The sequence below is a fragment of the Elephas maximus genome, chromosome 22 (assembly GCF_024166365.1).
Source record: "Elephas maximus indicus isolate mEleMax1 chromosome 22, mEleMax1 primary haplotype, whole genome shotgun sequence".
In the NCBI taxonomy this organism is placed as follows: domain Eukaryota; kingdom Metazoa; phylum Chordata; class Mammalia; order Proboscidea; family Elephantidae; genus Elephas; species Elephas maximus.
This window is the reverse complement of record NC_064840.1, coordinates 79,757,471-80,045,828: the sequence shown is the minus strand read 5'-3', so window position 1 is coordinate 80,045,828 and position 288,358 is coordinate 79,757,471. Positions and strand designations below refer to the sequence as shown.

Below are 288,358 nucleotides of genomic sequence, written 5' to 3'. Positions count from 1 at the left end.
ATCACTAGTAATCACACATTGCCATGGAAACAGGGCCGGAATAGTTGACAAAATAACCTGTGGACACGCAGGATTCCATACGTGTTCTTGAAGGACAATTCAGATGATCACTGATTGACCTTAAAACGTGGCTTCCAGTCTAACCTTTGAAACTGCCACTATAGAAACCGACTGCAAATAGGTAATTCTTTAAAAAGGCAAACGTTCCTTACTAATTAAGCTAGGCTATTGTTTGACTTACAGATGGGCTTCAGGGCAGTTTCGGTAAAGGTTCAAAGATCGTCGCAGGACAATATTTTCTGGTAGGTCATTTCAACCTCAACGAATCAGAAAATCTGGATTTCAAGAGAATTAAAAATTCTGTTCTTCGATTCATTCATGTTTGTCCATCCATTAATGTCTCTCAATAAATATTTGTTTAATGAATGAATGCACAGCTTATATCAGAACCTACTGTGTCCCGTGGCTGGACCTTCTGGATTTGTTGGACCCTGCAGTGGTAGTGGGAGCTGAAGTTTTCCTAATCAGGGCAGAGGCAGAGTGGTTTGGGGAGCTGGGAGTTGTTCCAAGAGCTCAGTCTAGAACTTGCGTCTTCAGTGTTTCCACAACTGTGAAAGCACAGGAAAGGTACAGTCAGCTGTCTATCTGTGAGCCACGTTGACTTCCTGCAGAGTGTGAGAGGAAACAGGCCTTAGGTAGAGCCTCACTAGGAGCTCTACCCACTAGGGCATGCTCCCAGATGCTCTTCACCCTACCCTACAGTAGGAGAACCACTGCTTTCCAAATGAAAGCTAACCAAAGGCATTTTTCTACCAGTGGCTCTCAAACTTCAGAATTCACCAGCCAGCAGTGTACTCAATCTCTTTAAAAATTAAATGATATAAACCAGAGACTACATCAGCCTGAGACCAGAAGAACTAGATGGTGCCCAGCTACAACAGATGACTGCCCTGACAGGGAACACAACAGAGAACCCCTGAGGGAGCAGAAGAGCAGTGGGATGCAGACCTCAAATTCTCTTAAAAAGACCAGACTTAATGGTCTGACTGAGACTGGAAAGACCCCGGGGGTCATGGTCCCCAGACCTTCTGTTAGCTCAAGACAGAAACCATTCCCAAAGCCAACTCTTCAGATAGGGTTTGGACTGGACTATGGGATAGAAAATGATACTGGTGAAGGCTGAGCTTTTTGGATCAAGTAGACACATGAGACTATGTGGGCAGCTCCTGTCAGGAGGGGAGATGAGAGGGCAGAGGGGGTCAGAAGCTGGCTGAATGGACATGAAAACAGAGGGTGGAGAGAAGGACTGTGCTGTCTCATTAGGGGGAGAGCAACTAGGAGTATATAGCAAGGTGTATATAAATTTTTGTATGAGAGACTGACTTGATTTATAAATTTCACTTAAAGCACAATAAAAATTAGAAAAAAAAAAGAAATGGTAAAGGGGAGCATCTTTCATGTCTCAGCTGCCTGTATTAAGATATTAGGAAGACATGAAAATGTACAGTTGTCCCATAAGCCAGTGAGCCTACACCTGTTCGTTTGAATACTTTGTTCAAACCCTGTCAGTGAAAACTCCCCATCTACTTAGCATTCTTTGGCTAAAACAATTATTCACAAATTACACTTTTTTTTTTTTTGAAACTAAAATCCTGCCTCTTGACTGCCTGGTGTGAATTTCACTTCAATCGATGGAATAATGAAGAAACAGAAAGCACAGCCACTTACAAATAATCAATTGTGCTGGAAAATAACATATTTATTTCTTGCAAGCGAAGCACACATTTTAATCTTGTGGTTGACATCTTTATCACTTTCACGCATTGCCATATATTGCCTTATTTTCCATATAAGATTTAATCCCTAAAAGATGCTTATGCTATGTAGACTTTACACAGATCTGGGGTGATGAATAATATTGTTGTTGTTATGTGTTGTCCAGTGGGTTCTAACTCATAGCGACCCTACATACAACAGAGCGAAATGCTGCCCCGTCCTGTGCCATCCTCACAATCGTTGCTGTTTGAGCCCATTGTTGCAGCCACTGTGTAAATCCATCTCATTGAGGGTCTTCCTCTTTACTGTTGACCTTCTACTTTACCAAGCATGGTGCTCTTCTCCAGGGTCTGGTCCTTCCTGATAACATGTCCAAAGTAAGTGAGATGAAGACTCTCCATCCTGGCTTCCAAGGAACCTTCTGGTTGTGCTTCCTCCAGGACAGGCTTCTTCCTTCTTCTGGCAGTCCACGGTATATTCAATATTCTTCACCAACACCATAATTCAAAAGCGTCAGTTCTTCTTCGGTCTTCCTTATTCACTGTCCGGCTTTCACATGCGTATGAGGTAACTGCGGACACCATGGCTTGGGTCCTTAGTCCTTAAAGTGACTATATATAGTAACAGCATTTTATGTCTTTTTGTGTCTTTGGTCAAGTCAGCCAAAGAATCCTTTTCCATTTTTTTTTTAAAGGAAATACCTTGGAGAAGTCTTGACTTTGATAACTTATGATAGCCTCCTGCAAAATGTTATGGACAATTCCCCTCCATCTGTATATTTTACATTTGTAACAGTATATTTTTGTCTGTTTTTTTTTTTTTTTTTTCTTTTCAAAAAATGTTGAACAAGCACAACCACTGGCTGGGAGTGGTGGGGGAGAAGAGGCAGAAACTTGTGAGCAGAAAAGCAGACGGCGTCTGAAAGGCCTCCAGCAGCTGCTGCTTCATCCCTCACAGCGCTCCTTCTCCCTGAAAGACAAAGGATGAGACCACCTGACATGAGTGGATGTTTTGGGGATGAGGTATGGTCAATGGTTGTTTTACGGTTTTGGGGATTCCTACCCCCACTAAGTTCATTAGGCCTGACAGGCATTGGGATTTGACTTTCTCTCATAAATACTTCCGGACACAGCAATCTCCAAACCCCAACAACACCATTCCTTACCTATGAGAGAGCATGCTCTTGGGCAAAAACACAAGATATTTGAGAAAAAGAAAAACATTTCAAAAGAAAAACAACATACCAGACTACAGATAGGGTCCCTGGTGATGCAAATGGCTAAGTGCTGTACTACTGGTTGGAAGGTGGCTGTTCAAATGCGCTTAAAGGTGCCTCGGAAGACAGGCCTGGCAATCTGCTTCCAAGATGTCATAGCCTTGAAAACCATATGCAGCAGTTCTACTCTGCACACCCGCGGTCTCCACGAGTTGGAATCAACTTGTCAGCAACTAACAACAACAACAAAGACTACAGATTCAAACAGAAATATTAGGACAGATGGACTAAACATTTATAATTGACTTAATAAACCTTTTAGAAGTGATAGGGGAAGGTATTAACAAAATGAAGCAAGACTAAGAAAACACAAATAATCAATCCTTAAAGATGTGTCTTTGAAAGTGACATGATCACACCCTGACTCTCTTTAACCCCTATGACTTTAATAAATCTTTAATCTTTAATAAATCTACAAAATAGACCAGGTCACTTATAATAGACCCTTTGTCATTTTACTATTTCTGGACCTGTTGTACCTATACAAAGACCTCAGCCTTGTAACAATTTATTCTAACATACGTAGGTAACCTTTGATTTCTATTTATTAAGAAATTTAGAAGCCCTTTTAAGATAATCTATGAGACATGCCTTTAAAATCCTTACAGCACCTTTTATTTGTATCAAAGTTTCCATGAGGCACCACAGTACATCTTTCTGAGGACTTCACAGGAGATCGTGTAGCCCAACCCTGGATTTTTGCTTCGAAGACATTTCTTAATAAGATAATCCTTTGTTAGCTGAAAAAATACCGTCCTTTATGTTTTTTTTAAGTTTCAGTAAATGCAGAATAGTTTGTTCTTTAACTCACCTCTATTCTCTCATTATTGTCAGCCTGAAGAAGCCAGGGTGTACCTGTGTCACATAACCTGGAAGTCTTCTTGGCTAGATCACTGAGTGCATTAGATACCTTTCCTATTCCTCACCTTACCCCAGGTGACAGTTTTGCTGAAATTTCCATGACTTCATACCATGAGTCTCCCCTCTTCCAGTTTCCAATCCCTGTCCTCTCGGCCGTAACCAAAGGTTTCCTCAAGGCCCTTCTAACTTACACCCACTCTGTAGTCCTAAATGACCAATGCCAGGTTCTGAAGCCTTTGTTATTGTGAAAGCCAGAATCTATGTAAGGCGGAAACCTGTCAGAGAAGGAAAACTCAAATATTTTCCACTAATAGAGAGTGATAGAATGTATATGGTCCCTTCCTACTGTATGAGATTCAATAATATTTCACTATAGTATCCAAATCACTAACCCCCTTGCCACAAGCCACAGTACCCATACTGTATCAACTTCTTCCATTAATATTAGCAGCATAAATAAATACATATTTTCTTAACGCCACTCTTCTGCCTACCGAAACGAACTTGTTATAAATGTAAATGCTTATAGTACATTAAATCAAAATTTCATACCTACAAAGTACTGAAATTACAACCCAGGCAACAGATAGCCACGTTCTGGAAAAGGAATTCTGATTAAAGAGGAGTTTTGTCTGACATCCCTGTTCAGGCATCAATAAATTAAATTGCTGAAAACCTGTGTAAACATATTTAAAGTATTTCTGTTATTCAGTATCCGCTCTGATGAAAAACCGCATAGCAGACAGAAACTCTGGAGCCAACTGATAGACATGCCTACTCGTTAAACTATTATTCATTATAAGGGGAAAGAAAAAGGAAGGAGCATGGATGCTTTCTTTTATCTGGAAGGGTATAGTACAGGAAAATGTAAACCAATAATCATCAAGCACTTTCTCTGTGCCAAACCTGGTGCAAGACACTGGTATTAACAAATATACATACAAACAGCACACAGGTTTTGTTTAGATAAAATTACAGGCAAGTGGAAAAAAAAGGTACTTGAGTAGAAATCAGAACCTAGGTTTTGACCCTGGGTTTGCCACCTGTGATTAGCACTTACTAGATAAGTCCAATAATCATTTTTTAATCTCAGTTTCCTAATCACTATAATGGTGGTCATAATACTCACCTGGTCCACCTCAGACATTTTTATGAGAATATAATGAGATCGATATCATAAAAAAACTTGAAAAACAAGTAAGACTTCTCATTTTCCCTTTCTTTTCTGGTACCATTGCTGTTAGTCGCTACTGAGCTGATTCCAATTCACGGCAACCCCAGGTGGCGCACAGGGTTAAGTGCTGGACTGCTAACTGAAAGATTGGGGGTTCAAACCCATCCAGAGGCGCCTTGAAAGTAAAGCCTGACCATTTGCTTCTGAAAGGTCACAGCCTTGAAAGCCCTAAGGAGTGCAGTTCTACTCTGCACACTTGGGGCCGCCATGAGCACCTGGTACTAGAATGCACTAATACCCACACAGTGCTTATTAAGCTCAAAGTTTTTGTCAGACTGTATTCTAGGTGCCAAGGATACAGGAGTGAATATAATAAACCAAGTATCCATCTTTATGAAAATTCCATTCTCATTAGGGAAAGACAATAAATAAGCATTTTAATGAAAGAGTCTGCAGTTTCAGAATGAGTGGTAATCCTGGAACATCACCATCTATCAAAAACCTCTTTGGACAAAATCCATTTCATAACAGGAATCAATTTAATCCTCATTCTAGAATTTACAGTAAAATGAAACAATACCGCTAAAATTGAAGTGACTTTGTGCTGATTTTATAGTCGAACTTGGTGGCAGAGTTGACTGGGGTAAAAACCCTGGTAACTTTGTCACTGGACTTAGAATTTATACATATGGTATGTACGGGGCAAAATACCCCCAGTTAGTTTAGAACACAAAGGTTACCACGTGAAGCAGTACCTGTCAACCACAACATGTAGGCTCCTTTTCTGAGTCATTTGAGAAGGTAATAGATCTACTGTCATTTCCTGCGAAGAGCTACAGATAGAGGTGGGAGTTCACCTTCAGTGCATCTCATTTGATTCGGAAGTACAAGAGCCAAAATCACAGTATCCTTACTTGCTCTTTTTGTTTGTGTTACCCTCAACCCCAATTAATCAAGACCTGGAGGGTTCTTTAAAAACACAAACATGCTAAGCTGTACTCTTACATATTTTCATTTATATTCAGAATCCACAAATAGTCATTCTGTATAGCTAGATTTCATTAAGAGATACATGGGAGGATGTTTTGAAAAAAAAGATAATCTGTTGTAAATGAAAGGATATAGCCCTTACCAAATCTATTCTCATTTATCATTAGCAGTCAAATGACCAGAGCTTTATCCTAAACTACAAACACTAATGACTGATATTACCATCCAGACAAGTGAAAACATACCACCATGATGCCAACTATGGCCACTTCTGTTAAAGAACTGAGTAATCACCAACATGAATAGGTTTTTATAACCTGATAGGTAAACATGGTATCTTTAGAACTTCCAGGGATTACAGATAAAAGTCTAATGACTCATGAAAAAAAAAATAAAATAAAAAAGCAATATGGAAGAAAGCTTTGCATCTACTCGGAGAAAATTGCCCTCTGAGTTCAGATAGGTTAGAAAATGCCTTGGCAATCACAGCTGGATGACGATGAAATGTGGTAACAAAATGTAAAACCGTTAATTAATCTCAGTTAAATATACCAAGAAGCAATGTTGGCATTTATTTTACTTTACAAGGATAGTTTATTCCTTTTCATTTTCAGCAATCTCTGAGAAACATTACTAGGATCTAGTTCAAGGCACTTACTTACCCTTTGGACTATTTCAGCAACATCCTGGGGCTCTCCTGCCTTCATGGTCCACAACTCAATCCATTCTCCGTACAGCAGCCAGGGTAATCTTTTGAAATTTGTAAACTGTATTGTTTTGTTAGCTCCTTAAAACGTTTCAGTGCCTTTGTCTTCAGACACATCAAAAGCCTCAATCTCCTTACCATAGCTGGTAAGTCTCTGCCCAATCAACATCTACATTTCTAATCTCTTTTCACACAACAGTGGACTCAGACATACCAATGGTCATGAAGATGCCACAGGGCCAGGCAACGTTGTGTTCTGTCATAGGTAAGATCACCATGAGTTGGAGCCAACTCGATGCCAGCTAACAATAACAATGAATTAATGAATATCATTGACACTTAAAATGGCTGTTAACATCACAAAAAGAGACAAAAGGGAACAAAGAGATGGAGAGGGAATGCATAGATTGAGACAGATTTAAAGGAGGCATCAACCAATCAAGGAACCCCGGTGGTGCAGTGACTAAACACTCGGCTGCTAACTGAGAGGCTGTTAGAACTCACCAGCTGCTCTGTGGGAGAAGGATGTGGCAGTCTACCTGCATAAAGATTACCTCCTATGGGGAAGTTCTACCCTGTCCTACAGGGTTGCTATGAGTTGGAATCTACTCAAGGACAATGGGTTATCAACCGATCACAGTAAAAGGTCTTATTTGGACCTTGATTTATGCAAGTGATTTTTTAATATGACATGAGACAATTGGAAATTTTGATGTCAACAGGCTATTTATGAATTAAGGAATTGCTTATGTTTTATATACGTGATAATGATTTTGTGGTTATTTTATTCATAGAGTCCTTATCTTTCAGAGATACAACTGAAATATTTCAGGATAAAACTATGCAATGGAACTTGCTTCTAAACAGTACAGGGGCAGGAAGTTGGTGGGGTATAGATGAAGCAAGACTGTCTTTAAGCTGTTAATCCTGGAAACTGGATGATGTGAACATGGGGTCATTATGCCATTAAGTTAACTTTTATGTATCTTTGAAATTATTATTATAATACTTCATTATTGAATATTGAAAATACTAATTTTTATAATAAAAATTTAAAAGTCTACAATAGCAGGAATTTGGAATTCTCAGGCTTTACTGTTCATAGAATAATTGACTCAGGTTAGGACTCCCCCTATCTTTACTCCGTGCTATGTTGTAGTGAACAAAGTAGATTTCATTTCCAGTTACCAGCCTTAAAAAGTACCCTAATAATAACATTGAAATATGGTGACTTTGCACTTTGAACCACTGTATCTTAAAAGTGGCAAAGAAAATATTGATGACTGTGTAAAGAAATTCTATATACCATATGCTAATGAAGTTGTTTTTATGAGTTTTCTAGGATGGTGAGTCAGCCAAAATTTATTAACGTGAATGAAGACTACGATTCTTTCAAGGTATATGCAAACATCTTATATATCAAGAAGAAAGATAGCAATATAAAGACATTAAAACAATGCAGAAACACTTAAAATTTATTGTATAATAGTTACAAAGAGTTATAATTTAAAATATATTTCCAGATTTGGGAGTCATGCTAAGTCAGCTAATATATTCTACTTGGGCCAATGTTATATATTTCCCTGAAATATTCTGGAAAGTAACAGAGTAAAGGATATATATCATACAAAGCAGTTAAGCTAATGCTATTGTTTAAAAGGTATTATTGGTAAATTTTCACTTGGATTTAATATTTCTATTAATATTGCACACAACTAAAATTTTGCTGAAGATCATTCCAAAGCAGCCACAGCCGAATATTGACAGGGAGCTGCCAGAAATTCAAGCCGGATTCAGAAGAAATGATGGGAAACCAGGGATATCATTGCTGATGTCAGATGGACCCTGGCTGAAAGCAGAGAGTACCAGACAGATGTTTACCTGTGTTTTACTGACTATGCAAAGGCATTTGTGTGGATCACAACAATTATGGTTAACATTGCAAAGAATGGGAATTCCAGAACACTTAATTGTGCTCATGAGGAGCCTGTACATAGATCAAGAGGCAGTTGTTCAGACAGAACAAGGGGATACTGATTGGTTTAAAGTCAGGAAAGGTGTGCGTCAGGGTTGTATCCTTTCACCATACCTATTTAATCTGTATGCTGAACAAATAATCCGAGAAGCTGGACTATATGAAGAAGAATGGAGCTTCAGGATTGGAGGAAGACTCATTAACAACCTGTGATATGCAGATGACACAACCTTGCCTGCTGGAAGTGAAGAGGACTTGAAGCACTTACTGATGAAGGTCAAAGACTGCAGTCTTCAGTGTGGATTACACTTCAACATAAAGAAAACCAAAATTCTCACAACTGGACCAATAAGCAACATCATGATAAATGAGGAAAAGCTTGAAGTTACCAAGGATTTTGTTTTACTTGGATTCACAATCAATACCCACAGAAGCAGCAGTCAAGAAATCAAAAGACACTTTGCATTGGGCAAATCTGCTGCAAAAGACCTCTTTAAAGTATTGAAAAGCACAGATGTCACTTTGAAGACTAAGGTGCACCCTACCCAAGCCATGGTGTTTTCAATTATCTCATACGCATGTGAAAGCTGGACGATGAATAAGGAAGTCCACAGAAGAATTGACGCCTTTGAATTGTGGTGTTGGTGAAGAATATTGAATATACCACAGACTGCCAAAGGAACGAACAAATCTGTCTTGGAAGAAGTACAACCAGAATGCTCCTTAGAAGCGAGGATGGCGAGACTACGTCTCACATACTTTGAACACGTCATCAGAAGGAATTAGCCCCTGGAGAAGGACATCATGCTTGGTAAAGTAGAGGGTCAGCAAAAAAGAGGAAGACCCTCAATGAGATAGATTGACACAGTGGCTGCAACAATGGGCTTAAGCATACCAATGGTTGTGAGGAGGGGCACAGGATCGGGCAGTGTTTCGTTTTGTTGTACATGGGGTCACTACGAGCCGGAACCAACTGGATGGCACCTAACAACAACAGCAACAATCTATCTATCTGGAGCCTTGGTGGTGCAGTGGTTAAGAGCTATGGCTACTAACCAAAATGTCAGCAGTTCAAATCCACCAGCCACTCCTTGGACACCCTATGGGGCAGTTCTACCCTGTCCTGTAGGGTAGCTGTGGGTCGAAATTGACTCAACAGCAATGGGTTTGGTTTGGTTTTATCTATCATTTATTTCTTTATTTTGAATAGGTAATAAACACACTTGATACAAAATTTACAAGGTTTCACTCAGTATAAGGTAAACAGAAAGTCTCCTTTCCCAGAGACATCCTACAGTGCCTATTTTACTGTTGTTTCGCTTTTCCCTAAGAATATTTTTGTATCATATCTGCAAAATGCACTATGTGGCCGGCCCTGGCCACATGTGTATGCTTGGATTTTCTTAGACCTCGTAGGTCACTCTGTGGAGATCTGGACCTGTCACCTTTGCCAAGGCCACTGCTGATTTACAAGGAGATGCTTCTCCTCCCTGCAGGTGCAGCACTGAGCAAGGGCATAAAGCTTGGCAAGAGAAGTTGGAGCAGAATTCCAGGCCCCATCGCTTGGCCCTCTTTCCCTTCTGTCCAACATGTCTATGTCGTGTCAAAGCACAGGAGTCGTGACTGTGACTTTACATATTGCTCCCTGAGGAGGTTCACAGTACAGAGGACACCTAGGAGGTGTACGGTTCCCATCCCACAATAATACTAAATTCTCTATGAGCATATTTTAAAACCATAAGGCTTTTGATTGAAGGAGATATTCGTTACATATCTGAAATCACATAACAAACATGTTTTCTATTTTAAGCCTAATGAAGCATATTAATATTATATAATGAGAATGTGTATTCCAGCTCAGAATTTATTGAGCACCTACCAGGTGCCAGGGCAGCACAGTGGTTAAGAGCTCAGCTGCTAATCAAAAGGTTGGCAGTTCGAATCTACCAGCCAGTCCTTGGAAACTGTGTGGGACAGTTCTACTATGTCCAGTAGGGTCGCTATGAGTTGGAATTGACTCAACTACAATGGATTTGGGTTTTTTTTGACCGTGTGCCAGAGACCATGCTGAGTTCAGGACACATGGCAGTGATCAACCTCGTGTGGGCCTGTGGACCATGTAAGAGGGATAATCACTAGGGCTGCAGAGGCAGGGTGGGGTGGTGGGCTTTTGATGGTGAGACATTAAGCTAAGATTTAAGGAAGGGGTAAGACTTTGCCAAGGTGCCAATGAGGATGGATAAGGACATTCCAGGCAGAGGAAAGGGCAAAGGCAAAGGCTAGGAGCCAAGAGAAATTGTGGAGTGTTCAAGGAGCTGAATAAAGTCCTGCTGGTCAGCACACACAGCAAGGAGAAAGCCGTAGAAGATAAAGCTCAAGATAGAAGCTGGGGCCAGATCCTTTACTAGCTACACTAAGGGATTCTTTTACTTTATCTTCGACGGCAGTGGGTTTACTTTATCTTAGCAAAACTCGTTGCCCTCAAGTGGATTCCGAATTTCTATTCTGAACTATAGGAGGTCAGACCCTACAAGACAGAGTAGCATTGCCCCACAGTGTTTCCAGGGTTGTAGTCTTTACAAAAGCAGACTATCGCATCTTTCTCCCATGTAGCAGTTGGTGGATTCAAACCGTGATCTCGTGGTTAACAGCCTAGCGGCTGAGCTCTTAACCGCTGTGCCACCAGGGCTCCTTACCTTATCTTAGGGGCATAACAAATACATGTATGATTTTACCCTACTGTTTTCTATGGTGAGAAAAAAGAAATAGTTACTAGAAAAGGAATGACTACAGCAAACACCATCACCTGCTGTGGCCCCCTTTATCTGGAAACAGAGCATTTGTTTACACAAATCAACGAAGGTCACTTCCTCTTTGACAAGGTATGACTCCATGAGACTATGACTACAGTCTAAAGGAATACGTCAGTGTCTAACGTGGTCCTGATGATGACGTTTTTATGTTAGTTGATTCCTGATCACTTCAAGAACTCCGTTGTTTTCACACTTGTCTTCATGGCCCTAAATTATGTGGTTGCCTACCCTAATTGAAAAATTACAAACTATTGGAGCAACAGAAGTTCTTTCTGGGTGGTATCTGGAATTCAGGTACATTTACTGATAGAACTAGCTGACTGCTCCTGTCTTGGTGTGTATTTAAATCCATTTCTTTTTAGAGGAGTTCAGAAGCCCCTTGGGAAAAAAAGTTATCTTATGTACGAGATTGGAGTTCAAGCATACAGGCAAATCTCATGACAGGGAGCTAAGAGGGTGGAAACAAAAGGCAAATTGTGAGACTGCCATGCAGGTCTGGATGGCAATGCCTTTGAGGAGTCCCCGGGCTTCAGGAAGGAAGGCAGTCATCCTGGCTATTGTGGGATTCACCCCCTGCTCCACCACCCCGGCAGTACGTGCACAATTTGGAAATGAATGTAGTAGAACTGTAGCCTTTGTGGGGTTGATCCAAGAAATGGGTATAAGGGCCTTAACTTAGAACGGATGTCGTCAACAACAAAAGGTGAACCTCTGCAATCCTGAATGGCATCAGCCCTGCAGCAGCAGCGGCATAAGCCTGACCCAGAACAATACTGCTGCGTCCTCAGCCTGTGAGGCAGCGACAGCAGCAGACCAGAGCAGACGCCACCCCCAGAGGTTTAGGAGGAGTATCCAACAGCACGACCACAGTGTGGTTTGCTTGAGAGGGGCAGATGTGATAAAGCAAGCTAGCGATCTGGGCTGTTGGTCCAGGCATGACTAGCCTTGAGGCAGCATGGGGCACAGAGCAGCAGAACTCTCTGAGAGAATCACAATTGACCGTGTGGCCCGTCACCACATGGTGTCACTGCTCCGAACTGGTCGCTTATGTGTATGTTCCAAAGCCCTGTACTCTAAAAAAGCACCACAGTGGTTGAAGTAAACTATGCCAACCCCAAACCAGTTGCTGTTAATTCCCACTCATGGTGACTTCATGTGTGCCAGAGTGGAAATGTGCTCCATGGGATTTTCAAGGCTGTGACCTTTCAGAAGCCAATTGCCAGGCCTCTCTTCTGAGGTACTTCTAGGTGGGTTCAAACCTCCAACATCTCAGTTAGAAGTTAAGCACTTAAACGTTTGTACCACCTGAGGACTCTTATATAAACCCAGATCTTAAATAGTTCTTATGTAAGATGAAGGATGCTTCTGTCTCAGTGTGGTACCCTCCTCTGATGCTCCACACCACAGTGGGCCTGTGCCATCATTTTTAAAGTTCTTTAAGGTACAGCTCTCTACCTAAGACTTGCCCATGGTGTCCAGATGGAAAGGTTAGGAGGTGTCTTAGTTATCTAGTGCTGCTATAACAGAAATAGCACAAGGGGATGACTTCAACAAAGAGAAATTTATTCTCATTCTCTCACAGTCTAGTAAGCTACAATTCTAAATTCAGGGCAAAAGCTCTAGGGGAAGGCTTTCTCTCTGTCGGCTCTGGAGGAAAGTCCTTGTCATCAATCTTCCCCTGGTTGGGAAGCTTCTCAGCGCAGGGACCCTGGGCCCAAAGGATGCATGCGCCTGCTCTTCTCTCTTGGTGGTATGAGGCCCCCTTGTCTCTCTGTTCACTTCTCTCTTTTATATCTCAAAAGAAATTGGCTAAAGACAGGGTCTAATCTTGTAGATTGAGTCCTGCCTCATAACCGCCACTAATCCCATCTCACTAACATCATAGAGATAGGACTTACAACGCATAGGAAAATCACATCAGATGACAAAATGGTGGACAATCGCACAATACTGGAGATCAAGGCCTAGCCAAATTGATACACGTATATTTGGGGGGCAAAATTCAATTCATAAAGGCAGTGATCCAGTGTCAGCCAGTCCCTCCATCAAAAAACAGCCGTCCCTCATAACCGTCAGACACACCCTAATAACTGGAATCTCAAAGGAAAAATTTAGAGAGAAATCCCAGGGGATTCCTGTTAGCTTTTCCTTCTCAGCAACTTCCATATCTATCTTGCTTATAATCCAAAGATCCGGAAGGCCCTTCTCATCACTCTTTCCCTGGTCTAGGAGCTTCTCAGCACAGGGATCCCATGTCCAAACGACGTGCTCTGCTCCTGGTGCTGCTTTCTTGGTGGCATGAGGTCCCCAAGTCTCTGCTTGCTTCCCTTTCCTTTTACCTCTTGTAAGATAAAAGGTGGTGCAGGCCACACCCCAGAGAAATTCCCTTTACATTGGATCAGGGATGTGACCCGAGCAAGGGTGTTATCTCCCACCCTAATCCTCTTAAGCCACAGGCAGAGATTATGATTTATAACACAGAGGAAAATCACAAAATGGAAGACAACCACACAATACTGGGAATCATGGTCTAACCAAGTTGACACATATTTTGGGCGGACACAATTCAACCCATGACACCAAGTTGGTAAAAATTATTAGACTCATATTTTGCAAGTCTGGAAGCATTCTTTACTGGTGGTGCTTCTGACCAGCTCTTCTGTGGAAGGGCTACAGTGGCCCTTCACACCTCTCCTGACCTCCCCATCCCTCTTCGTTCACTCTCTTCTCTGGGTTTATAAACATGCTCTCGTGTTTCACCTGTCCTCAAAACAAAGCAGCAACAACAACAAATTTTACCTTCTTTTTTTTTTTAAATGTCCCTGCTCTACTATTTTCCTTCCTTCTACTTCTATCTTAATTCAACATCTAGCAGGCTGGGTCATTGGAAATTAGATATGCATGTGAGTATGTGTGTGTCTGTGTGTGTATTTCTCTGCTCTAGTACTTGAAGTAACAAAAATTGCCTTGGTTTCAGTAAGGTGGTAGCTCAACTTTGCGGCATAGAAAATACTCAAGAATGGAGTCTTGTGAGGCTCTGAGGGTGCCTGTCCACAGAGTACCCCTTTTATTCTGGAAAATGTTCAGAATTTAATGGGGAAAGTACCAGATGCCGCCTTCTTCCCCTACGAGCCAGGTCAGAGGGAAGCTGGTCAGACATTGGGTCAGTGAAGTGGTGGACAAAGGGGCCATTTTTGCACTCATTTTTGAAAGTAATGCTTTCAATGAGAACAATTCTTCGGTGACTTGTGAATTTTCAGGCAAATACCTGAACATGTTAAGAACTAGATAGCTGAGCAGTTTGGCTCTCTGCTACTTCTCAGAAAACTAGCAAGAAACAGTACACATAATTATTTTAACCTTATAACCTTTGGACATGTTGTCAGGAGGGATCAGTCCCTGGAGAGGGACATCATGCTTGGTAGAGTACAGGGTCAGCGGAAAAGAGGAAGACCCTCAACGAGGTGGATTGACACAGTGGCTGCAACAATGAGCTCAAGCATAACAACGACTGTAAGGATAGCGCAGGACCGGGCAGTGTTTCGTTCTGTTGTGCACAGGGTGACTATGAGTCAGAACCTACTTGACGGCACCTAACAACAACAACAACCTTGTGCAGAAACACTTTTCACTTGTGACAATGGTTGTAGCAGGAGTGAAAATGGGAGGTGAAGCCTAGCTAACCTAGAAATGACTGACCTTCCGTCCTGTTTCGTCTTATGTGAACCTGATAAGGCACGGGGTAAATGAGGATGTAGCTGCTCACCAGAGTCGTGTCAGCAAGGCTCTGTGCCTGGTGTGGGTGAGGAATGAACACGCTGGGTATAAGTCTGTCAAGGATTGAATTATGTCCCCACAAAAATGTGTGTATCAACTTGGTTAGGCCATGATTCCCAGTATTGTATGGTTGTCCTCCATTTTGTCATTGTAATTTTATGCTGAGGGGATTAGGGTAGGATTGTAACACCACCCTCACTTAGGTCACCTCCCTGATCCAAGGTAAAGGGAGTTTCCCTGGGGTGTGGCCCGCACCACCTTTATCTCTCAAGACATAAAAGGAAAGGGAAGCAAGCAGAGAGTTGGGGACCTCATATTACCAAGAAAGCAGCACCAGGAGCAGGGGGTGTCCTTTGGACACTGGGTCCCTGTGCTTAAGAAGCTCCTTGACCAGCAGAAGATGAAGGACTAGGACCTTCCTCCAGGGCCAACAGAGAAAGAAAACCTTCCCCTGGAGCCAACGCCCTGAATTTGGACTTTTAACCTACTAGGCTGTGAGAGAATACATTTCTTTGTTAAAGCCGTCCCCTTGTGGTATTTCTGTTAGGGCAGCACTGGATAACCAAGACAAAGTCCTAACTCTAGGTTTATGTGTTTTGGGATATAAACTGTGTGCTCTTTACGTGGGCTTCCAGAGAGCAGTCTGTTGAGATAAGGGGATTCTGAAACCTCCTGGCAGAAACAATGCTATGTGCTCACCAAATTTCATCTTATTGCTCTCTTCCGTGGTTCACAGTTAGACTGTGTCCCAGCGTCTCTTGCATGTGACTGAACTCTGGCCAAGGAGGTAGTGGCAGAAGTGATGCCCATTACTTACAGGCCTGCCCAAGAAATCCCTGCCTGACTGCCCATGGTCTCTCCTCTCTGAACACGTGGAGGGCCACATGGCTAATATGGTGACATCAGAAAATAGAAGCAGCCTGGAGTCACCACTTTTGGGAAAACCACCAAGGAGAACCCAAGAAAGGTCTGAACTGGGCCACACTGGTAGCTTATTTTGTGAAGCCATTGAGATTTGGAGGTTTATTTTTTTCCTAAGACATTGTCTAGCCGTCCTGAATGAAACAACCTCCCCCTTAGAGTATTGTCATTGTGGTAGCCCCACAGAACATAAAAAGGAGCCTGATTAGAAAAAATGTGCTTGCCTTTTCTATCGTAAGAGTTCAAGACACAGCAGGGGAAAACTGAGAAACTTCAAAGGGATCCTGGACACGAGATATTCTCAGGACTTGCCAAAATAGATTCAATCCAAGCTGCTCCACTAGTTCTTATTCACCAGTACTGGTGTGACCCAGGGTAATGACAGTAAGGATGCGAGAGGCTTAGATATGCTGGATTAAATGAGTTATAAGTAGTTATATTTCAGTGTCCTTCAATGACACACCTTAGCCATTTTCATTTTTCAAATTGAATGGAGAAGACCTATATGGTTGAAGTAGCAAAGCTCATCTCCAATTCTACAATGTGATTATTAGGCTCGGATTTTCTAAAGAGCTAAATGGGGCACACCAGCCTCGGGGCAAGGACGAGAAGGTGGAAGGGGACAGGGAAGCTGGTAATGGGGAACCCAAGGTCAGGAAGGGGAGAGTGTTGACATGTCGTGGGGCTGGTAACCAACTTCACAAAACAGTATGAGTATTGATTGTACAAAGAGAAACTGGTTTGCTCTGTAAACCATCATCTAAAGTACAATAAAAAAATAATAATAAAATTACAGCTTTGGAAACCCTATGGAGCAGTTGGACCCTGTTCTAGAGGGTCACTATGAGTTGGAATTGACTCGACAGCAACAGGTACAGGTAGTTTCCTAGGCTGCCATAACAAAGTACCACAAAGTGGGTGGCTTTAAACCACGGAAATTCATCCTCTCACAGTCCTGGAGGGTAGTGGTCTGAACTCAGCGTGTCAGCCATGTCCTCTCCCAAAGCTCCGGCAGCCCCGGCATTCCTTGGCTAGCAGTTACAGCACAACTCCATCATCAGATGGCCTTCTTCCCTCTGCCCGTCTCTGTGTGCCTTCCCTTTCTTTATAGAACACCACCTAGGTTAGATTAGGATACCTCATTTTAACTGATAACATCTTCAAAGACCCTATTTCCGAGCAAGTTCACGTACACAGAGGTGAGGACTCCAACATAAATTTTGAGGAAGAGAATTCAATCCATAATATAGGCTGTATTTGTTTCCATGAGCATTCACCTTTGTACCCCCCAGTACCCAGGAAAATGCCTGGCACGTGTTGGATAATCAATAAACACTGAAGGAACAGCAAATATCTCTTTTACGTATACATTTCTCACACAGGCACCCCTGGGCAGACTTGAACGTCCAACCTTTCAGTTAGCAGCTGAGCGTGTGAACCGTTTGTACTATCCAGGGACTCCATTAGTAGCCTGACAGATGTTCTTCAAGACTTCTTTTCTTCAAGACTTTTTTTTTTTTTTTGTATCTTTCACTTTATTCTAGTACTATCTTTTCCAGTTTTTTATTTCCCTGAGCTAAGTTCTGCCAAGACATTAATTATTTCTACAAAAAGTTTGTGCTTATGACAATTATGTAATGACCCAACACTGCACATGTACAAACAGCCCACATTACTAAGAAACACGATCTCTTTAAGAGTTGTTTTCTGTGCCCGGTTTGATCTGTATCTCTCAAGACTGTGGTTTCCCTTAGTTAAATGGAGTGGTTATCCCAGACAGATGGTCTTTACCAATAACAGGAAACAAGTTCTTATAAGCAACATCTAACTGCAAAGGCATCCTTTTTTTTTTTTTTTTTTCCCTCTTCCACTCCATTTTCTTTTATATCTTTCTGTTACCCATTTTTCATAACTCTAGTGGAAAATTTGTGTGGTTCAAGTATCTTATTTCTTGTACCCGAGATTTAAAGTAAGGAAGAAAACATTTTATGATTCACATTTTGAAAAGTGTTCTCAGTGTGTACTGTGTATTGGAAACACAGCTTTAAAATATTTAGTTATAAACTGCAAATTTAATAAACTGTACTCATCCATTTTTTTAATGTACGCAATACAATACTATATTTCTCAAGCTCAAATCTAATTGTGTTTCTACTTAAAATTCTGCTTAAAATCTTTGCATGGATTGCCTTCAGCTTGATAGTCAAACTCCTTTGCATAGCTCCAGTGTCTTCCCAACTTCTGTACATTTATCCCCAGACGCTGGTTGCACGAACACCATTATCAACACTCACAGAAAACTCCTGCACGTTCCGAAACATTTTTCATGCCTCTTTACCTTCCTATGTGTTGTTCCCTCAACCTGGAATGTCACCTTCCCACTAAGACCCCTGTGCCAATTTACAGCCTTATTGTTCTTCTAAACTCATCTTAACAGTAACTTTTTTCCGGAAGCCTTGTGTTTTTTTTTTCATCATCAGTGTAACAGAAATAGGTGCATGTGGTAATTAGTAAACTGGATTATTACTCTCTGTTAGATAAGTCATGAACTGGAAATACATACTTTAAAATGTTTGCTATTTAAATTATTTCCCCTGATATACACAAGGGCTAAATTCATCAGTATCCTATAAAGTCCCTTCTTTATTCTGTTGGGTAGGACTTTAAATTTGCTATTTGTCAGACGTCAAGTGACATCTACACTGAGTCGTGTTTTCAATATGGAGGAAGTCAAAGTAATTTTAGTCTCATCTGCAGCTTAGTTGCCTCTTACTCTTCCTTCCTGAGTAGATCTAGGGACAAGCAGGGCTGCTTCTCCCAAGGCACTTACAACCTAAAGTGAAAGTAACTCATAAGCACAGGTAAAGAAAAATGAGGTTTTATATACACGATCACAGGTGAGAGAAGGAGTGGAGGCAGGAGGGCTAAAGCATTGTTTGCAAGAATGAGTAGTCATTGGCAATCGAGTGAAGAATAGAGCAGTAAGGTGAAGTTGGAAAGGAAAATTAGAAGTGTCCCAATAGGATACTTTGAAAGCCTGGCTAAAGAAAAAAAAAAAAGTTTACCAAAAGCATGGGGGCATCTGTGAGAGCTTGTTAAACTTTAGGATAATAAACCTACTGTAGTACCTGGAGTGTATAGTGGTTAAGAGCTATCTGTGGCTGCTAATCAAAAGTTTGACAGTTCAAATCCACCAGGTGCTCCTTGGAAACCCTGCGGGGCAGTTCTGCTTTGTCCTATACGGTAGCTATGAGTTGGAATTGACTTGATGGCAACGGGTTTGGTTTTGTTTGGTTTTAGACAAGGAAAAGATGGGAAAAGAAATACAACCAAGGTTATAGGTAATCTGTGTGTAGTATAGTGTGTTTGCTGTGGAAATGGGAAAGATAGAGGTGGTGTCCACCACGAAGAAAGTATTGTCAGGCTTTGGGTATTCTCTACTCAGTGCCATGAATATGGCTGGGAGAACATGCTGCTGTCCTGCTATAAACCATCCATCTGATGGCTCCCTTTACACACAGAATAAAATCTAAATCCACTTTCAGGTACACAAGGCCGTAAGTGGTTTGATCCACTGCTTACCACTTAACTCATCGATGACTCTGTTCAGCTACTATTGATATTGTTGTTGTTAGCTGCTGTCGAGTTGGCCTATAACTCATGGCCACCCAACGCACAACTGAATGAAGCACTGCTAGGTCCTGCGCCACTCCACAATTAGTTATACATCAAACTATTGTGATTTATGGGGTTTTCACTGGCTGATTTTCAGAAGTACATATACAGGCTTTCCTCTTTGTCTGTCTTAGTCTGTAAATTCCTCTGAAACATGTTCAGCATCACGTTGTTGTTGTGTGCCATCAAGTCAAATGAGCTCCTTGCAGTTGGGAGGCAAAAAAAAAAAAAAAAAAATTGGTGTCTGCCTCCCACCCAGGGTACAGAGAAGCTGAAAAATATGCCCACTGTGTGCAGCTACATCGATGGTCTCTGCTCCCAGGACTTGTTGGTCTAAGAGATGCCTCTGGGACCAAATATGGGTGGCCCCAAAAAAGTAGAGGAAGAAAGCTTTTTGAGTCCTGCCCAAGAGAATTTCTACAAAAGTGTGAGAAGATCCAACAGTGAAACACTGTTAAGGACAGCTGGTGGACAAGCTGAAGCTGAGACGGTATTGGGAGTGACTGAAGGAAAGGGATGTTGACAACATCACAGGAATTGCTGCTGGAAGAAACCCAATTAGGAATCTTCTAAACATCCTGAAATACATCTGTGAGAGAGCCAGATTCAACCATCTACCAGGCTCAGGGACCATAAAGCCACACAGCCAGGTAAGGAAGCACATTATCCTTTCGACCCTGCCCTATCGTCTCACCTCCCCCACTTTGACCTAGCAGGTATAAAGCCAGGTCAGAAAGAAGCTCTACAAGAAATGGTCAAGAGACAGCCATGGGCTTCATAATTTCAAAATTAAAATTACTGTATCCACACCAGGGCCGATCCTGAACTCAAGAAGTAATTTTAAATACACAATTTTACAGTGGGAGTTTAACATATGCCTCAGGGATCAGAAATGAACCAAAAGAAAAGTAATTTAATTTAGAATTTTTAAAAAGTGATTTTAAGTAAGTTTGTTATTTGCTATGTCTATGGTTAATTATCTATGGAGATGCTAAGATACACTCCTTTGTACTCACAGCTGGTACAACCTGCTGTGCTGCCAACTTAAAATTCCTGCTCGGAGAGGGAAAGGAAGATATTCTGAATTAAATAAAGTAATAAGAGTTTTGTCGGGGTTTGAATGGGTCAATAAACAAGAAATAAAATGAGAAAGGGGTTTTGTATGGTCCAATGATTAAAACGTGTCCTGAACTGAGGAGTGTAATTCACTGAGCCCTCTGCCCCCAGAAGAGGGAAGGGGAGAGGAGAGAAGGGGAAGAGAATAGAGGGGAGGTAATGAGAATAAGGGGAGCAGATGGGAAGAGATGGGGGGGTGGGGAGGTGAAGAAATGAGATAAGATTAGAGCAGAGAGAAGCAAAAGGAAGAGATAAGAGGGAAGGGGGAGGGGAGGAGAAGAGATGAAGGAGGGGACAGGACATGCTTCACCCACCCTAAGTTCTGAACCCATTAGGAGACAGACAAAGGCATCCAAGCAGATGGAGATAGGGTTGTTGAGATCGTGGTTTGGCTGTGAGGCCACAATGACATTCTATTCCTGGCCCCCTAGGTTAGACAGGATTGACCACCTATTCCCAAGCCATGCTGGTCAGCCAGAGGCCTACAACCCCAAGGTGAAAAACAGAAAAGCAGGTGCTCTCTGCAGGAAGAAGCAAACTCACCCATCAGGTAAATTACTCCCCCTAATGTGGGGGGAGTATTGTTTAGGGAAACCCCATCCTCATGGAAACCAAGACTGAGAAATAAGTGAACCCCTCTCTCCCCTCCAGTAGTTCTTTTAGGCTCTTTTGGTGGATAGAAATTCTTGATTTAGAATTCAGCAGTTAGGGAAGCCAAATAACCTAAAAACAAAAAAAAAAAAGGAATATTAAAATCACCTGTAGATACACTGTTTATCCCACCACCACCCCTATTGCCTTTGAGCTGATTTCAACTCCTAGTGACTCTATAGGACAGAGCAGAACTGCCCCCATAAGGTTTTCAAGGCTGTAAATCTTTAAGGAGGCTGACTGCCACGTCTATCTCCCTCAGGGCAGCTGGTGGATTCAAACCACCAACCTTTCCGTTGGCAGCCAAGCACTTTACCACTGTGCCAACAGGGCTCCTTATGTATATTTCAGTGGTTCTCAAAATTTAACAATGCCTTAGAATGTATTAGTACCCAGGTGTTTGGGTTTCACTCCAGACTTACTGAATCAAAATCTGTCAGCTCGCAAGCCAGGCACCTAGCTAGCCAAGCAATTTGTGTAAAGCTTTTCATGCGTGCATGGCCGTGCTCTGGGGATTAAATCAGACACAGTTCCTGCCCACGGCTCTGAAGGAGACAGACAAGCAAGCAGATAAATTATAGCACCAGGGATGTCATGACAAGAGGAGTATGTAAAAGGAACAGAGAAAGACACAGCCACAGTTTAGTAGGTGCTCTGTTTTGACATCCCTTATCTCAGACCCAGAAGGACCTAGAAGGACTGCCTCAATTGGGCTTCTATAAACTCTGGCTTCCAGTTGTATTCAACAGTAGGGAACCCCAGCAGGAGCTCAGAGAAGGAGGTTGGGATGTTTCTTCCAACGGTGAACTGGCTGTGTCTCTCCACCCAAGCCTTTGGCTCCTGTCAGCTGGGCCTCACGCACAGCTCTCTCCAGACCTCGGGAGCTGCTCTCACTCCCTGCCCTTCCAGGCCCAGGAACAGGGAAGGCTCCCGCCATCTGGAATACTGAACTATACACCCTGCCTATACCTGTATAAACAAAAAGTTCTTTTATTAAACTCTCCTCAAATTATACAATTTGTGTGTGCCAACTATTCCTGATTCATACAGGAGTCAGTGGCTTGGAAGAAAATTCTGGAATCAATAACAGAGGCTCTTCAGAAATGCTGCTCACCAATGTTTTTGACAACATAAAAGCTGGCATCATGCAGAAAGTCACGGATGGTAATGAATTTGAGTTGAAAGTGGTTCCATATGAGCCATCTCTGTCAAGAAATTTTAGAAATAATAAATAAATTCATTATTTCTATATTTCACTGACATGCTTCTTTTTCTGAAAGCACAGTAGTGATATGATTTTTAAAAATCTCTGTCTTAAGACATCTGTTTATTTCAGTAGGTATAACATAAAAACCTTGGGTGATGAGAAAGCATTGGTCACAACTTAATTGGAACATATATTCTTGACATATAAGATGATGGTAAATCCCAATCAATGCCATACGGGATTCAATAAAATATGTAATGTTTTTTTGCCTGAATTCTACCTCATCTACCTCATTAAGGAGTATTTGTGTTCATCTCCTAACCTAAAGGTTAGTAGTTTGAACTCACCCAATGACACAGCAGAAGGGAAGAAAGCCAGCAATTTGCTTCCATAAAGATTACAACCAAGGAAATCTTATGGAGCCATTTCTTCTCTGTAACTCATGGGGTTGCCATGAGTCAGAATCAACCGGATGGCAACAGGTTGGCTTCTTTTAGGTTGGCATACCTTCAGGTATCCTTTCCCTTTCAACATTTCTTTACTACTTGATTTTAAATGTGTCTCTTAAACACTTATCACACGGTTTGCTTTATGAGCCAAATTTGTTGAAGTCTCATTTCCACAGATAAATATATTTAATGACTACTACAGATCCTTTCGTCATAGTCTCCTTTGTTATCTCTTGGTAGACTAAATTTTATCCTTCAATGTTTTCCTAAAGAAGAGCCCATGAGAACAACCCTTCCTGCTTTCCCGCGTGCTGAAGAAAGCTTCGCTATCTTCAGTTTTCACTCTCAGGTCAGCATGGCGGACGCATTCTTCGCCTCAGTATCTCTGCATGTTGCTCTGCCGTCTTCTAGCTGAAATCTCCCGGAGGAAACAAGAGGCCAGCCTTCACCCCCCACCCCTTCACAGGAAATGTTTTTGGCCTTGCTGCCCCCAAAACTATTTATCTTCAAAGTACAATAACTTTACTAGGATATATTTTGTTGTTGTTGATCATTATAGCACAATTTTCCTGAGCACACAATAGGTCTCTTTCAATGAACACACTGAAAGGTGCACTGTGTGATATATATATATATATAAAGCCCATTGCCATCAAGGCGATTCCGACTCACAGTGACCCTACAGGACACAGTAGAACTGCCCCGGAGGGATTCCAAGGAGTGGTTGGTGGATTTGAACTGTCAACCTTTTGGTTAGCAGCTGAATGCTTAACCACTCTGCAACCAGGGCAAAGTGTGTCTGTCTGTGTGTGTGTCTGTCTGTGTGTGTGTGTCTGTGTGTGTGTGTGTATGATAAATACCTATGTATATATTTCAGGAATCTTTCCTTGAGTTAAAATTTAAATAATTGTTTTCTCCTATCATTTTGTTTTTTTCTTTAGGATTCTAGTTCTTTATATGTTAGAACTCTTTTGTCTGTTTACTGTATCTGTCTTTTCTCCCTGATCCTTTTTTGTTTTTCTTTGTTAACATTTAATTTAATTCACTTTTCTTATCTGTCATTTATAGCCATTAGTGCACTGTCTTCAGCTTTTCTTCTCCTGTGTGCTACTTTTAATTTCATTTTCTTTCTTTTAAATATATTTTCATGAGTTCTGCTAGCTCTTATTTTATCTACTGTTATTTAACCATCATTGCCTTAACATCTCATACTTCTGAAATGTGGTCCCCCGTAGGGTCGATATGACTTGGAATAGACTTGACAGAGAGAGATTTTTTTTTCATTGGTATACAGGTTAAGATGTTTAAAATCATGAAGACATATTTGGTCATTCTTTCATTCTTTTCATCTGTGCTATAGTAACTTTTTTTTTTTTTTATAGATAAGTTTTGTTCCTGTTTTTCAATTTTTTTCTTATAGTCCCTTGTATCAATGCTGTCTCTTCCTGGCTATTTATTTTGTTTGTTTGTTTATCTGTTTCTTTCTTTATAAATTTTTGAGTGAGTTAGATATTGTGGAAATTTTCTGTGTGTGGGAGGAACCGGGTAAACTTTCAGATTTTTAACATATAAGATTCCTTTCTCCTTTCCTGCCACAGAGACAGACAGCCTCTTGTAAATATGGCCAGTTAGGGCATTTTTTTTTTTTTATAGCTCATTCCTCTACCTCTTTGGAACAACCAGGATCAGGAAGGCTTCTGTCTCCCTGTTTCTCCACCTGTTGTCACAGACAAGGAATCCAGCTGTGTCCTGCGAGCCTACTGCTTCCAGGAAGTGCACTTGTCCTGACTTCCTAAGACCTGCTGCCACTTCGCCCACCGGCCTTCTTCATGCTTTCACTCGCGTTTTGCCCACACACTCCTGCCAGGCCTCAGCTGTTTTTTCATCCCTTGCATGTATTTTGGACAATAGGGATTACATCTATCTCCTACTTTTGCTCAAAACGGGAGTTTTTCTTTTATGAATTGCAGAAGGAGAAGGGGAAAGATGATGATTTGTGCAGCAATGCTCATATCAAATCCACTTAAGGAATGTTTTAATTTGTGTTTATTGAAAATCATGTTTTCTGTGGGAATAGGCTTTGAGTTAAAACACTATATATGTTTTGGGAGATCCTTGCCCCCAGAACTAATTGCAGTGTTCCTCGTATGGTTCAAATATTAGCACAGCGTTCAGTTTAGTTAAATATCAAATCCTAGGGTGTAAAATGACAATGTCGTTACCCAAAAAGCCGATGCAGAAATAGCGTAATCCATAAAAACTTTCCTTTTCATTTGCTACTCAGTGACCTGAATCTACTGTTTCATTAAATAATGTTTTGGGGGCTTCACCTTCCCCCAAACAAACAGTCTGTCCAGTCTTTGGTCCTGCTGAAGGGTCTGGCACCCTCTTCTGAGATTAGCCCTCCAGGTGGCTACCTGCCTCTGGATTAAACACTTCTATGCTTGTGTAAAAGAACTGTCGCTCAGAACAGCAGACAGCCTCCCCTTCTGCACAATTCACACCCTCAACATATACCCACGCATCAAAGAAAATATCCAGAAAGTGATCAACTAAGCACAAGGCAAAAGAAAAAAAAAGTATACCTTAATTGTGGCTTTAGGTTTGCACTTGTGTAGAAAAAGATGAGCATTTTGTTCAATATTAAGTTGAGATTGCATCTAATGTATAAGAAAGAAAACTAAGCCTTCATAAAACCAAAACCAAAAACCAAACCCATTGCCGTTGAGTCACTCATAGCGACCCTATGGGACAGAGTAGAAGTGCCCCACACAGCTTCCAATGAGGACCTCATGGATTCAAACTGCCAACCTTTTGGTTAGCAGCTGCAGCTCTTAGCCACTATGCACCAGAATTTCCAAGCCTTCACACAAGGCAATAATAATTTCTCTTCCAAAACAGACTCTGGATGTATTGTTGTTCAAGTGAGCATGTTGTCTCTCAAAGTAGGTGATGGTATCTAAGCCGTTTGCAGTTTGTTCTGACCTTCCAGTCTGCGATTTAGGTGTTTACTTAGAATTTATTCTGTTGATCCCATAGAAATCTCAGTGAATAGGTGACAGGACAATTTTTTAACATGTATGCTTTCTTTTCAGATTGAATATTTTCAAGATTATAATCACATTAAGTGGACATTAACATTGTGTTCTTGCTGTTAGGTGCCATGGAGTTGGTTTCAACTCACAGTGACTCTATGTACGACAGAATGAAACACTGCCCGGTCCTGTGCCATCCTTATAATCGTTGTTATGCTTGAGGCCGTTGTTACAGCCACTGTGTCTGTTCATCTTGTTGAGGGTCTTCCTCTTTTTCACTGACCGCCTACTTTACCAAGCATGATGTCCTTCTCCAAGGACTGATCTCTTCTGATAACATGTCCAAATCATGTGAGACGAAGTCTCGTCATTGTCACATCTAAGGAACATTCTAGCTATACTTCTTCCAAGACAATTTTTTCGTTGTTTTGGCAGTACATGGTATATTCAATATTCTTTGCCAACACCACAATTCAATGGCATCAATTCTTCTTTGGTCTTCCTTATTCATCATCCAGCTTTCACATCCATAGTAGGTGATTGAAAACACCATGACTTGTGTCAGGTGCAACTTAGTCTTCAAGGTGACATCTTTGCTTTTCAACACTTTAAAGAGGTCTTTTGCAGCAGATTTGTCCAATACAATATGCTGTTTGCCTTCTTGACTGCTGCTTCCATGGACATTGATTGTGGATATGAGTAAAATGAAATCCTTGACAACTTTAATCTTTTCTCCATTTATCATGATGTTGCTTATTGGTCCAGTTGTGAGGATCTTTGTTTTATGTTGAGGTGTAATCCACACTGTAGGCTGTAGTCTTCGATCTTCATCAGGAAGTGCTTCAAGTCCTCTTCACTTTCAGAAAGCAAGGTTGTTTCATCTGCATAACGGAGGTTGTTAATGAGTCTTCCTCCAATCCTCAAGCCCCATTCTTCTTCATACAGTCCAGCTTCTCGGATTATTTACTCAGCATACAGATTGAGTAAGTATGGTGAAAGGATACAACCCTGAAGCACACCTTTCCTGACTTTAAAACCATGAAATATCCCCTTATTCTGTTCAAATGACTGCCTCTTGGTCTATATACAGGTTCGTCACGAGCACAATCAACTGCTCTGGAATTCACTGTTTTTGAAATGTCATTCATAATTTGTTATGATTCACACGGTCGAATGCCTTTGTATGTCAATAAAACATAGGTAAACATCTTTCTGGTGTCTTCTGCTTTCAGCCAAGATCCATCTGATATTAGCAATGATATCTAGTGTTCCACATCCTTTTCTGAATCCAGCTTGAATATCTGGCAGCTCCTTGTTGATGTACTGCTGCAACTGCTTTTGAATGATCTTCAGCAAAATTTTACTTGCGTTCGACGGTATTCTTAATGGTATTGTTCGATAATTTCCACATTTGGTGGGGTCACCTTTCTTTGGAATGGGCACAATGTGGATCTCTTCCAGTCAACTGGCCAGGGAGCTGTCTTCTAAATTGGACATTAACATTAGTTAAAGAAAAATAGATGATTCTATCTTGCATTAAAAAAGAGAGAGAGAAGTAAAAATACAAGCTATTTCTTCATCTCTTCTAAAAATGGGACTTTCCAGTGTTGAAATGAATGTTTATTTAGGCAATACTTGGAAGCTATATTTTAAAATTCCCAGAGGTAGCCACTTGTTCTGTGCCTACACATCAACAGGAAAAACCAAATGCAAGAAAAGGACATCACATTTGGTAAAGTAGAGGGTCAGCAAAAATGAAGGAAACCCTCAATAAGATGGACTGACACAATAGCCCAACAATGGGCTCAAACATACAACGATCATGAAGATGGCATGTGGTTCCATTACACAGAAGGTGGCTACAAGTCGAAGCCGGCTCAATGACGGCAACTAACAACAACAAGATAATCTCTTTTAGAAATAGACCTGGTTCTCTTTTAGAAAACGTTTGAGTTTTCTTATCAATAATAAAATTCCCTACAGTTTTAGCTCTTAAAAAACCTAAACAGCAGTATGCTTTTTAAGCAAAATAGAGTAAAGCTATTGATTACGAGATGCTGGATGGCAATTGTTTCACAGTTTGTGTCTTCTACAATTAATTTCTAGCTTTTGTTATAATCATTGTGTAATTGAAATATGGTTCATTTGAATTCATCAAGTCACAGCTCAGTTTTCTATGAACTAGTCCTTCAACTCTCCTGCCCCTTTCTCCTGCCACTCACAGTTTGCCCTTCTAGTGCTGGGCCTAATGTGTAGGATGGTAGAGGTAGAACAGGTGGGCGATTCAGTCAATAATATGTATTCAAATAGATAGATGTTTGGTATTGTACAGTGTCTCAGTTTGCTAGTGCTGCTATAACAGAAGTACCACAAGTGGGTGACTTTAATGAACAGAAATTTATTTTCTCACAGTTAGGAGACTAGAAGTCTGAATTCAGGGCACCAACTCTAGGGAGGTGCTTTCTCTCTGTTGGCTCTAGAGGAAGGAAGGTCCTGGTCTCTTTTCAGCTTCTGCTTCATAGTTCCTTGGTGGTCTTTATGTGGTGTGGCATCTACCTTCCCCTATCTGTGCTTGCTTTCTTCTGTGCCTAATCTGTTCTTTAATATCTCAGAAGTAATGGGCTTAAAACGCACCCTACATTGACATGGGCCTCATTAACATAACAAAGAAACCCCTGTTCCCAAATGGTATATCTGCAGATATAGGAATTAGGATTTATAGCACATATTTTTGGAGGACACAATTGAATCCATAACAAACGCAAAAATCCTTAAAAAATAAGCTAAGTTTTTCAACTTTTACCCATGTATCTTGGCATAGTATAAACTCAATCTGTGATTTTCAGCATGCTTATGTATGGTCATACTTTAGAGCTCATGAATATTATTCCATCTGAGAAATATTTTGAGAAATGTTATTGGAAAAGATGCAGTAACATGTAGCATTTTGTTTTCAAAGTCATAACTTCTTCAAGAAATGCATCGTATGGGGATGGTGAATAGGTGATTCAATAAATCTTTGGTTTCAAGGAACAGTGGCTCACCCAAGCAACCTCAAGAATACAGAGGCTTATCATAAAGATACACAGTGATGGGGACCAAAAGGCTGTGGGAAATTAGGCAGCTGTCCTCTCCACCTCCCTCTCTTAGGAGCCAGTAGTCTTGCTCATAGTATATCTGTTCTTCTACCTAGAATTGTTCTCTCCTTTCTTTCCCAACTAACTTCCTCACTGTTGTTGCTTACACTAGCCTCTACTCACCACCGGCAAGCCCATTTATCACAGCTAAAGGGCCCATCTCACCATGTTCTCAATTCCAGATTACTGAGAGAGGAAAGAGATTTATCCAGTTTACTTTTATGGAAACCCTGGTGGCGTAGTGGGTAAGTGCTACGGCTGCTAACCAAAAGGCTGGTAGTTCGAATCCACCAGGCGCTCCTTGGAAACTCTGTGGGGCAGTTCTACTCTGTCCTATAGGGTCACTATGAGTCAGAATCAACTCAACAGCAATGAGTTTTTTGGTTTAGTTTTCATCCTGGCTTTCAGTTCCTAGCAAGCCTATGGATTTGCTGCTGTGGTAAAATAAGATGGTAGCAAATCGCTTTCAACTTTCCTTGAAAGATGAAGTCCAACTTCCTTTCCCTTGAGACTGCCCTTGCCTTGGTGATTTGCTTGATGAATAGAATACAAGAAAAGTAACACAGAGACTGCCAAAGTCAGGTCAGAAGAAGTGTTGTAGCTTCTACCTGGGTCTCTGGAAACACTCTCCTGGAGCCCTAGCTACCCTGCTAGAAAGATGATGTAAAGAAGACCCGAGACTACAGAGACAGAGACAGGGACCTGGCTGAGTCCAGGGTCCCCACCAAGGTGCCTGGCACGTGAGTGAAGCCATCTTGGACCCCTCCAGACCAGACCAGCCATCAATGAATACCACCAGCTATCCTGGTCCAAGCCACATGGAACAGAAGAATAGCCCAAATGAGCACGGCCAAATTCCTAACCCACAGATTTGTGAGAGATACTAAAACAATAGGTTTTTAATGCCTTTAAATTTAAGGGTAGCTTGTTACCCAGCAATAGGTAACTGAAACACCTCTGCTCCAATCATCTGTAACTCAAAGGGATACAAACAGTGTACCCTAAGCCTACCCTAATGGCAAGGTCAGTGGAGGGAAGTTTCACTGCAGAAAAGGCTGTACGTCACCATGAATAGAGATTGAAATCCCTGGGTTAATTGTTGTCCTTAATTTCCTTGAAGATATCACAGGAAGGAAGAGGATTAAGTTACAGCTAAACTCCAGAGGGATTTAGAGTAAAATTACAAAGCCACATGTGCATGACAGGTGAGACTACTGACATCAGTAGCCAGGCTGCAACTTAATTGTATTCAAAGGAGATTCGTACTGGGTGACTTAAGGATAACAATGTCTAAAAGCCAAGGACTATCTTTATCGATCTTATATTTTCATGATTACTTGATGCAGAGAAATTAATAAAATTTAATGACACATCAATTTTTGTTAAAACTTGGCCTGTGTATTTTGTTGATAGTTACTTTAAAGTGAAAGTGTAGATGTTTTAGGAGTAAAAAATCTAAAACTTAGAAATCAATCACATAGTCATTATTTCATTATTAATTAAAAAAGATAAATTATTACATTTCTCATAATTCATGACACTGACTTAAAGACAACTATTTTCTCTCAAACGTTTCAGCCTTCCATATACATTAAAAAAAGAGTTGCCACTGAGTTGATTCTAACACATGGCAACCTCACGTGTGCCAGAATAGAACTGCGAGTAGAACTGTGAGTTTCCATGGCTGATTTTTTTAAAGTAGGTCACCAGGTCTTTCTTCCAAGGTGGCTCCGTGTGGACTCAGTAGCAGCTGAGTGCTTATCCACTGGAGCCACCAGGCCCGTCTCAATCTATGTATTTCTCCAGAAGCCAGAAAGCCTCCAGGTAGCGTGTTCATTAACAAGCGTATTCTGATTTGCTTTGAAAAATAGGTTGACTTTCTCATTTTGCTTTCTTGATATCAAGCAAAAACTTTGATGCTCCCAAGAAATTTCTATGAATTTTTAGAAATTAGTAAAACATAAAAAAGAGAACATGAGATGTTTGATTCTTATTAAATGTGTTCTCCATTTTTCCCTTGAGTAATTGGGAATATAATGGATTCCAAATTTCCTGGCGTATATCTTAGGTCTATACTCCCTCCTCTCTTTAATAAAGTTTTTAAGACTACTTAATAAGCAGCATCATGTCATTTATCTAATGTGCACACATGAATTATATTTAATATGAATATATTCATAAAAGGAAACACTGAAAATTCTGAAATGTTAGGAAGAGTGTAAAAAAAAAAAACCCATTGCTGTTGAGTTGATTGTAACTAACAGTGACCGTATAGGACAGAGTAGAACTGTCCCATAGAGTTTCCAAGGAGAACTGGGTGGATTTGAACTGGCAACCTGCTGGTTAGCAACTGTAGCTCTTAACCACACTGCCACCAGGGTTTCCAGGAAGAGTATAGGGGCCCTGCAAAGGTGCTGCTTGTAGCTCCTTCTGTGGGAAGCAAAGCTGATGAAATTTCAGGCACCAGCTGCTGCCCCTCTGGGTTCACCAGTGTATCCTCATGCCATGCTTTCCATCCAATGCATTAGCATGGAGCGGATACTAAGGCAGGCCCATTTCTCCGAGAGGTCGGATCATTCCAGTTCCAAATTTGGCTCTTGGACTCCTCTTAAGCCTGGCTGAAACTTGCTCAGAACTATTTTGCAGTCCAAGGTTCTTTCCACTAATTCTCTTTGCTTCACTCTCTCCTTTCTCCCCCTTTATCCTTCACAGGTATTTCCCTCAAAAAATCTGGCACTTCTAATTCCATCTTGGCTTCTGATTCTCAATGGAACTGAACTAACATAAGTGCTACTGAGTGAGGTTGGAGAAAACTGGTATAAGTGGGTTTTGGGCACCAACTCACCCCTGGTAGGCAGGGACAAAGCCGTCCTGAGTTGTATGTAGGTTACAGCCCAACTGCTAAAGTTATCAATCCTGACTAACCAGGAAAGAAACTGGGAGAGGAACATTCTTGCAAGTAAGTACAATGATTCAGGTATTTGAAAGAGATGGAAAAAAAAAAACTGCCTATAAGGATGGCAGAGTTGGCTGGTTACTTCTAACTTGTATTTTTGCCCTGGAGAGAGATAATGGAAAATTAAGGCTAAGTGTAAGAAATAGAGAGCTTCTATGATAGCTTACAAGTCAAAGCCAAACCTGTTGAAGTTGAGTCTATTCCAACTCATAGCAACACTATAGGACAGGGTAGAACTGCCCCATAGGATTTCCAAGGAGTGCCTGGTGGATCTGAACTGCCAGCCTCTTGGTTAGTAGCTGAGCCCTTAACCACTGTGCCACCAGGGCTCCCTGACATCTTACAAGGAGTCCCTTATGTCCTTCAGTGGAAGGACAGACACAGATGAAAAGTAGACTGAAGACTTGATAGAATTGCAGGGCGACAAGAATGTTTGAACATTCAGCCACAACAGGTCTGTTATACTAAGATCAAGGACCCAGCTGAAAAATTCCTGGAACCCAGAAATATGAGACAGGCACATCCGGAGTGATACCCTTAAGATGTTGGCTCTGCAGCCTCCTGCAAATAAAAAACCGTGGCTTTCACTATGAGCACTCCCTCTAGCTTTGTTTGCCTTCCTTGAGAGGATCCAGCTGCCATTTCAGGAGACAACTCTCTGGAGAGGCCTATATAGCAAGGATCCAGGGCCAGCTAACAGCTAGATAAGTGAGCCTGGAAGGTGATTCTCTCACACCTGTTTAGCCTTCAGATAAGACTGCCTCTCTGGCTGACAGCTGGGCTTCAGGCTTATGAGACACCTTGAGTCAGAGGCACCCTGACCCACAGAATGTGAGAGAGTAAATTTTTAAAAAATATCTAAGTTACACAGCAATAGATATCTAATATATTTGCCAACAATAATTTTTTCTCACAATTCTGGTAAAGCCTATGCTGCACTAAAATAAGATAGTAAGTCAGAAAGAGGAAGACCTAGAGTAAAGAAAAAAAGAAACCCAGCAGAGAATGAAGTAGTAGAGAATTACCAGGCTGGTGATAACAGATGGTCCCAGGATGATAGCGTGTAACACGGTTTTGGGAGAGTGAAAGAGGGGAGGAATAAAAGAGCCAAGTCTTACATTTAAAAATGGAAGTCCACTTGATAATTTCCAAAATCGGACAATAAAAATTTAGAAATGTATGTTATTTTGAACTACTGTTGTGAATAATGGATGAAACAGCTAGTCAAAAATGATTGACTCTAGGAATGGAATTGAGGTGAGGAAAGGTGAACGAAGAATTTTTTTTTTTTTTTACCTATAAGCCTGGTAGGGATATTTTATTTTTGAAAGCTATGTATATGCATTAATGTAATAAATAAAATTAAATACAAAAAGTCTACAGAGAAAAAATGGAAAATTTATCAATTAAAAAAACTTAGGACAGCAAGGAGAATATAAGAAAGAAAATAAATAATAGACCAGTAAAGTAAGAAATAATACCAAAAAAGGAAATAAGTTCAAGGAAATCAATAATCAAAATAAGTGTAAATGGATTAAATTCACCCATCAAAATTCAGAGACATTCAAATTGGATTTTAAAAAATCAGATTATACACAGAGCACAAGTGAAACACCTAAAATAAAATATCTAGGAAACTTTTTTAAAAGGAGAAAGTGGGAAGATGTATTTCAACTGAAAAAGCAATTTAAAAAAGCTATCATAGCAAATTTAAGTCAGAAAAACTGGGATAAAAAAAAAAAAAACTAGGATCTCCAAGAAGAAATAATAATAATTATTATGCTTAATTTTTTAGAGTACTTCCCATATGCCAGGCAGTAATGGGTGGCACAAATGGTTACATGCCCAAATGCTAGCCAAAAGACTGGCTGTTTGAACTCACCCAGAGGCACTTCAGAAGACAAGCCTGGTGATCTGCCTTGAAAATCCTGTGGAGCAGTTCTACCCTGCACACATCGGGTTGCCATGAGTCAGAATCAACTTGACAGGACCTAGCAACAACAACAGCTATATGTCAGGCACTGCTCTAAGAGTTTCACATGTATTACCTCTTTAGGTTCTCACAACAACCCCATGACTTACTCTTTTTGGCTTCATTTTACAGATATGGAAAATGAGATATAAAAAATTAAGTAAACTGTCCAAGTGAAAACAGATGAGATTCAAACTCAGACCATCTAGCTTCAAAGCCCCAAACTCTGATAAAAGTACACAATGATAAAGCAACATAATGATGATCTACTCATCATAAAATTTTATATCCCTAAAATATAGTCTTGAGATATTAAAATAAAAATAGAAAGAAAAGTCCAAGAATAAATTAGCAAACCACATTTCTAGCAGAATTTTAAACCTGTCTCTATCGGAAACTGATCAAATAATAAAAATTAGTAAGATAATTAAGTGAGCCTAAAATATTTCAATCACCTGTCATTTGTTGAGACTTGCCTTCTGGACCAGTAAATGTTGATTTTGGTGAACGTTCCATGCGTACTTGAAAAGAATGGACATCCTGAATTTGTCGGTGCATTATTTCATGTGCATCAGTTACGTGCCCTTGTTTACACATCTTTCCTTATTGATATTGATTGGTCTGTTTGTTCCATCAGTTACTGAGAAAAGTGTGTAAAAGGCTTCCACTGTTTTAATGTTTGTCCAATTACTCCAGTTAATTTTTGTTTTATATAGTTTGAGGCAACGTGTTTAGGTTCATACAAATTTAAGATTGTTGTATCTTCCTGCTTAGTTGACGCTTTAATCACTGGAAATACTTTTTTACCTGAAAGTCTACTTTTACTGATATTATTATTGCTATACCATCTGTCTTTAACCCTCTTTAAGGTATTTATGTGCTACATTTTGTTCGATCTTTTACTTCCAGCATTCCCTCTCTCATACTTACGGCACGTATCTTGTACAAATCATAGTTAAAGAAAACGACAGTTGCTGTTGAGTTGATTCCGATTCATGGTGACCCCATGTGTGCAGAGTAGAACTGTGCTCCATAGGGTTTTCAGTGGCTGATATTTTGGAAGTAAATCACTAAGCCTTTCTTCCAAGGTGCCTCTGGGTGGACTCAAACCTCAAGCCTTTCAGTTAGTCGCTGACTATATTAATCATTTGCACCACCAGGGACTCCAAATTATAGCAAATTCAGAGTTATGAGATTTGGGACTAACTAATGGGTTGCGGCTAGGTATCATGATAAACTTTGCTCTTAATTTCAATATTCAACCTATTTATATTTGATGTAATTACTAGTGTATTTGGGTTTAAATTCAACATCTTATATTTTTTTCTTAATTATCCATTATATTTTTTGTCCTTCCCCGTCATCTTCTAGCCTTCTTTTGAATTAATCAAATAGTTTTATTATTTCATTTCCTTCTTCTGTTTGCTTGTCAACTCTAAATGCTTTAATTATTCTTATAGTGGTCACTCTGGATATTGTAACATATATTCTAGATGTTCTTTTTTTATTTAATCAAAAAATATTTTTGATTGCTTTAGTTTATTTTCAATTACGGTTCAGATTGTGGAGGAGAGCTTGTTGGCCTTCTTCCCTGCTCTATCAGCCAAGGTACCACCTTCAGATTTCTGCTCCAACACCATCTTATCAGTGCAGCTTCCCTGATCACGGTATTGAAAATAGCATCACCCCACACTGGCACCTCTCCCCACCTCCCTCCCTCTCTCCTTTCAGAGAACTTGTCATCATTTGACCTTATGGCTTTTTTTTTTTTTTTAGATGATTGCATAACATAATGTATAATACACCTAAAAATATTAGGTGTTTAGCCCATATTATTTTATTATTTTCTAGGGTAGAGGGAACATTTTTTCCCTCATGTTCAAAATATTTAACTAGTGAGACTTCTGGAATGAATATATATATAATTGTGCTTTGGGGTGAAAGTCTACAGCTCAAGTTAATTTCTCGTACAAAAATTTATACACATATTGTTATGTGACCCTAGTTGCCTAGTTGCTATCCCTATAATGTGACAGCATACTCCCCCTTTCTACCCTAGATTTCCTGTGTCCATTCAGCCAGCTCCTATCCCTTTCTGCCTTCTCATCTCCCCTCCGGAAAAGAGCAGCCCATTTAGTCTCTTGTACCTACTTGAACTAAGAAGCACACTCTTCATGAGTTATGTTTTATAGTTCAGTCTAATCTTCATCTGAAGAGTTGGCTTTGGGAATGATTTTAGTTCTGGGTTAACAGAGAGTCCAGGAGCCATGTCTTCTGGGGTTCCTCCAGTCTCAGTCAGACCATTAAGCCCGGTCTTTTTATGTGAATTTGAGTTCTGCACCACACTTTTCTCCTGCTCCATCAGGGACTCTGTTGTGTTCCCTGTCAGGGTGGTCATTGGTGGTAACTCGGCATCATCTAGTTCTTCTGGTGTCAGGCTGATGAAGTCTCTGGTTTACGTGGCCCTTTTTTCTCTTGGGCTAATATTTTCCTTGTGTCTTTGGTGTTCTTTGTTCTCCTTTGCTCCAGGTGGGTTGGGACTAATTCATGCATCTTAGATGGATGCTCACAAGCTTTTTTTTTTTTTTAATTGTGCTTTAAGTGAAAGTTTACAAATCAAGTCAGTCTCTCATACAAAACTTATGCATAATTGGCATGTACTCCCAGCTGCTCTCCACCTAATGAGACAGCACACTCCTCCTCTTCACCCCGTATTCCCGTGTCTATTCAACCAGTTCCTGTCCCCCTCTGCCTTCTCATCTCGCCTCCAGACAGGAGCTGCCCACGTAGTCTCATGTGTCTACTTGAGCCAAGAAGCTCACTCCTCACCAGTATCATTTTCTGTCTTATAGTCCAGTCCAATCCTGTCTGAAGAGTTGGCTTCAGGAATGGTTCCAGTCTTGGGTTAACAGAGGGTCCCAGGACCATGACCTCTGGGGTCTCTCCAGTCTCTAACAGCTGGTCCTTTTAATGAATGTTTCTTTCCTAGCCTGTTAGACAGTCATGTGGAATATTTCAGAAAGCCAAGATTAGTTTCTTACAAGTAAAGTTGAAGTAGTAGTCCCAAAGGTGGCCTTGGCCTTTTCTGTTCCAGTGTATTCTACACACACAATAATCAAACGAGATGGTGAGTGAGAATTTGTTAGGAGTAGATGTAACTATTTGCCTATCAATACATGCCATACCTTTCCTACTTTTGCAATATCTTAGACTGATATTTGTGCTTCTGCTTAAATGCACAAAGGGAAGGGAAAAGAAATGTAGAAACAATTTCAGATCACCCCTATAATTTCTTTAATCAATAAAAAGGCAGACGCTTACTTAAACAGTGCACTTTATTTTACATTTAGACAGGTTTTCCTAAGCCATATAAAATCAAAACCAAACCCGCTGCCATCAAGTCAATTTCCACTCATAGCAGCCCTGTAGCACAGAGTAGAACTGCCTCATACAGTTTCCAAGGCTATAAATTGTTATAGAATCAGGCTGCCACACCTTTCTCCTTTGAGGCAGCTGGTGGGTTCAAACCACCAACCCTTCAGTTAGCAAACAGCTGAGCACTTTAACCACTGTGCCACCAGGGTTCCTTTCTAAGCTACATAAGACTATTTAAAAATGTTTCTCATAGAAAATTTAAAAATATCAAATATATCCAACTCACCTCATTAAACACGCTGAAGGTAATTGTCTTAGCATATTTTGTGGCAAAATAACAGTAAGAACAGTAAAATACCTGGCTCTAAAATAAAACATAGATCTGATCACCAAATAAAAGTGGATATCCAGCCCCTCCATCCTGTGAAGTCCCTCCCTGCTGCTGCTGTTAGCATTCAGGCCAGTTGTAGCATAACATTGATTCATAGTCAGAGGGCCAATCTGCTTTTATCCCCATGACGGAGGGGGTTCCAATAGAGGTGTGACTACATGTGAAAACTAAGAAGTGTTTGTTAAAATGCTCCTAAAGCAGTGTCTGAAAAACTCTACACACCTTCAAAGAAAGATGCATAATAAAATCGATAAAACCAAGATTTGATTTAAAAAAAAAGGAATGTATCTATTGTTTTTCCCTCAAAACAAGAAAATTTCACACACACCCCATCAGTTTTCAGATGAGTTTTTCTCTGGCTATGATGATGTCAAAATTCCCTAAAATTAACATTGATTTAATAAATTGATAAAGTGTACAAACTAAATGCAAATGTTAAGAAAAGCCAAAGGGATAGAGACAAGATTTCTCCTTGAGTCTTTCAAGAACACAATATTTGTATAATAATTATTATAGCACATTTTTCATTTGAATGGGTTAAAAAAAAGATGTCAAATGTCTAAATGGACCGTAAATCAACATCAAATTAAACATGTTTAATATGTTTATATATCCATGTGGAATAAGAAACCTATTTAATGCATGCATTTTTTAACGTATCTTAAGTTTTTCAAAAATTTTTAAATGACCAACAATTTTCTTAAAACTCAAATGATGGTTGAATGCTGATATGAACACAATCCTACCTAGATGCCATGAAGAACAAAGCAAAGTTGCCTTTATTACTTCAAGAGTAATTAACATAATGATTTATTAGTAGCTAGGGCCAAGCCTAGAGAACACCTTTAAACCAAGAGCCCAACATTCTTTGATAAGAGCAGACTCTTTATGTTCCACTTAATTGAATTATAACTACTTTTCATCTGATGGGATTTTGATATTTTGTTTGAGTCCTAAAAATGGGCTGGTTTATTAAACAATGGTGGTCATCTGATCACAAGCATTAGGGTACTGCTTAAAGTGTGGAGAAACACACAAGGTATGAAGTAGAAAGAGGGGAGGAGAGTTGTGAACTAATCAATTTTTTTAACTACTGGATGTGAGAAGCATATATTCACAGATGTCCACCTGGGAAAATTGAGCCAAGGGAAGATTTTTAGTTAACCAAGACCAAAAAGCACCTATTCTGAAAGTTTCTTGACTATGGGGTTTAAGACACAAGCATTCATGAATTCTGACAGAGGCTGGAGAAACCAGAGAGACTATGGCCTCCGGACACCCTTTTAACTCAGAACTGAAGCCACTCCAGAAGAAGTCCAACCTTCAGCCAAACATTAGACAGGTCTATAAAACAATAACACATGTGTGGATTGTGCTTCTTTGTTCAATCATGTATATGAGATCAAATGGGCGACACGTGCCCGAAAGCAAAGATGGGAAGGAACAGAAAAATGGGACGAATGGAAATGGAAAACCCAGGGTGGGGGAGAGTGTTGACATATCATGGGGATTGCAACCAATGCCACAAAACAATTTGTGTATGAATTGTTGAATGAGAAACTAATTTGCTGTGTAAACTTTTACCTTAAGCACAATTAAAAAAAATAATAACACACAAACAAAAACAGACAAGAATTCTACCTCCTCTCTGTTTTGTATACACATATATGGCTCTCCCACTTCCTCTCTTATCCTATGGCAGTATCTGACTCTGTTCCTTGGGGACAGAACTATTGATAAGTCTATCTTTCATACCATCTCCTCTATGGGAAGATAGACCTGCTTCTCATTCATTCTCATTTGCCATCTTCTTTTCCTGGCAGACCCAGGCATGAAGGTATTACTTCAGTCTCCAGGCCACACTGGGTGTTGTAATCAAGTCTTTTATTGGAAAAACCTGGTAATTTTATCTGGTGCTGGCTCAAATATTAATGAGTTATACTTAAATTCTCACTTTGTTATTTTCTTCAAACATAGTTCTCTTGGTTAAGAAGGCTTGGGGAGCACCGATGGGTGGCACAGCAAGCCTATAGCAAGTCTGAGTTCCTAGAGCCCAACCGTTTCCAGTGGTGCCGCTAATAGCCACATCACGGCCACATCTAGCTCTAAGAGCAAGCAGAACTGGACCAAGAAGGGAACATCCAAGGTTAGTTTTGCCCTTTTAGTGGTTAAGTGTTTGGCTGCTAACAGAAAGGTCGGCAGTTAGAATACACCAGCCTCTCCCCGGAAGAAAGTTGTGGCAGTCTGCTTGCGTAAAGACTTACAGCCTTGGAAACCCTATGGGGGCAGTTCTACATGTTGGCTATGAGCTGGAATCTACTCAACATCAATGGGTTTGGTTTGGGTTTTGGAAGCTAGGCTTGCCTGAGAGCTTTTTTTCAGGGTCCTAACCTGGTCTGTTTTTGTCTTTCAAGGCCAAGGACACTTACCCCCTGCATCCCTCATTACATCAGCCACATGATGTCAAGAGAAAAGAAAAACACCCAACCAGGTCAGCTAACTAAAAGATCCATCCTCTAGCTCTTGGCCTTCAGCTATTGTCCTTCTTAAGAATGACACAGGGAGTAGAACAAGCCCTGAACTCTTCCCAGAGAAGCTACAAGTACATGCTCCCACACACCTACCCACACCCATGGCAGACATCACTAATTGATCACGGCTGTCCTCCCTGCTGAGGTTGGATGTATCCTCAGAATCTTTCTCAACAGAGCACTCAAGGCAGCCACCAACAGAGGAGACTTGACACTCCAGGCAAAACACATTTGTCATTCCCACCCCTACATCTAGGGTATGCACCCCTCACTAGCTAAGAAACTGTAAATAACTCTAAAGCAACCCATCTATACTTCCAAGAAGTGAAAATCGTGTGCACAAAGAGCTGCCTTTGACACCAGACGATTAGATATAAAATATAAAATGGAGTCATATGGCTCAAGTTCAATTTTATTCTGAGATTATAGACGAAATTGAGCAAGCATTTCATAACTTGTTCAAGAAAGCAAAAATATAGGTCTCTGACAACATGGCCATATTACTTTTGTTTGCCAAATTCTAATTTAAACCTTATAATAGTCACATCAGGAGAAGGTTTTTCTATTAGTTGAATACTGTTTTGAAAGCAGATTGTGGGTTTTTAAGCTGTAGGTGCTCCCGCTAATAACCAACTTTGCAGCTGACGTGCGGGACTATGGGTGTTATACAAGAAAGAAATGCTGTTTTCATTTTCTGCAGAATTGAGGACAGAAAAGTGATGCTAATGATTTGGTAGGAAGATGTTTTGCATGTATATTTCTCCGAGAAGTTTCTTCATATTCAATTTTTAGTGGGAATAGGCCAAGTTTTCATATTTGGTTGTCAACTTTGGGTACTTATCACTATAAAAAAAAATATAGGTAAGAGAATTAAGATTTTTTTTTTAAATTGCAATCTAGAAAAGCATAGATGAAATATTCAGTTGTTTAACAACCCTCTAGGCCAACGTTTCCCAACTACTTTTCTCACATGGCTTTCCTTCTCCGGCTTCTGATTCAGGAGATCTGGGATGCAGCCAGGAGACCGTATTTGCCAAACACATCAAGTGATTTTTATCATCAGGGACATGTGGTAAACACTGCTCTAGGCAAATCCTCAGCTGTATGGGTTAAATTTTTTTCGAAGAATTTTAAAGACAGCACACACACCACAAAGCTGAGCAGCTACGGTGACCCCTCAAGGTTAGGTTAAAGCACTTACCGCTGCTATCTTCTGCTGGAGTCCCTGGATGACACACACAGTTAACACTCACTGCCAACAAAACAGTTGGAGGTTCGAGTCCACCCAGACGTGCCTGGGAAAAAAGGTCTGCTGCTCTACTTCTGAAAAATCGGCCACTGAAAACCCTACAGATCACAGTTCTACTTGGACACTCGGGGGGTCGCCATGAGTCACAGTTAACTAGACTGCAACTGATTGTCTTCCCTGCCAGCCCCCAACTCCAGCCAACCATGTTCTTTCATAAGAAATGGCAAAGAAAGGCAGATGGGTAAAGAGATGTTTAGAGACATGGTAAATACCGCACAGAACTGTGACTGGGTCTCCCTTCCGCAGCTGAAGTGTAACTGCTCCACTCCATCAAGCTGCACAGAGTCTCTAAGACCAGATAGACATACCCGTGTGTACACAATTCTTCCACAACTCGTCGACAGCAAAGCACCGCCATCTGTTTGGTGGAATTATAATAACTCTTATTATTGCTCTTATTTCTCCCCACAGCACCTTTACTAACAGCAGGGATACAAGGAAGGCTCTCACAGACTGACTGACAAAAGCTTCCAGCCAGCATGGATGTTTCCGAGGGGACTCCACGCCAGGAGGAGGTAAGCACGTGACAAGCAGCACAGAAAAAAGAATAGAGGAGAGAAAGGAAACAGCAGGAGAGAGAAACTGAGGTGCAGTGAATTTTCTCACAGCCTTTTCCTCCTTGAAGAATCGTAGTCCCTGCCAGTTCCTGGTGGCTGAGCCGAACCCAGGCAGGAGTCCAAAGCAGGCCGACCCCACTCCCTCTGCTCTACTTCTATACAGGTTTTCCTCACTTCTCTGTCACTTTCAGCTCTATCCCGAACCTTCAGAAAGCATTTACAGAAGCAGCTTGCATTTGGGGTTAAACATCAGTGTTAACCTTTTCAGAAAAATCAGCCTAGATAGAAAAAAATTAAAAGACAAAGAGAATTCCTGGCAGCTTTCTTGAGCGGAAAGTTTTGGGGAAAGGAAGGGCTGTTTAGGAAGGACGTTAGGAAGACCTGAGAAACTCCATGCTGCTCAGTATAACCTGCTGCCATCGAGTCGATTTCGACTCCAAGTAACCCTATTGGACAGAGTAGAACTGCCCAAAAGTGTTTCCAAGGAGCAGGTGGTAGATTCGAACTGCCGATCTTTTGGTTAGCAGCCAAGCTGTTAACCACTGTGCCACCAGGGCTCCTCTCAGTATGGATCTACATTATTATTCCTTGAGGCTTCTGAAGTCAGACTGCTACTTCTCTGAATGTGACACCATGTCGAGAACAAGTCACGGGGAATCCAGCTTTATCCAGGTACAGACAGGTCTTAAAACCCTCAGCCTTGTGGATCGATGTCCTCCCTCACCGTGGGGGAAGCATCCTGACCAGCAGGTGGTCCATCCGTGGGGGCCCAGGGTCTGCTGCCACTCCCCACAGTGGAAACAGCAAAGCTCTAAGGCAGGGAGTAAAGGCCCTGAGATTGGAGGGTGCCTGTTTGAGGAAATAGCAGACTGATGTGGTTAGAGGAGAAGCAAGTAAGAGAGAGGTAGGCTATACTATTGAGGAGGTAATGGGGGTTGGGTGTGGAACCTAGGGACTTATTAAGACAGGGAATAGAGGGGCCCCCAAATCTGCAAACAAAGTAACAAGAAATGGGCCAGGGCACAGAAACAAAGCCATTCCCCAGAACAATGGGGCAGCATGTCAGAAAACAGCCCGCAAACTTCTTTAAAGCTGTCTTTCAGAAGCAGCTGGAGAAAACCAGCCCCGGGGACATGTGCAGAACATCCACCTATGACCGATCCGTGACCTTCCACCAGGGGAAGTGAGGGGCTGCAGCAGCAGCCGGGTGACTATGCAGGCACGACATCCCATAATAAGTCCTGCTATGAATCCCAGAGGCCTCCGAAACAGGCGCCATCTTGGAAAGCTGCTGCATGCATACTGTAGTTAACACATCCCCGCCTATGCCTATGAATAAACATGAATCTCTTCCCACTCAAGAACTTTTAAAAACAAGGGCAGGTCTTTTGTTCTGTGAGATGGGGGTATGTGTTGCTCTAGACCCTCCTCGTCTCTGCTTGCGAGCCTCTTCAATAAAGCTTTGCTCGTGGGGAAAACTCTACGTGCCTTTCCTGCTCATTCTTGACCAGTGAGAGGCAAGAACCTTATTCCAGTAACAGCTCCAGTCCCTGCCCTAGAACTGGGGTTTCTGTCAACCAGGTAAAATGCAGGGGGGACCTAGACATAAGGTAGTAATGGCAAGGCAAGCCCTCTGCGTTCATGCGGGGAGAACAAAGCAGAATGTGCACAGCATTCAAGGAAAAGCAAGAAACAGGGAGTTCTTTGATTTTCTACCAATTTAAAAAATAGATGGAAGAGATCAAAAGGGTACCCAATAACCCGTTGCTGTCGAGTCGATGACAATCCATAGTGACCCAATGAGGGGTACAGTGACATATTAATTTAGCACACACACACACATACACACCCAATTCAAATGAAATAAAGAATATACGGGAAGCCAGAAAACCGATGTTGTTGTTGTCAGGTACCATCGAGTTGATTCCAACTCATGTAAACCCTACATACAACAGAAGAAACACTGCCGGGCCCTGTGCCATCCTCACAATCATTGTTATGTTTGAGCCCATTGTGGCAGCCACTGTGTCAGTCCATCTCATTGTATTTTGAATGTTTTGAGTGCCTTTCAACCTGTGAGGGGAGCCCTGGTGGCACAGTGGTTAAGAGCTACGGCTGTAGCCAAAAAAGGTCAGCAGTTCAAATTGTTAGGGGACTCTGGAGGCTGAAGACACCTAATTAATTAGTACTCCACCAGATATCAGGCCACTCCCGGTCACCTCCTCACCACGTCACTCACGTTCTCTAGGCTGTTTTTCAGACCCTAGGAGAGCCCTGGAAGAGTAGCCTGACATGCAGAGAGCAGATCACGATGACCTACAAATGACCCTAGCCTGCCATGCATGCTCAATAATGCAAGAGAACTTATGTCAAAGAACCAAAAGACTTATAACAAGGAACCAAAATCACCAGAAATGTATCATCGACAATAGTCTAGCCCATTTCAAAAGTGTTTGGTCCGTTGGCCACTTCTGTGCCAAGTCTTAGCCCCTCCTTGTAATAAATAATCAGCAGAAACTATGAATAGGTAAAACCTCTGATCCTGCCTACCGTTTCCCGTCAGTCCTAAATGAATATGTATAAGTGTACATTGTACTTTGCTCGTGCAGATCAGGGAACTCAATCTGACGTCGATACTTCTGAGTTCCCACTGGCCTGCGAAACAAACTCTTCTTCTTAAAACCAGCATCTGAGAGTTTGGCTTCTTGCACGCTGGGCATGGACTCATTGGTCCGTTTCAGAATCCACCAGTTGCTCCTTAGAAACCCTAAATGGCAGTTCTACTCTGTTATCTCGGGTTGCTATCAGTCGGGATCAAATCGATGACATCAGATTCCAACCAAAGGGGCTCATCTTCCAGCGCTACATCAAACAGTGTTCCGCTGATACTCATAAAGTTTTCACTGGCTAGCTTGTTTCAGAAATAGATCACCAGGTCCTCCTTCCTAGTCTGTCTTAGTCTGGAAGCTCAGCCGAAACCCGTCCACCATGGGTGACTGTCTTGGTCACCTAGTGCTGCTATAACAGAGATACCATAAGAGTTTAACAAAGAGAAATTTATTTCTTCACAGTAAAGTAAGCTAAGAGTCCAAATTTAGGGCGTCAGCTCCAGGGAAAGGCTTCCCTCTCTGTTGGCCTACTCATCCATCTTTCCCAGGACTAGGAGCGTCTCTGCACAGGGAACCTGTGTTCGAAGCACGCACTCTGTTCCCGGCACTGCTTTCTTGGTGGTATGAGGTCCCTCTGTCTCTCTGCTTGCTTTTCTCTTTATATCTGAAGAAATTTCCTCACGACACAATCCGATCTTGTATATTGAGTCCTGCTTCGCTAACACAACCGCTGCCCATCCTCCCTCATTAACACCATAGAGGCAGGATTTACAACGTAGAGGAAAATCACACAATACCAGGAATCATGGCCCAGCCAAATTGATACACACATCTTTGGGGGGACATAATTCAATCCATGACAGTCACCCTGCTGGTATTTGAATACCAACACACAAACCCTCACAGCACCACAAATTGACAGACGTGTGAGGAGAAAACTGATAAAGATGTATTAACAATTGGAGGTTTGACTACAAAGAAAGCAATTAAGCCACAATGTGTTGATTTTTGCTAAAAGGGTAAATAACCTTCCTCGAATCAGGCTAAAGAGAAGTTCCGTTTTCATCTCTGTCCCCCTTGCAGGAAAATTAGCTTAGGCTGGATTGAGTGGACAGAGCAAGGGGCCCCAAAGTGACTAAACATGAGCACGGTGTCCAGACGAAGGTGTCATCAAGGGACCCAGCCACGTGGCAAAGTGCGACCAGCACCCCCGCAGGAGGCAGGGCTGCAGGTGGGTGGTGATTGGGGCAAATCACTCATAAAAAGTGCTTTGCATTTTCAGCACAAACTAGAGTTAAAGGGAAGATCTTTAAGAAAAGGCTGAACACTGCCGTGTATGTCATTTAGGTTGAAGAGGAATGCAAGGAAATACCATCTAAAAAAACCAAACCAAACAAAACCAAAAAAAAACCAAACCCATTGCCATCAAGTGGATTCCAACTCATAGTGACCCTACAGGACAGAGTAGAGCTGTACCATAGGGTTTCCAAGGAGCAGCTGCTGGATTTGAACTGCCAACCTTTTGGTTAGCACCCTGAGCTCTTAACCACTGTGCCGCCAGGGCTCCAAATTACAAAGTTGCTGTCTAGTTGATCTTAAATCATGTTGATTTAATGTGGAAGAGTAGAGCTGTGCTCCATAGGGTTTTCGATGGCTGATTTTTCAGTGGCGCCTCTGGGTGGACTAGAATCTCCAAACTTTAGCTTAGCTACCAACCACTTAACCGTTTGCACCCCCCAAGGGATGCCAAGGAAAGTTTACGTCATTAAAAAGTGCTGTGAGGACACTGCAGGTAGTGCCGGGTGCCTTAAGTTTGAGTGACCCCCCGCCCCCCCCCCCTGCCCCATTAACAATGTGGCTCTGCATATGCTGATGAACCCAGGTTCTTATTGCCCCTGCCAAGAAGGGTAGGGAGGATGAAGATCAGATCAGGTGGTGCAAGAACGCTGGAAACAGTGAGCAAGTGTGTGATCTTCTGGGCTGACGAAGGTGCTCTTCTCCAGAAAGAGTGTTAGGTTGGCACTGGGAGCAGAAATGGAACCCCCAAGACAGCAGCAGCAGCCTTCCTTCTCTGACCCGAGCACCGTCCCCAGCCCAAGCTCCTCCAGCCACAGGATATTGTTGTTGTTGTTAGCTGCCCTGAAGTTCCCCTCCACCCCCTAGGCACACATTCATGGTGACCCCAAACTGAACAAAACTGCTGCCTGGTCCGGCACCATTCCTGTGATCCAGGTGAAGACTAGATTGTTGTTATCCACAGGGTTTTCCTTGGCTGATTTTTGAAAGTAGATCAACAGGCCCTTTTTATTAGACTAAGACTAGTCTGGAAGCTCCGCATCACAGCAACATGCAAGCCCCCACTCGCAGACGGGTAGTGGCTGCTCATCAGGTGCATTGGCCCGGAACTGAACTCAGGTCTCCCACACGGAAGGTGAGAATTCTACCACTTACCCACCAATGAGCCTACTTTAGAAATCTGCTAATGGGCTCCTCGACCCCCTGGGCCATGAATATGGATCAGAGAGCAGCTGTAGGGGGTGGGGAGGGATAGAGGACAATTAAGTCCCTCCCACTCCAAAGAATGCATCCCCAGTGGAAGGGGAAGGCACGTCCTCGGCCATGCAAAACCCTCTGAGGAGTGAGTAGGGACATGGTTAGAAATGATTTCTACTTCTGCCAAAACTTGGCTTTCAGCAAGGTATGCTCTTGCAAGTTAAAGCAATGTCAATCGATGTAAACCAGGTGAGTCCTAAGTGAGTTTGAAATGTTTTTACTCACATTCTTATCACATCTTCATTGCAGTTGTGTAAGGAGGGCTCTGCTGTCTTCAACTGAGAGATGAGGAGATCAAAACTCAGCACTGAAGAAACTAGCCCAAGGTCATGGAGCTCTTAAATTAGGGAACCAGGGGCCTGCCCTCGTTAGCTTAACAATGGGAGACTTCATAAAGACAAGTAACCTTAGAGCCCAAATACAAGAAAAGCTGACTGATAACGTACACTTTCAGTTGTGAAGGTTTAACCAATTCTCCCAAAACCCACATGTATGAGACAAATTCCATGGAGAACCCTGTCATGTCCACCGAGGACTCAGCATCCAGCCACATCACCTGAACCTTTTGATTAACTCAGAAAAGGAGTCACAGTGTCAGGGCGTGGTGTAGGTGTCGTCACCCAGAAAATTTAGGATTGTGTTAAATGATCAGTGTTGTTATAATTAGAAGCAGACTGGGATTGCGCGTCTCGTTAACCCAGTTTAGTTCATTGTTGTTGTTAGGTGTCGTCGAGTCGGTTCCGACTCATGGTGACCTTGTGTACAACAGAACGAAACGCTGCCTGGTCCTGCACCATCCTCACAATCGTCGTTACGCTTGAGCCCACTGTTGCAGCCACTGTGTCGGTCCATCTCCTTGAGGGTCCTCCTCTTTCTGGCTGACCCTCTGCTTTACCAAGCACGATGTCTTTCCCCAGGGACTGGTCCCTCCTGATTACATGTCCAAAGTATGTGAGACAAAGTCTCGCCACCCTCGGTTTTAAAGAACATTCTGGCTGTACTTCTTCCAAGACAGATTTGTTCACTCTTCTGGCAAATTTAGGAAGACTAATTCTTTTTGAAGAGCCTATTAATGACTTCTTTTTCAGATGTAGGTGACAAAATACATACTGCTATGAAAAACTGCTGAACGTTAGAATTTCACCCAGAAGCAACATTCCTGCGTTGAACTAGGGCACTAAGGTCTCGGTCAGAGGTGCTGGAATCTCAGGGCCCTTAGTTTTGTCATTCAAAACGGCTTTGGTAATGGAACTATATTTAGAGCTGTATATAAGTTACAAAGGTTAGGTTTAAAATTTTTCTCTATATAAAAATTAATAATGATGTTATAACAAAAATTTCAAGAAACAATTGTGATAAAAACCATGATTAAGTAACCATTAAGTTCATTATCAATGATCAGAGTACCACAAGTCCTCTAGAGTCCTCTGAGTACAGCAAATACGGTAATTGCTTCTCTTCTATAAATAATGATACTTCTTACCATGACGTTTTGTATAGTAATGGGACTCAACTACCTAAAATCCTCAACTGTTTGCACCATAGCTAAAAACAAAGAAGAAAAAGTCTCCGAATAACCAAGTTAGACATCACAAAATCTATGCACTAAAACACATTCATTTTAATCCAATCTTATTTATTACTGACTCAGCCGAAAACCCTAATTCTTTTAAGACCATAGAATTAGAAATTGCAGATTTTATTAGAAAGGACACATAAGTTACATGCCGCTCCAAAATCCAAACCTACCAAGGAGAAAGACAAAAGCCATGACACACACAATAATTCAGGTTGGAGTTAAACTGTTCTGTATGTTAAATGCCCCCAAGAGTATTACATAATACCATTTCCCCCTTTTCCAGAATAGAAGCTTAAATTTAAGATTAAATTCATCAAGGAATAATTAAATTTTATTTTACATATTCTATTAAAGAAATATCAAAACGTATACCAAAAACACCCAAACTTGTATCTTTTTTTTTTTTTTTTAATACAACCTAAATGACAGAGAGAATATTCCAGGAAAAGAAATTCAGGTCCTCATTCCACCTTTCTTCTACCTCAAAAGCGGTTAAAAGGAAAGATGAGCGAGCCAGTTCTAGAGAGGAGGAATGCTCCCCCATTTTGGAGATAAGAAGGTTTAGGGGTGAGTAGTTAATCAGGGAAAATTACGCTCACTGTCTCTCAGAGTGGAAGTCCCAGCCCACCAGCATGTGTCTCATCACAGAAGAAAAGACCTGTTAGAATTCACCGTTTGGTTTTTCCCAGCAGTGAGAAGAGAAGAGGAGAGGATGATCATGATTACCACTCTCAGGATTACCCACAGGGTTTAATCAGACAGAAAAAAAAAAAAAAAAGACAAAAAGAAAGAAATTAACAATGCTTACAAGAATGAGTGTCCCAGAAGGAAGAAAAATAGTGACCCCAAGATGAAATCACTCTCTATCAGTTCTACTAATTGCACCAGGGCCAAAGCCCAAATCTTCAGCTGTTTTAAGAACAGCTACTGGAGAGGAACAGGGGAAGCTGGAGGAAATGAACACCCAGAGTAATGGCCTGTCAGAAAGAGAGCATACAATGCTGTAACCTGAGTTTGAAGCTAGCCTCTGAAACCAGAAGGATGGTCTACATAAACAGGCCATGCCCAGAAATAAGTGAAAAGAACCCTGGGTTAGAACTTTAAAATACGTAAAAATGAACAGAAACGAAGCGTACCAATTACAATTGTCTAAAACCTTACTGAGGTTTGCCACCTCCCCAACTCACTAGAAAAGGAAATAATACACAACTCGTCAATGCCACGCCTTCTAATAGAAGCTGACAGAAGACAAACAGGTGGAATGAGGTAGAAAGGAAACTATGGAGAAGCCACCCACAACGTCACAGGAAAAGAGAAGGTCCAGTTAGAGATAACAGCATTAAATATCTAAGGAAGGGGAAAAGAAACTTCATGACGTGCGAGCATCACCAGGGAAACAGTGATGTGTGGGAAGACATTGTTGCTGATGTTGATAGCTGCTGCCAGGTACAAAATGCTACCCGGTCCTGTGCCATCTCCGTGATCAGGGTTGAGCTGTTGTGATCCACAGGGTTTTCATTCGCTGATTTTCCAAAGTAGATCTCCAGGCCTTCTTCCTAGTCCACTCTAGTCTGGAAGCTCCAATGAAACCTGTTCAGCATCATAGCAACAGGAAAGCCTCCACTGACAGATGGGTGGCGGCTATGCATCATGAGCAGCTGGATCTGCCCCGTGGAAGGTGAGAATTCTACCACAGAACCACCATTGTCCCAGGAAGCATTAGACATCAACAAAGGATACAAGCGTCTTTAAAGCTCATCAAGGACACAAGACTTGACCTGCACAGAGTTGTGGCACCAAAAACGGAACCCCCAGCAGCATACCTACAGCCCAGGGTCAAGCTTCCTCGGACTTTGGTTCCCAGAGGGAACGCAGCCACTGACACACCTGGAGTCACCGTGAGTAGGAGCCGACTTCACAGCAGTGGTTTTTCCAAGCATTTGAAGGCAAGTGATATGGAGAATAGACATGACGCCCAACTCATAAGCATAAAGCCAAACACAATGTTCTTCTCAAGTTTGAAATATGTGACAGAAAAAACATCAGTTTAGGCAATTTTATATGAATTTAAAAGTTTCCATTAAAAGGAGTTGAATTTTTCTCCAAGTTTTAATTTTTAATGAAAACAACTCACTGTTTCGTAAGTTAGCCTGCTCAGAAATTTCAAATGCTAAGATTTAATTCTCAAACATGGGCCATTATTTTCCCTGGCAATTAAATTATATAATTATGTTGGAACTAGTGTTGAATAATTTTATTTTTGCGCACATAAAGAAACATGAATAATATATGTAATAACTGTAATTGAAAACAGTAACAGGCATTGTCAAAGTATGTGCACACGACATTCATTTTGCTAGACTACTGCAAATAGCATTTTCTTCTCTTTTTTTTTAGAACCTGGAATCAGGTCTACAAAGGAGCCTGTCTTGGAAAGGCATCTAAGGGTACCTAGGGTTTTACCTAATGTGATGAACTGACTAGTTTTTAATTTGACCTTTTGTAACCAACCAATGTCACTTAGGGGCCCTGGTAGTGCAGTGGTTAAGAGCTCAGTTGCTAACCAAAGGGTCAGCAGTCTGAATCCATCAGCCACTCTTTGGAAATCCTATGGGGTAGTTGTACTCTGTCCTATAGGGTCACTATGAGTTGGAATCCACTCGACAGCAACAAAATGTCACTTAGAAAGCAATACCACAGGCTTTTAGTACAAAACTATGGATTTTCCTTAAATTATATTTTGTTATCCGAGATCCCAATTCATGGTTGTTCTCGACCCTGTATGATTCTTGTCAACATGATGATGAAATAATGACACCCTGCAAATAAAGTTTCCAGCTGCTTCCAGAGTCTCTGAACATTCTACAGATAGCAGGAAAATGACGATACCAGTGACTAGGAAACAAATTATCTATTATCTCTTTTCAGAATAGGACTTAAATGCAAAGTAAGGCAGCCTGTTCTGTTGTCAATTGTTCTTAGAAGTTTTATTCTTAAGTTAAATTAGGAAAGACTGAAACCATTGGTGGCGCCATGGTAGAACTCCCGCCTTCCATGCTGAAGACCTGGGTTTGGTTCCCAGCCAATGCACCTCACGATCAGGCACCGCCCATGGGTCGGTGGAGTCCTGTGTTGCTATGACGCCGAACAGGCTTCAGCAGCACTTCCAGACTAAGATGGTGACCTACTTCTGAAAATCAGCCAATGAAAGCTCTGTGGATAACAATGGAGCGTTTTTTGATTCGCAACCAATCTTGGGGGTGGTGTAGGACCATTGTGCACCAAGTCCTCAGGAGTCTTGGGGCTGACTCCACGGCAGCTAACAAGATACCCCTAAATGTATTAATCTTCAGGTGATGAAAGTTATCTGCAGTAGTTCTCAGATTCAATCTCCTTAACTTTCCTGTAACACCAACCCCCAGGAAGAATAACAATTCAGAGCCTATATTTAAGAAGCTTCTGGTATGAAACACAGGAAATTTCCCTACTTGTGGATAATTTTCGCAATCAGATGTCAAGTTAAACTGATGAGCAATTTAAACACACACACACACCAGTTTGCTTTGTAAATTGAAATACTGAAAAAAGGCACAGAACATAGCCCCTGTAGAAAGGAGTGTGTTTGTTATGCACAGTTCTGGTTAATAACCCTAATGGTTTGGGGCACCTTTAATTGTTCTCTTGTTGTGCTAGATCTGGCCACCTGTGTAACTGACAATGGGTGGATCTCCTGTAGGGAACTAAAGAGAATTTTGAAGTCATCGGCATATCAGCTCTTATCTGAAGGAGCTGTTTCCCTGCCTTGCTTTATTTGTAAAATCAGCTCCTCTCAGAGAAACACTGAGTTAGCTGGTTGGCTCATTAAATTAGCTACAATTTTTAACTTTTAGTTGGTTGAGGGTACCAAACGTAAAAACAGTGATCTGTCATTTGGCCACAAGGGGTTGATGCAGCCAATTAGGGCTAAACTCTGCTCATAAGATCTTGCTCAGGTTTTCTTTTTATAGTGAGACTGCTGGACACCATCAAGCTGGAGAGATGCTCCAACTTATATGAACCTCCTAAAAAGAGTTTTCTTTTACTTAGCAAACATTATAGAACTTACTATGTTCCAGATATTGTTTTAAATACTCTACAGTTATTAACTCCTTTAGTCATTCTAAGGAGCCATGGTAGTGCAGTGGTTGAGCACTCAGCTGCTAACTGAAAGGCTGGCAGTTCAAATCTACCCAGCAGCTCTGTGGGAGAAAGACCTGGCAATCTGCTTCCATAAATATTACAGCCTAGGAAACCCTACGAGACAGCTCTGCTCTGTCATACAAGATCACTATGAAAATCAACTTTACTACAAACAACGGTAACACTTATTGGTGACTTCCATTATTCTGATCATTTCAACATGAAGAAACCTAGATGATAAGTAACGTGTCCAAGGTTACCCAGCTAGTAAATGAACGCAGGCACTATGGCTTCAGAATCCAACTTCTTAATGACTGTGATCTGGATAGAGTAGGCTTCTCAACCTTAATACTTTTGACATTTTGGGCTGGATAATTCCTTATTGTAAGGGCTGCAAAGTCCATTGTAGTATTCTTGGCCTCTACCTGGATGCCTGTCACACCTCTCTTTCCAGCTGTGACAACGAACAATGTTTCCAGACTTTGCCAGATGTCCTCTGGGGGTAAAACATCTTCTGTCGAGAATCACTGAGATAGAGTGACTAAAAAGATGATGATAGATAAACATTAGATTATTAAAAATAATCCTACTATGTTTCCTTACCTTTTGAGATAGGCCTACTAGGACACATCTAATATGTTCACTCATTTTATTTTTACTTTGTCCTCCATTCCCAGCTTTTTTCAAAACTCTTCTTTGGCTCAGAAAAAAAAGCTCTCTACCTTTCACTGTAGGCCACAAGGATTTGAGAAATTATGATATGCTCAGCATTGTTAGATGCCGTGGATGCACATAAATATAACAAAGTACACCTATCTCAGCCTAACTGAAGAGAATCATCAATAGAGAAATTAGAATTGGCAAAGCAAGTGAAGTCATATGTAAGTGGGAACTTACAAGGCACAGACCACTTGTGCTGTAGAAATTAAGTTCACTACTGAAGGAGGTAGTGAACAGAGCAGGCTCTAGTGAGAAGGTCAACGGGCAGAATTTAGAGAGGACAGGTTAAAGTAAAGACAAGTGAGCATGCAGGAAGAATGGAATGTTCAAAATGTAGTGAAGCCCCTGGCCTGAATGGTTGGCACAAACTGGAAGGAATAACAAACACAACTGGAAGGCAACAATGAGCCATTGAAGGATTTTGAATAAGAAAATAAGGTAACACCATGGTGTTTCAAAAATATTACTCAGCAGGGATGAAAATTGGATATGAGGAGGTTCGGTTAGAGTTAAGAAAGTTGTTAATCTACTTAGGAGGTAATAAAGACAGGGATCAAGGTGTTGGCAGTTAAATGCAAAGAAAAGGCTGAATAAAGGGAAGCCATTTCAAATTGAAAACTGGCAAGAATCAATGGCTTATTAGACATTGAAAATGATCACAAATATGGTGGGCAGCTTCCAAAAGGGCCCCCAATGATCTCTGTCTCTTGGTGGTCACACTTTTGTGTAATCTCCTCCCCTTGAGTGCGGACTGGATCTAGTGATGCATTTCTAATGAATATGGCAAAAGTAATAGAATGCCGTCCAAGATTAGATTACAAAATGATTGTGGCTTCCATCTCAGGCAACTCTTCTTGCTCTCTCATTCTCTTTCTCAGATCCCTTGCTCTGGGGTAAGCTGCTACCATGTTGAGCATCCTTATGGAGGGGTCCACAAGTAACTCTAACTCTTAAGCACAATGTCAGGAACTAAAGCTATCAGCACAAATTTTTAGAAATATATTTTTTAGTACAGTTATATTATGCTCCTCAGAATGTCTCATTCAATAGCACCATGGAACCATCCAATATAAGCCCTGCCAACTACTCTTCAGAAACTGTGGTGGGATAGTGGTTAAGTGCTATATCTGCTAACCAAAGGGTTGGCAGTTCAAATCCACCAGGCACTCCTTGGAAACTCTATGGGGCAGTTCTACTCTGTCCTATAGGGTCACTATGAGTTAGCGGCAACAGGTTTACCTACTCTTCACTTATTTCAAAAGGACTTTCATTACCATCCTTCTCAAGCATTTTCTCTTCTAGGCAGTAACTCAATCCTTCAGTAATTCTTTGCGATTCTTATCCAGGAACTTGGGCATTCCTGCCCTGGAAATTCTTATAAGGACATGATTTCACTTATTCATGTGCCTCTAAAGATTTAGAACTCAAACATGATAAAAATTACAACTTTTATATTTTATCTACATGTCTTCCCATCCCTCCAAATAATTCCAAGAAAGCTATCACAGATTAAAATCTACAATGAGAATCAGCTACTTTCTCAATATAACTGAGAATTTTGGTCCAATATGACATCTACCTAGCCATACTGAATATTTTCCTTTAACTTCTAACTAATATACCAATACAAAGTAGGGAGAAAAGATTAAAATTCACAACACAAAGCAGACAAGCTAATGTCAAACTCTGCAAGATGTTAATGATAATCACAAGGAATACCACGCTAGGCTGAGAAAAATCCAAGCCAGAATTCAGCATATCATACCTATATTTGCTTGGTAAAAATCAGACTACTTTGAAAAGCTGGAAGAAGTGTTATTTTTCCTGAAATGGAGGTACCTTTAACACCTGGCTCAAGTTTCTGGGGCAACAGAATAATTAGAAAAAAATAAACCATTTGAGAAGGTTTCTTTAAGAACTCAATACTGAAAATATCAGTATCCAGAACCTCATCCAGAAAAAGAGAAGAGGAAGGGCTGGCCAGCTTGGCATGTCAGTAAAATACCCATTGCCTTCAAGTCGATTCCTACTCATAGCGACCCTATAGGACAGAGTAGAAGTGCCCTGTAGAGTTTCCCAGGAGTGGCTCGTGGATTCGAACTGCCAACCTTTCAGTTAGCAGGGAGGCTCTTAACCGCTGTGCCACCAGGGCTCCTGGCATGTCAACATAGGGCTCAAATCCTGCTCCGCTTTCTTCTACTCTCAAAGACTCTCTCATATATCCAACTTCTCCCCCTGACGGACAGGCTTCCTCCCAGACCAAACCACTATTACCATATAACTTGTACAAATTTCCGCTTGTGGCTTGATTCCATTTTTCTGTAAATGTGCCACTAGGTCAAATATTCACTTTCCTATGGACAAGAGGTAGATTTGCTGGGTCATTTTTGTTCAGTCCATGATTCTTTCTTGAAATGTTTTAACTTTTGTCAAGCTGCAATGAAAAGGCTCTATATTTGACTTTTATCTGCTAATCATCTTTCCTTGTTGTCTATTTCTTGCAGGATAATACAAAATAATTTCCCACATGAGCAACCTGTACATGTATGCATAGATCAGCTGAAGTATAAATCAACTGTATACATGTGTCCCCTTTCTCAGTCTATGCCCTTATTATTGTCTTATCCCACATAAATTCCATTCCCCCCTCTCTCTTCCCTAGGCACACAATTTTAGGGCTTGTATAGACAACAGAATACAGTTTTCTAACCCTACTGTGTTGTTCTGTGAAAACAGATTACGGTTTCTTTCTCTCATTAGCCAGCTCCATCTTTTTTGTACCTGGACAGCAACTACAACTCCTGGGATGGGAAGGCAGAGAAGAGTAGCCAACACGGAGCCTATAGAAACCTAAGTATTTCAGAAAGACGGAAATGGAGGACCACTAGTAGTCTCTAAACAATAACATACCCCTAAAACTTGTCTCTGTCAATATTCAGAAGAATATATCAAAATTACTTGGCATTCTAAAGATAGTTTATCCTCTATTAATACATCAGTTATCTGTTGCTGCATAACACACTGCCACAAACTTAGCCACTTAAAACAGTGCCCATTAATTATCTCACAGTTTCTGTGGGTCATGAATCCAAGCCTGGCTTAGCTTCGTCCTCTGCTCAAAATCTCACAAGACCATGATCAAGGTATTGGCCAGGCTGTGTTCTCATCTGCAGACTCAACTGGGGAAGAACTTGTTTCCGAGATTTGTGAAATCAACTCAAACCGTTGGGAAGAAATCATTTCCCTCTCGCAATAGAACCAAGGGGACTGGATTATTCCTGGCCATCAGCTTGAGGCCAACCTCAGCTCCCAGAGGCTGCCTGTAGTCCCTAGATGGTGTCAGCAATTCCTTGCCAGGTGGGTTTTCCCATCATGGCTACTTTATTTCATCGGGCCAGCAAGAAGGATGCTTAGAGTGAGTCTGCTAGCAAGACAGAATACCACATAACACAGCATCATCATGGAAGTAACGTACTATCACGTTTGCCATATTCTCTTGGTTAGAAGGAAACCTTGGTGGCGTAGTGCTTAACAGCTACAGCTGCTAACCAAAAGGTGGGCTGTTCAAGTCCACCAGGTGCTCCTTAGAAGCCCTATGGGGCAGCTCTACTCTGTCCTACAGGGTCGTTATGAGTCGGAATTGACTCGATGGCAACGGGTTCCGTTCGATTGATTAGAATCAAACAATGGGTCCTACCCACACTCAAGGGACAGGGATGATACAAGGGCGTGAATTCCAGAACCCCAGGATGACGAGGCCCCACCCTAGATTCTGTCAGCTACAATTAAAAAAGAACACAAAAATCATAAGGAGAGAGCCAACGTAAATGAAAACTTAGCAACATGAGATAAAAGAATTAAAACACAAAAATGGAAGCAATGAAGCAAAGTATTGATGCTTCAAAAAAATCAAATCAGTGATGTGAAAAATAAATAATTTTCCAAGAATGCATTAAAAAATACCTGAAAAGACATACTCCTCCTTGCCTCACTTTGTAGCCACAACCTTATCTTCTCATGACAATCAGAGTCAATTAGACCCTTGATGTGTAATCTCTGAGTTCATTGCCTTATGGTCCAGTGACATGCAGAGCTCAAAATGACCCGACTATCACTTTAAGTTTAGTGGAACCTTTATAGTCACTCTTGGGAAAAGTACCCGTCTTCTTGGAACCAAGCCCTTTAGTCCAGCAGAGCCCAAAGTTTCAAAATGAGAAGCACAAATTCCCCAAGTGGGCCTCTGGGACTCACGGCGAGAGGACACACTCCTATGTCCACCCTCCTGGCTCCTATATTCGTGTGTGCCATCTACTGGGCCTACAGCATCATACAATGACTATCAATTCTGAGCACAAGCCACATCTGGAATCCCAGAGTATCGTTCCAAGCTTGTGCTTTAGTTGCACCTTTAACAGAGAATGAATTACTGCCCTACCAAGTTAAAAATGGCCCGAAGCCATCAACTTGACGCTGCATAATCTGTTGGTCTCTTTGGGGGTTGGTACCATAGTGAGGGCTCAGTATCGGTCTCTGTTGCTGACAGATCAGACATTCAACAGTGGCAGTAGCTATGCCAGCCTTGGTGAGATGGAGACTATGCCACTGGGCCCACGAAGAGACTTTATGCCTGTCACTGTAGACACTCCACTCATAAACCCACCAATCAAGCATTAGGGTGGTCAAGAGGAGAGATGGGCCAGCTCCCTCTAGACAAACCATCCAATCTGTTGGCGTGTTCAATGCCTACTTTGCAGGTGATTCTACCTTTTGGACATTAATGCAAGAAACAAAGATCTGCACACTCAGTACCTACTCTCACGGGTCCATCCAAACGTCTTTCCGGGGCTTCATTGCTTCTGTCTTCCAATCTTACTTGTTCCAGGCCCTTGAACAACCAGCTAAGCCATTTGAAATTGCTCCTAAGACCATGTGCATCCTTATCTCAGACCACTTCTCTCTTCACAGGAAGTTGATGACCATCTGTATTTTTGAAAATCTGCCCACCAGATGTATTTCTCTTCTCACCACTGCCTTTCAGTGCCAGCCCAGATGGGGCTCGGGTGCAGTAGCAGTCTGTTGCTGCCAACATACTGTGCTGACACATCCACAAACCAGCCCATGTTTTCACCTCCTCCTGCAACATAAAGTGAGCAAAAGAAGCAACACACAAAATGACGCATACTGTGTAATGCGTTCTCCTCTTCTCTGTCATAATAATGAGTCTCCCAATTTTAATCTGAGCACTTGGCCAACTAGAAGAAGTAAGACAACATTCCCAGGCTTTATGGCCTTTATTGTGACTAAATTGTGGCTCACGTGATATAAGTGAAAGTGACACATTTAGCTTCTGGGAATGGAGAGTCAAGTTTTCATGGATCTTACTGTTTAGTGGAAAAAGCAGAGATTAAGCAAATAGACAAGAAAGACATGGTCAGATTCCTAATGCTGCACTTTGCCACACCATGCTGACTGGCAAACACATCGATTTATAAATTGTCAATAATATCTTCAAAATACCCTAAAAGCTGATGTTGGGAGGTCATGGAGCTTCAACTTGCTCATATATGAACATGGAATAGCTTTAGTTTGCCAAAAACTGCTGCCAAATGTCTTCTCTCAAATCCCTTTAGCCCAGTGAGTAGCAGGTTCCCACGAATTTCAGATACTCTTCATTATAAACAGCCAAGTCGAAGAAACACACCTAAAACAAAATGACTCAATATTCAAAAAACAAAAACAAGAACTGGCGAATAAATTAACAAGCTTATATCAGAAGAGGTTGCCTTAGTGCTCCCATCATAGTATATTTCTGTCATGGTCTGGAAGGTCCCTTCCTCTTAGGCACCCAGCCACCTCACTGGTAATGGGTGCTTAGCTGAAAATTGGCTTGAGTCAATCAATTGATCAAAGGACAATCTTTGATTAATCAGGTGCTGATCAAAGAATAGTAACTATATGTTGGGGTGACTTCCCTCAACCTCCTGCTCCTCCATTCTTGCTTTTTTGTTCACAGATGTTAAGCAGTGCCCTGTTGGCTGCTCATCTGTTTTGTCCCAAGGGATAACATGTTCTACTAACCATTTCCATTACTCCATAGGGCCAGGCTCCCTTGCTGCTCCTTGACAATCTTTATGGTAACTGCAGCCTTATGGCTTCCAGCCCACCATCCGTCAGTCTGGTTCTTGGAATGCGAAGATGGAGGGGCACAGCTACACCTGACCCACACCCATCAGCACTTAACGTGAGTGGGAAATAAACATTTTTTTTTCTTGGTATTTGGACAGACTCAAAACATTTTTCTCTGCTTGCATACACTAAGAGGAAGGATAAAGTGGCAGTGTCTTCATGAGCTCTTGAGGTGGTTGTGCACGCCCATGATTTACATGCATTTCAGAAACCTCTTGTGCTCAGCATTTATCTTCCCCTACAGTTGTTTTTTCTGTGCCACAGATCGATATTTAAATACACTGAAAACCACAAGAGCCCAAGAAGGTTGAGAAACCAGTGAAGGAAATTGTGCAGTAAGGAAATAGCTTCCAAGGAATGACTCCCTCACACCCCCGTCTACAAACTACCATCCCTCTCAGGTCTTCTCTGCCTCCTTTGGTGAGTAAAACACCACACTGCATCACGGTTTATGAACAAACACTTTCAAATTGGTGAAGTAGAGGGTATTTCTTATATAAGCTCATTTTTATTATTCTATTCATGTATCTTTCTCTCCATAAAAATTGTTTGGATATCTTGGTTTGGGATGGAATGTATTAATGTTCCCATGAAAATGACCCTTCACAAAATAAGCAACTCCAGGTCAATTTTGTTCCTCTGCACATTCACCCACCTCCTTAACCTCTTTGTCCTAATTATTTTGAAACAAATCTCAGATATCTTATCATTTTAGGGGTTAATACTTCTTTATATATCTCTTAAAAAAAAAAAAAAGTGTTCTTTTTAACTTACCCAAAACACCATTATCACACCCTAAAAACACTAATGTTGTTGTTGTTGTTAGGTGCCATTGAGTCAGTTCCAACTCATACCAACCCTATGCACAACAGAACGAAACACTGCCCCATCCTGCGCCATCCTTATAATCATTGTTATGCTTGAGCCCATTGTTGCAGCCACTGTGTCAATCCAAATCATTGAGGGTCTCCCTCTTTTCCGCTGACCCTCTACTTTACCAAGCATGATGTCCTTCTCCAGGAACTGATCCCTCCTGATAACATGTCCCAAGTACGTAAAATGTACTCTTGCCATCCTTGCTTCTAAGGAGCATTCTGGATGCACTTCTTCCAAGACAGATGTTTGTTCTTTTGGCAGTCCGTGGTATATTCAATATTCTTCGTCAACACTGCAATTCAAAGGTGTCAATTCTTCTTCGGTCTTCCTTAATAATAACCTCTTAATAGCATCAATACTTAACTGTTTTTATATTTTCCCTTTGTGTGATATATATTTTTAATTATAGTTTGCTTATTTGAACTGGAATCTAAAAATACCCATCTATTAGAAGAGGTTGATCTCATTAATCTCTTTTGATCATTAAGTTCCATCTACATCTTTTTTGTTGTTGTTGTTAGATAAATGGTTTCTTCATCATGTAGATTTTGGTAGAGCCTGGGTTTCGCTGATTGCCTCCTGAAAAGTTGTTTAATGCATTTTCATGTGCCCTGTATTTCCTGATATGTAATTTCTAGTTAGATCTAGGGATTTGATCTGGTTTAGGTTTGAGTTTTTGGGAGAGAACACTATCTCATAGGTGGTGGTGTGTTCACAAAAAATAAAGATAAAATGGGGATAAAAAGCTGTCTGTCTTCATCATGTCAGCACCACACTGCATTATAACTATGTGTTTACACAGCCTTTTTACTGCACTGTGTTTGGAGAGCAAATGCTGTATTCATCACTTTCTCCCTAATATACAGCAGTTTCTGACAAATAACAAAAAAACCAAACCCACTGCCATCGAGTCAATTCTGACTCATAGCGACACTATAGGGCAGAGTAGAACTGCCCCACAGAGTTTCCAAGGAGTGCCTGGTGGATTCGAACTGCCAACCTTTTGGTTAGCAGCCGTAGCACTTAACCACTACACCACCAGGGTTTCCTGACAGGTGTCCAGTATTTGCCAGATTTTTAGTGAATTCAAGAGTTCATGACTCAGTCTCAGTTCTTCCACCAACTCTGGGTAGCTCATTGACAAGACGCCCCATTGTCATCGACTGTGAAATGTGAGGGTTTCATTGAACACAGCCTTTCGGGCCTGTCAGTGACCCTATGAAGTGTCCAACCACAGGTCAGGAGGGCAACTCTTTCCCACCCCAGGGGTGCAGGAAGAAATGAAGGCACCTGTCACACAAACGTATGCTAGCCAAGAAATAAATTTCCTGGAATTTTTTTTTTTTTTTTAACAGAAGCACATTGTTAAATAAATTTGTCATATATATGTAATTCAGGAACCGGAGCAAAAAAAATGTTCAGTTAAATCCAGTGCACATCCATCGTGGACAAGTATATACAAATACATATATGCTGATATATATGATACTTGAATATATATATGAATAATTAAATTCTGCTAAGACATAAAGACAAACCTATTGTCTATAAACAGGTACATATCTTATTTATCAAAGCATCTTCCATTCTTAACCAACTCTTATTTAATTTCCAAAATTTAACAGGAAAAACAAACTGACCACCTTGAAAGTAATGACAAGAAACCACATTCATCTTTACATATATATATACACATATACATATATGTGTGTCTAACTTTTGTTAAAACTAATATATACAAACAGGATTCCATTAAAGTCTATCCTTGGCAATAACAGGTAATGACACGGATAAAAAGAAGTAAAAAAACTGTGAGCATATGACATCATAAGCTACACTTTCAACACTATAAAATTAAGCCATCTGTTAGAAAAACAAAATCCCTAGGATTTTACTCAAATTTATACCTAGACTGCAAGAAAATAGTTACAAGTATAAAACAATGTCAGAACTCAGGTTAAAATCTTGTATTTAACTATTTTGAATTATCAAACATGTACAATGTAGTCTAAACAAACATTTATTCTCTAGCTCAGTGGTCACAGACTTAAGATATTACATCTTTCTAGGCGGAAAGTCTGGCAATCAGTTATTGCCTACTAAGTAAACCAAATAACTAAATTAAGTCTTCCTCCTACATGATAAACATCACTGAGCAGTTATTAGGTTGGGGCTAATGGACAATCTCTAATACCTTTGACTTTGCACCAATACTTAAGAATTCTTAGATAATCAGTTCAACATTCATCATGAGAATAGAAGTTACCATTAATTTTTTCTTTTTACTCCAAATAATTTCCTTTACTTCACTCAAACTAGATAGGTTTGCAGCATGTACTCTAATATAACAGCCCTATCAAAAATTAGAGCACCAGATTACCACAAGAAAAGACTCGATCAGTATCTAACTCTAAAAGCAATGATAATCAACTGGATTACAAAATGGGCATGCTACTCACAAACCTCTCGCACTCAGAACACAGAGTATGTCCACAGCATCATTTCATTATTACTAACAACAAAGTACAACATCTAAATAGATTTTTTTTTAACTCTTCAAAGCAATAGAGGCTATTTATATGCCCTAAAATCATTGAAATTAAAAATGATACAAAAAACAGTGAACTGGCTAAAACACACAATATGTGAGTGCACGCACACACACACACACACATTTTCTCTCATGATGAACTCTTTAACAGCTAAAAACATTCCAAAATAGTTGTTTCTCTCAATTTAAAACAATTCCTTTCAAGAGGTGGAAAATGCTATAAAATACAATTGAGGCCTTTGATGCTAAAATGATTACATGTTCCTTTACAACGGTTGTTCCGTAGGTGGATGTAATGTCCTTTTATCACTTTAAAACAAGATGACTGCACACTTGAATACATTATCCTTGGGGTGGTAGGCCAGCAGAAGCTGAACCCGATCATGACATGTCCCCACATTTTAGGAACTTAGTGGCACAACAGCTTAAATCACGAACCTCTGAATGTTGTAATTACCGGAACAATCTCAAGATACCCATTTGGCAACTTTGTTGCTGTTGTTATTAGGTGCCGTTGAGTCACTGGGTCAGTTCTCATTCATAGTGACCCTGTGAACAACAGAATGAAACACGGCCAGGTCCTGTGCCATCCTGGCAACTTTATATGTATATTAAGACTTTGATAAATATATTTCCTTTTTGGGTTTTCTTATATTTTACAAATTTAATTTACATTAAGTCTTCGGTGTTCTGAAAGGTCTTTGATAAAACTGGGACTCACTTCTCATTCATCAGTGACATAACTATTGAACACAAGTAAAATCACTTTCATTTCTTCTCTAAATTTTCACCAACACGTAATCACAGGAGATTTAAAAACTCATAATCAATATCGCAAAACTGATGCTACCATTGTAGAGAACATAGCAGTTTTTATATTGTATTCTTTTTTAGTAGAAATGCTTTATTTTCAAGCATAAAGGTAGAGAAGAGTAAAAGGGAAGGTGGGATGAGCAATCGTGAACATTATTTTTAAAAAGAAACATCTGCTTTAAAAAGATAATGTTCAAATAATTCCCAAATATAATCATCTAGTAATTTAAGCTGATTTAAAATGCATCTATTATATTCCAAGTATGTTTGCTTACTTACAGTGAAATACTTGGTGACACAGCAGAGGCTGTCCAAAAACATAATTGAAACCGTTATCCATCACATAACAAGCAGGCAGAACACGTTTACTCAATGAGCAACTGCGGACTTAACATCCAAGACCAGTTATCACATCTTCTCCCAGAATACTCAAAGCAAACATAGCTGCGCTGCTTTATCAGAAAAAGTCAGCTTTATGCACGTAAATAACTTACACCTGTGCAGATAGTTAGTGAGTAAGCATGCAGTAGAGAAAATGGAAATTATTCCTTCCCCAGAATCTACAATACATTAATTCTTTAGTTTTAAATGAGAATAATCTCATTTTGTAGGAATCTGAGGCTTACATATAATGTGGTATTGACAATATAATCTCAAATTAATCTGTCGCAATAGATGTAAATAGATGCAATCAGACATTTTAAAAGTCACACTCATTGGGGCGGAGAAGATCATCCTACATGACTTAAATCTTCCATAAGGGAAGTCAATTGAGGCAAACACTACAGTGGTAATATTCAAATGATTTATATAAAGTAAAATGGTCAAATTCCTCTGGATAATTTTTGTTGTTAGGTGTCATTGAGTCGGTTCCGACTCACGATGACTCTATAGGGCAGAGTACAACTGTCCCATAGGGTTTCCAAGGAGCAGCTGGTGGATTTGAACTTACAACTTTTTGGTTAGCAGCTGCGTTCTTAACCACTGCGCCACCAGGGATAATAGTATACGTCTTTAAATTAGGTAAAGCTAGCAATTGCGCATGATTCCAGCAATTGATTATAAAAGGATAATAATAGCTGTTTTACTATCCTTATTCCAAATCAAATGGTCTTGAGTTGACTTGGCCTATCCAGGGTCTCAGATCTCATTGTGCACTTTTGAAAAAAGGCATTATTTTTTCTGATATAATACTAGATATTGTTTTCAGCCTTACAGAGCCTAGGAAGTAAAATCCAAGCTATGGACAAGTACAAATATTCATAAAATTTGTAAATGTGCCCCTTGAAATAATGTTATTGCTTTTAATAGTCAACCCCACTAGTACAAATCTGTCTTGGAATACGGACAGAATGTTTCTGAGAAGTGAGGATGGCAAGACTTCATGTTACATACTTCGGACATGTTATCAGAAGTGACCAGCCCCTGGAGAAGGACATCATGCTTGGTAAAGCAGAGGGTCAGTGAAAAAGGGGAAGACCCTTGTCATGGACTGAATTGTGTCCCCCCAAAATATCAGTCAACTTGGCTAAGTCATGACTCCCAGTATTGTATGACTGTCTACCATCTTGTCATCTGATGTGACTTCCCTATGTGTTGTAAATCCTGTCACTATAATGTTAATGAGATGGATTAGCGGCAGTTACATTGATGAGATCTACAAGATTAGATGGTGTCTTAAGCCAATCTCTTTTGAGATACAAAAGAATCGAGCAGAGAGACAGGAGGACATCATACCACCAAGAAAGCAGTGCTGGAAGCAAAGTGCAACCTTCCAACCAAGGACTCCTGCATGGAGAAGCTCAGGGGAAGATTGATGAGAAGGACCTTCCTCCAGGGCTGACAGAGAAAGCCTTCCCCTGGAACCGATGCCCTGAATTTGGACTTCAAGCCTCCTAGACTGTGAGAAAATACATTTCTCTTTGTTAAAGCCATTCAAGTGTGGTATTTCTCTTACAGCAGCACTAGACGACCAAGAGAACCCTCAATGAGATGGCTTGACACAGTGGCTGCAACAATGGGCTCAATCATAGCAATGACTGTGAGGGTGGGACAGTGTTTCGCTTTCTTATACATAGGGTCACTATGAGTCGGAACTGACTCGACAACACCTAACAACAACAAAACCTTAAGAGAGATTTATTACCGATTAACACAACCAAGTGGACTTTATGACACAGTTTACTTCCTTCAGTAAGGAAGTACATCTCCAGCGATGCCACCCAAGTTGTACCATGCAACAGTCATCTGCTGAAGAGTAATACAGCAATCTTCAGTTAATCTTCCAAATATACTACTAAATTATCTGTACACTGGAAATATCAGGTACAAGTGATGACATATCTGAGGTTTTCAGGAGAAAAAAAAATATACATAGCCAAGCACTTTCTACTCATTAATATCACAGTGAGGAAATCGGTGATATACTTTGAATATTTACAAGTCTTCTACACTGGGATTCTACCAGAAGAAATTTGGGTCTTTTACTCTGCTCTTTAGGAGCAGCTTTCTCCTTGGCAATATTGTGACTTGCTAGTACTCTGATGATGGTGAAAATCACCCCAGACTTTAAAGTTGCTTGTCTCATTTTCAGGTGAGATAATTTTATTTGGCAGACTTTTTAAAGGACACAGTTTTTAGTCAGTATTTTTGCTGATATACAATTCAAACATAAAACATATAAATCAGGAAATAAAATTCAATAAAGAGCATAGGAATATACAGTTAGCAACATACTAAGTTATCCCAAATATCAAGAAGAGTGTAATACATTTCAAAAAGTGTTCAGTTGAACATGGTGAATTTTTTTAGTGCTCAGTTACATGAAATTTTTACTTAAATGAAAAATTCTCATTTTGACAATGACATTAATTTAAAACCATAGCTTAAAACTATTTTTATTTACAGTTAGTTTTGCTATGAACTAGAATTTTTACACACAATTCAATGGGTAAGGTTTTAGAGATAAATTACACACACGCCATACTACACTACATCACAAACCATAACCTGCTGTTTCCTAAATATGTTCGAGGAATCATCAGAGGAGCCTTTTAAAATAACTGATTCCAGAACTGATTTTTCACTTCCGGAACTCTGACTTTTCGATATGGATAGATTATCAAATATATCCAGGCAACTTTTTGCCTTATGCATACAGTCACAAGTCACCAACTTGTTCTAGTGTGATGGCTCTCGTACAGGCCTTCAGAATACAGAGAAGCATGGCTCTAATTTCCTGCCCTGGTGGCGAAGCATAGGAGCCTTGGTGGCTAGGCTAATAGCTAGGCTTTGAACCAACAGGTTGGCAGTTCCAATCCAACAGCCATTCCTTGGAAACCTTATAGGGTAGTTTACTCTCTTCTACAGGGTCACTATGAATCAGAATCAACTTGTTGGCACATAGCAACAACAATTTTCTGCAAAGTAGCTTGATGTAACAAACCTCATATTATTCCAAAACAGCTATTCAGGTTAAACAAGAGCCATAGGTTATGAATCCACCATTTCACCTGCATTTTTTCCTCTGAGACTTTCGGTATGATTAAAAAAAAAAACTGCAACTACCCTACTGAATAGAGTAGAACTGCCCCAAAGGGTTTCCGAGGAGTGACTGGTGGATTCGAACTGCCAACCTGTTGGTTAGCGGCCAAGGTTTTAACCACTGCACCACCTGGGCTCCATCAGTATGTTTACAGTAATTCGACACTGAAAGGAATTATTGCAGAATGTTATTTTGAGATATCTATTAAAAAAAAAACTATCTGGTTTAGATATTTACTTGCTCCACTAGGTTGTGAATATAGGACACAATCAGCACTCTATCTAAGAGTCTACAGCTCTTTGATCCTTTGTCATTTTTAACTGAATTGATTAGACAAATTAATGAATTAATAGAAATAAATTTTGCCAAATAGCTGGTCAATGACAAGAAACCACACAAATAAAAAGCCAAATGTCTAATAAAGTTTAGCAGAATTTTTTATGTAGTTACTGCTTTAAAATATAATAAATTGACTTTTAAAAAAGAGCAGTTTACATGGTTGAACATGCAGCTTGTAAAATCAAGCAGCAAGCATTGTGATCACAGCTACAGCTACCCAAATACTGCCAAGGGCAGGGTCTGTGGTGGTCCTGTGCTGTGGCTGGTGATGAGTCACTCACGGACTTACTCTCTGCCTGTCAGTCTGTAATGAGGCCCGTTCATCCCACTCTTCCTTTTCTGTTCCATTTTCTCCTTTATAAATAAAAACATCACTTGCCTTCCTACTGGAAATATTCAAAAAGTCGGAAAAAAAAAAAAAAAAACCCACAAACTCAGAAAGCAAAAACTAACCACCACCATGATGGCACTCACAACAAAAACTTGTACACTTTATCTCCACCTGGCAACATTCAGCTTTTACTTTAAAGTTACCTACCTACTATCCCTGAAAACACAACTTCTTCAATCCACATATAACTCTCTGTGTGTGTTCTGGGTTTCTTTTGAAAAGTAGAATTAAAGACTTGTTCACAAAATTGACAGAACATTAGCTCAAAAAACTAGAGAGGCAACTTAAGAGTCCAAAGTTTCCTCAACTACTGTGTTTTCCTAGACATCTGTCAGGAGCTAAACAAACACGGAAATTAGTATTTTTTTTTTAAAGACCTTGAGCAGTGTTAATACCTTGCGGGTAATGCTGTGCTTTTTAAACCAAGTCCACCTTCGCTAGGTTATTGTTGGTCACTAATGGAGAAAGGTCAACCCTGGTGGCAGAGTGGTTAAGTGCTACGGCTGCTAACCAACAGGTCAGCAGTTCAAATCCGCCAGGTGCTCCTTGGAAACTATAGGGCAGTTCTACTCTGTCCTATAGGGTCGCTATGAGTCGGAATCAGCTCAACGGCAGTGGGTTTTGGTTTTTTTGTTTTGATGGAGAAGGCTTGCATTTAATCCTGTCTGCTACGTCATTAGAGCTATCCACAAGAAACAACTTGGCTGTACACAGTGAGGCTATAATTTTTCTGTATTCTTTCCTGAAATTTTGGTTCAGCAGTCCATATATAATTGCATTGAGGCAGCTGTTGAAATACACCATATAGTAACTGGCCACAAACAGCCACTCTGGGATTCTGGGTACCATGCTGGCAGGGTCCAAGGACACCACCAGACCAATAAAGTTTAGAGGGGCCCAGCAAATGGCAAAAAGTACAAAAACCACAAACATGGTGACAAAGTTCCTGAAGTCCTGTGGCTTCAGTTTGGTTTTGTTGTCAGGTTTCACCCTCCGTCTGACCTGGAGCACCAGGACCCATATTCTTAGGTAACAGAAGATGACAATGATCATGGGGACTATGAAATGGAAAACCACCACAGCTATCGTGTACGCCGAGCTGACCGTCTGCGTGAAGGTACAGGAATAGATCCTCGAGTCGTACTGGAGTGTCCCGGTACACAAGTTGGGCACGATGGCCACCAGCATCAGCACCCATATCAGGAACACGTAGCAGAGGGAATTTTTGTTGCTGTACAGCTTGTCGTACTGGAGGCTGTGGCAGAGGTAGCAGTAGCGGTTAATGGCAATTCCAGTGATGTTAAAGATCGAGCCAACGACGCTCAAGCCCTTCAGGAAACCGCTGACTTGGCAGTGCAGATATCCCAGGTTCCATCCATTGTTCACGACGGAAGTCAGCACCAGGGGGTATGGATAAACGGCCACCACCAGGTCGGCCACCGCTAGGCTTACCACAAACATATTTCCTAAAAGGGAAAGGTTTATAAAATACAGGTTAATGCTAGTTTCGCATGGGCTGCACTGGTCTTCTTTAACAGTTATTAAAGAAAGAGCTGTTTCCACAACTCAGATGGCCTGGCACGGCAGCTACTGCCACCTCCCACATGAAGGAGGACATGAGCCCACTGTCACCCTTGTCAAATAGCCAAGTCCACTGTACACAAATTTTCGCATGCCCACAACAAAACACAGTCCATGCTCAAAACGGTTGTCTTTCAAACCCTGGTTTGCCTTCTTTCTAAGTACACTTACCAGTACCAGCTGCCTTCAAGTCAAGTCCAACTCCTGGCGGATTCACGTATGTCCTAAGAGAGCTGAACTACGTAAGATTCTCAGAATGGCTAATTTTTCAGAAGCAGATCACCAGGCCTTTCTACTGGGGCATCTCAGGGTGGATGTTGAAATACGCCATATAGTAACTGGCCACAAACAGCCACTCTGGGATTCTGGGTACCAACATTTCAGTTAGTGGCCAGGTTCGTTAAAGGTTTGCACCACCCATGGACTCCTCAGTATACTTATATCATTTTTTCTGGAATCTTCTACATGAACTGAGAAACCTCATATCACATTATTCCTTAAGCCAGCCAAGCCTTCCCTAAGTTCCAGGGCTTCTTTCCCTCTCTAGTTCTTCCACATTTTTGCAAAGGACCCTCTAGCTTCCATTCTTGGAGAGCAGCAGATCCTGTCCACAGCATAAAAATTAAGAGACAATGAGCTCTGTCATTGCTGTCTGAGTGAGAACGCTGGCTTCACCAGCTAACTGGGGTGAGTTACTTTACCTCACCAAGCTTCATTCCCTCTTATAAGATGGGAATAATAATGGTATCTTCATCATTTTTCTTTTTTTCAATCATAAGGTTGTGGAGGATTAAATAAGGAAATCTATGTCAAGCGCTGAGCATAGTATCTGCACTTGAGAAGTGTTCTGTTAATGTTCTCCTTCTACAAAACCATCACCTCAAGCTGAAGGAGAAGGTAGGAATTCTCTTACATTTTATCAAGAATGTAAAAAAGTATAAAAATTTAACCCTAAATATTATGACGAATTGATAATTTTCTATATCAGCATATTAACTCAGCATGTTTTAAAGTACAGAAAAGAACTCTAGCCAAATTCTATGAAATGTTCTGGAAATGTACTCTTTTGATATTTTGGCTTTGTTTCCACCTACTCCTTGAATGTTTCCTGTCTCCACCTTTAAAAATGCTATCCACTTTCCTAGGTCCGTCTTAAATAGAAATGCCCCAAAGCCTTTGCTTACTTGCCCAACTAGATGTAAAAACTTCCTCTCCTGAATGGTCCTCAATCACTTCACATAAATCACTTCTTATTTAGATTACCTACCCAACCCACTGCCATGGAGTCGATTCTGACTCATAGTGACCCTATAGGACAGAATAGAATTGCCCCATAGAGTTTCCAAGGAGTGCCTGGTGGACCTGAACTGCTGACCTTTTGGTTAGCAGCCGTAGCACTTACCCACTATGCTACTAAGTTATAATAAATCCAATTCAATAAAAATGTATTGTGCTGGTGTTATTCAGTGCCATTGAGTCAGTTCTGACTCACAGCAGCCCTACATACGATGGAACGAAACATCACCTGGTCCTGCACCATCCTCACAGTCATAGCTATGCTTGAATCCATCATTGCAGCCACTGTCAATCCTTTCATTGAGGGTCTTTCTCTCTTTCGCTGGCCCTCTACCAAGTCTGATGTCCTTTTCCAGGGACTAGTTCCTCCTGCTAACATGTCCAAAGTACGTCCTTCCCTGCATAGTTATGGGTTATCAAGATCCACATGAGAATTTTCCATAGGCTTTGCAAGGTCAGAGTGAAGCAGCAGCTTTCTCTTTTTAGGCTCAGAAGGTCCGCACAGGGTACCAGGCCATACGGCCTCCCAGTCGCTAGCTAGGTGGAACTACAAGAACTGCAGTCCTGGGCCAGGTCCTCTTCTTCCATCAGTCAGTTTTGCTGCTTGTTGTAAATCCCACACTCAGGTCTCAGGTCGACCTGCATCTGAATGAACACCTCTGCCTCACTTTGCTTTTATGTGAAATGCAGGGAACCCTGTCTCGCCGTCTGCCACCGTGCAATGTCTTGGCCTGGAGTTTATTACCATTACTTCTACAGTGCTAGCTATCCTGCTCCTAATCTGAGAAGACTTCAGTCTGTGCAGTGATGAAACCTGGGGAGACTTAGTCTTCTGCAACACGCTGGCACTCAGCAAACTTGGCCTCCAGGCCACTTCTGTGGTTTCTCTCTGCCTCATTGGTCTTGTAGCGGATGCGATAATGCCTGTCCCAGACCCCTTTGCCAGGCTGATACATTTATCCTCAGAGTTTCTACGAGTGTTGGGTGCTTCCATTTGGATCACAGTGGCATCTTTCTCTAGAGAACTGCTCTCAGCTGAACGGACAGCCAATGATTGAAGCGGAGCGCAAAAGGCCAAGCCCCTAGCTTCAAGCAGAGGAGGCACAATTCTGGGTTTTATTTATGGCCAGGGGTCCCTGTCTTATGGATCAGATTTACCCAAGCTCCCATCCTTCCCTGACTCTTTCTCCTCCCTAGTCTGTTTCCCTCACTTGCTTACAGTTCACTCCCTCTATACAGCATCCGTACCCGAATCTCTGCTCACACTCTGCTTCTCGGTGATCTAAGTCAGGCCGTCAGCTGTGATGAGGTTGCATGGTTTCTGCAAAAGGCCACTGGCTTCTCGGTAGAAAAGAGGCACTACTGTCCTATCTTACAAAAACGGAGAAACCAGCCTTACTAGGCAGAGATTACTGACTCTCAATGCTTCCTGGCCTTGCTCTCTAATCTTTTCATCTGTGTTATACGTAGCTGTGCTTCCAGTATCAGAGCAATATACAACTGCACAATTTGTGTACAAGTCTATCGCTTTCTAAGAGACTGTGAACTGCTTGAGGTCCAGAGCCCTGTACCTAAATCTGCAGATTCTCAGACAGCACGGTGCCTGGCACACGGTAGGGGCTCGAGAATGCCCACACAGAAGTAGAAATTAGCTGTTCTAATGCTCTTATCTACCTGGCTAGGTAGGTCAATATCCATTCCTTCCTTTGTTTCAGCTGGGACTTTAACTATGTGGAAAGCAAGATTAGAGACCCATTGAATTATTATACATAAAGATTAAAAAACAAGCAAAAAAACATGCCCGAATGTTAGCATCGAAGTGGTAAATATCAGTTTTAAAAAAAAATGCACTTCAGTTACTTTTGGAAACACTGTTCATTTGTTTTACATAGCAAATCCATAGACTTGGACTTAAGAAGTCTCGTTTAATGGACAGCCTATAAACTTGGTTAGTGTAAAAAATTCCATGTATGTATTAAATGGAAGGGTATGACAAAAGAAAGCTGAGGTCCCGAAGGTGGTTGACAAATATTCTCTGGCATTGCAAGGGGATGGGAAAGGCTTTATTTTGAATATCAAATCACACAGTGATGTCTTACATTCTTACACTAAAAAGGACTATATTTTAGAAACTTGTCTTTTCAGATTTTTAGAGGCAATGTGGACGATAAGTTTAGAAACAAAACAAACCTGAGTCCAAATCCTGGAAATATCACTTGTCAAACGACCTTGGGTGAGTCATAACTTCCCAGAGCCTCAGTCTCTTACTGTGTGTTACATCAAGATAATAATGGCCAGGGCGAGGATTTGAGTGTGTGACACATGTCAGGCTTCAGATAAATGTTCGTTCCTTTCTCTCTCCCTCTGATGGAAACCACACACTCTGCCCCTGGTTTCTCCTCTGATCAGAAAGCCCTGGGTGAGGAACCATGTCTCCCCATGGCTGGCTCCTTCCCTGATCCTTGCAATATCTCGTCCTTCCAAATAGCAATTGCCCTTGAGTTTATGGTGACTCGTGGTAGCCCCACGTGTGTCAGAGTAGATCTGTGCTCTGTAGGGTTTTCAATGGTTGGTTTTTCAGAAGTAGGTCATCATTCCTTTCTTTCTAGGTGCCTGTCAGTTAGGAGTGGAATGGTTAACACGTTCTGTACCACTCAGAGACCCCTCTTTACCAATAAAACCCGTTGCCGCCAAGTCGATTCTGACTAATAGTGACACTATAGGACAGAGTAGAACTTCCCCATACAGTTTTCAAGGAGCGCCTGGTGGATTCGAACTGCTGACCTTTTGTCTAGCAGCCATAGCACTTAACCATTTACGCCACCAGGGTTTCCTCTTTGCAAATAAGCACCCTTTTATATTTTTCTACCCCTTCTGGCTATCAGTCTCTTTCTCTTCTCTCAAATTTTTCTAATATGGCCAGCCACAGTACAGCCTCTACTTCCTTCCCACCCATTTTTAATTCACCTACCTATAATATCTGGCTTCTACCCACACCATATATATTACTTAGACTTTGCTCCAGTCATCAGTGACATTCTTGCTGGCCCCTTCTTTTCGTCTTCATTCTCCTTAAAATCGCTGAAATATAACGCACTAGTTATATAATGGCTTATTCACATAATACCCTGTTCAATTAACATATTGCCCTTACGCTGCACTGTTCCATTTGAGAATTTCTCTCCTCTCTTGGCTCCTTGACCCTACATGCTCTCTTGGCTTTTCAATCTCTCTTTCTCTGTCACTTGGCTTTTCAGTTCCTTATCCTCCTCTTTAGCTTGGTTGTTAACTCTGTTACTGTAAAGAAGAGTTGGTTGATAGATTCTTTTTATCTGTTGTATTATATATTAATACAACTCATTGCTGTTGAGTTAATTCAGACTCATAGTGACCCTGTAGGACAGAGTAGAACTGCCCCATAGGGTTTCCTAGGCTGTAATCTTTAAGGAAGCAGACTGCCACATCTTTCTCCTGTGGAGCTGCCAGTGGGTTTGAACCATCGACCCTTCAGTTAGCATCTGAGAGCTTAGCCACTGCACCACCAGGGCTCCTTGTAATACAACAAAATGGGGATAACGGAGGTTTGGTGGAAAAATTCTCACCTTCAGTGCAGGAAACCTAGGATCACTTCCAGGCCAACACACCTGTCTGTCAGTGGAGGCCTGCATGCTGCTGTGATGCTGGACAGGTTTCAGCAGAGCTTCCAGACTAAGATGGTTTGGGGAGAAAAGCCTGGTGACCTACTCCTGAAAATCAGCCACAGAAAACCACATGGATCACAAAGGTCCAATCCCCAGCTGATCATGGGGATGGTGCAGGACCAGGCACCTTTTAGTTCAGTTCTGCATGGGGTCACCACGAGTCAGGGGCTGACTCCATGACAGCTAACACCACCAATATACAATAAAACAGGCTAAAAGCATCTAAGTTGTTTAAAATGCAGCAATGCATATAACCCTCTTGGTCTACTCTAGTTTTCAGTCAGGCTTTTAAGGAGTGAAATCCTGCTGAGCATCTGCTCATTTGGCATAGTGGTTAAGTGCTGCCGCTGCTCACCAAAAGGTCGGCAGTTTGAATCCACCAGGCGTTCCTTGGACACTCTATGGGGGTGCGGGGGGAGTTCTGCTCTGCCCTATAGGGTAGCTATGAGTTGGAATCGACTTGATGGCGATGGGTTTGGTTTTTGGTTTGGTTGCTTTCTACCCAGAAGGGCAGCTGAGGGAGATATATGTAATATGCAAAGATCCAGGCTCTGCCCAGATTGACTCAATCTTTCAGCTTTAAGCTAAAAACCATTTACTTATTTCTGTATTATTATTTATCTTGGAGATTTTAGGATGAAGCTTGAAAAACAAAACACGACACTTGAGCCACATGAACAGGCAATCAAAAAAACTATGGTAACTCTATTTGGGATAGCAGTCTTCATTTTCTTAGATATTTTTCCAAACCTTGAAGGACTCAGTGAAAACCTCATCTTAAATAGACAAATTAATGGAACTTAATAATAAAAAAAAAAATTAGACAAATTAATGGCACTTAATAATATCTCTATTTAATTAGAGACAGAGTCTAAACTGCTAAATTTCAAAAGAGAGCTACCATCATTATTAAACATTATTATAATAGTATGGTTATAGTATTGCCCATTTATGTTAAAATTAAATTAGTGAGAGGGAAAAAAAAAAGATTAACACTACAAAAGTGTAGAATAATATTATCATAAAGGTAATAAAAATAATTTAAAATTTGGCCCTATTTTTGTTACACTTAGAGGTAATTTAAGGAGCTAGGAGTATTAAGTATTGTTGTACTCTGCCTTAGAAAATGAAAGTATATTCACCCATCATCTCTCTACGTCAGGAGCACTAAATAACAAAGGCCTTATTAAGCTTCACAACATGTTATAATTAAAACACAATGAGGAGCCCCTGAGACTATAGCCCTAAGATACCCCTTGAACTTAGCACTTAAGCCACCCTGGAGGTCACCTTTCAGCCAAACAAGAGATTGGCTTATAAAAAAACGGTATCACCCGTGAGTACTGTGCCCCTTAAACAAGCAACTATATGGGACCAAATGGTCAACATTTACCCAAAAGCAAAGGTAAGAAGGCAAGAGGAAGCTACATGAACGGAAACAGAATAAACTGAGTGGAAAGAATGAGAATGCTGACACACTGTGAAAACTAACCAATGTCACGGAACAATTTGTATAAAAGCTGTTAAATGAGAAAAAAAATACAATGAGCTTTAAGTATATTAATTCACTTAATCTTTACAATATTATTATTGTTCCAAATTAGAAAATGAGGAAACTAAATAAATTAAGTAACTTGCCCAGCTTCACACCTATCAGACGGCAGAGCTTTTACTCTAGGCCTTCTGTTTCAGAGGCCACGTTCTTCAGAGGGAATATATCACAAATGTGTCTCTAAAATAGAATTAATTTTCCATAGAAAAGAAATGCTTCATATATAAAATGGTATATTTAAAGCAATTTTTAAAAACAACTTCTTTGGTCAAACAATATAATACCTACATACACACAAAATGAGAATAACTAGAAGTAGTCCAAACTCAAGTAGAAGAAACAGCTAATGGTAAACTAAATGAATAGGTAAATAATAAAAAGGTAAAAATTAAAGAAAAACTTTTAAAAAGTTTTGGCAAACAAAATTATTAAAAGCAAAAGTTAAAACTTGAACCAAATCTTAAAAATGAATGAACTGGCATGGGGTCTATCAACTGGCATGGGGTCTTTCTTGCCACAGAACTGTAGCCCAGGCCCTTATCCTACGTCTGACACACAGGAAGCATCCAATGGACATTTAAATGAATGAAAAAGAATTGAATGCATAAAAGGTAGAAAACACACTATCCCTTTCAAGATCACAAGAGAAGTTTTATCCCTAAACATGGCAAGGAAAACATAAAAGAGGAAGTACTCATTATTGACTACAAATTTTTACCATCTGCTCTTTAATAGCTATGTGAAAAAGTTGTTTGTTTTTTTAATCTAAGTAGCAGGCTGGCTCTCAAACCATCCTTCTCCAAAAGATGTTTTTTCAGGCTGTATTTCTTTCTTCAAAAGATATGAGTTAATCTTCTCAAAAAGCTGTGCTTCACTGCCAACATTCACTAATTTCTTTGAAGTTCTCTCATTAACCTTGCCTCAAAAAAAAAAAAAAAAAAAAAACCATTGCTGTCATGTCAATTCCAACTCATAGTGATCCTATAGGACACAGTAGAACTACTCTATGGGGTTTCCAAGGAGTGGCTGGTGGGTTCAAACGGCCCACATTTTAGTTAAACCAAACTGTTAACCACTAAACCACTGCGCCATCAGGGCCCATCCTGCCTCAGTCTGATGGTATTTCCCATGTGGAAGACCGTTCACGTTTCCCTAGTTACTACCTATTGTTCTCTCATCCAGAGATAAAATCTTTTAATCACCCTCCTGACTCCCCTGAGCCCCAGCTACCACCTACTGACCATCTTACAAATTTCTCTTGAAAAGTTTTTCTGCTATACAAGTAAGTTGCCCATCTTATACCTTTGTACTACATGTCTTAATTTCATTTGAAAATAAAAAAACAATAACAAAAATTTGAAAAGTGCTTCAATGGAAAGTAATCTCCTTGAAAGTAGGAGCCGTGTCTCACACGAGCTAAGCTCAGTGCCCTGTACTTGGAGAAGCCAAGAAGAATGTACAGAGCACTTCTATTCTGTCTCATGCTATGGAAACCCTGGAGGCTCAGTGGTTAAGAGCTACAACTGCTAACCAAAAGGTCAGCAGTTTGAATCCACCAGGTGCTCCTTGGAAACCCTATATGGGGCTGTTCTACCCTGTCCTGTAGGGTATGCAATAAATATGCGTTTAAGTGAATATTCGATTCAATAATCACCAAAACTACTCAATATCAAAACCGGTGATCATCCTTTTAAGCCATAAGTTCAACATTGCAAGTTCACTCCCAATGACCTGCACATTCGGATCCAAATAGATTTTTTTTTCCTGCCCATTCTTTTGAGACTAATTCTTTCACTTTGGTTGCCGAAAGTCTACAGCTCCATAGGAGAATAAATCTTACAGCACCTCGGTCAGGAAATTCAGAAGTTTAATTCTCATTTGCAACATTATTAAATTCTGCTAAATCTCTGGAAACATCACGTAGAGCCCTCAGGTTTCAGGTCAGCTAGATTAGCCAACCCACAGAAGAGGTGAGAAAATGCTGAGGCCCTAAGGAACAGTCTTTAGGAAGGGGAAGATATGTCGATGATACTATGCTGTGTTCTGAGCCTCCTCAAAAGCACCTTTAAAAACAATCCACTAGCTGCCTCTGTGGTACCCTAGAAAACCCTAAGAGAACGTGTGTGTTTATTTTTTTTAGAAGACAGGGCACTTCTTGTAGCTAGGCAGGTTAAAAATGCTTAGAAAAAGGTGGAGGGAAATTAAGGCACCTTGTAAAGATACTACAACTCACCTCAAACATTCTATTATTATTTTAACAACCAAACCCTCTGCCATCGAATCGATTCCGACTCATGGCAACCCCAGGTGTTGTAGAGTAGAACTGCTCCACAGGGTTTTCAAAGCTGTGACCTTTTGGAAGCAGATTGCCAGGTCTGTCTTCTGGGGAGCCTCTGGGCGGGTTCAAACTGCCAACCTTTCAGCTAGTAGTTGAGCACTTAGCTATCTGTGCCACCCAGGTACTCTTGTTATTTTAAGAAGTTGCTAATAAAAAATTAGCAGAAAAAGCGCCAGAGGCTCTATGAGACTTAAAATGGCTCCCAAGACTGAGGGCTTTCAAAGCACTTTATTTTTAAAAACTAACTCTCAAATTTCCAATTTCCATAAAAACTAAAAGCAGGAGGTTTAATCCATGGCTATTTTATCCTTGGTTAACTTTCAAAATTGCCAAGAGGATGATGATTCTGAAAACTAGCAAAAATAAGCTCCACCTTATCGATGATTAATTTAATTCTGAAAATTGCTACCAGGAATACTTTCTTATGAAGTGTTGGAGAAGTCAAAGATCAGACCCAAATCAAACCATGTATTTGATAGTCGGAAGCCACTATCCTAAGGTTTCCAGGGGATTCTGAGAATTACTTTAGCAAATTTAGAAAAAATTAGAGCTCCCTAACAATGTTACACAGACCATGAAAAAAAAAAAGCCTTAAACTTTAATCAATTGCTAAGCATGCAAGGCAAAAAAAAAAATCAATAAAAAGTCTTTAAAAATAAAAAAAAATTGCTTTAAAACAATAATTTCAGATATTGTGAAGAGCTACAGGAGGAAAACATCAACACTGCCTAATGAGAAATCCATCAGATTGGAGATCATATTAAGCATGGATTTTCTTAGCTTGAAACTATTCTCCAAATTTGTGCAACACATATTAGGTCATAACTCTTGCCCCAGAAAGTTATTGTAGCTTCCAGAACTGATTCCTTTAAAATTAAGGAACGACTTGGAGATTGAAATAATCTGTCTCTGCATCTCCACCCTCCTTGCTGTGAGGAGGTAATGGTTATTACAAAAGAGCAAACTGACACACCACAGAATTGGTGTGATCTGTATAATGTCACCAAAGAGAATTAGATCCTAAATCTTCAATTTCTGGCTGATTTCACTTTCTACCAGTCCATATTGTCTACTTGTTTTTTTTAAAAATACACTTAAAAAGAAATGAACATTTAAAAAAATAAAAGCAACTAAGAAAAACTAATAATAATAGGGTAATATCATTATTTGTATAGTATTTTATAGTTTCAAAATAATAGATAGATGATAGGTAGGTAGATAGGTAGGTAGGTACAATGATAGACAGAGTATGTCTGTCCCCCCAGCATCCCCATGGCATAAGTAGTATGAGCCCCATTGGACAGGTGAAGGAACTGAGGCTTAAAATAAAAAAAAAAATTTTTTTTTCTTAGATAGGGTTAAATAACTTGAGCCAAAACATACTACAAATAAAAGCATTGCAGATAGAAGACTCAACCCAGATCTGCTGACTTAAATCCTGTGGTCCTTCCGCTGCACCACACTGTGCTGCGTTCTGGGATAAGAAATCCTCGTCATTCGTCTGTCAGCCTGGGTCTCAGTTTTCTTACTTGTCCAAAAGGTTGTTACGAAGACAAAAGAAGATGTGGCAAAGTACTTTGAAAACTACAAACTGCTATCTGCACGTAAGCATAAAGCATGTAAGTATAAAACAGGAAGCCCTGGTGGCGTAGTGGTTAAGTGCTACAGCTGCTAACCAAGAGGTCAGCAGTTCAAATCCACTAGGCGCTCCTTGGATGCTCTCTGGGACAGTTCTACTCTGTCCTATGGGGTTGCTATGAGTCAGAAACGACTCGACAGCAGTGGGTTGTTTAGTTTTTTTTTGGTTTATAAAGCACTAGACTTTCCAAACAAGAAAAGAAATTATTGTTCTACTTTTAAAAAGACAGAATCAGACCAAATCAGCTGTCTGTGAAAAGCATAACACAAAGTGCAATATTCCACAGTTACCTACTTTAATGTTCTCAAGCTTGAAAAAACTTCTTTGAAAAACAAATTCTCAGGAACAATTTTTTTTAAATAAAATTGTAGGATTAAAAAAAGAAACTCAAAATAATTGGGATTGATTTGATGTGGGTATTGTAAAATATTTGTGATTTAAGCGGAAACATTCACCAAAAGATGGCCAGCAACTCTGCACAGCTGCAGACCAGAACACTATGAAGGAGGCTCAAGTTTTACCAAATAGGTTGAGATTTGCAATATGTTGTCAGGCACCAGCTGAGAGTACTGGGGAGCGTTGTGCAATCTGTTCCTGCTACCCACACGCCAGAGCCAGACTTCTCCTACAACTCTGTTCACCTTCTGTCTGATGACCACGGACAGGAAGCGCATCACAGGAAAGCCTTCTCTACGACCAGAACAGAATACAAGATACAAAATGAATCTTTATAAAGAAGAAAAATGATGCCCGGAAAGAGGGAATGACTCAAGAATATTGTCCAAAATGCGTTGTTTCTATTTTCATTTGGGAATTTGGACAATTGGTTCCTGTATGGATTTTTTGTTTGTTTTGTTGTATGTTTTTATCTTTAAGGTCCCGCAGAAAGCTGGTTTGAAATCGCCAGTAAACCCCTCGCCCAGCTTCTTTTATAATCCCAGTACAGACATCCATAGTGGTGCCGCAGGGGCCACAGCCTGATTCTTTCTTTTGGAAATGCTCTAACGTGCTCAAGTGCTCATCCTCGTCCTCCTGTGAACACGCAGGTGAGAGAGCACGCCCAGTCGTGTGAGCTCCACTGTTTCATAGGTGTGTATCATTGCTGACTGAATGGCCAGGCCGGCAGATCTTTAGGCTGTTCCTCCTGAATGGGTACGTCTGGATGGGGTCAGTACAGGTCTAGGAGAACCTTCTCTCACCCTGGCCCAACCAGAGGCACCAGTGTTAGCTCAGCCAGGAGGACTGCTCACTCCCATGCCCGCTTAGTCAGCTCATCATGAGCGTCCCAAACTCACACGAGCCTGCATGCGTCCACAAGTGCTGATTTGTGTTTCTCCACCAAAGGTCCCACCAATGGAGGCGTGAAGTATTCATCAGGGTCTGCTACTTTATTTTCTTGCTAGTAGGGACAGGAGCCCTGGTGACGCAGTGGCTAAGAGTTTCAGTTGCTAACCAGAAGGTTGGCAGTTCAAATCCACCAGCTGCTCCTTGGAAGCCCTATGGGGCAGTTTATTCTGCCTTGTAGGGTCACTATGAGTTGGAATTGACTTGACGGCAATGGTTTTTTTTTTTTTTTAGTAGGGAAAAGTACGTGGGGTTTTTTTTAAAATTGTAAAGGCTCCTTGGGAAATAAAGCAGGGAAACCAGATGTTATTAAGGGATATTTTTCTCTAGCAGAGTGAGATCTATGTAACAAGTGAACCAGAGAGTTTGGGACAAGCAAGGCACACTTTCTGAAGGGCACACTTTCCTAGGTCTATGATGCCTGTTATCATTAGAGATGTACATACCACTGTATTCACAATTCTCGTCATTGCTTTTTAATTTTATAGCATTATAATTTCCAACTTCAGAGTGAGTTTGTTGTTGTCATTATGTGCCATTGAGTCAATTCTGACTCATGGTGACCCTGTGGGACAGAGTAGAGCTGTCCCATAGGGTTTCCAAGGTCATAATCTTTACAGAAGCAGATTGCCACACCTTATTCCTATGCAATGGCTGCTGGGTTCCAGCTGCCAATCTTTGGTTAGCAGCCAAGTGCTTAACCATTTTGCACCAGAGTTTCTACCATAAGTTTAATAATCATAAACTGGAAAGGATCTCATAGTTCCTGCCCAACCCCGTCATTTTACTGATGTGAAAAACAGACCACAGATCCGGTCAGGAAACAAGCCCTGGGGTCCAGGTTCTGAATCTATTCTCTTTCTACCTCCTTCCACACTTCCCTGTAGTATCTGATATGCATGTCCTCAACATTAAAAATCAATCAATCAATAAATAAAAAACCCACCACTGTGGAGTTGATTCCAACTTACAGCAACCCCACGTACTTTTCCCTACTAAAAAAAAAAAACACATTGCCATCAAGAACTGCCCCATAGAGTTTCTGAGGCGATATATCGTATGGAATCAGACTGCCACATCCTTTTGCCTTGGAGCAGCTGGTGGGTTTGAACCGCCAATCTTTCTGTTAGCAGCCTAGTGCTTTAACCACTGTGGTACCAGGGTTCCTTCATCCCGAACACAGGAGTGCTCATTTTGTGAACTGCGTTGCCTGGAGGAGCTACTGGCTGTGTTGCATGTCCTGACATGTGCACGGGGGTTAGGGTCAGCTCCTGCCCACTCCCACACACCCCAATAAATTATCTGACAAAATTAATGAATAAAAATGGTGAAAATGGTAAATGAGAAAAATTAACATTTGTAACTCATATTTGCTTCCATCCCATCCCGTGACCCCAAATTCACCCTCTGCCATCATATCGCCTTCCTCTAAGCAACCCGCCCACCCACCCGACATTTCTGAGGCTGTAAGGAAGGTTCCACCTGACCCCATCTATACCACTCTGCCTGACTCGCGTAATTCCAAGGGGCTCATGTCTCAGAACTCAGAAAAGCCACCTTGCACCCAGGTGACACAGCAAGTCTAAAATTTCAGTCGAATTGTGGGTTTGAATGATTTTGTGAATCAGCGTAATGCCAAAACATAAAAATATTCTCTTAAGAAATTTATAAATAACTTTCTAGAGTATAACATGTTTATAAATTCAAGGCTCTCTTTTTTGCTGGTTCACGACCGACAGTTAGGAAGCAAAGGCTTGAGTGTGACCTAGACTGAGAGAGAATCTAATCATGGTGATAAAAGAGTGTTGAAGGCCAAGGAGTAAGATATAGGTAATAGGGGGAAAAAAGGAGAGAGAGAAGGCAAAGACAGTAAGTAGAAGTAACAGGAAGAGAAGGGGAAGAGAATAAAGAAGCCTGGGGAATGGTGATCAGAATGGCACCAAGGGCTCAATCAAGATATCCTTTTTGAACCCATTCAGTGGGACCCAGGCTGCAGCCCTGATGAATCAATGGTGAGTACAGGGCGAGAGCAAAGGAGAAGGCAGTGGGCCTGAGCCTTCATTGCCTGAGCAATGGATGCAGGCAGAGTCAAGCTCAGCACAGACCCAATTTGTCTATGGAAGGTAATGGAGAAAGTGGCCAGGCTGGTGGTTTGTAGTATGCAGGCTTGGCATAAATTCTAATTCAAATTGTGAGTCATAATACCACCATCTATCGACACCCTTGTTTCAAATCATTTCTGGAAAGTGATGGCTAAATGGGTGTATACACATGTTAAAAAAAATGATAAGATGTACACTCTTCATTTTATTGTGTATAATTTATGCTTCAACTTAAAAATAATATTTTTTTCTTAAAGTAGGTATGTCTAGGACTAATAAGCACTTATAAACAGCACTGGTACACAATTTAAACCCAGAACTCCAGGGAGCAAAGTCCATGTTCTTGCCACACTCGGTACAGCCTCCCTGAGAGTAATGGATACAGATAATATTTGACACAGACCTGAAAGAAATAGTACAAGAGCGGCGTAGCACAGTGTTGACCATCCAGAACTCTCAGAGTCATTTTGGGGAACTATTTTATTTTATTTTTTTACAATGCTAAACAATTTTTTTTTTAAATACTAAGTTATTTTACATGTGTTTCTTTCTAAAATGTTTTGCCGCACCTCCTTAAGCCAAGAGTACTGCACATGGTTGGACCTTTCCCTGATGGCTCAGGGTCATCACTAACAAGCACATTATGGCTCTGTGATGTCCTCAGGAGCAGGAATTGGTGAGCAGGGCTATTTATTTCACAACTTGTCGGCAAAATGTGCTTATTCAGATTTCCAGACCTGCCTTTTATGGGTGAAAAATGGTGTGGTAGGGGCGCCTGACCTCCTCTAACTTCACTAGGGGGAAGGAGAATCAAGATCAACAGGCAAGGCTGATTTCTATGAGGTAAAGGTCAAGGAATACCTCCTCTCTCCAACGTTTTTACCAATTCCTACACTAGTTGTCCTTCTCATGGCACTTTCTACTTCTCTGCTGGGTTTAATAAATCATTGCAATGGCCACACAGAACTCACAAACCATTGCTGTTGTTAGATGCTGCTGAGTCGGCTCCAACGCATAGCAACCCTATGTACAACAGAACAAAACCCTGCCCGGTCCTGTGCCATCCTTAAAATTGTTGTTACACTTGAGCCCATTGCTGCAGCCACTGTGTCAATCCATCTTGTTGAAGGTCTTCCTCTTTTTTGCTGGTCCTCTACTAGCACAATATCTTTTACAGGGACTGATCCCTCCTGATAAAAGTATGTGAGACGTAGTCTTGCTATCAGTGCTTCTAAGGAGTCTTTCGGTTGGACTTCTTCCAAGAGAGATTTGTTCATTCTTTTGGCAGTACATGGTATGTTCAATATTCTTTGCCAACACAATTCAAAGGTGTCAATTCTTCTTTGGTCTTCCTTAGCCATTGTCCAGTTTTCACCTGCATATGAGACCACTGAAAACACCATGGCTTGGATCAGGCACACCTTAGTCTTCAAGGTAACATCTCCCCTTTTCTACACTTTAGAGAGGTCTTCTGCAGCAGATTTGCCCAATGCAATGCATCTTTGACTGCTGCTTCCATGGGTGTTGACTGTGGATCCAAGAAAAGTGAAATCCTTGACAACTTCAGTATTTTCTCCATTTATCATGGTGTTGTTTACGGATCCAGTTGTGAGGATTTTTGTTTTATGTTGAGGTGCAATCCACACTGAAGGCTGTGGTCTTTGATCTTCATCAGTAAGTATTTAAAGTCCTCTTCTTTTACAGCAAGCAAGGCTGTGTCATGGTTAATGAGTCTTCCTCCAATCCTGATGTCACGTTCTTCTTCATATAGTCCAGCATCTCAGGTTATTTGTTCAGCATACAGACTGAACAGGTATGGTGAAAGGATACAATCTTGACACACACATTTCCTGACTTTAAACCACACAGTATCCCCTTGTTCTGTTCAAATGACTACCTCTTGGTCTATGTAAAGGTTCCTCATGAGCACAATTAAGTGTTCCGTAATCCCCCTTCTTTGCAATATGATCCACACAGTCAAATGCATTTGCATAGTCGATAAAACACAGGTAAACATCTTTCTGGTATTCTCTGCTTTCAGCCAGGATCCATCTGACATCAGCAATGACATCCCTAGTTCCATGTCTCCTTCTGAATCCATCTTGAATTTCTGGCAGTTTCTGATATACTGATGCAGCCTCTTTTGAATGATCTTCAGCAAAATTTTACTTGCATGTTGATACTAATGACACTGTTCAATAATTTCTGCATTCAGTTGGATCACCTTTCTCGGGAATAGGCATAAATATGGATTTTTTTCCAGTCAGTTGGCCAGGTAGCTATCTTCCAAATGTCTTGGCATAGGTGAGCGAGCACTTCCAGCGCTGCATCCATTTGTTGAAACATCTCAGTTGGTATTCCGTCAATTCCTGGAGCCTTGTTTTTCCCCAATGCCTTCAGTGCAGCTTGGACTTCTTCCTTCAGTACCCCCGGTTCCTAATCATGTGTTACCTCCTGAAATGGTTGAAAGTCGCCTAATTCTTTTTTGATATATTTTTTGATATAGTGACTGTTTATTCCCTCTATCTGCTTTTAATGCTTCCTGCGACGTTTAATATTTTCCTTATAGAACCCTTCACTATTGCAACTCGAGGCTTGAATTTTTATTTTGGTTCTTTTAGCTTGAGAAATGCCAAGTGTATTCTTCCCTTTTGGTATAGTCCCACCTAATCATTTGGTGGAAGTCACAAAGACTATGCTAAAAAAAAATCCATTGCCGTGGAGTCGATTCTGACTCATAGTGACCCCATAGGACAGAGTAGAACTGTTCCATAAAGTTTCCAAGGAATGGCTGGTGGATTTGAACTGCCAACCTTTTGGTTAGCAGCTGAGCTCTTAACCACTGTGCCACCAAGCTCCTATGCTAGACAAGCCATAGTAAGTAATTCACTGCACTGCCATGGGTCTATCCCAACTTGTGCTGGTTCTCAGCATGTGCATTTTCTTTATGTTTGTGAATCTTCCTCCTAATTTGTAGCTTATAATCTCAACCTAGAAACTAGCATCACAGTTTGTAAAACTCAGAGTTATATTAGAACAAATTAGCTGTGGGTTAGAGCCTATCAATTTTGCTGATTTCCATTTATTGGCTATATTTCCATGCAGAATAGACTGCCAAAAATTGAATTCTGAATAAAGTATTATTGTATTCTTGCTTTATATATTTATATATGTATGTGTATATATATGTGTGTGTGTATTTTTTTTTTTTTTTTTTGGTAAAGTTTCTATGTAACTGTGACACGCAGAGAAGAGTGCACAAATCATGAAGTCTACAGCTTAATGATTTTTCACAAACTCAATACACCCTTGTTAGGGGTACCAAGAAAAAAAGAGTGAGATTCCCAGTTTTATCCTTTTCAAAGCACTTTCACGTGCACCTTTTCACTCGGTCATTGCAACAACTATCTGAGGCTAAAACATTAGGTGGAACCCCCACTTCACAAATGTAGAAGCTGAGGCTCCAGCAAACTGATTTCTCAATCGGAAGGCAGATGGCAAGGGTACAATCCTGTCATTTCAGGGCAGGAATCTCCTATTTTGCTGTGAAGTTTACTCAGAAGATATGAACACGGCACAGTCAATTCTCGTAGCTGACTTTGGACAGGAGCAGGGCAGACATTCTGGCAACACCTCAGACCTTATTGGTCGTTTGGGGCCTATGTCTGTTCTGATTGGCCTGTGTCCTGCCATATCAGTTGTTAAACATTTGAATTTCTTCCCTGGTAAGTCAAATGTCAACACATTCCCTTTGAGAAGTGGAGGTGGAGAGGGGATAAGTAGCCATGAAATTATATGATATTTTCAAAAGAAAGTATCAGTCCAAAGCTTAGATGTCTTAGTGTTCTTATTTCTTCCATTCTTTTTCCATCTTTTCATCCTTAATGCCAACAAAACACACTGTTTCGAATTACCATTTGTTCAGAAAGCCTCAAAAGGTTTGAACTGCAACAGTGGTACAGCTGGACAAAAGGCCCCGATTATAAAAACATGAATGTTCAAAAGCTTCGCCAACTAAAGCTCACTGGGGGTCTCCAAGTCAGCTACCAAACAAACCCATTGCCATGGCATTGATTCCAACTCACAGCTACCCTATAGGACAGAGTAGAACTGTCCAGTAGGGTTTCCAAGGAGTGGCTGGTGGATTCCAACTGCTTACCTTTGGGTTAGCAGCCAAGCTCTCAACCAGGGTTCCTTAGAGTCAGCTACAGGAATGTTGCATTTTAGAGACTGCCCTATCAAAAAGTTGTTGAGCACCCAATTAAAAAATGGGCAAAAGATATGAATAGACACTTCCCTAAAGAAGACATTCAGGTGGCTAACAGATACATGAGGAAATGCTCATGATCATTAGCCATTAGAGAAATGCAAATCAAAACTACGATGAGATTTCATCTCACTCCAACAAGGCTGGCATTAATCCAAAAAACACAAAATAATAAATGTTGGAGAGGCTGTGGAGAGATTGGAACACTTAACACACTGCTGGTAGGAATTTAAAATCATACAACCACTTTGGAAATCGATTTGGTGCTTCCTTAAAAAGCTAGAAACAGAACTATCATACGGTCCAGCAATCCCACTCCTTGGAATATATCCTAGAGAAATAAGAGCCTTTACACAAACAGATATATGCACACCCATGTTCGTTGCAGACTGTTTACAATAGCAAAAAGATGGAAGCAACCAAGGTGTCCATCAACGGATGAATGGGTAAATAAATTGTGGTATATTCACACAATGGAATACTACGCATTGATAAAGAACAGTGACGAATCTGTGAAACATTTCATAACATGGAGGAATCTGGAAGGCATTACACTGAGTGAAATTAGTCAGTTGCAAAAGGACAAATATTGTATAAGACCACTATTATAAGAACTTGAGAAATAGTTTAAACAGAGAAGAAAATAGTCTTTGATAGTTACAAGGGGGGAGGGAGGGAGCATGGGAGAGGGGCATTCACTAATTAGATGGTAGATAAGCACTACTTTAGGTGACAGGAAAGACAACACACAATACAGGTGAGTTCAGCACAACTGGACTCAACCAAAAGCAAAGAAGTTTCCTGAATAAACTGAATGCTTCGAAGGCTAGCGTAGCAGGGGCAGGGGTCTGGAGACCATGGTTTCAGGGGACATCTAAGTCAATTGGAATAATAAAATCTATTAAGAAAAAAAAAAAAACTCAATAGTCCACTTAACTCTCCATTGCAATAAATGAGCCCTCGCTAAGTTCTAGAGAGCGTATCAAATGATTTCTATGTATTACATAATAAATCCATTTTAAGATAAGTTGTTTTAGTTATTATGAAATTAAATTGTAGCTGTCCTTGAACTCACAGTTAACCTATGTGATACCTTCTTCAAGCAAATGAAATGGTTATCCTTAAAAGTTTAATGTTTAACATTAAATTGCTGCCTGGTGTGTAATAAACAAGGAGTTTTTTAAGAAAAAAAAAGTTGTTGAGCAAATGGACAAAATACAAATTAGGGTGAAAAGAGTGCTTTCCATAAGTTACCTTGATAAAATATAAGAAGCGCAATATTTCCAGGCATGTGAATGTTTTTTAAATGAACGGCTCTGCAGGATTTAAATTCCACAGGGGCTACAGTTGTTTAAAAAATAAAGCGAGTGAGGTCTAGAGGTGAGCCCTGTGGAGTGAACACTGCCCACCGCGTACGTAGTCTGCGCCCTCAGCTGTCTCTGTAACACAGGGCTAATAACAGCACTCATTTCAGGGCCAGCCCGAAGAGCCGCTCAGGTAGCACAGGTGAAGTGCTCAGAACCAGGCCTGTCCCACAGAATCTGCTTGTAGTGCTTGGAAGGAAAAAAGAGCCTCTGAAAAGGCAGAACTCCTCTCGCTTCAGCCAGTCGTCTGTGAAGTGAGGCGCTAACTAACTAATTCTTAAGATATGTACAGCAGTGCCCTGGGGTTCCGAATGAGATACAATCCCAACTGTGTCTTTAAGCTGAATTTGTAGGTAAGTCAGGACAGGTGCACAGGTTCTTATTTAGCCGTCCTGTAGTGCAAGGAAAGGCTTCAAGCCTCATCCATGACTTAAAAGCTGCAGGTGCGGCAAGTGAAGGGGACCGTGAGGAAGACTTTGTTGTGAGTAGGGGTTGGTTCAGTCGTTCCAAAGTGAGAGCAAATTCACAGAACATTACAGTGTTGTCCCTGAGTTTGTAACCCAGGGACTGCCTGTACTTTCCAAGCAATATGGAAAGAAAGCAAGAAGGAAAAAAGAAGCCCTCTTCCATGAGAAGCCCTGGTGGCACAGTGGTTATGACCTCCGTAGCTAACCAAAGTGTCAGTGGGCAGTTTGAATCCACCAGCTGCTCCTTGGAAACCCTGTGGGGCAGTTCTACTCTGGCCTGTAGTGTCACTGAGTCGGAATCCACTCCATGGCACCTAGCAACAACTTAACAAAATTAGAGTGCTATCAACTACCTGGCTGGAACAAAAATATTGCTTTTGGCAAACATGGGAATACAAGGTTCCTTTTTCTTCCCCAAAGATTCTGCCTACATGTAACTGGACTGGACTTTTTAGAGAACCGCGCACCCCATCATCGTTTAGGGGTCTGAACACCATTCTGTGGAAAAGTCACCTGCAGGCTCCTAACCAAGATAAACCAGCTTCACTCCACTGATCGGAGTTCAACTCAAGTACAAAATTAGTTTTAGTAGTATGTAAAGTGTAAATACACTTTTTACCACAATTTCTATTTTTAAAATGTAAACTTGTTTAACTTGGAGGACTAATAGCCACCTCAGAGGCACGTTTAGGAGCCTACAGCTCTTTTAAAGTGTATGTTAATTGAAAACTACACCTGGCAACAAAACCACACCTGACAGTATTGCCAGTTTATACATCTTCTCCTGTTTTAATAAAGTTTGGAAAATAGGTTGTATGTGAAACCAAGAGACTGACAAATTCCTTGATCTGATTTGAAAGTGTTTATGGAGGAACTTTGTGCAGGCTGTACACGCTGCCTCTCAATCTAATAAATCTCAGAAACTGAAAACTACACAGTGGGGTCTCCCCGCTAAAGTGAAGCCAACGCCGTCTTCCACCCCTTAGGGACCAAGGATTCCTCGCTGTTTTGTGAAGACACTTTAGGTGGGCAAGCTAAAGGAAACGCATTCTTCGCTCTGCATTGGCCAGAGTCCCCAGTTGTAACAAAGAACAAGAAGTGAACTTTCTTAGTGACGGTCCATGGAGAGGGCAAGGCGCTGTGTTCCCAGAAGGTGCCCAGGAGGGGTGGACGCTGAGCGGGCAAACCTGGGGGCTGCCCGCCCAGCCTGCGCGCCCCGGAGCCCCCACCTGCGTTCCTCAGCTTCTTGTTGCGATACACGGACAGGATGACCAGCAGGTTGCCCAGGACGTCCACCACGATGGTGAAGATGAGGATGCCCGCCAGCGTGGAGACCAGCCAGGTGGGCCGCGGCCGCGCCCCCTCCACGGCCGCCGCCGGCTGGGAGGCGTTGGGCAGCGCGCTGCCGTTGGCCCGCATGGTCCCGGTCCGCTTGGTCCCGGTCCGCTTGGTCCCGGTCCGCTCGGTCCCGGTCCGCTCGGTCCCTGCGCCCACTTGGCACGTGCGCCCACAGCCTGCGGACACCTGGGCGCCTCTGCCTGCGGTTTGCGCCCGGACTCCGCACCACGTGCCCACAGCGCCCCGGTGCGGGGAGCCCGCGGAGCCACGTCTACACTTAAAAAACCACAAAACCCGGTGCTGTCAAGTCCATTCCGACGCGACCCTACAGGACAGAGTAGAGCTGCCCCATAGAGTTTCCAAGGAGCGCCTGGTGGATTTGAACTGGTAACCTTTTGGTTAGCAGCCAAACTCTTAACCACTGCGCCACCAGGGCTCCTGTCCACTAGGCACAAAACAAAAATAACCCACACCCCTTGCCAGGGAGTGGATTCTGACTCACGGGGACCCTATAGGACAGAACAGAACTGCCCCATAGGGTTTCCAGGAGCAGATGGTGGATTCTAGCTGCCAACCCACCTTTTAGTTAGCAGCCAAGTTCTTAACCACTGCACCACCAGGGCTCCAGGGCTCCTGTAGTGAGTTTAATAATCATAAAAATCAACTGAGAAGAAACTCATAGTTCTCATCCAATCCAGTCACTTTAAAAAAAAATGTAAAAAAACAGACCAGAGGATGGTGTCTTACCTGAGACCACAGATCCAGCCAGGAAAGAAGCTCTGGGGTCCAGGTTCTGAATCTATTCTTTTTCTACCTCCTTCCACATGTCTCTATAGTATCTGATATGTGTGTTCCCAACATTAAAAAAAAAATTGTCCATGAGTGGAGTCCAACTCAGAGTAGGACAGAGTAGAACTGCCCCACAGGATTTCCAAGGCCGTAAATCTTTACTGAAATTTAGGCTGCGCACCTTTCTCCCACTGAGCAGCTGGTGGGTTTGAACCGCTGGCTGGTGGGTTGGAACTGTCGACCTTTGGGTTAGCAGCCAAGCACTTTAAGCACTGCGCCACTAGGGCTCCTAGGCCCCTGAATGCGAAGCTGAGAAGCCTTTCTCTGTAGGGGGCTGGTGCTTCAACGTCTTCAGTCTCTAGGACATTTCACCAATCCGGGCTAGGCTGCGTGGGCTTGAATGCTAACTCGGGCTGAGTCAATTTAGGTAGCCACTATGCACCTCGATTTCCCTGTCTGTAAAATGGGAATATAATGGCATCCAATTCATCCGCCTCAAGGTTAGCAAGATGTGGAAAAGTCAAGGAGACTTTGGGAGTCCCTGGGTGATGCAAATGGCTAATGGGTTGACACATCAAAAGGTTAGCAGTTCAGTGCACCCAGAGATGCCTAGGAAGAAAAGCCTGGTGATCTATTTCCAAAATATCAGCCTTTGAAAACCCTGCAGAGCACAGTTCTGCTCTCACACCCACGGGGGCACCATGAGTCAGAATTCACTCAATGGCGACGGTTTTGCTTTTTCAAAGAGGCAGGTATTGCACCCTTCCTGAAACACACAAATAAATAAAGATCTTTTTTCCCTAGTTACCCACCTCCACCCTACACACTGCAAAGGCAGTAACTTTGATCCTCTTTCCCAAAACGTTACTTTTATTTTTAGATTTCTAAACTGCTGTTTTTAAAATACCAAACTCATGCCCTTACCTTCTATGTACCGGTTTGCTTACTTCACCTGTCAGAACAAGAATGGGTGCTTCTGTTGGCTAAAAATGACAGACTCCGCTGGCAGTGCTGATTCAGAGCACCTGCAAACTGTTCGTTTCACTTTCCAACGTCACAGGTGGAATAGCTTCAATAGCTTTTATAGCCAACAACTCAGTGAATTCTTCTCTAACCGGTTTCTTGCAGGTGCAGAAGAGGTCCTGAGCGCTTTCAGCCACCAGACCCCCAAAGTTCTCCCTCCAGACACTCAAATCCATGTTTGGCACATTCTCATCCTACCGTTTTAAAAAATACGTTCACTTAACCTCTTGCGGTAGCCACAGACTCTGCAGCCTCTGTGTAACCGCCATCCACCAGGGAACGGGAGCCATTCAGAGGGCCTGATGAGATAAGACAACAGCAGCCTGGGACTTTTTTCCTTTTTTTTTTTTTTCCCAGCAAAGCTGCCGATGGCTGGCAAGGCCCCACCTATCAGTGCAATGTACCCAAATCCACATATATCCCATGTTACTCGTCAGCACAGTGTCCATTTTCCCTTTTACATATTTTCTACATCCGTGCACACCTTAATGTTAAAGCCCCAGATTGAAATAAATGACCTTTTATTCAGTGATGTACTTATTCAAGAAATATTTTATGTACTTGGCACCATGCTTAAAACATAGCTCTTGCCCTCAAAGTCCCAGTACACACTGTACATGTACATATGGGAAGCAGAGGTGAGGCAGGGAAACTCTACAGAGGACGAGAGCATGAGACTGGAGGCAGGAGTTTGGGGGTTCATAGATACATCAAGAGGAGCGGATAAATAGGCCTTCTAAAACAATAATTCTTCATGAGAAAATAGGGTTAATTCCAGGAACCCGCGGATTGTAAAGTGTTAAAATATACTAATATAAATCATATCGGTAGACCAAAGGAGATAAACTACATTATCATCTCAGCATCAGCTGAAAGAACCTTTTTAGAAACTGACTCTCCATTCCCAATTTTTCTCAGCATCTCTGTGAACTAAGAAGGAAGGAATGCTTTAACGTTATAAAGAACATCTATTGCAAAATAATGTCTAAGCCTTAAAAGGCGAGTGCTAGAGGGAGCCCATTCTACCAGAGCCTAATCAACCTGGGTTTTACCAGAGCGGTTAAGAGTTCAGCTGCTAACCAAAAAGTCGGCAGTTCAAATTCACCAGCCGCTCCTTGGAAACCCTATGGGGCAGTTTTACTCTGTCCTATAGGGTTGCTATGAGTTGGAACCTACTAGATGGCAAGAGGAACCAATTTGGGGAAAGGGAATAACCCAACACCAGCACCCTGTAATCTTCCTCTCTCACCTAAAGGGGAAAAAACAAACTGAGAAGCTGTTAAGAAGGCCACAACCCGGAAACACAGGCCCATTAAAAGACTGAGACCCAATTATAGGATTATAGAATGCTTTCCCTCCCTCACATCTTACAACCACATTGACAAGGATCCTGCATAATAACAGGGGCTACAGCTGAAAAGAACTGCAAGGATCACACTCTACCTAAGATGGAGTTTCAACAGAGGAGAAAAAGTCAGGGCCACCAGAGGAATTCTAATCTCTGACATCTACGGCATATAGTAAACACAGCCTAGCCCCTAGTTAGATACACATAAAATCTCAGGCCAAAGGCCTCTTTATCTCAGGTCCTTTTACTTAGCACATCAGGCTCAGCTTACAAAAAAAACGACACAGCATTCTAAAAGGAAAAAAACAAAGCAAAACACAGTCTGAAGAGGCAAACCAAGCACAGAGCCAGACTCAGATATGACAGATTTTGGAACTATCAGATCAAGACTTTAAAATAACTGTGATTCAGATCCTGTAGAATAAGTTCTCTGACCACAAGAGAATTGAATTGTAGAGATCAATAACAATATGATAACCTGAGAAACAATTTTTTTTTTTTTTTTGGAAATTAAATAACACACATATGAATTATCATTGGGTCAGGGAAGAAATCACAAGGAAAATTAGAAAATAATTTCAACTGAATTATAATGAAAACGCCATATATCAAAATTTGTTGGATGTAGCTAAATCTTTGTATATCTTTAAATGCCTGTATCAGAAAAGGTCACAAATCTTCTACCTTGGTGGGGGGTGGAAAAAAAAACTATTAAAAGGAGAGTTAATTAAACTCAAAGTAAACACACAAGAATGAAATAATAAAAATAAAATAGAAACCAATAAAGTATCAAACAAACGTGGAAAAAATCAATGAACACAAATAATGATTCTCTGAGAAAAAGCAATAAAACTCTAGGAAAATGATCAAGAAAAAAAAAAGAAAAGGTATAAATTACCAACAGAAGTGAAACAGAGGACCTCATGACTGACATTTCAGACACAGGGAAAATTACAAGCAACTTTAGGCCAATAAATTTAACAAATAAAATAAATTCCTTGAAAGACATAGTTACCAAAACTGACCCGAGAAAAAATAAAAAACTTAAACAGTCCTTTATCAATTAAAGGAATTAAATTTGTAATTTAAAACTTCCCACAAAGAAAATGCTGGCTGAGTTGGCATCACTGGTGAATTCTACCAAAATTTAAGGAAAAAATAAAATCAATCCTACACAACTTTTTCAGAAAATAGAGGAGGCTGACCTACTTCCCGACTCATTTAATGAGGCCAGCATTACACTTACTGCAAAGGCTGATGAAGGCATTTACAAGAAAAGAGAACTACCAACCAATATCCCTCATGAACGTAGATGGCAAAAATCCTTAAGAAACATTAATGCATCAAATCCAAAAATATATAAAAAAGGAAAATTCATCATAACCAAGTCGGATTTATCCTGGGGATGCAAGTTTGGTTTTATATTTGAAAATCAATCAATGTAATACATTATATTAATAAAAGAGAAAATCCATGTATTTTCCAATAAATGCATAAGAAGCATTTGACAAAATCCAATACTTCCATGATAAAGCTCTCAGCAAACTAGAAACAGAAAGGAATTTCCTCAACCTGACTAAACGTATGTATGAAAAACCTATAGTAAGTATCACACTCACTAGTGAAAGGCTCAATTATTTTTACCCAGTATGACGAACAAAGCAAGGATGTACACAGTATGTTTTATTTAACATAGTACTTACTTAGCCAGTTAAATAAGTCAAGAAAAAAAGGAAAAATAGTCATACAGATACAAAAGGAAAAAGTATAACTGTCCTGAATTAAAAATGACATGATCACAAAAATATATCCTCAAGGACCTTCCCCGAAAAAAGACTACTAGAACAAATAAATAAAATCAGCAAGCCTGCAGGATACGAGGTCAACATACAAAAATCAATTGTGCTTCTCAAACAGCAACAAAGTTGTAAGATATAAAGTCAATTTATAAAAATCAGTTGTATTTCTCAATTAGAAACAATTAGAATGTAAAATTAAAAGAACATCTCCATTCACAATAGCATAAAAAAAGCAACTTCGCATTGAATTTAATAAAAATGTGCAAGACCTGTACACTGAAAAATACCCAATGTTGTAGCAAACCAGTTAAAAAAAAAAAAAAAGGGAAATCAAATAGCACTTAAATAAATAGAGATGCACGTTATGTTTATTGATTGGCAGACCCAATAGTGTTAAGATTGCCATCCTCCCCACATGGCTCTGTAGAGTTGGTATCATTCCAATAAAAATCCTAACAGCAGTTTTTGGGGAAATTAACAAGTCAATTTTGAAATTTATATAGAGGATCAAAGGACTTATGGTGGCTAAAATAATTTTGAAAAGTAAGAATGAAATTGAAGGACTTAAACTTCCTGATAACAAGAACTTCTATGAAGACAGTATGATATTAGGGAAGAAGCTTTTGGCACTTTGCTCATTCAGTTTATTTAATTAAAAGAGTTCATTCGTGTGTTTAATATGGTTTATGAATAAAATTTTATGTTGTCCATCCTTATTTAAAGCATCAGGAGCCCTGGTGGCACAATGGTTAGATCATTCACCTGCCGGCCTAAAGGGTGGCGATTCTAACCTACCCGGGGCTCTGATAGAGAAAGGCCTGGTGACCTGCTCCTTTAAAGATCACAGCCTAGAAACCTTCACAGAGCAGTTGCACTCTGTCACATGCTGTCACTAGGAGTGGGAATCGATTTGATGGCACTAACAATGTTTAAAACACCTATTTTAAAATGTATTTACACTTGAAAGAAAACACTCATTTAAGGAGAAAATTTAAAAAAACACACACACACAGATCTCTAAACCAGAGTATCATTTTAAAATCTATGTTCTAACCCCAATTTGCAGTTGGGCTAACATTTGAAATTTAGCAAAGACATAGACCTGTGCTTCTAAACCACTGACAGGCAAAAGGGGGCTGACATACACTGGGTAGGTGACCTTCCTTTTCCTATATTCTTCCCTAATCCTAAAACTATTAGGTAGTATCCATGAACGTTAAAATGAATCGAAGTACTCGTGATTAGAGATTCTGAGAACTTCATTTTACCCCTTAAGATAATAATGGCTGGCATTTGAAACCATCTTCTCTACGCAGACCCTATACCATTAGCTCTTGAGGAGATCTGTTTGCTCTGCTGACAGCTTCCTTTCTGTGTGTCAATTATTTTCTTCCTCCTCAATGTCTGGCATCATTTGAAAATCTAGCCTTTTATGTGGCCATACTCTGTAACAGCACAATGACACGCATGTTAATTGCCCAAGTGTTGACATGAGCAGAGATTTTCTTGGAAAAAAAATACTTGTCATTCTTTTCAAGTGGCTTATTCTGCTCAGAGTAAAGGCAGCAAACTGCTAGTGAGGAAATTAAAATCTGACAAACAACTCTCTCTCAGCCACTGCACTAATTGAAATTGAACCTAATGCCTTTGATGAAAGCAATCAGGAAGTACACCAAATGCCAATACACAAAGAGAAAGAGCAGCCCTCGTTGACCTTCAGAAAGTTAGTGCCTGGGTCAAAGTGGAGATTGCTGCTAAAGGGGAGCCATCGACTAAAAGAAGATGCATGAGGATGTGAGAGTTGGCATAGTTTTCCAGGAGGTCTGAAAATTCAAGCTTTGATTAAAATGAATGGTACTGCTAGCATGGATTACAGACCTAAACCCAGGGGTGGCTTAATCAGTAAGCACCATAGGCATAAATTCACAATAAGCAAGGTAAAAAAAAAAAAAAAAGCAAGGTAGATAGGGGTTAATTGTGCTTACTTATTACTAATTTGTACTATACAATTTCATCTTGTTTTCACCTCATCAAAGGTATGCACAGGCTAAATTGTGTTTACTTACTAACCTGTAGTACACAATTTCACACGGGTTTCATGAAACTCATGTGAAATTGTGCACTAACAGCTTAGTAGGTAAACATGATTAAACCCATGTGTATCTTGTTATCAGGTAATCCGTCCCTGCCTAAAGCCTATATTTATATGAGTCATTGAGTTAGTTTTACAAAGACGAGCCAGTTCTTATCTAAACCCAGTGCCGTCGAGTCGATTCCGACTCATAGCGACCCTACAGGACAGAGTAGAACTGTCCCATAGAGTTTCCAAGGAGCACCTGGTGGACTCGAACTGCTGACCATTTGGTTAGCAGCTGTAGCACTTAACCACTACGCCACCAGAGTTTCCTTATCTAGACTTTGTTTTTCATAAAAATAAATCCACAGGATGAGAAAGCAGAGCAGAACCCTCCAGAGTTCTCTACTCAGAGCCTCCTTCCATGGAGATGCTGACCTTAGTCTTCAGGACAGCTGGGGTGAGCCCAGGGCAGCACAACAACAGCTGGGTTCCTGCTTCAGAGCAATGCAATACCTTTAGGCCACTGTGCCATAAAATATTATTGTTGCTAAGGATTGAATTATGTCCCCAAAAGATGTGTTGGAGTTCTAAGTCCTTTACTTGTCACTGTGACTCTGTTTGGGGAAATAGTACCTGCTTTGAAGATGCTATTAGGTGCTGTTGAGTTTGTTCTGACTCATAGCAACCCTGTGTACAACAGAACGAAACACTGCCCGGTCCTGCACCATCCTCACTATCGTTGTTGCTATGTTTGAGTCCATTGTTGCAGTCACCATGTCAATCCATCTCATTGAGGGTCTTCCTCTTTTTCACTGACCCTCTGCTGTACCAAGCATGATGTCCTTCTCCAGGGACTGGTCCCTCCTGATAACACATCTAAAGTATATGAGACAAAGGCTCACCATCCTCACTTCCAAGGAGCACTCTGGCTGTACTTCTTCCAAGTCAGATTTGTTTGTTCTTCTGGCAGTCCATGGTATATTCAATATTCCTCACCAAAACCGTAACTCAAAGGCATAAATTCTTCTTTGGTCTTCTTTATTCATTGTCCAGTTTTCACATGCTTACAAGGTGATTGAAAACACCGTGGCTTGGGTCAGGTGCGTCTTAGTCCTTAAAGTGAAGTGAAAGAGCTGAAGAGAAGATTTCAAAGGGTGGCTTGACAAGACAAAGTAAAGCATTATAATAAGATGTGCAAAGACCTAGGGTTAGAAAACCAAAAGGAAAGAATATGCTCAGCATTTCTCGAGCTGAAAGAACTGAAGACAAAATTCAAGCCTCAAGTTGCACACTGAGCAAATAATCTGAGAAGCTGGACTATATGAAGAAGAACGGGGCATCAGGACTGGGGGAAGGCTCATTAACAACCTGTGATGTGCAGATGACACAGCCTTGCTTGCTGAAAGTGAAGAGGACTTGAAGCACTTACTAATGAAGATCAAAGACCACAGCCTTCAGTATGGATTACATTTCATCTTAAAGAAAACAAAAATCCTCATAACTGGATCAATAAGAAACATCATGATAAATGCAGAAAAGTTTGAAGTTGTCAAGGTCAAACATTTAATCCAAAGCAAAGATGAGAAGATAAGGGGGCAGGGACAACCAGAACACAATGTATGAGAATATTGACACAACGTGAAAAATGTAACTAATGTCATTGATCAATTTGTGTGGCAACTGTCAAAGGGGAACCTAACTTGCTGTGTAAACTTTCATCAAAAACACAGTAAAAAAGGTTTTTTTAATGAGCATACAAAGAGTTAATGCTGGAATTGCTGTGGAAAATTGAAAACATCTTAAATGAGCCAAAATAGGTAAATAACTAAATTATGATAAGTCCATACTATGAAATATTATGGACCTCTTGAAAACAGTATTATCTAAGCAGAATTGCTTAGACTGTAACATGGGAAACAAACAGGGCACAAACAAACAGGGCACACAATTGGATACCAGATAAGAATTTTGTAAACCACCCTTAGGTAACATGTAAAATAAAATCAGATTATACACACAAAATGGTAATGATAATGATCTGGGTGATAGGATTACAGTTGTTTATTTTTTCAAATTATTTTACTTTTTTAATCCAAAAAATAAAAATGTGATAGTTTATAGCAAAAAAAAAAAAAAAAACCAAAACCAAACCCATTGCTGTTGAGTCGATTCTAACTCATAGCAATCCTATAGGACAGGGTTGAACTACCCCATAGGGTTTCCAAGGAGCAGCTTTCGGTTAGCAGCCAAACGCTTAACCACTGTTGGATAGATTGTACTCCAGAAACTTCCAGAAAGTGTGTCTGAAGTCACCCTTTGGTTAATATTCTATATTCCTGTTGGGTATATGTTTGGGAATAGAGTACGGATGTCCTTTTTCTTACATTAAAATACATAAAACATTTTAAAAGACTTTCCTCTTACGCAGGTGAATAACAAAACAAGGACACAAACTGTTCCCATGTGGTGATGACTGGAACAGAAGTAACCCACCTACAACCAGGAGCATCACTGTGTAAGACACAAGGGAGACACTGTCTTGAACCTATCTAGGTTTTTGATGGCCCGCTATCTGAGCTAGTTCTGTCTGCATCATCCTCTGGGAGCAGAAGTTCTAAAAGGCAGCAGCGTGAAGGGAAGCTGGTGATTTTTCCCTTAAGTGTAAGGAGCCCTGGTGGTGCAATGGTTAAGCACTCGGCCGCTAACCGAAGAGTTAGTGGTTCAAACCCACCCAGCAGCTCGTTGGGAGAAAAGACCTGGCGATCTGCTTCTGTAAAGATTACAGCCTAGGAAACCCTATGGGGCAGTTCCACTCTGTCACCTGGGGTCACTATGAGTTGGACTCGTCCCAATGGCACCTAGCAAGGTAGAGTTTACTGATCATTAAGGGCAACGAGGTCTCTTTAAATCTCTGATAATGCTTATGTTTATTTATTTATTTTTTTTAACTTTTATTGAGCTTCAAGTGAACGTTTACAATTCAAGTCAGTCTGTCACATATAAGTTTACATACATCTTACTCCGTACTCCCACTTGCTCTCCCCCTAATGAGTCAGCCCTTCCAGTCTCTCCTTCCGTGACAATTTTGCCAGCTTCCCTCTCTGTCTATCCTCCCATGCCCCGTCCAGACAGGAGATGCCAACACAGTCTCAAGTGTCCACCTGATATTATTAGCTCACTCTTCATCAGCATCTCTCTCCCACCCACTGTCCAGTCCCTTTCATGACTGATGAATTGTCTTCGGGGATGGTTCCTGTCCTGTGCCAACAGAAGGTCTGGGGACCATGACCGCCGGGATTCCTCTAGTCTCAGTCAGACCATTAAGTATGGTCTTTTTATGAGAATTTAGGGTCTGCATTCCACTGCTCTCCTGCCCCCACAGGGGTTCTCTGTTGTGCTCCCTGTCAGGGCAGTCATCGGTTGTAGCCGGGCACCATCTAGTTCTTCTGGTTTCAGGATGATGTAGTCGCTGGTTCATGTGGCCCTTTCTGTCTCTTGGGCTCTTAGTTGTCGTGTGACCTTGGTGATCTTCATTCTCCTTTGCTCCAGGTGGGTTGAGATCAATTGATGCATCTTAGATGGCCACTTGTTAGCATTTAAGACCCCAGATGCCACATTTCAAAGTGGGATGCAGAATGTTTTCATAATAGAATTATTTTGTCAATTGACTTAGAAGTCTCCTTAAACCATGGTCCCCAAACCCCCGCCCTTGCTCCGCTGACCTTTGAAGCATTCAGTTTATCCCGGAAACTTCTTTGCTTTTGGTCCCGTCCAGTCCAGTTGAGCTGACCTTCCATGTATTGAGTGTTGTCCTTCCCTTCACCTAAAGCAGTTCTTATCTACTAATTAATCAGTAAAAAACCCTCTCCCTCCCTCCCTCCCTCCCCCCCTCGTAACCACAAAAGTATGTGTTCTTCTTATTTTATACTATTTCTCAAGATCTTATAATAGTGGTCTTATACAATATTTGTCCTTTTGCCTCTCACTAATTTCGCTCAGCATAATGCCTTCCAGGTTCCTCCATGTTATGAAATCTTTCACAGATTCGTCACTGTTCTTTATCGATGCGTAGTATTCCACTGTGTGAATATACCGCAATTTATTTACCCATTCATCCGTTGATGGACACCTTGGTTGCTTCCATCTTTTTGCTATTGTAAACAGAGCTGCAATAAACATGGGTGTGCATATATCTGTTTGTGTGAAGGCTCTTGTTTCTCTAGGGTATATTCCGAGGAGTGGGATTTCTGGGTTGTATGGTAGTTCTATTTCTAACTGTTTAAGATAACGCCAGATAGATTTCCAAAGTGGTTGTACCATTTTACATTCCCACCAGCAGTGTATAAGAGTTCCAATCTCTCCGCAGCCTCTCCAACATTTATTGTTTTGTGTTTTTTGGATTAATGCCAGCCTTGTTGGAGTGAGATGGAATCTCATTATAGTTTTAATATGCATTTCTCTAATGGCTAATGATCGCGAGCATTTTCTCATGTATCTGTTAGATGCCTGAATATCTTCTTTAGTGAAGTGTGTGTTCATATCCTTTGCCCACTTCTTGATTGGGTTGTTTGTCTTTTTGTGGTTGAGTTTTGACAGAATCATGTAGATTTTAGAGATCAGGCGCTGGTTGGAGATGTCATAGCTGAAAATTCTTTCCCAGTCTGTAGGTGGTCTTTTTATTCTTTTGGTGAAGTCTTTAGATGAGCATAGGTGTTTGATTTTTAGGAGCTCCCAGTTATCGGGTTTCTCTTCATCATTTTTGGTAATGTTTTGTATTCTGTTTATGCCTTGTATTAGGGCTCCTAGGGTTGTCCCAATTTTTTCTTCCATGATCTTTATCGTTTTAGTCTTTATGTTTAGGTCTTTGATCCACTTGGAGTTAGTTTTTGTGCATGGTGTGAGGTATGGGTCCTGTTTCATTTTTTTGCAAATGGATATCCAGTTATGCCAGCACCATTTGTTAAAAAGACTATCTTTTCCCCAATTAACTGACACTGGTCCTTTGTCAAATATCAGCTGCTCATACGTGGATGGATTTATATCTGGGTTCTCAATTCTGTTCCATTGGTCTATGTGCCTGTTGTTGTACCAGTACCAGGCTGTTTTGACTACTGTGGCTGTATAATAGCTTCTGAAATCAGGTAGAGTGAGGCCTCCCACTTTCTTCTTCTTTTTCAGTAATGTTTTGCTTATCCGAGGCTTCTTTCCCTTCCATATGAAATTGGTGATTTGTTTCTCCATCCCCTTAAAATATGACATTGGAATTTGGATCGGAAGTGCGTTATATGTATAGATGGCTTTTGGTAGAATAGACATTTTTACTATGTTAAGTCTTCCTATCCATGAGCAAGGTATGTTTTTCCACTTAAGCATGTCCTTTTTAATTTCTTGTAGTAGAGCTTTGTAGTTTTCTTTGTATAGGTCTTTTACATCCTTGGTAAGATTTATTCCTAAGTATTTTATCTTCTTGGGGGCTACTGTGAATGGTATTGATTTGGTGATTTCCTCTTCGGTGTTCTTTTTGTTGATGTAGAGGAATCCAAGTGATTTTTGTATGTTTATCTTTGTATGTTTTTTTTTTTAATCTTGTATCCTGATACTCTGCTGAACTCTTCTATTAGCTTCAGTAGTTTTCTGGAGGATTCCTTAGGGTTTTCTGTGTATAAGATCATGTCATCTGCAAATAGAGATAATTTTACTTCCTCCTTGCCAATCCGGATGCCTTTTATTTCTTTGTCTAGCCTAATTGCCCTGGCTAGGACTTCTATCACAATGTTGAAAAAGAGCGGTGATAAAGGGCATCCTTGTCTGGTTCCCGTTCTCAAGGGAAATGCTTCAGCTTCTCTCCATTTAGAGTGATATTGGCTGTTGGCTTTGCATAGATGCCCTTTATTATGTTGAGGACTTTTCCTTCAATTCCTATTTTGGTGAGAGTTTTTATCATAAATGGGTGTTGGACTTTGTCAAATGCCTTTTCTGCATCAATTGATAAGATCATGTGGTTTTTGTCTTTTGTTTTATTTATGTGATGGATTACATTGATGGTTTTTCTGATATTAAACCAGCCTTGCATACCTGGTATAAATCCCACTTGATCGTGGTGAATTACTTTTTTGATATGTTGTTGTATTCTATTGGCTAGAATTTTGTTGAGGATTTTTGCATCTATGTTCATGAGGGATATAGGTCTGTAATTTTCTTTTTTTGTAATGTCTTTACCTGGTTTTGGTACCAGGGAGATGGTGACTTCATAGAATGAGTTGGGTAGTATTCCGTCATTTTCTATGCTTTGAAATACCTTCAGTAGTAGTGGGGTTAACTCTTCTCTGAATGTTTGGTAGAACTCTGCAGTGAAGCCGTCCAGGCCAGGGCTTTTTTTTCTTGGGAGTTTTTTGATTACTGTTTCAATCTCTTTTTTTGTTATGGGTCTATTTAGTTGTTCTACATCTGAATGTGTTAGTTTAGGTAGGTAGTGTTTTTCCAGGAATTCATGCATTTCTTCTAGGTTTGCAAATTTGTTAGAGTACAATTTTTCGTAATAATCTGATATGATTCTTTTAATTTCAGTTGGTTCTGTTGTGATGTGGTCCTTTTCGTTTCTTATTCGGGTTATTTGTTTCCTTTCCTGTATTTCTTTAGTCAGTCTAGCCAATGGTTTATCAATTTTGTTAATTTTTTCAAAGAACCAGCTTTTGGCTTTGTTAATTCTTTCAATTGTTTTTCTGTTCTCTAATTCATTTAGTTCAGCTCTAATTTTTATTATTTGTTTTCTTCTGGTGCCTGATGGATTCTTTTGTTGCCCACTTTCTATTTGTTCAAGCTGTAGGGACAGTTCTCTGATTTTGGCTCTTTCTTCTTTTTGTATGTGTGCATTTATCGATATAAATTGGCCTCTGAGCACTGCTTTTGCTGTGTCCCAGAGGTTTTGATAGGAAGTATTTTCATTCTCGTTGCATTCCATGGATTTCCTTATTCCCTCCTTGATGTCTTCTATAACCCAGTCTTTTTTCAGGAGGGTATTGTTCAGTTTCCAAGTATTTGATTTCTTTTCCCTAGTTTTTCTGTTATTGATTTCTAGTTTTATGGCCTTGTGGTCTGAGAAGATGCTTTGTAATATTTCGATGTTTTGGACTCTGCAAAGGTTTGTTTTATGACCTAATATGTGGTCTATTCTAGAGAATGTTCCATGTGCGCTAGAAAAAGAAGTATACTTTGCCGCAGTTGGGTGGAGAGTTCTGTCTAAGTCAATGAGGTCAAGTTGGTTGATTGTTGTAATTAGGTCTTCCGTGTCTCTATTGAGCTTCTTAGTGGATGTCCTGTCCTTCTCCGAAGGTGGTGTGTTGAAGTCTCCTACTATAATTGTGGAGGTGTCTATCTCACTTTTCAATTCTGTTAAAATTTGATTTATGTATCTTGCAGCCCTGTCATTGGGTGCATAAATATTTAATATGGTTATGTCTTCCTGACCAATTGTCCCTTTTATCATTATGTAGTGTCCTTCTTTATCCTTTGTGGTGGATTTAAGTCTAAAGTCTATTTTGTCAGAAATTAATATTGCTTCTCCTCTTCTTTTTTGCTTATTGTTTGCTTGATATATTTTTTTCTATCCTTTGAGTTTTAGTTTGTTTGTGTCTCTAAGTCTAAGGTGTGTCTCTTGTAGGCAGCATATAGACGGATCATGTTTCTTTATCCAGTCTGAGACTCTCTGTCTCTTTATTGGTGCATTTAGTCCATTTACATTCAGCGTAATTATAGATAAATAAGTGTTTAGTGTTGTCATTTTGATGCCTTTTTATGTGTGTTGTTGACAATTTCATTTTTCCACTTACTTTTTTGTGCTGAGACGTTTTTCTTAGTAAATTGTGAGATCCTCATTTTCGTAGTGTTTGACTTTATGTTAGTTGAGTCGTTACGTTTTTCTTGGCTTTTATCTTGAGTTATGGAGTTGTTATATCTCTTTGTGGTTACCTTATTATTTACCCCTATTTTTCTAAGTAAAAACCTAACTTGTATTGTTCTCTATTGCCTTGTATCACTCTCCATATGGCAGTTCTATGCCTCCTGTGTTTAGTCCCTCTTTTTGATTATTGTGATCTTTTACATATTGACTTCCGTGATTCCCTGTTATGAGTATTTTTTTTTTTTTAATTAATCTTAATTTGTTTTTGTGATTTCCCTATTTGAGTTGATGTCAGGATGTTCTGTTTTGTGACCTTGTGTTGTGCTGGTATCTGATATTATTGGTTTTCTGACCAAACAATATCCTTTAGTATTTCTTGTAGCTTTGGTTTGGTTTTTGCAAATTCTCTAAACTTGTGTTTATCTGTAAATATCTTAATTTCGCCTTCATATTTCAGAGAGAGTTTTGCTGGATATATGATCCTTGGCTGGCAGTTTTTCTCCTTCAGTGCTCTGTATATGTCGTCCCATTCCCTTCTTGCCTGCATGGTTTCTGCTGAGTAGTCTGATACATATCCTTTCGTCTTTCATGATGTCAGGGAAGTTTTCTGTCAGGAGTTCTTCAACTATTTTCTCTGTGTTTTCTGTCCTCCCTCCCTGTTCTGGGACTCCAATCATACGCAAGTTATCCTTCTTGATAGAGTCCCACATGATTCTTAGGATTTCTTCATTTTTTTAAATTCTTTTATCTGATTTTTTTTTCAGCTATGTTGGTGTTAATTCCCTGGTCCTCCAGATGTCCCAGTCTGCATTCTAATTGCTCGAGTCTGCTCCTCTGACTTCTTATTGCGTTGTCTAATTCTGTAATTTTATTGTTAATCTTTTGAATTTCTACATGCTGTCTCTCTATGGATTCTTGCAACTTATTAATTTTTCCACTATGTTCTTGAATAATCTTTTTGAGTTCTTCAACAGTTTTATCAGTGTGTTCCTTGGCTTTTTCTGCAGTTTGCCTTATTTCATTTCTGATGTCTTGAAGCATTCTGTAAATTAGTTTTTTATATACTGTATCTGATAATTCCAGGATTGTATCTTCATTTGGGAAAGATTTTGATTCTTTTGTTTGGGGGCTTGTAGAAGCTGTCATGGTCTGCTTCTTTATGTGGTTTGATATGGACTGCTGTCTCCGAGCCATCACTGGGAAACTAGTTTTTCTAGAAAATCCGCTAAAAAAATGCAGTCAGATCCCTATCAGAATTGCCTTTGGGTTATAACCGCCACCTTGTTCCCTGTAAGGATGAAAGTCTGAGATTTGGATTATATATGCTTGGCTGTAGCTGGTTCTGTGTTTTTAGTCCAATTAGGGGTGGCTTTTTGGTCCCTGGGTTTTTTTCTTTTTTTTTTTTTTTTTTGTTCCTTCTCTCAGGCCGAAAGAATGGGTTAGGCAAAGACCAAAAGAAAAAAAAAAGGGTGGGGGGAAGCAAAGCCGCCGTGGAGCCGGAGCCGTTCTCCCTCTGGCTCAGGCAATTTCAATGTTAATGAAGCCGCCTGGGAAGGGTGGGGGAGGGATCAGAGAGATAGGAGAGTAGCACCTCAGAATATAGCCAGAGTTGCTTGTCTTGCTTGGAATGACTATTATATCTGAGATTCCCGCGGGGCGTGTCGCCTATGTGTGCTGGCTGTGTGGAGATTGCCCCCGGGGGTCTGGCCCTCTGAAGCCACCCGCTGCCAGTCTAAATCCTAGCGTGAAGGTTCCCCTGCTGGGACGCTTTACTCCCGGCTCCAAAATTAGTCGCTGCCTCCCGGCGACTTCTCATCCCGCCAGCCGTCGCCGCGCCGCCCCCGCGGACCGGCTGGGCCCCCGCCCGGGGTTAGTTCAGGGGAGTGGAGCAGCTCTCCGTGCTTGTGCCGTGCCAGCGCCCAGTCAAAATCCCGGCGGGACGGTTCCCCAGCTGGGACGCTGCTCTCCCAGCTCCAAGACCAGTCACTGCCTCCTGGGGACTTCTCCAACCGGCTGCGTTGTCACGCTGCCCAGGTGAACCGGCTGGGCCCCCTCCCGGGGTGAGTTCAGGAGGGTAGGGCTGGGCCCCTTGTTTGCGCCATCAGCTCCCCTGGGCTGTGCCCTAAATCGGGCGCCAAAGGTTACCTGACTGGGACGCTGGCTCCAGGCTCCGAAAACAATCGCTGCTTCCCCATATTTGTTCGTTTTCCATCTCTAAATCTGTGTTTGTTGTTCAGGGTTCGTAGATTGTTATGTACTTGATCGATTCACTTGTTTTTCCGAGTCTTTGTTGCAAGAGGGATCCGAGGTAGCGTCTCCCTAGTCTGCCATCTTGGCCCCGCCTCCTATTTCTAACTTTTTAAGGAAGCGCCAAATCGATTTCCAAAGTGGTTGTAGCATTTGACATTCCCAACAGCAGTGTAGAAGTGTTCCAATCTCTCCACAGCCTCTCCAACATTTATTGTTTGTGCTTTTTGGATTAATGCCAGCCTTGTTGGAGTGAGATGAAATCTCATTGTAGTTTTGATCTGCATTTCTCTAATGGCTAATGATCGTGAACATTTCCTCATGTATCTGTTAGCTACCTGAATGTCTTCTTCAGTGAAGTGTCTATTCATATCTTTTGCCCATTTTTTAATTGGGTTATTTGTCTTTTTGCAGTTGAGTTTTTGCAGTATCATGTAGATTTTAGAGATCAGGCGCTGATCAGAAATGTCATAGCTAAAAACTTTTTCCCAGTCTGTAGGTAGTCTTTTGACTCTTTTGGTGAAGTCTTTGGATGAGCATAAGTGTTTGATTTTTAGGAGCTCCCAGTTATCTAGTTTTTCTTCTATGTTCTTTACAATGTTTTCTATACTGTTTATGCCATGTATTAGGGCTCCTAACTTTGTCCCTATTTTTTCTTCCATGATCTTTATCATTTTAGATTTCATATTTAGGTCTTTGATCCATTTTGAGTTAGTTTTTGTGCATGGAGTGAGGTATGGGTCTTGTTTCATCTTTTTGCAGATGGATATCCAGTTATGCCAGCACCATTTGTTTAAAAGACTGTCTTTTCCTCATTTAACTGTTTTGGGGACTTTGTCAAATATCAACTGCTCATATGTGGATGGATTTATGTCTGGATTCTCAATTCTGTTCCATTGGTCTATGTATCTGTTGTTCTAGCAGTACCAGGCTGTTTTGACTACTGTGGCGGTATAAAAAAAAAAAAAAAACACTAAAAAAAAGTAAGGTCTCCCACTTTGTTCTTCTTTTTCAGTAATGCCTTATTTATCTGGGGCCTCTTTCATATGAAATTGGTGATTTGTTTCTCCATCTCATTAAAGAATGTCCTTGGGATTTGGAGTATAGATCGCTTTTTGTAGAATAGACATTTTTATAATTTTAAGTCTTCCTATGAGCAGGGTATGTGCTACCACTTAGGTAAGTCTCTTTGGGTTTCTTGCAGAAGTGTACTGTAGTTTTCTTTGTATAAGTCTTTTACATCTCTGGTAAGATTTATTCCTAAGTATTTTATCTTCTTGGGGGCTACTGTAAATGGCATCGATTTGGTGATTTCCTCTTCGATGTTCTTTTTGTTGGTGTAGAGGAATCCAACTGATTTTTGTATGTTTATCTTTGTATGTTTTTTTTTTTTATCTTGTATCCTGATACTCTGCTGAACTCTTCTATTAGCTTCAGTAGTTTTCTGGAGGATTCCTTAGGGTTTTCTGTGTATAAGATCATGTCACCTGCAAACAGAGATACTTGACTTCTTCCTTGCCAGTCCGGAAGCCCTTTATTTCTTTATCCAGACTAATTGCTCTGGCTAGGACTTCCAGCACAATGTTGAATAAGAGTGGTGATAAAGGGCATCCTTGTCTGGTTGCCAATCTCAATGGGAATGTTTTCAGGCTCTCTCCATTTAGGGTGATGTTGGCTGTTGGCTTTGTATAAAGGCCCTTTATTATGTTGAGGAATTTTCCTTCTATTCCTGTTTTGCTGAGAGTTTTTATCATGAAGGAGTGTTGAACTTTGTCAAATGCCTTTTCTGCATCAATTGATAAAATCATGTGATTCTTGTCTTTTGTTTTATTTATGTAGTGGATTACATTAATTGTTTTTCTAACGTTGAACCATCCCTGCATACCTGATATGAATCCCACTTCGTCATGGTGAATTATTATTATTTTTTTTATTAACTTTTATTGAGCTTCAAGTGAACGCTTACCAATCAAGTCAGACTGTCACATGTAAGTTTATATACACCTTACTCCATACTCCCACTTGCTCTCCCCCTAATGAGTCAGCCCTTCCAGTCTCTCCTTTCGTGACAATTTTGCCAGCTTCCCACTCTCTCTATCCTCCCATCCCCCCTCCAGACAGGAGATGCCAACACAGTCTCAAGTGACCACCTAATATAATTAGCTCACTCTTCATCAGCATCTCTCACCTACCCACTGTCCAGTCCCTTTCATGACTGATGAATTTTCTTCGGGGATGGTTCCTGTCCTGTGCCAACAGAAGGTTTGGGGACCATGACCCCCGGGATTCCTCTTGTCTCAGTCAGACCATTAAGTATGGTCTTTTTATGAGAATTTGGGGTCTGCATCCCACTGATCTCCTGCTCCCTCAGGGGTTCTCTGTTGTGCTCCCTGTCAGGGCAGTTATCGATTGTGGCCGGGCACCAACTAGTTCTTCTGATCTCAGGATGATGTAGGACTCTGGTTCATGTGGCCCTTTCTGTCTCTTGGGCTCTTAGTTGTCGTGTGACCTTGGTGATCTTCATTCTGCTTTGCTCCAGGTGGGTTGAGACCAATTGATGCATCTTAGATGGCCACTTGTTAGCATTTAAGACCCCAGATGCCACATTTCAAAGTGGGATGCAGAATGTTTTCATAATAGAATTATTTTGTCAATTGACTTAGAAGTCTCCTTAAACCATGGTCCCCAAACCCCCGCCCTTGCTCCACTGACCTTTGAAGCATTCAGTTTATCCCGGAAACTTCTTTGCTTTTGGTCCAGTCCATTTGAGCTGACTTTCCATGTATTGAGTATTGTCCCTCCCTTCACCTAAAGCAGTTCTTATCTACTAATTAATCAGTAAAAAACCCTCTCCCTCCCTCCCTCCCTCCCCCCCTCGTAACCACAAAAGTATGTGTTCTTCTCAGTTTATACTATTTCTCAAGATCTTATAATAGTGGTCTTATACAATATTTGTCCTTTTGCCTCTGACTAATTTCACTCAGCATAATGCCTTCCAGGTTCCTCCATGTTATGAAATGTTTCACAGATTCCTCACTGTTCTTTATCGATGCGTAGTATTCCATTGTGTGAATATACCACAATTTATTTACCCATTCATCCGTTGATGGACACCTCGGTTGCTTCCATCTTTTTGCTATTGTAAACAGTGCTGCAATAAACATGGGTGTGCATATATCTGTTTGTGTGAAGGCTCTTATTTCTCTAGGGTATATTCCGAGGAGTGGGATTTCTGGGTTGTATGGTAGTTCTATTTCTAACTGTTTAAGATAACGCCAGATAGATTTCCAAAGTAGTTGTACCATTTTACATTCCCACCGGCAGTGTATAAGAGTTTATTTTTTTGATATGTTGTTGAATTCTATTGGTAGAATTTTGTTGAGGATTTTTGCATGTACATTCACGAGGGATATAGGTCTATAATTTTCTTTTCTTGTGGTGTCTACACCTGGTTTTCGTATCAGGGATATAGGGGCTTCATAGAATGAGTTTGGGAGTACGCCACCCTTTTCTATGCTCTGAAATACCTTTAGTAGTAGTGGTGTTAACTCTTCTCTGAAAGGTTGGTAGAACTCTGCAGTGAAGCTGTCCGGACCAGGGCTTTTTATTTCTTGGGAGTTTTTTGATTATCTTTTCAATCTCTTCTTTTGTTATGGGTCTATTTAGTTGTTCTACCTCTGTTTGTGTTATTTTAGGTAGGTAGTGTGTTTCTCGGAATTCATCCATTTCTTCTAGGTTTTCAAATTTGTTTGAGTTTAGTTTTTCATAGTAATCTGATATGATTCTTTTAATTTCAGTTGGGTCTGTTGTGGTATGTTCCATCTCATTTCTTATTTGGGTTATTTGCTTCCTCTCCTGCTTTTCTTTTGGCAATTTGGCCAATGGTTTATCAATTTTGTTGAGTTTTTTAAAAAAACAGCTTTTGGTCTTGTTAATTCTTTCAATTGTTTTCCTGTTTTCTATTTAATTTAGTTCAGCTCTAATTTTTATTATTTGTTTTCTTCTGGTGCCTGTGGGTTTCTTTTGTTACTCTCTATTTGTTCAAGTTGTAGGGATAATTCTTTGATTTTGGCCCTTTCTTCTTTTTGGATGTGTGCATTTTTTGATAAAAATTGGCCTCTGAGCACCACTTTTGCTGTGTCCCAAAGCTTCTGATAGGAAGTGTTTTCATTCTCATTGGATTCTCTGAATTTCTTTAGTCCATCCTTAATGTCTTCTATAATCCAGTCTTTTTTGAGTGGGGTATTGTTCAGTTTCCAAGTGTTTGATTTCTTTTCCCTGCTTTTTCTGTTGTTGATTTCTACTTTTATGGCCTTATGGTCAGAGAAGATGCTTTGTAATATTTCAATGTTTTGGATTTTGCTAAGGCTTGCTTTATGACCTAATATGTGGTCTATTCTAGAGAATGTTCCATGTGCACTAGAAAAGAAAGTATAGTTGGTTGCTGTTGGGTGGAGTGTTCTGTATATGTCTATGAGGTCAAGTTGGTTGACTGTGGCATTTAGATCTTCCGTGTCTTTATCGAGCTTCTTTCTGGATGTCCTGTCCTTCACTGAGAGTGGTGTGTTGAAGTCTCTTACTATTATTGTGGTGCTGTCTATCTCACTTTTCAATGCTGATAGAGCTTGTTTTATGTAGCTTGCAGCCCTGTCATTGGATGCATAAAGATTTAATACGGTTATATCTTCTTGGTGTATTGTCCCTTTAATCATTATATACTGTCCTTCCTTATTCTTTCTGATGGATTTAACTTTAAAGTCTATTTTGTCAGAAATTAATATTGCCACTCCTGCTCTTTTTTGATTGTTGTTTGCTTGATATATTTTTTTCCATCCTTTGAGTTTTAGTTTGTTTGTGTCTCTAAGTCTAAGGTGTGTCTCTTGTAGGCAGCATATAGACGGATCTTGTTTTTTAGTCCATTCTGCCACTCTCTGTCTCTATATTGGTGCATTTAGTCCATTTACATTCAGGGTAATTATGGATAGGTATGAATTCAGTGCTATCATTTTGATGTCTTTTTTCCTGTGTTGACAGCTTCTTTTTCCCACTTGATTTTATGTGCTGAGTAGATTCTCTTTGTATATTGTCCTTTCCTCATATTTGTTGTTGATGATTTTGTTTTTGCTGTGTCTGTATTTTTCCCCTGTATTTTATTTTGATGAGTAGGATATTTTGTCTCCTTTGTGGTTACCTTATTATTTATTTACCCCTATTTTTCTAAATTTATAACTAACTTTTATTTCTTTGTATCACCGTATCTTCCTCTCCATATGGAAGGTGTATGATTACATTTTTTAGTCCCTCTTTATTATTTTAATGTTGTCTTCTTTTATATAATAACATCGCCATTACCCTGTGTTGGGCTTTTTTTTTTTTTTGGATTTCCCTGTCTGGTTTGACTTCTGGTTGCTCTGCCCAGTGTTCTAGTCTTGGGCTGATACCTGATATTATTGATTTTCTAACCAAAGAACTCCCTTTAGTATTTCTTGTAGTTTTGGTTTGGTTTTTACGAATTCCCTAAACTTGTGTTTATCTGGAAATGTCTTAATTTCACCTTCATATTTAAGAGACAGTTTTGATGGATATATGATTCTTGGCAGGCAATTTTTTTAAATATGTCATCCCATTGCCTTCTTGCCTGCATGGTTTCTGCCTAGTAGTGTGAGCTTATTCTTGTTGGCTCTCTCTTGTAGGTGACTTTCATCCCTCGCTGCTCTTATAATTGTTTCTTTATCTTTGGTTTTGGCAAGTTTGATTATAATAAGTCTTTGTGACTTTCTTTTAAGATCTACCTTACGTGGAGTTTGCTGAGCATCTTGGATAGATATCTTCTCATCTTTCACAATACCAGGGAAGTTTTCTGCCAACAATTCTCAACAATTTTCTCTGTATTTTCTGTTATCCCTCCCTGTTGTGGTACTCCAATCACTTGTAGGTTATTTCTCTTGATTGAGTCCCACATGATTCTTAAGATTTCTTCATTCTTTTATCTGATTTTTCTTCAAATATATTAGTGCCAAGTGATTTATCTTCGAGTTCAGAAATTCTAGCTTCTACTTGCTCAATTCTGCTCCTCTGACTTTCTATTGAGTTATCTAATTCTGTAATTTTATTGTTAATCTTCTGAATTTTTGATTGCTGTCTGTCTATGGATTTTTCCAGCTTATTAAACTTTTCATTATGTTCCTGAATAATCTTTCTGATTTCTTCAGTTGCTTTATCTGTGTGTTCCTTGGCTCGTTCTGCATATTGCCTCATTTCCTTCCTGATGTCTTGAAAGGTTCTGTATATTAAACTTTTATATTCTGTATCTGGTAACTCCAGGAATGCACTTTCATCTAGAAGATCCCTGGATTGTTTTGAGAGCCTTTTGAGGTGATCACGGTCTGTTTCTTTATGTGGCTTGATAGTGACTGTTGTCTCCAAGCCATCTATTAGTTATTGTATTAGGTTATGCTTGCTTACTGTGTTGTAGCTGCTTGCTTTGTTTTGTTTTGGTATACCCCTATGGGTTGCTTGAGTGAGCTAGCTTGATTATTTTCACCTTTGGAGCTCTGGTGTCCTGTTCCCAGCTGGCTAGAGCTGCTATCAGGTATATCAGTCTAGGAGTCCATTCAGTTTTCTTGTATGAATTCAGCTCAGGTTTCCAGATAGCTGATATCAAGTGTGTGGTACAGGCTCTGTCCTACAGTCTTAGAGGGGCAGGGGTGATTGGCATATATACCCATATCTGATTGCAGCAGGGGGTCATACTCTGAACAAGGAAGGAGGCTGAGAACCGACTCCCAAGTGTCTCTAAGGAAAAGACATCTCTGTTCCCTAGAGCGTGCTCTGCAGAGGGACTATGGGCACCCAAAGTTTTTGTTGTAAGGACTGGGAGGTACCAGTTATCCCTGGACCCCTGTCCTGGGTGGCTGGGCAACCCAAGTGGAGCCACCAGTCCTTAGGTCCCTGAGGTGGGTAGGTGAGGACCCTGTTTAATAGGCAAAGCGATGTCAAACGTCAAACACCTACCTCTCCACCGCACTGCTGAAATGGTTGGAGTTTGCCAACAAGGGGCTATTCTCCAGAAATGGGCCCACACAGGTCCATGCAGAAGGGAAAGCTGCTCAAGGTTTGTGGGTGGTTTCTGCCTGGACAGGAGCCGCTTCTGTCCTGGCCTCCCCCGGTTAATGGAGGTCGCAAATTATCTTTTCCCCCGTTGGAAATTTTTTCCTTCCCCAAGGCCGGGAGGACGACTCCAGGTGCTCACCAAGGTCTATCTCAGGCCCGGGGATTCAGCCACTGAAGCCGGCTCCGGGGTGGGGGGGCGCAGTAAAATATACACAAGTCCTTAGCTTTTGCTGAGAGCACCCTTCTTCTCAGGTCCCGGAGGTGTGAGTGGGCTGTGTGGCTGGGTGCTTCTCCCTGAGGAAACTGCCTTCTCCTCAGGTCCCAGAGGTGTGAGTGGGCTGCGTGGCTGCTGCTTCTCCCTGAGGAAACTGCCTTCTCCTCAGGTCCCAGAGGTGTGAGTGGGCTGCGTGGCTGCTGCTTCTCCCTGAGGAAACTGCCTTCTCCTCAGGTCCCAGAGGTGTGAGTGGGCTGCGTGGCTGCTGCTTCTCCCTGAGGAAACTGCCTTCTCCTCAGGTCCCAGAGGTGTGAGTGGGCTGCGTGGCTGCTGCTTCTCCCTGAGGAAACTGCCTTCTCCTCAGGTCCCAGAGGTGTGAGTGGGCTGCGTGGCTGCTGCTTCTCCCTGAGGAAACTGCCTTCTCCTCAGGTCCCAGAGGTGTGAGTGGGCTGCGTGGCTGCTGCTTCTCCCTGAGGAAACTGCCTTCTCCTCAGGTCCCAGAGGTGTGAGTGGGCTGCGTGGCTGCTGCTTCTCCCTGAGGAAACTGCCTTCTCCTCAGGTCCCAGAGGTGTGAGTGGGCTGCGTGGCTGCTGCTTCTCCCTGAGGAAACTGCCTTCTCCTCAGGTCCCAGAGGTGTGAGTGGGCTGCGTGGCTGCTGCTTCTCCCTGAGGAAACTGCCTTCTCCTCAGGTCCCAGAGGTGTGAGTGGGCTGCGTGGCTGCTGCTTCTCCCTGAGGAAACTGCCTTCTCCTCAGGTCCCGGAGGTGTGAGTGGGCTGTGTGGCTGGGTGCTTCTCCCTGAGGAAACTGCCTTCTCCTCAGGTCCCAGAGGTGTGAGTGGGCTGCGTGGCTGCTGCTTCTCCCTGAGGAAACTGCCTTCTCCTCAGGTCCCGGAGGTGTGAGTGGGCCGTGTGGCTGCTGCTTCTCCCCGAGGAAACTGTGGCCGAACGCTAGGACCAGCCCGCCACCACCGCTGCCGCCGCCGCTCCAGGAATGGTGCCTGAGGGCTCCCCGCGATTCAGGTCTGGTAACACCTCTCCACTTCTGCACAGTCTCTTCCTCCCCCTACCCCTCAGTTCGTTGTCTAAGCTTGCCTTTGATGCTCAGGGCTCCCAGCTTGTCACAAATATACTTGTTTCACTTGTTTTTTCGATCTTTGTTGTAAAGAGGGCTCGCCGGGAGCGTCTGTCTATTCCGCCATCTTGGCTCCCTACTAGTCTGTTTTCTAATCACCAACGGGCAACAGTGTTAAAGGAGGCAAAAGCTGACAGCAGGTCATCGTGGCAATTCAAAATACCGATTTCCCACAGCCTAACCCAGTGTTTCCATACAACGCAGTAAGCAGAACCTTTTAAATTCATATCACCAGAACAATGAGTATCCTAGGCGCCCTTCTTCAAGTCCCACCTTTTTAGGATTAATCCCGCATTTCCCAAGCTGAGGCTAAGTTACTCTGGGAAGGTTTATGAAAACTTGGATGGTGTCAGGTATCCTCCTCCCATGCATTAAAAGCAGTTGGAAAACGCTAACGCGGCTCCACAAAAGGTGCTCCTTCTCCTTCAGCACCAGAAAAGCGCACCTCTAGCTTTCGGGCAGAGTACGACAGCTCCACATGTTCCCTGAGAAAAACATATGTCACAGCGCAACCATCCAAAGTAAACTTACTCTTCCCATCTGCAGTGCCATAGATCACTCTTTGGTGGCCTTTCTAGCCTGGTCTTGTAACTCCCACCCAAGTGATTGGGCGGATCCGTGCAGATGCGGTAATTATGGTTCATCAAAGGGATTGGTCAGTTTTTGTCGTCCTGCTGGGCTTGAGGGGAGCCATCCTAGAGGCAGGAGAGAGAAGATACCAGCATCACCAAGGAAGAAGAGCCAGCGCGTCCCTTGGACCGGGGATCCCTGTGATGAGAAGCAACTGGATCTAGCAGAGAAGTAGAGAGTGTCCTGGGAGGGACGATTGGTGTCAGAACTGGTAAAGATGGCAGAGGGGAGGCAAGTCTGAGCCCTGCCTCATAGAAATCAGCCTGGGGGTGTTGATCTTGATTCTCCTTCCTCCTTGTGAAGCTAGAGGAGGTCAGACGCTCCTCCATGTCATTTTTAGACACCATCAGACAAAAACATCCAAACTTTACAGGTAGGCTTAAGAAAAAAATTAATTAAGCCAGGAATACAACGCTAACTGGATATGGCTAAAAAATGTCTCAGGGAAGTCAGCCTTAAAATCAGTTATTACTCTGACATAAAACAAAGCATATTAATTAGCAGCAAACACATTTATTACAGAAGAACCCAAGAAACCACATAGATTAGTGTATATGCATCGATTTTTTTTTTTCCATTGACTTAAAAGTAGAAAGTTTCATCCATATTCTAAGACAGGCAGAAGTGCTTGGGGCCTACTAAAAGTTGAAATGTTTTTTACTGGCAATTTTTTTTTTCCTAATGGACACTTAATTTGCAAATCTTTTTCCTTTTAAAGTGATAAATTCTAAGGCTTGCAGATAAAGACTGTAAGAAATAGCAAATGTTCTTCAAATATACTACTACAACATAAAATATAAAATCCAGGTGAAAATGACATTTACCCCTTGCTGTTGAGTCGATTCCGACTCATAGCGACCCTAGCAGTGTCCAAAAACACCGAAAAAGCGACACAAGTTTTCAGAAGCACCTGAATTTAATAAAAGGATTTTAAGTGGCGGGATCAAGCAAACATTCAATATGAAATCTGGGTGGGGGACCACTGACGTGCCCCAACTTTTCCTGCCTCTCTTGGGATATGTGCAAAATTTTCTTTCAGGTCATTGGGGGGAAAATTTGATGTAAATGCACTAATCCTATGTCGTTCCTTGGGTTCTTCTGCAATACATGTGTTCACCGCTAATCAATATGGCTGGTTTTATGGCAGAGTAATTATTTTAAGACCTAATTTGAGACTTCACATACTTTTTTAAGCCATATCCAGTTAGCTCAAACGATTGTGTGTCTCTAAAAAAATGAAATAAAATGCAAATAGTCTTCAGTTCAATATTCTGTATATTTTAGAACATCAAAGCATTGTGAAACACACAAATAGTGCCAACTGTTTAGGCAGAATTGTAAGATGGCGCCAAGATCCCCACCCTCCAGGGTACATGGTACGGTCCCTTCCCTCTTGAGTGTGGGTGGTTCTAGTGCGTGTGATGGGAACTCCCATGTTCAGGTAACTAACCAGCTGACTTTTAGTTAATCAAAAGGGGGATTGTCCTGGGTGGACCTGACCTAATCACATGAACCCGTAAAAGAAGGACTGGGCCCTTCCTCAGGTCAGACAGATTCAAAGCATGAAGGATGCCCTCCTGTTGGCTTTGAAGATGTACGCTACCATGGTGCTGGGACCTTAGTTCCGTAACCACAGGAATTGACTTCTGCCAACAACCGTTCGTGCTTGGAAGCAGACCCCTGAGCCTCAGCGGAGAGGGCAGCCCAGCTGACCACTTGATTTCAGCCTGGTGAGACTGAGCAGAGAGCCTAGCCATGTAGGCTTCTGACCTACAGAGTTTGAGCTGTGACATGGGTGTTCTTTTAAGCCACGAAGTTTGTGGTAATTTGTTACACAGCAATAGAAAACTGATACACCAATATTGTTCCCAACACGGGAATCACTGGTTAAGACGTATTACAGACTTTGTTTGAAGATGGCATAGTATTAGATTTCTATCCCGTTTCTTGACAATCAAAACAGGAAAAGGGTGAAAAGTTAAAAAGCGGTTCCACCTTCAATGCAAGTAGAAGGTCCGAATGGGTAGCAGCTGGAGGATGATAGATTAAACCTTAGCCGACAAGGAAATCAGACCCCTGAGCTGGGAACAGGAAGGAGCAAAAAAGCCAATTGTTTAGCGTTTTTTCCTCCGAACGATGGAATAGGGTGGAAACAGGGTGTTTGTTTGCTGGTCCCATTCGTACACAAAACTGTTAGTTCCAGGTCCTCCGCTCTATCCTGAGCCAGCTCGGTGACACCAGCAGACAGAAGAGAGCAGAATATTCCCCTGAGAGCAGAGGGGTCAAGTGAATGTAAAACCCCAAGTCCACTTATCTGGCCAATTTCAGAATCAGAGCAACAATACTGACTACACAGGAAGTGGACGGTCCTTCTCTGGAGAAACTGAGACTCTTCAAAGGACAGACCTATAGACAGCGACAAAGCAAGCTGACCACCCCACCGTGTTGCAGGGAAGCCCCCAAGTTCACAAGCAGTATCCACAGCCCTCAATCAGCTCGAGCGCCTCGTTTAATATGAAATCAAGCAAGAGGAATGCGTCCAATGTGAAAACAAGACCAAGACCAACCAGAACGAATATTTAAAAAGAGCTCCGAGAACAACTAGGTGAAATAGAAAGGAGATAACTTTCAAAGTACTACAATTAGAGAAATGAATAGGATTCTATGCAATCTCTTACTAAGTAACAGCACAAATGCCTGTCGATTATATAAAGGGAACCATCAGAACAAGACCAAACTCTTAAAAATTAAAAATATGATTTTAAAAAAAAAAAAAAAAACCAGTTGCCGTAGACTCCGACCCGAGGTGACTCCACGTGTGTCAGAGTAGGACTGTGCTCCGTAGGGTTTTCAATGACATTGCAGTAGAACACCAGGCCTTCCTTCCAAGGTGACTCTCCAGGTGAACTTGAACCTCCAACCTTCCGGTTAGCAGACAAGCACATTAACTGTTTGCACCACCAGGGACTCCAAAAATATAACAGCAGAAATAAAAGTTTTAACAGAAGGATTGAAAGATCAAAGTGGAATAAATCTTCTAGAAAGCGGAACAAGAAGACAGAGATGGAATACAGGAATTCAGTCAGAAAACTAGAGGGTCACCTTGGCAAGCTGAGTGGCCTGTAGGTAAGAGTCTCAGAAACTGAACTGAGAAGAGGAAGAACTTTTCAAAGAGGCAACACAAGCATATTTCCCAAAGTGTGGGTTTCCACAGCGAAGGCTGCCGAGTATCCAGTACAACAAAAAGGACCTACACCAAAAAAAGGGCGAAAAAAGTCACTGGGAAATCTCACAACATTGAAGAGGAAAAGAATGTCCCAAAAGATCTGCAAGAGTAATACTAGGTCACAAATAATAAACTGGAAATAGGAATAACATTGGACTTTTTAATGGTAACGCTGGAAGCTAGAAGATAGTGGTTCAATGACTTCAAAATTCTGAATGAAATTTACTTCCAAACCAGAAATCTCTACCTGAGCAGCTATCAGTCAAGTATGAGGGTAGATTAAAGGCATTTTCTGAAACACAAAGTCACAAAAAATGACCTCCCACGCACACTTTCTCAGAAAATAACTGGAAGATGTGCTCTGTCAGAATACAGTTAACTCAAGGAGTCATGGAAGCCCTGATCACAGAGCAACAGCTGTGTAGAAGTTCTAGAGAGTGCCATTGCAGATTGGACCACTACGGAAAAGGAATCCACCCAACCCAACCCAGTGCTGTCGAGTCGATTCCAACTCATAGCGACCCTATAGGCAAGAGTAGAACTGCCCCACAGAGTTTCCAAGGAGCGCCTGGTGGATTTGAACTGCCGACCCTTTGGTTAGCAGCCGTAGCACTTAACCACTACGCCACCAGGGTTTCCAAAGGGTTCCAAGAGGGAAAAAAAACTAAATGGCAGTGTTATGGATTGAACTGTTTCCCAAAAAGAAATACGGAAGTCCTAAGCCCGGTACCGGAAACCCTGGTACCATAGTGATTAAGAGGTACGGCTACTAACCATAAAGGTCAGCAGTTTGAATCCAGTAGGCACTCCTTGGAAACTATGCAGCAGTCCTACTCTGTCCTATAGGGTCGCTATGAGTCTGAATTGACTTGATGGGAACGGGTTAACCCCGGTACCTATAAATACGACCCCATTTGGAAATAGGGGCTTTCTTTTCTTGTGTTAATAAGATCACACTAAAGTAGGGTGAGTCCTAAAGCTAATCACTTGTGATGGGTGTCATATATAAAGAACAAGACAGACACACACACACAGGAGACACCATATGAAGATGGAGGTAGATGTATCCACAAGTCCAGGAGCTCCAAGGACTGTGAGCAGCTACTAGATTCATCGGATCCACGATCAACACCCACAGAAGCAGCAGTCAAGAAATCAAATGACATGTTGCATTGGGCAAATGGCTGCAAAAGACCTCTTTAAAGTGTTAAAAAGCAAAGATGTCACTTTGAGGACTAAGGTGGGCCTGACCCAAGCCATGGTGTTTTCAGTTGCCTCCTGTGCATGGGAAAGCTGGACAATGAATGAGGAAGACGGAATTATCGATGCCTTTGAATTACAGTGTTGGCAAAGAATATTGAATATACCACAGACTTCCAGAAGAATGAACAAAATGCTCTGTAGAAGTGAGCAAGGCGAGACTTCATCTCACATACTCCGGACATTTTATCAGGGTGGCCAGTTCCTGGAGGACATCATGCTTGGTAGAGGGTCAGTGAAAAAAAGGAAAACCTTCAACGGAACGGGTTGACACAGTAGCTGCAACAATGGCCTCAAACATAGCAATGATTGTGAGGATGGCGTAGGACCTGGCAGTGTTTCCTTCTGTTGTATATAGGGTCGCTATGACATCGGAACCAACTCAATGGCACCTAACAACTAGAAGCTGAAACAGACAAGGACCCTGCCCTAGAGCCAATGCCCCAATTTGTACCTCTTGCTTCCAAAACTTCGAAAACCAATTTCTGTTCTTTAGAGCCCCCCACGTTGTGGTATTTTGTTATGGCAGCACTAGGTAACTAGGGCAGATTTTCCAATGGTTTTGATCATGTGCTAAGAGCCATGTCACAAATCCACGGGGGGCCACGCTCGCCTCTTCTCTCTCCTTTGCTTTGACTTGCCAGTCACACTTACTACTCTCTGGGCTTGGAGTGCTCATTCCCCAGAGAGCCACAGGGCCTTCTTCATCAACCTGTTTTTCACTCAAATACCACGTTGTCACTGTGGATTTCTTGGGCCTTCTCCTAACACCCCTTCCTTTCTCCCCACACACCCCTTCCTTCCCAGATCACCCCTTTCTCCTCAGTATTCATCACTCTAGACACGATTACGTGTTTTATTTGTTGGTTGTCTCCTTCCACCCTTTATCCCCCCAGTGTAAGTGCCAGAAAGGCAGGGGATTTTTGTGTCTGTTCATGTAATACATAGCAGGTGACCAAGAAATATTTTTTGAATGAACAAATGAGACAGTCACAGATTTAAAAAAAGTAAAGCCAAAATAAAGCAATCATTTAGTAAAAGTTGCAAAGTAAATGAAAACAGGCATCATACTACTTAGCTCAGCAGTGAATAATTGCATAATCAAGATAATGAAAACGCCACATAGACTAAACCAAGACTTCTGCTGTAAAAAACGGGAGATAACAAGTGTAATACAAGTTACTGGTCAGTGATACGATCTTCCTCCAACATCAGTCAGCAGGTAACCTATAAAGTTCCTGACAAGAAATGACAATATATCATTTAAAGTATGAAAGGATAAAGGAAAGAAATAGCTTCAAGAATTGTTATTTACAGCTAGCATGCAGTGGGTCACTGATTTTTGTTATACTTACTTAAGCTCTATTTGTGTTTTAAACTGTGTATACGTATCAGTTGGTAACCCTACAGCACAGAGTAGAACGGCCCCATGGGGTTTCTAAGGAGCGGCTGGTGGATCCGAACTGCTGGCCTTTTAGCAGCCAAGCTCTTATGACACTGCACCACCAGGGCTCCATAGGTATCATCGGATAAAAATAAAGGCATTTACTCAAAGGGAAAAAGTGTCTTTCCAAAGGTCTAACAAAGCTAGATTCTCTGTAGTCCATTTCACAGTGACTGGCACACAGTAGGTACTGAATAAATAATTTGTTGGATGGATGGATTTTGACTGTACAGATATATTTTTTTTTTACTGATTTCACATTAAATCACACAGAAATATGTTCTTTGACAAAAGAAACGTAAAATGCTTCATAAAGACATTTCTTATATAAATTATTGACAAATATTGACAAAGGTGAGAACACAGAAGCATCTGAATTATGGCCAGTAAGTACTAATAAAATAAAAAAATGCATAAAGAAAACTTTCTTGAAGTTTTAGTCAGAAAGCATGTACCACGTAAGAGACAGCTAAGCTGTTCACCTTTATACCTAGATTCTCAACAGTATCAGGTAGCCGTATGCTGCCACCTAGTGGTCCATCTGTAAGTGCTGCCAATGGAAAGGCTGTACAATGTCAGCCACTAAGTGCACCTGTGTGTATCCATCTTCCCGTTCATCCTTCCTTCACATAAATTCAGGAACTAAATCCTGTACAGGAGTATAAATACAAAGAAAAAGAGGCAGGAAAGCTAACGTATTTTATTAATAATTTATTGTCAGTAAGAAAGACTGGCTAATGGTAGTTTTCAGTAAAAACCTTTACAAGACCATAGCATCACAAATATACAGACACTATAAAAACTGTGTCGTGGTGTCTGGGGTCTAAGCAGGTATGCAGAAGGTTTACACTTTCCAATAATGAAAAATGTGCATAATTCTGAAATACAGTAACCCATTCCAGACATGTCCATGTACCAGATCTTGCCCGTTCTATGTACAACCAGAAATGAAAGACTACATTGAAATGCATTAATGAAATGTCATACGTCAGAGGAAAACAACATAGAACGAAACCCTGGTTATACTAAAAAAAATCAGGGTGCTACGTAATGTCACTACCACCGCCAAAATTCAGCCAAAAACAAATGCATACAGTATCTTGGAAACTGAGTTTTAACTATGGAAAATCAAATCTGTACATGAAATTTACAAAAAGGAAAAATTAAAATAATCAAATCTACATAAATACATGAGTCAGGCTAACAAGACGGTAGGACTAATTTTCACTTCGTCATTTTAACAGACAAATGTAAATACAAAAAAGATGCTCAGACATGGCACAGCCAAGGTAAATCTCATCCAATTACAGTATGTTAGGACACTGGAAACGGCTAACGTGTCAAGAGGTGCGTGATCCAGCGCGGGCATGCCCTCTGGGGCTCACCGAGGAAAGCGCTTCAGCACTGTGCACACAACGACGCAGAAGGTTATTGGTCTCGTCTCTCGGTTCATCAGGTCCAGGCACTTGGGGGGGAGTGTGAGCGTCAAACTTCCGTATGCTGCTGCGGATCCAGCGGCGGAATCGCCACCTCTTCAAAGCGGCCATCGTCTCCGCTCTCATAGTCACTCATCATGACCTCGGACTCCACTTCGCAGCAGGCGGACACATCAGAGCAGGAAGCTGTGGGGACGTACACGGACATGGCCAGGTTTTCTACAGCGGGGGCGTCGAAGTTCCTTTGATACCCTGGAGCGTAAGGGGCAAAGGGTTCTCTACAAGTACTGCTCTCCCCAGGGCCTGTTTTTTGAGGTTCAGACACATCGACGGGATAGAAACTGGGCAGATACTGATTCAAGCTGAACCTCTGCCAGTTCCTTGCTGAAGAACCTGCCGCAGGCGTGTCTCTAGGGGAGAGTATGGATTCAAACTGATCGCTGAATTCTGGGGGTAAGGGCGGCAGCTCATCAGGCGCAGGGAAGTCGTCTGGTGGTGGCGGGAAATCGCTTTCAATGTCGTACCCTCCGGGGTAATAATCTGTATCGATGGCATTTGGGTCTGCCGAGTACAGGGGTGTTTGTTCATCAGTGACCTCGTAATTGGGAAACTCCTGGATGTCTGGCAGGGGAACACTCGGCATCCAGTCTGACGTGTCCCAGTGATACCCTTGGTGAAAAGAAGACGACAGGTTTCAGTGAGTGTTCTCCCAGGCACCAATGCGAAGAGCTCAGAGCGTCAGAAAACGAAACATGCATCTGCATTCACGCCTCCCAGGTTAATGGCTTTGGAAACCTCCTGTCTGCACTTTGAAGACATCCCCCTGCCCGTAGGTGCCCTGTCTGGAGGACCTCAGTGAACTAGACTCAATGTCTAAAACACAGACTTGCCGTTTTGTGTATGCACCTAACATTCATGGAAATAACAATTTTAACTGAGGCAATGCGTTCCCATCTAATTTACATCCACTCTTCTACAAATAAAGGATTGGTTGAGTCTCAGGACTTTAGTAAAGAAATTTTACTCTTTCAGAAAGAAGTCACTATTTAGTAAAATATCCAATGTTACTCAATTTGCACTTAAAAAAGTCTAATCAATGCAACTTCAAAAAATTTTAAATGATCTTGAATATGCTAAAATTTAGAAAATAAGTATCCTTTATGATAATGTAGTAAGTTTATTATTAAACATTATACTATTTTTCACTAGCCCTAAGTAAATTAATGAATTATCTTAATACAGGTAGGTATCAAAGCATGCCTCCAAATCAAGGAAAACACAATCAATTTTTTAAAGTGTTAAAAAGTAAACATGTCACTTTGAGGACTAAGGTTGGTTGGTCTGACCGAAGCCATGGTATTTTCAATTGCCTCATGTGCTAAAACTGGACAATGAATAAGGAAGACCAAAGCAGAACTGATGCCTTTGAATTACGGTGTTGGCGAAGAATATTGAATATACCATGGACTGCCAGAAGAACGAACAAATCTGTCTTGGAAGAAGTACAACCAGAATGTTCCTCAGAAGCGAGGAAAGTGAGACTTTTTCTCACATACTTTGGACATGTTATCAGGAGGGACCAGTCCCTGGAGAAGGACATCATGCTTGGTAAGGTAGAGGGTCAGCAAAAAAGAGGGAGACCCTCAAAGAAATGGATCGACACAGTGGCTGCAACAGTGGGCTCAAGCGTAACAAGGATTGTGAAGATGGCGCAGGACCAGGCAGTGTTTTGTTCTGTTGTGTGTGGGGTCACCATGAGCGGGAACCAACTTGAAGCCACCTAGCAACAACAGCAAAGCATGCCTCCAAATTAAACAAAACATAAACAAGCACTGAAAAATATGAAAACAGTTTCTGATGGACAAAAACAGTCAGACTCTGTCATTTTTTAAAACACTAAGGATCGTTTTCAACTATATAAAAGTCTATTAAAAAAAACTCCCAGTTTGGGGATAGAATTTTTTTTTTTTTTAACGTGGGACTTTTCAGGTCCTCTGCAGAGGGAAAGGTTAGGCATTACGTGTTTAGAAAGCAGGGCACAGGCTGTCACGGCCTTGGTTACTGCCGCACACACAGAGCCAACGAGTGAAGCGAGTCAGCATGAAGGTCAACCCTTCACCAGGTTTTTAGTGAACATCAGTGGACAACTGGCATGCATGAGTCACCTCGTGATTTGCTGAGGTCAGGAGCAGCCAAAGACTCTTTGGGTGGCAGGGTAGAAAGAAAAGAAAACATTTATAATTAAAACAGACAAACGGCTAAAAAAGGCAAAAAAGATAATTGCATAAAACCATGTAAACTATTTACAAAGGCCCAGTCGGCCACATACCATGCCTTTAAGCCATTATCTACGAAACTTCCAAATGGCTGAGAAATTTATGCAGCACAAATAAAATGGGGCGTGGGGGTGGAAGAAAAAGATGACCGTGATGATGGATTAGAGGCTCTGCCAGGAAACTCAAATACTATTTTACTTTCTTTTCCTTGTTTCTGGCAATCTAAGCCTGAAAATATAGAATTTTGTTAGGAATAATTAAAATAGTAATTAAATAAAAATTTTGTTAGGCTCTAATAAAATGTAAACTGAGAACAAACTTGAATTACACATTCACTTTACTGAGAAACATAAATCCCGCAGCATCACATTACTTAGATGACAATCAAAATACATCTGAAGCCGCGTAATACAGACTTTAAAACACATTATATACCCTTTAAATGCATATTAAATTCAGAGGAACTCATGAATGAACCTTTAGAGACTTACAGATAACCCCGGAAAGCTCAAAGTCTAAACCTTGTCCATTTTGAATATGAGCTCCTATGTTTACATTTTTAACCTTTCTCTGGAGAGAACACTGGCTACAACCACTGATTTTTCCCCCAAATCTGTAATTACTCTTCGTCATCAGGGCCCTCGCTTTATACACAGACCTCTTAGCAGGGACGTCAGAGAAAGCGGACGTAAAGCCCAACTCTGCCAGTCAGGGCCCCGTGTCCCTGGGTGAGCTGCTACCTGAGTAAGCACTGGGTTCTTATCTCTGAAACGGGGAAGAAAATCCCCTTAGACATTTTATGGGAAGTAAGTAAGACAACGCAGACCAAACACTAACACAAGTTAGACCTGTTAGCTACCATTAGTAATTCTTCTTATCATAGAAGTATAGTCACTTTTGTGATTTTTTTAAGGAAGTTAATGCCTTCTATGTACAGTGTAAAAAATGAACTTGGAAACCCATATACATAATTTAGAACGAATAAGATTTGACTGTGGGTTTTCGTGTAGGAATTTAAACCAAAAACTGATAATGACTGTGGTTGCTCTGAAAAACAAATAAGCCAGTGAAGTGTTCAGTCAACATGTAGCTAGATAATTTTTTTAGCCTACCAAAAAAAAACTTTGTCAGTGCTTTAAAAAAAAGAGGGCTAACAACCTTTGTTACTAAACAGGCATTCAATAATCCTTAAAATTTCAGGTAGCTTTCAACTTTAAGTTGAATCTATACTTCTTAGATATGCCAAAAAGTACGTTTCCATAAAGATTATGGTAATGAAGTAACTGTTTAATTTCTGCTTCCTTAAACCCCATCAATATTTAAAGTGTTGGAATGTGATCACGTTAAAACTAAAATTCACTAAACAGGATACAGATTACTTTCTGAATCACCAAGTAAAAACAGGGTGCTACTTCCTTTTTTTGACTCCTTAGGGAAATAAGCATAAGGCTCATTAGTCACTAGGAACACTGAAACCTTTCTCCAAGTGTCACGCCTGGACCAGTAACCTCAGAATCTACCGAGAACTTGTTAGAAATGCAAATTCTCAGGCCCCAAGCCAGGCTGCTCACAGCGCTCCACGGGACCTGATTTACGCTACAGCCTGAAAACTGCTAGCCTGTGCCATTTCACACGTGACCGATCTAGTTTCAGTGTGGTAATAAAGGATTGATTTAATTTAAAACGATTTGAGGGAGGTGGTCACTGCCCTTCTGATTTGGAACAGACAAAACTTACTAAATGATTTTCACTCAACTGAGCATCAACACGTACCTTCTTCTGTATTCAACCATTTCTCTTGATCATACCCAAGGAAAACCCGAAAGTGAAGAGTCGGTTATAGCTAATTATGAAAGCTTTGTGTTATTTAGTCTTACTCCTATCCATATGGAAAGAGTTACTTTATATTAATTTTTGGTAATTACAATTGCTTCTAAACTTCTTAGTACTGCACCATGTAAAGGCAGTTCTCAAGATCCTGAGGATTACTTCTAATATCTGTGCAAATTCCCTATGAAATGCAAAAAGCAACAAGAAATAACGTACAGAAATATTTTTGCAAGGTATCTATTGCGAATAGACACAACTGTACAAAATAAACGGACGCAAACGCCTCAGAACCACAAGGTATTAACATTACAACAGGCACAAACACACTGCTGCAGTGACGTACTCACTATAAACAAGCACAACGCACGAGCACTTGTGACTATACCTTCTTCATTCACCGTGTCAACGACAGCATTGACAAGACGTATTACCGTAACTACGGAAGCTTATAGAAAGGTACAAAAGCAGCAAATTAGGAAAATCTTCATTAGTTAGAACATAGTGCATTAAAAAGGATTTCTTCATATTATACATTTACTACCTTATGGTTTAAAAATGTGAAGCGAATCCTTTAGCACAACTACGTAACACAATTATGCATGATCCCTGCATTCTTACTTATACTGCTCAGATTTTTCTAACCAAGCTATGTATTTGTTATCATTAATCAAAGGAAGAAAGTAACCACATTTTATTGGAATTTAGAAAAAAATTTCTAAATTTTTTCAGAATTACGATTATGGTTTGAGTCACGAGAAAGCAATTCCTATGTCAACATCTCATGGGCAAAAGACTTCGCTCACATTCAAGGGGTAAAATTCTTGGTAAGCCGCTTTTATGAGCTCATTTAATAGACTTGTACATCATCCCCAGAGAAAATAAAATTTAAAGGCTATATAATAAGGCAAAATACACAATATAAACACAAAAATGGTTTTACCCGTTCTACTTGCCCCCCCATGCCAAAGTTCCTGCCTTTTTGTAGACGGACTAACAGCTGGTGAGCTGGTAAACCAGCGGAGAAGTGCAGGCCCTCCGCCGGGCTGTGTCCCGTGTAAGTCCCCTTTCTGCGCGTGTACCAGGTGGTTTTAAAGCACCTACGTGTCAAAACAAACATGTTTGTATGTGGTGTGTGGAAGCATGGCCCTAAAGATGCCCAGGTCCTCATCCCCGGTGAGTGTCATCTTACACGGCAAAGGGGAGACTGCTAATGTGAGCGAGTGTAAGAATCTTAAGATGGGAAATGACCCTAAATTATCCAGGTGGGCCCTTAAAAGGGAAAACAGTCAGAGGGAGATGTGATGGTGGAAGGAGGGTCAGAGAGGAAACACAAGCCAAGGAATGTGGGCAGCCTGTAGAAGCTGGAAAAAGCAAGGAAACAGGTTCCCAACTAGGAGCTCGAGAAAACAATGCCGCCTACTGACACCTTGGTTTAGCCAGTGACCCATTTTGGAATCCTAACCCACAGAACTTTAAGATAACAAATTTATGTTGTTTTAAGACACTAAGTCTGTAGTAACTTGTCACAGCGGCCTTAGAGAACTGAGTATTGATTCATAATACAGGCTTTAATTTTATGATAATGATTAAAATTCTAACTATTAAAATACAAACTACTCCTTGATATACTTTTTTTTTAAATTTTTTCCTCACATTGTCTTATCTGGCAATTACTTTTCATAATGTGATCCATAACTTGTTAGAAGTGTTTGAGGACACTGAGAATGATGTCTCAACGGAGAGAACTAAAAACCAAAGGTAACACGGACAAGACTCTAAAACGTATTTATGAAGACCATCTGAGGCCACGTTCTAAGTCACTACATGAACTGGTAAACGATTATTTTCATGTTGTTTTCTTGATGTTGGCTTCATAAGCAAAGCTATGTTCCTCCACGCGTTACTAAACAATAAACACGCCTAACATGCTGGAAAGGAGAAACACACCAATATACTCATGGCGATTTTCAGCTCAGAAAAGGACTCTGCTATGGACCATATTCCTCTGGGTTAGAAACAATCATATTATTTGAAAGGTTTAAACCAATAAACAATATTTGAAAGGTTTGAACACATTACATTTTAGTGTCCAAAAACAGAAAACTAAGCTTATTAATTCCAAGATTCAAAGTTTTCCACTTAAATCTCACTTTACAGTGTTACTGAACACTGACCAATTTTCTCTACTCGTCTGTGCTGATACGGCAAAGCTGGTTATCAATGCGATTTGTCCTACGGAAATCAGATATCTTTGGCATCAAAGACCCTACCGTCAAACTGTCTGTATTAGAAATATGATCAAACTTACTAGCAATCTCTTAAACTGTGCTCCCAGTCAGTATGCTCGGATCCAAGTGGGAGCTGAGGCCGCAGGGGGCGAGGGAGAAAACAAATAAGACCTTGTAATACCAAAGGTGCTGTTGACAACAAACATCTCAGACCTCCAGCCCGCTCTTGGGGTGCAGGTGCAGGTGTGCGTGTGTGCAGGAGGTGTGCGTGCTCAAGAAAGTGTAAGGGCTTGGAAGACCCACAAAACTTCTGTAACGTTTGCTGTTGTGACAGAAAAGTCAACATGAAATCAGTCAATCGGACAGAAATTACTTTCAATTAACTATGTTTTCTTCCCTACTACTGACAAATTGCTACAGTTCAAAGATCTATTCATGAAGAACGGTTTAAATGTATTCCCCAACTGACGCTCATGCCGGCATGTACAAGGTATCGTTTAAAAGCGGTCCAAGTGACGTGTCAGCACTTTCTGAGCCTGGTCAGAGCGCCTGGCGCACTGTGTCACTGTAACCTAATGACAGCGGCATTCTCAAGGGCAAGCAGGCCAAGCAGGGCATTCCAGGAATTCTCTTCACTCACCATTATCATCGCATGATTCCGACTGGAAGGAGCTCAGAGACTGCACTTCAGACAGGCTTTCCCGGGCACTGTACGGAAGAGAAGGCTTTTCCTCCAGAGGTTTCTTGGACAGACAGGGATCCAGGTCCACCACTTTAGCTAAAAGGGAGGGAGAGCAGACCGGCAGTGAACCCCGGGAGAGTGGGGACCCTGTTTTGTTCACTGCTGAACCCTGACACAGAGCAAGCACTGACGACAACTGTCTGAAACGTGTATAATAAATGATTAAAGGAAAACATCTTTAAGACTAAAAAAAACCCAAAAACCTGAAAATACTCTTGGAATATTCACCGACTGTAAATGACCCTTATGGACACCATCAGATGATATTTTGACATTAAAATTTTGTTTTAAAATGGCATATATAGCTTTTCTAAAGCATTAGATATACTTCAGGCCAGAATATAAATATTACCTCTCCCTCTGGCCATATTAAAAAAAAAAAAAACCCTAGCATGCAAATATCCCCCAAAGTTTTTAATAACTTGTCATAAGAAGCCCAAATTAGTCCAGCTCAGAGCCCGTATCCATGACAAAAACGAAATGATGACTGTAAAATATTAACTGGAACATAACTAAATTCGACTCCTTAATTAAAATAACATCACAGCCAAAATGCTCAGTCTAGGGCTCGAGACACTTACAGAGCTTTTCAAATCTAGCAAACGCCTTCAGATTTTGAGCATATTTCTAACACCCAGAACCCCCTGCGTCAAGCTGACTCTGACTCATGGTGACCCCGTGTGTCAGAGTAGAACCGAGCTCCACAGGGTTTTCAACAGCTGACTTTTCAGAAGTAGGCTGCCAGGCCTTTCTTCCGAGGTGCCACCAGGTGGACCTGAACCGCCAAACTGCTGGTTAGCAGCCAAGCACATCAACTGTTTTCACCAGGGGCTCCATCTCTCACAGAGACTCTCTATTTCGACTTGAACCAACATAGCTCGCAGAGAACTTGTGATTTCACTGTTTATCTCTGAGACATTTAAGTTAGATGAAGAAAGCCGTTCTTACTGTCGTAGTCGAAGTCCCAGTTAGGCTTCTGTATGGAGTCGCTGTCAGAAGGAGAGTTTGAAGGAGGCGGGGGAGGCAGGTTGGGGGCGACACTGCAGACGGCCACGGCTTTTCTGTGTCCGTGCACCGACTCGGGGTTAAAAGTGCTGAACTCCGGGTGCTCTGGAATGGCTGACCCTTCAAAGGAGTTCCGGTCCAGGTTGTTCCTAGAGTCACTGGGGATGCTTGGAGTATAGGAGATAGGCCGGACAGGCACCTGGGGTGGGATGTCTGAGTAAATGTTCTTATTTAGCTTTGAATCAAAATAGGGTCTTTGCGAGAAAGCAGCGGCGGGCCCCAGGTGCTTGTCTTCAGGTCCAGGCTGGTGTTTCTTCTTTCGGCTAATCATTTTGCGGCAGAGAACAAACACCACCACCAGTAAAAATATCACCGTTATGAAGACAATGACTCCTATTCCTTCGGCCAGTCCGATGTTCCAGGGAGTGGACACGTACTGATTGGGCACGGCTTCCTCGCAGTGCCTCCCCCTGTACTCCTGGCTGCAGTTACAGTGGTAGGAGCCGTGTGTGTTCTCACACTGCGCCCCGTTACGGCACGGGCTGCCGGCGCACTCGTCGATGTCGCTCTGACACCTGCCAGGAAGAGAGCCCAGAGTGAGCAGACCACCTGTGCTGTGACTGATGTCTCAGAATGGCCCTTCTCGCCATGGCCTGGTAGCTCCTACCCAGGTGACTGGGCGGGGCTGTCCAAGTAAGATAATGTGGCCCACCAAGGGGGCTGGTCAGATTTGCCTTAAAAGAGAGCCAATTCCAGAGCAGAGAGAACAGCCCTCCACGAGCAAGGAAGGAGAGACTGGCAGGAGAAACCCACAGGAGACGTCACAGTGGGCTTCCCAGCCCATGGAGCAAGAAAGCTGAGTGACTTTGGGCCGAGACTGAGGGCCGGGGAGACGGCTACGCCTGACCCACGAATTTGAGACTTGCCAGCCTCCACAACCGCGTGAGCCATTTTCTTTACACCGTTTGTGAGTTCTGTGAGACACTAATGAATTAGGGAACCCAAAGACAGGAGGCAGAAGGAGTAGCTGATGTTAGAGATGACGGGGCGGAACAGCAGCTTGGAAAGGTTAGACATTTGGCACGTCTTTAAGCTCCTCCTCACAGGAACCAGCCCTGTGCTGACCCTTATAAAAGAGATTACTCATTTACCACTGCAGTGGAAATCAGCGCACACCAGGCCTGTGATCCTTAGAGACTAAAGAATAATCCCTCCTAAAAAGATACAACCAAAACCAAAATGTAACAGCCAAAAAACCTACTGTCAACAACAACCACAACACAAAAACCTTTTGCGGTGTAAACTGATCACAAGTTCTGAACGCGTATTTGGGAGACCAGCGTTCTATCCCGCCAATGTTTACCCGCCATTCTTCTAGGATTCCCGAGACTACTAAATCAAACTGTCGGGCTAAAGCATCATTTTGTTTCTAGTCTGATAACCAAGTCACCACTCCAAAATGTGGAACATGCATACTGATAATAGCATGCTGCAAACTGTCCTAGCAGACAATTAAATTTCTAAATATAAAGTTCAAATTTGGGAATATGAGAGGTTCCATAAAACTCATGTGAAAAGAGAGGGAACTGCAAGGTTTTCCATTTTAACATGTGGCTCCTTGTTTAAGAGCCTTCCACAGCTCCTCATCCTGAGCAGAACCATCCACATGCACGTCCCCTCTGCCTTTCCAAAGAGGGGCATGTTTCCACCTGTGCAGACCTACCTGCCTTTGATGAAATGTGTCTACTTACCAGTCCCCGTGCACACCTGGCATAAAAATTTCGATTACTGGGGAAGCTGGGGCAGGAAATCTCAAGTATTTCCTGTAACCACCTGGTCTTTAGAACCAAACCACATGGAGAGGTAAGGGATGGGTGTGACAGTAAAGGCTTATCTCAAGGTACAGCACCAGGCGTTAGCAAACAGCACGCCCTGGGAATTTTTTTTTTAAACTGAACTGATGAGAAGCCTAAGACAAAATAAGGTCTGGAACTAAACTCTCTCATCTGCCCCTCTCAAGGTTTTCAATGGGCACCTCCATGCCTTATTTTCTTCACCTGGAAAACGATGACCACGAGAGAGTGGAAAGAGGTCTGCAGATGACAAGTAAATGTCAGTGTCATCACCTCGATGACAGACAGGTGCAGCTCCACAGGCACCTGCTTTAACGAGAGGTGACAACCTCACCCATTCCACAAATGTTTACTGCCTGTGAGAACACATACATGCTTTGTTTATTGGTATTTCTGAAGTATAGAAACAGGTGTTTTCAAACATATACTATTATACTCACCGTCTCAATACTTTTCTTCAGTTTTAGAGTGAAAAGATACATTATACAAGGAGCCGGTAAGTGGATTATCAAATTCAGAAGCAATGAAGTCCAAACTAACGAAGAGTCTCTGCTTCTACCAATCAGTATGACACCGTGAAAGGCACAAACATAAACCCTGAAGAACCCATTTACCTTTCTCCTCTAAACCCTGAGTCACACTGACAAACGGCACCGTCCAAACTGTCAAAGCACGTTCCACCGTTTTTACAGGGCTCATCTTTGCAATATGGGCTGAGCTGGCACCTGAAGAATAAGGAAAAAATGTGCATAAACCTAACGCTCCCCCTACAAGTAAATACAGCAAAACGGAAACCATTGACAAATGAACTGAGACTTTTTACATACACAATTAGACATTTGGAAGCTTTTAAAATACAACTACTTATGAAAGTTAAGAAAACCAGACATACCTCTGGCCGGTGTACAACCCTCTGCATTGGCAAACAAAGTCTCCGCTGTCTACCAGGCACGTGCCACCGTAGAGGCAAGGGTTGGAGGAGCAGGGGTTGACGCTCACCTCACAGAACGTCCCTGTGTACACGGCACTGCACTTGCAGTAATAACCTAAATCAGCAAAAAGGAAGTCTTATCATTTGACAACTCAAACAGCAGTCTCACCATATTGGCTTTTACTTTTAAGTTTAAGCAAAGATTTAGTTCTCCGTATAAAAGCCAGTAAAACTGCCATTTCCTCTGGGCAAAAAGTTGTATCAACAAGCCTTCCACTGCTGAAATAATTAAAACACAGAGAACTGAAGAATGAAATCTAAATTGGCTTTAGTTAACCGTAATTTATGTAAGATTACTGGATGATGCGTACAGAGCAGGCCAAAAAAACAGTCCTTTATTGGAGTGACTATATAGACTGACAACAGTTACTACTTACTGAGCCTCAGTGTATCTGCAGCTCATGAGGCGATTTAAGGATTAAATGAGATAATGAGGAAGAAAGCACCCTGAAGACTCTACGTTACTGTTTCCAGTTTGGCCGAACAAGCACAGAGCACGCCAGGACTTCCTCTGTTACGGCCTTGACAGGCAGTGTGGCACTCATTACAGATATTACCCAGGGATTCCCTACGGTCTCCCTTCGGGGAACATGGCAGGACTGCACTTCCCTGCCCCTTCCAGGGTGATCACGACGAGCATTAGACAAAGAAATGTGTCTCCTGGGACCAGAGATTTTAAGCGCCAGCGCATCCTTTGCCATGTTCCATTCCTCCTGTTGCGGTGAGCATCACAGCACATCTCAACCTCGTCCCCAGTGACACAATGAAGACAGTCTCTTTGCTGACCTGCTTCGAGGTCCTATGTAACATGAGCACAATGAGCTCTGGTTGTGTTCTGCCACTGAGGTTTTCAGTCTTACCCGTGGATAACCTAGCCCAGGCTTAGTTAATACAGAATGCACAGGCGCTGTCCAAAGAAAACAGCACCATACCATACCCACTGCCATCGAGTCGGTTCTGACTCATAGCAACCCTATGTACCAAATACTTTTGAAACACCACTTAATAAGGTGCTATGTTCATTTTTGCTATATATCAAGGCAAGTCAACTGTCACTTTCATAACTATTCTATCACTGACAAGTGGCCCAACAGGGGTCTTGGACACAGAAGAAGCCACAGGGTGCACCCCACTGCACGAGGGCTTGGAGACAGGTAGGGGAACACTTCAGGAGGGGCTCAAAGCCTTCTAGAAAATCGTACACCACATATTGCCAGCAGGACTCCAGCAGTCTGTCTGTCCTGAGCCATCAGCTAGCAGCCAAGAACAGAGTGGTACCAATTCTAAATTCCTTTAGGCTAGTGCCTCTGGAACAGTCCTGGTGGCACCATGGTTAAGTGCTCAGCTGCTCCACAGGAAAAGAGACCTGCCCTTGCAAAGACCACAGCCAAGGAAACCCTATGGGGCAGTTCTACTGTGTCATACAGGGTCACACTGAGTCAGAATCAACTCGACGGCACATAAAAACAGTGCCTCTGGGGTTCGAAGGAGTTTGGTTAGCTGTGGTTTGCCTGTGGTTACAGACAGAGGGAGACACGTACAGAAATACACTCCGCTCACATGCCTGAGGGTGACCACAGACATTCAGCAGCCAGAGAAGCTGTTCTGCCCAGCCTAGTTGCCAATTCTAAGCCCTCCTTTGCCCCCGTAATACAGACTACTCGATTCTAACATCGTAAGCAGTATCTAACAATCTCTTTTTAGTAAGAAGAGAAAAAACAAAAAATATTTGGGCAGTTATGAAGCCTACCTCCAGTAGGTGATGGGCTGCAAATGCCTCCATTCTGGCAGGGACTGCTTGAGCACTCTTCTGCAGCTGTTAATAGGCACCCAGGAGACACGTCCACCGATTCTTCAATGTGTGCATAGCTTCTTGGCTTGTTATTTAAAGGGAGCTCTTGCCCATTCAGGTAAATGGAGTCCATACAACCCCTGAAACCATTACCAACTTGAGGGCTTCTTCCATGCCTTGTACCTTGCTGACGGATGTGGCCACCAAAAAACACATGGCTATCCAGGTTGAGGGTCTTCAGAGTCCCCGGGGCCGTGCCTGATGCGGTGTGGACCTGGTCTAGAACCAGCCTAGCGTAGTTTCCATTCACTTCAAGCGACACTGCGTGCCACTGCCCGTCATTGACCTGAATGCTTTGAACGGAGACAATTCCTGGGCCACTTCCACAGTCAAATTTGTACTGCAGTCTTCCATTGTGAATCTACGGAAGAACAGTCAGCTTTCTCATTACAGTCACAGGACTGAATCTTCAACCACGGCCCCTGCTCAGAAATCTACAGGAGGACCCTTCGGCCAAACATTAGACAGGCTCATAAAACAAAGCTAAGCTAAATGGACAAACCAGCCCAGGGGCAAGGACAATAAGGCAGGAGGGGACAGGAAAGCTGGCAATGGGGCGAGTGTTGACATGTCACGGGGTTGGCCACCAATGTCACAAAGCAATCTACAGGAGAGGGATGCCTGGTGAATACAGGGAGACTGGACCAGGCCTTCCATTCAAGTATCACACAACACATGCTCGTCTGTCCATTCTAAAAATAATAAAAGTGGGTCTTTTAAGGATAGCAAGTTCAAGTGCAAACTGCACATCCAAAAAGCACCACAGGAATGACTAATAATTGGCTGTTAACTGCCCCAAAAAAAGAGCTTCAAGTAATCTCGAAAGTCAAAAGTGAATCATGTTTGAAAAAAAAAAAAAAGGTAGGCGAAGTAATTACCACTTACGGCACCCTAGGAGCTGTCTACAGCGTTAGTGAGGCGTAATATCACCAAGAGCTTGAAAGTCAACTACCACGCGAACCTACAAACGTCTGTAAAAACGACAAGGGAATCTGAGCTCCTGCTCGGCAAAAAGAACTTTCCATGTGACAATACCTAAAACTTGTATAAAAAACCAAACCCGTTGCCGTCAAGTCAACTCCAGCTCAGAGCCGCCCCGTAGGCAAGAGTAGAACTGTCCCATAGGATTTCCAAGAAGCGGCTGATGGATTTGAACTGCCGACCTTGTGTTAGCAGCCGGATTCTTAACCACTGTGCCACCAGGGCTCCAAAGCTTGTGTAGATATCAAAACACTACTTAAATATGGAATTGGACTGCTTTGCTTACTTCATTTTTTTTTTAAAAGACAATCTGAACATAAAGTGAAATCTATCTTTTTAAAGTTCTCCACAACCTGAGGCACAAAGGCCATGAATACTCACCTCCAGGATGCTGTAGTCCGTTCCTCGAGCGTACATCACAACCGCATGAGTGGAGTACGTTCTCAGCCGCATCGACAGCTTCATCTCTAGTTTGTTCTCATTTTCCATTAGACGGTATTTCACAAAGCTGTTTCCAGTAAACGTCACAGAGGAACCCCCTGTAAATCACCAGCAGGAAAAAATAAACCAGAATCAAGGCGTATTTTCAAAAGTCTGATTCCCCTCCAGAGACTGATCCAAGTTTTTATGGAAGATTAAAATATTGTAAAATTCAATTCCATAGAAAAAGTGTCTATTTCCTTAAGAGTATAACATAACTGGCTCTCCGTCTGGAAGAAAATAAATCAGACTAATGAATCATGGAGAAATGAATTCTAAGATAATGAAAGGTTCAAATATAAAACTGTCCAATATAAAATCATCTGAAGACAATTCAGAAAAATATTTGCACAGGATAACATTTGGGAAACCTTCTCCCGCAAGATAGAAAACCCATTCCTGAAAAAAATACAATCATCTCCAAAGACAGAAACTGTTACGTAAAATCATGCTGAACTGATGAAATAAAAATTAGATTTCACAATGACAAAAGATTCTGTTAAACAAATCAAAAGATGAGTAGTGTACAGAAGTGGAACGTGTAACGCATCAACGTTAATACCCATAACACACAAACAGCTCCATACAGAGGTAACAAGAAAAAGACAGATTTCTCGGATGAGCAAAGAATATCAACAGGCCGGTCACAGAAGAGAACATGCTAACAGGTAATGGAACAAATGAAAAGATAACTTTTGCAAGGAGCCAGAGAAATGCATATTAAAATAATAATTAGATATTATTTCATGCCATTTGATGGGGGATTTTTTTAAAGAACTTTCAATACTGGCAAGAGAGTGGGGGAAACAAACACCTGTGTAAGTGAATGGAAAAAAAATTTAAAATGTAGTTAATTTTTGACATAGTAAATGCTAATTTTAGAATTTATCATACAGACAAGACCAGAACTTTTTAGAAAGAAAGAAACAACAACTTAAATCTCTACCCAGAAGGAAAACACTGACTCAATGTTGGCACAGCCTACCAGGTAACACAGGGCAGCTATCACAAAGAATTCTGTTTCCTTACCTGGAAGATCCCCTGACTTCCTGTTAAGCGGGAGGGGGGACGGAGGGTGAGGAAGAGCACCAGGTAGAGGCCTAGGGGAGGTACGGTCGCATCTCACATTTTAGTTTAAAAAAGGAGAAGAGGAAAGAGAAAATGGAAAATGAACCTCTAAATACAGGACTACGTGTCTAAATGAGCACCAACAGAAGAACACCACCAAACTAATAACTCAGGGGTATGCTATTACAAACCAAAAAACCCACTGCCATTGAGTCGAATCCTGACTCACGGCAACCCTAGAGGACAGGGTGGAACTTCCCCACAAGGTTTCCACGGCTGTCAGTCTGTACCGAAGCAGACTGCCACATCCTTCTCCCGTGGATGGGCTGGCGGGTTCAAATGGCCAACTTTCTGGTTTGCAGCTGAGCACTTAACCACTGTGCCCCCAGGGCTCCTTATATAGAGAATGGAAAAGCTACTACCATTATTCTTTATTCATCTTTATGCTTGATTTGTTATAATGAACACACATCATAATATTTTAAAACTTCAATAAAGAAGAAAATTGTAAGAAACACTGAAGAACGCAGAGACCTGTACACCAATGTTCACTGCAGCCAAAAGGTGAAAACAGCCCAAATGTCCATCAACAGACAAATGGATAAACAAAATGTGGTCCACACATACAATGGAATATTGGTACTCAGCCATCAAGAGAAATGAAGTCCTGATGTATGCTTCCACGTGGACGAAACTTGAAAATATTATGCTGAGTAAAATATGTCAGTCACAAAAGGACAAAAACTGTACCATCTCAATTTTATGAAATACCTAGAATAGCCAAGTGTGTAGAGATCAAGGAGCCCTGGTGGCGCAGTGGTTAACTGCAAACTGAAAGGTCAGCAGTTCGAATCCATCAGCCGTTCTTTGGAAACCCTATGGGGCAGTTCTACTCAGTCCTACAGGGTCGCTATGAGTTGAAATCAACTCCACGGCAACAGGTTTTCTTTGTTATAGAGATCCTATTTTATTACCAAAAGCGGTTACCAGGAACGGGTGAGGGGAGGGGAAAAGGGGGCTGGCTCACTGCTTAGGGGACACCAAGCTTATGTTAAGGGCAATGGAAAAATTTGGAAACAGATGATGGTTTGTTAAATATGATGAATATAATTAGTGTTACTGAACTGTTCACCTGAAGAACACTGAAATAGCAAATGTTTTGCTACCTACTGTACCTACCACACACACACACACATACACAGAACAAAGAGGGGTGAGGGGAGAAATACTGAAGGTAGTTTCTTAAAATAGAAGTACGCTCACTATTTGAGCTCTCACCCGGGCACTCGGCAAACCTGCCACCAGGACACACACAGGTGTATCGCTCCTCTCTGGGATCAGGGACACACTCAGATCCCTCTGGGCACGGACTGTCTTCACATCCTTGGTGCACAGCTGGGCATTTTCCGTCTTGGTTTAAAGGAAAGAGAGGGAGAGAGAGATAATTAATTGGCATTTCAAGAAAATGATCTTTAATTTGTAGCCTTCCAAGGCTGTATGTGAAATGAACCTACAACACTATTTTCACATGCCGTGTTACCTTTGGAAACCCTGGTGGCGTTGTGGTTAAGAGCTACGGCTGCTAATCAAAAGGTCACTAGTTCAAATCCACCAGGCACTTCCTGGAAACCCTCTAGGGCAGTTCTACCCTGTCCTTTAGGGTCACTATGAGTCGGAATCGACTCGATGGCAACGGGTTTGGATTTGTGTGTGTGTTACCTCTGCACAGACACACAGCTGTTCTCTGGTGGCGGGGGGTCACAAAGCTCAGTCTGGCTGTGCTATGTGTTGACATGACGTTTTCATCAACAGACACCTTCTCATCACAGAATTTCCACGGGCAATCCAGTCCTGCACAGAGTTTCTGGAATACATCCAGTATCCTCACACCGATGATTTCCTCGATATCAGTCACAGAGGAATTAATCTTGTGCAGAAGAACTTTCGTAGAAACCTGGGCGCCACCTGACTTCTCTACAAAAAGTAAGACGTCTAGATGTGGATGGTGCTCAGAGGGCTGCAAGCTAACGATCTGTACGTCGTTCCTCCTCACCCCCAGGACGTTTCGGAGAGCTCGCTGGAAGTTGCGCCAGTAGTCGCCCACAAACTCTTCTGGAGTCAGACTGGCAAAGCGGATCGCGATGGTGTGGTTCAACATCTCCTGCGTTACCTGCCTGATATGCACCATGATGTCGGCCACGGTCGTAAACTTTCCGTCTGTGACGCTGACGTTGAGAAGGTACTGCCCTGGGTCTAGTTTTCCGTGTGCTATCAGCTTGCCACCTGTGCTGGAGACAGAGAACAGGCTGTCCATCTGGGGGTCAAGGCTGTAGGTTAAAGTATCATACACATCTTGGTCTGTGGCGTGGATCTTCCCAATGACACCACCTGAGTACTCCTCTTCAAAGGCAGTGATAAAAATCTCTAAGGGCAAAATAGCAGGTGGATAGACGCTCTCTTCAATGACCCTAATGTCGATATACGTCAACGATGACAGCGGGGGTTTCCCATTATCTGCCACCTGCGAGAAAAGAAAAACAATTACCTACGTCACTGCTCACAACTTCCTAATAAAAGACATACTTATGTCACTTAAGTCGTAAAAAGTCCTCAGTTGTTAGATACCTATTTTTCCACATAAGAAGCATATTAAGAAACAGAAAAACTTTTTTTTTATAGCCCTTTTACCAATTTGTACTAAAGTCTGGCTCCCTCAATGTCTACGATAAAGCAACCAAATAAGTGAGCCCCCACAAAGTGTAATGGAATAAAGACGAAGGGATGGCAAAAAGGAAAAAGACGACCGTTGCATAAATTTTTATTTTCTCACTAAATGCATGCTGCTTAAATGCAAGAACACGACCACTGAGCAAAGGCAGGGGATGGAAGAGAAAATAAAGACCTTAAACACAGCCCTTCTCTACCTAGAACCTCACAATAAATCATAAAGAAAAGTCTCGATACCTTAACATGCAGCAAGTAATGATCTTTCACTTTTCTCTTGATGGCAGCTGCCGTCAGGAGGACTCCTTGCTGGTTAACTTCAAATGCTCGGTGGTCATTCCCGCTCACGACAGTAAAGAAGAAGGGTGGACCGTTCTGAGAAGCATCCCTGTCTGTCACCACCAGCTGTAGGACACTGAAGCCCACAGGCTTGTTTTCCTGCACAGAACAGATGCAACACACCCACGTACACAGCTTTCAGCAAAAATGAATCCAATGCTAAGAAACACCCACTAGTTTTCTATGATATGAAAACTACTGAAATCAAAGCTTATCACGATATTCCATCTGAGAGGAAGGGACAGGAGAGGTGGGAGGGTAGGGAACGAGGTGGTGGTGGGGGGGTGGGAGGAGAAAGGCAGGAAAGGGAACATAAGGGGAGGAAGAGTGGGATGAGGGAAGAGTGGAGGAGGACTAGGGGAGGAAGGTACACAGGTAGGAGGAGATGAAGAGGAGTGAGAGAAGGGGTGGGAACAAGGGCGGGTGGAGGAGGATGAGGGGAGGAAGGCACACAGGAAGGAGATGAGGAGGGGTGGGAATGGGAAGAGTGGAGGAGGACTGGGGAGGAAGGCACACAAGTAGGAGGAGATGAGAAGGGGTAGGAATGAGGAAGACTGGAGGAGGACTAGGAGAGGAAGGCACACAAAAAGGAGGACATGAGGTGAAATGGGAGGAGGGGTGGGAATGAGGGAGGGTAGAGGAGGACTAGGGGAGGAAGGCACACAGGAAGGAGGTAATGAGGAGAAATGGGAGGAGGGGTGGGAACGAGGGAAGGTGGAGGAGGACTAGGGGAGGAAGGCACACAGGAAGGAGGTAATGAGGAGAAATGGGAGGAGGGGTGGGAACGAGGGAAGGCGGAGGAGGAAGGCACACAGGTAGGAGGAGATGAAGAGGAGTGGGAGAAGGAGTGGTAACGAGGGAGACTGGAGGAGGACTAGGGGAGGAAGGCACACAAGTAGGAGGAGATGAGAAGGGGTAGGAATGAGGAAGACTGGAGGAGGACTAGGAGAGGAAGGCACACAAAAAGGAGGACATGAGGTGAAATGGGAGGAGGGGTGGGAATGAGGGAGGGTAGAGGAGGACTAGGGGAGGAAGGCACACAGGAAGGAGGTAATGAAGAGAAATGGGAGGAGGGGTGGGAACGAGGGAAGGTGGAGGAGGACTAGGGGAGGAAGGCACACAGGAAGGAGATGATGAGAAATGGGAGGAGGGGTGGGAACAAGGGAAGGTGGGGGAGGAAGGCACACAGGTAGGAGGAGATGAAGAGGAGTGGGAGGAGTGGTAACGAGGGAGACTGGAGGAGGACTAGGGGAGGAAGACACACAGGTAGGAGGAGATGAAGAGGAGTGGGAGAAGGAGTGGGAATGAGGGAGACTGGAGGAGGACTAGGGGAGGAAGGCACACAGGTAGAAGATGAAGAGGAGTGGGAGAAGGAGTGGGAATGAGGGAGACTGGAGGAGGACTAGGGGAGGAAAGCACACAGGTAGGAGGAGATGAAGAGGAGTGGGAGAAGGGGTGGGAACGAGGGAGACTGGAGGAGGACTAGGGGAGGAAGGCACACAAGGAGGAGGAGATGAGGAGAAATGGGAGGAAGGGTGGGAATGAGGGAAGGCGGAGGAGGACTAGGGGAGGAAGGCACACAGGTAGGAGGAGATGAAGAGGAGTGGGAGAAGGAGTGGGAAATGAGGGAGACTGGAGGAGGACTAGGGGAGGAAGGCACACAAGGAGGAGGAGATGAGGAGAAATAGGAGGAGGGGTGGGAATGAGGGAAGGCGGAGGAGGACTAGGGGAGGAAGGCACACAGGTAGGAGGAGATGAAGAGGAGTGGGAGAAGGGGTGGGAATGAGGGAGACTGGAGGAGAACTAGGGGAGGAAGGCACACAAGGAGGAGGAGATGAAGAGGAGTGGGAGAAGGGGTGGGAACGAGGGAGACTGGAGGAGGACTAGGGGAGGAAGGCACACAAGGAGGAGGAGATCAGGAGAAATGGGAGGAGGGGTGGGAATGAGGGAAGGCGGAGGAGGACTAGGGGAGGAAGGCACACAGGTAGGAGGAGATGAAGAGGAGTGGGAGAAGGAGTGGGAATGAGGGAGACTGGAGGAGGACTAGGGGAAGAAAGCACACAGGAAGGAGGAGGAAATGAGAAGCAGCAACAGGGGCAGAAGACAATTAAGAAGCAAGGACTTCGCAACCCTACAGTAATAACGAGCACTATTTTAAAAACCAAAGCACAGTAAGAAGAGAAAAGAAAGCACCATTGTACCTTGAAAATGCTCATCATTTAGTATCAATGGAAAAAACGAACAAACAGACCTGTTGCCGTAGAGTCGATTCCGGCTCACGGTGACCCTACAGGACAGAGTAGAGCTGCCCCCTTAGGGTTTCTAAGGAGCGACTGCTGGACAGTGGATTTGAACAGCCAACCTCTTGGTTGCCAGATGAACTCTCAACCACTGTGCCACCAGGGCTCCAGTATCAATGGAGACCCCTCTAACTTTCTTTTCTCCCATTTTTTTCCTAAAAAGTAGTCTTTGGAAAAGAAAGATATTTTAAACAAAAAACCGCAGCTAGAAAAAGAGCTCACTTCAAAAGGAATGTGTTCAAGGAAGCCTTCAGCACTCCGAGATTACCTGGATGATTACGCTGTAGTTTCCCTTGGAGAACACTGGAGGATTGTCATTGACATCAAACACATCGATGTTCACGGTGGTGGTGTTGACCCTGGGCGGAATGCCGTTATCTGAAGCCTGAATAGTGAGCGTGTATCCTGAAATCTTTGTGGGCAAAAGACAAAGAGAACACACGGAGCTGAAATCAGACATGTACTCTTGACAATCCGGAAGGGCAGGTCCAACGGACTGTCGTCATTTGCTGTATCCTGTATGCAGGCAATTCTCTAGCCTACAAACAAGTGCACTGCAGGTAGCTTATCTACAAAATTCAATGCATTTTCTCAATAAAAAGAGCGATTAGAATTCTCTAATCCCTCTCAAAAACTTACTCATTTTATTAAAGCGTTCTGTCATTAAAAACATACACTTCCATAAACAGGAATGAAGAGAAAAATGAAACAAATGATTGCCTAAAACATTAACGTATCTCAGGTGCTGCTGCTTTGGTAACAACAGGGAAGGCCCATGTCTTCCTCTCAGCCAGGAGACATTAAGCTGCTTCTAACCCTAAGTGCTTATTTTCAACACCTCAGGACACTCCAGAGATCACTCTACCGCATCAGTTTTACACTTGGATTAAAACTCAGCTGTTAATCTCTCAAGATGATCTCTTCATAGCTTCCTATGAAAGGGACTGAGTCCAGAGGGGGAGCTTCTTTTCCAGGCAGTGCCCTGTGAAGTTCTCTCTTCCATAATGAGTTGGTGGAAGAGGCCAGAAAGCTGGCCACATCCCAGAGCGTGTTCCCAGGACATCAATCCTGTGAGATGCTCCAACAAAAAGAGTTCTGAAGGCCAATTAGCTTGAAACACCACAGGCTCTCTCTCTGCTCTCCTACAATAGACATCAGCACATGAAGGACTCCTGTCCTCGAGTCAAAAATTCTCAACTTTGCTTCACACAGCAACACAGGGATCCTTGGTGTAACGGCCACATGGCCTCTACTCCTGGGAAGTCCTTGCTCAAATATAACCGTTCAGAAAAGGAATTAAAGGGCTGAGTTCAATGCAGTGCCACACCACTACCGCCTCAAATGCCTCTAATCACTAACTCAGCCGTCCTTCCTTCTGAAACCGCGTTCTTTATGACCGGTAACGTCATTCTAATTCCCAAAACCAAGGCTTTCCCTGCAAGTCTCCCTTCCTCCTGGTGTCTCTGGAGTGTCAGCCAGTGGCCTCTCTCTTCCTATGCTTCTCATCTCTGGGAAGTTCCTGTTCGTGCTCTATGTCCCTTCCTGTCCCTACGTGTGAGGGAACTGATGGACGGATGTTCTAAATGTAAAGGAATGGATGGGAGGATGAGCGGATGGAGGTGGGTGCGTGATGGACGGGGGATGAGGATGGGTGGATGGGCAGTGGGTGTGTGATGGATGGGGGATGGGAGGATGGGTGGATGGGCAGTGGGTGAGTGATGGATGGGGGATGGGAGGACAAGCCAATGAGGGTAGGTGTGTGATGGACGGGGGAATGGGAGGATGAGCGGATGAGGGTGGGCGTGTGATGGACGCGGGGATGGGAGGATGGGCAGTGGGTGAGTGATGGATGGGGGATGGGAGGATGAGTGGATGAGGGTGGGCGTGTGATGTATGGGGGGATGGGAGGATGGGCAGTGGGTGAATGATGGATGGGAGATGGGAGGATGAGCGGATGAGAGTGGGCGTGTGATGGACGGGTGGATGGGAGGATGGGCAGTGGGTGAGTGATGGATGGGGGATGGGAGGATGGGTGGATGAGGCTAGTTACGTGATGGATGGGGGCATGGGAGGATGAACGGATGCGGGTGGGAGCATGGGTAGACAGAAGGATGGGAAGAGGGCTGGATGGATGGGTGAATGGATGGGGGTGGGTATATGGGTGGGTGGGTATTGATGGATAGATGGATGAGGGATGGGAGGATGGATGGTGAATGGGTAGGTGGGCAGATGGGAGGATGGGTCATGATGGATGGGAGGATGGATGGGTAGGTGGGTGCATGGGTGGACTGAAGGATGGGAGGATGGATGGGTGAATGGGTGGGTGGGCAGATGGGAGGATGGGTGGATGGGTCATGATGGATGGGAGGATGGATGGGTGGGTACATAGGTGGACTGAAGGATGGGAGGATAGGAAGATAGGCGGAAGGGTGGATGGGTCATGATGGATGGAAGGATGGATGGGTGGGTGCATAGGTGGATGGGAGGATAGGAAGATAGGTGGAAGGGTGGATGGAAGGGTGGGTGGGAAGGTGGATGGACAGACGTTCAGCCTGACCTGCTTCTCCGCATTTTCTCACAACTACCTCAATCCCTTAGATCACGTCTACGTTCATCTCCAGCACCATGTACCGTACCTACATTTCCAGCTCTGAAGTCTCTAAGCTTCAAAATAAAATCTCCAAATACTGGCTGAACAATTGTACCTGAATATGCAATTTTCCCCTAAAAGTCAGCATATCAAAAGCCACATTCTTCAACCTCTCCCAGCCCTCATGACTTCCCCCTCCTTCTCTTTAATGGTACTACTCAGTCATAGCAAGACTGAAAAAAACCGAGTCATCTCTGACTCCACTGGTTTCTACACAGGGCCATATCTAAGTCATATGGATTCTAATTCTTTTCTTAATTCTTGCTGCTGCTTTCCCAGTTCAGGCTCTTGTTGCCTCACACTGATTGTCACTGGCCTTCTTACCTAGTTTCTCTCTAAAGAACATTCAGAGCCCTGGTGGTGCAGTGGTTAAGAGCTACGGCTCTTCTAACCAAACGGTCGCAGTTCAAATCCACCAGGAGCAACTTGGAAACCCTATGGGGCAGTTCTACTCTGTTCCATACGGTCACTATGAGTCAGAATTGAATCAAGAGCAATGAGTTTTTGGTTTTGGTAGTACTAATTTTCCACAAACAACCCTTTTGTAATGTTACATCTCGGCTCACAAATATTCAGTAACTCTCTAGCGACTGCAGCATCAAGCCTGAACCTCTAACCCTGGTTTTTAATGTGGCCTATAATCTGTTCCTAATACCTTTCCATCTTATCTCCCCCTTTATCCTTATACGATAACTCTACTCCAATACAACTGGGTAGTTAAAGTTCCCTAAATATACCCCATCGTTTCCTGCCTCCATGTCTTTGTCCATGCAGTTCCCCAGGAGGAATTCTCTTCTCTCAACCTTTATGGCCTTCCAAATCCCCGCTATTATCTAAACCCAGCTTCTACCTGCATGAAGAGTCTCAGAACACTGGAGCCAACAGTAACTCCTTTCCTCAATGAATATAAAACTTTTATTATCCAACCTTCATGTTAGTATGAACACGCTTCTTAAATTCTTGAGATCTTCACACTATAACTGCTGTTCAAGTATTTCTCTCACTTCAAGCTCCTGGAGAACAAGGCTGGCTCTATCCTTGGGTACTGCCCGTCATGCCCAGCAGATCAGGTATACATGGCACTCCTGTTTACTGATGCCACACGTTGTAACCAACCTAAACCAAACTTTCCCACTTACTCTTTCCCGGTCTAGAAGTTTGGTCACTTTTACTTCCCCCTTGACAGGGTCAATTGTAAATGGACTTCCTTGATTGCCGTCAATAATTGAATAGTGGATGTGGCTGTTTGAAGGTCCATCAGCATCATCGGCCATAACCTAGAAGACATCACACTCCTGTTTAGGAAACAGCTAAGGAAGGGATAACCAGAAGCCTATTAAACAAATTTCTGATATTAACAGCCACCTGTTTATAAAGCAATGGTTTATAAGAATCAGTAACTAACTGGGATAACGAGGTATGTTCGTATCTTCAAATTATTTCCTAGTAAGAGCTCTAGAAAAGCAAGACTGATCGTACTCAAAACTCTTGCAAAGATTCAGAAGAAAAACGCCAGTGGGCAAAGTACACACCGTGACGACAGGCTGTTCAAGCACAGCGTCCTCACTGACCACTGCTGTGTAGGTGTTTTGGCTGAACACGGGGGTGTTGTCGTTGACGTCGGTGACATTAATGTTCACAGTTGCGACATCACTCAATGGCGGTGTGCCTCCATCAGTGGCTTCTACAGTCAGGTAGTACTCGTGAGAGTTTTCATAGTCCAGACTCTCAATGACAAATATGGCCCCTGTAGAGAAAATCAAAATTACGTCCAGCACTTTTCCTACTACGACTAAAACGGACAAGTTTACACAAATTTAATTTCCACTACAAAAGTTTGCCATTTTTATATGTTTTCTAATTCTTTAATTCAATAATTAAAAACTACATATTTGCCCATCCCTACCTAGATCCTTACTTATTCCTCTTACTTTCCTGATATTCTCTGTGATATTTAAATTGCTTTCCCAATCAATTCCACCTCCATCTCCAGCTATAAAAACTATATTTCTTATTTCTTCTAAACCATAGTTTACCACAGTCTACACTCTAATGAACAAAATAAAAGGATAAAAAAATCTACTCTGTGGCTTTTGGTTTCCTTTTCTTCTCATACATTTTTTTTTTTTAATGTAAGGGTAGAAATGTGTGTTCTTTTCTTAATCTCTAAAATAACCCTCTGCTTATACCCCATCATTTTAAGAAAATTCCTTTCTGATTTACCTAGTCTCTTAACATTTTTTGCTTTTCTCTTCACTGTGGTGCAACTTATCTAAAAACAGAACGGGAATAAAAGACCCCTAAAATTAACAACTTCATGGTATGTTATTAAAATGTGTTTCCAAATAGCATCATCACACGCTTTTAAAGACAGGTTGAAGTCACATACAGTTAAATACAGTTTGAATGCCACAATTTTTTATGATGTTCTAAGACATACAGCTATTTCAAGACGACAGGTTAACTAACGAGGCCACACAGTATTCACGCAACAGGAGCCAACGGCTCCTATGACTTTTGACCCTGGCTGTCATTCATTCAGTGTGATTCAAAGTACTTCATCTGTTATGTACAACTAGCTTATAGTTTAACAAATTACCAGATACCTGTTACAGAAACTAAGATTAAAGACACCGAAATTACGGCTTCACTTGGGAAGCAATTTCACATGAGTTTAAGGGGTGGGAGTGGGGAAAGGCTTACAGGATGACTGTCTTCCAATATCTTCCACTCTCTATCCTGCTAACACAGCACATTTCACATCTTTGCTAATACTAGAGTGTGATACTTTAATTTTGTATTTATAGTTAACTTACTTGTAGTTTAAAACACATATGCCAGAAATGTATCTTACTATGCAGAACTATAGTTTGAAGTCTTCTAAACCTATTTTCAATTTCACTTCAAACAACAAAAAGCAAGAAAACTTTACTTTTCTCTCTTTAGAATATCTACTGACAATGTGTACCATATTTTACATGAATAACGCACGTTATACATTTCTTAGGGCCAACCTTGCCCTCCCCTCCTGAGGTATTTTTGTAAGCACACTAAGCTGATTTTTTTTTAATACCAACATGTGAAAGAAATAAGTATAGCCCATTTATGAAAATACTTGTGGGGGGAGGGCATGGTTGGCAAAAAAAAGTATATAACACGTGTTATTTGCATAAAAATATGGTAGTCTGTCACTTAGTATAAAGTAACCAAACCACTGAGTCGATTCTGACTCATAGCGACCCTATATGTAGGACGAAGTAGAACTGCCCCATTGGGTTTCCAAAGAGCGGCAGCTGGTTAGCAGCCAAGCTCTTAACCACTATGCCACCAGGGCTCTGGTATAATAAGGTAAAGCATGAGGCAAATTTATCCTTCTTACCGGGATATGGGTTTCCTCTCATTTACATGGCACGTTACCTGTTTTTGAATCTATGCTGAATTTCCCATGTTCATTTCCACTTATCAGTGAGTAGGTGATTTCTGCATTTGCTTCGATATCCCGACTTGCCGCATACACTTGAAGAATCTCTGTCCCGACGGCCACGTCCTCAGACACCGTGGCACCATATTCTCGGTATTCAAACACAGGTGGGTTGTCATTTATATCCAAAACGGAGACGACAACGGTGCCAGTAGCCGTCAGCCTCCTCGGCAAACCCTGATCTACAGCTTTCAAAGTAAGAGTGTATACGGCCTGCAGTTCCCTGTCCAAAGGCTTCTCCAGCTGAATGATCCCAGATAGCTCATTAATGGAGAACTGTCCCTCAGCAGAGTTAGTCAACGAGTAGGAAATCTTCCGGTTCAAGCCTGCCCAGACAGAGAGTTATGTCAGAATGCTTCAGAATTTTAAAATGTTTTATTTAAAGAGATTGAAACTTAAAAATTTTTTTTAACATGTCACATATTAAAAAAAGGGAAATTGGCAACATGTATCATCAAAAATTCCTATCATGACTATGCACTTTAAAAAGTAAGACTTCCTGGATTAAGAACTCGCAGAGCTAAACCAAATATAACTACCTGGCTTTTCAGACAATGCTGTCTGCCACACCTTTTAAAAATGAAATCTAATTATTTTGCTTCAGTGACAAATAATTATTTAAAAAGTAACATTTTTGACATTCTTCTCATTCTACAGTATGACTGAAGAAATTATTTTTATTCTCTGCTGTCGAAATATTGTGAATATACATTCTACAGTCTTTATTTTGAAACTGTAACAATATAGTATTTGCTTCTGTTATCTTCCTGTGATATTAAAACCTATCCTCACTCACTGGTTTATTCACAAAATAACACTTGACTGATAAATTCAGTGGGATACAAAGATCAGTTAACATAAGTCACTAACCAGAATTTAACTGACACCACAGATAGCCTAAAACACTAAATTCACTGGGTATAATTCTGAGACTTGAAAAACCGATTAGAAATCAGTTAATTGTTCCAGAGATTTCGTTCCACTTCGGTGCTAAGGAATTCACCACAATGGGAGCTGTTCACACGCATGAAGTCAGACACCCCGGGTTTTTGCATGTTTTACAACAGCTCCTGAGGTCGCAGTTCACGATCTGAAGGCAAAGCACCCTCTGGGTGGTACCTGCATCGGCGTCTGTGGCCTGCACCCTGGTCAGCAGCGTCCCAGGCTCTGTGTTCTCAAACACGGTGATGGTGTACGGGTCCGCAGAGAACTCAGGGGCGTTATCGTTCACGTCTTCTAACGTCAGCACGACATGAGCCTGGCAGAACCTTCCGCCTCCATCCGTAGCCTTGACCAGAAGATTATAAACCCCTTGCCCCTCACGATCCAGTGGCGCCAATGTTTTCAGTTCACCTAAAACCGACAACAAACAAAAATACAGGGGCTCGCTCCAAATTTAGGACATGAACTGAAAGAGAGCATCTTAGGTGTTTCCCTTTCTCTGATAAGTAAAAATCTGAGTAAGTCTTCCTCCGGAGAACAATTTTATCAGTGACAGTCAACAGCTGCCTGGGCACAGTGATCCCTGCCAGGTGCAAGCTCTTTATTAAGTCATGAAGACCTGAGGCCAGGGCGTTTGCACTTTGTATCATTTCACAAAAGCAAAGTAACTACCTAATTTACCAAACCAAAAAACAGTTTAAATGAACTCAAGAATTGAATTTATATGCTCACAATTAGTTCTTCAGGGGAAAACAAAATACCTTAATAGGAAACTTATTAGTTGACTCTAATTTTAACAAAATACAAATTAGGGAAACAATTCTAGTAATTTAAAAACTAATAAAACACCATGACTCATTTGAATCACAAACATGCTAAATTATAAATTTATGGTCACAAATTCAAGAAAACAAGCTACATAAATAAAAATGAAGAAAACTGGAAGTCTGAGATATGCTTTAACTTCTGAGTTTTTTTTTTAAGTTGATGTAAACAACTTTTAAATTTTGAATTCTTGGTTCCAGTAGGTGATAGCGGTGCTCTGAATTTTTTTTACCGCATCCCAAATTTTACCAATTAGATCACTGTTTAGATTTCTAAAAAATGTCAATTTTGTAGCAGCGGAGTAAACCTGAGTAGGATAAAACACAGTTTCACATTTTCTGTGATCTAAACTAGGCACGTGTATGAGTTTTGTTAGAACACACAATCAACTTGCCCCAAACGTCTTCATTACCTGTGTCTGGATTTAGTGTGAATTTTTCTGCACCCAGGCCAAACAATGTGTATGTGATCTCAGCATTGGAACGAATATCAGCATCTGTGGCAGAGACCTGCATAACCAGCTTCCCAGGAAGGGCGTCTTCTGGAATGGTGTCTGAATACACAGTCTACAGAGATTTCAAACAGCATCATTAGCATACAACATTAAAAGTCAGCATGACTGCCCAGGGAATGATGGAAAAGAAATCCTTTAACTGTGGCAACAGAAAATCTATGAATGACAGAGGTTAAAATCCCGGGAGCCTTCAAGACTATTTTTCTTACAAAACATGTTTGAAACGAGGAGAAGCCATGTTAACAGTTAACAACTCTGTTATCTCTGAAAGGTCTGAAGGACATTTAACCCACTGAATACTGATGTCATAGAGTTGGTTTCATATTTAGTTTAGTTTAAATTCTCATGAGAAAATGTACGTGGCGTTTTGCATTTATGTAAATACTGGAGAGAATTAACTCCTGTGATTTCGTACCTCATTTCCAGACACAGGAATCTGGTGCCTGCACTCATTCCTAACACAGAGCCCCCAATAACTGCAGTTGGGACAGCAGCGGTCCCAATGTTACAGGAGAAAACTGGGATTCCCCAAAGCCACAAGGGTGGCAGGTGATGCCCAGGCTGGGCTCCTCTCTTCCTCTCTACCCCTCTTCTCCTCACCAGGGATTCAACTCTCAACACAATAGCTGTTTCCAGTTCCAACTACATAGGAATCCATGCCATAAACTAAAACGTGAGAGAAACAGGTATGATTTTGTTGAACTTATTTGCTCAAACTGGGCTGAATTATAGGTGAGCTACATTCTACAGCACGTGAAACCAAATATTTTGCAATACTCATGAATTTAAATATTTAGTGTCTTTATTACTCCCAGAGGTGATAAAGTATAGCTTCCAAATAATATGAAAATGCTAAAAATAAATAACAGCAGTTTCACCATGTAAAAGAGATTGGCAAGCATGGTTTCTTCTAATTATTCCCCTTTTACCCAGATTTTGATGATATGATCTAAAGCGAAGTTATGCCTCTTCCGATTTTAATGCCTAGAAAAGACAATTTCTAAAAACGTAGAAATATAAACCAAACCCACTGCCGTCGAGTGAATTCTGACTCATAGTGACCCTATAGGACAGAGTGGAACTGCCCCACAGGGTTTCCAAGGAGCACCTGGCAGGTTTGAACTGCTGACCTTTGGTTAGCAGCCGTAGCACTTAACCACTACGCCACCAGGGTTTCCCGTAGAAATATAGACTTCTTAAAAACTTAGGATATGTTTGTGCTTGGTGTTATTTACGTTGTATCCCACATACATGTATATATATGAGACATAACGTGTCTCACATAAATACATTACATATACATGTGTGTGTGTGAATTTCAAAACACGGTCACCAAAAAGTACAAACAGGGATTGCAATTAAATCCTCATTCCTCAGAAGTCCCACTTCCCCTCACAACTCATTTATTTTTTTAATCGCAGTGGAAATATACATAACAAAAATACGCCATCTCAACAACTTCTTCACGTACAATTCAGTGACAGGACTGCATTCTTCACGTTCACGAGAGAACTTTAAGTATCTGTGTCCTGGACAACAGCCCTGTTACTTTCCACAGTCCATATTTCATACGTCTCATGCTGACCGAGTCTGGAACCTTCTCCAGCTCCTCAGTCCCTTCTTGAGATTCATTCCCCTGTCTATACAGCCCTCCCTTTGCCACCACGCTCTCCCTGCTCCTTTTACGGTCACTTTCCTCACTGGCCAAGTCCATTTCCTAATACACACTCCTGAATCTCCTGCCGTCAGGCATCCACCCACCCACATTACGATGCTGAGACTACCATCTGCCCGTCAGCCACGGGATCCAAATGGCCTGTGTTCACGCCTCTGCCCTGTTAGTTTATCCCTGTCCACCTTTGCTTGCTACCCTATCTCCTAAAAATTTTTCCTTCAACCTAAATGACACTGTACTGACATTGTTCTCTTCTTGCTGTCTCTGCGTCCTCCATCCTTTTCTCCATGGAAACACCTGTTATCTTTTTTGCCTTTATTATTATCCTCTCAATGAATTCAATGATCAGTTATCCATAGAAACTGCCAAGTGTACAACCTTCTCTGATATCTCACACCTCAATCTTGCCATCTCTAAATGTCTAAAGCACACACTCACCTGAACGCTCGCCCTGTTACCTTAAAATTAACAAATCTGAATGGCAACTCAACACACTCTCTCTAAAACCCATTCTCCTCCAGGCTCACCTTTGTCATTGCCTTGACCATACTCCCAATTATTCCCATAGGAAACCTTGATGGAAAACAACTCAACACTCACAGTGCTGTCCCATGCAGGCAGGGACCATATGCTACCAGCTTTTCCTAGGTAGTCTCTTCTATCCTTTCATTCTGTCTGCCACCCCTGCCTACACTATCACTTCCCTGTCTTCATTCTTCCTTATCTAGAAAATGGACATGGTGCTACCAAGCTGATCTTCTTTAGGCAACTCCTGGATTGTCATCTCTTTCAACCATAAAAGGATTCAAAGTCTCTACTTTCTTTAGGATATAGTACTAATTTCCTGGAATGACCTTTAAAACCCTCTCTAACAGAGTTAACAGAGTTTAGTGTTGGAATTCCAGGTTTCTTTCCCATGATTCAACACAAATTCTCTACTTCTGGCCAACTAAGCCACTTACTATTCCCACACACGCGTTCACCCCACACGCCCACCTGTCTTTCCACATCTACCCTTGATGTCTAATCACTACCTCCCAGAGGCTGGGCCTAAGCCGTGTCTCTTCACAGCATTCCCCACCCTCTAGCTCTTGCTCGAGTCCCCTCATGTGACCTTGAATGGGAACAGCTCTTCTCTGGTATATATTTTGTCCTTTCATTAAATGGTGAGTGCCAAAGGTTCAGAAGCCGTATCACTAACCTCTTGGTTCCATTAGTGTGTTTGAGAGTTAAATGCCCCCCAAATGGTCTGTTAAAGCAAAACAGACTTCTGTACCCTGAACTGCTGGCCAGGTTTTTCCCCAAAATAACTTTACTTCAAATGAATGGAATCCCTTCACGGAAAGTTTACAGAGGATTTCTGCCTTAGACATAGCTGTAATCCTGTCCGTAACTGCAGTCCACAGAATGAGGGTTTTGAGCTACACGGCACTCTGAAAATCATTCTGAAGCTCTGCCAACTCTCACTTCTGCTTAAACAGTGAGAGATTATCACACAGAACACATCTGAATTACCCCAAAACACCGCATGACAGTCTCACGCAAAGCCGCAAAGAAACAAATTTCAGTTCACAATATATCAATTTAAGACAAGAGTAGCCTGCCTTTTCGCAAACTGGAGCGTTGTCATTTCCATCCAGAACTTTCACTTCGACGATGGCTTTTGATGAGAAGGTCCCATCGGTTGCCGTGACAGTCAGAAGATAATTATCTTTTGTTTCCCTGTCCAGCGGTTTTTTCACGTAGACTTTCCATTCATTCTGTATGTTTTCAATAGCAAACTGTCCCAAAGGATCCCCTCCTATGAAGTCATTGGAGAAAGATGTTGAAATAAGGATAGAAGTAACACCAGGAGAAGTAAACTGTACAAAAGACACATAATGCTTTGGCCTAAAAAATTGAGGATTTTAAAGGAAATAATTACATTTAACTTTGGCACATATTAGCATTCCCGTTTACTAAATAAAAGCAGCATTAAAATGTATTTTTAAACACAAAATATAAATGCTACTAAACAATCATTTAGCCCACAAGGAAACTAGTTTTTTTTTTTTTCTTTTTGATTATCATGTATTTGTTGTATGCAAACTATAAAATTCAACAGTAGATGAGTCATAAAAATCAAAAAGAGTCTAAGGAAATAGTACTAACCGTTGCTCAAGTAAAGATCTTAAAATGTATCCTAACAGATGTTATTTCTACTTATTTTAGGTATATTTAACTAAAATCATCCCTTTACTCCCAAGTTCCACCAAATGCATTTCTTAGAACTTATACTTCTAATGCAATTTAATTTTCAATAATTTGGTTTGAGATATTTACCTGTTATGTAATATGTAACTTGTCTGTTAATCTCTTCAGAGTCAGCATCTGTGGTACTTAAGATGGCAATTATACCACCTGGGGGGTCGTCTTCACTTACGGTCCCTTTATAGATCTCTGCCGTGAACCGTGGTGGGCTGTCGTTGACATCAGTGACGGTGACCTCCACGATGGCCATGGAGGACAGCTGGACCTTTTCTCCATGGTCTGATGCAACCACTTTAATCTGGTATTTGTCTCTCTTTTCATGGTCAAGTTCCTTTAGGGTTGTGATCCAGCCTGTTTCCATGTTAATGGTGAAAGATTCAACGACTTCTACACTTTGTGTCTGATCTAGACTGTACATAACTTGGCCATTGGTTCCCGAGTCTGTGTCGGATGCCCTGATCTGGATGACCCTACTTCCCCCTGGTAGGTTTTCAACAATAAATGCCTCGTACGGATTAGACTCCAAGACGGGACTGTTATCATTTGCATCTTTTACCTGAACGCTAACATCTGCAGAAGCCACCACCTCAGCGTTGTCACGAGCGCACCGAGCTAGTACGGAAAACTGGTACCACTTAGCTGTCTCGTGGTCCAGAGCCTTCTCCAGTCTCAGCCTTCCACTCTGTCTGTCAATCACAAAGACCTCATCCCGGTTACTTTCTGGAGTGTTCCCTTTGATGAGGCTATAAAGGACAGTCCCGCTATGCTCTGCTCGGATAAGGTCTATTTCTGTCCCGATAGGCATGTCTTCTGAAACTGTATAGGTATAAAACGGCTCTGAAAATTTTGGAAGCTGCGTTTCTGGTGGGAGTATTTTAACGTAGACGGAAACGACAGATTCTTTTGTCGGAGACCCGTTATCCATGGCTCTAACAAAGAAGGTGAAAAACTCGTTTTCTAAGCCAATTAAGCTTTCCTTTGTGGTAATTAAGCCAGAGAGTTTGTTGATTTCCAAGTTCTCTTTAACGCTTTCAGAATCTGCTTCGATGGCGTAGGTGACATCGGCATTGGACCCCTCATCGGCGTCACTTGCGAGAACTTTTATGACTGATGTCCCCTTGGGAGCGTCAGATCTGATGTTCACTTCATATCTGGTTGCTCGGAATTGGGGTGCGTTATCATTGTCATCTGTGAGGATGACATTAATAGTGCAGAAAGCAACTTTTCCCCCAGCATCCTTAGCCATTAAACGAACTGGGATTACTTTCTCGGCTGGGGTTTCTCGATCAAGTTTTTCCAAAGTAAACAGCTGTCCTCTCTCATTTGTGTAAAATCTGTCTTTAGCAAAGTCATTTACAATATGGTAGGTGATGTGACCATAAATACCAGAATCTTCATCCGTTGCTTTCACCTCTGTCACCAAGGTATGTAAGGGAGCATTCTCCGCCAGTTCCACTTCATACTCATTCTGAAGAAAAACAGGACCGTGCAAATTGCCTCCGATTACAGTTACCTGAACCTGAGCTGAACTTCTGAAAACTCCGTCAGAAACAGAAACGTTAAGCTGGTGAAACGGCTTCAGGGTGTGCCGGCGCAGGTTTGAGAGCGTGATGATCCCCGTTTGACTGTCAATGACAAAGTTCTTATGATCATTGCCAGACAGAATGGAATACTCCAACTTGTCTAGGTCTGAACTGTCTGCATCGTAGGCTTTTACACAAGTCACAAAATGCCCATGAATGGCGTGCTCACTAACTCTGGCTTCATAAACCTGCTGGTCAAACAGGGGCGGATTATCATTGAGGTCAGTGACATCCACGGTGACAATGACATCGCTGCTCAGGGGGGGCATGCCGCCATCAATGGCCCTTACAGAAACCTGGTACTGCCGGAACTGTTCATAATCCAGAGTCCTGATGAGTGAGACGAGGCCAGTGCTGCTATCGATGTGAAAATGATCGTGACTCTTGCTATGGTTCCCGAACATCTGGTAGGAAATTCCTCGATTTGGTTCCGAATCAGAATCTGTTGCCCTGACTTGAACGACAGATGTTCCAATGACAGAGGCCTCAGACAGGGTTGCAGCGTAAGCCTGCTGGACGAACACAGGGGGGTTGTCGTTGATGTCTCCCACTACAATGTCAACAAACACTTCAGCGTGGGCTCCCGTCAAGGAGTCAGTTGCTCGTATGCACAATTTATACGCTGGGTGGGACTCGAAATCCAAAGGAGCTATGACGTTTATAACTCCCGTGTTGAAGTTGACTGTAAACTGGCTAAAAGGATCTCCATCTGAGATACTGTAGAACACTTTCTGCCCTTCCGGGCTGTTAGCTTGCACGTGGACAACTGGGCTGTGCAACTGGATATTCTCAGGAATCTCTGCACTGTAGAAAGGCTTTTCAAACACAGGCATGGCTTTATTCACAACAGTGATGGGAACTATAACTTCAGCAGAAAACGCTGGGCTTCCGCCATCTTTTGCAACCACCGTGACAAGATACTCCTTATTTAGGGTGTCGGGTTCAAACTGCTTTTTCAGTGAGATTTCACCAGAGGGCCCGATTTGAAAATGTTCGTGATGTTCCTTAAGGTAGTAACGCACGTCTCCATTCCTGCCACTGTCTCTGTCCACCGCGGTAACATGGCGAATGACGTGCCCCACCTCAGCGTCCACTTTAACCACAGCATAGTAAGGAAGGTTGACAAACACTGGTGCATTATCATTTTGGTCTTCTATGGTGACCTTCACGACAACATGGGCAACTGCTGAAGGCTTGTGCTCTCCTGTGACTTCCACCACCACATCAAAGGCCTCCTGCTGTTCACGATCAAACGGTATGCCGGTGGTCGAGAGTACCCCGGAAGTGCGGCTGATCTTAAATCTTCGATCTGGGTTGAGGATGTGATAAAACAGAGGCTCATTGATGGGATTCCCGATCGCAGTAATGACAGCTAATGTTTTGACTTCGGTGGAATTCTCTTTCACTGCTGCAGAGTATAAATCTTGGGTGAACTTCAGCTGACTTTCTCTGCTTTCTTTCACATTAATTTTCACAGAGGCAAAGCTTGCAAATCTGCCATCGGATGCTCTAACGGTTAACTCATAGCGGCTTCTGAGCTGAGCTGTATTCTGTACCGTTATAGAGCCAGTCTTGTAGTCTATAGAGAACTTCTCCCCGATGTTGCCCTCGGTGATGGAGTACATTAACTGGGAGAATGCACCGGAATCAGCATCTGTAGCGTTGACGGTGATGACTTTCACTCCCTTGTATGTTGGCAACAGAAGCGACGCTTCATATAACGATTTGGGGAACACAGGGGGGCAGTCATTAATGTCAATTACATGGACAGTCACATTGGCTGCATGTTCGGCAAATAAACGTGGCGTTCCCATGTCATGTACTTGCACGGTAAAGTGAAAAACACTTGTTTCTTCATAATCCAAACTCAGTACCGTGTGAAGAGCACCAGTGCTAGAATCAATGGCAAAATATTTGTGTACAGAGGGTTCAACGATGTGATAAACAAGCAAAGCATTTGATTCTCTGTCAGCATCAGCTGCTCGAATCACTAATGGAACATTGCTGTCTGTCAGGACCACGCTGTTAATTGAGGCTGACTCGCTAACGAGTCCTGTATAGTGTGCCTGCGTAAAAACTGGCAAGTTGTCATTTTCATCCTGCAGGTGCACCACAACAGTCGTATTTGTGGACAAGCCCGCCATGTTGGTTCCTTGTATCACCAACGTATATGTGGGCAAAGTCTCAAAATCCAGGACTTTCTGGGTGGTGATACTTCCAGAATGTGGATTAATATCAAAAGCATCACCGATATTTCCATCTTTTATTTCATATACCACTGATGACTGACTGTGGGCCATAACCACGACCACAAAACTCCCAATGCGGAGAGTTTCACTGATTTCAACAGAGTATTCTCTTGATGTAAACTTAGGAGCGGCGTTGTCAGCAATGGTGACAGCGATGTGCACAGACGTTATTTCACTCATGGGTGGATTTCCTTTATCAGTAGCTTTTACCATTAGGTCATATTCCGAGTGCTGACTTTGATCTAATTCTTTGGCAGTTTTTATAGAGCCCAAGATGGGATCAATTGTAAAAGAATTTCCAATATTTCCTGAGAGAAGGAAAAAAAAAAAAAAATGTGGATCAGAGAAAAATACAAGTAGCTGGTGAAGCAGAAACAAAGATATGAAAAAGTGCCTATTAAAATTATGTTCTGAAATTAAACAGAATTCCAGGGATATCAACATTTGAAAGGAATCTTCAACTTGTATCATTTTTATCTGCCTAAAATAAGGTACACTTATCAGTTTTACCTGTAAACTATGAAGAGCAAGAACCAAAAGAAATAACACTCCGTGCCTAAAACTAAAATGAAACTTTTTCGTTATTAGAGGAATTGGGAACATGTTGCAGAAGGACCTGTTACATTAATAATTTATTTTCTAAGAGTCCATCAAAAACTCTTCTAGAAAATATTTATCATTGTTAGCATTTATCACTTGCACATTTCCAAGATTCTTACTCATTATGAAAAAGAAGACGGTCTTAGTTATTTAATGCTGCTATAACAAAAATCCCACAGGTGCGTGGCTTTAACAAATTTATTTTCTCAACTACAGTTAGGAGACTACAAGTCCGAATTCAGGGTGCTGACGTTAAGTGAAGGCTTTCTCTCTCTGTTGGCTCTGGAGGAAGGTCCTGTCTCTTCTGAGCTTCTGCCCCTGGGTGATCTTCATATGAATTGGCATCTATCTTCCCCAATCTCCGTTTGCTTCACTACACCTAATCTGCTTTTTTTTTTTTAATATCATAAAGGTGATTGGCTTAAAAGACACCCTAAACTGGCATGCCCTCTTAATACAACAAAGGACACCCATTCCCAAATAAGATTATAACCATAGGTATGAAAACCAAAAAACCCAAACCTCACAGAGACGCTATAGGACAGAGCAGAACTGCCCTATAGTGCTTCGAAGGAGCGGGTAGTGGATTCAAACTATCAGTATTTGATTAGCAGCCAAGCTCTTAACAACTATGCCACCACCAGGGCCCCACTACAGGTACCTGGGTTAGGATTTACAATACATTTTTTGGGGACACAGTTCAACCTGTAACAAAGACTTGAATTCCCCAAGAGAATTTACATCAAACTTCAAGACAGGGATAAATCTGTGTAACCAATCCCACTTTACAAGTTTTGAAGACTTGAACAATATTCCTTTCTTAAATCTTTTTCAGGTCAGTTTATCTTCTAGGATAGTGGTTCTCGAGGTGGGGGTGGGGAAGTGCTGTTGCGAAGAGGCTAGAGATGCTGCTACGCTTCCTACAACGTGCAGGACAGCGCCCCAAACTAACAACCATCTGGTAGAAAATGTCAATAGTACTGGGTGGAGGGACTCTGCTCTAGATAATTTTGTCCTTGCTTTCTTTGGACCTTTCCCAGCGATATTATATGTATTTAGCTACAACTGCAACTCCGTGAATACTGCATCTTTGTTACCAACGATGGAAATCTTTTTCTAAAAAAACAGCTTTCTATAGCCTCTTTGGATAGACCGCGGCAGCACGTAGAGGTCCTCAGTTCTGACATACCACTGGGAGCCCTTCACCCCTCTTCTGGATCATAAACAAGAGTCCAGAATCCCTTACCGTAAGCAAAGAGCTGAACCCTTTTCCCCCAATGAAATTATTGTGCAAAGTTAACTTGCCACTTAACTGCCGTCTCAAATTCTGTTTTCCTGTAGGTTTTCCGTCAGTATGGCATTTCAAAGACCACGGTTACTGCGTATAATTTGCAAATTGGGAGATTAACCCAGCACTTTTTTCTCCACACCATTAACAGTAAACACTTCCTCTACAGTCCTCATTTCCTTCCTGTAATACATTTTCCAAAAATCCACGACTGTTTTCTTAGCCCAGACCCAGTCTGGTTTTCATTAAGTCTGCCTGGCTCTGCGTTCAGGCCCCAAGGCTCTGCCTCCACCTGCAAAGGGCAGAGGTCCGGGCTTGCCCAGGCCCCGAGCTCTGAGCTCAGTCTGGCCTAGCGTGGGGTCCTGTTGCCTCTGCCAGGCCTCGCAGACACTAATTTCCGGCCTGTCTGTATTTAGAGTCAGCAGTCCTGGGTTCACTCACGGCATTCTGGTCAGTTGTCAGAACTCCAAGGTCCTTTCCTGTCCTACCTATGGTTCACTCCCACCTCCCAAAATTGTGACTGATTGCCCAGCCTGACATGGAAGACTGAAGTAACCTTTGGAAACCACCTTCATCCCCACACCCTGAACTTTCTTCAATCAGGTTCTCACCTCGGGGTCTCTGCATCCGCTGTTTTCCCTACTGGAAGAGTCCTTCCCCAGCCATTCTCACCATTTCTTCACTCATTCATTCATTCCAGCATTTATTCCAGTTTTACTCAAATGTCCCCTGCTTAAATGAGGCCTTCCCTGAGCTCCCTTCCCTATGAGCGTGGCTGTTCCTAGCCCCTTCCCCTGCTTTTGCTTTGCAGCATGTATCACAACCTGGCATTCCGTCCCATGTGCATTTTTAACTTGCTATTATCTGTGTGGATCATAAGAAATTACAGATAACACTGCGAAGAACTGAATTCCAGAACACTTAATTGTGCTCATGCGGAACATAAACCAAGTGGCAGTCCTTCGAACAGAACAAGGGGATAATGTGTAGTTTAAAGTCAAGAAAGGTGTGTTTTAGGGCTGTAACCTTTCACCATACCTATTCAATCTGTATGCTGAGCAAATAATCTGAGAAGATGGACTACATGAAGAAGAACGGGGCATTAGGATTGGAGGAAGACACATTAACAACCTGCATTATGCAGATGACACAACCTTGCTTGCTGAAAGTGAAGACGACTTGAAGCACTTACTAATGAAGATCAAAGACCACAGCCTTCAGTATGGATTACACCTCAACATAAAACAAAAATCCTCACAACTGGACCAATAAGCAACACGGTGATAAATGGAGAAAATACCAAGCTGCCAATGATTTCATTTTACTTGGATCCACAATCAATAGCCATGGACGCAGCAGTCAAGAAATCAAATGACATTATTGTACTGGAAAATGTGCTGCAAAAAACCTCTTTTAAGGTGTTAAAAAGTAAAGATGTCACTTTGAGGACCAAGGGTCACCTGACCCAAACCTTGGTATTTTCAATAGCCTGATATGCATGCAAAAGCTGGACAATGAATAAAAAAGACGGAAGGATCAAAGCATTTGAACTGTGGTGTTGGTGAAAAATACTGAATATCGAATGGATTGGCAGAACGAACAAATCTATCTTGGAAGAAGTGCAGCCTCATTCCTTAGACATGAGGATGCCAAGACTACTCGTGGACTTTGGAAATGTTGTCAGGAGGGACCAGTCCCTGGAGAAGGACATCACGCTTACTAAAGTAGAGGGTCAGCAAAAAAGAGGAAGACCCTCAAGGAGATGGACTGACACAGTGGCTGCAACAGTGGGCTCAAACATAACAACAACTGTGAGGATGGTGCAGGACCAGGCAGTGTTGTGCTCTCTTGTACACAGGGTCACTGTGAGTCGGAACTGGCTCAACAGCACCTAACAACAACACCTGTTCTCCCACTAGAATAAGCTTCATTTAAGCATGGTCTGCTTTGTTCACTATTATATCCCAGCACCAAAAAAAAAATTTACTGGTACACCGGGGTCAAATGAAATGACTTACACACCGGAATATACTCAGGTATGGAGGAACAAAGAGTTAAAGACCAAACAGTTGATCAACAGCCTGAAAAAATTAATATATTTGTTAGGGTATAATACTTCTATTTCATTTTGTTTTTCTGTTTGTGTACTTCTATCACTTGTAACAACCATTGTTACAAGTAAATAAAATCCTCCGTTTGAAAGTATTAACAAAAGGAATGTACTTTCTAATTGGGAATCTCTAACTGAAAAATTTTATCAACCATGTGAAATTCAGACACATTCTTTATTATCTGGCATATCTTGACTGGAATAAAGACAGCTCCGAGCTTATCACTGATAACAAGAACATTAAACAGGAATCCAACTGGCAGATTGATACATGGATGCCATGATCAGATCCCACCTGTATACATTACAGCAGAAATCATCAAAGGTGCAGATAAGAAAGCAACACCGTGAACCCACGGAAAACCACTGCGGGCTGCTGGGCGGTATGAACATCCCTGCCTGATCTGATGATAAACAGGTGTACTCGCCCAACACTGAAATACACATATGGTATTGGTGAGTGACGTAATAAGGCAGTGGTGGAGATTTCTACCTGGCTGTAGGCTTACTCCTTCACTTGGGTGAAGACATTAGTAACTTCTAAACAGCTGTAAAGTGTTCCCTATATATGACCAAGGCAAGTATCTGGACAGGAGGCCAACTTCTGTTCATGAGCTATGGCCACATCACACACACACTTCGTAAGCAGCTGAGGGAGCTGTGTCGACGGGCCTGTGTCTTCCCGAGGTGGAGACTCTGGCGCTCAGTGAGTGCCTGCTGACTGGCCAACGAGCACGGCTACTGCTGTAAAATTTCAATTGCAATTATACTTAAACTAAGTTTGGGGAAAGCAAACCAATTATAACCAAAAAAATATATTTGCCGAGTGTTTTCTATTTCCAGGCATTGCAACAGATTTGAAATAGCGCTCTCAGAATCTACTTTAAAAAATTAAAAGAAAACACCATACAGCCAGAGTATACCTGTACAGTATACTGGGTGTCTCTAGCACACAAGTCAATTGTTGCTGAAAATATCCTTTAATTAATTCCTTTTTCCCTGAAGACTCCTAATCAGACCAAACCTTTTGCTCATAAATTGCCGCTAATTAAACATGCAGTGTTACGGCCTGAATTTGTAACCAGTCTTTTGAACTTTATTAAATGTAATCTAACAAAGGTTAGAAGCAGGTGATTAGGAGCCAGCCTTTACGTGAAAGGCGGTACAATCGTTTTACAGTCTGCAGTGTTCCCACAGACGCACCCGCACCACACATGCAATTCACTATAAAGTCATTGTTTAGCTTCACTGTTATACTTCCAAATATACAGAAAAAATACCTTCTCAAAATTCCGAATTCTATATGGAAATAGGCTCTTGCTATTAGCTATTCTTTGAGATGAAGACACAATTCCATTCTCGAAATACCAAATTGCTAATCCCATCAGTTATGACAAGAATTTCAAGAATGTACACGCCTTTACTCAGGCTTCAACGATCATATTTAGCCACCCAGTTGTTGAAAATTATGTGAAAGCTAAGGGAAAGTTTAACATTTACTCCTACACAAACTCAGTTTGTCTATGAGTAAATTATTTTATTAAAGTGCTTCAGCATGCACAAATGGAATGCACTATTTTTCTAACTGCTGAATTTCCCAACCATTTGGGGCGGGGCGGGGGGCCCTAATTCAAGGCACCAACAACGCTGCAATTCATTTTAACACTGTGATCCCAGGCAATGTGTAAAATCTCATCTGTCAGTAATGGACTCAGTGTGTTCATTTTCAGGGAAACACATGAAACTTCAAATGTGTTAATAAAAATTGTTTAACTACATAAAAAGATTGGCAAGCACTGTTTTTGTAATTACCCCCTTTTACTCAGACTTTGATTACGTGATCTAAAGTGAAGCTATGCCTCTTCCCATTTTAATGCCTAGGAAAGATGCAATTTCCAAATATGTAGAGGTATGTATGGACTTCTTAAAAAGTTAGGTTAAGTAGGATATCTCAATAGTTTAAAATCATTACAAAATCGGGAGACTGCGAAAGGCTGTATTCCTCATGCTAAAAATGGCACTGAGGATGACACAGAAAAATGGAAAGCTGCCTTCCAGTGTTCACACTCACAGTGCTCGGCATGAGCAGGGAAGCCCAAGGCAGGTGAATTCTGACCGTGTAAATAACACCCTCTAAACCAGACGCCCGTGTCAATCAGGGGCAGAATTCTTCTGCAGGAATCATACCTCTGTGAACCAACGGTAACCCTACCTGTCAAACACAAGCATGAACGCTCTTTTCACTGCAGTGGTGTATAAACGAGCTTAGTCGACAGAATGAATAAATGCATGAACGAGTGACCACGTAAAACAGAACAAAGAACAAAACCACTCTGCTTTGCCACCACAGCTTAGTGGTGACCTTCCTTCTCACTAGCACCCACAAGACTCCGGATCCCTTGCCCCACTGCACCCAGAAGAACCTGTTCGGCCTGCAGTCTAATGGGTCTTTGCTACCCTAGCTGCCTCTTGCCCAACTCCAACAGGCTTCTCAGCCTTTTCAATGTTTCTTCTGTCCTGTTCCCAGCCCTTTGGCGACTGCTGCCACCATCAAATTCCGTGAACGAAACTTAACTGTTAAAGGTGTATGGGAGTCAAAGTGGTGGTAAAGGAACACCTGGAAGAGAACAGTAGGAGCATGGCACCCTCTTTAATAAAAAAAAGGCTTAGATTCGTGATTCAGCACTTTGTCATGGAATTTCCTGCTCTGCCCAAGACAAAACACGCTGCCTCAAAGTAAAATCAAGGACTAGGCCAGTGTCTCCTGTTTTCACAGTTAACAGATACAATGATTATGTGGTCAAAATAATTTTGGAAATATTAAAGTTTACTTTACTGCAGGACTGCTTAGAGCCTCGAATTACGCTAATACCGCGAATCCCCAAGAATTTAGAAAAAAAAACTTAGGACTCTCTCTAATTTCCAATGGGTTAAAACCTGGGGAGAAAAATCTATTTTCTCCTAACATTTAAAATAGAAGATGAAGATCGATTTTAGCGATTTGTGAAATGATACACAGAAATGCCTCAACACCTATGTGCACAATTAAAAACCGACTGAGTGCCCACGATACCTGACTCAATGGAGTATAGCACTTCAGCATTTTCCCCTTTGTCCTTGTCCAGAGCTGTAACCTGCAGCACAACTGAGCCGATGGCTGCTGACTCATACACCCGTCCTTCGTAGGAGGAACTGGTGAACCACGGCGCGTGGTCATTCGTATCACTGACGTTAACCACGATCCTTGCAAAGTTGCGCTTTACGGGAACATCTTGATCCCGTACCTGAAAGAATTAATGCATCATCACCAATTCTGCTGGGGTTTTTCTTGTAACTGCTTAAAAATCAATCTCAAAGGCAGGCGATGAAGCATAATGACCCACCATCACTGTGAGGATATGCTGGTGAACAGCTTCGTGATCGAGCTTTTCAGAAGTATAGAGACAGCCAGTTGCAGGGTCGAGACGAAATTTCTTGAGACTCAAGGGATCGATGCTACCCTGCAGAGTGTAGATGAGTTTGTTTTTCTCATCCTTGTCTATGGCACTGACTTGCAAAATTTCTGTGTCTGGCACTGTGTCTTCAGGAATAACCACCTCGTATTTTGATGGAGAAAACTGAGGGCGGTGATCATTTGTGTCTATTACTTTGATGAATACCTGTAATGATAAAATGTGTCAAGTAATAGTGTTCCTAATTATGGTGTTTTAATATTTAAAGAATCAGGAGAAAAACCACGTTTTCGAAAACTCATTCTTTCTTTTTAACAAAATGAAATACAGCTAAGAAGTAAAAGCAACTAAGATCTAGAATCAAAAATATACTTTAAAATTTCTCATTGCTACATGATCTTAATAGGAGTAAGATAATGAAGATCTACCTACAGGTACGGCAGCACTAGGTAACAAGACTTAAATCAGTGACTCAGCCCCACCCTCACGGTGCTCTCAATACCCTAAGCCGCCTCAAATACTGGCACCTGCTGTTACTGACCTTGATGCAGCAAAACCCGCTCTATTGGTCCCTGGGTTTTACCCACAAACCCAAATCTGCCTGCTGTTCAGTGCCTTATCAACCCAGTTCTGATCTCTGCTCCTCTCTGTATTTGCTCTTCTGTTCTCACCTAGATTCTTATCTCCTTGTTCTCAGCCCGTCTAGAAACCTAAACCTAATTACCGATGGCTCCCTTAGTTCCACACCTCGACAACTGGTCAACCTGAGCTGGGGAACCACTCCTGAGATTCGGGTTACCTTCTTCCTTCAGCAATTCACTTGAGCATTTTCAAGACCCTCTGAAATGACTCAAAGTAAGTTACAGAAGTATAAATGAGGCACTGAAATTTAAGATATCACGTGTCCCTGAGGAAAGGGAAGTAGAATGCATTTCCCGGATTTTGTAGGAATTTCAGGCAATCGGCACCGTATTTCATACTAAGCGTTTAACTGCACTAACTAAAAGCACAATTACCGGGAAAGAAGTGCATTGCTAATTACTCATTTATGTGATGAGTGATAAATGCTGCAGGTATATTTATCACCTTTAGCAATGAGAACGCTTGGCACAGAGGGCCTTTTCTCCTGCTGAGTGAGTTTCTCCTGCCAGCCTTCTGGTCAGACGATCATTCAAGGGGGCCCACGGGCACGTATATGCCCCAAGACCTTTAAACCTTCCTCTCAGAATCACCCTACTAAATTCATTACAGTTCTTGATGGCTCCTTCTCATTTTCATGCTCTAACTTCACGGACTTACTTTTAAAGACAGAGAAAGCAACTGATCCTGCTTGTCTCTAGGACAAGAACAGTTACCAACAAAACTGACATTTTAATGGTGTCCTGGAACTTTCACAGGACGATCTCAGGAGAGCCCCAAGGCACGGCATCTATACCGATGTTACACACGCTAAAAGCCATGCGCTTTTGGACAAAGGGACAGAAGACTGTCACAACCAGCCTCCGTTTGCTTATTAACTGACATCACAAAGACGCTGCAGTTTTTATTTTTTCGAAGCAACTGAACAATTTAGCAGATGACCGGTCTCATTTAAGACTTATAACAGTCTGATCTGAAGTTAGATAACTGGAATTCAGAAGCATTTTATTTTCCAATATTTAATTCCATCATTTTCTTTCGGGGTATGTATCTCCATGCAGATGGCAACACTCAAATGTCAGGATAAAAGACTGAAGGTCTCTGTGTGACCCAAACGTTTGTCATCTTGTTATCAACAGTTACAGAAACCCCCCAAAGCGCTGCCTGGTTACTTCTCAGGGAGCAGTTTAAATAACGGTGTGGCGTGGAAGTACTTGCAGGTGTTCAGGCAAACTCGAGGACCCTAATGGCCAAGTAACAGGGAATATGCTATACTGACTTTTTTTTTTTTTTTTAATTGTGCTTTACGTGAAAGTTTACAGAACAAATTAGTTTCTCATTAAACACTTAATACGCATATAATTTTGTGACACTGGTTGCCAACTCTGGGATGTGTCAACACTCTCCCCTTCTCAACCTTGGGCTCCCCATTTCCATTTGTCCAGCTTTCCTGTCCCCTCCTGCCTTCTCGCCCTTGGCCCTGGGCTTGTGTGCCCAATTACTCCCATATACACGGTTGAACTATGTGTGTTCCTGTTTGTTTTATGGGACTGTCTAATCTTTGGCTGAGCCTCAGGAGTGACTTCAGTGCTGGGTTAAAAGGTATCTGGAGGCCATGTTCTACAGGGTTCTGTATAAGATTTTTTTTTTTACTTTAGTACCTATCTGTATGGGTTGGAAGCAACTCCAACCTTGGTTCCTGCATAATCTTTCGGCTGCCCGGTTCTTTGGCAGCCATCGGGGGAGACCAGCCACGCTGTCTGGCATCTCAGGACCCACATCTCACTGTCCAGACGGCCCAGACACGACTGTACCCAGTTATCTGACTCTGTGGCCCCTCCTAACACACCAATGGGGCTAAACTTGGACTGCCCTGGCCCTCTACCAGCCTGAGATGAGCTTCCAGGCAGGCAGTCTTGCCAACCGCTTCTTATTTCAACTCCACCCAAGCGTGGTGGTGTCCTTATTACTTCTGCCTCTGATTTTTCCTTTCCCGCTTCACACACACTTAGCACTCTCCTCTCTCTCGAGGTAAACAGCAGCAGATTCTGTTGTTCCCAAAGAAAGACCTTTGGAAAGCTACCCACCCACCCCTGAAAGCCCTCCCTGAAAGGGAAATTTCCTTCCAAATTCTCTCTATTCTATATCTCTCTAAAGACAAGCATTAATTCACCAGCAGTAAACCGAATGTGAAAGTGCAAAATTTCAGAATATTTGAATTGTTTTCATGTTATAACACTATTTTATTAGCAAGACCCTTGGTGAAACCGAACATTTCTGTAACTGCAATCTTTGGGACGGAAACCGGAACAGCTTAGAATTCTACTTTTCAACAAATTCTAATACCATAGTATTTGTAACATATCTGATATTGGGGGTAGTGGGATGCAGAAACCTTTCCTCATCCGCTGAGGAAAAGAATTTCTGAAAGTCAACACACTAGTCCACTGCAGTATATCATTTTATAACAGGATGATTTTAATGTAAAATCCTACCAAAATTAGTAAAAGTCTTAAGTGGGAATTAAAGAAAAATGTTGAGTTTTTTGTTGTTTTATTTTATTTACAATTACGGCAGAAAATCACAGAAGGAGAAAAACAAAAAGTAATAAAATACAAATATGCTGTGAAAATTACTGTCAAATATAAAAGTAAATGCAGGTAATTTTAGTTAAACACAGTAGACTATACATAAGTCTTTACCTTCTACATTCTAATGTGAGGACCAAGAGGGCAGGATTTCTACCTGTTTTCTTTCCTGCTACTCAAGTTTCCAGGACAATATCTGGGACGTAACAAACCCTACGGGACAGAGCAGAACTTCCCCATAGGGTTTCCAAGGAGTGCCTGGTAGATTCAAGCTGCTGGCCTTTTGTTTAGCAGCCAAAGCTCTTAACCACTGTGCCACCAGGGTTTCCAAACAAATATATTTGTCAAACGAATGAATGGATGACTCTCTGCCCCCTCCTGAAACCCCACAATGGTTACTCACTCAGGGATGCTCCTTTGGCAGAGCTCAAACAGCCCACACTGTAATCAAAGAGAATTAATAAGAAAGAAGAGAGCTAACAGTCAAATTACAGGGTTTTAACATTCTGATTTGGCTATCTCTAAATCTCAGATAAAAAGGTGTTAAAAGAATTTTCAGAACCACTTTATCAGCTATTTCACACACCCCTAGTTAATGTAGTCAAAGGAAAAAAAAATCCAAAAAAGTACTTTAAAAGATGAATTGCTTTAACCAGCTTTAATTAAAATAACTTGGGTGATCCATCCGTAAAAGAGGTATACTTGACAATTAATACGTTCAAAAATGAGTGTAAAATTAGAAAATTTTGATGGTATAACAACAATGTGGGTGTTTTTGTTGTTGCATCTTCTGTTAGAAATTTTAAAACTGCTTAATTACCATGCAAAACCGAAATCGAGATTTGTGGTAAATTTTCTTTCCCTAAAATGAAAACACTTGGCGCACATGTGTGTGAGCTCACTCCAGAGCCTGATTTTTCACCTTAGACTGTTCGTGGATGGATCCCTCCACAGTACACTGCACCCGGGATACCCACATCAGGACGGGACCTCGTGCAACCGGGATACCCACATCAGGACGGGACCTCATGCAACCGGGATACCCACATCAGGACGGGACCTCGTGCAACCGGGATACCCACATCAGGACGGGACCTCGTTCCTCCTCTGAAGTCTCCTCAGGAGTTCCCTTACCTGAGTGAGTATGGTTGTGGTCCCATCAGTAGCCTCCACCGTAAGGTTGTAGTTTGATCTTTGTTCTGCATCAAGAGGTTTGGCAACAATGATAGTTCCGGTGCCTTTGTCCACATCAAAATGGCTGTCATAGTTGCCACCTGGTTTAAATGGGGACAAGTGAAAGAGCAAAAACAGGTCACGGACATAGAATCTCACCTGTTTCTTCGCTTTCTAATGCTTATTGGAAGTGAAAGGAAACCTTCAGTACATTCATCAAGATGATTCCAACGAAACAGAGTTTCAAAAGACAAGAAGAGTAGCCAATTAGATAATGCTTAATATGCTAGAAGGCAAAGCTGAGCCACAATTATCAAGGAGGCTATTAAATGAGAGCAGGGGGAGAAAGCAACTCTGAACACAGAAAAACACGACTAATATAGTCAATGAATTACTTTCGATATGCTTTCTAAGCGTTCCGAGTATCTTTTTAATTTCTAGCTCAGAAGCTACAGCAAAACATCAGTTTATAACCAATGTTAGCCACTTCAAAGTTCTAATTACTCAAAAAAATATCTGTCACACTTTGAGCATAATGTGTGGACAAAATAACTAATAAAAATAAATGTTAATTCTGAAAAAAAAAAAAAAAAATTGTGGCAGTTAGCTTCAGTTAGTCCGGGCTCTTACACACAATTTAAAAGGAAATTTGTTCCCCATGTTGTCAAAAACCCCAAGATTAAAGAAGCAGAAGTTTCTATCCTACCAGCATTATCCAAACGCATCTCTAATTATATTCTAGACATTTATCATTCGCATCAAAGTATACAGTCTGGGGTGATTTGCATTTCAAATCCACTGACCTTGAGATACTTATAACCATGAAATGAAATGCAATGAAAACAAAAGCTTAATTACACAGTGAAGATCTACTACGAAATCTAACCACAAGCAGGCACCACACAGTCCTAAGTCACATCTAACACTAAAAGTCAACGTGGGAGACCATGAGCACACGACGAGAAGTGGGAAAAAAAACAATGAAAGATCGTCACTGGAAACTGAAAAGTTCTGAAACTCAGTGCTTTTTAGATCGCATAATCTGAAGCCAATTATGTGATCTCAGCAGATACCTTCTGCTGTACAGTTCGGGTCACAAGCCATCTGAAAGATGTAAAAGACTTCTTTAGCAAGTGTATCTCCTGGCACAGCCAAAAAGAAGCAAGCAAGCATGGAAGGCAAACACAGAACAAGGAAGAGCAATCAATCAACCCAGATCCCAGCACAGCAAGGCTGTTAACAGACACCACGGCAGCCCGTTAACCTGGAAATGTGATATAAGTTACCAGAAGGAAACCAACTATTCTGATCATAGCTAACTATCCAAGGAATAGCATTCTTTTCTTTAAACTGGAATGGTTTCATGATGACTGGGTATCTGACAATTTCATACAATGATCAAAACTGAGGAAATAGTCCAACTATCTAGCAAGCAAGAGGTAAAGCCTGAACCACACGGACCCCTGGCTGCTGTAGCTTACGTCCCACCCACCTCAAAATGCCAAAATGGCGGGTGGGGGTAGGATGGATAAACGGTGGAAGAGGGGACGTGAAAGTGCCAGCTAGAGCTGAATCCCAACACATACTTTTGATCTTAAATACCCTTATATCGAATGTAAAAAGTATCTAAAATGTCTCATGTGAATTTTTTACTGTATGGATAAGCTAAATAACAAAAAAACAAAATAAAAACGAGTTGGCTCAGGCATGTTTAAGTTTTATGACAAAGTGATTTAATCTAATGGACCCTGTTTCCTACTGAGACTAAGGTAAATAAAAGCAAAATGTAATAGCTGGTACTGTAATTTTTAAGTTATACAAATCAAAACTGCAAGCTTATTTTCTATAAAGTGCTGACTTGTGACAGTCACACTGGTGTAACTATTTTAAACCCTTCAATCATACTCACTAAAAATAATAACATGCCGTACGTTATATACCAGGAAGTAAAACTTCAGAAGCTGTGCTTTTAGATCAAAATGTTCAGGATTTTCTGTAACTGTTGCATTTTAAAAAGAAAACCTTATTTTTATATTAATGACATGATATGGAATACCTAATTTAAACAAATGTAATATATGTTGTATATTGTGAAATTTTCTGCAATTAAAAACTGTAGTTTAAAGCAAATTCTCCACCTAGAGGTCTTATTCCCAGTTTTAAAGTCTGAGATACATGCAGGCATCAAAAAATCACAAACAGGTTCTCTGTGGCTTACCCCAGGCAAGGATAATGAAAGCTTTGAGGAAGGCTTACCAATGATGTCGAACCAAAGAGGTGTGCCCAGAGGCTCAACAGATATCACTCCAATCATGTGAGCAACTGGGTCGCTTTCCATCACAGTAAAGGTAAAAAAGGCTTCTTCAAACGAAATGGGCTCCAGGGATGGTTTGGGCTTGGAGATCCATTCAATATGGAGTCGAGTGGTCGAGGACTTTTGAGGGCGACCATTATCAACTGCTTTAATCTATAAAATAGGAGTGGAGGGGATAAAAACTGTGTTTTAAAGTTACGACCATAAGCAAATTCCATAACTGAAGCATGGGTTGATTCGGTCTTAAACTGAGACAGTTGCAAACATTTAACATTTGTGTCTGAATATACCATGTGTTTAATGCTTGATAAAAAGAGCAATACCGTCATGGCCACACTCAATATAAACAATAAGCAACTGTTGAAAAGGAAAAAACAAAACGACCCTTCTCAAGCATTATCAAGCACTTAACTGTTTGGTTACAAACAATGAAGATATTTACTGAACAGAGACAGAGTTATAGGTTCATGAAGTCAAAGCATATAAGGAATTCAAAGAACAAGATCTTAGCTCACTGAAAGAATATCATATTCTCCAGCTCCAGAAAACTTCTTGGACGAAACCACTCCAGTTTTTGGTTCAATGAAGAATCTGCCCTGCTCGTTTCCCTCTTCGATGCTGTAGGAGATTTCGGCATTGGGACCTTCGTCTTTGTCCGTAGCTATAACACGATACAGAGGCTCTCGCTTGGCATTTCTTTCTCGTTCTGGTTTTTCCCGCTCTGGGAGTCTGATTTTGTAGAATTTTTGCAGGAACTGAGGTTTGTTGTCATTTTCATCAAGGATTTTCACAATCACTCTTGCAATTGTTGACTTGGGGGGACTACCATTGTCTGTCACGGTCACCTGTTTTAAAAGGTAATAGATAAATACACGTTTTTTAAATATACTATATAAAAAGTGAATACCTTTTTCCTGATGGTAGTCAGCGTTTGTATAAACCTGTATAGTTTACAAAGCACTGTGGCATATACTGGAGCTCTGGTGGTGCAGTGGCTAAGAGCTCAGCTGCTAACCAAAAGGTTGGTGGTTCAAATCCACCAGCTGCTCCTTGGAAACCTTATGGGGCAGTTCTATTCTGTCCTATAGGATTGCTAAAGAGTTGGAATTGACTTGACAGCAATGGGTTTGCGCTTTTGGAGTTTTGTGACACGTCCTATCTCCTCTCATTCTGAAACAGCTCTGTGAGGTAAGGCACCCTCTTCTGTTCTTGCAGAGCCGGGCATTCGCAGAGCTGGGCACTCGCAGAGCTGGGCAGGGGTGAAGACAGGGAAGGCTGCTGTTAGCCCTCACTCCTTCCTCACTAAGCCGTGTCTCCCTCACACTACTGTCACTATAAAGTGAACTTCACCAAAACGTCAAGCTCTCAGTAACTTTTAATATTTTTAAAGCCAAAAGCCATGGAAGAGATACATGAAGGATTTGCTTTAAATATTTAGAGTCCTCTTAAAAGTAACACACACCAACATACTGAAAAATAAAATCTCTGTACTGGCGTGCAAAAACTCATTTTTAAGCATCATCAATGAAATATACTAAGTAATCATTGTGAAGTATATGATACACAGTATGGAAACCCTGGTGGCACACTGATTAAGAGCTATGGCTGCTAACCAAAGGGTCGGCAGTTCGAATCCACCAGACACTTCTTGGAAACTCTATGGGGTAGTTCTACTCTATCCTATAGGGTCACTATGAGTCAGAATCAACTTGACAGCAATGGGTTTTGTTTGGTTTGGTTATATGGTACACCTTTTAATGCTACTAGTCATCATTTTATTTTTGTTTGGCTGTTTTCTTAGGCAGAAGTGTTCAAGGCTTAGTAGGGTGGACAAAAACGTTTATAAATTTAAGACCAGCTCAATAAATGGTATTCTCCCTTCCAAGGCTACCTCATCTCTTGGCCTTTTCCTGGTTTGCAGGCAATGGTACCCAATAGCCTCATCGGGGCTGACATCCACATTACACCCTCCCTTCCACCTCCAGATCGCTCCTACCTTTTCCCCTTCAGAAACGAGGCAACCCATAAATAAGAGGCTGAGCTTTTTTAAGGATTAGAACGCATTTTAAATTAACCCTGAAAATGAGAAGACTTTTTAAAAATGCCCTTTCAGGAACAGCACCTATCAGACTTCAGCCTAATTTTACGGTAGAAAATTTTAAAAAGCACAAACTTTACATAATTCATAGTTTAAAAAATATAAACAATGCTGCAAGTGAGTATTTAGCAGCCCCCACCTCCCCCCAAAAACACACCTAGAAACAAACTAACTAGATTACAGGGGCTGAGCTAGATCTATTAATATCGACACAAATATTTAAAAAACATAATACTAAAGAAAAAGAAAGATGCAGGCTACGTAGAGAAAAATACCACCATGTAAGTGAAATAAACGGGAGAGATGCAGAATACGCAGAGGAAAAAATGTCTTTTTATACTTTACACATGTAAAGTGTATGCATGGATAAAGCCTAAAAATTAGATTGGAACTCATGGCAGTGGTTGTGTATTCTGGGATGGAAAGGGGGGAGGCAATCTGAGCTATATTCATAATGTTTTCTTTATATTAGTAATCAGAAGCCAAGATAAAGAAATATTAACAGCTGTCAATACTGGTTAGTGTGAACAGAACTGTTCTTTCCCGTAATATTTATAATTTCAAAATTAAACAACACTCACTTCTAAAATGTGTTCGTCTTGCTGTTCTCGGTCTAGTTTCCTGGACGTGGTTGTGATGAGACCTGTGAAATTTTAACAATTCATTAATTCTCACAAAATAAGGTCGATTATAGAACACTGTAACTGAAGGCACACTCCTGGAAAAGTCTGAGTAAATCTCTAGCTTCTCAAAAAAAAAAATAACAAAAAAGATTAAAAAAGGATTGTAAGTTCCAGATACGTTTATTTACAAACAACAACCCATTTAATACTTTCTCACTTCCGTGATTCTTAAACATAAATGACAGAAGTACCAAGAAAAAACTCGAATCGGTTACATTTTCTATTTGCTAACGGTGCTAATAAATATTTTACCGGGAAGGTGTTTTAAAAACTGACCTGAGGTTATCCAGGGTTCCACCTTCATCCCTATCTCCTTTAAGTGCCCCAGAAATTACTAATAATTGACAGAGAAAAAGGTTCATATTAAATGGAACCATTAGAAAACAACACTGACTGTGACTTATACCTCTGGATCATCTACCCCTAAAAATGCAGAATTTTTATAAAGAGTAACTTTACAGGCACTGTCGCTCAAACAACAGTCGTCTAATTTTCAGTAAAAGAAAATAAATGATTCTCAATGAAATCCCACATTCTCTTATTTTTCTATCAAAATGGAATATCTATAGTTTCCATTTCCGTCTAGAACTTAAATAACGATGGACTAAATTGTCAATAAATATGAGAACCTAGAAGACCATTCAAGTTGATTACATATTTTCCTATAATTCACAGAAAATCAAACAAAATCATCCCGACCACTACAACAGCCTCTACAACCTGTGCTGATACTGGACAGACGAATGGTAAGTGGGTTTGCAGGTTAAACCTGGGGGTGGAGAGCCCTGTGTGACAAGACAACTCCTGCCCAGCACCCTGTGGTTTTTCCACAGGGAAATGCGTCAAATAATTCATAGACAGGAACAGACTAATTTATTTTCTCCTATAATCCTAACTAATTTCACACAACTACCAAATGAAGGCTATTCAAAGTGTTTCTCTAAATTGGTATATGAAAGGTCTGTGCTTAATTCAAAGTGCTTTTTCTTAAGTAGTTCCCAAGAACCTAAATCAACATCATCATCCCCACAATTAAGAAACAGTGCTCTTTTTTTTTTTTTTTAAACAAGAACAAAAGGCTACAAAACAGCTAGATACTGGGGTTTTCCCCCAACTGTGCTTACTGACTGCAAGGGGCTCCAGAAAAATGCCTAACACTGCTTAAAGGTGTAAAAATGTAACAATGTGGCCTGCACTTGATTCCCCTCAGTTTTTAAGTTAATCCCTTTTTTCCCCTACTAAAAAATTTTCCCCTGTCCTCACTGTAGTCTTAAATAGTCCAAGAATGACAGGAAATCCCTCGCTCAGCCCCACCAAACTGTCCTAATGGACCCAGCAAAAAGTTGACCCCGATGGAACAACAGGTTACCGTGTTTGAGATAAGACAGTATTCTGCTTCTGTACAGCACTCAACCGTTTGCCAAATCACTACACAAACTACCTGTTAGGCAAATAAAGTTCCCCATTTTAGCTCACTTCCAGCATCGCTAGACTGTTACCCAAGGATTTACCTACCAATTCACCATGAAGCCAGAAAGCAACCTGACCACTTCCTGGGCTTGGAAACAGCTGTGTATCCTGTATATTTCAAGTTAAATACCTGTTGTGACCTCAAACGGAACTTTTAATTCCATTCAACTGCAGTAAAAGTGGTAATGCTCCTTGCTCATCCATTTCACTCTGGCTATCACTAATTACTCCTTCCCATCTCAGCTTAAACACCATTTCCTGGGGCCTCCCTGACAGGCTTTGCCTGGAATTCCGCTGTTGGGCTCTCCAGCCTTTTCCATTTTTATAATGACAGCATTCCATGTTACTTCAGTCACTCATTAAAAGTCCTCCTTTCCATACGACAAAACTCATGAGGACAGAGACGGAGGTGCAGTGAATTACTTAATATGGCCCTTTTAACCAGTCTTTGTAACGCCCACCAGATGACTGGGAGGGGGGCTACGCAAATGAGGTGCTCTGGCCCACTAAAGGATTGGACAGCTTGCTAATAACGTAAATAAGGTGCATGGCACCCCTGTGAAGGTGGGACCATGCAAATAAGGTATATGGAACCATAAAGGGGATTGGTCAGTTTTGCCATCCCAGTAGGCTTAAAGGGAGACACGGAGAAGGACAGGGAAAGGGAGGAGCTGCAACAGAAGACAGCAAGATGGCAGAGCAGCACTGCAAGAGCAATGATTGTGGCACGAAACCAGGGTCCAGGAGACCAGCAGGACACTGTGGTGGGGTGTGTCGAACCACAAAGCCAGGAGTTGTTAACACTCGCTTGAGAAGGCCCCCAGCAGGGCCTGGTGGCAGAGGGCAAGAAGCTGTCCTGATGGAAGAACTGAGTTATTCCTATTACTTCCAAGATGGTCCTGATCCCGAGACGTATCCTGCTGTTGTTCTTGCAAGAGAAGCAAAAATCCAGACCTACGCTGACCAATACAGTAGCCATTAATCTCAGAATATTAAAAAAAAATTAATTAACTAATTAAAATTAAGCCGGATGTGGCTAATGGCTGCATGGCTGAACGAGGCAGATTCGCAGAGGAGCCCTACTGAACAGAGCTGAATGACTCATGAAGACAAATCATAAATCAAGGATCTGGACAAAACCTTCCAAGTCTGGTTACTTTTCTATGGAAAACACGAAAAATCTTTCAGACTGACAATAGAATTACAACACTCCTACTAAAAGGAATCCTATCAAAGGCGTCAAAGTGATTCTCCCCAGCGCCATCAGCAGGGACAGGCTTGCATCTGCACCCTATGGAGGTGGCAACACAGTGTACCCCCTCTGAGAGAAGGGGTAAAATTAGTGTTTCCTATGGAATTTTCATACGAGGTGAAAACAAGATTTCCCAATGAAGCAGGAGAAGACTAGGATAGCTATAGATGTTCCTTACAGGTAAACCCTACCTTACATCAATCAACAACACTGAGGGCTTAACACTCTAGAAATGGATCCAAATAGCCTACACTCCTCCAAGTGAGCTGTAGAATTTATTCTGCATTACACCCTCATTCTCACCTCTGTGTACGTTATCATTCCTGCTAATCCTTCCCCCTTCCACCTTGGCAAATAGCTATTTCAAAAATCAGTCCAACCTTCTCTAAACAACAAGTGCACATTATTAGCCCTGCTGTTAGATGCCGTCATGTCGGTTCAGACTCATGGCGACACCACGTACAACAGAAAGAAACACTGACCAGTCCTGCGCCATTCTCACGATTGTTGTCACGCTTGAGCCCACTGTTGCAGCCACTGTGTCAATCCATCTCGTTGAGGGTCTTTCCTTTTTCGCTGACCCACTACCTTACCAAGCGCCCTTGGTAAATATAGGTAGTAAATATTCCAATGAATGTATCCGTTCTTTCACTGTAAATGTTTCACCTGCAATGTTTTTGCTAAATCCCAGGATACATACTTAATAGAAACAATACAGTATTTCAGAAATGCAGAGACACCTTTAAGATTATCAAGCTTACATAGTTGCCTGAACCACAGAGAAGTTAAAATTTTCTAAGGTCACCAGTAAGTTACTATCAAAACCAGGATCAGCAGAACTTAGCTCTCCCGGGGCTCTGATGAGAGTTTCGCCCCAACATACCACTATGCGTGCTTCACTGCACTACGGTATTTGACCTCTATGTAAACTCTAAACTGAGGTTTCCATAAAGCTTCAGAAAAACAGCAATGGTAAATCATTATTCATTTAACAACGTCCAAAAAAAGCAAGTAAGAAAATAAAAGAGTGGGCAAAAGCAGAAAAATGCATACGCAGGTGCCTCCTTTTGTAACCCTGTATTTTATCTTCCTTTTATGCAAACACCATTTAATTTAAAACAGAAAGAAAAAAGACAAAAACTTAAAAATTTTCCTTCCTTAGCCCAAAAGATATTCTATACGCCAACACTACTGTAAAGGTAATTGGGCTGAGATGGCAGAGATAGAAACTTCTCATCAATTAGCACTTAATGAACTTAGCCTATAAACACAGGCACAACTACGGAACCAAATTAGACGAGTATCACTGAATAACCATTCATAACCTTTGAATGTCAGTTTACACGTTTAGAAAACATTCCTTTAAGACAATACAGAATGCTAGATTACTTACAATGTGTCAATGTAACATTTTACTCTGATATTTTTTATAAATCAGTACGAAAAACCATCGCTAAGCTTCTCAAAGCCCAAGAGATCAAACTGATTTCACGAAGCAGGTAGCACATAAAGATAAACATTAAAGGACCAGGTCACAGCCTTGAAAGCCCTATGGAGCAATTCTATCTGTACACGGTGGGGTCACCATGACTCGGAACCAACGCGACAGCAACTAATAACACAACGACAGGTAAGGATAGTAATGTGGGGGGATCCATGTAGGTGCAGCTGTGTGTTCATTCAACTACTCTGTGCTGTCCACTCAGAACGTAAAGATAACTAGAACAGTCATGCTTCCAAAGAAGAAGAACGAAGGGTGGAAGGAAGGCAAAGAGCACATGTGAGAAACATGAGCCACACAGGTGAGGTAGAGTGCAGGTGCAGATAAGACAAGAGGGATGAGATGGCTAGGGTTCTCACTGAGGGCTCCACAATCCAAAGAAGGGTGAGCTTAGTTCTGGTAGTTCGATAACAATAAATGGAAGTAACAAGACCAGGTGTGAATTTAGCAGGATCAGTCTGGCAGCAACAAGCACAGACAACAGGTGAAGCCAACGTCTAGGCTATCCCCTCAACATAAAACAAAAATCCTCACAACTGGACCAATGAGCAACATCGTGATAAACAGAGAAAAGACTGAAGTTGTCAAAGATTTCATTTTACTTGGATCCACAATCAACAGCCATGGAAGCAGCAGTCAAGAAATCAAAAGATGTGTTGCATTGGGCAAATCTGCTGCAAAGGACCTCTTCAAAGTGTTGAAGAGCAAAGATGTCACCCTGAAGACTAAGGTGCGCCTGACCCATGCCATGGTATTTTCAATCACATCATATGCATGTGAAAGCTGGATGAGGAATAAGTAAGACTGAAGAAGAATTGACGCCTTTGACATGTGGTGTTGGTGAAGAATATTGAATATACCACGGGCCGCCAAAAGAACGAACAAATCTGTCTTAGAAGTACAACCAGAATGCTCCTTAGAAGCAAGGATGGTGAGACTGCGTCTTACATACTTTGGACATTTTGTCTGAAGGGGTCAGTCCCTGGAGAAGGACATCACGCTTGCCAGAGTACAGGGTCAGCGGAAAAGAGGAAAACCCTCAACGAGGTGGATTGACACAGTGGCTGCAACAATGAGCTCAAGCATAACAACGATTGTGAGGATGGCTCAGGACCAGGCAGTGTTTCATTCTGTTGTGCATAGGGTCACTATGAGTCGGAACTGACTCGACGGCACCTAACAACAACAACAACATTCCCTCCAGGTAAGGGATAATGAACCAAAAAAAAAAGAAAAAAAAACCCAGTGCCATCGAGTCGATTCCGACTCATAGCGACCCTATAGGACAGAGCAGAGCTGCACCACAGAGTTTCCAAGGAGCGCCTCGCAGACTCGTACTGCCGACCCTTGGGTTAGCAGCCGTAGCACTTAACCACTACGTCACCAGGGTTTCCAGGCGTAATGAAGCCCTGGTATATAGAGGTGAAATGGAAATAGGAAGAAGAGGTAGAAGTAAGAGTAGGTAATAGCATTTGGTAAATGAATTAGGCAAGAGAAAGCAGAAAAGCCATTCAAGGAGTCAGTGTCGGCTTGGGGCAGGGTAAAGACAGAGGAGGGACCTCCAACATATTTGGGGGTGTACGAAGGTGGCAATCATGGGGGAAAAGTGAGTGTCAATAGGTGCAAAAAAGTCAGAGGACAAAGACTGATAAGGGTCACCAGATTTGCCAATTAGAAGGTAACCAAGGCCTTCCAAAGAGCCGTTTCAACACAGCTATGAAGTTTAAAGTTGGGTGATACATGATTGAAGGAGAGAACAAGCTCCATCTCTTTCCCTTCCCTTGAATCTGGGCTGGCCGTGTGTCTTTCTTTAACCAACAGAATGCGTGTGGAACTGATGCTGGGCCAGTCCTGAACGCTGGCCTCAGGAAGCCTTGCAGCTTTCATCCAGCACCCTTAGAACTACCTCACAAACAAGCCCTAGACCTGGTAGGGTGTTGGGTTACTACATACATAGTCTAGTCATCCCCGCCGCCCCAGGAGACAGCCAACATGTGAACGAGGCCATACCGACCAAGCCAGCCCCAAGTGAACCAGCCAAGTGACCACCAATGCAGGAGAGACCTCAGTGTATGTTGCGTTGTTACACACTGAAAGCTAACTAATACATCAAACGACTCATCTCGAATGGTTCCTGGGCCGACTAAATGCCAAGGTACTGTGCTGTGAGCTTTGTATTACTATCTCATTTAATTCCCTTCCCGATCTCTCTCAATCTCACGGTATCTTTCTACACACACAGAGCAGGTAATACCTTCATTTTTACAGGCCCAGAGAGACTTAGGAACTTGCTCAAGATCACTTGGCAAGGTAGCGAAGCTGGTAATTCAATAAGCCCAGACCCATCAGAGTATAAGAGTGAAAGAGAAGCCCGGGAGGGACTAAAGGCTTCAGTTCTGTAAGGATGGTTTCCGAGATCAGCACCGGGGGTGTGAACGGGCGACAGCTGGAGGAGAATACAAGGAGTGAACAGTAATAAGGCCCAACTTCAATGGAGAGCAAGGGCATGTGGTCTGTAGTAGGAGTTGCCTAAGAACCAAAATTGTCAAAGAAAAGGTCTTAGCTCTAGAGAAAAAGCCTTTTGGCCATGTGTTCACCTGGCTCAGCAATAATTTACTTTCAAGCACTCTCCCATCATTCTACTTGGTGAATATGTCAGGAAATGGGGAGAGATCAAGGAAAAGGTCCACTTAGCTAACTGACATTTCCCAGGATTTGGGACTGACTCCAGGGCAATGGGTGGTTGTTGTTGTTTGGCTGGGGGAAGATCACAACTACTTTGGCTCTTTATTCTTTTGCTAATTTAAACAACAGTGCACAAGCCACAGTGTCATATATTCTAGAAAAGCACTCTCCAATAAAACCACCATGATGAAGGGAATTTGCTATAATTTGGGAAAAAAAAAAAAAAACTTTTTTTTTATAAGGTACTCCCAGCTACCTGTGGGTGCCGAGAACGTGAAATGTGCCTGGTGTAACTGAGGAACTAAATTTTTAATGAACTAATTTAAATAGCCACAAACCATCTCTGCTCATGTAGGGTGTTTTGAGAGGGTCATTTCGAATTACACACGGTAAAACGTGTAACTTTAACATCTCCAACAATTGAAGTCTTTTTCTGGGGTTAAAATCTGAAGCAATAATTCAATAGCAAACACCTTTGCTATCAAAATCCAAATTCTGTAAATATCACCCAAATGGTGAAGAAAAGAAAATCTCCAAGGTTCTGGTTGTGCTGGCCCTGCTCTGGAGTGCCCCCTTCCTCACTGACATTGTCCCTGACGTTGTCCCTGACCGTGGCCTTCTCTCACCTGCCTCAGGTGGAAAAGAGAAAAGCTGCCTTCTTGTTAGCTTACAGCTCCATCTGAACACCCCCAAAATCAAGAGTCTCTAGGTTTATAAACAATGACTTTTGAGAAATCATTAGTCTATAAACTTATACTTTTTTCCTTTTGATGAGAACTAAAAATTAATAAATGTATTAAATTAATAAGTGTATTAAATTAATAACTGTATCGCCATAAGCAGTACTGATGTTGTCATAATGTTTATCAAATCAAAGTCACCCACTTATTCAGTTTGCATTAAGTTAACCAACTTAGTTTTCAGAATGTGTTCCCCAAGTATGTCTGCCTAAAAAAAAATCTTATTGCTGTTGAGTTGATTCTGACTCATAGAGACCCTATAGGACAGAGTAGAACTGCCCCCATAGGGTTTCCAAGGAGCGGGTGGTGCACTCAAACTGCCAACCTTTTGGTTAGCAGGCGAGCTCTTAACTATTGTGCCACCAGGGCTCCGTCACTCTAAGAGACCCATATAGAAGTGAACAACAAGGCCTTTGTCCTCAAAAAGCATACAATTTATTTAAGAAAACAAGGACTTACCCCCAAAGGACGAGGTGAGTATTAACTAGTCTCTCATAGTTCGCCCTTGAGCAACACTGACTGTGGGCTTCCCAGAAGCCAGCCCTGGACTGAACGTTTACACACATCTTTCTCACAGGATAATCACCTATAACGTAGTGACTAATATATTATCTCCGATTTAAAGACATCTGAGGCTTAGTGAGGCAAAGTTAGAAGGTTAGTAAAAGGCAAAGCTGGGATTTGACTCCAAATCTGTCTGATTCCAGAGCCCAGGCTCTTAACAACTATATCACACTGACACATAAGTAATTACACATGTAGGGATCACACTTAACTCCTCCGCTGGCAGAATAATTAAAAACCAAAAAAAACAAAAAACAAAACCCAAACCCATTGTGATTGAGTCGATTCCAACTCATAGTGATCCTTTAGGACAAAGCAGAACAGCCCCACAGAGTTTCTAAGGAGTGGCTGGCGGACGCCAGCTGCCAACCTTTGGGGTTAGCAGATGAGATCTTAACCACTACGCTCACACACAAAATTATTCAGTGAGGACTTACAACTTTCTGGCATTACTCTGTGACTGGAACACTCTCTGTCAAGCCTGGCTCCTGTCTCAGGTGTTCTCAGGACGCTTACATTTTCTCAATGTTTGATTATCTCAGCACCACATGGATGAGCCTCTCTGACTGTGGGCATAGATTTTAAACTATACTGTTTTCAACCATTTCCCCTCTGATTTTTCTGAAAGAATTTAGTATATTCTTAGGTAAGCGTAAGAACTTTAAACCAGGCATTTTAAAAATATTTGGTAGTAAGGTATTCAATTCAAGTCTGAGGCATCTTCAGTGTAGGCGGGGTAATTTCTCTGGACTTGTTACTGCCATGGGACACTGTACCTAACCAGCTTTAATAAAGTTCAAATGTTCTTAGAATAAGTCTGTTTACTGCAGTTGTGCAGAGATCACAATTAAGTTCTGGGAACTGTAAAAAAAAAAAAAAAAAAAAGGCAGGGGACAGAGGGAGAGAAACTAAACCGGCGGCAGGATCTTCTTGTTGAAATGTTTAAGACTCCTCTTCCAACGGCAGAAATGGAAAACCATGGGAAGTCTGGTCCATTTTTAAAAACTTCATCAATCGATTGGGAAATCAGTTATTAAGTAGCAAGTCAGTATTATGCTGGGTTCTATGATGGACATGGTCATTGAATGACGGGTCGTCCTGGTCCTCAAGGACCGAGCCAGGAGTGGATCCTTAACAAACAGTGTCATGGATTGAACTGTGTCCCCCCAAAATATGTGTCAACTTGGCTAGGCCATGATTCCCCGTATTGTGTGACTGTCCACCATTTTGTCCTCTGATGTGATTTTCCTGAGAGTGTTGTAAATCCTGCCTCAATGATGTTAATGTTCCGCTGCCATTCATAAGGTTTTCACTGGCTAATTCTATTCAGAAGCAGACTGCCGGGTCCTTCTTCCTAGTCTGTCTTAGTCTGGAAGCTCAGCTGAAACCTGTCCTCCATGGGTGACCCTGCTGGTATCTGAATACCGGTGGGATAGCTTCCAGCATCACAGCAACACACAAACCCCCACAGTATGACAAACTGACACACACAAGGGAAGAAATGATGACATAAAAGAGCTGAACGGAAGATTTCAAAGGGCGGCTAGAGAAGACAAAGTAAAGTATTATAATGAAATGTGCGAAGACCTAGAGTTAGAAAAACAAAAGAGAAGAACACACTCGGCATTTCACAAGCTGAAAGAACTGAAGAAGAAATTCAAGCCTCGAGTTGAAATACTGAAGGATTCTACAGGGAAAATATTAAATGACACAGGAAGCATCAAAAGAAGATGGAAGAAATACACGGAGTCACTGTACTAAAAAGAACTGGCCGATAGTCAACCATTTCAAGAGGTGGCACACGATCAGGAACCAATGGTACCGAAGGAAGAAGTCCAGGCTGCGCTGAAGGCACTACGAAAAACAAGTCTCCAGGAACTGATGAAATATGAATTGAGATGTTTCAACAAACAGATGCAGCGCTGGAGGTGCTCACTCGTCTATGCCAAGAAATTTGGAGAAGAGCTATCTGGGTCAACCGACTGGAAGAGATCCATATTTATGCCTATTCCCAAGAAAGGTGATCCAACTGAATGTGGAAATTATAGAACAATATCATTAATATCACACACAAGCAAAATTCTGCTGAAGATCATTCAAAAACGGCTGCAGCAGTTTATCGACAGGGAACTGCCAGAAATTCAGGCAGGTCTCAGAAGAGGACGTGGAACCAGGGGTATGGTATCATTGCTGATGTCAGATGGATCCTGGCTGAAAGCAGAGAAGACCAGAAGGATGTTTACCTGTGTTTTATTGACTACGCAAAGGCATTCAACTGTGTGGTTCATAACAAACTATGGATAACCCTGCGAAGAATGGGAATTCCAGAACACTTAATTGTGCTCATGAGGAACCTTTACATAGATCAAGAGGCAGTTTTTCGGACAGAACAAGGGGATACTGATTGGTTTAAAGTCAGGAAAGGTGTGCGTCAGGGTTGTATCCTTTCACCATACTTACTCAATCTGTAAGCTGAGCAAGTAATACGAGAAACTGGGCTATATGAAGAAGAACTGGGCATCAGGATTGGAGGAAGACTCATTAACAGCCTGTGTTACCCAGATGATACAACCTTGCCTGCTGAAACTAAAGAGGACTTGAAGTACTTACTGAATGAAAATCAAAGGCTACAGCCTTCAACATGGATTACACCTCAACATAAAAAAAAAAATCCTCACAACTGGACCAATAAGCAACATCATGATAAACAGAGAAAAGATTAAATCTGTCAAGGATTTCATTTACCTGGATCCATAATCAACACCTGTGAAGCAATATCGAGAAATCAAAAGACACACTGCATTGGGCAAACCTGCTGCAAAAGACCTCTTTAAAGTGCTGAAGAGCAAAGCTGTCACCTTGAAGACTAAGGTGTGCCTGACCCAGGCCATGGTGCTTTCAACTGCCTCATACGCGTGTGAAAGCTGGACGATGAATAAGAAAGGCTGAAGAAGAACTGATGCCTTTGAATTGTGGTATTGGTGAAGAATAATGAATATACCAGGGACTGCTAAAAGAATGAAAAAATCTGTCTTGGAAGAAGTACAGCGAGAATGCTCCTCAGAAGCAAGGATGGTGAGATTAAGTCTCACATACTTTGGACATTTTATCAGGAAGGATCAGTCCCTAGAGAAGGACATCATGGTTGGGAAGTACAGGGTCAGCAGAAAAGAGGAAGACTCTCAATGAGGTAGACTGACAGTGGCTGCAACAATGGGCTCAAGCATAACAGTAATTGTGAGGATGGCGCAGGACCATACGCTGTTTCCAAAAGGTCCTCATGAGTGGAAACCAACTCCAAGGCACCTAAGAACATGATGTTAATGAGGCAGGATTTACTCTACAAGATTAGGTTGTGTCTTAAGTCAATCTCTTTTGAGATACAAAAGAGAGAAGTGAGCAGAGAAACCTGGGGACCCCATACCAGGAGGAAACAAGAGCCAGGAGAATATTGTGTCCTTTGGACCCAGGGTCCCTGGGCTGAGAAGCTCCTTGACCAGGGGAGATTGATAACAAGGGTCTTCCCCCAGAGCTGACACAGAGAGAAAGCCTTCCCCTGGAGCTGGTGCCCTGAATCCGGACTTCTAGCCTACTAGACTGTGAGAGAATAAATTCATGTTTGTTAAAGCCACCCATCTGTGGTATTTCTGTTACAGCAGCAGGACATAACTAAGACACCACACAGGCAAGACCTGCACCAACAACGACTGAAAAAGCACAGCAGACTTGTAAAGACAGGCAGGCAGGCACGGTGTCGCTACCCTGGCCCCATTCTTAAAATACAGACTGCCTGACAGGTCACAGGCAAATGTTCCACTTTTCCTATAGTTATCACTCAACCCTCGGAGCTCCAGACCATGAGCTCAGAGACTCGGCAGCACTGCACCGTCTTTATTTAGGTGGTGTCCACGGGCTCCCTAACTACAGCCTGTCTAGAGGGCCGCTGGCAGCTGCAGCTATCTGAACAGCTATTGTTTGCCCCTGCAGTCCTGGTGCCGGCAGGATTAGGCCTGAAGCCAAAAATGGAATTCTATTCATAAGCTGTCAAAGCTAGAAAAGGACCTTGGAACTCACTCAGTTCAAGCTTTCGTAGTTCCACAGGAAACCTGAATAAAACGAATTAAATGACTGAAGTCACGGGGGCGGTGTCTGAGCAGGAACTGAACCCTGAAATCTCCTGAACACTCTTCTCATTTTTACTCAATCTTACTGTTTCTTGATAAAAATCGATGGTGTTAAAAAGAACGTAAGATCAAAAACCAAACACAATTTACAGGGAGAATCACCTTCAGCACTCTCTATAAACTTCAGATACGGCTGGGATAGAAAGAGAAGTCCCCAACCAATTTTATAAGGTTAAATCATGTTGATAAAAAACCAGACAATGTCAACACAAAGAAATAATAGGCTAATCTTGCTTCGGTACACAAGTGCAAAGTCCCAAATTGAATTTTAACAAATGATATTTAGCAACACATAAATTAATAAATACCCTTGTCAGAATTTATCCAAGGATTCAAGGCTAACAGACTGTAGGAGGAAAACTGTATTACCTTCATCACAACACATGCAGAAAAAGACAATGAATAAAAGTCAATGTCCTTTCAGACTTCAGGGAAAACAGGCTTCACTAGAACATAAAGGACCATGAGAAACATAACAAAAGCCTACAGCTTCCTCTTTAGAATATCTGTGTATCTTGGTAAAAAAAACTACAAATAGGTAAACTTTTTTTTTTTTTTTAATGAATTCCTGCCATTGTGAAGTGACTGGCCCTTCATTTCCTTCCTCTGCAGCTATCCAATGTTACCGGAAAATCCTTGGAAGTTGTTTGCAGCTGCAGCTATTTCCTATTGAGCTTCATTCAGTCTCAATCCAGCCACAATAAACTGCGGTTCACTTTGATTCAAAAAAAATGAGTTGTAAAGTGATACTGGACTACAACACAGATGGATACTCAATATACAAATCAGGGATCATAGCATTTTATGCCTTGACAATGCCTTAGGAATTACTGCATATAAATTAAATAAATATGTACATCTAAATCTAATACCACCATATCTCTCTGCAGTCAAGTGACACTTCTTATAAACTGAACATAAATAATCCCATATTAAATACTCCATTCTACATGTAAACAAGCAATCAAAAACCAGGCCATGGTATGAAGTTGACCTCTACAAAGCCTAAGAGTTGTAATTTAGTAATCTGAGCACGACCATCCCAACCCAGAATAAGCCCTTAGAATGAAGGAGAGAACAAACTGAGGAAGTGATAAAGACTTGTTAAGTATACATACAGCCAACTGTGTGAGCTGGAATTTGGACTATGAAATATTTTTAACAGGATCTACACTCTGTTGTATACAGGGTCGCTATGAGTCAGAACTGAGTTGGTGGCACCTAACAACAAGAGCCAGCACCAAAAAAAAAAAAAAAAAAAAAGTGTGAAAGTCTCAAAACTCAGGAATATTTTATCTTCTAACGAGAAAATAGAGCTCTGGTGGTATACTGGTTAAGAGCTCAGCTGCTAACCAAAAGGTCAGCAGTTCAAATCCACCAGCTGCTCCTTGGAAACGGTATGAGGCAGATCTACTTTGTCCTGTAAGGTCACACTATGAGCTGGAATCTACTAGATGGCAGTGGGTTTAATGAGAAAACAGTTCTACTTCTCAAAGTCCAAAAGATCTGACTAGTAGTCTATCACCAACTCGCTAAATATTATCTGTGACTTTAACCTCGATATCTAATTTTCTAGCTCCTACGCTTTAAAGAATAAGAACCCGGAGAAACAAAACACAGGTCACCTTTCCTAAGCTTTCTTGCTTAGAGCACTGGAAATTTTTTTTTTAATTTTTACCTCAAGAATATCAAATAGTCTATTTCCTCAAAAAGAAATTAATGATTTAACTAGTCCTACTAGTCAATATATGAATACATCAGGGTCTGCAAAGTACAGTGTCCTCTTTTGGTTTTTATATGTTTAAATGGTTGGAGAAGAGAATCAATAGAATAATGTTTTATGACACATGAAATTCAAGTCTCAATGTCCATTCATAAACTGTAATTGAAACCCATCCATGCTCATTCATTTCCATATTGTCCATGGCTGTTTTCAGGCTACAACGGCAGAACTGAGTAATTGTGACAGAGACAGTTTGGTGCCCAAAACCTGAAATATTTTCAAAATGGCCCTTTACAGAAAAAGTTTAATGACCCCTGCAGTAAAAGGTTAAAAAACTAAGTTTAAACATCTATTGTTAAGAAGTTTCGTGCTTGTAGGTGTGAAGACACCGCAGAAATTAGATTAACCTAAAAAGTAACTAATATATGATAAATTACTTAATACAAAGAAGAGATAAGATACAGAACACCTGGCTCCAAAACTCACATTTGTACCACACACCCAGAGAGAAGGAGAATGGCATCGCTGTATACCCAGACGAAAAAAAAACGCAACAGACGTAAAATTCGTCCATGTCTGGCTCAGGCCTCCGGGCGGCCTTCACCTCTCTGAAGACACATAAATATTTGTTCAACAGGGAAAATGCAAATGCTTGGAACACAGTCGGCACTTGGTATCTGAGTCTCTACCGATTTCACAGGTTTCTTGTAAATAATTACTCTGTGAAAGTTGCTTATGATACATAAAGTGCAATGTATGCATAAGACATGCTTGGTGCTGTCCCTCTGACTCCTAACAAAAGCTGTGTCTCGCCCTTAACCAGAAGTGAGGTGAAGAGACGGTAGAGGGATGAAGAGTGGTAGAAGAAAGATCAGAGACCGAGAGAGAAATGAAGGAACCAAGAGAGAAAACCAGGGTTTGGTGATTTCTCTCTGGCTGCCTCCTCCAAACTGAACGCTCAGTGTTAGCAGGAATGAGGTAGCCTGATGACATCACCCCAAAAAAGGAACAAGCAGGAGGTACCAGATTCTAACAGCGTAATGTGCTCCCAGATTCAATGAGAAGGGATTCGGAGAAAAGGTAGTTGCCCTCCAAGATACATGAAATTTGAACCCTGCGGAACTAATGAAAGAAAACCTAAGACAACATCATGGTGAAATGGCCTTAAAATAGTTTTAAACCACTTGAAATTTCAACTGGATGGAGACAGATGCAACAGTTGTCAAAGAGCCTAAGCTCTTTCAAGACAGACATTCAGACAGAGAAGTCGCATACAGAGACATACACACACATTGAAAAAGGCGCTCTTTTATTTTCCATACATTTCTGATTTTTTTTTTAGCTGTAAAATGAAATCCTCTCAGGGTATTTGTTCCCAAACAGGAAGATTTACATCAAACGATGAAGAGGTAAAAGATGAGGCATTCATTACACAGGGGAGGACAACAAGGAGAAAACTTCTGGGGGTGAAGGATGTGCTCACTACTTGATCATGGTGATGCTTTTGCAAGTGTACAGACATCTCAAATCTTCCCAAACCTGTACACTTTAGGTATGTGCGATTTACTGTATTCTATCACCTATCTGTCAGGCTGTCGTGCTGTGGTGGCTTGTGTGTTGGCTGCGATGCTGGAAGCTGTGACATCAGTATTTCAAATACCTGGAGGACCATCCACGGGGAAAAGTCTCAGTGGAACTTCCACTAAGGCTAGGAAGGAGACCTGGCAGTCTACTTCTAAAAAGAAAATTGGCCATTGAAAGCCTTACAAATAGCAGAACACTGCCTGATACAGTGCCAGAAAATGAGCCCTTCAGGTTGGAAGGCACGCAGAATACAACCGGGAACAGCTGCCTCCTGAAAGTAGAGCCAGCGTTAATGACATGGATGGAGTCAAGCTTTCAGGCCCTCCGTTTGCTGATGTGGCATGACTTCAGATGAGAAGAAACAGCTATGAACATCCATCAACTAACCGGAACATGCAATGTACGTACTAAGACTCTACGAAAACTGGAAGTCATCAAAAATGAAATGGAACACGTAAAGATTGATCCGAGGCATTAATGAGCTGAAATGGCCATGGTGAGTCGGACAATCATATGGTCTACTATGCCGGGAATGACAAATTGAAGAGGAATGCCATCGCATTCATTGTCAAAAAGAACATTTCAGGATCTTTGCTGGAAGGCAACACTGTCAGTGGTAGGATAATATCCATATGCCTACAAGAAAGACCCGTTAATATGACGATTATTCAAATCTGCACACCAACCACGATGCCAGAGATGAAGAAACTGAAGGTTTTAACCAACTTCTGCAATCTGAAATAGATAAAACATGCCATCAAAATGCACTGATAATTGCTGGTGATTAGAATGTGAAAGTTAGAAACAAAGAAGATGGACCTCGGTGATAGAAATGACACCGGAGATCAAATGACAGAATTTTACAAGACTTCTTCATTGCAAATACCTTCTTTCACCAATATAAACAGCGACTATACACATGGACCTCGCTGGACAGAGTACACAAACCCACTACATCTGTGGAAAGACGAGATGGAGAAGTTCAATATCATCAGTCAGAACAAGACCAGGGGCCGACTGCAGAACAGACCATCAATTACTCATATCCAGGTTCAAGCTAAAGTTGAAGTAAATTTTAAAAAGTCCACTAGAGCTGAAGTATGACCTTGAGTATATCTCACCTGAATTCAGGGACATTCTCAAGGATCGATTTGATGCACTGAACCCTTATGACCAAAGACCAACCATGTTGTAGAATGACATCAAGGACATCATACATGAAGAAAGCAAATGGTCATAAAAAGAAAGAAAAGACCAAAGTAGATGTCAGAAGAGATGTTGAAACTTGCTCTTGAATGTCGAGTAGCTAAAGCAAAAGGAAGAAACGATGACGTAAAAGAACTGAACAGAAGATTTCAAAGGGCAGCTAGAGAAGACAAATTATTAGGATGAAACGTGCAAGACCTGGAGCTAGAAAACCAAAAGGGAAGAACATGCTTAGCATTTCTCAAGCTGAAAGAACTGAAGAAAAAATTCAAGCCTCAAGTTGCAATTCTGAAAGATTCTATGGGCAAAACGTTGAACGATGATTGTGAGGATGGCGAAGGACCAACACAGTGCTTCAGTCTGTTGTCCACAGGGTCTTGCCATCAGTTGGCATCTACTCGACGGCACCTAACAAAAACAATTTTATAGACTGCAATTACACCTCAATAAAAGCTTTTTTTGTTGTTGTTAAAAAAGAGCAATACTTGCTTTGTGTCGTAATGTGGAAAATACCAAACATACACGTAAGAGAATAAGAATCCGGTTTTTTAAAGCATGCACACGCCTAAAAGCAATGTTTAAAATTCTCTGCCGATTACACACTGCGTATTACTCCTCAGAAGTTCAAACTGTAAAGCTCACTACAAGGGCACCTGGCAAGGCAGCATCACTTCCTGGGCTTGCCCGTGGACAGTGACACCTGTGAAGCTCACACTGGCCCATCTGTTCAGGACTCCCCTTCTTCTCTGTCCTTGACACACCACAAACGGAGCCACGGCGCTTCTGATTGCAGACGCCGTGGCTGCCAAGGCTCGGACAATCTAACATTCCCTGTGCCTGTCTCTCCCACGGTGATCAGCTGTACAACTATGTTAAAAGAAGCAAATCTGCCCCAGCTGACACCGATAAACAAAAAGCATTATAAAAATGTATGGTGTCAACAAGAGTGTGTATTTCAGCAAAGTAAAACAGACCAAGTCTCTTCTGTCTGTACACCATGAAGAAAACTGACCATTCCACTTACAAACAGAACTGTTGGAGATGCAGAAACATCATCAACCACGAACTTCCTGACGGGAAGACAGAAACCACTAAAAAAAAATTCACTCATGCTTGCAATTTAGAACCCTAAATTCAGAAGATTACTGAGCCAGTCCTAGGAAGTGGCTTATTTTGGTTTGTTTTGTTTTCTAAGAGATTCTGCTGTACTATGAAAAAACAAGAAAGAGGTATTGTGGGCTTGTTTTCCCCCTTTCCCAAATGGCTTTGTGTCTGTTAAGTGCCCATAAAACGTTCCAAGGGGTTGCATGTAGGCTTCTCCAAAAAAATTTTTTTCAAAGGCCATTATTTATAAAAATAAAACACACGTTACCTTTCGACTCTTCGTGTGGTATTCACGTTTCCCATCAAGGGCACCTGTGCCCCCATACGCCCACTAACCTTGCCCTTGGCCTCTCAGTTACCACGGCTTCAAGCTGTCTCCCAACACCCTGTACAGCATTCCACCATCCACTTTTACTACCTTCAAAACCAACCCCATCACTTCTCCAGGGCCCTCGTCCTAATCACACCCACCACAGCAGTGTGGTGCCCATTTCCTCCGGATGTGCTGACTACAGCCTGTGGCACACTCCCAGGACCTGCCTGTTTCTCCTCGGTACTTCACTTATGTAGCTATGAACTTTCACCTTTTAATGCACTATATAGTGAGGACTTAGTAAATACGTGACACATGAACAAACTGAATGATAATGAATTTTGGCTTTCTCTAGTGCACTGGACATTTTAATAATTTCTAGAGTCCCAAATTCATTTTACCACTAAGCAACAAAGAGCACTTTACTCAATAAATGTATCCAAGGGAGATGCATAAATGTACCAATCTACTAACATCTCCACTGCCTCCTCTGCCGTTAACAGAGCACCTGTAAGGTACCCGAGGGAGACGCGTAAATGTACCAATCTACTAACATCTCCACTGCCTCCTCTGCCGTTAACAGAGCACCTGTAAGGTACCCGAGGGAGACGCGTAAATGTACCAATCTACTAACATATCCACTGCCTCCTATGCCGTTAACAGAGGACCTGTAAGGTACCCGAGGGAGACGCGTAAATGTACCAATCTACTAACATCTCCACTGCCTCCTGTGCCGTTAACAGAGCACCTGTAAGGTGCCCGAGGGAGACGCGTAAATGTACCAATCTACTAACATCTCCACTGCCTCCTGCGCTGTTAACAGAGCACCTGTAAGGTACCCGAGGGAGACACGTAAATGTACCAATCTACTAACATCTCCACTGCCTCCTATGCCGTTAACAGAGCACCTGTAAGGTACCCGAGGGAGACGCGTAAATGTACCAATCTACTAACATATCCACTGCCTCCTGCGCTGTTAACAGAGCACCTGTAAGGTACCCGAGGGAGACACGTAAATGTACCAATCTACTAACATCTCCACTGCCTCCTCTGCCGTTAACAGAGCACCTGTAAGGTACCCGAGGGAGACGTGTAAATGTACCAATCTACTAACATCTCCACTGCCTCCTCTGCCCCTAACAGAGCACCTGTAAGGTACCCGAGGGAGACGCGTAAATGTATCAACCTACTAACATCTCCACTGCCTCCTGTGCCCCTAACAGAGCACCTGTAAGGTACCCGAGGGAGACGCATAAATATACCAATCTACTAACATCTCCACTGCCTCCTGTGCCGTTAACAGAGCACCTGTAAGGTACCCGAGGGAGACGCGTAAACGTACCAATCTACTAACATCTCCACTGCCTCCTGTGCCCCTAACAGAGCACCTGAAACACATGCAGGTGTGAGAGGTACAGACACAGCACGGCCTTAGTTAGGCCTGTGGCACCTGAGCCCTCTGCATCCTGCTCACACATTCCCCAACAGGCACGTAAAAAATCACTAATCATGAAACCCAGGGACCTAAAGGCCAGTTTTCTCCAAGACCCCAGAGGTAAAGCCTCACCATGACCCAGACCCCCAACTTCCAGCCAGTGATCTTCTCACCCAATCATCAATTAAGTACCATGGAGCCCTGGTGGTGCAGTGGTTAAGGGCTCAGCTGCTAACCAAAAGGTCAGCAGTTCAAATCCACCAGCCGTTCCTTGGAAACTCCATGGGGCAGTCCCACTCTGTCCTATAGGGTTGCTGTGTGCTGGAATCAACTCGACAGCAAAGGGTTTGTTTGCTTGTTTGTTTAATATGATTTATGGTCTTCCAGGTGGGGTTCTGGGTCAGTACATCACCAAAGTTTTCTTCCACCAGGCTCACTCTCATCAGCTTTCACAACCTACCTATTAAAAGTAAGTTTGTTTAAAGGTTTTAAGAAGACCACATACTTTGTAACCTGATGACCAGACCCAAATTTTATGCTGAATTAGGGGCATAGAGTCACCCAGAGAAAGATCCGGTGAACCTGTATTTACTACATTCTTTAAGCAATGTCTATGCCAACATCAAGATCTCTTGATCTTTAGAGACTTAGGTGATCTGTGGAATGATCAGATTTCTTTACTAACCATAGTTTGTAACATACATTCTCAACAAATATTCCTGTGTATTAACTACAGCCATCCTCCATTACCATCTGCCTGTAAATCATGAAGAAAAAAATTAACAATTCCTCTGTAAATCCTGATGAACTTCCCTCTGCTGTCCTGCCAGCAGGGTGCCTGGGCTTTCCACCCAGGGGGTTGGGAGCTAGTGTGTGGACTCCCGGGGGCATTTCTTCTCACTGAAGGAAAGGAAGAATTGAGAAGTCTCTGCAGACATCTCTTAAGAGCTGTGAGAAGGCAGACTTGACAGGACTGGCAATGACATATAAATAAGGTTTCCACAGTAAGACGGGAAACCCTGGTGGCGCAGTGGTTAAGTGCTACGGCTGCGAACCAAAGGGTAGGCAGTTCGAATCCACCAGGCGCCCCTTGGAAATGCTATGGGGCGGTTCTACTCCGTCCTATAGGGTCGCTATGAGTCGGAATCGACTCGACGGCACTGGGTTTGGGTTACAGTAAGACATAGTATCAGAGGGGTATCATCCCTTCAGAGGCCCCGGGGATAACCAGGGTTTCAAGGCCCCCCAAAATAGTTCTCATCTACACGTTTTCTTTAAGTCTCTTTCTTCTTTCCCTCTCTTCTCTTCAAGTATGAATTATGCCCAGAGTGAACAGTTTGCTCAGATATTCAAAAGGGCTTTTATTGCTTGCTCACCTGTTTCTTCATAAATGACTTCATCTGATCTAAAAGAGAGGCAGAAGATTAAGAAATATAAAAACATTTTCAAGCCTAATTCATAAAACAAATTTAAAATGGAGGTAGGTTCGTTCTTGAACTACCATCTGAAGGTTTTTACTCCTAGATTTCTGTCTCCCTCAGTGTCTGTGACCTCCTGCAGATTCTAGGCGAATACTTTGCTTTTGGTTAGCAGCTGTAGCTCTTACCTACGACACCACCAGTGTTTCCATAAGGCTCAATTATTCTTAATGATCAATTACTGGTTTTCTAAGAATCCTTCGTTTCTTAATCTCCTTCATTTCTCCACCAGAGAAGCATGCCAGAATCCACCCAATGGGCTATGGTATAATTGTCCCAAAGCAAAAAGTAACTACACATTCAAAATAAATCTTGAGCTTTGGTTTACTTTAACTGTCAAGAAAGACGGCACATAGGAGTACTAAAAAACGTTGACAAAAGCGTTTAAAAGTTAAGACTTCATCTTTTCATGAGACAAAATACAACACGCATCCACCACCTCTCTCAGGTGTCTTTCTACAGGCACAGTTACAACCCTTAAATTCCAACTTCTTTTCACCTTGAGAATTGCTTCCTTTTAAGTCCAACAAAGAAAATCATGAAATAAGAATGGTACTAAAAAAGGCACTAACACAGACAGGTAAAGCAGCCAAGGATGATTCCTCAGTTTTGATTTTCGTATAGTATTTCCTTTCCATATCAAAGAGAACCCCGTAGCTAAACCAGCGACTAGAATGAGGAAAAGCATACTACGTAAACACAGGATAAAACCCAAACCAAACCTGCTGCCATCGAGCCGATTCTGACTCATGGTGACCCTGCAGTTCTACAGAGTAGACCTGCCCCCTAGGGTTTCCAGGGAGCAGCTGGGGGGTTCAAACTGCCGACCTTTGGGTTAGCAGCCGAGCTCTTCACCACTGCATCACGAGGGCTCGAGAAACAGGATGGAGGTGTGTAAATTACCTAATAAATCCACCTCTTCAGAATTCTGTTAGATTCTACCTTTATCAACAAGTACTGAATGACTGCAGAACAGCTCGGTTCAAGGGCAATAATATATTTAATAAGGAGTTTTGTTTTCCACAAATAAGCTGTCTCTCAATGTCATATGGTGGTTCTTATTTTAATTCTGACGAAGAAATCAAAGTCCACGATACTCCACACATGACGTTTTCATTGCGAAAACAACAGGTAAGTTTTCCCTACACAAATGACGTTGTTAGCTGCTGTCGAGTCAGCCCGACCTGGCCCCCAACTCATGCTGACTCCATGCACGATGGAACAAAGCAACACCTGGTCCTGCGCCATCCCCAAGGCCGACTGCAGATGGCACTGTGGTGACCCAGAGGGTTCTCTCTGGCTGGTTCACTGAAGTAGATTGCCAAGCCTTTCCTCCTGGTCTGTCTGGTTCACAGAACTAGATTGCCAGGCCTTTCCTCCTGGTCTGTCTGGTTCACAGAAGTATATTGCCAGGCCTTTCCTCCTGATCTGTCTGGTTCACAGAAGTAGATTGCCAGGCCTTTCCTCCTGGTCTGTCTGGTTCACTGAAGTAGATTGCCAGGCCTTTCCTCCTGATTTGTCTGGTTCACTGAAGTAGACTGCCAGGCCTTTCCTCCTGGTCTGTCTGGTTCACTGAAGTAGACTGCCAGGCCTTTCCTCCTGGTCTGTCTGGTTCACTGAAGTAGATTGCCAGGCCTTTCCTCCTGGTCTGTCTGGTTCACAGAAGTAGATTGCTAGGCCTTTCCTCCTGGTCTGTCTGGGTCACTGAAGTAGATTGCCAGGCCTTTCCTCCTGGTCTGCCTGGTTCACTGAAGTAGACTGCCAGGCCTTTCCTCCTGGTCTGCCTGGTTCACAGAAGTAGACTGCCAGGCCTTTCCTCCTACTCTGTCTTATTTCAGAAGCTCCCCTGAAGCCTGTGCAGCATCATAACGAGCCGCCTCCTCTGACAGACGGGTGGTGGCTGCACATGAAGTACACTGGCCAGGAATCGAACCCAGGTCTCCCACATGAAAGGTGAGCCGTCAACTACTGAACCATCACTGCCCATCACACAAATGATAGATAGCTACGTTTAACGTTCGTTTTGTGAAATGACACAAAGTGAACTAATAACTGAGAAAAAAATAAGAGAAAGCACTATCAAATGTGGATCCAAGTCTGGGAACAAGCACGACCAGAACGCTCCTTAGAAACAAGGACGGCGAGACTTCATCTCACGTAGTTTGGACATGTTATCAGGAAGGACCAGTCCCTGGAGAAGGACATCATGCTTGGTAAAGCACAGGGTCAGCAGAAAAGAGGAAGACCCTCAACAAGCTGGATTAACACAGTGGCTGCAACAACGGGCTCAGACACAGCAAAGATTGTGAGGACGGCTCAGGATCGGGCAGTGGTCCACTCTGTCTGCTGCGAGTCGTAGGCTCAGGGTCGGGCAGTGGTCCACTCTGTCTGCTGCGAGTCGTAGGCTCAGGATCGGGCAGTGGTCCACTCTGTCTGCTACGAGTCGTAGGCTCAGGATCGGGCAGTGGTCCACTCTGTCTGCTGCGAGTCGTAGGCTCAGGGTCGGGCAGTGGTCCACTCTGTCCGCTGCGAGTCGTAGGCTCAGGGTCGGGCAGTGGTCCACTCTGTCGAACATTGGGCTGCTGCGAGTCGAAGGGACTCAAGTGCACCTAACAACAATTATCGAATACGACAGGATGAAGAATGGAATTCTCTCAGGACTCTGGAGGAGGGTTTAGAGTTGCGAAGCTTCCCGTTTGGAAGCAGGGGGTCAACGATGCTGAGAGAAAAGTTAGAAGGAACAGGTTTGAGGTGCCGGCTCAGGAAGGAACTACTCCCGATTTGAAGACCATTTAGTCCCCCTTCTGCCTGCAGAGATCTATCAGTGCTCCACAGGTACATTTAAGAACACAAACTACCATAAATGTGAATTTTTTATTTCATAAAATGTAGCATTAAGAAAATTTAAATGCTTAGCAGCAGCAAAACGTGCAATAAGTTTAAGATTTATCGCTAATTGAGGCGCTATTACTGAAACGATACTTGCTTTTTAACCTGAAAATGGAACTCCATTAATAAGCAAACCCATTAAAAAGCTTTCTAAAAACAAATTCAAAGGGAAAGAAAAATAAAACATTTAGACTAACTTTTCATCCGGTAATAAAGGCTTGTTCTGAATAATTTAAAAGGGGAAAAAAATCTATCAAAAGTCGAGTATGTAACAGATAAACGCTAATTCTTCGTTGTCCCCACATAAGGAGAGTTTCAGCACTTTGTGCAACGGTATTTTCACAAACCTGTTTTGGGGTGTACTGAGAAGAATCCTTGTGGATTCCCACTTGTAATTTTGTATGTCAGCTTGTCGTCAGAGCTAGAATCTGGATCGAAGGCCTCAATCTGGACCACGGACACATCCTTGGGGGAATTTTCCAGTATTTCTGGGTAATACACAGGCTCCGATGTCTGTGGGGCATTGTCGTTGACATCCTCCACCTCTATGTAGATCTCTATGAACGAGGAGAGGGGCACGACACCCTGATCGGCCGCGTAGACTGTCAGCCAGTAGTGAGAGGTCAGCTCACGGTCCAGTCGATCTGAAGTTTCTATGACGCCTGGAGAGAAAGAAGAAGAAAGCCATGAAGTGACACGTCAACATTAAGGACAACAGTCACTGTGAGAAAGTGTCAACTTGGTAACAAAATTCTGATTTAGTGAGGGCTACAAGTCGCTTATAGCTGCATGATACAAGCTATCTAACTTCTCTGTGCTCAGCTGCCCTCCCCGTAAAATGGAGATAATAACATGTTCCTGACAGGTTGATTAAATGAACTAATACAGATATAATGATTAGAATAGCACTTGCCACATAACGTAAGCTATAAAGGTATTTATCTTTAGTATCATGAGTACTAGGCAGGATGTTGGACAAGCCACAAATATCACCCCACGTGTCTTACCACAATCCAACGAGATGGGTACCAAGAGGTCATCCGATGGCCCAACACATCATTGTCCCAAGTCCCCACAGCCTGGTGCGTCTGCTTCCCAGACTGTGTTTGTCTGACTGCTGCCCTAGTTAGGGAAAGGGGCTAGGGGCAGCACTTCTCTGGACACCCTGGTTTGGTATCATCCCCCTTCGTACAGTGGTTAAGAAAACACAGCGTAACCTTTCTAAGTCCAGAATAAGAGGCTACTCAGGGCTCATGGGTGCTGAAACCCTTCAGTCTCTTCAGCCACCTTAAGCACACACAGGACAGCCAGGATGCTAATAACATAAATTCTCCGTCTATGCTACAAGCTCCATGTCGGCCAAAGCCACACCCTATTTGAATACCGGCCTACCTAGCACCTTACACAAAGCCCAATAATGATTCATTAAATAAATGAAGGGAAGGCACAACTAGCCTCAGTGAGGTTGATTCAGAGAAGTCCTCATCTGGGATGTACACTAGGATATATATTTTAAGTAAACTAGTAAGACATGGAGTTACAAGATTGTAAAGAAGAGGTTAGAGTGTAATGTTTTGGTCCCACCACTGAAATGAGTCAAAACCTCACTTAATCCAGTATAAACCTCCTCTCAGGATGAATGACAGTGGGAATATTTCTCTTTAGCAGTCTACCTTTTTATTCAAAGAAGTGATTTTGCCCTTTGGCTCCCAAAAGATACTTCTGCATTTTTTATTATCATGGTTTAATCATTCTGAACTAAAGCTATTTACAGGGTTCAACCCCATGGCCCAGGTTGAGCTCTGGAAACCCTACAACTCCAGAAACACTAAAGTTTCCCAATCGATGCAAAATATCATGGGAAAAACGGCAAACATCGATTTCAGCTACGCTTAGCAATGAAACAGTAATTATTTCAACCAAAAATAAATCCATATTTCTTCTATAAAATCATTATTTAAGTTAAAATATTTACTTATTTGAAGTTGTTAAAATGAGGAAAACTCATTGGTTGAGTGTTAGTTAATTGTATCTAGTTAATCATACCTAACACGGCCAAAAGGGTTTACGATTTGTATACAGCTAACTTCACTAGACAATAAAGTGTAAAATAAATCATAAGATGAATGTTTACTGTTTCTCAGAAGCACTGTACGTATTTACCACTGCTTCATCAATTCTTACTGAACCCTCAGAATGCATCTACAGGGTGACTTCCAGAAATGTGGACTCAAGCCTCAGAATCCCTAAATAAAAGGAGCTGACTAGTCCTCTACAGGGCCCCGGTGGTGAGATGGTTGACAGCTATGGCTCCTAACCAAAAGGTCGGCAGTTCAAATCCACCAGCCGCTCCTTAGAAACCCTATGGAGCAGTTCTACTCCGTCCTATAGGTTCACTACGAGTCAGAATCGACTCGACGGCAACAGGTTTGGTTTGTTTTTTTTAGTATCTCTGCACGGCAGGTAACTGCCAGAAAAACTAAAACATGTTTCCCTTTTTCTCTGGTCCAAACACAGTCAATGCATACTCATCTGTTTGCCAAATAAGTGAAATGCTTTAGTAAAATTAGGTGTCCTCAGTCTAAAAAAACAGTGCCCGTAGTAACCAAGGGAAATAATCATTTCCAGTTTCTCTCTCCCCACCCTCATCAAGTCATACAGAGGAAGTCAGGAATGACGGGCTGTACGATTTCTGTCTATGAGGACTTCATGTTGACATGATGAATGTCCACGTCCCCCTCTTGTGCTCTGCCAACTGATCACAACGTAACCTACTCACTCGACAGGTGAACGATTAACAGAAAACTTCGGGAGTACAAGAAGGCATACTTCTTCTGAGTTCTAATCCTCAAATAATTCATGCAGCTATCCACGTTTTAAAACTATGTCACTCTGAACGCGATTTAGAGGCATTTAATAACAACGATAATTACAGGGACAATCTGCTGTTTGCTATACATGCCAGGAACCGCGATAAGTGTCTTACACGCACTGCCTTATTTAATCTTTATATCCAGCCTGCCTATATGTGGTGCTATTATTCCCACTTCACTGAAGACAAACTCAGGTTATGAGAGATGAGGAACTTTCTCAGTCCTAGTGAACAGCAGAGTTAGTCAGACACTACAAGTCTGTGACTTTCGTGCCAGCGAAGTTCTCCGTCAATCCTGCATTAGACTGACAAAGGAATAAACAGAACTCGATGGGATAACTCTGAAAAGACCAGTCAAACCCCCTATTTCATCATCCTTTTTATGATTTTTCACATCAGTATCAGAACGAGAGGATTAAGCGCTCCTTTGATTATAATAGTTCCGTCTAGTTTCAGAGTAAGGAGCCCTGGTGGCACAGCAGTTAAGAGCTCGGCCGCTAACCAAAAGGTTGGCAGTTGGAATTCGCCAACTACTGCTTAGAAACTCTGTGGGGCAGCCCTACTCTATCCTACAGGGTCGCTAGAGTCCGGATCGACTCAACGGCAACGGGTTTGGTTTGTTTTTTTGTTTAGTCTCAGAGTGAGGGGAGTGGTAGCTCAGTGGTAGAATTCTGGCCTTCCATTAGGGAGAATCAGGTTTAATTCCCGGCCAACGCACCTCAAATTCCATCAGCACCCGTCCACCCGTGGAGGCTTCTGTGTTGCTACGATGCTGCACAGGTTTCAATGGGGCTTCCAGACTAAGACAGACTAGGAAGAAAGGCCTAGCGTCTACTTCGGAAAATCAGTCAATAAAAACCACGTGGACCACAACAGCTTGATCCCATTATGCACGGGGTCACCGTGAGTCCACAGGGGGTGACTTGACAGCAGCTAACAAGAACAGACTCAGAGTGGAAGGGAGAAAATAAATATAAAATGAAAATATATTATGAGGTTTACAATCATAGACCAAAAAAACCTTTTTTTTTTTCCCATCAAGTTACAGAATCTGGTCTGTAGGCATCTAGACTGTAGTGTACAGCTATGAGAAGCATTCTGCCTGGAACTAGCCCCTCTATTCTAACCAACCCAGCCACTGGCCTGGCCACAGGGACCCAAACCCAAACCCACTGCCATCGAGTCAGCAGTCCTACAGGACAGAGTAGAACTGCCCATAGGGTTTCCAAGGAGTTAGAAGGAGACATTTCGGAGCCACAGATGATCCCTGGATGCTCCTAAAACACGGCTCCTACTTAAATATGAGAGAAACCTAAGGACTGTAGGACTCAGCAACTGAAACATTAAGTGTTGATGAGTCAGGTCCCCAGACGTTTGTATGGATTCATAAACCATGTGCTTGTGTAATACTGCACAGTAACTACTGCGATATTTGTGTTTTGGTGTCTTTTAACCATTACATCTTTATAAAAGAAAACACAGATTATCTAATACTGCTTCTAGATAACTACAAAATAAAGTGAAATTTCAATCGCCAAAGGAAAGTGAGAGCACACCAAATAATTTCTCCTACGTACAACGAAAATGCTCAAATTCATGATAATAACACTTAACAAGGGTTTACTCCGTAACACACACACTGCTAGGTTCTTTACGTCCATTAAATCACTAAAGGTGCACAGAAATTCTATGATTTCAACCCAGCTTTACAGACGAGAAAACAGACGGTTAGGGGAATTAAGCAACTTGCCCAAGCCCTGGGGAGATTAAGGAAGCTGGCCACAGTTGCATGATGAGCCCCAGAACCTGGATTTGACTCAGTCTGACCCCAGAACCCGGGATTTTCATCACTGTGCTGTGCTGTCATCAATGTCCATGATGATCCAGGATGCTGGGGAACACGGGGGGCTAGTACCATGACGGAAGCTACGAAGAGTTTTCAATCACTGGAATTAAGGGTCCTCCCCACACTTCAGGGAACATAAAGAAGAAGAGAGGACTTGAAGCCTCTGCTCGATCACTGATGTTGAAGGCATAGCGCCGACGTACTTGTCTAAATGCAGACAACCTGCGTATAAGCATTATTTGTGCAGGGCTGTGTGTTTCCTGTTTTTCCATCCATCTGCTGACTCACAAGACACATGATGGACCCTTCTGAAACAGGCATGGAGTGCTGCATCACAAGGTCAGGCACCCCCAAGCTTCCCATCCTCAATCTAGAAGAGCAGACACCTAAGGTCTGGGGAAGGCCAGAAAACGGTCTGGGTGATCTGCAAAGACAGGCCAGGAGAAGCCTCAGCAACCTCAGAATCAAGAACTGTAGTCTGGGAATTCTTTCGATACCAGCCAGTGCAACTCCCTCATTTTTAAAGAATGATGAAGTGATTCACCTGATGTTAGCAAGTCAGCCAGGAAGACGTTAGAATCCGGAGTAAAGACCTCCTTAACCAGAGGCTCATCGAATCCACAACGTTCTCCACAGGAGCCCTAGCTCCCGATAGGACCAACATACCAACTGGCTAACAGTCTGACCAGAGCCGCAATTATTCCCCGGTTACTCTGCTTCCTACATTCTGCCCTGCTTCTTTGGCCAGTCCTTTCTAAAGCCACAAACAGCCTTGACTGACGGATTTCTTGTGTAACTGTAACAGTTACCTTCACTCAACAAAGAGAGACAAAGTTCTAAAATTCCGTTATGGAAACTTCTAATTACTACCTTTAGCAAAGGGGAGAAAACCTCAAGACTTGAGTCCTAGCCATCGTCGGACGTAAATCACTCTACTATGTCCATTACCAAACTCCAGCCCACCTCCATTTCTATCAATCCATAATCCTCTACCAACCAACTTCCAATAGTTACTTTTCTGAATCCTGGGTTATAAACTCACTTCCCTGAAACTAAACTCAAAGGAACCAACAAAAACTACAGTTTTTCAATGTCTCTGTAACACATACTCAATACTGCATTTTTCCCGGCACAAATCTACATCCATATACAAACTCTTCCTTTATGGTCTCCCTCCTGTCTTCAAATAGCTTCCTCTCTCTCAGCTCCCTTCTCTCTCGGCCGTTTCTGCTCCTCTTTTCGACTTCCTCTTCTACTTCCCGATGTATCAATGACAGTGTGTGACTAGTGGTTACGTGCTATGGCTGCTAACCAAAAGGTCAGCATTTCGAATCCACCAGGTGCTCCCTGGAAACCCTATGCGGCAGTTCTACTCTGTTCTATCGGGTTGCCGAGAGTTGGAATCGACTCAGTGGCAATGGGTTTCGGTTTAGATGGTAACGTGAGCCCTGACTGCAAGGGGAACGGGAGTGGCAGGCCACACCTCCCCTGGCGTTCCCTCCAGCCCGGAGAGCGCAGCATCCGGACGCCTCTCGGGGCATGAGGTTACGGCCTAGAGCAGTAAGACAAGGCGGCAATCCTACCACATGATTCTGTGATGATATTTTGAGACAAGTTTAGACAAGTTTGTTGCACACACCACCCAGCAGTGTTATCAGCAATCACTCCTTGGCTTTGATGATACACTACAGAAGGGATCGTGCCCGGCTTTCAACTTTGAGGACATTTTCAGAAAAAAAAAAGTTGTTAACAAGCTGAGACGTTTGAAAGAAACCGGAAACCTGGAGCTATTAAATAAAAATATTTATCATTCCAAACATACTCTCCAGGATGGCAAAACCACCACCAGATGTCACTGTGGAAACTATTTTAAATGTGTGTACGGCGGAAGGCCTAGACCAAAGGGAAAAAACCATACAATGTGATTTTTAAAAGAGCTGCAGTTGGAAATACAGCTCACAGCAAAATTCCTTTCTAGAAGGATTCATTAATGCCCATATTTAATTAAACAGGAATTGATGCTGCTGTCCCACAGCCTAGGTCAATCAAAGGTACAGTATTAGCTGCTCAACATAATGGTCAACAAGTAAATACTGGTTTCCAAGAATAACTGCTTCCTACTGCCCACCCCCTGACCGCTGACGGTGCGGTTACCTAGAATACCGTCCTCTGAGAAAGAAAGACCAACTCACACAGGGGGAGCAAGATGCATTCAATATGGTAACCTTTAAGGCAAAAATAAAGCTATTTGTACCCATAATATCTGCCAAAAATAAGCTAACTGACTTAAATTTCCATGGCTATAGAATACCTTTCTTCCAGGAATTTTCATACTTTATCTAACAGGTCTTGGCCCCTTTCCAGAAGGAGCCCTGGTGGGGCAGTGGTTAAAGTGCTTGGCTGCTAACCAAAAAGTCGGTGGTTCAAACCCACCAGCCGCTCCACAGGAGAAAAGATGTGGCAGCTGCTTCCATAAAGATTTAGTCGTGGAGACCCTATGGGGCAGTTCTACTCTGTCCTATAGGGTCGCTACGAGTTGGAATCGACTCAAGAGCAATGCGTTTGTGTTTTTGTTTTTGGCCCCCGGTTAAGCTCTGATGCCAAAGCTTTCAACAAAACCTTGTTCTAAGGGGTTCTTTAGCCACTTCAACTCCAAACTACGATCAGCAATGACCTGGCATAAATCTGAAAGCCGTACAGCCCACCCCCCACCTTCTGCTATACCATGTACTATATGTACCTCTTTTTTAAGTTTTCTGGAACCAAGCTTAAGGCAGCAATTGTATGAAAAACTGCTTTTGTCAATCACAAGAAAAAATGAAACATGAAATTTAACACGAAATATAATGTATAGTATCTTCCCTGCAGGCAAGGAGTCTACCTACTCTTTTCTCTCATTCCACATTCCCCTCCTGGTACACAGAGCAACTCTTTTGCAAGTAAGTGTTTTCCCAGGTAGAAAAGCCACGTTCACGTGAGAGAACAGAGACGTCAGTGTCCGTGGCTCTGCAATTAATCGGTGAATGGTGACTCAAGTTTTGCTGCTGATGTTGGAAAAAACTCAGAATTCTCACAACTGTCCTATCATGAGTCTGCTGCCAAGACACTCTTTCTTCTTTCAAATTAAATTTAAAAAGTAAACTACAAGCCTCTCACTAGATGCAAATTCTTTAAGAGCAGGCTTTTGTGAACTATTTTTGTTCAGGGCCTGGTAAAGAGCAAAAAAAAAAAAAATGTAGGCACTTAATAAACAAGATGTTGATCAAAACACCGAGGCAAGTCTGAGAAACCGTTACCCCTAAAAAAAGAGGAGCCTGAAAACCAAAAAACCAAACCCCGTGCCATCAAGTCCATTCCAACTCACAGCGACCCTATAGAAGAGGGTAGAACTGCCCCACAGAGTTTCCAAAGAGAGCCTGGTGGATTCGAACTGCCAACCTTTGGTTAGCAGCCGTAGCACTTAACCACTACACCACCAGGGTTTCCAAGAGACGTGTAAATGTCATGTGGGATCCTGGATGGGTTCCTGGGACAGAAAAATGACATCAGGGGAAAACGAAAGAAACCTGAAGGCACTGTGGACGTTAGCTGATGATAATGTATCAATATTGGTTCATTAACTGTAACAAACGTGTGTCGTACTAACGTTAAGGCACTAAGGACAGAGACAGCCAAGGGTGAGGTGGGGCAGGGACTGTGCGGACACTCCGTGCTATCGGCTCCATTTTTCTGTAAATATATATACATTTTAATTTTTTTAAAGGATGTCCATTAGAGCTCATAAAACGTAATTTGTTTCTATCCTTAAGTGATAAAAACTGTCTTTTTGAACTTATTTTTATCTTATTTCCATTAAAAACTAGATTTAGACCGATAATGCTGTTAGTATGTCAACTTCTTGAGGATGCTGTGAGAGGCTGAAACGGGTACACAAGAAACCTCGCATGTTGGAAGCAGAGATTTAAATGTTCCTTGTGAGTCGGAATTGACTCGACGGCAACGGGTTTCGTTTTTTTTGGTTCTGCCTGCTTCTGCCATTAGTTGGTAAAGCTGTGTTGTTGTTGAACATTTAAAATAGGAGAAAAGTAAGAAAGAAGAGTATAAGTTAAAAGCATTTGAAGTTCTAAAATGGCTGTTCAGTTCACTTAATCAGGGAATAACAGAAAAAAAAATGCTTTCGGTAGTCAAAAAGTATTTTTGTACAAAATACTTTTTGACTACTGAAAGCATTTTGTACAGTACGTCCCTTTTTATCTGAAGTATACAAAATAGTACTGTCACTGGGTTCACTGGTGTTGGTGATAAAACAAGGAAAATGTACAGTCTTATTTTATTTAATGGTTTATTTTGCAGAAAAAGACTAAAAATAAATTTGAGTAAATTAAGAATGTTCTACTCATATGTATACATAAAATTACATTGTTAGTTGCTGAAGACCACACACAAAAAGCTTACATTCCACGCTTTTGAAAATAAAAAGTCAGTCAAAAAAATTAAGTCAACTCAGTATGCCTCACACGCCAGGTGGTGTGCTGCATGCAACAGGTCTCTCTCTGGCCCTCTTACAGCTAAAAACAATAAATCAGGCTGTACGATTTCTCTCTCTCCCATTTATCTAAAGTCACTGTACTGATTACGTGACCCAATCTTTCAACACCAGGGACTTGCCATGAGTGTTCTTTTATGAGCAGCCATTTGCGATGGGGAACAAAGCAAACTCAGTGAAACGATGACGGCGATGGTGACAGTGATGACGTCATTATTAACGTATACAGACAGCGCTCATGATCTGCCTGATATTACCTTAAGCACTTCCCATATATCAACCCACTAATCCTCAGAGCAACCCTAAAAAGTAGGTAATACGATTACCCCTATTTCACAGATCTGTCTTGGGAAAAGTACAGCCAGAAGGTTCCTCAGAAGCAAGGATGGTGGGCGAGACTTCGTCTCATGGACTTCGGACACGTCATGAGGAGGGATCCATCCCTGGGGAAGGACATCACGCTTGGTAAAGCAGAGGGTAAGCGTAAGAGAGGAAGACCCTCAATGAGATAGGCTGACACAGTGGCCGCGACTAAGGGCTCAAGCATAACAATGACTGTGAGGAGGGCACAAGACCAGGCAGTGTTTCATTCTATTGTACACAGGGTCACCATGAGTCAGAACCTAACAACAACAACGTCACAGATGGGGAAACTAAGACAACGTAAACACTGGCCCAAGGTCATACAGCTTATTAGTGGTGAAACTGGGATTCAATCCCAAAGAGTCTGGGCCCAGACAACTACAAGGCCTCCAAGTCTCTAGCTGTCCTGTAACTGGAGAGGAGCACTGGGGTGGGGGGTAGGGGGCCACAACCTGCAATTCTACCAGAGAATAAGTTCTGGCTTCAATGGAATGTAAAACATAGTGATCACATGCACAAAATAGGTTTTCAGCTGTTTTCCCAACACTTGGTGATCTAGGTGAAGTATCTGATGCTGGAAACAAACAAAAACCTGTTTTTCTGTGCCATTAAGACATTAATTAAGCACGTTCTATTATATCAGGAAAGACAGGTTTATCATATTATGGTACGTATTACACAACCTTAAAAAAAAGGAGACGTTATGTGTGTATTAATTACATGGGAAAATGTCAGTGATAGGCAGCTATGGATTGAATCGTGTTCCCCCAAAATGTGTGCCCATTTGGCCAGTATTTCCAGTATTGTGTGATTGTCCACCATTCTGTCACCTGATGTGACTTTCCTGTGCTATAAATCCTGCCTCTATGATGTTAATGAGGCAGGATTAGAGGCAGTTATGTTAATGAGGCAGGACTCAGTCTACAAGGTTAGGTTGTGTTTGAAGTTCATCTCTTCTGAGATATAAGAGACAGAAGCCAGCAGAGAAACATGGGGACCTCATACCAAGAAACAAGAGCCAGGAGAACAGCGCATTCTCTGGACCTGGGGTTCTGCGCCGAGAAGCTCCTAGATCAGGGGATGATTGGTGACAAGGACCTTCCCCCAAAGACAACCAGAGAGAAAGTCTTCCCTTGGAACCGGCACCCTGAATTGGAACTTCTAACCTCCTGGACTGTGAGAGAAGAAATTTCTCTTTGTTAAAGCAACCCACTTGTGATAGTTCTGTTACACCAGCACTAGATGACTCAGACATATACCAACTGAATGAAAAATATAAATCCATATAAAGTATGATCTTAGTTCTGTTTAGTTTTGTTTCAGCAAAATAAACCACACATACACACAATTATACGCTCAGAGAAAAAAGGTCTAGAATAAACAAGGTAATGGTAGGCGTAATACATATTAGCCTAAGAGATTGCAACCTTTTTTAAAGTCTGCAAATTTCTATATAACGGATTTTAAGCCATATTCAAAATGTAAATAACAAATGAAACATAAGTGCTTGTAGTCCTTCAAAGATTCTGTGAGTAGAACCTTCTTGTATTTTTTTTCCCTTTAATCTTTATTAAATATTTTCAAGTATTTATCTGTTTCATTTCAGTACATAAATGGATATTGTGACAGCCTTGGCAATTTTAAACTATTTACACAGAAAACTACTTATATAGTTTTAGGTCTGGGAAATTCTATCATTATATCACCTGGTTAGGTCGTAACAGGTTAATGACTAAAGGGAAAGGTTTTCACGTAGCAACTGTCAAACTGTATTTTCACTATTTGGCTTGTGCAACGTGATGAACTGTTTTCAAATGGCCTTTCTCAGGATGCTCTTTTGACTCCTACAGAATGTTTCAGCAGGACTATGCAAATAAGGTGCCTGTGGTCCACCAAGGGGATTGGACAGCTTGCTAATAATGCAAATAAGGTGCATGGCACCCTTGTGGACGTGGGACCACCCAAATAAGGTGTCTGGAACCCCAAGGAGGGGATTGTTCAGTTTTGCCATCCCTCTAGGCTTAAAAGAGAGCCAATCCCACAGCAGAGGGGAACCTGACTACCACCCGGAAAAAAAGGTGGGAGTGGAGCGCATCCTCGGAACCAGGATCCCTGCACTGAGACCCTCCTAGACCCGGGAGACAGTGAGAGAGAGATGTGACAACGGAGAGCGCAAGATGGTGAGAAACTGCGGCAGAGAAACGGTGGCAGAGGCAGCAGAACCAGAGGACTGGCAGGAGACGGGCGGGTGGGGGCCAGCCAAGGGACCAAGGGCCAGAGACAGGCCTGCCTGTGAGGCACAGCCAGGAAGAGGCTGTCCTAATCAAAGGACTCTATGCTGAGTCCTTCCTGATCCTGAATTGCCATCTGTGACTTCCCTAATAAACCCCATAACTGTGAGTATGGTCTGCGAGTTCTGTGTGGCCAGTGCAACAAATTATCGAACCAAACAGAGACGGAGAGAGGGCCATGGGAGGGACGGCTGGTGTCAAAAATGGTAACAAGGTTGGCGAGTGGAGGCATGTCTGACCTCTGCCTCACAGGAATCACCTTGGGCTGCTGACCTTCATTCTCATTCCCCCTCGTGAAGTCAGTGGAGGTCAGACGGTCAGACACCCCACCACGCCATCTGTACTGTTTGCCTACTTAAGTCATTTTAATTAAAGTATACATCGACTCTTTCAATCCATTAAATTCGTTTCAATAACTTTAAATTTAGCTGAGGAAGCTTTTTGACTTGCAAACTTAAGAAACCTTTTATTAATTAAGTCCATAATCAGATTTTAAGCATCAAGTTTCAAGCCCAGGGATTTCCTTGGCTTTGTAAGTCATTCCCCAGGCAAGCTCTGCTAAGCCATGTTTTCATGCTTTGTGGACAAACAACCCTGAGTTCTGATTTCCAGGTCAGAATCACTGATGCCATAAATGAAGACTTTCAGGGATAAACCCTCTAAACCAGGACCATCTTTAAGTATCAGAAGCATTATCTGAGCACCTATTAATTAGATAAAACTACATACACAAGACGGCCTCGGGAGGAATTAAAATTGAAAATATACATTTACGTACCAATAGTGGTGCTTCCAGCAGTCTGTGTTCTATTTTAAAGCAATATGATTTCAACGCTGATTACTTTTCCCACCTTATATTTACTGCATGCGTTCCCATGACAATGGCTTTGGTTTGGTTTACTCTCAGAAAACACTTCATTTACGCCAAACACGCAAATCCTCAGTTACGTAAGCCTGGTGGTCTTTCCCATCTCCCATACGCGAAAGCAGAAGCTTAGAGCTGAAAGATCACTCATCTAAACTTACTTAATAAGCATCACAACAATAGTAATTAGTCAATCAATTACCCTACCAGGTACTCATCTAAGCATTTCGCATTAACAACTCATTTAAGCCTCAGAAGTTCAGTAGCTGCCCAAAGTCACCCAACTAGTAGCACAGAAGCCAGAATCCAAAATCTGGCAGCCAGCTCCAGAGTCCACACTCACAACCACCAGGCTGCTCTCTGCTTCTCCTGTCCCTGTGGCCAGCAGAGCTGTGATTTACCAGCCACGTTTAACTCTCGAGGCCTCGCTCCCTTCCTGTAAGTCCACGTAGATGGTCTTCATAAATCCACCAGTATCAGCGGGCGAATCGACACATCAAAAGTTACCAGCACTTGCCCAAGCTGAGAGGAATGACAAGACTGAAAGTATAAACCCAACTAAAATGGGCCAACCAGATAGATCTGTGTGCAAAGTTCAAGAATCCCATGTGATTAGGTCCATTCAGAGTAAAAAAGAAAAAAAGGATGTAAAAATATATACATAATAATCTAACACCATTCTGTATTTTTATGCAAAAATGCACAGACTAAATTTATATCAAATAACGCATGCTAGTTTTTTTTTTTAGGTAGATGGTATTATATTATATTATAATAACACTGAATATCACTGTGAAAATATCGTAAATTAGTTGTGAATACAGTTACTGTCACTGACTTTAAAATACTGAGTGGTAGATTCAGAGACCTAAATCTTAAGCCAGTAGTAAAGTCTTGCGTCAGACCAAAACTTATGTTTTGAGGAATAGCCCTCTCCTTGAAAGGAAATCTCAATGACTTTTTTATGGTTCTGAAAAGCAAAGTAACATACTTGTTTTTAAACTACATCCCATGATACCCTCCCCTCTTCCTCAACAAGGATTTAGTTTGTTTGTAGTGGCCTGGATCTTCTTAGGAACAACCTACAGAATCTGACATTTTTTATTTATACCTTCATTAATTCATTCAACAAACACATAGTAAGTTCCTACCACGTGCCAAGCACAACACAAGATGTTAAAGAGGAATATAATGAGGTCTTAGGAGAAAGATACTTAAATAAGAGCATACTGGATTTTTCTGCAAATAACGTGCACCATCTAATTCTGACAACTGCGCCTTCCCCCGCCTTGTTAAGTATTTTCATAAACACCACTACGCCAATTTTTTTACAAGTTGCTGTAAAAAAAAATCAGCACAGCATTCTTACAAAAACACCTCCCTGGGTGGTAAACACAGGTAGAAGGCATGCTGTTATTTGCGTATAATCTATTCCCTGGTGCAGCAAGGAGAGAAAGGAAAGAAAAGGTACCTGGTTTTCTAAACAGGTGAGAAGGACAGCACAGCATTTAACAAGCAGTTACTGTAATTATTCCCACTTATTTTATAAATACCTGTTACATAAAAGCCAAATGGATCCTCCTCTCCTGAGTCATGAATCCCTGACTGGATTTCATGAGGCAACATGCAAATAATTTCATTTTTTAAATACAAATTAAGACCTAACTCTACTTTTGAGAAAAAGTGGGAAGAAAAGGACATACACTAAAAAACAGCAGGACACAGAGATTAAAGTGATTTTTATTTTCTTCTTTGTGTTAATATTTTCTAATTTTTCTAGGAAAAAAGTAAAAATTCTTTCCATTGAAAGTATTTTTAAAATCCACATGTATGGAGGGTTAAACATAAAGTGTATCAACAAGAATCTCAGAAATGTAAAAGTAACCTTTCAAAGCTAAGAGTGACTTGCAGGTTTCCGTAAGCTGAGTAACAACTGCTGAACCATCTCTATCACAAAGTATGTTCCAGCATGAAGACAAGGCACTATTCAATGAGGAAAATGTCAGTTGAAACAACTAAGCCTCATGCCAAACTCCTCAAAGCACTCCCTTGCTAAAGAAGGAATGGAGTAAGACGCCTCCTGTATTACACTCGTCGCTGTATAAATAGAGCTTTTTCCAAAGGAGACAGTTGTCCCCTGAGTCCTAGAATGCATGTGGCTGGGAGACCGCATGTTAGGAGGCTTTCCTTCCTCCAAGATTTGTTCAGGCCCCTATGAAACGGATTCTAAACGCAGAAAAGAACAGCTATCTCTCTCAAAATAAAAACTAAGATGCAGATACAATCGGCTCTGAAAAAAGGTGTATTCTACTTGAACTGAATACCAGGTGAAGCAAATAAAAAGCTCATTTACTTCTTGGCGCCTCAGGGAATGGAACTGTATAAAATTCCCCTCTCTCTTCCTAGCTATTCCAAGGCGGCTGTTTTCCTTTACCTGGGCCTCCAACATCTGATCACATGGAAAACAAAAGTTTATCAAATTCTATTGTAACCACAATCAATTTAAAAATTTTAAAAACTAATTATTTTACAAGTTAAAGACATATAATTTAAAGGCAATACTTAGCTACCTTTAATATGAAATTTGCTATCAAACCTGATACCTATCAGACCATACAAGCTTTAGCTAGTTCAAATTAACTCAGTGATGAACTGATTTCCTTAACATGAGACAGTTATATCCTGTTTTATGCTAACAAACATTTCAATATAAATTAAACAACTAAAACAATAATACAGATGCAAAGCAAGCTTTGATTATTTAAACCTTACCGAAAATTTCCATTAAGGCAAAGATCAATTTGTAAAACCAAAAACCAAACCGGCTGCTGTTGAATCAATTCCAACTCATAGCGACCGTACAGGACAGAGTAGCTGGTGGATTCAAACGCCCGAACGTGTGGTTGGTTAGCAGCTGAGTTCTTAACCACTGCACCACCAGGGCTCAACTACTACCCTAACTTAACAACCACATCCGAGATGCCTCAGTGCTAACTGCGGCACATTGTTTATTAGCTACAGAACCTGTACTATTTTCAGCAAATGTAAAACAAATATCCCAAAATACAATTTACTTTGAAACATTGAGTTAAGGCAGCGTGGGGAAATATTCTTGCAAACTCATCAGCTTAGAGCCTCTAGAGAGAGAATTCTTACCTGAGACAATAAAAGAATGTATAAGATAGATTGGTGGGTCTCAAATAACTGTCACATGTCTACATGAAAAAATTAAAGCCAAGAACTGAAGCTGGGGAAAATTAAAATACGTAATAAATAAGATTACTGCAGTGGCCCTTATACTAACCTTTTGTTAATTCCCCCTATTGAGATCAAAGTCATACTTCAATAAAACCCACTGCCATCGAGTAGACATACAGGGACCCTACAGGACAAAGCAGAATTGCCCCATAGGGTTCCCAAGCAGCAGCTGGTGGATTTGAACTGCCGACCTTTTGGTTAGCACCCGAGTTCTTTAACCAGTACGCCACCAGGGCTCCGTTCTTCAATAAAGTAATGTTTATTAAACATTTCATTAAAAAATGAAATATTTTATGCTGTTACACTCCTAACCGCTAATAAAAAATGAACTGATAACACAAGATATAAACTATGAAAGTAAACATCATACAACCACAGCTATTAGAAAGGTTTATAATCAAATTAACTATACGAATATATTCAAAAGTACACAAGAGTTCATCACAAAACCAAATCTATTGCCATCAAGTCGATTCTGGCTCACAGCAACCCCAACGGACAGAGTAGTACTGCCCTATAGGGTTTCCCAGGCTATTCTCTTGATGGAAGCAGACTGCCATGTCTTCTTCCTACAGAGTGAGCGGCTGGGGGGATCAAACTGCGGACTTTCCGGTTAGCAGCCAAGCGCTAACCAAGGCTCCTTAGTTAATTACAACACATGAGAATATTAAAGTTTCTGAAATGTACATATCAGAGAAAAGATAAAAACAAAATAGTAAAAATGAGAGCTCTTTGATTAAAGGTAAAATTGCTTCAAAGTGCGAAACACTAAAACCATTTTCCTTAATAGTTAAGGAGACAGCAACTCCATTAAATAGAAGTTATTTCACATTCAGTTTTGAAAATGATCTGCAGTTTCCAAAATACTTTTTCAAAAACTCAACACAAATTCAAAATGCAAAACTGAACAGCAAAGTACTTATAAGCATTGCTGGCATTTCTAAAGACGCGCAAATATCTCTATCTCACGACAGGGTACCAGATTTAAAGGGAGTACATGTAAAGAGTTGTATCAAGTCCAATGGCAGTTTTAAAAATTATTTTTTTAAAAATGACTGAATGTCAAACTCTGAGAGGGACCTGCCTCTTCATTCACTCATTTGTGAAAGACAGTGAAGAAATCATGTTTTTTTTCCCCCAGTTATTTTGCTTGGTTTGCTATAACAGGTTATTTGTTAAAATCTGAACTTCAAAAAAAAAACAGGCATCATTTAAATAATGAGTTTATAACCTGGTAAAGCCCCAATCAGCCATAAACCCCGGACCCAGTAAACTAGCTCATTTAACTGCTAGCATTAATAAAAGACATATATCAATATTTTGCAACGATCTAAGTGCATAATTACAAAAGAGAGGGGAAAAAAAAACTAATTACATTTGTAAATTCAGTCTCAATTAATTTAACCAAATATTGAAGAAACTTTAAAGATGTTAACTTTACAAAACATATTTTAAAATAATGCTAGCATATCCAGAGCGTTAATTAGTGTCTTGGAAAAAAAAAAAAAAACACAATTTAACAGGCTAATCTAACCTATTCAAAATAGGAGACGTGCAAAGAGATCAGTATTAGACGGAGGAAGGGCTAAGACACCTTTAACAGGACCAACATCCTCTAAACCCTCTGCCTTCAAATTGCTTCCTACAAGACAGAGTACAACAGCCCCACAGAGTTTACAAGGGTATAGATTTTCTTTCTCCCTTGAAGTGGCTGGTGGTTTGAACAGCCGATCTCACAGTTAGCAGCCAAAGGCTTTAACCACTGTGCCACCTGGGTTCCTTTATAACCATGAAATCTAAACATGACTGCTGTTACCTCTGTGATTCCCAAAGACACCACCATGAAACACGCTACGCACTGTCCATTGCTGCAGCCCTCATCTCCTCGCCCACCACCCTTCCCTCTGGACCCACAGTCCCAGACACCTGCACAAAGGCACTCGCAGGCATCTGCCCGCCTATGGAAACACCGTTTTATAAAGTTCCAAGTTCAGAGAAGTTTGAAAGCATGACATTTAGTTACCTCTCAGATGATCAAGTCAACGAAGCAGGAAAAAACAAGAATTAAAAGAGAGCCATAAAAATCATCTAGTCCAACCCAATTTTACAAAGGAAGAAGCCAAGCTCTAGAGGGTGAATGACTCAGCATTAATTTGGCAGAACTTGGATCAAAGCCGTAACTGGAACCCAAGTCTCCAGAATCCCGACCTATGTTCAAGAGTGATACCTTGTAGAGAAATCGAAGGATGCCTTAACCAAAATTCCAGCAGGAATGAAATACAGCATTTCTGATTTGTGAGGGAAATGAACGATACCAAGAAAGGCAAGGTCAGTGATGTAATCTCAGAGTTGGATACGTGCCACAAAAGTCTGAGACAACATCGCAGAAAAGTACTCCTGCCCTGTCTCGCCCTGGTATTAGCAGCTTTAACCTGGACTCTACCGATGCCTTTAGTCACACCTCCCGATCACTACCCGACTGTACTATTCGATTATTTCAAAATTGGAGAGGGAAACAATTTCATGTAGGTTACAGTCTCTGAGTCTGTTACTTAAAGTACTACAGTCTTCAGGCATTCTTGCAAAGTGCCTTGATTCTGCATTTTAATAACCGTGTGACCTTCAGCAATTTATTACGTCCTGTGCTTCAGATGGAAACGCTGGTGGTGTAGTGGTTAGGAACTATGGCTGCTAACCAAAAGGTCCACAGTTCAAATCCACCAGGCACTCCTTGGAAACCCTGGGCGGGGGGCAGTTCTACCGTGTCTTATAGGGTCGCTATGAGTCGGAATCAACTCGACAGCAAAGACTTTGGTTTTCTGTTTTGTTTTTTTTTACGCTTCAGTTTCCTCATATATAAAATGAAAACAATAGATGGGTTGTTATAAGAATTAAATTATCAGTAGCAACCACTACTAAGCCCATTTTGATGATTCAGAAACTGAAGTCAAAATATAGAAAGATTCTTAAAGAATTATAATACCTTAATCTCTATACCTCTGTCCTCATAAAGACGCTACCGTTACTGCAGCAAGAAACCTGGCTGATGGAAATCACATTCCTATGAAGGCAACATTCAAAACAGAAGACTGAGTTACTTAAAGACCAGGTGACTAGTACCCTGACTGAAACGTGCAGGTAAGAGCGAAGCAAAAGAAATGCAGAATTCTATGGCAACACTTCCAACAGACTTACATACAAAAGTTACTTCAACTGAATTTAACCCCAATTAGAAACACATGAAACGTGCAGAGAGTATATCAATACTGCCAAAGCAGTCACTGAGGCCTATCCTAAATTCTCCCCTCCACTCCCAGTAAAGCCTCATTTCAAAGAGAAAATCATCATCAAAACTAGGAAGAATCAAATGAGGAACTTCCGGGGCCAAGACCGTTCTGCCCCAGACACTGCCCCGTCCACTTACTGTCATCAAACTCAGTCAAAGTCCATGTTTGGACATTTACGTCCGGAGTCATTGTTACAGGTTTACAATTTAAAACTAACCAAGTTTATAGAAGTCATTCACAGAATATACCATGATACTAAAAAAGGCCTGAAAGCATAAATTTTATAATTACATAACTGTTAACACTTTCATTCATTCAATGTAAGACATAATAAGGAACATCAGAGGGCCTCCTCATTTAGGGGCTGAGAAGAAAACCTCTTCCAGGAATTCCTTCCAAGGTTCAGGAGTATGAGTCACACGCCTTCCCAGACTCTTTTCAAAACAGCCTTAACTTACCTTCTGAAATGCTGAAGATTGTAAATGTTTTTTCTAACGTATGCTTTTTTTATGAAGTATATGCATAAAGATTTCTTTCAAATAAAAAAACATGCTTCTGAGAAAACAACTTGTTTTTAATTTTTTAAGAGTAGTTACAGAAGCAATCTTACTTCAAGGGTTTATATCCAAAAGGAAGTCTGTTACAAAAGATGAAAACTGGTTGGCATATCGTCAGAACTGAAAGGACGTTGAAGATGGATAAGGAATGTTGTCCTTTTCTCCTAACAACAAATCCACTGCCCTCAAGTCTATTCCGACTCATAGTGACCCTACAGGACGAGGAGAACTGCCCCACAGGGTTTCCAAGGAGCGGCTGGTGGATTTGAACTGCCGACCTTTTGTTTAGCAGCCAAGCTCTTAACCACTGTGCCACCAGGGCTCCTCTTTTCTCCTAGCCATCAGCAATTACCAGGTATCACAAAGGCCAGCAACCAAGGGTCAAGACGTAAACCCTGGACCAGGATAAAAATTAGCAACGGGACTTCTGGGACAAGAGTACAGTCAGCAATAGGAAAAAGGAGTTTCTGTCAGAAAACCAAGAGGGTAGACAAGACGCTACTTGTCCCCTCTGGTAAGGCAAGGCTATTCCCATATAAAAGGTCACGGGGAAGCTTGCTGAGTGCTCCCTACCCTGACACTGAATGCCCTTTATCATTCACCTCAGCCACAGGCCACAAGCCTCCACATGACCTGAGGGTGCGTACCTGGCCTATCTCACCTCAGTCTTCCAGCCATACAAGCTTGATTGTATTTGGGGGCTGCTACTCCTTGGAAACTCTATCGGGCAGTTCTACTCTGTCCTAAAGGGTAGTTATGAGTCGGAATCGACTCGATGGCAGTGAGTTTTTTTTTTAGTGGGTTTGTACTCCCTCTTATCAAATATCGTCTTCAAGTGGCTGGTTCCCCATTCTGTCATTCAAGTCCCAGCTCCTATTTCCTCCTCAGTCCTTCCCTGAGGACTGAGTCGACAGAAAGCCTTCCCCACCCTGCAAACACACTATCATGTTGCCTGTTTATTTTCTCCACTGCACTTCTAGTCTGGGATTATCTGTGTAGCTTCCCAAGTACTTGTTTACCAGCTGTCTCCTCTCTCCAGGAAGAAAGCTCCCCAAGGACCACAGCATGGTCCAGCTGGTTCACTGCCGATTCCTCAGAACCTCAAACAGTCCTGGCGGGTAGGAGGCAGTCAACAAACGTAAATTACCAATTAAATGCACGCATGCATGAATAAACTCTTTATCCAGGCCTTCTTTTCTGACATTTTTCCTCCGCAAAGTTGTCCCAAAGCTTTACATTTGAAGACCACTGGTGATTTCCCCAAAGTCCTTCACAGACTCACAGCAGATTTGAGACTGCTGACACCTGTGGGCGTTTACACTTCCCACCCTCTCCCCACACTCTGCTCCCGGGGCTCAGGCTAGCCCAGCAGACTGGCTCAGGCTAGCCCAGCAGACTGGTTCTTCTCCGTAAGGCCACAGATCCTCCCAGGCCCAAGGCCCAGGGCTTAGTTTGGTGCTCTCTCCTCTCAACTCACCTTCCAGCATCATTAACCCTTGGGGGACAAGAGATCCCTCTAGGAATCCAAAAGCTGTTAAATTCCCACAGTGATCCCCAAACTCTTCGCAGAAAATTTAAAGATTATAAAATACTGCATATAAAATTTAATAAAAAACTGCATTTTCTGACTGTTTTCAATAGTTGCAGCAGAGTATAATTACTACTTCACTGATTTCACTGAGCCGACACACGCAGGCATGACATAATTCACTTATGCAAACAACTGAATAAACAAAGTAACAGTTTAAAAAGAACTACAGACACAGGCTTTGACAGCACAGTGGTTAAGAGTTTGGCTGCTAACCAAAAGGTCAGCAGTTCAAATCCACCAGCCGCTCCTTGGAAACCCTACCTGGCAGTTCTACTCTGTCCTATAGGGTCACTGTGAGTTGGAATCGACTCAATGGGTTTTTGTTTGTTTTTACCTAAGAAAACAAGCCAGAATTTGTCAAGTTTATTGTACTTAAGGAGAATGTATTAAATATACAACCAATTCTTCATTACATACAAGCCAAACCCACCCAAGCAGGTGATTACGAATTACGTGTGTTTGACAATAATAAACTACGTTAACGTTTTTTTTAATCGCATAATCCAGGCCGACTCTCCCCTCCAGTTATAACTAGGTCCAATTTTGGACTTAGGTTCCATTGTGTAGTACATGTTAGTGTCTCTGTGCCTCTGGCTTGATACTACGCTTCAGAAATCAGAAAGCCCAAGGCAGTAGCTGTTGAGAGGGGGGACGTGTTGGTGTGAATTTCCTGTTGGCTCTCACGCAAGACTCACTAGCTACTGTTGACTGTGCCTCCTTCCACACCTGACATTCCAACACACACAAAGTAGAACCGACACTTGGCCCGTCTGCCAGAGGGTGAAACAGCTATCAAACCTCTTCAGGAAACCTTAAATAATCTCCAGGCATTTTCCAGAGCAATCAACATTCCTCTGAGAAGCGAATGACCACGTGTGAATCATTAACTCTGGGGGTAACAGGGAGAAAGGACACACTTCCCTTCACCCCACACCCGCATTAATGGCGGCACAGTGAAACACTTTCAGACGAACCATTTCAGACCAATGGGGTAACAAAATTAAACAAAAATTTGACAAATTTAAACAAAGAGGGTAAAGTCTGGATAGAGTAACATATCAAACAAAAGAGGTGTGGTTTTCATTGACTATTCGGTGTTCAGTTTCGACTCACTGGAAATGTCAATCTCTCTACTCTTCTGGCAGCTCCTTTTATGTCCAAAATCAAGTCATGAATTCAGAAATTAAGCCGCCAAGTCCCAAGTCCCATCTGTGCGTGAAACACTGTATCTAAAAGGAAGAAAGTCACCCAGTGCCCTCCCTGATCCCTTGGGAAAGAAAGGTAAAGTATATGGCCATAGTCAGAGAAGTAACCAAGGAGCACATTCCTGTCTTATCTGGCATCACTCTGATTCACCTCACCTTTCTTTCATTACAGGAAGGGCACACCAAGGGCACGCCCGCAGATCAAACGAAGCATTGCAAAACGGCAAGGCTCTTCTCACAGGGCGAGAGGGAAGGAGCCCTATGCCTCATGAATGAATAAACTGCAATGAAGCATTTCTGTCTGGGTCTTTAAGTACATTTTCAAATAGCTGATAGTGTATAAAACTGCATTCAGACAAAGTTCAACGTCCACTACAAAGAGCGAGCAAGTTAAAGCCAAATTCCCCTATTTTTCAGTAAGACCATAAAGTACATGAAGGTCTAGAAAGGACCAATTCAAACGGAAAATCTTCATTAAGATTTCTTAAACTCACAGCAGAGTCTACAACCAGCATGCAGCAGTCTGGGACTGCTTCAGCGTCTCCAGTTATCCCCTATGCAAGGATTATGCACTCAACCTTTTTTTTTTTTTATTCCAATTAATCTTCCTCGGAACACAACTCAGAGGCTCTTTAACTTTCAATGCATTTAAACAGTCACGTTATTTTCAACCTATATAAAGCTTTCTACATATGGGATCCTGTAATTAAAACCTAGCTCCAATTTCCATAAAGCCAACATATTTTCAGTTACTATAAAAGGTAGTAAGGCCTTTTTATTAACCTCTATAAGAAACTTTTTTTATTCAACTGTGGTAAGAAATATTCTATTTTTAAAAAATTAAAAAAGGCAGATCCTAACTCTGTTCTCTTTGGAGATTATACCATAACGTGCCAAAGTTTTGCTTATGCATTTCCAGATAAGGGTCAATTTCTAAGCATTCAACAAACTCTAAAGCAGTCAGATTGTAGGAAATGGTTATAAGGCCATCTACTTCCCTTAGTTAAGCAGTCTGATTTTTGCATGTTACTAAAAACAAACAAACAAACAAAGTAAAGCCAGCCTCACTCAGATCCCAACTCTTGACCCTCAGACTCATTTTATGACAATCCCTAAGAGCTAGAACTGAAACATCTAAGGGAAGCAGGCATTTGGAAATAAAGCCCTGAAGAGCCGTAGTCAGCCAACTGTTGCACTAAACAGACAACCACTGTCTGGTTTAGAAAAATAAGGGATTTCTTACTTCCACATGATTAAAGATGCGTCCATTCAGTAGTGCCGCCTTTAGAATCAAACTCCTACCACGCGGAAGCCGACGGTTTATTTATGTAACTTAACTATTGGTGAATTTTCTTCACCAGCCAAATCCTGAGGAGACCACGCAGGGATTTTTTTCCTGCATATACTCCCTCCTATTTTTACCATTTTGTTGGTAGACTCCAAAATGCAGTTTTTATGGAGTTACGGGAATTACATAAGAATGTAATATGAAACTAAGAAGGAAAAAAATACTTGGCAATTTCTGGATGCGTGCTCTTTTCTCCAAGGGTTCGATGAAATTAGCTCAGCGAATTTAAATCAATGTACTCACCTAATAACATCTAGCCTAATTTGTCTGAATGCAGCATTCTGCCTCAAATACGAGTCTAATTTTAGTATTTCATTCTTGACTCTATTGCTAAGTCACCAACTTAAAAGTTTTCTTTCTTCATCGTTTTGTTCTTTGGTTTGTCTTTAAAATGCTCTTTGCCGAATTATGCTGTTAATAGAGGCCTGTGTCTTTTATCTGTTTCAAGTATTTTACATGAATGAAGAGCTGCCGAAGAATTGCTTACTGCCTGATCACAGATCTCTGACAATCTGTTCTCATATTCCTTCCATGAATAAGGTAATGTTTTAATTCAGTCACTAACTGCTAAGGATAATTAGCTACGGACGCGCGAGATAGTGAATTAATTTACAAGGGTCACTCAGGGAAGACAGAGAGATGAGAACTTGTATTCTTGGTTTTCACTGAACTTGAAAAGCCTCGTAGCAACTAAAACTTGAAATTTGTAGTAAACACGACATTATTGAGTAAGCAGTATACAACTCAGTGAACTGGAAGATAACCCCCTGTTAAGAGTTTTCTTGTTTCACAGAACCTGTATGTGGCCACATACCAAAAACCCATTGCCATCGAGTAAATTCCAATTCATAGCGACCCTATAGGGCAGAGTAGAACGGCCCCACAGGATTTCCAAGGAGTGGCTGGTGGATTCGAACTACCTATCTTTTGATTAGCGGCCTGAGCTCTCAAACACTATGCCACCACGGCTCCATGTGGCACATAAAACCCATTGCTGTTGAGTCAATTCCGACTCACAGCGACACTACAGGACAGAGTAGAACTGCCCCATAGAGTTTCCAAGGAGCGCCTGGTGGATTTGAACTGCCCACCTTTTGGTCAGCAGATGTAGCTCTTAACCACTACACCAGCAGGGTTTGCCATGTGGCACATAGGAGCCATTAATTTTTTAAATAAATTAATGTAAACAAATAAGCCTTAAAATTTTATTGAGGACAGAGACAGGAAAAAGGTAGGTTGGTTGGTCAGAGAGTTGTTGTGTGCCATCAAGTAAATTCCAACTCAGTGACCCTACAGGACAGAGCGGAACCACCCCATAGGGTTTCCAAGGCTGTAATCTTTATGGAAGCCGACTGTCACATCTTTCTCCCGTAGAGTAGCTGGTGGGTTCAAACCACCAACCTTTCGGTTAGCAGCCGTGTACTTAACCACTGCACAATCAGGCCTCTTAGTCAGAGAGTACGGCCCCGAAAGGTCGGGTTTAAAAAAATCAGAATTTGCAAACATATAACCAATCATTGTTTCAATCTGAATGGGGTAATCTTTTTTCACCTACAAAATTGGCAACTATTTTGATCTCGTTTTTAAATCCAAATAGTGGCAGCAAGAATGCAGAGAAACAAGCACTCTCGGACTGCTGATGGGAGCTTCATTTCTGGTCAAAACGGAGGCAATTTGTATTAAAAGCTTCTTATATGTTTACATCTTTCCACCCCATAATCTTACTTTCCGGGTGTGTGCTAAAGCAAGACATACACAGACAGGGACACAACTTACACGTTCAGTCATTATCCTACACGGTACAGCATATCTGCGTGACAGGACACCACACTACCGAAAACGTGTTCTCTACGTGCATCTAAGAATCAGAAAAGGTTCTGGATGTAGTAAAAGGCAGTCGACAAAGAATATGTGCAGTACCTGTTCACTTTTTGTTTTGTTTTTTTAATCCAGTGTCCGGTGCTGTAGGGGCACGTGTGTGTGTGTGTGTGTGTGTGTGTGTGTGTGTGTGTGTGGTGTGATGTGGTGTGTGTGTACGCACACACAAGATTAGAAAAAAATTTCAACAGGGCCCTAACCAAAAACCAAACCTGTTGCCGTCCAGTTGACTCCAACTCATAGCGAGCTATAGGACAGAGAACTGCCCTATAGGGTTTCCAAGGAGCGCCTGGTGGATTCAAACTGCCAGCCTTTTGGTTAGCAGCCATAGCTCTTAACCACTATGCCATCAAACAGTGCTCTAGGCAGTGAAATTTTAAAGATGTTTTTTTCTTCTTTACACTAGTTTTTTTTTTTACACTAGTTTACATTTTCCCAAATTTCTACAATGGCTATGGATTGCTTTTTTAATTTGAAAATAAAAGTCATTTTTAAAACAGAATGAGTTCTCTGCTAATTTTGTCCAAATACTATAGAGTCGACTCTTCAAAGAAAAGAATCAACATTATGTAATCACGATGCCCCAGCAGGAAATAAATTTGCAGCTCAACAGATGCGCCTGCTGCGATTTGGCAGGGTGCACCTTTGGTGGCTTTGGCAATAATTTCCTTTCATTATTCCTTTGCTAGCAAGTGCTTTTCAACTCAAAGAGAAGCCTGAAGAAGTTAACAGGCCCTTTTTTTTTTTTAATAGGTACTCTGCTGCCTGAACTGATTCCTGTTCAGAAGGTAACCCTGAGACCCCAAGGAGCCCTTTCACACTGGCCTTAGCAAATCCCCTGCAGCGAGATGGCCCTCAGGCAGCTCTGTGTTCAGCCTTCCAGGCTGCGACCTGATCACTAGGGTTCCAAGCCAGACAATCCCTACATTCAACAGTCCTGAAGAAATGAAGAGGGTGGGAGTGAAAGCTCCATTGAGGAACACTATTTACCTGTCACAGTGATGGTTCACCCAGCAGGGTTTAAAGAAAAAAAAAAAAAAATCGCCAGCTGCTTCAGCAGATTCCCCGCCAGCAGCCAGCACAAAACAAACATGTTTACTTAAGCTTCATTCACAACTTCTGATAGGAAACTACTTAGCAGCCCAAGTGGGAACAGGTAGGTTTGTAAGACATAAGGATAGCAATGACAGATTAAAAAAAAAACAAACCCGCTGCTGTAGATTCGTTTCCGACTCACAGGGACGCTATATGACAAAGCAGAACTGCCCTACAGGTTCCCCAAGGCTGTCAATCTTTACAAGAGCAGACCGCCACATCCTTCTCCCACGGACGGCTCGTGGGTTCAAACCACCAACCTTCCTGTTAGCAGTCGAGTGCTTTAACCACTGCACCACCAGGGCTCCTTTTGCAATGACAGATAAAAGGACATAATAGGTTTGAACAGGTTGTGTTTGTTTAAACTCAATGCCATTCAAAATACGGCAACAGGAATAAATACGACTGAAAAAAATCAGCCTACCGCAAACATGCCGAATTTTACATGATTTTTTCCCTAAACCTGAAAATCTTAACTTTTTATCTCTGAGAAGAATAAGCAGATCACTGAAACCACACAAAGAACATGTTTACAGAACAGCAACCACTTTTCATTTTAATGCCCCTTAATTCCAAAGATGAATGTGAAAAACATGGGTCCTGAGTTAATCACAGGCGTTATCAACTTTGGAAGCCCCTGTGAACTTGTTAATACTAAATGTTTCACTTCCCCTGGAAATGGTGGACCTGATCTAAACAAATTTCTTAGGAAATTACTCTCTTAAAACACCACATAATTCCACACACAAAGATGTATGTTTCACAGATCAGATCAAATTAGAATTATGCTACCAACCCAAAACATGCCAAAAAAAAAAAAGGCAATTTGAACAGGAGTTTAATAAGAGATGGTTATCCTGAAAAACCACACTTGATTTCACTCAGAATTTTACAAACACTATCACTGGACAATCTTCAATTGAAAACTAAGTTCTGATCTGAAATTCAACTGTTCATTGTTTTCCGACATCCATTAACACAAGGTGAGAGGAACCCGCTGCCATCGAGTCAATTCCAACTTATAGCGACCCTATAGGACAGAGCAGAATTGCCCCATAGGATTTCCAAGGAGTTGCTGGTGCATTGGAACTGCCAACCTTCTGGCTAGCAGCCAAGCTTCTAGTCACTGCGCCACCAGGGTTCCAATGTAGGAGGAAGCCCATCCGTTTAACAACACAAGATTTGCTTCATCATCATGTTTTAAAAGCCACGCCAGATCTCAGCCATCACCATCTTTGACAAAGCTATCTTCCCCAACACGAGCAGAATGGCTGTCAGCACGCTCACTGATGTCATCAGGTCAGGGTACCCGACACTCATACAACAATAAACTCAGCCTGTGAAACTACTGAACTCTCTCCACCTCTTCCTACAAACCCTGGTGGCGCAGTGGTTAAGTGCTATGGTTGCTACCCAAAAGGTCAGCAGTTCGAATCCACCAGGTGCTCCTTGGAAACTCTATGGTTCAGTTCTGTCCTATAGGGTCACTATGAGTTGAAATCGACTCAAGGGCAGCAGGTTTGGTTTTTTCGTTTTCTTTCTACAAGGACGCACCAACCAATCACAGAGAATTACTTAGAACACAGGGACCTCACCTTGCCTTGCCCAAACAAATGAAGAGAGTATTTTTCCACAGTCTCAATAATTCTCACCATTTTTTCCAGTTTTAGTAACCACTTCCTGAGTTACTAATCAACTGTATTTTTCCTATAAATAAAGAAATAATTACTAAAATGCTGAAATGCATTATATAAGTGTGGAAGAATTCATCAAAGTCGTATTTCTCTAAAAAAGAAAAAAAAAACTTTCTTAAAAAATAGGGCAAGAAGTTGAGGCTTTGGATAAGTTATACTCCTCAGTCCCAAAGCAGTTCTCAATTTTACTACTGTTTAGAATGGCAGCATCTTTAGGGTAGCTGAGAAAGTAAACACAACCAACCCCCTTCCCAGGCAAAAACAAAGAATCCACTCTTGGCTCTCTGCAGAAGGCTATACCGAGCCCTAAGTGAATGCCTGGGCCAGAGAAGCGCCTCTAGGTCAGATATTTCCTGTACGCCAGTCACACGCAAAAAACTCCGTAACTGGTTATTCCACTTTCAGCTGACAATTACTCTTCGAGGTAGCTGAAGCCTAAACACCTAACCCTGTGTTGTAGCTGATGGGCACTTCAGATGGAGCTAGTCCAAAATCAGACCTGCTGTATCAAATACATATAAAAAATAAAATGAAAAAAAGAAGGTAAATATATCTCAGTAATATTTTGTTATCTTGATCACATGCTGAAATGATACTATTTTTCATATGCTGGGTTAAATATATTAACAAAATGAATTTTGCCTGTTTCTCTGGTTTTTTATTGTGGTTACAAGACTATGTAGAATTACGTATGTAAACAGTACCATTAAGCAGTGTTTCCTAAGGTGCTGACCCAAATCCTTTACAGACTAAAAAAAAAAAAAAAAAGAGAGTAAACAGTGGCAGAATTTACACAATTGCGTTTTAACATAAACTGTGAAGATCTGCTCACCTTTTTTCATATGGACCCTTGTATCTAAATAAAACACTAAGCAGTGGATCACTTCTAACAAATGGCTTCACGGTCTACTCTAGGACAGGAGTTGTTTTGCTGAGTTTTAATTGATACAGGTTGTACTGATGAGGTGCCTGCAACGTACATCATTTCTAATCCCAAAGGAGACTTTAAGGCTGTATTCTCTTCAAGACAACCATCTTCTCTATAATCAAGACTGACTATTAAAACATCAAATTTTAGGTCAGCATCTCTAGGTCAAGTTTCTAAGGAAGTCTGTCAACCAAATTTCGGTTAGAAACAAGACCATCAGTTTTTACGTTTAATGGCACTGAACGCTCCCCCGAGTAACAAACAATGAGCAAACACTGATTTTTTTACAAGAGTCACTTATTTTTTCTCTCTAACGATGGCTGCTTTCACATGGTTGTTTTCCTCATCTCTTTGGGGGGAAGGACGGTAAGGAGGGCTTAACGATTACTCCTCTAAAAAAAGTCTCTGGAAGACAGCCACAGCTCTCCTTTTCCGTGCATACGTGAACACATTAAAAGGCGCTCAGTCTCGAAAAACGTAAAGTCTCTCAATTACACGTGTAGAAATGGTCAAATCAGTGAATGTTTTGTTCTGTGTATTTTCACAACTGGAAAAAAAAAAAAAAAAGACATTCACTGCCAGAATTTCCAGGCAGAAATCAGCGAGTCGGTACCACGTCGCTGTGAGTCAGAATCGACTGGACGACAACGGGCTCGCGGCAGTTATGAGTTTCTGTTTCAAACCCTGAAAGTTGTTTCAACTCATCAGTGAGCATGTCCCTGATTGTTCTGTTGCATATATGTCCCATGACAACCCTAAAATAGGCTGAATTTAGTATAATACTAAGTGGAATAAAAACACATCTTTAGGTTATTTTTAATCCATTTCCATCCAAGCTGTAACTTAAGCAGTGATCCCAGGTAACAAAGCAAAATTCCTATGCTTCCCTCCTATTTCAGTTTCTATTTCCACGTCCCCAGAGTCTCCCATCTACCTCCAGTTCAGCTTCCCCCAACTCTCCCACAGGCTAAATTAGAGCAATAAGTGAATGACATCATTTGTGATAAATTAATTAGAAAGATCAAGCAGGCCTATAAAAACGTGACACTTCTCTCCCCCAAATAGAATCCTCCCTCTATATACATCCGATAACAAATTTAAATAATCTTTCTCAATAATAATTACTTAGAAACATATCCCCTCCTTTTAATCTTTTATAATTATTTCAATTTCAAGTTTTACACACTGAACAAGAACGGCTGGCTGCATACTACGTATCAGGCAATGTTCTAGGCAGTAACCAAAGGGGACTGAACAAAGCAAAGCCCCCGCTTGCACAAAACTTACACTCTGGTGGAAGTAAGATAACAAAAGCAGATTTTTTAAAAATATGTTAAAATAATTCTCGGTAAACATATGAAACACATATTAAAAAATACACTGGCCTTATAAAATTTTATCATCTAGTTTGACTGCCTTCTGAAGCTAACAATACTCAGAGCTAATTAAACCAAAAATCTTATTATGTTCATGCTTCTACATGAGGCTATCACTCTATTACGAAACAATACTTTTTTTAAATGTTTTGAGGTCTACGCTTTAAAACAGAGCCCTGGTGGTGTGAGTGGTTAAGCACTCAGCTGCTAACTGAAAAGCTGGCTTTGGAACCCACCCAGCAGCTCCACATGAGAAATGACCTGGTGATTTGCTTCCACAATGATTACAGCCATGGAAGCCCTTTGGGGGCATTCTACTTTGTCATATGGGGTTGCTAAGAGTCAAAATCGACCCAACAGCACCCAACAATATTAACGATGCTTTAAAAATATCTGGTTCCATTCTGATGACTCAACCACAAAATTAACTGGGGGGTTTACACAGAAAATTCGTCTTTTTTTCATTAAAAAGTATGAACGCATTCAGCAGAGCAACAACAAATAAAAAGAACACCATGTGACAAGCATTTATGGGGCCTACCAAAAGATGAACATCACTGAACAAGTATTTACGGAACACCAACTGTGTGCCAAACACTGTGATAAAGAGGAATAAGGATGTCTGAGACAGCCTGACATCGGGCAGCTTCCAGAGGAACCAGGCGAGTAACCAAATCAATAAACTGATCTAAAAGCAAATATCAGTACCCACAAACAGATTCCGGAGCACCTTTTAACTAAGAATTTATGGTACAGTTGTTTTAAAATATTTTGAACCTAATTCAAATTTAAAGTCATTTTTCAAAAAGCTGTTTCCACCTAACAAAATATCTTCAACTCATGACATATTACTTCATAATTTAAAAAATCACTGTTTTCAAAAGCAGACCTCCATAAAGATCAGAAACATATTGCTTAGTAGTAATACAAATATCAATGTCTGTAAAACACAGATCAGAGCATTTTTACCACAGGTAACAATTTCCTCTTTCATTTTAAGATTCCTTAACGCTCTTTTTACAAGAACAGTAACCTTTACAAATGAGCATTATTTATTCAAAATAGGTTTTTTTTTTTTTTAGTGAATGAGGGGGCTATTCACAAAACTAGGCTGGTTTATACACTCCCAAATGCCCTGATTCTTAACACCATTAAACAAAAATTTAGTCTGTCAAGAAAGTTACCTTCATTGTTTTAAGTCTTGAATGACCGTTTCTCTGGAATCATTTCAGGCACCACATACAGAAAAGTAATTTCTATTGTCCAGTCTAAGGGTTTACCTACCTCACATATAAAACAGAAATCATACCTAGCAGCTTATAAGTGTAAGTATAGTAGATTAAATGCCATAACTGCTTCAGACTACAGAGCATTACACAAACGCTGCCGTTATCACTGCTGCCACCATCCCGGGCATGATCACTACCATCATTTCCTTATTCTCTCGTCTTCCTTCCCGAGAATTTGGGAAAATCAGCAGCCTGGAACCTCTGTAAGAAGGGACTAAAACCCGGAATCCAAGGACACTGAGGGTCCTGGACTAAGTACCGCAGTTCACAAATTCCCTGGTATTGTAATCAAAATGCTGTGTCTCTGAAGAGAGAATATACAGCTTTCAGCAGGTTCTCAAAAGTTTCTGTCATGCCAGAAAAGATGAAGAACCCCTGTTTTGGAGCTCTAGAAACAGGTGAGGGCCGGGGGTGGCAAAAGAAGCTTCAGGTCAGGTATCTTACAGTCAGTTTGTTCATTTAACAAACAAGGTCTATGCACTGGTGTCAGGCACTGTGCCTGTGGAAAGATGAGTAAGGCTGGGCTCTGTCCTTGAAACAGACACGAGTAGAGACAGATAAACGATACCCTGGGTTATACATTATAACAGAAGAACTTACAGAAAGTGCTACTGCCTCAAGAGAGGCAACAATGTCTACGGTCAATGGAACGTATTTACTAAGTGACTGTTCCATGAATCCAGCGGTAAAAGATGCACACTCTGTCCACAACATCTCACGGAGGGACGAGTAAATTAACAGCTACACTAGAGAGATACTTGCGGTGACATTAAACACTAAATTAGAGGATGGAACAGTTAGCTTGTCAAGAAAGCCTTATTAGGCAGAGTTATGAGAGATAATAGGAGCTAAGTGGCCAACATGTACCCAGAGGCAGGGACATAGGAACCAATGCCGCAGACGGGCAGAGGCTTCATGGAGGACAGGCTGGCTCCATGTGGCTAAAGGGGTGGAGGGCCGAATGGGAGCTGATGAGGGAGAAGACTGCAAGTGAGATTAGGAGGGCAGGCCAGTTTCCCAGGGCATTACAGCAAGCTAAGGAGAGTTGTGTAACGGGGAGACACCATACAGTTTCAAGGAAGGTTCCAGGAAAGATGAGAGATCTCCATTCAAGACCCATCTCTGTATTACCAAAGCACCCTCAAATATATCACACTTCAAACCACATCTATTTCTAGTACGCTGCTCAATATAAAAGCCAGAATGTTTCAAAACTGAGTGGTACATGGTCAGGGTATACTGCAACCCCCATTAGATATATCATATCTTTATAATTTAATATAGCTGTTGCCTGAATATCGTATAATACCATCTCACTTTTCTCATGAGTTACTGTGAAGACCTAATGAGATAATCTACATGAAATGCTTAAAACAGGGCTGGTACATAGCGAGTGCTCGCTGACTGTTAACTATAATTACATACTGAAGAGGATGATGAAGGCAAAGAAAAAGCTCACCCATATAAGAATATGGTTAAATGACCACAAACTGGAAAGTAATCTTAAGAAGCTACTTAAAATAGCAAGGTCACTTTCACCCCCCGCCCACAAAAAAAAGTCAATTATGCTAAAACTAAGTAAGACTATATTTAGTGGTCTTTAAGGGCATAAAGTAAAAACAGACAATTGTAAAGAATCCCATTCAACAGGTAAACTCACTCAGCAATTTTAGGCCTAGCAAAGCATAGTTCAATATAAGACACCCTGAGAAGAGACAGTACAATTTAATTGGCAAGGCAAGCTAATTGATAAGACAGGCCCTTGAAAGGTGTATGGAATAGATTTCTGGATTTAGTATCATTGCTATTAAACTGGGTTAACTGCCAATTAAGTAAATATAAGCATGTGCCCTTGAACAGCCATCTTTCCAAGTCCATTTATTCCTATCAACAAAGTACAGTGAAGCCTGTGCTCTGTGACATTATGTCATATATGGTGAGACTAAACTACCTACAACCAGCCTAGATTGGTTTGTTTTGTTTTGTTAAGAAAGTCCCATAAAGGTAACTAAAAAGTAACTTAGAACACAAAACACAAATAGGTAATACAAACTTGACAAATCCAGCCTTATGAACTAAAATATCACACAAAATCAAAACAACAGGAACTAAATGGTTAAGAAAACACAAACATCTAGAGACTACTCAATTTTCATAACTGGACAAGGCAGGTAACCGGGAAAGAACAGACCAGATAAAAGAACGTTAAATCTCTACACAAACAGGACACTCATCAGGTTACGAACGGCCAACCCTTAAACTCTCAGAATATAAAAACGATTCCCCACCCACAGGGATGAGAAGGGGCTCTCTATTCCCTCCACAGCTTTCTCACCGTGTAAGATGGCTGCTGAAAGCGAGGCACCAAGGAGACAATGCAAGAGAACCATGAGCACAACTCAGTTCAGAAGGGAAGTACAAATCAGGTTAACTTCAGGTACCCTGGGGGTTCAACTGGTTTTGAAGGTTGGCTGGGGCAGTAACAACTACCTGTAACGTTGTTTGGATGGGAAAGAGCTCCAGGCAATTAACATCGTGTGCAGTGGGTGCAGGACCCAGCAGTGTTTGGTTCTGTTTTACGCAGGGTCGCTATGAGTCATAACTGACTCGATGACACCTGACAATAATATACAGTTCACACAGACAGGGCTTTTACTTATTGAAAAGGGCAGTATTTTAAAAAGCGTTGCAAAAATGGAAAGACAGGTAAGGCTGTGGGATTCGCGTGTCCATCTCAACTAGGACGGTAAAGCTAACCATCCTCATGACACCACAATTCCTCCTCTACTGATGCTCCACTAAACCAACCGTAAACTGTTTAAACGCCTCCACTAGTAATCCTCAAATCCTGCTCTAAAAGTGTGCCCGGTACCAATATCTCACTGTGAGATCATGACGGAAGATTCAAGACTCCCTCAAGACAGAGCCTCAAAGATTCCGCTCTCCGGCCCAGCCCAACTCTGTTTATCCCAGAATCCCACTCAACTAAAACTAGTTGTTTTTAAATGGATTCCCTTAGTAAACTCCTCTCGGAGCCCTGGTGACGCAGTGGTTAAGAGCCCGGTTGCTAACCAAAAGGCTGGCAGTTCAAATCCACCACCCACTCCTTGGAAACCCTATGGGGCAGTTCCACTCTGTTCTATGGGGTCACTATGAGTCAGAATCAAGTCAACGGCAACGGGTTTGGTTTGGTTTTAGAGAATTTCTAGATCATTCCTGAAAGAGTGAGAGGCAGTAAAATGTAGCAGATGCTAGAGTAGACTTAGCATCAAGTGATCCTGGCCAAGTTACTTATTAGCCTCTCTGTGCTTATTTCCTCATCTGACACGGGGACAGCATCTATCGGGCAGTTTTGAGAGTTAAACACACATACGGTCCTTACAGCAACACTCGGTTGTTGAACACTCAGTAAGAGTCCGTGGTTTATTATCATTATAAGCAAGTAACCAAAATTGACTCCACCCCAATCCTCCCCAGCTCCTGACCCTTACACCTCATTTAGGATCACGTAAACGTGTACAGTTCCACCACCTTCTGCTCCACAACTCGGTACCACCTTGAATCACGGTTCACAGTTTTAGGTCCCAGGCCCCCTGCACCAAGGAGATTTACTAAAAGCATCGACTTCTCAAATACAGAAAAGACTAATGAAAAGCTCATCCCTTGTTTACATTTAACACAAACAAAATGAACTCTCCTTAGGCTTTTTAACTAGATCCTATTTTCACTTTAAAATCTTCCTGCTTCAAGGAGGGGAGGAACCCTTCCCCCAGCAGAAATTACTACCATGCCCCTGCCTTGACTCAAAATCTTACAAGACACACACACAAAAAAAGAGCAGATTTTTACCCCCAGACAGAGCAAGGGCCTGTTATCATAAGGTAATTTCTGCCAAAGCCAGGTTTCCAATCGCCCTGTGGCTGGGAAATAAGTTTCTTTTCTCTTAAACCTTCGTAAGAAGAGAACAAAAAGAACACACAGGACAGCAGCTGCTGCCTGGAAGGGAGGAGGCAGGAATACAAAAGCCCTTTCACCAGCAAATTTCTTCACTCCCTAACCAGGCCTCCCACCAGTAATCTATTTAAATTCCTGCTGCCAGGAACCCTAGACCCAGCTTCAACGGGTTCCACCACGAAGGTCAGCCACACTTTTAAGGGCTGCCCAAATCCTAGCCACTCTTGCAGACCTTGTGGTCACGTGACTTGGGTCCATTAATACCCTACACATTCCATCTCCTGTCAGGAGAGAACCAGTCATGAGAGAACCAGTCCCAGGTTGTATCCTAAATACCCTACTTTAAGTTAGGGACTAAAAACCAAAAACTCATTGCCATCGAGTGGATTCTGACTCATAGCAACCCTTTAGGACAGAGGAGAACTGCCCCACAGAGTTTCCAAGGAGCACCTGGTGGATTGGAACTGCTGACCTTTTGGTTAGGAGCCGTAGCACTTAACCACTGCACTACCAGGGTTTCCTAAGTTAGTGGCTTCTCAATTTAAGCGAATAGTAACTAAAATAATAATTAAAATACTCAGACTTCTGCCGATATCCTGTCTGCCAGACAGAAATTCCAGAAACATTTCCCCTCTCACTGACGTCAATCATGGGGTTAGCCTGGATAGGAATTCCCTTCAGTTCTCACTACACAAAAGCACCCATCCTGTGCCCGCTTTGCTAAGCAAGGCTGAGAGGCAGCCTCCAAGTGGGTGACCCAGGGAAGCTGCACTACAAACTGCAGACCAGCCCGCCATAAGAACGGGAGCGCAGCCATTTAAGAAAATCGTGGTCCTTATTTTCCCCCATGTGTTTCATGAGCAGTGATTTATCTCATTGCAACTGCTATACTTTCGTATTAATTTATTCCAAGTCTTTTCACTGAAACATAAATTTCAATCCTAAAGCCTTGATTGAGATTCTAAGAGTAATATAGCGCTAAAATAAGTTTAGAAACTTACTCTGATCTTAGTGAAGAACATGGGCTCCCTAAAGAAGTATTCAGAAAGGGGAAACACTTGCTGGGTTGCCTTACACAAGCAGCCAAGAAGTGAACCAAAACTGACATAATCTAAGACAGAGCTGGACTTAAGGCACCCCAATAAAATGCACCATGGGGGAAGGGGCTTCCAGGAGACACTGCCAGTGCACATGTTTCTATCACTAACAATTAAAAAAATTATTTTGGCCAAGCATTTTTCCACGTATTACCTTAGTTTTAAAAATTAAAAAAAATGCTACAACTTCTCTTTTTATTGGTGCTCAAGAAATAATTAACGGGATGGGTACCCAGCAGCCAAGAACACGAGGCTGAGTTTATTCCACAAGCCCACCTGAGGGACACTCACGACTCTCTTCCACCTAACTGTGAAACTTATGACAAAGCAGCCAAGAACGTGTTTGAAGTAAGAACGGGGTGAAGCAGAGAGGGATGTTAGGCAAACCAAAACACTTCATGTGAGCATGACTCGTGCTTCCGAGATTCTTCACTGATCATTTTTATGAAATCTGCTTTATAATCCTCATTGTATATTTTAGGGAGGCAAGGGAGGGGGCAGGATAATCTTAATTAGAGCCTGGAAATCGGCTATCAAGACTGACTTTCCAAATAGTTTCTCACTTAACACTTCACCGTTCCAAACCTCAAACGGAGGAGCAGTCGTGTGGGCCGGGCTTGGTCAGGACAGTTCACTGATACCCAGCGGTCTCTCCAGGAAAAGCAGTGGCACTGTGGGAGATTACCCCATGCGTTGAAGGACCGTCACCCCCACGCTGCAGTAATTCAGCATCTCCCTACAAGGCCAATTAGTGAAAAATGTGCAAAATCCAGAGCAAGCAGGACTGTACACGTTTTAATTGTCCACAGAATTTCCATCTCGTAAAGAAAAGAACTTTTTGGGGAACTTTTCATATTTAAGCCGATGTGAAGTGCAGCAAAGGCAGGATTTAAAAATTGTTAGTAAGAACTAAATTCAGACTGCTGAATATAGCCTTTATTTTATAGGAAAATATATAAATGATATATATCATGACACCGCTGAGCCAGGTGGAACACTGCAAAATACCGGTTATATTGCTCAACCAACAGCAGCAGTTTAGCAGTAAGTGAAAAGCAAGAAGCCAATGAATGGTTAAGTGAGTAGGTTCTTGGTGTCCAGGACCAAGCAGCCCTGGGCAGACCCGTATCAAGTGGTCCAATATTAAACACGTTACTGGAAGAGAGAGTAAGAGCCGAACAGAAATGGGCAACGAGCAGAGACTGAAGTTCTGAAAAGGTGCCAAGCCTGACCTGAGCCAGACCAACTCCACGTGGGGCTGAGTGAGCTGGAGGACTGAGCTGAGTGGTCTCTCCTGCAGGTCCACTCGTTTTCCTGACCTGAACCAGACCAACTCCACGTGGGGCTGAGTGAGCTAGACGACTGAGCCTGAGTGGTCTCTCCTGCAGGTCCACTGGTTTTCCTGACCTGAACCAGACCAACTCCACGTGGGACTGAGTGAGCTAGACGACTGAGCCTGAGTGGTCTCTCCTGCAGGTCCACTGGTTTTCCTGACCTGAGCCAGACCAACTCCACGTGGGGCTGAGTGAGCTGGAGGACTGAGCTGAGTGGTCTCTCCTGCAGGCCCACTGGTTTTCCTGACCTGAACCAGGCCAACTCCACGTGGGGCTGAGTGAGCTGGAGGACTGAGCTGAGTGGTCTCTCCTGCAGGTCCACTTGTTTTCCTGACCTGAGCCAGACCAACTCCACGTGGGGCTGAGTGAGCTGGAGGACGGAGCTGAGTGGTCTCTCCTGCAGGTCCACCGGTTTTCCTGACCTGAACCAGACCAACTCCACGTGGGGCTGAGTGAGCTAGACGACTGAGCCTGAGTGGTCTCTCCTGCAGGTCCACTGGTTTTCCTGACCTGAACCAGGCCAACTCCACGTGGGGCTGAGTGAGCTGGAGGACTGAGCTGAGTGGTCTCTCCTACAGGCCCACTGGTTTTCCTGACCTGAACCAGGCCAACTCCACGTGGGGCTGAGTGAGCTGGAGGACTGAGCTGAGTGGTCTCTCCTGCAGGTCCACTTGTTTTCCTGACCTGAGCCAGACCAACTCCACGTGGGGCTGAGTGAGCTGGAGGACGGAGCTGAGTGGTCTCTCCTGCAGGTCCACCGGTTTTCCTGACCTGAACCAGACCAACTCCACGTGGGGCTGAGTGAGCTGGAGGACTGAGCTGAGTAGTCTCTCCTGCAGGTCCACTGGTTTTCCTGACCTGAGCCAGACCAACTCCACGTGGGGCTGAGTGAGCTGGAGAACTGAGCTGAGTGGTCTCTCCTGCAGGTCCACTGGTTTTCCTGACCTGAGCCAGACCAACTCCACGTGGGGCTGAGTGAGCAGAGGACTGAGCTGAGTGGTCTCTCCTGCAGGTCCACTCGTTTTCCTGACCTGAGCCAGACCAACTCCACGCGGGGCTGAGTGAGCTGGAGGACTGAGCTAAGTGGTCTCTCCTGCAGGTCCACTGGTTTTCCTGACCTGAGCCAGACCAACTCCACGTGGGGCTGAGTGAGCTGGAGGACTGAGCTGAGCTGAGTGGTCTCTCCTGCAGGTCCACTGGTTTTCCTAACCTGCAGGCACCTCACCCGACAGACCCCACTCCACATCCTCCCGACCTTCCCTAGAAATTAGTTAGACAAACCCCAAACGAAAAATGAGCATACTTAATTTGAGCATTTCTCCTGCACAAACATATTAATTTTTACTTGAGAAACTTTACACTTAATATCCGCCATCCTGACAGGAATCTCTAAAATGGCTTGGTTGCTGATAATTCTACCACCAAAAATGTATCTTGTAATTCCTATCAAGCCAATGTGTAAACACTGTCTCACTTTTATTCAAGTTCAAAAAGCATGTAAATATATAGATGTCGCTGAAGAAATACCACCTACCCTACCTTACTTTACAGTAATGGTTTTTCCTCTGTAAAGCAAGAAATAAATGATCTAGAAATCTCCAACCTCTCTCACCTTTAAGTTTCAATATCTGTCACAAGGCATAACTGTTTCACACACTTATCAAATTAAGAAAAATGTTCTCTCAGAGACTTCCCCACTACTCATAACCCTACCCTGCTTCCGCCTCCCCAAATGACCGTCAAAAAAGCCTGGCACTGCCGCTCAGCTCTAAAAACTACTCATCTATTTCAGGACACTGCCTTGTTTGGTTGGCTGTTTCTGTGGTTTTTTTTCCTTGGTAGTAAGAATATCCCAATCCTTTGAACTTACAGGAGAAAAATACTAGTTTCAAAATGATTCTTTAAAAAGCAACAATAAAAATACTCTTTTTACTTGAAAGAAAAAATCCAAAAGACAGGGCTCATATAATTTAAGTCATCAAGGGAATGTAAATTAAGATTTTGGTTCTATTTTCTGTTTTACTTGCTACAGTTCTTTATAGGCTTTCAAAACCCTCTTTGAAAAAGAACAAAGGAAAAAAAAAAGGACGGTTGATTGTCCTTAGAAAATTCACAAAACACATTATAGTTTCAGCTTCAATTATGAGCTTTTGGGTATTTTTCTGTATTAACACTGAAAATCTCAATTCATATTATGACAAAAAAGAATCTGAAATAATCACGTATTATTGAAAGAAATCACTAGAATAAATAAACGCACATTAAATATACTTTAGTATCCAAAATAACTTATGGAGGCTTAAGACCTTAACTTAGGGCAAAATTTCATTTTTTCATGTGTGGTGCGCCTATCCGGTTAGAGGGTTCACTACGAGTCAGAACTGACCCACAGCAACTGGTGGTTTCAGCGTCGGTGGGTACACGTATTAGACGTTGGAGTAGGCCCCAGGGTGGGTGGTGCGGATATTAGACGTTGGAGTAGGCCCCAGGGTGGGTGGTGCACGTATTAGACGTTGGAGTAGGCTCCAGGGTGGGTGGTGCGGATATTAGACGTTGGAGTAGGCTCCAGGGTGGGTGGTGCACGTATTAGACGTTGGAGTAGGCTCCAGGGTGGGTGGTGCACGTATTAGACGTTGGAGTAGGCTCCAGGGTGGGTGTTGACTGAATGGCTGATTTTACTTGTGTTACACTGGATATGGGTTGGAGCCTTGGTGGCACCGTGGTTAAGAACTTGGCCGCTAACCAAAAGGTCAGCAGTTCAAATCCACCAGCTACTCCTTGGAAACCCTACTGGGCAGTTCTACGGTGCCCAACAGGGTCACTACGAGTCGGAATCAACTCAACATCAGTGGGTTTGGTTTGGTTTATATAGGACATATAGTTAAAATACAATTTTAATGTAATTAAAAAAATCTTTTTTAGAACGGACGTATTTATAAAGGAACATGAATGAAATTGATAAACAAACTGAGCACACTTGTGGCTGCTGAGTGCTGTGATCACCCAATTTCTATTTTCCACCACTATTCTCAGAGGGCAGGACGTTCAAAGGCAAAATATTAATTAATGTACTCATTCGTTCTTTTAACATTTAGTGAGCTGCTTCTACGTGCCAGGCACTTTCTGCTGTGTACTGAGGACAGAAAAAGTATGAGCTAAGGGCTTGTCCTTGAAGACCTCACACTCCATCAGAGGAGACTGACATAACTACCAAACCCGCCGCTGCTGAGCCAATTCCGACTCACAGCGACCCTGCAGGACACACCAGAACTGCCCCGTTGGGTTTCGAAGGCCGTCATCTCTACAGAAGCGGTTCGCTACACCTTTCTCCCATGGAGCAACTGGTGGTTTTGAATCATCGACCTTCCAGTGAGCGCTTAACCGCTGCACAACCAGGCTCCTTTTCAAGTAACTACAATGCCTGTGAAAAGCAGCTCAAGTGGAGGTAAGTACAACATGGAAAATTAAACACACTCCAGCATTAACTGGCTGTCTTAAAAGTTCTGGTTGTAGGACCTTATTCTAGAGAAAAGCGTGTCATAACAAAGCTTGCTACCACTTCCAAAAAAAAAAAAAATTAATAGATCTAACAAATGCTAGGCTCTTTCCCATATTATCCCACTTTATCGTCACATAAATCTTTAGATAACTTTGAGTATCCCTATTTCGTAGATGAAGGAAGAAAGTTTTAAGATATGAATTTGTCTAAGCTCATCTAATTAACAACAGAAAGGGCCAGGATCCTAAGCCACGTTTCCTGAGTTCTGCATTCCACCACCCTACGTCTGTCTCTCACAGGAAGCCCGGATGGGAGACTAAATAAAGCAGATCACATTTACAAATTCAGCTCTGCAGGGGTGCATGTCTCTATGGGGCAACACCAAGGCAGATTATCCAACAGGTAAGGTGAGCGCAGTGCTTACCCTGCTTACCAGATCACCCATAGTGAACAATTTCACGTATTGCCACATCAAACATTCTGCTTCTAGGTACGGCTGGTATCTGTCTCTCTCCCAACCCCACAGCACCATCCTATAGAGTTAAAGCCTTTTTTCAAATTTATAATCCCCAATAGGGACAGATGACCCAGCAGGCAAGGTAAGCATTACTGGGTCATCCGCCCAAGTGACACCCAGTGTGGTGGCAGTGGTGGTTCTAATTACGAATCTGCAAACATGCTGGCTTGAAAAGCTCTGAAAGGGCTTCTCAAAGTTACAACAAAACCACAATGAGGTTTCTGATAAACCTACAAGAGTACAAACTTCAGAGATCAGTATCAGTGGCAACAATTGCAATTTTTCCCTGTTCTTTTACTCATTTCATGCCAGCTTAACCACTCAGGCTCTTCTCCACGGCCAACTACACCACGTAACGCATGCACGCGCTTCTATACTGAACTCTAATAGACAGGAGCAGGTGTTTACTTTAGAAAAGTCACAGGAGGAGAGATCAAGCCAGAGTAACAAAAACCTACGTACCTGTTTCTTCATCTATTCTGAAAACGCCAACACCAGAACCATCTCGAATGGAATACCGGATCTCCCCATCTCTTCCTGGGTCCTCGTCATGAGCCGACACCGTCAGGACCGACGAGCCAATGGGTACATCTTCTTTCACTGCAGCCTTTTCCGCAAAGCTGGAGAACACCGGCGGGTGTAGGTTCTCATTCACATCAACTACCTCAACTTCAACGCAGCACACAGACGACAGAGAAATCGGTCTTCCTTTGTCTCTGGCCCTTACGGTGAGATTATACACTTGCTTCTTCTCAAAGTCTAACTGCTGTATGATTCTCAGTGCTCCGCTGAGTTTATCGACATCAAAATGTCCTTCTCCGTGGTCCAGAAGACTGTATCGCACTTGACTAGACTGACCTACGTCAGGATCATAGGCCTCTAGCCACATGGCTATGCTTCCTTCTGGAAGGTCTTCTCGAACTTTCACTCGGTAATGAGATGGAATAAACTTGGGCGGGTTGTCGTTAACATCTTCCAACGACACTTTCAACAGCACGGTGGAAAACAACTGGGGTTCTTCTCTAGCTTGATCCCTGGCTTCAACCTTTAAATAATGCAGGTGCCGCTCTTCACGATCCAAGGGGCGGACAATTTTAACAAGCCCAGTCGTGCTATTGATCGAAAACTTGTCTGTGTCTGTAAGAATGGAGTAGGTCACTTGTCCATTGGGCCCGAGGTCTTTATCTGTGGCTTCAACCTGGATGATTTCACTACCTAGCTCCTTGTCTTCGCTCACTTCAACAAAATAGCTCTCCTGCAGAAACTCAGGGGGATTGTCATTGACATCCAGAACTGTGACACCGAGAAGACGCCAAGCAGCCCTCTGTGGTATACCAAGGTCATATACAGTAACATTCAGGGTGTACTGATCTGTTGATTCACGGTCAAGTGGAGATAAAATTTTTAGCATTCCTGTTTCCATGTCAATAGTGAAGCAACTATCCTCATTTCCTCCAGAGACAGCATAGACCAGTTTCCCGTTGAAGCCTGTGTCAAGGTCGGTAGCATTCATGAAAATCACACTGGAACCCACAGGATGGTTTTCCTTTATCTCAACGCTGGTTGGAAGAGTACTTCCGAACTGTGGCGTGTGAGTATTGACAGAATGAGAATCAAAGAAAATATCCTCGACCTCTCCTTGGCTGTGTAATTTATTTGCCTTCAGGAGTTTCTCGGCCAGCATCTTGGCCACGCCAGTCTCTTCACACTGCAAGCTGACTGGCTTGCGACTGGCAGTCACGGTCATGTTGATGTATAACGGCGTGGCAAAATTCTCTCCGTCTGTAGCTGTAATTCTCAGACTGTGAAAAGACACCTTTGCACCTGAGCCATCCGTTAGTGATTGCTTTAACGACAGCACCCCAGAGGTAGGGTTCAAGCTGAACAAATCCAGTTCATTTCCAGCTTCAATCCAGTAGCGCACCAACTGCAGTTCATCAGAATCGATGGCAGACACTGTAGTTATCTGCTCTCCCACGCCCAGGTCCCTGGGAATCGTGCCTTCACAGTTTATTTTTTCAAACAATGGCGTGTTGTCATTCAAGTTATTGAGAGTAATTGTGGCTAGGACTTCCACTTCCCGGCGGTACGGCGAGCCCCAGTCTGAAGCTCGAATCCTGACAGTATAAACCCGAGGCATCAGTTCATAGTCCAAGTCTTCTGAAGTACTCACAGCACCAGTGAAATGGTTAACCACAAACGGCACGTGATTTAAGTTTGCAATACTGTACGTCACATATCCATTCTCACCCTCGTCGGGGTCCACAGCACTCACGCTCATGACGCTAGTTCCAACTGGCACATTCTCATCAAAAGATGCTTTGTACGCCGTCTGCGTAAATTCAGGGGCGTTGCTATTTGTGCCTAAGACTTTAACCACGACTTTGGTGGAGGCTTTTCTGTCACTTGTTGTTACTTCCAGTTCAAAATGGGATGCCTGTTGTCTTTTAATTGGTTCTAAAATGGATATGAGGCCGGTGTTGGAATTTAAACTGAATTTAGCTTTTCCAGGTGTACTTTTAAAAACATACCTCAAGTGGGAGTAACCAGGTGTGGCCTTTACCATGACCACAGGTGTGTTGGGAGGAGCAAATTCACTTATTTCTGCTCGGTAAACATCCTTTTCAAACTTGACCGGCCCTGTTTTAAAACGTGGAGAAGCCACATGAATTATTTTTGGAGAAGAAAACCGGGGAGGACTTCCTTTATCTTTAGCCTGAAGTGTCAGATTATAGCCAAAAGAATGGCTGTCCCAGTCAAGGGTGCCAACTGCTTTGATTTTATATTCTTTACTCCCTGGAGAAGACCTCACCGTCCTAAACTGCTGAAGGGAGTCGCCTGCCACAATGCTCAAAGCAGCTATTTCCCCACTGACACCCTGGTCACAGTCGTCCACTGTCACAATTGCATACGTTGGGTCTCGGTCCAGTTCTGAGGGCGCTAACGTTGCTGCTGCTATCACAGGTGTACACTCATTGGCCTGTTCCACGTGAACTGTTAGTCTGGCCATGCTACTGATGCCACTGCTACCATACAATTTCATTCCACGGTCCACGGCCAGAATCTCCATCTCATAGAGCCTGGTCTCTGCATAATCAAGTCTACCAGTTAAAACCACTGCACCACTGGTTGGGTGGATAGCAAACATGTCTGTTCGGTCTTTAAAACTGTAGTAAAACTCTCCGTTGGTCCCTATGTCTGCATCCGTGGCACTCACCCTTGCAATACTGGTCCTTATGGCTGTGTTTTCAGGCAATGACACACTGTAGGAGGTTGGTGAAAACAATGGTCTCAGGTCATTTGTATCCAGCACCTGCACTCTGACCCTGGTTCGCGCTTCAGCATTACTGTTCTTTTCGACTGCTTTGACTATCAAGGTGTAATGGTCTTTCACTTCTCTATTAAGAATAGCGGTATTTCCTCCTTTGGTCCTTATTCTTAGAAAGCAAAAGTCTCCAAGAACATACTCCTCAGCTTTGAACAGGTTTTCATTGTCTCCTGAGACGATTTTGTACCTTAACTCCCACAGTGGATTTGTGATGTAAATACCCATCTTCACAGGATGCCCAACGTAGGTCTTAGCTGCAGAGTTTTCATGCACAGTAACGTTGTACTGGACGTGTGTAAACTGGAGAGAAGTCTGCTCAAGTCTTTGGCTTCCACCACTGTCTCCAAAATGCTGGAGAAGGAGGAGCAGAAGCAGAAGAAAGGCCAAGTGTCTCCCCATTGCTTAGCTCTCAGGAACCTGCAACGGAAAGGAGAAATAAGAATAATTACTTCAGGGAAACAAAACAAGCAAAGGAAAAGTATGAGTTCTTTTCTAAAGTTTCTTTTTTTAAACCTTACACTTTCAAAATGGATTTTCCATCTATATGGAATACAGATAAATGCAATGATTTGGGTTTTTTTTCTTATTTTCCAATGTAAGTATCCACATTCTTTTATTACGTCTAGAATGACTAAGTCTAATATCAACAGTACTTATTTTTCATTTTAGAATTACTCAGAGTTAAGGAATCACAACGAACATGAGATGGAAGACTTCAATGTAACAAACGAATTATATTCTTACAACTAAACCTTCAAGGCAAATACACGGGATTGTTAAAAAAGGAAAATAATACGCACTGCTTACATTTACTTATAAACTAAGATTTAAAAGCTCAAAAACTCACCATCTTGATATTACTATGGTACCCTGAGCATGCAACGTCTCCACAACTAATTTACAGGGAAAAAAAACTTCAACAGTGGTTTTACATGACCCTCCATAATGACAGCTTGTAATTTCATTTCAAAATTTATCCTGAAATTACATTATTTCTTTATAAGAAGGATTAAGTTCACTCCCTATATAATGTAAGGGCTTATTGTCTTGTTCAGCACTACATAACTATTTATAGGTATTAAAATATTTGTATCATCAGGTTTGAACCACGAGCATGAGCCCCCCCCAAAAAAGTGACTTTATGAAAGGAAAACCAGAATTCAGCAGCCTGATGTCAAACAGAGCATCTCCTATGTCAGTAAAACAAATCTCAGTGACTACATCAACGTTTTATCACCACTCTGTCAGCAAGGAGTGTTCGTAGAGTGTCTACTTTCTTCAGCACTGAATGACCTGTCACCCAGAAGCCTTCCTACAAGACAAGACATGCACACAAGAAAGCTAACTTGTGCAAGCTAACGCGCCTAAAGGGCCACATCAGCGCAGGGAGGTGGTGGGCACTGAGGGAGGTCAGAATGTGCAGGAAAAGAGGCAACTAAAGGAATGGTTGCCCTCAACAGGGCCTGCTGGGCTGAGGCCTGGTCAGGGGGTCAGAACAATTAACTGCAGACCAACAGCAGGAAATGCCAACAAAGTCATCTTGAAAATCGAGGTCACTCCACTACGCACCCCAGAACGTCGGCAGAGGACAGCATTGCAGCCTCGCAGAATAACATTCAAAGCAATATCTACAAGTGTGATTGCTACCAAAGGGCTGGCGTAATGGCCAGCATGAAATGAGCACGGCAACATTAACTTATAGGATCTTAACTCAGCTACTGCCAACTTGGCCCCATTACTCGTTTCATTAACACAAAAAAGGAAAAGACCTGAAATGCTTAAAGCAATTAGGAGCTTAACTGATACTGAATCACATTCAAGTTGGGCCCATAACTGTTCTTTGGCTCTCATGGCTTCTCCTCAGCAGACAGGTCATTAGATAATTTCTGGCTTTTTGGAGAACAATGGTCATTTAAACAAAACAAGATCATTTCCTCCGAAATCTATCTCTATACATCCCTCAATTTGGTCAACAGTTCTAACACTCAGGGGATTTTAATATTACGCAATGATCCAATCACTTTATCAAACCAAATGAAAAGTTCAATTCGACTCAACCTATATGTTTATTTATAACCTGTTTTAAGAGACAGTACCACACTAGGTATACAAAGTTAAAAATAATAAAGAAATTCCAAAGCATTTACGAACTAAGAATAAAAACATATATATAAAGAAAATGGTAAATAACAGTTACTAACATGTTAAACATTGTCTCCATCATACAATTGTTTTAAAAGACGTTACCATTACTTACTTTTCAATAAATTACTATACGAAGATGCTACTGCAGGTGCTTAAAATATTTTTGCTTAATTCTACATATAAAGTATCATGTAGCCATTTTAAAAAAAAGGTAACACTTTATATGCTGACGTATAAAGACGTCCAGATATGTTACCCAGATATGTTACGTGGAAGAACTAAGGTGATCTCATCTATGTTTGTAAAAAGGAGGCACATACTGTGTGCACATGGGCTGATACACGGATGCGCTTAATACGGGCAGAAAAATTCTGGACAGATGAAAAAGTTAACATTGAGACTTACAGAGAGACAGGAGTCACCTGCGTGGCAGAATCTTTCACCCCAAGTATATGTCATCTTTGGAGCCCCGGCGGCTCAGTGGTGCAGAGCGTGGCTGCCAACCAAAAGGTCAGCCATTCGAACCCACCAACCGCTCCTCGGAAATCCTATGGGGCAGTTCTACTCTGTCCTATAGGGTCGCTATGAGTCAGAATTGACTCGACAGCAATGGGTTTTTTTTTTTTTTTGGTTTGAGTGTCATCTGTACTCTTTTTTCTATTACAGAATTAATTCAACAAATTATTTAACGAGCACTTAGTACATGTCCAGTACAGTTCTAGACGCTGGGGATTCGGAAGTGAAGAAAGCTACCAACAAGTCTTCACAGAGGACACATTTCTTGCTGGCAAACACACAAGTCAACAGAGCATATTAGGTGGTGATGATTAAATGCTAAATTAAAAAACAGAGCAGGGCAAGCGGGACTGGCAAGGAATGGTCAAAAACCTGAAAGAGAGAAGTACGTTCCAATGGGCCAGGATTTCTCCGTGTTGCACTATGGCCGTTTTCAGCAGACAATTCCTTGTCGGGGGAGGGGAGCGAGCTTGCCTCAGGTACTGCAGCAGGTTTAGTATCATTCCTGTCCCTTACCCACGGAATGCCTACAGCACTGAGCTCCCACCCGATGCTGACAACCAAAAATGTCCCCAGATAGTATCAAATGTTCTTGGGGCTCAGCGTTTCCTTGAGTAGTAAGCCACTGGCTTAGAGAAATGGCAAAGACACCACTGTGGCCAGGGCACAAGGCACGAGGAGGGAGCAGCTAAAGGACAGACCATGAGGGGTGATTTTTCACATAAACTTTTAATTTTAGAACAGTTTTAGATATGCAGGAAAGTTGAACAGATAATTTCCCCTACTGTCAATACCTTACATTAGCACGGCTCAGTATCGATACATCACCACTGATGAACCCAAAAACCCAGTGCCGTCGAGTCGATTCTGACTCACAGTGACCCTATAGGACAGAGTAGAACTGTCCCATAGAGTTTCCAAGGAGCACCTGGTGGATCTGAACCGATAACCCTTTGGTTCGCAGCCATAGAACTTAACCACTACGCCACCAGGGTTTCCATTGATGAAAGTCCATAATTAATTCAGATTTCCGTGGTTTCTTCTTTGATGTCCCATCCAAGGCACATCACATTTAGAAACCATGTCTCCTTGGGTTCCTCTGGACTCCTGACAGTTTCTCAAACTTTGCACGCTTTTAATGATTTTAAGAGTTTTGAGGCTGGTGGCCCTGTATCTTGTAGACTGTTACTCACTTGGATTTGTTTGATAGTTTTCTCCTAATTAGACTGGGATTCTGTGTTTTGGGGAGGAAGACCGCAGAGGTGAAGTGCCATCCTCCTCACTTCATCCCCACATCAGGATTACCTATAGTCAACCTGACCTGTCACTGGTTATGCTGACCTTCCTCACCTGGCTGAGGTAGCATGTGTCAGGCTTCCCCACTGCCAAGTTACCCTCCCGCCCCCTATTCCACGCTACACTCTTAGGAAGGAAGTCACACTTACGTAGTAGGGAGTTATGCTCCCCCTCTTTGCAGAGGCAGTACCTATAAACGTTGTTTAGAATTATTCTATATGGAAGATTTGTCTGTTCACTCTCACTGATTTATTCAACCATTTATTTATACCATTATGGACTCACGGATGAGGGCTGTGTTCAGACTTCAGGAATTCACTATGAATGAAATGATAAACGACTGGAATGTTTGGAGGATCAACACGACAGGATCAGACCTACCCTGGCATTTGTGTGAAGAGCAGAATGTAGGGTGGCGGAGGTAGGAGCAAGGAGGAAGGCCAGTCAGAAGGCTACTGCAGTGACAGAGATGAGAGCCCATGACGGCTTCACCCAAGACGGTAATGGTGGAGGAGGGGAGAGGTTGTCAAATCCTGGATCTATCTCGGGATTTGCTGATGAACTGAAGGGGAAGAGGAAAAGTACCAAATAAGATTCCAAGGATGGGGCCTGGGCAACTTGAACGAAACCACCAAGCACTAAGAGAACACTGAAGGAGTAATAACAGGCTTGGGGGAACTTGATGAAGACCTCGGCTTTGAATACCATAAGGTGGAGATTTCAAGTGGGCAGTTAAATATGTGGGAGAGGTCCAGCGTACAGATATAAATTTGAGAGATGTCACAATACAGACAATGGAATTTAAAACCACAAAACTGTATGAGATCACCAACAGTGAGCACAGGAAGAGAAGAAAGCCAAGGACAGACCCGAGATGCACTCCAAGATTTAGAGGGCAGAAAAGAAGGAGGAATAGCAGAGGAGAGGCGTGAGCCCCTGAGGCAGGAGAACCAAGAAATAGTGGTGCAACGATAAAATAAGTAAATCTTTTTTAACATTTTAAGCCCCAACACTAGAACTTACAAATAACCCTTAAATCTAGCTAGTACATGCTGCTTTCACCAGCACTGAGGGACCTGGACACTCCGTCTGCACACACCCCAACCCCCAGGTCATGAGGACGACGTCCCCACTTCTCATTCACTCACTGGGATCACAGCTTCTATGGCCACGCTATCATCTCCCACGACTGGATTCTCAACACCCCAGCCACCTTTCACAACCCACCCACCATAGTTCTCCTCATGAGACACATCACAGCTGGGATACTTTCTGGGTCACATTCATAACCGAAACCTTTCAAAACTCTGAATTTACTCTGCAAACCTGGTGGACAACCAGAAAGTGTCCTTACATCAACTATAACATGCCACTATAACTAGAAAAAACTGTTAAATGCAATTCTTGGATGAGAAAGAAAAGCCAACTTTTTAGGATACACTGTAAACCTTACGGTAATGTAACCAAGAACTGTGAACTCAGGTTTCACTGTAAAATATCCTAATTAAAACTGAGGCTGTTACTTTAAGCAAAACAAACAGTAAAACTAAAGAAAGAAGGGGGGGAAAAAAACTAATACAATTTCATCTAAAATGTGTTATTACCTAGAGTTCACGCTTATGAAAATTATACTGCAAAAACCTCAAAGTTAGCCAAGGGCTACACTGATATTTATAAAGTGATAACACTGTTTGAACTCCGATGAACTTAGAATTTCCTCCATGCATTATCCAAAGCACGGGAAAAAAAGGAGTGTTTACTTAGTTCAGCCTTTAGGGAAAAGGGCCTCAGGTCCAAAGCTTAAATATCTTTAGTACGGATTTCTGGAAATCCACAAATACAGGAAAAAAAATATTTTTCTAGTAGAAAGTGGATATTAATATCCTCATATTTCTTCATTAGGAAGACCTTCATATAAAACGGACCCAGCAATTACTGTGACTACACGGTCTTCACAAAACAGAACTCGGCCCCCTGTACTAACAATTTAGCTGCATAAATTCCAATGTTCAGACCTAAAGCTTAACGTTAAGAAGTGTTTAATATGCTTCAGAGATAGGACTTTAGGTGGGACACAGAACCGCCCAGCGCCTAAGTTCTAGTAAATGTGTATTTACTATTCTATGTCACATGTCATTAGCCACCCTAGCCCTCTATGTAAACGGGAAAAATGATTACTTTCCATTCCACATATGATAAAAACACACAAAAATATTAATGTTAAAAACTTCTTCTTCTCCCTCACTGTTCTCCCCCGCACTTCCATTCAGTAGCAGCATCAGTGATACCCAAAAAAAACCAAACCCAGTGCTGTCGAGTCGATTCCAACTCACGGCGACCCTGTAGGACAGAGTAGAACTGCCCCATAGAATTTTGAAGAAGCGCCTGGCGGATTCAAACTGCCAACCCTTTGGTTAGCAGCCATAGCACTTAACCACTACGCCACGAGGGTTTCCGCATCAGTGATAACACCTCTAAAATTTATATAGAAACACAGAGCTTCATGCTCAGTTTGGATTGTGTCACAAATTTCAAAGACTTTTTTAAAGATCTCTAAACCCCAAGGAAGATGATAGCTACATTTTCAAAGAAACGCTGCCAAATTGTCAAAAAGCTAAAACATAAAATGCAAATGACTCCTGTTTCAATTTTAATTTTGTACACTAAATATTTCAACGATTTCCAAAATCATTTAATAGTACTCTCAAAAAACTTACTGAATCCTACTGAGCAAACCTGTTTATTACTCAGCTATATTCACAGCTTCAATATTAGCAATGAAAAAAGGGCATTTTTCTAAATAAATTATAACAGCCACAGACAGCGCTCTTAAGAGCTTTCATTCTGACACTGAACAATTAATGGGTAAATTTTATTTTCTGGGTGCACACTAATTTTTAAGTCATCTTGATACAATTTACAGAAAACAAAATGAAAAAGGACTCTCTGAATCTAGAAATTGAACAACATTAGGCTTCAGTATGTATAATTACTTCTAGTAACTTCTACGTGTTGTTAGTTTTGAAAGGAGCTGCAATACGTCTGATTAGCAATGACGAAGTTTCAACTTTGTGCACAAATGACCAACAACTAGTTCCAACTTAACGAGAGAGCTGTCTTCAGACTAGATATCAACAGTGCAGAGCTGTCAAGCCTCTTCAAACCAAACCAAACCCAGTGCCGTCGAGTCGATTCCTACGCATAACGACCCTACAGGACAGAGTAGAACTGCCCCACACAGTTTCCAAGGAGCGCCTGGTGAATTAGAACTGCTGACCCTTTGGTTGGCAGCCATGGCACTTAACCACTACGCCACCAGGGTTTCCTAAAGTCTCTTAAAAAAAAAAAAACTTAGCACATTAAAAAATCTTTGAAGACTTAAAAAGTCAACATTTACAGTTTAAACAATCCAAAGCAAGTTGTTAAAAGTTCCCTGCTCCTTAAGAAATTAACACTCCCTCAAACAAACAAACAAAACCTATTGCCACCGAGTCTATTCCGACTCACAGTGACCCTGGAGGACAGAGCAGAACTGCCCTACAGGGTTTCAAAGGAGCAGCTGATGGATCTGAACTGCCGACCTTAAGGCTGGCAGCCGAGCTCTTAACCACTGCACTACCAGGGCTAATTCTGACTTCCTAACTGTTAAATAACCCCCACATAAAATCAACTCAGTAACTTATCTACTACATGGGCCTGTGAAATGTGTGCTATGATGAAGGTGAACGTTTCCAGGTGTTCTGTGCCACTGTGCACAGGTAAACAAGGGTTGTGTCTACACTTCTGGCGAGGCAGGCCTGTGCCGTCTCTCCTCTCTCTCCACACACAGACTTGACGACTGTGTATTACTCATCTTCCAAACACTTTCTCAGCATTCAGACCACAGAACAAACTCTGCTCGTGGTGAAGCTCAGTCAACGAACTGCTTACCCTCGAGATTTAAAGTCATCCCACTGAATGTACTTTCCTCTGTAGACAAAAATAACGTAAAAGATGCTTTGTCAGGGCAGCCAAGAATTCATACCAGCCACTTTTTCCACTCCCAAATTAGCGTGGTTTTATTACGGGTCATATTATGTTCCCTGTTATTTAGGTACGCACGCACACAAGTATTTCACTAATTAATGGAGCAGGAATGTGACTGTTCTATGCATACTAAGAAAACAGAAGTCATCACTGGAAAAGACCCTCCTCTTCTCACCTCTCCTTAAAACACTCTCTCCTCACACCTCCAGAGACAGAGCCCACCCTAGCTACAAACAGAAGCACCCTTCCTGCCTCACTATTCTGCCCCTTCTGTGGTGGTTCTCCATTATCTCCAGCACCCAAACATCTTCAACAACCCCTTCCCTACTGCCACCTTTTGCTGAGTCTACAAATAAGTACAGGCTCTTCTCTACTTAAAAATAAGCATCATTTGAATCTTCACTTCCCTCAAACTGACACTCCATTTTCTCCTTCTACAGCAAAGGTCTCAAGAACGGGGTAGTTTCCTGGGACAACCGTGACTTATCCTAACTCCTTCTCCTCTAAGGTTGTCACTTCTACCCTCCGCTGCCCTTCAGGACCTCACTCTGACAACCCGAACAGCTTCTTCTGACGTCACGAGCTAATGTCAAAGCAAATGACCTCTTCTCAGTACTCATCCTCCCTAACTTAGGGCACGTTTGGCACACTCATCTCCCTCCTCAACACTTGTGCGTGCTCTGTACTGTCAGACTCCCAAAACGAGGAGGCAAATCATCAACATGTAAGAGAATAGAGACGCTAAAACTTCCTGGTTCTTCTCAACACTGCTTTATACGCTACACTGACTGATACTCCTCTATACGCTACACTGAGTCAGTACTCCTTTATACTCAACACTGACAGTACTCCTTTATCCTCTACACTGAGTCAGTACTCCTTTATCCTCTACAGAGTCAGTACTCCCTTATCCTCTACACTGATTCAGTACTCCCTTATCCTCCACACTGATTCAGTACTCCTTTATCCTCTACACTGACTCAGTACTCCTCTACTCTCTACACTCAGTGCTCCTTTATACTCTACGCTGACTCAGTACTCCTTTATATTCTACACTGATTCAGTACTCCTTTACGCTCTACACTGATTCAGTACTCTTTTATACTCTACACTGACTCAACACTCTTTTAGACTCTTCAATGATTCAGTACTCTTTTATACTCTACACTGACTCAGTACTCCTTTACACTCTACACTCAGTACTCCTTTATACTCTACTGATTCAGTACTCTCACACTCTACACTCAGTACTTTTTTATACTCTACACTGATTCAGTACTCTTTTATACTTTACACTGATTTGGCACTCTTCTATACACGGATTCGACACTCTTTTACATGCTACACTGATTCAGTACTTTTATACTCTACACTGATTCAGCACTCTTTACATTCTACAGTGATTCAGTACATTTATACTCTACACTGATTCAGCACCCTTTATACTCTACACTGATTCAGTACATTTATACTCTACACTGATTCAGCGCTCTTTACACTCTACACTGATTCAGTATTCCTTTATACTCTACACTGATTCAGCACTCTACACTGATTCAGCGCTCTTTTACATGGTACACTGATTAAGCGCTCTTTACACTCTACACTGATTCAGTACTCTTTTATACTCCACGCTGATTCAGCACTCTTTTACACTCTACAGTGATTCACTACATTTATACTCTACACTGATTCAGTATTCTTTTATACTCTACACTGATTCAGCGCTCTTTTATATGGTACACTGATTAAGCACTCTTTACACTCTTCACTGATTCAGTACTCTTTTATACTCTACACTGACTCAACATTCTTTTACACTCTACACTGATTCAACATTCTTTTACACTCTACAATGACACAATACTTTTATACTCTACAGTGATTCCATACTCTTTTACACTGTACGCTGACTCAGTACTCCTTTATACTCCACACTGGTCCTTCCACCAAGTCATACTCTACATGGACTCTTCCACCTCAGGCCTTGACATTATAAACTTCCGCCTTCATCTCTTTCTGTACACGTGCATATTGTCAGCCCTACAGATCTCAACCACTCTTCGCCTCAATCGTGAAAGAATCTCTGCCAAATCTGACCCACGTTACAGCCTTTTCATCCACGGCCCAGTGCAAAATATCAGCCATTCCACTGCACTTTTCTACTTCAGTGAAGGATTTCACCACTATCCAAACCACCCAAACCTGCAATCTAAGAAGTCAAACAAAAAGAAGACACTGGGAGACATAAAAATGGAATCTACTTCTGACTTCGCAGTAGTCAACTGCATGGATTCAGGGAAGTTACTTAGTCTTCTGTGCTGGATTTATCTGAAAAACGGAGGTTGGACTAAAATCATTACAGCATTCTACCCTCTCCACATGGAGCCCTTGTGGCTCAGTGGTTAAGAGCTTGACTCCTAACCAAAAGGTTGGCAGTTCAAATCCACCAGGAGCTTTGGAAACCCTACAGGGCAGGGCAGTTCTACTATGTCCTATATGGTCGCTATGAGTCAGAATCGACTTGACAGCAACGGGTCGTTTTTGTTTTGTCTACCCTCCCCACATACACATTCGTATTGTCCCGCTCTCTTACACACACAAACACACCCACAGGCTCTATAAAGTGCAAGGTTTCTGTTTTTTGTTCCTCCCTGCCTAACGGCCACTTAGCTTGTATGTATTTATTCTGACACAACATTTCAACGGTCTCTTGGTTTTCTCACTTTCTGCTCCCCTTGCTATTCAACCTATACACTGTTATCTGATTAATCTCATTAAAACTTTTTTGCAATACTCTTCCCTATTTTAAAATATTCAGTATTTTCCCTTACCCTACCAATCACATATACTTTGCCTAAAGAATTCTTCATTAAAGGCCTTTGATAACCTGACCTCAGGCTACTTGCTCCATCTTATCTCCCAGTATTACTTCCTATTTCCGACCAAAAACGTATGAATTCGCACAGGCTTGCAACAAGGCAACCATGCTGTCCTGAGCCAGCAACAGCACTTTGCGGCTGGAGTCTGAACTAACGTAACATACCCTTCTCTTTGAGCAATAACGCAAAACTGGTATTTTAGTCTTTCTTGTTCTGCACTCAACACATACAGCCTAGTTTTTCTGTCTTTCTCGTCAACATTTTTTCTTTCCCTCTCTCCTTAACTCCTGCCCCAGAAAAATGATCCTCCCTGTATTTATAAGCTAATTTAAGTCACGGTCACAGACTTTCTATCATCTATCTACACAAAGAAAAAACACAAGTCATAAGCTAAGCAAAAACAAGATTACAGCAGCACTGACAATAAACCAACCAACGCTTTTTCTAACGGTGACATCAAAAGGCTACTTAAATTCACAATCTCTCTCCTCACCATCCGTCACACCACCATCAAACCATGCCTGTGGTTTCTAAAACTGGTTTGCGCATGTCACTTCCTCTGCCTTCTGGTTCACTCTTTCCTGGAAACTCCCTCTATCCTAAAACCCACCTACCGCACATGGGCTACCTTGACCCTGACAGATATCCCTTACCATACTAGACTGTAATTGTTAACCTGCCTCTTTCCTCCACTGGACTACAACCCCTTGACAGCAGGAAACATGATTTGTTCACCAACGTCTTGCCCAATATTTGGCACAAAGAAAACCACTGTTGCTGGATTGGTGAAAAGAGAATGGAAGGCAGAACAGAAGTCATCAGAACGGGGGGAGCAGGATGAGATAAGACGGAAAAATAATACATCCATCATTCTCAAATTAACAGAAAATCCAGATACACAACCAGGCTGGGAACAATTCTGGAGATGACCGCCCTGGAGATAACTCTACCAGTTTCTAGCAGCCCAGAAAGAGGCTACCACCCACCTTGAGATGCTTCCAAATTGGCTGTAGAAGTTGCCAGATGAGGACCTGTATTCCAGTGTTTACCATGATGTTCTAGGCTTGAATATACATAACTCTACGGGGCAGCTCTACTCTGCTTACTCTGTCCTATGGGGCTGCCATGAGTCAGAAACAACTCAACGGAATAGGTTTTTTATTTTTTCTCTTTGATGCTTGAATATCCTATGAAAAATAAAAACTAATCTTCCTCAATGGTTTACAGAAAATTACAGATTTACATCCACATATACAATGAACCCTTGAAATTAAGCAACAACTTGGGCAATATATTTAAATCTGGGGCTTGAAAAAGTCTTTAAAATTCGACATATACAGATTCCTTGTCTGAGTAGTATCTTTTTTTGAAAGAACATGTCCCCCTTTCTGGTAGGAGATAAGAAAAAATGGCAACTTCCTGATTCCTATCATATTTTTAAGCTGTAATATATCACTCATTTCAAAAACTTTCCAACGCCTTAAGAAAAACTGAAACCTGCAAGTTGAGGAATTACGTGAGGCCAAGAAGACAGTTTGCTTCACCATCCATATAATTTAGTCAAAGGTCGCTTACCTCCTCCAAATACCTGCTCGTCACCATTCAACAACACACCTGGCCTCATGGCTCTCGCTAGTAAGGCATGTCCTTTAGGCCACAAATTGGGCCAGAAACAGCACTTAATGAAATAGATATACACTAATTTGATTCAGTTTATTGACTCTATGTAAAATCCGCCAAACTAGGGTGGGGAACAGGTGGTGGAGGACTTGATAAGGGAGTTAAAACAGACCATCTCTCTACAATCTCTTCAACTCTAACATCCAAAGAAATGGTTGCTCCACCTGCAGCTACAGAGCTAGTTCTAAAGGTATACGCCAGAAAGGCAGGGCAGGACGGGAAGGAGAAGGGTGCTCTCTTCCAGGTAATTTTTTTAAAGGTTCTCTCTCCTTTTGGTATCTGTGCCTACATGTATTTAAGTGACCGACCAGGTACTCTCACGAAAGAAAAGACAAATGAACACACAGGTGGCCAGGATGATTTTATGATGTTCTCCAACAACCTGGCTTCCTTTCAGAGTGGCAGACCACTCGGCTCATTTAAAATGCTCATTTTTCAAGAAACAGGTACACAGACGCAATCTTACTCAAATCAAACATTACACTGAGCTTGTTACATGTCCTATGGGCCATAATGCAGAATTACAACAATTGCGGTTTTAAAAAACTACGCTACGTTTTATGTGTTCTTACCTCTTAAAGCCAAAACACATAAGAATAAAAACCAGACAATAATTCTAATGGTGTAGCCAGAGCCAGTTTCCTAAAACACCAAGGCAAGGCCCGGTGTCAGAATTAATCTGCACAACAGGAGAAGCACATCGTAACAATGAGAACCTGTAACAACTGAATGTACTGCACAACCAAAACTCTTAGAATGCCAAACCACCACCATTACCAAACCTATCTCTAAGTAGAAAGCATTACAAACCAACTTTGTAAAAAGGAACAAAAACTTAGGCATTTGTATTTTAAACCTTTTCCGATTTTAACAGTCACTTTGAATCCTCAAAAAACACTACCACGAACCAGAGTTGCTTAACAAATGCCACTTAATGAAACCATAATTCAGACGCATCAAAAAAAAAAAAAAACTTTAACTGCACAGAAAATAATGAGTTTACTTTCCTAATGCTCACAACTGCGTCCTGTTTTCTCAAAGTCCTGCCTTCCACAACGCTGGGAACCGAAAAAAAAAAAAAGACAACAGAAAGTTAGCCCAGAAGAAAACATTACAAAGCAGCGCTAAAGAATCAAGATCTCTTTCTTTAAAAAAGACCTTACAAGTTTCTTTTCCAGAGAAGACAAACTGACACCCATTAAAAAAAACTGCCTATTTTTGCAAATCTTTAGCCTCGCAACTTTCCAATCGCACCCATTCACAATCTACATTCAATCAGTTACGTATTTAAACTTTCAGGACAGTATTTCTCCAGGGCGCAAAACACCCAAGAGATGTCCGTGACTCCAAATCAAGGACCCCCAACTCGGAGCTACTGACCTCTCTTTTCGTCTCCCCTACACCGTGACTATTTAACAAATTGCAAGAATTAACCTAGGAGCGAGACGCGTTAAGTCACTGGCAGGCACGAGCTTTGCCAGTAAGAAGACAGTGAAGAGTGTTTCTAAGTCTGCGCGCTCCCGAGGACCAGCGCTCGCTCCTGAGCCAGTGCGCGCACCCCAGGGGCAGTGTGCAAGCTCGGGGTGCAGTGTGCGCGCTCCCGGGGCAGTGTGCAAGCTGGGGTGCGCGCGCTTCCGGGGGCAGTGGGCAAGCTCGGGGTGCAGTGTGCGAGCTCCCGGGGACAGTGGGCAAGCTCGGGGTGCACTGTGCCAGCTTGGGGGGAACAGTTTGCAAGCTCGGGAGGCAGTGTGCACGCCCCCGGGGGCAGTGGGCAAGCTTGGGGTGCAGTGTGCGCGCTCCCGGGGGCAGTGGGCAAGCTGAGAGTCCAGCGTGCGCGCCCCCGGCCACAGTGCGCGCTCTCGCCCCCCTGGCGCCCAGAGCCCGCGCTCTCACGTCCCGCGATGGCCCCAGCACCGGACCCCGACCAGCGCTCGGCTCGGCCATCACCATTCCGTTCACGTCTCCACCGGCTCCGTCCCGCCGCCCCCTCCCGGGCCGCCGACCCAGCGCTCCGCTGAACTTTCCAAGTGGGAAGGCGCCGGAGCCACCACTCCTTCCTGCGGGGCTTTCTTCCATCCGATTTTCGGGAGCACCGGGAGGAACACGGTCCCGAGCGGAACAATCCGGGAAAGCACCCACGAAGCCAGCTGCAGGCCGCCCGGGCCCCCCACCCACGGCGCAGCGCTGCGCCCCCGCCCGCCTCCGGCCCGCAGAACTTGGTTCACATCAAACTTACAGCCAAGTTGGCCCCAAGTGGCGACGGCGCTCTCGGGGCGCCCACCTGCCCGCCTCAGCGCGCCCCCGAGCGGCGGGCGGCTCTGTCCGGGTCCTCGCCCGCCCCACAGGTCCGCATGGTGTCTGCACCCCGACCTCGCCACCCGCGCCCGCGGAGCCACACCGCGGCGGAGCCACACCGCGGCGGACTCCGCCGCTCTCTCGCCCGCCGGCCGGCGCCTTACGCACCCGGCGCGAGAAGTATCCCTCCGCCCGCGGCCACGCCCCCGCGCCGGCGCTCGTTTCCCGGGCGCCGAACTCGAGCCCGCACCTCCCGCGGCCGCAGTCCGGGTTCGGGCGCCGCCAGCACGCGCTCCCCGCCGGGCCCGGGTCCCCCGCAGCCAGCAGCCCCCCCGCAGCCAGCGGCCCCCCCGCCAGCCAGCGGCCCCCCCCGCCAGCCAGCGGCCCCCCCGCCAGCCAGCGGCCCCCCCGCCAGCCAGCGCCCCCCCCCAGCCAGCAGCCCCCCCCCAGCCAGCAGCCCCCCCCCAGCCAGCAGCCCCCCCTCCAGCCAGCAGCCCCGGGCGGGGAGGAGCCGAGCGAGCGCCGGGTGGTCCCGGCCGCCGAGCGGAGCAGCTCCAGGCTCGTCTCCGTGCCCATGTTAGGTATGGCCACCCCCGACGCTGGCGCGAGGAATTCCTGGGGAATGCGCCCTGCTCGGAGAGGGGACGCGTTAGCTCCGCTGCAGGAATAAAGGGCAAAGCGCATAAGGCCCAAGGAAGACGCTTCCCGGCCAACCTTGGATACACGCTCTAGAACCCCTGGGGAATCTATCTCTAAGTCTGCATCTGAACGCCTCGCTTTGGGGTCCGCAGTTGCCGGGTGGAATAAAACCTTCCAAAAGGTCTCAAAGGAATCCGGTTACACCGGAATCCACTTCCTCCTCCAGTCTACACTCAGGTCCCCGAGAGTGAATGCGCTTCCCCCGCGACCTCTGCGCAGTGCTGGGAAGACCCCGCACCTCCCCGACCCGGTTACGCCGGGGTTCGGGCCCCAGTGCCGGGTGCGCTGGCGGCCACCCCCACCCGGCTCGGAGGGACAAAGGCTGCTGCGCTGCCTCGTGCGCCCCCCCGGCCGGCAAGTCCGCGCCGAGGGCCCCGTGAGCCCGCCTAACGCGAACCTGCAGGCTCCCTCGGGAAAAGGGGGAACCCCGGCCCTGCAGACGTCCCGCTCCGGGAGCTCCCCGCGCGCAGAGCTCGGCCCGGCGTCCCGAGCTGTGCGCCCATCCCTGGCGCGGGCAGAGCTCCCGGAGCGGGCTCGGCGCCGTGGACACTCCAAGCCCGAGCGCTCCGCGGCGCTGGGACGCAGTTCGCAGAAGGGGACGGACAAAACCTCGGAAAGTTTGTGCGGCTGGAAATCTGAGGACAAAGAGGTCTGGCTTCCCTGGGACCGGGAAAGTGTAGGGGAAACCGCGAGGCAGAGAGGGGCGAACGAGTCTAACGTTAAGAGAGAATTACCTTGGTTCCGAGTTAACGCAGTCATCCTTCAAGCCATTTTAATGGGGACTGAAAAATAAAGGTGTCTAGCAGATTATGACGAGGAAGAAAAAATACGTGCAGAACGAGTGGGCTAGTTTGTAGCACGAAGTGTGTGTGGTGTATTCTCTACACACTAAGTAGAATACACACACATTCACAAGCCCAACACACAACCCCAGCTTCCACGGCCAGGGCCATAACTGCGCTAAGTGATCCTGGCGTTGCACGTCAATCTCATACATGTAACACCTCGAAAGGAGGCGAGCTGATCTCCCAATTCAACCAATTTGCTCCCCTCGCCAAAACCTCTTAGCAAAACACAACCACACAAGGACGCAAGTCCATTTGCGGCGAGGGGCCGGTGCAGGGGGGGAATAAGTGAGGAAAAACGGAAGAAAAGTAAAAACATGCTTCGTAACATAAAACACTTAATTTTTTTCCAATGGAACCAAAAGATTCCTCAAGAAAATCACCGTTCATAAACACAAAAATCACGCTTATTGGGGCTAAAACATCTGCTGGGAAATCCCGAATTTCCAGGTTCACTGAGAAACCTAATCGCCTGAAAGAAGTTGCACTTTCATCGCCAAGAGCCAGAGGTTTTTACCGATCCTTTAGACCCAATGGAACGAAATGGAGGTGTCTTTTTGGCTACCCTGGAATCACCGTTACATGAAAGAGCAACGTGCTTCAAGTCCCAAGTTTGTCCTTAAGTAGCCGACCCTCTTTAACCCTGTCCCATAACAGTCGTGGAAATTAAGGGGTTGGGGGAGGCTTCTCGAAGGAAAAACGCTTTCCTCCAGCACCCGCTCCGTTCCAATGCACCCGAGCTGCTACAGATTTGGAAATCGATTAAAGAGTGGGCCCAGGAGGGTGGTAAGTGGTGGCGGGAGTGGTGGCGGTGGGCCTAGCGCCCACGTCGCGGGAGCCCCAGGCAGGTCCAAGTTCGCCGTCCGCGCGCCACGGGGCAGGAAGCGCGCCTTGCCGAGTGTCCGGACTAGAGGGCGCTGCGCCACTGCGGATCACCGGGCTGCCGATGCGCACTCCCTGGGCACCATTTCTGTAAGTTGCATTGGAAATATTGCACAAACAGCTTCTCAGCTCCTCAAGTTCTTCCGAACAGCGCTCTGCATGTATTTCATGATTTCCAAAAGCTACGCGTACAGATCTTTCACTCCCGAGCGGTGCACAGCCAGAGGGTGTGCAGCTTCCTGAGCCGAGAGCCTGTGCGAGGCACACGCTTCCCTGCCCCGCTTAGAGCCAACCCCCCCACGTAATTTCATTTACCTTGAAACTTAAATACAAAAAGGCAAGCAGTAAACAAAAAACTCACCAGCCCGGTGGAGTCTCCGACGCTCCGCCTTGACGTCCCCGGCAGCTCCGTAAGGCCCACGCGGTTAGATACTCCCTGAGAGCCGAGTCTCAGGTCCCAACTTTGCCTGCCTCCGATCTTTCAGCGTGTCCCCAAGCAGAGTGCCATCCGCCCGCGCTGCCGGGACCCGGGCGGCCGCATCTCCGGAGCCTTCCGTCCAGGGCGAAGCTGCAGCGCCAAAGGCAGGCGAACACCGTGCGCGAGGGCCGGAGACGGGCCGAGGAGGAGCCAAGTTTGCCCGGACACGTCCGGGCAGCCAGCTGCCGAGTTGGGGAGTCGCGCCGGGAGCCGCGGCGGATCGCTGCCTCTTCGGCCACCCCGCCCCGCGGAGGCGCTGGGGGAGGGGCGGTGACGTCACGCCCCGCCTCGCCCCCGCCCCGCCCCCACCCCGGCGCGGACCCGGCTCTCCGGCGGGTCCGGGGCGCAGGCAGTCGGGCTGCGGGCGCGCAGGGGCGCGGGCTGTGCGGGCGCCGCGGCTCCTGTGCGCGCTCCCGTGCGCGCCGAGCGCAGGCCTCCCCAGGACTCCGCGCCTGGCGACTGGGGACCGCCCCGCGCACCTCTCGGGCTTGCTTTCTCTCCCTCCCGCGGCGTCTCCCGCGCCGTTGACCGCAGGTGATGCGCTTCGTCTTCTGCGGCTGAAACTCGTCGCGACGTGTCTCCGGCCCGGTTTGTGTAGGGCGGAAGCGCGGGCAGTCTCTGTGGACTGGACTGGACAGCTTGGACTTGGTAGCCCTCCAACTTCTGGATGTGATATATTTTAAGTATTGTTTTTGCTCGAGCGCTGTTTGTGGACTTTGTGTTGAAAATCACGGAGCCATATTTTAACTTAGAAATCCTTTCCAAATGCGCCTACGTTTTTAGACCGTAATCCAAAGCATAGAAGGTTCGGGGGGCGGAGGGAGAGATGGGGGCGGAGCCAATGCCTAACGTTTCTGGGGGTCTTCCTTCCATAGCGATTAGGCTAGTAGTACACGAAACAGTGGTCCGCTGGTAATGTAGACTAAGACAGATGCAAACACTGTTAAAAGTTTAATTTGTAAATGAATGCATCGTCCAGACTCCAGGGAAGCATCTGCTGTGGAATATTTTTTAATACCACTAAAGTACCAAAATATCTCCTAAACAGAGTGAAATGCCCAGGGAGCCATTTCTATGAGTTGACGCTGTCCCCAAAAGGTTGGTGTTAAAATTTGGATGCTCCCTGGAAGGCGAGGGAGAGGGGAGGTTTGTTAATACGTTTGCATCCACTGATTTAAGCCTGCTGGCCAGTTGAGCTGGTCGTTCACTTTTGAAAGGTGAAGAGCAGAACCGTGAGGGGAACAGGCAAGGAGTTAACAGTTCAGAGAAAAAAGGGTGAGCCATTGGATTCTCACTTTGTGTCCATCATTAAAATGTGCGCTTAGTCTGCAGGAAGTCGTATCAGTTTTCTCATCTGTGATATGGGAGTATATGCCTCATATGCTAAGTAATAATAATAAATTCGTATTTTCATCTATACCAGAAATACTTATTGAACACCATTTATTTGCCAAAGAGATCACATTCTTTCGTGCAGTCAGCAGTTTTTACTGAGCATCACATACAGTGTCTAGCGAGCACACACAGCAACAGCCGCCCCCGAGTGGACTCTGACTCAGGGTATCACACGTGCGTCAAAGTAGAGTGGGGCTCCACAGGGTTTTCAGTGGTCGATTTTTTTAGGCACTAGATGGAGAGGCCTTTCTTCCGAGGTCCCTGTGGGTGGACTGGAAAGAACCTCCAATCTTTCTTTTAGAAGCTGAGCCAGTTAACTGTTGGCCCCATTCAGGGAATCTTCAGTAAGCCCATAATAAAAACCAAAATAATAGGTACTTAATTTTTTTTTTAATTAATATTATTAGTTATCTTACCTTCCTCCCACTGTTTGTAGTGTCCCTGTATTTTCATCTATAAAATTAGGCAGGGTTGCAGCAAGGTTGGAGCCCTGTGGCATAGTGGATAAGACCTCGGCTGCTAACCAAAAAAGGTTGGCAGTTCCAGTCCACCAGCCACTCTTTGGAAACACTATGGGGCAGTTCTACTCTGTCCTATAGGGTCTCTCTGAGTCAGAATCGACTCAGAGGCAGCAGGTTTGGTTTGTTTGTTTTTTGTTTTACAGCAAGGTTATCACCCGTGATTCAAGGCACACTTTGATTTGGAAGGGGGGGAGAGGAAGAGCACCGGGAGGCTGAGAGAAGCAGGGCTGTGGGAAAGGACCTTTGAGGCCCCTGCAGACCCAGGGGCAGCCGGAAGGTGCCAGATTCCTGGGGAGGGAGGAGGGAATGAAGAGAAAAACTGACTTTAAAGGCCAGCCTGTCTGCCGAGCAGACTTCTCCAGCTTCACTGTTTCAGTTATACAGACTCAATCCTTTGATGTCACTAGTTAAACTAGAAAGTGACTAGTATTACAAGTTCCTGTAATGGATACACGTAAATTCATCCCAAGATGCCGCTGTGCTAGTCCATTTGGTTTGCTGTACTTCTCTGTAGTTGTCCTACAGAGATCAAATTATTTCTATACAAAAAAGAAAAACACAAATGAAAGAAACAGATTTCTAACAGTTGGTAGTACTAATCAAAATAACTAGTTTTTATTTTTATTTTTTTAAGTGAGAAAGGCAGAAAAATCTTAGCAAAACTTGTACACGAATAGATAGCTGCATTCCATTTCGTTTGACTCCTGGTGACCTTATGTACAACAGAACAGCAGGTTGCCCTGTAGGGCATCATCCTCAATCTCCAACATGTTCCAGTCTGTCCCTGCGGGGGCTGCCCCAGTCCATCTCTGGCCGTCTCCTTCATCAAACATGACTTCCTCCAGCAACTGATTCCTCCTGATGGTGTGTCCAGAGCGAGCGAGACAGTGTTCTCCTGTGACCCATATGGGTAATCTTTAGGACGTTACCAGGCCTTTCTTCCCAGTCTGGAAGCACCTCCAAAACATGTCCACCATGTTGACTCTGAGTCACCACAGTGACTCTGCTGTATTTGAAATACTGGTGGAATGGCTTCCAGTGTCACAGCAACAAGGAAGCCATCACAGCACAACGAACTGACAGACAGGCGGTAGAACAAAACCTCAGGACCTGTCCAATATGGTAGGTAGCCACTAGCTACTTGAGCACCTTTTCAAGTACCCAACGTCCACATGCTTCTAGTGGCTATCGTGCGGTCAGCACAGAATAAAGAACTTTTTCATCATCTCAGAGTTTCGTCAAACAATGCTGCTACAGCCAAACCAAAACCAAACCCGTTGCATCAAGTTGATTCCGACTCACAGGAGGACAGTAGAACCACCCCATAGAGTTTCCAAGGAGTGCCTGGTGGATTCGAGCTGCTGACCTTTTGGTGAGCTGGCATAGCACTTAACCACTACGCCCCCAGGGTTCCCAGTGCTGCTGTAGACCGTTTAAATCTTTCCTGTTGTTTTTAAAAGGTTGTAATGAATCAGAATTGACTCTACAGAAATGGGTTTGGTTTTGTTCTCACTTTTTACAATCTCAATGCATCCTATATTGAATCACTTCTAAAATATGAAGAAAAAAAAAGCCAGAATCACAGAAGGATTCACTCATTCGAAAGTATCAAGTACCAACAATGCACTAGGTGAAATTACACCTGACTCAAAATTTAATGCGGTGTGTGTGTAATGATTAACAAATATTGGCGTGGCTTAACGTGGCCTTTTAGTTGCTTTCCATTCCATCTTTGCTGAGCACTAAAACCAGGGGAAATCAGCAGTGATTTAAACAAGAAAGTATTCTGTTAAGATGCTTTTAGGACTAAACAATTACAAGTCGGCTGACTTCTTGCATCCCGCCCTCTCTCTGTTCTTTTCACTGCTTTCTCGTCTGCCCCCTGCTGCCTGCACTTCCTAGAGGTGACACTGTTCAGCCCCTCCCACTTCCCCACACTTTGGAATTAGTTTACACTTTGAATTCAAATACAGCAATCCTGGGGTCACTTTTATTCCCCAAGGGGGCCATTAGACGAGACAACTAGGCAATCTGATAAGAATCAGTAACTGTGGGTATGAATATGCTAATATTCCTCTATTCCTGGTGTGTTATAACAAGGGCTTCTTCAAGCCATAGCTTAACAATAAAATTTTATTCTAATGGCGAAATTCCAGATGCTATAGCAAGTCAGTTTGGAAGACATTTGGAGACATTACAAATCACCTGCTGGATGGCTAACCATGAAAAAAACAAATAAAAGTAATAATCAAAAAAAGTGGGACAAAGTGCATCTTCACTTTACAGATAAATACATAGTGGAATAGAGGAGTTGGAGACTTTCTATCCTTATGAATATAAGGTCAACATCCCCAAATGGTTTGTGGTGGGATAGATATAATTCTTGTGGTGATTTCCAAGTCATTTATTAAAGGATTCCGCCTCTACCTTTTTGAATGGTAAGCAGCGAATCATCCAGAAAGACCTGGGGTCAGAAGACTATTTTGAGCCTTGTCTTTACCACATAAAGTCTGACTTATTTGTTTATTCACTAAATGTAGGGAATCTCACTTTTCTCTATAAGGGTCATCTATAGAATGGATTTAAAAAAAAAAAAAAAAAAACTATCTCACCGGTTGTGAGAGATACCAGTAAAAAATGGTGATAATAAGTACTCAAGTGGATTCCAACTCATTCTGACCCCATATGGCAGAGTAGAACTGCCCCATAGGGTCTTTGGTGGTAATCTTTATGGGAGGAGATTGCCAGGTCTTTTCTTCCTGGGAGCCACTGGTGAGTTAAAACCACGACCTTCTGGTTAGCAGCACAGAAGTCCTGTTTATGCTGTCAGGACTCCTTCCAATATCATTATTCTCCCCAAACTTGCCCATAATTTCATACCCCGCGACTCACTAGCGTCTCAGCTGTGACTCTTTGTAGAACCAGCAGTAACAAGTAACATTGGTTTAGTGCCAGTTACACTCCAGACTCCATTCCAACTTCTTACAAAAACCTACAAGATATCAGCAATTAATACCCCACCCCCATTTTGCAGATAAGAATTGAGAATTAGGTAGATTGGATATCTCACAGTGGGTCCCCAGTGGAACAGAAACCTAAGGCCAGCTGTCTCCTGAGCAACACTCTCATCTGCTGTAACACACTAGCTTCTACAGGTTGCACCTCCTTGTACCAGGTATTAACCAAGGCCGCTTTGTATCAAAGGTCAGCAATGTGGTCTAAGAAGCAGCCTAGGGGCAGAGCAGAGAAACTGTCAAGCGGTGGCTGGAGGAAGAAACTCCTTTTTAGCAGCTGCGCTGAGTAATACTGTTTAAAAGTGAGTCCCTTAATCCCAAACAAGGAGCATCACTGCTTATGTGTGTTTAGAAATCTCGGTATAATAGTACACCCATTATCTGTTTGCATTACGTATTTTCCTGTGTAGATATGCATACTCTTAAACACATTTCTTTTCAATTCAGAGTTGTCTTCTGGCTTTTAACTCATTTAGTCTGAACAGCAAAAAAATACACACGAGTGTTTCTCCATGAATTCTGGCAAGGACTATCTCACAGAATTTCACGACCAGCATTTCAATTTACACTTTGTGTTTCCCTTTCCTGGTCTAGTTCCATGAGTGTCTCTTTATCCCTCCAGTTCTGCTTTCTGTTTCACTCACGCTCTCACTTATGACAACACGTAGTTTTAGCCTTGGAATATTCCCACCATCTATACTTTTTACTATTAAAAAACAAGCAAACAAACCAAACCCACTGCCAACAGGTCGACTCTATAGGACAGAGTAGAGCAGCCCCCACAGGGTTTCCAAGGAGTGGCTGGTGGATTCAAACTGCCAACCTGACCTTTCGTTTAGTAGCCGAGCTCTTAGCCACTACGGCACCAGGGCTCCCTCTTTTTCCTTTCCTTTTTACTATTCAGGCTCATCCATTTTCCTGGCAGAATTTTTTGGTTGCGAAGGCTAATCGTAGATAGAAACCGGATAGGTAGACAGCTGCTGTCGGGCGGACTCCAGCTCATGGTGACCTTATGTGCAGCAGAACAAAACTCTGCCCAGCCCAGCATCATCCTCACAATGCCAGCATGTTAGGGCCCATCACTGCAGCTACTGTGCCAATCCATCTCACCAACCGTCTCCCATGCCCTCCTGACCCTCTGTGTCACCAAACATGGTGTTCTCCTTCAGCAATGGATCCTTTCTGATGAGCTGTCTAAAGCAAGTGAGTAGGACATTGTTCTGTTGTGATCCATAAGGTTTTCATTGGCTAGTTTTTGTAAGTAGATTACCAGGCCTGTCTTCCTACTCTGTCTTAGTCTGGAAGCTCTGCTGAAACGTGTCCACCATGGGTGACCCTGATGGCATTTGAAAGCTGGTGGCATAGCTTCCAGCATCACAGCAACACACAAGCCTTCACAGTATGACAAACGGACAGATGGGTAGTGGACATAGAAATTAAAAGGAACCCATTGGGAAATGAGGTGTGTGACAGACCTTTGGTTGTCCTCCCACCCTCCCCCCAACATTCTTTATATAACAGATGATCTATCTAAGTCCATTGTAGAGGTTCTATAAAAAAAAAAAAAAGGGACCCCCCAAAAAACAAACCCGTTGCTGTCAAGTTGTTTTCGACTCATAGCAACCCTATAGGACAGAATGGAACTGGGTTTCCAAAAAGTGGCTGGTGGATTTGAACTGCCAGCCTTTTGGTTAGCAGCCAAACACTTAACCACTATACCACCAGGACAGGTGGACTAATGCTGACCAATGAGCTGTTAAAGGAAGTTTGCTGGAAGCTTCTGGGGAAAATTTCCTCCCTCTTAAGACAGTAATTATGAGCCAGAATCCACTCCGTGGCAACAGGTTTAAGAAAGTAAGGGAGCCCTGGTGGTGCAGTGGTTAAGAGCTCAGGCTGCTAACCAAAAGGTTGGCAGTTCGAATCCAACAGCTGCTCCTTGGAAACCCTATGAGGCAGTTCTACTCTGTCCTATAGGATCCCCTTTTGTGTGTGTTTGTGTAATTTATCAGACTTGGAAGCATGGGTTCAACTGACTGTCTCGAAATTGATTTGTACGGTGGACTGCAGAGATGTGTAGTGAACCGGCTGCGCCCACGATCGTGCGATGGACCGCGGAGACGGGCAGTGAACCGGCTGCGCCCACAGATTCCTTAACCACTCAGGACACTGCTGATTCATCCACCTGGTGTGTTGGAGACAGTTCAAACCTGAGTGTTTCTTGTTAGGTGCCGTCAAGTCGGTTCTGATTCATAGTGACTCTGTGTACGACAGAAGAAAACACTGCCTGGTCCTGCACCATCCTCGCAATTGTTGTTATGCTTGATCCCATTGTTGCAGCCACTGTGTCAGTGCATCTCTTTGAGGGTCTTCCTCTTTTTTGCTGACCCTCTGCTTTAGCAAGCATGTTGAACTTCCCCAGGGACTGGTTCCTCCTGATAACATGCCTAAAGTACAAAAGAGAAAGCCTCATCGTCCTCATTTCTAAGGAGCACTCTGGCTGTACTTCTTCCAAGATGGATTTGTTCTTCTGGCAGTCTATGGTATATTCAATATTCTTTGCCAACACCACAATTCAAAAACATCATTTCTTCTTTGGTCTTCCTTATTCATTGCCCAGCTTTCCTATGCGTATGAGACTATTAAAAATACCATGGCTTGGGTCAGGCACATCTTAGTCCTCAGAGTGACATCTTTGCTTTTCAACACTTTTGCAGCAGATTTGTCCAATGCAATACGTCATTTGATTTCTTGACCATTGCTTCCATGGGCATTGATTGTAGATCTAAATAAAATGAAATCCTTGACAACTTTAATATTTTCTCCACTTATAATTGTCCAGTTGTGAGGTGCTTTATGCTGAAGTGTAATCCATACTGAAGACTGTGGTCTTTGACCTTCATCAGTAAGTGCTTCAAGTCCTCTTCACTTTCAGCAAGCAAGGTTGTGTCATCTGCATATTGCAGGTTGTTAATGAGCCTTCCTCCAATCCTGATGCCAAGTTCTTCTTCATATAATCCAGTTTCTCAGATTATTTGCTCAGCATACAGATTGAGTAAGTATGGTGAAAGGATACAACCGTGATGACACCTTTCCTGACTTTAAACCACACAATATGTTTTAGGCTGGGTTCTCAAGAGAAGCAAAATCAGTAAAGAGTATAAGTATATATATAGAAAAATTTATATCAAGGAAACAGCTTGTGCAATTGTAGAGGCTGGAACGTCCCAAGTCCATGGATCAGGATAAAATCCTCTCCCAATTCAAGAAGCTACAGAAGCTGGCGAACCCAAGATCGGCAGGTCGGGGAGCAGGACTCTTGCTCCTAAACTGTGAAGATCAGTGAATCACAAGATCAACAGGTAAGCTGCTAGCTCAAGTCCCAAGAACCAGAGGTCAGACTGCAAGAGGCAGCTGCTAGATCCAGAACAAGCCAAAGCCTTGGCAAGGTGAGCGGGGAAGAAGTAGGTGGTGGAGAGAATGAAGGCTGAGGGGGCAGTGAACCACCACAGGCCTTGCCCCTGCCAGTACTAGTCAGCAGATTGCATCATGGGGGTGACCACATATCAAATTTCAACAGGGAAGCAATCACAACATTATACAACTGCCAAAACACTGAGAATTATGGCCCAACCATGCTGACACACAGTCTTAACCATCACACAGTATCCCCTCGTACTGTTTGAATGGCTGCCTCTTGATCTATGTACAGGTTTCACATGAGCACAATTAAGTGTTCTAAAATTCCCGTTCTTCAAAATATTATCCATAATTTGTTATGATCCACACAGTTGAATGCCTTTGCACAGTCAATAAAACACAGGTAAATATCTTTCTGGTATTCTCTGCTTTCAGCCAGGATCCATCCGACATCATCAAAGACATCCCTGGTTCCACATCCTCTTCTGAATCCAGCTTGAATTTCTGAAAGTTCCCTGTTGATATATGCCGCAGCTGCTTTTGAATGTTGAATGATCTTCAGCAAAATTTTACTTGCTTGTGATATTAATGATATTGTTCAATAATTTCTGCATTCTGTTGAATCACCATTTTTTTTTTTTTTTTTGAATGGGCACTAATATGGATCTCTTCCAGTTGGTTGGCCAGGTGGCTGTCTTCCAAATTTCTTGGGACAGATGAGTGAGTGCTTCTAGCATTTCATCTGTTTGTTGAAACATCTCAATTGGTATTCTTTGAATTCCTGGAGACTTGTTTTTCACCAATGCCTTCAGTGAAGCTTGGACTTCTTTCTTCAATACCGTTGGTTCTTGATCATATGCTACCTCCTGAAATAGTTGAGCATCGACCAATTCTTTTTGGTACAGTGACTCTGTTTATTCCTTCCATCTTCTTTTGATGTTTTCTTGCATCGTTCAATATTTTGTCCATAGAACTCTTCAATATTGCAACTCAAAGCTTGAATTTTTTTCTTCACGTCTTTCAGCTTGAGAAATGCTAAGCATGTTCTTCCCTTTTGGTTTTCTAACTCCAGGTCTTTGTACATTTCATTATAATACTTTACTTTGTCTTCTTGAGCCGCCCTTTGAAATCTTCTGTTCAGTTCTTTTACTTCATCATTTTTTCCATTCCCTTTAGGTACTCTTATGACATTCCCTTTGGTCTTTGAGAAGGTACTGAAGAAATGGGTTAAAGATCAGAGGGGGGGAGATCAGTATTACTTGGATAAAAAGTCTGATCCTTCACAAAAAGCTTCACAGATACTAAGTCCTGAGAACCATGCTTTGAGCAAATATGAATCAGTGAGATGAAGAGAGGAAGGCTATTGGGTGCTCTTAGGGGAGAAAAACGTTTCATAGAGTATGGCTAGGCTACGTATTTGGGCTTTCTAGCTACAAATGGATGTCATCTCACTGGAGCTCATGTCAGCTGTGTGACTGAGCGTGGGTGGGAATGGGCAAAGTTCAATTTCTTACCTGTATGCTTTGGTCTTTAGTACTAATCCCCAGGACGCAGAGAGGTTTGCACATTCACTGATTGGCTGTAGAGAATTATCCTATTTGAAGCATGCCATCTGTTTCCAGTTGGGATCTGACTGATACAAGCAGACCTATTAATTATCTTTCTCAAACCAGCTGTTGGCCACTGTGGACATGGCTTCCTGGAAGCTTTTGCCATCCACTGTTTGTCTATATTCCCTGTAAGCAAAGGTGTCAGCATAGAGCAGTGATTCTCCAAGTCTGGTGCCGGGCAGGCAGCATCAGCACCATCTGGGAACTTGTTAAAAATGCAAATTCTAGAACCCCACCCCACACCCACTTAATCCAAAACTCAGGGTGGGACCCAGAAATCTGCTTTAATGAGCCCTTCAGTGATTCTGATACGACTTAAAGCATGAGAACCATTGGTATAAGGGGGATCACAAAGGATAGCACAGCATCCTGAAGCTAGTTGCAGATGAAATTTTAACACAGCCTGAAGGGAGGAGAAAGGAAATGGGTTAGTAGTACCCAGAAAGAGAAAGAGCCAGGTTTGCCTACTTTGATAAGGTAGTGACATGCCATTGAGGAACACAGCCAGTCCAAGGTAGCCTTATGGTGGCGTCTTAGTTAACAAGTGCTGGTATAACAGAAATACCACAAGTGGATGACTTTAACACAAAGAAATTTATTCTCTCACAGTTTAGGAGGCTAGAAGTCCAAGTTCAGGGTGCCAGTTCTAGGGGAAGGCTTCCTCTGTCAGCTCTGGAGGAAGAGCCTCGTAATCAGTCTTCCTTTAGTCTAGGAGCTTTCTCTGCAGAGAAACCTCAAGTCCAAAAGAGGCACTTTGCTCCCGGTGCTGCCTCCTTCATGGTCTGGGTCTCTGCTGGCTTCTCTCTTTTATATCTCAACAGAGATTGGCTTAAAACACAGTCTAATCTTATAGACTGGGTCTTGCCTCATAAACATAACTGTCGCTAATCCTGCCTCATCAACATAATAGAGGTAGGATTTATAACACATAGGAAAATCACATCAGATGACAAAATGGTGGACAATCACACAATACTGGGAATCATGGCCTAGCCAAATTGACAGATATTTTTGGGTGGCATGATTCAATCCATGATGGGGGTAGGGAGGTCTGAGAAATAAACACACTGATTTCACTAGCATTCTCCTCTACCCCCATGGTCTTCTTTGTGGGCTCCCCACTGGTCAAACCTCACTGGATGCCAGAGAGAAGCCCATTGATAACAACCCACACAAATATGGTATTAAGGAAAAAAAAAAAAAAGAAAAACCCAGCGTGTGGGAATTACTCTACCAAAACCCAAACCTATTCCGATTTATAGCAACTCTATAGGACAGAGTAGAACTGTCCCATAGTTTCCAAGGAGCGGCTGTAGACTGGAACTGCTGACCGTTTAATTAGCAGCTGTAGCTCTTAACCGCTGCATCACCAGGGCTCTGGTAATTAGTTGTAATTACAACACACTGAAAAGGTAGCCCAGGGTCTAGTAGCAGGAGTTCAAGAAAAACCGTGATAGCTTATTGGGAAGATAAAAATTCACTGTGCGAATTTTGTGGATTGGTTATTGTTAGATACCTAAAGCTGACAATAAGGAGGGGAACACTTCTTATCCTTCTTCTGGCAGAATTTACCAATTTGAGGAATTTCTCCAGGGGACCTCAACAACCCATACTACTTTTAGTGCCTTGTAGAGAAGTGATAAGCCAATAGTGAAAGTAAGTGGATGCCATCATTGTGTTTGGGAGACTGTCACAAGAGCGCAAGCAACTCTTCCCTAAAGTTCCACCCATCCTAGATAATGGCTTTAGGTGATCCTGTGAAAGCTACAGTTTTCTCAGGATGCCACACACTGTTTACTGGATGACACTCCAAGATGGCTTGTCCTACCACCTGATGTCCTCCCAGCAGTAACAGGCCACCTTGTAGTTCAATATTTAAGGTCTGCTACATGGGCATATGAGCCCTGGTGGCTCAGTGGTTAAGATCTACGGCTTCCAACCAAAAGGTTGGTAGTTCGAATCCACCAGCTGCTCCTTGGAAACCCTATGGGGCAGTTGATGAAACAGAAGTGGGTTTGAGGTTTTTTTTTTTGGTTTGCATGACCAAAGCACCCGTGTAGATTAACTATCAAAACCTTATGGCTTGATCCTTACTTTAATAAAAGTTACTATTTACTCACATTTATCATTTTCTTAAAACTTTTTCCTCTTTGGAAAGCCTCTTTAATCTCGGCTTTTAATGGCTCTCTGAGGTAAAGCACGTTTTGATGAGATAGTCAGCCATGGAATGCGTTTTCACGTGCTTCATTTGGCTCTGACAGCTTGGTAGCACATTGCTGGAATGTGAAATAAAGGTTGTGGACATGAATTGAGTACTTTGGCTACAGAAGCCAAAATAACTGTTTTTTTTTATAGATTGAGTTGTGTCCCCCAAAAATATGTGTTGTAAATCCTAACCTCTACGCCTGTGGTTATAATCCCATTTGGGAATGGGTTGTCTTTATTATGTTAATGAGGCAGGATTAGTGTAGGTTGTCTTGAGTTAGTCTCTTTTGAGATATAAAAGAAATTAAAAACAAGCTAGGAAGCAGAGACTAGGGAAGAGAGACATCAAGCCACATGAAGATCACCCAGGAGCAGAAGCTCAGAAAAGACAAGGACCTTCCTCCAGAACCGACACAGGGAGAAAAGCCTCCCTTTAGAGTCGGCACCCTGAACTTGGACTTCTAGCCTCCCAAACTGTGAGAAAATAAATATCTCTTTGTTAAAGCCACCAATTTGTGATATTTCTGTTATTAAGGACGCTAGATAACTAAGACAGGGCCTCAGTTCTGTTTGTTTTTTCTGTTTTTTGAACTTGCTGTTTACTTCTCTTCTCTGGTCTATTTTCATTGTGAAGAAGCAAATGATGAAGTAAGACTCTAAATTTTAGAGTCGAAAATAAAGGCTATATGTATTTTTTCTGACGATACCTATTTTCTCAGAAATGTTCTGGTTCTGAAATGTCATGCTTAAGTAAAAATTTACATAATATGCTTTTAGATTGTAGATGTGTATTTTGGAGGAGCCCTGGTGGTGCAGTGGATAAAGTGCTCGGCTGCTAACCCACAAGTCGGTGATTAGAACCCACCAGCCACTCACTGTGCAGGAGAAAGGTGTGGTAGACTGCTTCTGTAAAGATCACAGCCTTCGAAACCGAATGCAGCAGCTCTACTCTGTCCTATAGGGTCACCATGAGTTAGAACCACCCAATGGCAATGGGTTTATGTGTATTTTGAACAGATTTAGCTGTGGGTATGTATTCTAGATTCCATAGTTGTTTTTGTTGTTGTTGATAGGTGTCATCAAGTCAGTTCCAACTCATAGAGATCTATGTGCAGATTCCCATTAGGTCCAGATATCTCCTGTTGAACAGTTATTTCTGAACAGTTCTTTTATTTTAGTGTGAGTTTTTAGATATACTAAGTGATTCTATTAGGAAGTCTAACCTTTTGGTAGAATTTAGTCTACCAATTTGAGTAAATCCATTTCTGAAAATTTTCAGGATGTACTAGACTCTTCTGAACTTAATGTTCTCTTGAAATGGATGGAAAGTTAGGTTTTGAATATCACTGTGTAGACAACCTCTGGTACTGCATTTTACTTTAAACTTTTATTCTATACACCTTAAGCATTTTCACGATTAACTGTGGGAGTGTTTTAAAGAAGAGTCATATTGTTAACACGCAGTGTTTAGACCATTGAATATCACCTTTAGAGGTGCTGTGCTCACAGGCTGCGTAGGTAGAACACAGTGACTCCGATCCTGGGCTTCTTGAGAAGGAACAAGGGCTCCGGGAGAACGGCCATGAGTACTTGTTATATTCAGTGAGCAGCCCTCTTATAACTAATTGTGTCACTGTGATCATTATCTTGTCAGGCCATACTAAGTCTTTTTTGGACAAGATTACATAGCAAAATGCAGAAAGCAAGTGTGAAATACTACTCACTTTTTAAAAACCTGAATGATCTATACTGAATGTTTTTTTATGGATTTTATGAAATTACCTACCAGTTCACTTTATTTTAGACTCAGATCTAACCTTCGCTTGGTTGAGTTTATATTGTACTTTCTGTGTGCAAAGATGTTTTCTTCCATTGCATCTACCCAGCAGTTACTTGTAGAAACTATGGAAAGATAGTTTTGTGAAGCTCACAGTGATACAGTGGGGAGAACACGGGCTTTGCAAATGAGACAGACCTTGATTAGGCTGTACGACTTGTGACAATTTACTTAACAGCTCTGAACCTTAGTTTTCTTATCTAAAAACATGTGTAACGATATTTACCCATCAGAGTTATTGGAAAAGCCAAGTCTAAAACCTGGCAAGCATATGTTGTTGTCGTTAGGTGCCATCAAGTGATTCTGACTCATAGCAACCCTATGTACAACAACGAAAAACTGCCCGGTCCTGTGCCATCCTCACAATCATTGCATTGCTTGACGCCATTGTTGCAGCCACTGTGTCAATCCATCTCATTGAGGGTCTTCCTCTTTTTCACTGACCCTCCACTTTACCAAGCATGATGTCCTTCTCCAGGGATTGATTCCTTCTGATAAAATGTCTGAAGTATGTGAGACAAAGTCTCTTCATCCTCGCTTCTAAGGAGCATTCTGGCTGTACTTCTTCCAAGACAAGCATGTCGATTTCTAATGTCTCCCTTCCTTCTATATCTGTTACGTATTAACTATTATAAAATGTATTCAGATTCCATTTATTTGAACAACGTTTTAGTTAGTCCTGCTATAACAGAAATACCGCAAGTGCGTGGCTTTAACAAACAGAAGTTTATTTTCTCACAGTTTAGGAGGCTGGGAGTCAGAATTCAGGGTGCTGGCTCTAAGGGAAGACTTTCTCTGTCTGTTGGCTCTGAAGGAAGGTCCTTGTGTCTTCTGAGTTTCTTCTGCTCCTTGGCGATCTACATGTGGCTTGGCATCTCTCTTGCCCTATCTCTGCTCTGCTTGCTTGTTTAATTTCTTTTATATCTCACAAGAAATTGACTTAAGATATACCCTACACTAGTCCCGTCCCATTAATGTAACAAAGACAGCTCATTCCCATGTGGGATTATGACCACAGGGTTAGAGGTTAGGATTTAAAACACGTATTTTAGGGGTACACAATTCAACCCACAACAAGCAATAACCTAAAATCTGTTTTATATCTTTAAAAGACATAGATCAGAAAATTATTTATAGGGAATTTGAGGCTCTAGTAAAATAGCCTAATGAAGCCGTGGTGGCATAGTGGTTAAGAGATTGGCTGCTAACCAAAACATTGGCAGTTCAAATCCACCAGCCACTCCTTAGAAACCCTGTGGGGCAGTTCTACTCTGTCCTACAGGGTCGTTAAGGGTCGGAACTAACTCAATGGGACCTAACAACAGCATAATACAACTCTTCAAGTTGAACTCCAGTAAGCTTTCTTCTAGAGATTTGGGTCTTTAAACTGTCTTTATCCCTATGATCAGTGTTTTAGGTAGGGCCATTTGGATGCAAATTAGCCAGAAAATGAATTCGGTAGAAGTTTTCATTTAGACACCAACATTGAAGTACTCCTATCCAAAGAGCTTCCTCACAAAATGAGATCACACAAAGGTCAGTAGTAATAGGATAAAAACATAAATCAAGGTAGAATCTTCCTATAAATCAGTACCAATACACTCCACTATCACATCAGTCAGGACCCTTTATAAATATGTCAGTAAATAACGCAGTGTCTCTTTTGATTTCTCTTCATGTTCCACAGTTTATAAACAAACAAATAAAAAACCCAAACCAACTGCTGTCTAGTTGATTCCAACTCATAGTGACTCTGTAGGACAGAGTAGGACTGCCCCATAGGGTTTCTAAGGCTGTAAATCTTTACAGAAGCAGACTGCCACATCTTCCTCCTTAAAAGCTCCTTAAAACTCTTTAAAACGCTCCCAGCCTCCACCCATTACCCAATTCCAGACTGCTGCCACATTTTAGGTATCTGTTACCGCAGCTCCCCACTTTTCCGGTACCAAATTCTGTCTTAGCCATCTGGTGCTGCTGTAGCAGAAATACCACAAGTAGGTGGCCTTAACAAACAGAAATTTATTTTCTCACAGTTTGGGAGGCTAGCATTCTGAATCCAGGGCAGTCTCTAGGGGAAGGCTGTCTCTCTCTGTCGGCTCTGGAGGAAGTGAGCACCGGGGCACAGAAAAAGTCAGGAAGAACCCCCTAGTTCTAGCTAATGCTCGGAGGGGGTATGGAAAGCCCCTGTTGTTTTTTCTCTTTCCTTTCTTTATTCTCTCATGCCTTAGTCCTAGAGCAGAGCAATAGTGAAACTACTAACTTAAAAAAAAAAAAAATTGTTTTTTTAAGTTCACTAACTTAGGGAAGGAAAAATGAATGTTTTGTATTGCACGCTTGTGAGATTTGGGGGATGTTTGTTAACCACATCAAAAGCTGACTCACGCATATCAGTTCGTTGCAACATTGCTTAAATAGTGATATTTGGAAATGACCTAAATATCCATTAAAAAGAATGAATAAGTAAATTGCGGAATCTTCATACAAGTGCTAAACCCTAGCACTTGAATGAACAAAAGCCACATGTATCAATATATATTGCTGCTGCTGCTGTTAGGTACCACCGTGTCAACACCTGCTCATAACGACCTTACGTCCAACAGAACGAAACTGCTCCGTCCTGCACCATCCTCACAATTGTTGCTATATTTGAGCCACTGTGTCAGTCCATCTTGTTGAGGGTGTCCTTCTTTATTGCTGATTCTCTACTTCACCAAGCACGATGTCCTTCTCCAGGGACTAGTCCCTCCTGAAAATATGTCCAAAATTAAGCAAGACGAAGTCTCACCATCTTCTTCTGTAAGGAACATTCTGACTGTACTTCTTCCAAGACAAATTTGTTTCTTCTTCTGGCAGTCCATGGTACATTCTCTATTCTTTTGCCAACCCCACAATTCAAATGCGTCAATTCTTCTTCGGTCTTCCTTTTTCATTGTCTAGCTTTTGCATGCTTACGAGGTGGTTGAAAATACCATGGCTTGGATCAGGAGCACCTTATTCTTCGAGGTGACATCTTTTTTTTTTTTTTTTTTAACACTTTAAAACTTTTAACACTTTAAAGAAAGAAGTCTTTTGCTTCAGATTTTCCCAACGCAATATGTTGTTTGATTTCTTGACTGCTGCTTCTGTGGGCATTGATTGTGGATCTAAGTAAAATGAAATCCTTGACAACTTCAAATTCTTTGCTGTTTACCATGATGTTGTTTATTGGCCCAGTTGTAAGGATTTTTGTTTTATTTATTTTGAGGTGGAATTCATATTGAAATCTGTAATCTTTTACCTTCATCAGGAAGTGCTTCAAGTCATCTTCACTTTCAGCAAGCCAGGTTGTGCCATCTGCATATCTCAAGTCGTTAATGAGTCGTGTTCCAATCCTGATGCCACGTTCTTCTTCATACCGCCCAGCTCCTCAGATCATTTGTTCAGCATATAGAATGAATAAGGTAAAAGAATACAACACTGCCACACACCTTTTCCAATTTTAAATGACATAATATCTCCTTGTTCTGTTTGAATAACTGTCTCTTGATTCATGTATGTTAAGGGGAAAAATGAGCTCACTGTAGAAAGCTACATAGAGTATAATACAATTTATGTAAATTTTAGAAAATGCCAAGTACAATTCTACACTATTCTTGGTAGTAAAATTATTAAAATGTAAATAAAACCAAAAACCCATTGTCGTCAAGTGGATTCCGAGTCATAGTGACCCTATAGGAGAGACTAGAACCGCCACATAAGGTTTCTAAGGAGCAGTTGGTGGATTTGAACTGCTGACCTTTTGGTTAGAAGCCAAGCTCTTAACCAGTGTGCCACAAGGGGTCCAAAATGTGAATAGAATAATAACCGACTTGACTCGACGGCACCTAACAACAAAACAACATGAGGTCCAGCAACTTTGGGTGTGGGGCAGATGAGTGAGACTTGGATTTTGAGCTTCTCATCAATCTTTTAATTGTTTAATGAAAATAATAGAAATATAGGGTTCAAGAAATATGAATTGGTTTTATATGTTAAACATGGATACAGATATGAAGCTGTATAATGACAATAAGCATTTATTATGACAATAAACATTATTTCCTTTTTCTTGGATGTTGATTCACTTGGCTGAAAAATTTGATTTGATGTGATTTCAGTAGAAATAACTTGGATAGGCTTTGAGAGATTACCCTTCATTAAAAAAAAAAAAATTATTGTGTTCTAGTTTTTTTTTTTTTAGGTGAAACTTCACACAGCAAATTAGGTTCCCATTTAACAATTTCTATACAAACGGTTCTGTGATTTTGGTCACAGTTTTTACAATGTGTCAGCATTCTCTATCCCTCTTTTTTTTTTTTAAGCAAAGACAAGAAAAGAGACTAATGGGTGGGTGTGATTATTTCAAAATGTAATCCATTTCCTCCCTATACCGTCAGAGGAAGGGAAGAGTATATATAATATTGCTTTAAAAACTGTGCCTACTGGTTAACCTGCCCCTGAGCTACAGAGCCACAGTACAGGGCAAGCTAGGGAGCAGATGCAAGCTGGTAGCCCCTCCTACCTGCCTGTCTGCAGCCCACATCTTGAGGCTAGCTAGGTGAGCAGATGCACCTTAGTGATGCCCTGGAAACTCCAGGTGGGAGGATAGAGGCATGCAGCCTGAGGCATGAAATGAGATGCTGGAGGTCATGCCATGAGTAGCCTAGAGGATGAGAAGCAGCTGCTGCAATGAGCCCAACTAGCCAATAGGGGTGTGCTGCAATGACTGGCCCCTACCATGAAGAAGACGATGAAACTCACTGAGCCTTTCTAACCAAAGCCTCTCTGTGGCTCTAGCTGGTACCAGCCAGTCCTCTTGGAGGGTCTTCAACAGCACTGAGCAAAAAACCATGACCGAGCAAATCCCAGGAGGCATATAACTGGATCTGGTAGGTGGTGCAGATCTAGTCTGTGGATGCAGGCAACATAAACTTGATCCTGGGTCATCTTGTTGTGCCAGAAAGCAAGGAGGCAGCCAAACTGGTGACTTGTCAAAAGGACACGAGACCAACTGGAGAACTCTTGTTGGCCAAAGATGGACAATTTCAGCAGGAAAGAAAATAATGACTGCAACGAATTTTAACACATCAAATATATGAAACAATTCATGAGTTAATAGTGATGCTCTAAAAGACTAATTGAAAATGAAAATTTATAAAGGGGAAAAATTAGAATTCCTCCTGTCTTTTCTGTTCTGGCTTTATTTCAGAGAAAGGAAGTAGGTGATCAATAGAGAACCTTCCTTTTAGAAGAGATCCACTAATAAATGCAGAAGGAATGATAGAAACTGAGAATGGTAATTTTACAAACTTTATAAAATAACAGATCTAGGTAGCAATAATTGTTATGGATTGAATTATGTCCCCCCAAAATGTACTGTAAATCCTGATCCCTATACCTGTGGTTATAGTTCCATTTCCGAATGGGGTTTCTTTGTTATGTTAAAGAGACAATATTACTGTAGGGTGTATCTTTCTCGAGATATGAAAAGAGCAGATTAGGCATAAAGAAGCAAGCAGAGATGGGGGAAGGTAGATGTCACCTCACATGAAGATCACCTAGGAGCCGAGGAATAGAAAGTGAAGAGAGGAGGACCTTCCCCCAGAGCCAACAGAGAGAGAAAGCCTTCCCCTAGAGCCAGCGCCCTGAATTCAGACTTCTAGCCTCCTGAACTGTGAGAAAACAAATAACCGCTTGTTAAAGCCATTCACTTAAGGTATTTCTGTTACAGCAGTACTTGGTATCTAACGCAATAATCAAAGCCTCTTAAAATCATTAGGTGAAATGTTGATGCGGGAACTTTATAAGGAATAGATCAGATTCACAATACTCGAACCCACTGGCCAGTCTTGTCATAAATAAAGGTGGAACAGACCATCACACATTAAATACTTTCTCTGATGCAGTGGATAAGGGCTTGGCTGAACCAAAAGTTTGGCGGTTCAAACTCACCAGTCAGTCAGTAAGGGAAAGATGTGGCAATCTGCTTCCATAAAGATTACAGCCTTAGAATCCCTACGGGGCTGTTCTACTCTGTTCTATTAGGGTCTCTTTGAGATAGAATCGACTTGTTGGCAATGGGTTTGGTTTTTATTTTTTGGTATGAAGCATCTGTGCCTGGAAAACTGAACCCAATCTCATTAAGCTTCTTGATCTACAGTTTATAGGAAATTTGAGGGCTAGAAGAACATATTAATTGATACCTTAAAGATACAATCAGCCAAATTCAGAATAAAAGAAATCCTGCAAGACAAAAAACCCAGGTTTTGTCAACAAATGGCATAAGAAAAAAATGGAGGAGGTGTGTAGGGGAGCAGTAAATATTTAAAGAAGCTTAAAAGACAAGTCAACCAAATAGTTTTAAGATGTTTTTTGGATTTTGGCTCAGGCAAACTAACTTTAAAACATATTTCAATGAAAATTTGGGAAAATTGAACATCAGCTTAGTGTTAGATAATAGAAAGGATTTGTTAGTAATTATGTCCAGTATGATAATGATATGATAATTATAATCTGCTGCAAAGGACCTCTTCAAAGTGTTGAAGAGCAAAGATATCACCTTGAAGACTAAGGTGCGCCTGACCCAAGCCACGGTATTTTCAATCTCATCGTATGCATGTGAAAGCTGGACAATGAATAAGGAAGATTGAAGAAGAGTTGACAACTTTGAATTATGGTGTTGGCGAAGAATATTAAATATACCATGGACTGCCAAAAGAATGAACTATCTGATTTAGAAGAAGTACAACCAGAATGCTTCTTAGAGGCAAGGATGGTGAGACTGCGTGTTACATACTTTGGACATGCTTTCAGGAGGGATCAGTCCCTGGAGAAGGACGTCATGCTTGGCAGAGTACAGCGTCAGCGGAAAAGAGGAAGACCCTCAACGAGATGGATTGACACAGTGGCTGCAACAATGAGCTCAAGCATAACAATGATTGTAAGGGTGGCTCAGGACTGGGCAGTGGTTCGTTCTGTTGTGCGTAGGGTCGCTATGAGTCGGAACCGACTCGACCGCACCTAACAACAGCAACAACATGATAATGACACTATTATCAATTTTAAAGTCCA

At 42.2% G+C, this 288,358-nt stretch overlaps 3 protein-coding genes across 8 annotated transcripts; all 3 read right to left on the bottom strand.

The window, feature by feature from the left end:
- Nucleotides 1-69,287: 69,287 nt before the first annotated feature.
- Nucleotides 69,288-92,040, bottom strand: MTNR1A (melatonin receptor 1A). The gene is made up of 2 exons (XM_049865171.1): nt 91,851-92,040; nt 69,288-70,436 (listed from the first exon to the last, which is right to left on the bottom strand). The coding sequence occupies exons 1-2, from the start codon at nt 92,038-92,040 to the stop codon at nt 69,571-69,573; spliced, it is 1,056 nt and encodes a 351-aa protein (XP_049721128.1). The 3' UTR covers nt 69,288-69,570.
- Nucleotides 92,041-124,854: 32,814 nt separating this feature from the next.
- FAT1 (FAT atypical cadherin 1) lies at nt 124,855-267,490 on the bottom strand. 6 transcript variants are annotated; one of them, XR_007514836.1, is made up of 29 exons: nt 267,154-267,490; nt 246,661-249,943; nt 203,856-204,170; nt 179,279-179,340; nt 177,115-177,444; nt 176,542-176,752; nt 174,247-174,386; nt 169,817-170,092; nt 169,507-169,717; nt 158,676-162,743; nt 157,958-158,154; nt 154,577-154,730; nt 153,517-153,750; nt 152,334-152,723; nt 150,449-150,663; nt 150,056-150,193; nt 146,535-146,678; nt 143,868-144,065; nt 142,623-143,424; nt 142,167-142,313; nt 139,737-139,894; nt 138,273-138,735; nt 136,424-136,577; nt 136,146-136,256; nt 133,622-134,253; nt 132,572-132,709; nt 127,927-128,101; nt 127,763-127,798; nt 126,223-126,266 (listed from the first exon to the last, which is right to left on the bottom strand). XR_007514836.1 is itself a non-coding variant. In XM_049865164.1 (28 exons), exons 2-28 carry the CDS (start codon nt 249,923-249,925, stop codon nt 125,647-125,649), a joined length of 13,809 nt encoding a protein of 4,602 aa, XP_049721121.1. In that variant the 5' UTR covers nt 249,926-249,943; nt 267,154-267,490; the 3' UTR covers nt 124,855-125,646. The 6 variants fall into 6 exon arrangements, 5 of the variants coding, with proteins under 5 accessions (XP_049721121.1, XP_049721123.1, XP_049721122.1 ...); XM_049865164.1 differs by lacking the exon at nt 127,927-128,101 and having other exon boundaries at nt 124,855-126,266; XM_049865166.1 differs by lacking the exon at nt 127,927-128,101 and having other exon boundaries at nt 124,855-126,266; nt 142,182-142,313.
- LOC126065336 (uncharacterized) lies at nt 237,871-244,115 on the bottom strand. Its single transcript, XM_049865172.1, has 3 exons — nt 243,301-244,115; nt 242,344-242,692; nt 237,871-242,255 (listed from the first exon to the last, which is right to left on the bottom strand). The coding sequence occupies exons 1-3, from the start codon at nt 243,426-243,428 to the stop codon at nt 242,001-242,003; spliced, it is 732 nt and encodes a 243-aa protein (XP_049721129.1). The 5' UTR covers nt 243,429-244,115; the 3' UTR covers nt 237,871-242,000.
- Nucleotides 267,491-288,358: the final 20,868 nt, after the last annotated feature.

Coding starts and splice junctions, on each gene's coding strand:
- FAT1 (XM_049865164.1), bottom strand. CDS start 249,925: ATGGGGAGACACTTGGCCTTTCTTCTGCTTCTGCTCCTCCTTCTCCAG. Junction 150,194..150,448: donor TTGAACAGCCTGTCGTCACG/GTGTGTACTTTG, acceptor GATGTCTTCTAG/GTTATGGCCGATGATGCTGA. Junction 143,425..143,867: donor ATTACTTGCTGCATGTTAAG/GTATCGAGACTT, acceptor CTTTTCTCGCAG/GTGGCAGATAATGGGAAACC.
- LOC126065336 (XM_049865172.1), bottom strand. CDS start 243,428: ATGTGGAGTGGGGTCTGTCGGGTGAGGTGCCTGCAGGTTAGGAAAACC. Junction 242,693..243,300: donor GTGGAGTTGGTCTGGCTCAG/GTCAGGAAAACC, acceptor GGCCTGGTTCAG/GTCAGGAAAACCAGTGGACC. Junction 242,256..242,343: donor GTGGAGTTGGTCTGGCTCAG/GTCAGGAAAACC, acceptor GGTCTGGTTCAG/GTCAGGAAAACCAGTGGACC.
- MTNR1A (XM_049865171.1), bottom strand. CDS start 92,040: ATGCGGGCCAACGGCAGCGCGCTGCCCAACGCCTCCCAGCCGGCGGCG. Junction 70,437..91,850: donor CAAGAAGCTGAGGAACGCAG/GTGGGGGCTCCG, acceptor TTTCCCTTTTAG/GAAATATGTTTGTGGTAAGC.